General features: G+C 40.3%; 2 protein-coding genes and 1 long non-coding RNA gene across 16 annotated transcripts; 1 reads left to right on the top strand and 2 right to left on the bottom strand.

Annotated features, from left to right (window-relative positions):
- Window positions 1–140: 140 nt before the first annotated feature.
- LOC133261730 (uncharacterized) lies at window positions 141–6,150 on the bottom strand. Its single transcript, XR_009741122.1, has 3 exons — window positions 5,969–6,150; window positions 5,534–5,741; window positions 141–2,071 (listed from the first exon to the last, which is right to left on the bottom strand). It is a non-coding gene; the product is annotated as an uncharacterized LOC133261730 (long non-coding RNA).
- A 66,626-nt stretch (window positions 6,151–72,776) lies between these two features.
- Window positions 72,777–162,890, top strand: DCBLD2 (discoidin, CUB and LCCL domain containing 2). Of its 2 annotated transcripts, XM_061439418.1 has the most exons (16): window positions 72,783–73,431; window positions 95,182–95,409; window positions 119,384–119,521; window positions 133,654–133,705; window positions 135,991–136,063; window positions 136,359–136,492; window positions 138,116–138,156; window positions 139,540–139,755; window positions 141,142–141,266; window positions 143,691–143,841; window positions 144,659–144,745; window positions 144,891–145,016; window positions 152,305–152,398; window positions 156,243–156,292; window positions 158,336–158,473; window positions 159,128–162,890. In XM_061439418.1, exons 1-16 carry the CDS (start codon window positions 73,215–73,217, stop codon window positions 159,595–159,597), a joined length of 2,340 nt encoding a protein of 779 aa, XP_061295402.1. In that variant the 5' UTR covers window positions 72,783–73,214; the 3' UTR covers window positions 159,598–162,890. The 2 variants fall into 2 exon arrangements, with proteins under 2 accessions (XP_061295478.1, XP_061295402.1); XM_061439494.1 differs by lacking the exon at window positions 95,182–95,409 and having other exon boundaries at window positions 72,777–73,431.
- Window positions 152,572–287,709, bottom strand: ST3GAL6 (ST3 beta-galactoside alpha-2,3-sialyltransferase 6). 13 transcript variants are annotated; one of them, XM_061439769.1, is made up of 15 exons: window positions 248,588–248,678; window positions 224,503–224,655; window positions 208,769–208,857; window positions 206,483–206,582; window positions 201,734–201,811; window positions 197,185–197,288; window positions 196,150–196,213; window positions 173,692–173,787; window positions 170,278–170,464; window positions 170,038–170,175; window positions 165,816–165,968; window positions 164,536–164,651; window positions 163,524–163,931; window positions 156,275–162,682; window positions 152,572–153,133 (listed from the first exon to the last, which is right to left on the bottom strand). In XM_061439769.1, exons 4-12 carry the CDS (start codon window positions 206,569–206,571, stop codon window positions 164,565–164,567), a joined length of 996 nt encoding a protein of 331 aa, XP_061295753.1. In that variant the 5' UTR covers window positions 206,572–206,582; window positions 208,769–208,857; window positions 224,503–224,655; window positions 248,588–248,678; the 3' UTR covers window positions 152,572–153,133; window positions 156,275–162,682; window positions 163,524–163,931; window positions 164,536–164,564. The 13 variants fall into 13 exon arrangements, with proteins under 13 accessions (XP_061295753.1, XP_061295614.1, XP_061295658.1 ...); XM_061439630.1 differs by lacking the exon at window positions 248,588–248,678 and adding exons at window positions 241,354–241,462; window positions 242,107–247,459 and having other exon boundaries at window positions 163,524–164,651; XM_061439674.1 differs by lacking the exon at window positions 248,588–248,678 and adding an exon at window positions 287,516–287,709 and having other exon boundaries at window positions 163,524–164,651.
- Window positions 287,710–288,358: the final 649 nt, after the last annotated feature.

Here is a 288,358-nt window from a genome sequence, read left to right as displayed (position 1 = left end):
TGTACAGACACAAAGGTGATGTACTACTTAACCAGTAAAATAAATCCTATTAGAGTGTACTACCAGTGTTGTTCTTTCCCTGCATTCTTTTAACTCCCTTAAAACAAAAGTGTTCTTCTGGGAAACATGAAAAAGACTGAATATACAGGATGTGAAACTCTTTTTGAAGAGTAAGTTCAGTTTTAATCAAAACCCCATTCTACTTTTAATATTATCCTTCATCTGAGAATGTGAAGAAAAACTTACTTGGATTATGCTCTTAGATGAATAAGAGAAAATGGTTTCTAGCCCTGGTTCTGCGAATAACCAGGTATGTGACCTCGGAAAAATAGGCTGATATATAGAAGAAAGGGCTTCCCTCATAGCTCAGTTGGTCAAGAATCGACCTGCAATGCAGGAGACCCCGGTTCGATTCCTGGGTCAGGAAGATCCACTGGAGAAGGGATAGGCTACCCACTCCAATATTCTTGGAGTATCCTGGTGGCTCAGCTGGTAAAGAATCCGCCTGCAATGTGGCAGACCTGGGTTCAATCCCTGGGTTGGGAAGATCCCCTGCAGAAGGGAAAGGCTACCCACTCCAGTATTCTGGCCTGGAGAGTTCCTTGGATTGTACAGTCCATGGGGTCACAAAGAGTCAGACAGGACTGAGGGACTTTCACTTTATAGGAGAAAATATTATATAACCATTACATACATTTGGGAGGCTTTATAATAACATTGAAAATAATTATAATAAGTTAAAAAGCCATTAAAAGGTTTTTTTGTGCTTTTAATAACTTACGAAAGTAGTCAAATAATATTAAGTGAAGAGGCAAGAAAAGGTATACTAATTATATGTTCAGTATGATCTCAGCTGCCAAGACCAAAAAGAAATCCAACAAAATGTCAGCAGTAGTTGTCTTATTTATTGTGGTAGAATTGTAAATGATGTTTTTCTCTTCTCTCAACTTTTCTACAGAATATTCTCTAATACCATATATTATCTTATAATTAGAAACCAACAAACTATAAAAGAAAAAAGAAAATAAATTACCCCAATGCAAAGAAACTACTTTAGCTTTCATCCGTTAATCCTGCAAGCAGTAGTGACAGTTATTCCTAAGAATGCTTGATAAACTTACACATCCCCAGCATTCTCAGAGTCAAAAGATTAGTGATACCCCACACCTGGCAAACATTGATTTACTGGTATTGCTGAATTTCTCTGCTCATTACTGGAGTCAAGTGATGTATAATCAGGGTTGGCAGTGAGGGAATAATTGCTTTTGCCACAAACCGGGACGCCATCGACCCCACTGGAAGAGGGGATGGATGGTGGGCAGCTGTGATGCACTGGGAAACACCTTATTAATGGAGCCACAGAATAACTTCCAAATGAGCATAAGTCATGCCTAGCAAATGTGTCAGCAAACCTCTGTGGCTTTATTGCTCAACCCTCTTCCTAGAGGAAACCACTTCCCTCTCCCACAGAGGAGTCATGGCCAGTTCTGGAGCTGCCACAACTGCACACATGCTCCAGAAGGCCTCTCCAGTGTCTTTCTGAAATGTACAAGCAAAGCTCTTTCCTAGTGCAACTGTCACATCCCCAGTCAATCTATATTTATCAAGCACCAAGTATTTGCTGGGCTTCGCTGGCTCAGACAGTAAAGAATCCACCTGCAGTGCAGGAGACCCGGGTTTGATCCCTGGGTCAGGAAGATCCCCTGGGGAAGGTAAATGGCAACTCACTCCAGTGTTCTTGCCTAGAGAATCCCATGGACAGAGGAGCCTGGCGGGCTGCAAAGAGCCTGAAACAACTGAGCGACTAACACTTTCATTTTCAAGTATGTGCTAAACCCAGGAGACAAAAATATCTCCTCGTTTAAACATGAAAGTTTAAAACAAGCCAAATTTGACTTACTCTGGCATAGCAGTATCTTGAAGTTATAACTTGGAGTTTGCCTCAAGGCATTATAAAGAGGTTCGTTTTATTTTATTTTGGTTATTTATTTTTGTTCTTTCTTACATTTTCAGTATGTAATCTTCTCATCAAAAGTTGCATTTCAGAGTCAAGAAGAGCTGGGCTTCAATCCTGAAAGAAAAAATATTAATAGTTTGCCCTGATTAATTTAGGTAACTTTTCTGAGCTTTGATTACTTATCTGCAATGGACCTAAGAAGACGGATGACATTTAAAATCCCTGCAGCAGATCATTGCAATTCTCAATACATGCTACTTGCCTACACTGTTAGCAACATATATCTGTTAATACAGTTAAACATAATAGTAAAGGCATATTCCAACAAAAATCATTGCTTCTTCAAAAGCACACAGAAAGAATAATCAATTTATCTGATTAGAACGATATGCCCCTGAGAAACATGGCTAAAGAACAGCCAATTAGTCCCTCAATTAGTTGAAATAAACAGAAGTCATTCTAGACTTTTACATTTTGTTTTTATCTGTATCTGATGGAAGCATTAGTTCCAGCACAGAAACCCCCAAGTAAGTTGCTGACTGTAAAGTAAGGTGTCTTAACTAGAGCAACCTCTCTCTGAGAAATCCAAACTACTAGGAAACAAACAAACCAATAAAAATCTCACATACTGTTGAATTTTGGCTCAAGCCTAAATCATCCAGAAATGGGCAACCAGCTCAACTTGCTTAAACCACACTCGTCAAGGAAACAAGAATGGTCGCTTTGTATCCTCATTCACCATTTTCTAGCAGCTTCCCTGGTGGCTCAGACGGTAAAGTGTCTACCTGCAACGCAGGAGACCCGGGTTTGATTCCTGGGTCGGGAAGATCCCCTGGAGAAGGAAATGGCAATCTACTCTAGCACTCTTGCCTGGAAAATCCCACGGATGGAGGAGCATGATAGGCTACAGTCCATGGGGTTGCAAAAGTCGGACACGACTGAGCGACTTCACTTTCACTTTTCACTGTTTTCTAGATAGTAGAGACTGACCCAAGTGTTTCTGAGGGAAAATAGAAGAGCTACTTTCTGAACTATAAGAGATAAAGGCCAAGTCAAATGTTCATTTTCCTGAAGGTGAAGATACATAGAGGGATGGTGTAGAAATGAGGCTTGGAGGAGGCTGTAGGCCACAATTGGAAGTACTTGTATTTGTCATCATCGTTTCATTTAAAACTTGTAATATATGCAGGACCTAAGCATGTGAGAGATAAGGAAACCGAAGTAGGTAATGTCACCATGCATGAAACGGGATGGCAGGGTAGATACGGAATTTCCTGATTCCTAGGCCAGAGTTCATTCCCACCATCTCATGCAACCTAATAGATGTCTTACCAATGGACTAAGTTCAGTGCTTGGCAGATTAGACTAAACTTGCTTATATTTGTTACATTGTTTTGTTATGTTTTGTTCACATGTCCTGTAGCATATGAAATGACAAATTTGGTTGCATCTTTGGGGTTAGTATAAACAATAGATGTAAACAAAGTATTATGAAGAAATATACAGAGAAATCACATGTGGATAAAAATAATTGAAGAATCACTTAGGGGATGAAATAAATCACGAGGATTTTCCTTTCTAGAGAAATGAGCAAATGGAGGAAAAGCATGATTTACCATGCCTGTCTTTTCTTGGATGCATCCCCTCAACTGCAAATGAATTATTTTACTTTCTACATATTTTCCTCCTTGAAACTCTTTGATAGTTAGATTAGCTGAAATGTATGAAGCCCACTGCTGAGAGTAAAGGAGAACTCTAATTCCAGTCACAGTTCTTCATCCGCTCTTTTTGAGCTGTGACAGTATATGGAGCAAGGATATATCTGCCAAGACTTTAAAAATGCCATCTTGCTGCTCCTGCATAAATCATCTAAGCAGAGGCAGGCCCTGACTCAGTCTGACCTCTACAGCCTTCTTTTCCTCATAGACAGAATTACTTAATCCCCGTCTAAATACTCCTTATCCCCAATCTAAGAGACCATTCCTGACAACTGGCAGAAAAGACATAAATAATGCCAGCTCTCTCTATTCTAATATTTATCATCTTGTGATACTTGTTCCTAGTTAGGTCATAAACTTGCATCCCAGTCTGTAATTGTGAGAAATTAGAGGACAGCAGCTGTGTCTTGTTTTCCTTTGTACATTCAGAACCTGGCATACCAATGGCATACAGTAGTCACTCAATAAGTGTTTGCTTACTAACTGACTGATTCATTAAACTGAGCTTCTGCCTTGGTGCTGAAACCCAGTCACCACCAGTCTGGGGACTCAGTCCCTATTCTGATCCCTGTTGGATACCTTCCTAATATTGTAGCTCTTCTTGGACACAGGGCCCTGCATTTCTCACTCCTGGAAATTCACACACAGACCTTAATTCCTGTTCTTGAGCATCCTACTGCAAACTTTTGGTTCTTGGATCACCAAATGCCATCTTTCTCTGGCTCCACCTTCACTCCGACTTTATGACTTGCTAGGACACTGCAGCAGCCTGCATAGAATCTCCTGAGGGCTATTTTTGCCTGGACTATCACTTTGATGAGTGTAATGTATACCCCCAGATGTCTTTTGCTTATCAATTATGCACAGTAATTGATAAGCAAAATCACCTGTTTTTATAAAAATATAATGGTTTACATGCTACCACAGCCTATTCCATTTATGTATAAAATCTGTGACTACCTAAATTATATCAGGGTTCCATGAAATAATCTGTCAAATGCAAAAAAGAGATAGGCAAGATAAATGTTAATTATCCAAGCAGACAATTAAAACTCCTCATTAAAGTTTTGTGTGTGTGTGTGTGTGTGTGTGTGTGTGGTTTTTGTTTAAGTCAGTTGAACTGTCTCTACCCTTTATATTTCTTTCCAGTTTAAATAACAGGTCAATCAACACATTTCCTCATATTGAAAGTTTCAATCTTAAGCTCTTGCTTCATCTTACTTTTCATAAAGTCAAACAATCTATTGTTTAGTTGCTAAGTCATGTCCAGCTCTTTTGCAACCCTATGGACTGTAGCCCGCCAGGCTCATCTGTCATGGGATTTTCCAGGCAAGAATACTGAAGTGGGTTGCCATTTCCTTCTCCAGGGGATCTTTCTGACCCAGGGATTGAACCCACATCCACTGCATTGGCAGATGGTCTTTAGCACTGAGCCATCAGAGAAGCCCCAATCAAATGGACCAAAACAAGTCAGAGTTTGGGGAATTCCTTTTTTAAAATTCACCAATGGCTCCATTTGTCATGGAATCTGGAGACCCAAGTGTCTTGGCCTTGATACTAAAAACTTACCTCTAAGACAACATCCCAACCAAAAAACCAACCTCTGCCAGCTCACTGCCTACAATCATTAAGATGAATAATTAGAAAAGTCCCCTGGAGCTTGGGAAAAATCAGAGAAATCTGTAACCATCACAAAATAATGGACAACATTGTCATCAGTTTTTCAAAATTCTTTCTGAATCATTGAGGAATGAATTGTTTCAATAGCATTTTCCCTTGCTAAGAGGAAAATGACTCATGGCTTCAAAGACGAGCTGATGCCAAGGCCGAGGCAGAGCAGTGCTTTCAGTTTATCTACCTCTGTGCTTTTAAACCAGTTGTCTGGAAAATCTGCCTGATCTTCCTCAAAGGTCCACATTAGCAGAAGGATCACGAGGTCATGTTTGTCCATTCCATGCCACATCCTACAGCCAGCAATGGCCGAGCATAAAAGTCCTCAGAGGAAAGGCTGATGCTCATTCCATAATGTTTTGTGTGAAGAGGGAAAATATTTCCTTCTAACAGTGCTGCACCACATAAAAAAATAAAGGAGATTAAATTTAATTTTTAAGGATAACAGAATATTAAAGCAGTTTTCTTTCTATCTTCAACTTTCAGATCTAATTGAGTCACAAAGCATTAGAACTGGGTCATTTTAGTTAGGTCGGATCTCCCATTACCTTTGTCTAAAAGTCCAGGGGAAGTAAACTATGTATTGAGTTCTCATGTAATTATAGTAAAATATGATAATTACATTTAAATTTATCTCCATGGCTGATGAATGCAGAAAGTCAAGAGGAGAAAGATGGATGGAATGCAGTAGTCATCTGATTGCTTTTAATTGCCTTATTGCTCCCACGTGTAGTAGACCACAGTAGTAGACTGCAAATTGTTCTTCACTGGGCTGGGTTGAGGGGATATTCTGAAGCACTTAACTGTGGCTACCCACGACACACAAAGCACAGGAATGGAACAACCATGATTAAAGAGTCTTTGTACAGATTTTCCAATGGTATTATATCATATATTTTTAAATGTTTTCATATTGGCCATTAAGAGTATCAAAATTTTGAAATTCACCTACTGCTTGATCCTGGGCCTTTGCCCTTGAAAACAGGCACCCTGGTTTTCTGTGTGGAATCATGGGGATCAGAGGCAACTCCCTAACAAGTAGTTGATAGTTCCTCTCCAAAGAAAATGATCTGAAGGGTGAAACAAACAAATAACACCAAATCTGTCAACTTATACAGGAACAGGAAATTACTGGTACTTTTTTGGTTCTCTAAAGACAGAAGCAAAAAGGTAGGGTCAGGACTTGACTTTCTCTGTATTCCACACTTTCTCTCGTTGCTCCAAAAGAAAATCCTCTTAGAACTGGAAAAAATAATTAGGACAAGTTCAGAGATGATTAAAAGACTGAAATTAATTAAAAGAATAGAGCTGTGAGGAAATAATAAAAGCACTGGTCCAACGAGAGCAGAGTAGCCATATGTATTGAAGAATATGAATGGAAAAGAGAAAAAACATTATGCATAAGAATGGCATAACAAAAAAAGGTGAGATTTATCCATAATAGCAATAGTTAAGGTAGTGAACTCTGTGAAATTCTGTAGAAACACTATCACTTTTAACCCTCACAACAACCTGGAGAGGCAGATATTGGCTCCACTTTACAAAAGAGGAAATAAAGACGCCATGCAGAAGTAGCTGGTAATTAGCATAGCTGGAATTCAAACCCAGATTGTTTGAAGGCAGAGCCTACATTTTCAATCACAACACCATATTGCCTGTTGGTCTCACTTTTTTTTTTTATCCAACAAGCTGTATGACAATATCCACCTGTCTCAAAATTTTTCATAAAATGCACAGTAATACATTATGTGTGTTTGTTTATGAATTTGGACAAGGTAGAGCACTAATCTGAAAAGGCGGGGTAGTGTAATGGTTAGAATTGATCTAAAGTCAGACTGAAGGGTTTCAGTTCCCAGGTCTGGTCTGCCCCTTGCTATCTGTGTGACTTTAGGTGAGTTACCTGACCTCTCTGTGCCTCTTCTTCTTCCATGGTAAAATGAGGATATTAATAAGACCTCCACCATGGCTTTGGTATGAGAACTGAGTTGTTATTGGTAAAGTGATCAAGACAGTGGCTGGCACATAATAAGCACCAAAATGTTTTACTTAGATAGATTTTTAAAATCTGAATAGGTTAAGGCAAAAAGTGTTTAAACATTAGTGTGGATTGGCCACATATTAAGCAACAGCTTAGCAATCAGTACTAACACTTTATAGCCCATGTCTGCCCTCTGCTAATTTTTTAACCAGAAATTTGATCTAAAAAGCCAACTTCATCTTAAAAACCAAAAAAACTTCTGTAAAGGAATTCAGATATATTTCAACTGGTGCTCAAATATCAGCACTCAGTCCTTTTCCTCCTCTCACCAGCACTTTTTTCTCTGTTTGCCTCTATTCTCAGGCTGGTTCTGTCTGTGTGGTTGTTTTCAGTCACCACGGGTCTCCCTTATCATCCTGCAGCTAAAAATCCCAGTGAAAAAAAGATTCTAATTACCGATAGGGTCAACCAAGTCCAGAACTGACTCTCATTGGCCTGAACTGGGTCACATGGTGATCCTGGAACCAGTCACTGTGCATTGTGGCTGAGGGACTGAATGCACTGATTGGTCTCACACATACTGTGTGAAGTGCTTCCCAGTGGTAAAGAATCTGCCTGCCAATGCATGAGATGCAAGAGTTGCGGGTTCTACCCCTGGGTTAGGAAGATCCTCTCGAGGAAGAAATGGCAAATGGCAACCCTTCTACAATTCTTGCCTTGGAAATCCCATGGACAGAGGAGCAGTCCATGGGGTTGCAAAGAGTCAGACATGACTGATCACACACACATACACATACCACATGAATGGAAGGTGGGAGAAAGCTTATATCTTAAGGAAATGAAGGTGTGGTTATGAGAAGATGTGATAATCAACACTAGAGAGGCAAGATAATAAATCTCCACCATAGTAGGCAATAATACTTTTGTGCCACAAAGGTTGCATTGGGAAATGAAAACTTTGTTTACCTATCTTTTTGTCTGCACCATGCTCAGCATGTGGGGGTCTGAGTTCCCCAACTAGGGATCGATCCGTGCCCTGGCAGGGAAAGCACTGGGTCCTAACCATTGGACCTCCAGGGGATTCCCATTGTTTATGGATTTTGAAATAGTGACAGCCTCTTTACGCTGAAGTTAAGAAACTTAAATGATTTTGTCCCTATGGCATTCTCCACCTGTTGAGAAGAAAGATGCATTTCAGAAACAGAAACGAATTAATATGTTTTCACTCTGTTTTAACTATTTACAAATTTATTTTAAAACTCCATTAACCTTGTTCCTTTCAGTTTTCTTATAAAGACAAATGAATAATAAAAGCAAGGAAAGCATGAAAAGTCCAACAGACCTGTTGAAAGAGCAAAAAGTTTTTGGTTTTGTTTTTTAATTTTACCATGATGACTTCTAGAAAAGTATCTCTAAAGGTTATATTCCTTTCCATCCTTCCTGCCAGAGCGAGATAACAGCTTATTCTGTCCTGTACCTTTCTTTAAATTAATGCTCTCTTTCTACTCAAATGAACACATTAAATGCATCCAGAAAAACTGGCATTAGAATGAATAGACAAAGAGATTTTAATGTCAAAATTCATGTTAAGAGAAATGTTGCTATTCTGTTACCCTCTTAAAATCATAAGGAACAGTGATCAAAAGTGGGTTTCAGTTTCTTTCCATGAAATCTTAGTATAGTTTAGCAGAAGCACAAGATATAAGTGGTATTTGGGAACCCCCTGTATTCTATAATGTGGTTAATGTTGTCATACTGTCTTATCTAGGAATTTTTCTGTGCCCCTCTAAAGTGTCAGTCGTCACATTTTAAAATGTTTATCTTGTACAGCTGTTTGCTTCATCCTTTTCCTAAGTCACTGGAATGATATTTCTAAAGAGTTACTTTAGATAAGATTTGGCATTGACCCTACTTGAAAAAATGTAGGCCATTTTACAAGCCACAGTGAATTCCTCACAGCACGAAACCGCCATGACATATTAGCTTTGTGTGATGATAACCTTGGAGCCCATGAAATGTACTAAATATTAATCTGCTCACACTGTCCTGGCTCCCTACCGAGCCTGCATTCCCAAGTGCACACATCTTATTCTCAAGTGAGGTGTAAGAACTGTTGAGCTCAGAGGTGTCAGTCCCCCAGCTCTGACATGTTGCGTGTGTTATCTCCCCTACCAGGCATCTTTCCACAGGCAGGGCAGAACAAATAATGTTGATACATTTCTATGAATAGAGAGAAAGCTCCCATCCAAATTCCCCAAACCTCATGCAATTCTGTGGGTGATTTAACCAAGCCCAATTTCCAGTTCCAAATCTTGGGTGTGGTGGGGGAGAGGAGCCCACTAGCCTTATAAAAAGCCCATAACAGTTTAACAGCTTGCTCAGCCTTAATATCCATCGTTCCATGCCTTCCACGTGTCTTATAACCCACAGAAAACATCTCATCTAGTAAATTCTAACTTTCTGGGGAGATGAAAAGACCAGAGTAGGAAAGACGTTCATGTGGTTCTTCAGCCTGTAGTTAAGAGAAAGTAAATATTAGAATGAAATCCTGTCTCACTTCTCTGTATTCTTATTCAGATATGGAAGTCCTCAGGTCACTAGTAAACTCTTCAGCAGGAGCATAGAAATAATGGTGACTTTGAAATTCTATTGCCATGATCTCAAAATAAGCATTTTTATATGAATGGAAGGCTAAGATGCATCAAAATCCTTCTAATAAAGGATCAGTATAGGTTGGCCCTTTTGCACCACACAAGTAATGCCTTTAAGACTGCTATGTGATAAACAAACATCATTGTGCCCCTGAGATGTAAGTGACAAACTTGAAGCAAAGGCCACTTAGGAAAAAAAAGATTGACAAGGATAAAGGCTGTGGGAAGTGAAGAAGAAAGAGAAGGGAAGGGAGATGAAGAGAACAGAATGAAAGGAAAGGAAAAGAAGTGAAAGGGAAAGGGGGAAAAGGAGGAGATAAAAGACTATAAATGTAGGCTGCATGGAAGTGTCCTTGACAGACTAAACAAGCAACTGTTCACAGAGGGAGGGATGCCTAGCCCTTATAGGCAGGAAACGTGACATAGTTCTTGGACCTCTGTGTAGATGCGGGAGCCAGAGATTTAGTTCTCTAGGCCAAATCTAAGTATTGTACATTTTTCCCACTGCCACATTACAATTCACAACAACAACAACAAAATAAAGTCACACTTCCTTATCTTCCTTCATGAATAGAAAGGAATAACTTCCTGAATAGCTCAGTTCAAAAAACATTAGGTGGGGTGTCATCAAGCCAGTAGTTCATGGGGGCTATGCGTAGGAGCAGGGGCTGCAGTGGCTAAAAGCCTAAATGCTTGCTGCAGCTGCTGCTAAGTTGCTTCAGCCATGTCCGACTCTGTGCGACCTCACAGACTGCAGCCCACCAGGCTCCTCTGTCCCTGGGATTCTCCAGGCAAGAATACCATAGTGGGTTGCCATTTCCTTCTCCCCAAATGCTTGTTGAGGAGGGTATTTATACATGGTGTCGCTATTGCTAGGCATTGGGCCAGGAGACTGATTACATATATGGGTGTTGATGAAATAAGTAGATATATTGGAACTTTAAGAATGGTGGGGATCAGCATCTTCACTGCCTAGGACAAGCTAGGATGAATCCTGTGATGCTGGATTGAACTTGGAAGGACCAGTATAAACACATAGATTCCAGTAGTTAGATGTTAGGTAGGCAGGTAGATATGTAAGTTGATAAATAGATAGATATGGATGTTTTGGTAGCCTGCTTCTAAAACAGCCTCCAGTATTTTTGAATCCAGTTATTCATACCTTTGTGAAGTCCTCTCCTATACCAAATAAGGTTCAGTTGTGTAAATAATGTTAAAGAAATGAAAGAGTGAGACTTTTGAGGCTAGGTCATAAAAGACATCTGGGCTTCCTCCGTCTGGGGAAAGCCAGCCACCGCACTAAGGTGACAGACGCTCAATGACATGAGCAAAAAAGACCTCCTGCCAACAACCAGTCCCAGTTTGCCAAACATGTAAGCCACCTTGTCAGTATGTTTTCCAGTCCTCGTCAGGCCTTAAGAAAACTACGGTCCTGGCCAACATCTTGACTGCAACCTCATGAGAGGGACAGAGCCAGGATAACCCAGCTAAACCCCTTCTGAATTCTGGACTAGACTGTGAGGTAATAAATACCCATTGTTTTAAGCTACTATGTTAGTTACGTAGCAACATATACAATACACATATAGAGAGCACCTACTTACATATATGGCCTAATCCTTTCCATTGATAGCATCTGGGTGCAATGACACTTTGAAACTAGTGAGCATACCAGATGCCCAGATCTCAGTTTCTAAACACAATTCTCCACTAAAAGAAGCCAGCGTTCCTTGGAGAAATGGCTGACTTTAGGGTTAAGGCAAGGAAAAATTAAAGATGAGTCTGAATATTTTATTAGTAAGGAAATGGTCAATTATATAAATCATCCTGAAAGGGCTCCCACTGGCCTCTCTAAGGAATTTATAAGTTTATACTGATACAAACAAATAAGTGAAAAAATCAATTGGAAGAATAAATTCTTTACCATAAAATGCCAACTAATCAGTGTAGGAGAAATGGTCTAATTAGAAAATAACCAATTGGCAACCATCATAGTAATAATGAATTTAGCCATGAAACATCAGTAGATACTAAAGTTAGTGAGTGCAAGTCTGATGAAGAATGAAATGTTTACACGGTCTCAACTATCCACAAAATGCTTATTCATTGCAATAAAGAAAAAAATGGCTTTGCAAAGGAGAAATTTGGCAGACACCACCTAAACAACCACCCTGGTGGCTCAGACAGTAAAGCGTCTGCCTATAATGCGGGAGACCTGGGTTCAATCCCTGGGTTGGGAAGATCTCCTGGAGAAGGAAATGGCAACCCACTCCAATATTCTTGCCTGGAAAATCCCATGGACGGAGAAGCCTGGTAGACTACAGTCCGTGGGGTCACAAAGAGTTAGATACAACTGAGCAACTTCACTCTCACCTAAACAAATTATTAAAATTAATGTCAGTATTATGGGGATAAACTGAAAACATGTACCATGTAATTGGATGCAATAAGAAGAACACAAAATCATTATGATGGTATTCCAGCCCTAGAGGAAGCACAACTTGAATCTAATCCTTGGGGGACATTAGATAAACTTAGAGACAGTTTATAAATTAACTCAAAAACTGTCAAACCCATGAAAGTTAAAAAAAAAAAAAAACTGAGGAATCGTTCTTGATTTTCAGGGGACTACAGAGATGAAATACCTATGTATAACATGTGACCCTGGGTTAAATTTTTTTTACTGTAGGAGACATTTTGGGACAAATAGCAAAACTTGAATAATATTTGTGATATAGGTGTTAACAATATATCAACATAAATTTCCTGTCTTCAGTGGTGTTACTGTAGTTAGGCAGAAAAATGTTATTTGTCAAAAATACACATTAAAGTATTTGAAGATTATAAGTCATCTTGTCAACCACTTGCTCAAATTGTTCAAAATTAAAAAACTCTTCAAAGTATTCTTGCTGCTTTTTGTAGGTTTTCAATTATTTTGAAAGAAAAGGGAAAAAAAGAAATACACCACAGACCTGAAAATTATATCTCTCATTTGGCAGAGAATATAAAGGCAGTTCAGAGACATAGAATACTAAATAGAAATACACAGAAAGGGTATACATCATACACAGGTAAAGTGCCAACAATAACAGCAGCATGAAAGAGAAAGTAGGAATATGAGGAGTAGGTTCAAATAGAGATGTCCACTGAATTACTTAGTGTCCCAAGAGGAAACAGATGGTGGGTCAAAATAGAGTAATTCAATGAAGGTTTATTTACAAAGAGACATTTTCAATGAAGTGGACTAGGGTCACCATGCATCCAAGACTTCATAATAATAGCCTAATACCTAAGCTATTAAGAGGGGAGGGAGTAGTACTGGAAACCAGGGAAAGAGTCATGCCTGCTGCCTTGAGAGAATCCATGACTGCTGGAGAGACACAGCTGGCTGGAGGAGACCTTGCAGGAAGGGTGCCAGGGCCTCCCTCCCCTTTCTCTGCCTCCAATCTACTCCCAGCACTTTCCATTGGAAAGACTCAACCAGAAACCCCGTGGGAAGCCCCTGGTGTGGTCTGTATGAGTCTCCCTGTCTGGGCAGAAGGCAAGGTACAGAATAGTTGAGAGTGAGGCCAGTGGGGGTCAGTGGAAGAGATCTGGCCTGCCTGTCTTAAATACATGAAATTAAGACCAGCAATATTTAGCTCTGTAGAAGTACCAATCAATAAAGGCTGCATTTAAAATCTTTGATAAAATTTCAGAGAGACTGAAAATTCTTTGAAATTGTAAGTAAAACAACTACTCCAGTATAATTAGGTGGGTCATCCAAGCGAGGGACACAGAAATCACTAGATGATTCAACACTGTACAAAGAAGTATGATTGAAAGAGAAGAGAATCTGGAAAGCATCAGGAAGCAACAATGAGCCATGTTTCCTTTAAGCACAACTGCCCACAAGGTTTACCAGCTCCCTACTGAGAAGAATTGAAAGCAAATATCAAAATGGTTTGGAGACACAATTTTGCCTGAATTACCCATTGGTAAACTGCATAGAGTTCTCATACCTTTGTGTAGATGCAGTCCTTTCCATTTAATCTTTTTGTTGCTGTATAAAGTTCAAAAGTCAAAACTTCTCCAGGTATGTAAATATGAATCGAGTAAATGTCATATTTAAATTAGAGTCAATAGGTTAAACCCCAAATTGACAAGTAAAGGTAAAGGACTTTAAAGGACAGGTAAAGGACTGTTCTCAAAAATGAAGTCTTAACAAGGTTTCTTCCTGGCTGACTGTGCCAAACGCTCTTTTAAAAAAAATTTTTTTTTAATTTGGAAGATAATTGCTTGTGTTAGTTTCTGCTGTACAATAATGTGAATCAGCCATATGTATACTTACATCCCCTCCCTCTTGAGCCTCCCTCCTAACCTCTGCCCATCCCACCCCTCTAGGTCATCACACAAACCTTCTGCATGTAAAGTGCAGACAGGTGCAGAGAACGAGAACAGTTTGCAATCAGGTAAGTCTGTCTCATAGGTTTCCTCATATTTAAAAAGCTTTTAATGCAAATAAGTCAAAGAGGAAAAAAAAATTTTCTGATAATAGTAACTTTGGCCTTTATGGTCATCTTAAAAGAGAATTTACAATCATTATATATCTTTTTATAATATTTTTATTTTCATAGCAACACTGTAGAATACTCAGTCTACACTAGCCCAAATTTATGTGAAGAAATTAACTAAAGTGTCCATAGCTAGTTAGTAGCAGAGACAGGATTCAAATTCAAATTTTCTGAATACAAATCTAGTAACTTTCCCATTATATGAAGTGAAGTGAAAGTGTTAGTTGCTCAATCCTGTCTGACTGTTTGGGACCCCATGGACTGTAGACTGCCAGGCTCCTCTGGCCAAGAGATTTCCCAGGCAAGAATACTGGAGTGGGTTGCCATGCCCTGCTCCAAGGGGTCTTCCCAAGCCAGGGATTGAACCCGAGTCTCCCACATTGCAGGTAGATCCTTTATCATCTGAGCCACCAGGGAAGCCCTTCCCATTATATAATTCTACCTACATTTAAACCCAGAAGTACAATCAAGCCACTTCACCTATTTTCTGTGATCACTCTAAGATTCACTGTTCTGTCATCATAATGAAGAAGAATTTTCCTCCAGTTAAACTGAACCCAGGAGGCAGGGAGAGAGAGAATGAGAAAGAAAGGGAAGGAATATAAAAGTTTGTATTTGAAAGACTTTCTGCTAAAATTCACTTGCAGAAAGCGTTACTTTGAAAGCAAGGCTAACAGCCACTGGTGGTCTTTCTTCATATTCTTGACTATAACTCCATCCCATGAACGGCTACTGGCTGGAATACTATTCATGTAACCATCAGAAAATTCAGTTCTACTACTTGGGAACATCATTGCTAATAAAAGATAAGGATTTACTGGGGAAAACAGTAGTAACACAAGCCAAAAAGTCAGGCATTTGTTGAATCCCTGGCATTAAAGAAACAAAGATGAGAAAGTATGATATCAATGAGAATGGAATGAAATATATTTCAGCGATAAACAGCCACCCACTTCCTACTCAAAACTAGGATTAATTTTGTGCTCTCACTGCATGTCTATTGCAATTTGTCTGGATCTCTGCTTCAAGTCATCCTCTCTGGGACCCACGCTAGGGAAGCAAACTCTGTCTGGAACACTGCTGGTCCTCGCAGCAGATGAAGAGAGTGCACAACAAAGTGCACACTGCTCTTAAAGAGTCCATCTGAAAGAAATACATAACCTTCTCTTCACATTTCATTCCCCAAAGCAATGAATGACCAAAGTTCATGACCACTCTAATTCCAGGGAAATAGGGAAGTACAAATCTGCTGGGAAAAAGAACCAGAAATATTTGTTGAACAGAACTAATGACTACCAGACACTTTCCTGCCAAGACCTTGCTGTCTAACTTCCATAACAGCTCCCAGGGACAGGGACAGTCAGGGCTCACCAACTATTCCATGTGCATCCTGATGTTTCTCAGCCTCCTTTGCAATTATTTTAGAGCAGGATGATGAGTTAAGGCAACAGGCCATTGAGTAGAAGTGATATTTATGACTTCTGGGCCTATAGAGCTAAGACTGGTGGGCCACTCCATCCTTCCTTTCCTGTGCTAGGGAAATCTCAAAAGCCAAGTGTTACTGGTAGTGCGTGTGTGTTAGGGAACTTCCCTGGTGGCTCAGTGGTAAAGAATCTGCCTACAATGTGGGAGACCTGGGTTTGATCCCTGGGTCATATAGTTACAAGATATTATAACCTCCATTAGCCTGGTTTCCTGGATGACAGTGTAGAGGAAAATTTCCCTCATCCCCTGCCTATAATTCTTTCTGGACATAGACAAATAAGATGAACCCTTGGTTGTAAAAGCACTGATTTCAACATATTTATTGTGGTAGCTAGCATTAATCATCCCAATAAAGAAACTAACCCATGAATGCAGGGTGTTGGTGTAACAAAACCTAACATATGTGAATTTGCTTAGTGGCTGATGAACAGCAAGGAAGCTGATATCAGAGGCTGAAAAGATAATGATATGTGTTTTGCAGTGATAAAATATTTGGTATAACTGTCATGTGTAGTAACTTGGAAGTCAGCTCACATTAATATTCAGCCAGAAGTTTCAGTGAAACAATGGAAAATAGATCTTTAGTGCTATCTATTGGTGATTTTTGTTGCATTTAGCAAGGCATTACCAAGGAGAAATGAATTTCAGGAAAAAAACAAAAACAAGAAAACTGACCATTTGAAAGCAGGCTGGAAGGAAATCGTAGAAAAAGACCAGAAATTCAAGTCCTTTCAAGTTGGAAAGTTATCTTCTACATCTCAAAAGTAAGAAACAGGACTTACAAAAGCTTTCAGTGACAAATGCACAATTAAAATTCCTAGTTGGTCAAAGTGCTCCTAGGCAAAGTCAGATTAAAGGCCATTTAAACTTAATAGCCCTAAAGTGATCTAGATAAAACATGGTTTAGGGTTGAATAAGCATAGAAATAAAGCAGATCTGAGAACTAGGTTTCAGAAGAGGAAGGTTACTGGTATATGAAATAGATCAGAAACCTTCTCCTCTTAGGGGAATTAATTGTCAGAGAAACAAGAACTTTGACCTAAAAAGCATTTGTCTTAAAACCTCAGAGCTTCCTTGATAAGCATGGGTTGAGAAAGCTATTCGGCTCCCAAGGAGGGAATACCCACCCAATGCTCACTTCAGATCCACCAAAGAATAAAGAGAAAAAGACATCCTGTGAAGACCTACAGAAAAAGAGATTCCTCTTGAGAACAGAATCACAGCCCAATGAATTAAGGGAGCTCTTTCACCCAAGATACTCACAATGTCTACTCAGTGGGATTTCAGTACTTCCATAGCCCAGTGCCCGCTATCTGTCACCATTCCCCACTCTCTGAATCAGTGTGTCCCTTTTCTTCCATTGTTATCTATAGAGTAGGGAGAGAGGGGACAAAACCGGTCTTTGAAGTTCCTAAGTCTCCAAACAAGAGGAGCCACATCTGGACCTGACGGAGACTCCACTGTAATGAAATTCACTCTATCACGGCTGCGGCGATACAGAGAAAGAGCAAAATTCTCCTTCAAATTTTAACTGTTTTGAGCACTTACACTACTAGAATTTAAAACATTTATGTTTTGACTTTTAATAATTTTGTTGGATCAAATTTAGATGTGGTAGAGAACCAAGGAGGAATATCCCTAGTTTCTCTGATCAAGAGTAAGAGAAATTTTATATAGCAATAAGAGCTGATACTTTGGATCATAGACTGCTGCTAGTAATAATACAGGCAAATAGCAGGTAATAGGAAACTCTATGAGTTGAGGTTCCTTTGGCTCCATATGACCACAACCCAGCAAAAATTAACTTAAGCAGAAAAGGAAGTGAGTTGACTCCTGTGATTAGGAACCGTACTGAGACAGGTCATGAACTTAGACAAGAAGCCACAGAAACCAGTCATTCAGAGATTGGATTGGGGCCTCATTGCCACCACAATGTTTGTCTCCATCCCGTTCTTATTTCTGTTGAGCTCTGCTTCACTTTGCGTGTTGGCTTCTATTTTCTACTTCTTGCAAGGCCTCTCCATGCATTGGAGGGAACAGCCAATGACAGTCTAGGTCCATATCCTTATGGTTTACTAAGTGAAAGGAAGTGATTCCTCCCCAACTGTAAGGTTATGAGGAAGAATTCTGATGGACCTGATTTGACTGATATACGGACCCTTGGAAAGAACTGTCCAGGTAGGTATGGCACTATGATTAGCTCAGCCTGAGTCATGTGCTCAAATATGCCTGGAAAGGAAGAGGACAGGAATGGCATGATCAATCTGTATACCAAGACCACGTAAAAGAGGAGAAGAATCCCCCCAAAGAATTCTGTAGCTATAAAAAGGAAAATGGAGAAGAATCCCCCCAAAGGATTCTGTAGCTATAAAAAGGAAAATGGAAAAGATGAGTGGGCAGGAATAAAAGCTACCAGATTCCTCTAAGATAACAAATACCAAGAGCAAAGTCCCCCATGATATATACCTAGGAAGTATGCCTACCAAGAGAGGCACGGACACCTCCAGGGCACATCTGACTTTGGTCAGTTCTAACAGTTACCCTGTGTCCCTGTCAATTTCTTCACTGCTGTTCACTCCCATTCTTCAGTGGAATACACAGATCTCATGGGACAAGTACTATGATTACAGTGATGTTCTGCCTCCTTCTCTTTCAGGCTTGGGAGTGACCCAAGATTAAGTTCACATGCTCTCTTCAGCACTAAAACCCACAATATTTACATAAGCCTCACATACATTATGATTAAGTGGCTAAATGCTTTCTAATTACCAAATACCTTCTAATACCTCCACCAGCTTAATGTTTCTACAGTGCCACTTTGTGTCACCCCTTATTAAAAAAAAAAAAAAAGTTCTACTTTCTCTAAACCTTACAATATAAACCACAAATCCCAGGCCTTCAAAGCACTCTATAATCTAAGTCCTAAATATCTTTGCAGTCTGATCTTTTACAAGTCTTTTATTCATGTCTTCTTTCCATGCAAAACAGGCTATGAACTGTTTCTAGTGTACATATAATTTTTTCATCCTTCCTCATTCATTCATTTTAACATTTTTGCTTATTTATTTCATCTTTGGTTGCACTGGGTCTTTTTTGCTGCATGCAGGCTTTCTCTAGCTGGGGAGAGCGGGGGCCGCTCTCTAGTTGTGGTGAGTGGGCTTTTCATTCACACGCTGTAGAGCTTAGGCTCCGTAGCTGTGGCACATGGGCTTAGTTGCTCCATGGCAGGTGGAATCTTCCTGAACCAGGGATCAAATCTGTGTTGCCTACATTGGCAAACAGATTTTTATCCACTGCACCACCTGCAAAGCCCTTTATTCATTTTTGAATCAACATATATTGATTGCTTTCTTGTGTGCCAGGTACTGTCATAAGTACCAGTGGTGCAAAGATGAATGAAACATGAACCCTATCTTCAATGGACTATAGAAGAATCACACATGATAAATTATTATAATAATCTGTGAACCATGTCAAAAGTGGGTTATGAGGGAATTGCTAGACCAATCCACTGTATGGAGAATTAAGAAAAGTTTCCCCTTGGGTATATTTAATCTGGGACTTAAAAGATGCGTGCGTGCATGCTAAGTCACTGCAGTCAGGTCTGACTTTGTGTGACCTTATGGACCATAGCCCACCAGGCTCCTTTGTCCATGGGATTCTCCAGGCAATAGGTGTACGTTTATTCAGTGAAGGAATAAGAAAGAGAATTCCAGGACAGGAAGAAGGCATCCAAGAATCTAGCAATACGAAGATAGGCAGCTTGTTCAGGAGAATACAAGCTGAGTAGAAGCTTCCTTAATTAATGTTCACTAAAACAACACTCAGCTCGGTTCAGTTCAGTCACTCAGTCGTGTCCGACTCTTTACGACCCCACGAATCGCAGCACGCCAGGCCTCCCTGTCCATCACCAACTCCCAGAATTCACCCAGACTCACATCCATCGAGTCAGTGATGCCATCCAGCCATCTCCTCCTCTGTTGTCCCCTTCTCCTCCTGCCCCCAATCCCTCCCAGCATCAGAGTCTTTTCCAATGAGTCAACTCTTCGCATGAGGTGGCCAAAGTACTGGAGTTTCAGCTTTAGCATCATTCCTTCCAAAGAAATCCCAGGGCTGATCTCCTTCAGAATGGACTGATTGGATCTCCTTGCAGTCCAAGAGACTCTCAAGAGTCTTATCCAACACCACAGTTCAAAAGCATCAATTCTTCAGCACTCAGCTTTCTTCACAGTCCAACTCTCACATCCATACATGACCCTGGAAAAACACTAGAGATTAAATAATGCACTGATTTCCCTGTGTTAGCTGTGTTTGCACTGATTTGGCTGATGCATAGGACATGCTAAATGATTATAAATTAATATTAAACTCTTCTATTTACCCGTAGAATTCTATAGCTGCTGTGTGAATTTGACATTTATTAAGAGTCAGTGGGCCCTTTTCCCAAATCTGTTGTTATTATAATTACACAATTGAATTAAGTGTAATGTAAACCAGGGGTTTTTGATCTCACACCATTGACATTTTGGGCCAAGTAATTCTTTGTGCTGGGAGACCATCATGTGCTCTCTAGGATATTTAGCAGCATCCCTGACCTCTTGCAGAAGATGCCAGGAGCACCCTCTCTTGAACTGTGAAAACCAAAAGTGTCTCCACTCATTGTTAAATGTCCCCTGAAAGGTGCAAAGTCGTGAGTGGTAGAACTTGGTCAGATCATAAAGGACCTTGTATGTGGACTTGTTTTCTAGGCATGCAATGAGAAATACTTCATGTTTTCTAGTGGGAGAGTTACATGCGGCAATGTATTTTCAGAGGATACATTTCAAAGAGGTGAGACTGGAGATAGGAAGATCTACCAAGGAGGAAACTGCCATAGAGTAAGTAAGACATAACAAACGTGTTGATGAATACAGTGGCAGTAATGTTTAGAGGCAAGTTGAAGAGAGAATTTTGGAGATAATCAGATGGCATTCACTCTCACTAGGATTCCTCTCCATCTTCTTTTCCTACCTGTGCTAACAATTAACCCAATTTCAAGGTTCAGTTCAAAACTCATATCCCCAGGTCACCAAACAAAATATGTCCTCCTTTCAAACCCGTTGTTCTTTAGTCACTCAGTCATGTCCAGATCTTTGCAAGCCCATGGACTACAGCATGGCAGGCTTCCATTTCGTTCACTATCTCCTGGAGCTTGCTCAAACTCATATCCATTGAGTCGGTGATGCCATCCAACCATCCCACCCTCTGTCGCCACTTTCTCCTCCTGCCCTCAATCTTTCCCAGCATCAGGGTCTTTTCTAATGAGTCAGTTCTTCGCATCAAGGGTAGCCAAAGTATTGGAGCTTCAGCTTCAGCACCAGTCCTTCTAATGAATATTCAGAGTTGATTTCCTTTAGGATTGACTAGTGTGATGTCATTGCTGTCCAAGGGACTCTCCAGAGTCTTCTCCAACACCACAGTTTGAAAGCATCAGTTTTTCAGTGCTCAGCCTTCTTTATGGTCCAACTCTCACATCCATATATGAATACTGGAAAAACCATAGATTTGATTATACAGACCTTAGTCAGCAAAGTGATGTCTCTGCTTTTTAATAAGTTGTCTAGGTTTGTCATAACTTTTCTTCCAAGGAGCAAGTGTCTTATAATTTCATGGCTTCAGTCATCATCCACAGTGATTTTGGAGCCCAAGAAAATAAAGTCTGTCACCATTTCCATTGTTTCCCCATCTGCTTGCCATGAAGTGATGGGACCAGATGCCACGATCTTCATTTTTTGAATGTTGTTTTAAGCCAGCTTTTTCACTCTCCTCTTTCACCTTCATCAAGAGTCTTTAATTCCTCCCCACTTTCTGCCATTAGGGCGGTGTCATCTGCATATCTGAGGTTACTGATATTTCTCCTGGCAATCTTCATTCCAGCTTGTGCTTCATCTAGCTTGGCATTCACATGATGTTAAGGTCGCAAGGAGTTGGACATGACTGAAACAACTTAGCAGGCACACATGCACTCTGCGTATAAGTTAAATAAGCAGGGTGACAATATACAGCCTTGATGTACTCCTTTCCCAATTTGGAACCAGTCCATTGTTCCATGTCTGGTTCCAATTGTTGCTTCTTGACCTTCATACAGGTTTCTCAGGAGGCAGGTAAAGTGGTCTGGTATACCAGTCTCTAAGAATCTTCCACAGTTTGTTGTGATCCAACATTCAAAGACTTTAGCATAGTCAGTGACGCAGAAGTAGATGTTTTTCTGAAATTCCCTTGCTTTATCTATGATCCAATGGATGTTAGCAATTTGATCTCTGGTTCCTCTGCCTTTTCTAAACCTAGCTTGTATATCTGGAAGTTCTTGTTTCACATACTGTTGAAGTCTCACTTGAAAGATGTTGAACATTGCTAGCATGTGAGTTGAGCTCAATTGTGTGGTAGTTTGAACATTCTTTGGTGGTGTTCTTCTTTGGGATTGGAATGAAAACTGACCTTTTCCAATCCTATGGCCATTGTTAAGTTTTCCAAATTTGCTGGCATATTAAGTATAGCACTTTCACAGCATCATCTTTTAGGATTTGAAATAGCTCAGCTGGAATTCTATCACCTCCACCCATGTGGTTCATAATGATTCTTCCTAAGACTTCACACTCCAGGATGTCTGGTTCTAGGTGAGTGACCACACCATCATAGTTATCTTGGCCATTAAGACCTTTTTTATATGGTTCTTCTGTGTACTCATGCCACCTCTTCTTAATCTCTTCTGCTTCTGTTAGGTCCTTACCATTTCTGTCCTTTATTGTGCCCATCTTTTCAGGAAATTTTCCCTTGGTATCTCTAATTTTCTTGAAGAGATCTCTAGTCTTTCTCATTCTATTGTTTTCCTCTATTTCTTTGTATTGTTAACTTAAGAAGGCTTTCATATCTCTCCTTGTTATTTTCTGGAGCTCTGCATTCAAATGGGTATGCTGCTGCTGCTGCTTAGGTGTTTCAGTCATGTCCGATTCTGTGCAACCCTAAGGACTGCAGCCTGCCAGGCTCCTCTGTCTATGGGATTCTCAAGGCAAGAGTACTAAAGTGGGTTGCCATGCCCTCCTCCAGCAGATTCTCCTGACCCAGGGATTGAATTCAGGTTTCCTCCATTACTGGAAGATTCTTTACTGCTGAGCCACCAGGAAAGCCTTCAGATGGGTATATCTTTCCCTTTCTCCTTTGCCTTTCACTTCTCTTCTTTTCTCAGCTATTTCTAAGGCGTCCTCTGACAACCATTTTGCCTTTTTGCATTTCTTTTTCTTGGGGATGGTTTGGTCATCGCCTCCTGTCAGTCAGTTAGTCAGTTCAGTTGCTCAGTCGTGTCCAACTCTTTGTGACCCCATGAATAGCTGCACGCCAGGCCTCCCTGTCCATCACCAACTCCCGGAGTTCACTCAGACTCATGTCCATCGAGTCAGTGATGCCGTCCAGCCATCTCATCCTCTATCGTCCCCTTCTCCTCTTGCCCCCAATCCCTCCCAGCATCAGAGTCTTTTCCAATGAGTCAACTCTTCACATGAGGTGGCCAAAGTACTGGAGTTTCAGCTTTAGCATCATTCCTTCCAAAGAAATCCCAGGACTGATCTCCTTTAGAATGGACTGGTAGGATGTCCTTGCAGTCCAAGGGGCTCTCAAGAGTCTTCTCCAATACCACAGTTCAAAAGCATCAATTCTTCGGCGCTCAGCTTTCTTCACAGTCCAACTCTCATGTCCATACATGACCACAGGAAAAACCATAGCCTTGACTAGACGGACCTTTGTTGGCAAAGTAATGTCTCTGCTTTTCAATATGCTATCTAGGTTGGTCAGAACTTTCCTTCCAAGAAGTAAGCGTCTTTTAATTTTGTGGCTGCAGTCACCATCTGCAGTGATTTTGGAGCCCAGAAAAATAAAGTCTGACACTGTTTCCACTGTTTCCCCATCTATTTCCCATGAAGTGATGGAACCAGATGCCATGAACTTTGTTTTCTGAATGTTGAGTTTTAAGCCACCTGTGCAATGTTACAAACCTCCATCCATAGTTCTTCAGGCCCTTTGCTCATCTGATATAATCCCTTGAATCTGTTTCTCACTTCCACTGTATAATCATATGGGATTTGATTTAGGTCATACTGAATGGCCTAATGGTTTTCCATACTTTCTTCAATTTAAGTCTGAAGTTGGCAATAAGGAGTTCATGATCTGAGCCACATTCAGCTCCTGGTCTTGTTTTTGCCAACTATATAGAGCTTCTCCATCTTTGGCTGCAAAGAATAGAATCATTCTGATTTTGGTATGAACCATTTGGTGATGTCCATGTGTAGAGTCATCTCCTGTGTTGTTGGAAGAGAGTATTTGCTATGACCAGTGTGTTTTTTTGGCAAAATTCTGTTAGCCTTTATTTTAGCCTCTCTTCAGGCACCTTGTGATATTGTTAACTCAATGCCTAGATTATAAACTAGAATTTAACTTTAGATTATGAAATCCTTAAATACAGGATCACAGTTTCTTCATATTCACTTTCTACTCAGTGCCCAATACCATGGTATCCATATAACAGATGATGGATATTATTTATTGAGTGAATTATGAAACTCTAGCCTAAATTACAATAGATTTGTAAGTGATCCTTGAATTTTCACTGTAAGCATTGGGAGAGTATGGGCTTAAATTACTCAGCACTGCATTCTTCATAGATCTGCTTCCCACAGTTCCTATCTACTCACATCACTGGAGGAAATTCATGTTCATTAATCTTAAAACCTTTCTTATAAACTGCTCCTTAGAGAAACTCCACAAAACAATACCCACATGATCCCTTCAAAAATAAAAAAGTAACTAGAGGCTAGATGGCATCAAACTAGTGACAAATGATACTGAACTATGTTAAACCAGACTAGAATGAGTGTTAAGTAAAAACATCCATCTGGACTTTTCTCAAAGTCAGTGTTTTCTTCCTGCCATATAAGTCATCAAGATCATTACTCACTCTATTCTCACAACTATATTCTTTTACAATCACTCATAGCTATCCTATTCATTTCTGTGAATGAGTTGCAGGAACTATTAATTGTGGACAAAGTTTTTGTTACAAGTTAGGAAATCAGGTACTTGAGAAATAAAGCTCTGGTGATAGAGGTTAGGACAGATGAATAAAATCAAACTGAACCTCAGACACTCTGTACATTGGAATTGTCTTTCTGCATCAATGAAAATGGCCAAATTGTTCAAATCAATGTTTTTTTTGAATACGTACTATGAGTTTCATACTCTATAGGCAAAGCAGGAAGTACAGAATTAACAAAGTCAAGAATTTTCATAAACTCCAAACGTTTGCATTCCTAGACAGTTAGCAAAGAAAAATGGTCAATGCAGAGTGGGATTTCCAGATGTTTACATCTATAATCAAAAAGACTTTAGAAAAAATATAATCACAGGATAAAGTATCATTCCTGATTGTACAGTTCAGTCGCTCAGTCCTGTCCGACTCTTTGCGACCCCATGGACTGCAGGATGCCAGGCCTCTCTGTCCATCACTAACTCCCAGAGTTTACCCAAACTCATATCCATTGAGTTGGTGATGCCATCTAACCATCTCATCCTCTGTCGTCCCCTTCTCCTCCTGCCCTCAATCTTTCCCAACATCAGGGTCTTTTCAAATGAGTCAGCTCTTCACATCAGGTGGCCAAAATATTGGAGTTTCAGCTTCAACATCTGTCCTTCCAATAAACACCCAGGACTGATTTCCTTTAGAATTATTTCAAATTCTCCTTTCCTCTTTTTCTGTGCATTTTTTGGCATTTGTGTTTCAGGCATCAGTATTTCTCATCTCAGTTATTATAATAAGATGTATCCACACAAGTTCAAGGATTCACAACTGAACAAGTGTGAGCAACATTGATGTCAATTAATTCATTCCACCTTGCTGGAGATGGAGAATGATTGATTTTCAGGGTTCATATATTTTCTTTGTAGAGGTTAGACACATATTGATGGAATAACCAATTCTAAATACAGTACAGAGGCAAGAAGATCAAATATCCCCAGCATGCCTCTCACCAGAAGACACCTTCCTTTGCATATCCCTTACTCATCACTAATTTTTAGCCAGGGTCATTTTTTCTCATTCTTACAAATCCAAAACATCCATAGGCATTTCCTATAAGAGTGCATCCTGACTAATTATCGTCTGTGATTCAGCCTCCAGGAGACTAATTCAAGTCTAGGTGTATAGCTGGATTGTTCAATAAGTGAGAATTTCTAATGAGGAAACCTTGTAGCAGTGAGCCTGCCATTGCAATCTGTAGCTCTTACTTTAAAACAGTGAAGCACAAATGTTTTCATGCATCCCATGTAAAATCAGCCTTGAATGTTCGCAAGACTAGAGGCACAGGCTCCACTTTTATAGAAATGATTCACATATTTCTGTCATCTTGGGGATGCCTCTTACTCATCTGACTTTCTTGGCATGATTTCCCTAAATTAGCTAATTCATAAACACAGACATATCCAGATCAGGATTTTTTTTTAGAAAATGTCTTACAACAGCTTTGCACCTTACTAAAAAGTTAGTCACTGATGTCAGTGCAAAATTGAAATGTATCATGCCACCTTGTATACCGAGCAGACAATTCCTAAATTTACTTCCATATTTTATTATTAAAAAATCAAAGAATGCTACTGTAAATTTGCAATATAGGAGACCTTTTATTGAAAAGTGACACACATTTGAAAACACCCAAGGGTAGCTAAAAGAGGAAACAAGGAATGATTTGGTAGCATTCAAGTTGTATTTGGCTACCTCTGAAGGAACCACAGGAATTGCATTTTTAAACAAGGAATGATAAACTAGCCTTTACTGCGAAGCCGTTTAGTGTGAGGACAGGGTACACTGGCACGTAACATTCTTTTCACAGTTCATTATATGACTTAAACTCTAATAAGAACAAGATGGGATGTACAGCTGTTTTGAGAGCAGAAAATTTATTCTCCAGAGAAAACAGATTATTTAGGATGTGTTTATATTGCTGTGGTCTTTTTTTATGTAGAGAAAAGTATGATTTTATTTCAGAATATATCTCTTTGATTGCCTTTGTAATATGGTTTTAAGAACATTCCTCATGCCCAAACTAGTGAGAAGAAATAGTGAAGCAAATGAGCCAGGATATATTCATCTTGGTGAAGAAGAACTGGTTACAAAGACAAATCCTATGTCTTTGGCTCATAATACTACCTCTTACTCATAACTGGTTTGATCTCCTTGCAGTCCAAAGCACTCTCAAGAGTCTTCTTCAACACCACAGTTCGAAAGCATCAATTCTCAATTCTAAAGGAAATCAATCCTGAATTGGAGGGACTGGTGCTGAAGCTGAAGTTCCCACACTTTAGCCACCTGATGCGAAGAGCTGACTCATGGGGAAAGACCCCGATGCTGGGAAATTCTGAAGGCAGGAGGAGAAGGGGATGACAGAGGACGAGATGGTTGGATGGCATCACCAACTCAATGGACATGACTCTGAGCAAACTCCGGGAGATGGTGAAGGACAGGGAAGCCAGTGTGCTACAGTCTATGGGGTCTCAAGGAGTCAGACACGACTTAGCAACAACAACAACACATATAACACTTAAGGCAGCCAGCACATCACAAGAGAACAAAAGAAGAAAATGGAGAAAAAAGAGCTACCAAAAAAAACTCTCAATTAAAGTGACAATAGAATAAGATTATAATTCTATTACTTTATAATGTAAACAGTAACATAATACTTTATAACATAAATACATGTGTGTGAACCGATTCGTAAGTTTCTTTAATCCTGGTGTTAGTATCACTATTTCTCTAGAGATCTGACACAAAGCTTAGCCAGCTGTCACTATAGAAAATACACCCTGATCCTTCATGGATCATCCTGATTTTTATCATCCTGATTTTTATGATTGTTCATTTTCTCATGCTGGACTATGAATATAATAGCAGAACATCCTTGTCCTTCTCTTCACATGGTCAATGTTCAGATTCTGAGTAAAAAAAAATTTTTTTCAATGTCCCCTGAAAATGTCTCCCAACTGGGGCATATATCCCTGGCTTTCTGTGACTTCCTGTAGCTCTGTCAACTATTCTCCCTGGCAGCAGCAGGTGAGATTTAATACTTTAAACATTTCTCACCTACTTATATGTAGGGTGCAACTATAGATGGTATTACTAACTAGGCTAGAAATTTCTCAATGGAATTCTCTACAACATCATTTAAAACAGCTTTTGGGGGTTTTGGGCAACAGATTTTAGATTTTTTTAAAAACTATCATCTAAATATCCCAATTTATTTTATCTTTTAATGAATATGATCACAGCAGTAGGATTTATAATAAAGTATGTGGTAGTTCAAATGTTAATATTTGTCTGTGAGTCCAACCTACTATTATAAAAGGGGGAAATTTAAATGCTATAAAGTATACAGATATATTATTGATATAAAAACTTTTAAAGGACAATAGTGAATATTATTTTTGAGACTCCAGCTTAGGTGGGGAACTATAAAAAATTTCTAAAGTCTCTTTCTCATCTAAAACTACATAATTTTAGATCTTATAAGTCATATAATTTTAGATCTTACTCCATCAAAAATTTTTTCATTCAGTTTTATAAATTTCTTGAATTCATTCCCATCTTGCAATCTTCTCCAAGGTTCAGGACTTGGATCATGCAAAATCTGTGGTCATCCAAAATATTCTGTCATTTCAGAGAAAGACATAATTCTGAGAAAACGCCTAGTGCTGATGTAGGTTCCCCAAGGTCCTCAAAACTGTGACAGGTTGATGTCCAACAAGATTATTGTCAACTGCAATACACTTCCTAATGTTTCATAAGCCACTGTGATGGTTATCTGTTCATTCTCTGCTTAGAATGACTTAGTTAGGCCATGGGACTGGCACCCCCTTCAAAGAGCTTTAGACAACTTTCTACAAAACCTCACCTTCTTACAACCTGTTACTTTGCCCCATACTATCTCCTCTCCTGCAGGTCAGATCTTGCCTTTATGCAGCTCATTTTAGCTTCATCTTTATTTCTCAGCCCCACGCTTGCCCCTATAACCTGAAGAACGGATTTTACTCTCTTGAATTTTGAGTTATGGATCTTATCTTCTCTAATAGTTTGTTGCAGCTCCATCTTATCTTACCATCCCAGGGAATAGCCCTGCCATACCTTCAGGAGGCAGAAACAATCCATCCGATTTCACATCTCCTGCACCATACCAGGAGTTCTGCTCTAGTTTCTTAACCATTCTCCTGACTTGAAGTTGTCCCTTTCCAATCTTTTCTCCATATCTTTGTTATTTTCATTCTAAAACACTTGAACATCTCTTTAAAACCTTCCATAATTCCATGCTGCTTTAAGATCTACTACAAACTGCTAAGCCTAAGAGTACCTTGCATGAGTGCATGGTCACTCAGTCATGTCTAACTATTTGCAATCCTTTGGATGGTAGCCCACCAGGCTACTCTGTCCATGGGATTTCCTAGGACTGGGTTGCCTTCTCCAAGGGAACTTTCAGACCCAGGGATCAGACCTGTACCTCCTGTGGCTCCTGCACTGCAAGTGGATTCTTTACCCACTGAACCATTAAGGAAGCCCCTACCCAATTAACTGCTCTCTACACTCCTTTGTTCCAGCCACATCTGTCTCTTCACTCTCTCCAGAACATACCAAGCTGATCTTTCCTCCCACGTATTACACCCACTTTGCCACTCTCTTAATTCTTCAGGTCCTAACTCAAGCTCACTTCCTTCATGAAACTTCTCATAAATGGTCCACATTGCTCTACCCCTGCTTGAATACATCTAGCAAAGGGACTAAGCACAGAGCACCCCTCCAGGAATCCATGGACAAAGACTTAGATGTTGTTTGTAGTATTCATTGTAATACTTAACTAAATAGAATTGCTCTGTGAGGCTACATATGGTCATCTAAATTGTAATGTGAATAACCAGTTTTCTTAATGGTAAGTTCTAGGGAGACAAGAACTGTATCTTAAAATTCCTTAAGCTGTTCATAATACTAACAAGTATACCTGTTGAAAGAAGAACCCAGAAATTCAAGTGACGTTTAAGATTCTCGTTCCAGTCATCCTTGGGTTAAGACAAAGAATGGGCTAGATTATCTCATAAAATGTTTTTTATCTGTTTTTTTTCCTCAGATACTAGACTTGTAGGGTTTTGTTTATGGAAATTATAATTAAAATTCTTGTTTCCAAACAACCAGATGGACTATAATATCAATGCATCTGCTATATTTCTCATTTTGCATGGGTTTTTAACTTCCATGAATAATTTGTCTTGATTCACAAAAAAATTGTCTTCTTTTCAAATACTTCGAACTTGACCTCTGATCAAGAAGAAGAAGAGTGGAATGATTAAGATTTGGGTTTAAAGCCCTGGTTTAAATTCTAACTCTATCAATGATATGTTGCACATCGTAAGCAAGTAGCTTAAGCTTTTTTTACCTTTATTTCTTCTTCTGTAAAATAGAAATATTAATAATAAATGAATCAACCTGATTAGATGGTATTAAGGATTAAATAACATGTACATTAAGCAGTAATTATATAATACATAGTTAACAAACGGAGAAGGCAATGGCAACCCACTCCAGTACTCTTGCCTGTAAAATCCCATGGATGGAGGGGCCTGGTGGGCTGCAGTCCATGGGGTCGCTAGGAGTCGGACACCACTGAGCGACTTCACTTTCACTTTTCACTTTCATGCATTGGAGAAGGAAATGGCAACCCACTCCAAAGTTCTTGCTTGAAGAATCCCAGGGACGGGGAGCCTGGCGGGCTGCCGTCTATGGGGTCGCACAGAGTCGGACACGACTGAAGCGACTTAGCAGCAGCAGCAGCAGTTAACAAAAAATACGTGCTAGATCTTATTGTTATCAATCATTTCTATGTAGGCTAAGAATCAATCATGGAAACAATATATAGATTTTTTTAATGAATCATTTTTTTACTCTAAACACTTATTTATTTATGCTATATGATAGGTCCTGTTGGTTATCCATTCTAAACATAGCATTGTGTATATGTCAATCCCAAACTCCCTAACTATTCCTCCGACTACCTTTTTCCCCTGGTAACCATAAGTTCATCCTCTAAGTCTGTGAGTTTGTTTCTCTTTTGTAAAGAAAGTTCATTTGTCTCACTTCTTTAGATTCTGCACTTAAGCAATATCGTACAGTATTTTACTTTCTCTGCCTGACTTACTTCACTCAGTATGACAATCTCTAGATCTGTCCATGTTGTGGCAAATGGCACTATTTCATTCTTTTTAGTGGCCGAGTAATATTCCATTGTGTATATGTAACACATCTTCTTTATCCATTCCTCTGTTGATAGACATTTAGGTTGCTCCCATGTCTTGGCTACTATAAAAAGCACTGCAGTGAACAGTAGGGTGCATTTATCCTTTTAGACCACGTTTTTCTCCTGATACATGCTCTGGAGTGAGATTGCAAGATAATATGGTAGCTCTGTTTTTAGATTCTTAAGGAAATTCCATATTGTTCTCCATAGTAGCTGTACCAATTTGCATTCCCACCAACAGTGTAAAAGTGTTCCCCTTCTTCCTGTCTTCTCCAGCATTTATTGTTTGTGGATTTTTTTGATGATAGGCATCCTGAGGTAGGAAGTGATATCTCATTGTAGTTTTGAAATCCATTTCTCTAATAAACAGCAATGTTGAACATCTTTTATGTGCTTCTTGCCCATCTGTATGCCTTCTTTGAAGAAATGTCTGCTTAGGTCTTCTGCCCAGTTTTTGACTGGGCTGTTTGTTTTGATTATATTGAGCCACATGAACCGTTTGTAAATTTTGTAGACTAATTCCTTGTCGGTCACATCATTTGGAAACATCCTCTCCCATTCTTTGGGCTGTCTTTTCATTTTCTTTATGGTTTCCTTTGCTGTGTAAAAGCTTTTGAGTTTAATTAGGTCCCATTTGTTTATTTTTGTTTTTATTTCCATTACTTTGGGGGATGGATTGAAAAGGTATTGTTGCAATTTATGTCAGAGAGTGTTCTGCCTATGTTTTCCTCAAAGATTTTTATAATGTCCAGCCTCACATTTTTTAAAATTTATTTATTTTTTATTGAAGGATAATTGCTTTACAGAATTTTGCTGTTTTCTGTCAAACCTCAACATGAATCAGCCATAGGTATACATATATCCCCTCTCTTTTGAAATTCCCTCCCATCTCCCTTCCCATCCTATCCCTCTAGGTTGATACAGAGCCCCTGTTTGAGTTTCCTGAGCCATACAGCAAATTCCCCTTGGCTATCTATTTTACATATGGTAATGTAAGTTCCCATGTTACTTTTTCATACATCTCACCCTCTCCTGCCCTCTCCCCATGTCCATATCTATTCTCTGTGTCTGTTTCTCCATTGTTGCCCTGTAAATAAATTCTTTCATACCATTTTTCTAGATTCTGCATATATGTGTTAGAATACAATATTTCTCTTTCTGACTCACTTCACTCTGTATAATAAGTTCTAGGTTCATCTACCTCATTAGAACTGACTCAAATGTGTTCCTTTTTATGCCTGAGTAATATTCCATTGTGTATATGTACCACAACTTCTTTATCCATTCATCTGTTGATGGACATCTAGATTGCTTCCATGTTCTAGCTATTGTAAATAGTGTTGCAATGAATAATGGGATACATGTGTCTCTTTCCATTTTTGTTTCCTCAGAGTAAATGCCTAGAAGTGGGATTGCTGGGTCATATGGTGGTTTTATTCCTAGTTTTTTAAGGAATGTCCATACTGTTTTCCATATTGGCTGTATCAATTTACTTTCCCACCAACAGTGCAAAAGTGTCCCCTTTTCTCCACACCCTCTCCAGCATTTATTGTTTGTAGACTCTTTGATGAGGGCCATTCTGACTGGTATGAGGTGATATCTCATTGTACTTTTGATTTGCACTTCTCTAAGACTAGAGATCTCTTCAAGAAAATTAGAGATACCAAGGGAACATTTCATGCAAAGATGGGCTCGATAAAGGACAGAAATGGTATGGACCTAACAGAAGCAGAAGATATCAAGAAGAGGTGGCAAGAATACACAGAAGAACTGTACAAAAAAGATCTTCATGACCCAGATAATCACGATGATGTGATCACTCACCTAGAGCCAGACATCCTGGAATGTGAAGTCAAGCAGGCCTTAGATAGCAGGGTGACTATACACATGGATCAGCAAAAAAGCAAGAGAGTTCCAGAAAAACATCTATTTCTGCTTTACTGACTATGCCAAAACCTTTGACTGTATGTATCACAATGAACTGTGGAAAATTCTGAAAGAGATGGGAATACCAGACCACCTGACCTGTCTCTTGAGAAACCTATATGCAGTTAGAACTGGACATAGAACAACAGACTGGTTCCAAATAGGAAAAGGAGTACGTCAAGGCTGTATATTGTCACCCTGTTTATTTAGCTTATATGCAGAGTACATCATGAGAAACACTGGGCTGGAGGAAGCACAAGCTGGAATCAAGATTGCTGGAAGAAATATCAATAACCTCAGATATACAGATGACACCACCCTTATGGCAGAAAGTGAAGAGGAACTAAAAAGCCTCTTGGTGAATGTGAAAGAGGAGAGTGAAAAAGTTGGCTTAAAGCTCAACATTCAGAAAACTGAAATCATGGCATCTGGTCCCATCACTTCATGGCAAAAAGATGGTGAAACAGTGGAAACAGTGTCCAACTTTATTTTGGGGGGCTCCAAAATCACTGCAGATGGTGATTGCAGCCATGAAATTAAAAGATGCTTACTCCTTGGAAGGAAAGTTATGACCAACCTAGATAGCATATACAAAAGCAGAGACATTACTTTGCCAACAAGGTCTGTCTAGTCAAGGCTATGGTTTTTCCAGTGGTCATGTTATGGATGTGAGAGTTGGACTGTGAAGAAGGCTGAGCGCTGAAGAATTGATGCTTTTGAACTGTGGTGTTGGAGAAGACTCTTGGGAATCCCTTGGACTGCAAGGAGATCCAACCAGTCTATTCTAAAGGAGATCAGTCCTGTGTGTTCATTGGAAGGACTGATGCTAAAGCTGAAACTCCAGTACTTTGGCCACCTCATGCGAAGAGTTGACTCATTGGAAAAGACCCTGATGCTGGGTGGAATGGGGGCAGGAGGAGAAGGGGATGACAGAGGATGAGATGGCTGGATGGCATCACCGACTTGATGGACATGAGTTTGAGTAAACTCTGGGTATTGGTGATGGACAGGGAGGCCTGTCATGCTGCCATTCATGGGGTTGCAAAGAGTCGACACGACTGAGTGACTGAACTGAACTGAACTGAGGGTTAGTTCTCTGGTAGGCTAGGGTCTTGGAGTCAGTGCTCCTACTCCAAAGGCTCAGGACTTGATCTCTGGTCAGGAACAAAGATTTCACAAATGGTTTGTTATGGCTTTGAAAGTGAAAGTGAAGTCGCTTAGTCGTGTCCGACTCTTTGTGACCCTGTGGACTGTAGACCACCAGGCTCCTCCATCCATGGGATTCTCCAGGCAAGAATACTGAAGTGAGTCGCCATTTCCTTCTCCAGGGGATCTTCCCAGGGATCGAACCCAGGTCTCTCATATTGCAGGCAGACACTTTAACCTCTGGGCCATTAAGTGAGATGAAAACAAATATCCAAAAATGAGAAACCAAAGATGAACCCCAGACAAATGGCAGTTACAAAATCAGGCAAATAATAATTAAAATAATGAAATGTACACATATACATATACATCCATGAGCAAAGTGAAAACAGTCCAACAAAATAAAGTACAATAGATTGACCCTGCAAACAAAGGAAATAAAAAATTATATTTACCAGTTAAGAACAAAACTAACTTATGGATAAACTGGAAAACAAAACTAAAGCAAGGTACCCAGAGGGGAATAAAGCAATGAAAACAAAACTAATGAAAATGTTGAGAGGAAATGAAAGAAAGAAAAGAAAGGATAGATATGCAAAGTTAAATAGAGGTAGATGAAGAAGATTTATATACATTAAAGATTAACTGCAAGGGGAAAAGAACAGTAGGAAAGGCAAAAAAAGGAATAAATGTAGAAAAAACAATAGGTGTTAAAAATTAAAAATTAATTTTTATAAAGAGAAAAGAAAAAAAAATGGAAGAAGAACGAAAAAGGGGGGAGAAAGGAAAATTTCACAGAACTGCAGAAGTCCAATGAACAGGCAGAGGTTTATAACAATAGGAAGTGTGACTGCATATACGCATATACATATACACCCATAATCAAAATCAAAACAGTCCAACAAAAATAAAGTACAATAGATTGACATGGCAAACAAAGAAAACCAAAAATTATATCTACCAAAACAAAACTAATTAAAGCACAAACTGGAAAACAAAACTAAAGCAAGGTGCCAATTGGGGAATAAAGCAATGAAAACAAGTTAACAAATATGTTGAGAGGAAAGGAGAGAAAGAAAAGAAAGAAAGAATAGATATGCAAAGTTAAATACAGGTAGCTAAAGAAGATTTATATACATTAAAGAGTAACTGCAAGGGGAAAAGAACAGTAGGAAAAGCAAACAAAAGAATAAGTGTAGAAAAAATAATAGGTTTAAAACGTTAAAAATTTAAAAAAAATAGAAAAGGAAAAAGGAAAACTCCATAGAACTGCAAAAGCCCAATGTAGAGGCAGAGGTTTTTGACAACAGTAAAAAATGTGACTGAGACCAAAAAAAAAAAAAAAAGCTCAAAAGCTAAATTGGATTTCTTAGTGCCAATAAAATCGACAACTACAACAGGTGGGAAGGTGGGGCAGAAAAAATCCAAAAGAATCTACAGAACAAGTCAAAACATAAGAATAATAAATGTTTTTTCTTGAGTCACTGCTGTCAGAGTCCCTTCCCTCTCTGTGAGTCACAGTCCAACTTACCTCCCTAGGATGCCCTCCATCACTGTGCTGATCTCAGGACCCACTATAGGGGCAGCTCAGATTCTAATCTGGTCCTATTTCTGTGTGTTCTTTCCTCCAATGTCCACAGCTCTTAGAGCTTGTGAGTTTTATTTTGTGGGAGCTCTCAGTGGCCTTTCATATATTCCATCGACACAGAGTCTGCTTAGTTGATCGTGTGGATTTAATCTGCAGCTTGTACAACTGGTGGGAGGGTTTTTGGTCTTCTTCCTTAGCCACACTGCCCCTGGGTTTCAATTGTGGTTTTATTTCCACCTCTATCTATGGGTCGTCCACTGGGGTTTAGCTCCTGAGGCTGCCCTGGAGGACTTGAGTTTGCCCCTATGAGGGCCAGGTGTGGAAGTAGTGCAGCTGCTTAGGTCACAGGGGTTCTGGCAGCACCAGGTACTCAGAGGGGTTGGCGACTAGGGCATCAGGAAATATAGTGCTCTAGAAGGGTATGGCAACCAGTATTGGTCGATATGCTCCAGTATATTTGCCTGGAAAACCCCAGCTATGACAGAGAAGCCTGGCAGGCCACAGTCTACAGGGTCGCAAGGAGTTGGACATGACCAAACCGACCCTGCGTGCATAGACTCAAGACATTTTTTTGCCTGTGGCAGCTCTGCCCCAGTGAGAGTTGAGTAGGAAGGTGGTGCAGCTGCTTGGCTTGTGGGGACCCTGGTGGTGCCAAGTGTGCAGGAGTTATAGCCCTATCGGAATCTTTTTTCGAGCCTCTTGTGGCTGGCTATCAGATGGCCTCTGACCAGTCTTTCTCCGAAGATCTGCCCATTCCGGCACTTAGAGGGCTCCCTTGCTGTGGGGTCCTTCTCTGTTGTTCAGCACATCAGGCACATAGAGGGGCCCCCTGGCTGGGGTCCTAGTCTGTAGTGCATCAAGTGTTTGATGGGCCCACCTCTCTAATGTTCAGCTGCCAATACTGGCGTGTGGGGAGAGAGAGGCTATGGTGATGGCTCCACCCACTATGGGTGACTCAGCAGTATTGCCTTGCTTCCGTGGCTGCCTGCCTTCCCTCCACTGGCATTTCCCACCACTATCTCCTCCCTCACATCCCCTCAATCCATCTCTCTGCAGTCAATAGTGGCCCTTGCCCTGGAATTGCTGCACAATCCCTAAGCTTCAGCTCCCAGCCACTGCGCCTTCCAGGAGACCAGCATTCCTGTCTGGGGTATGTATGGTTGAGGCAAAGACTGTCTGATTCTCATTCCATTTAGGCTGCCACAGATCAGCTGTTTCACTCTCAGCCTTAAATGTTTCTCCTCTGACTCAGACAATTGCCCCACTGTGGGGATCAGACCCCTGCTTCAGTTCCCCTACCTGCTGAGCGTAAGTCCAGTGCTGCTAACATTTTTGTTTCCCCACGTAGTTCCTTTGTCCTACTAAGTTTTGTGTGGTTCTATGTATCCTTTTCCACTGGTCAGGTACTCCTGTCTGCTCTCAGCTGGTGTTCTCCATGCACTTCTGTGTCTGAAGGTGTATTCCTGATGTATCTGTGGCAAGAGAATGTACTTCACATCCACCTATTCCTCCACCATCTTGTTCTCCTCTAAAACACTTTTAAAACTCTCGTCAGGGACTTCCCTGGTGGTCCAGGGGATACGACTCCATACTTCCAATGCAGGGGGCCCAGGTTTCCTCCTTGATCAGGGAACTAGATCCCACATGCTGTAACTAAGAGTTTGCATTCAGTTCAGTTCAGTTCAGTCACTCCGTCATCTCCGACTCTTTGTGACCCCATGAACCGCAGCACACAGGCCTCCCTGTCCATCACCAGCTCCCGGAGTTCACGGTGCTCAGCTTTCTTCACAGTCCAACTCTCACATCCATACATAACCACTGGAAAAACCATAGCCTTGACTAGATGTACCTTTGTTGGCAAAGTAACATCTCTGCCTAAATAACTTTCCTTCCAAGGAGTAAACGTCTTTTAGTTTCATGGCTGCAATCACCATCTGCAGTGATTTTGGAACCCAGAAAAATATAGTCTGTCACTGTTTCCACTGTTTCCCCATTTATTTCCCATGAAGTGATGCGACCAGATGCCATGCTCTTAGTTTTCTGAATGTTGAGCTTTAAGCCAACTTTTTTACTCTCCTCTTTCACTTTCATCAAGAGGCTCTTTAGTTCTTCTTCACTTTCTGCCATAAGGGTGGTGTCATCTGTATAACTGAGATTATTGATATTTCTCCCAGCAATCTTGATTCCAGCTTGTGCTTCTTCCAGCCCAGCATTTCTCATGATGTACTCTGCATATAAGTTAAATAAACAGGGTGACAATATACAGCCTTGATGTACTCCTTTTCCTATTTGGAACCAGTCTGTTTTTCCATGTCCAGTTCTAACTGTTACTTCCTGACCTGCATACAGGTTTCTCAAGAGGCAGGTCAGGTACTCTGGTATTTCCATCTCTTTCAGAATTTTCCACAGTTTATTGTGATCCACACAGTCAAAGGCTTTGGCATAGTCAATAAAGCAGAAATAGATGTTTTTCTGGAACTCTCTTGCTTTTTCCATGATCCAGCAGATGTTGGCAATTTGATCTCTGGTTCCTCTGCCTTTTCTAAAACCAGCTTGAACATCTGGAAGTTCATGATTCATGTACTGCTGAAGCCTGGCTTAAAGAATTTTGAGCATTACTTTACTAGCGTGTGAGATGAGTGCAATTGTGCGGTAGTTTGAGCATTCTTTGGCATTGCCTTTCTTTGGGATTGGAATGAAAACTGACCTTTTCCAGTCCTGTGGCCACTGCTGAGTTTTCCAAATTTGCTGGCATATTGAGTGCAGCACTTTCACAGCATCATCTTTCAGGATTTGAAGAGCTCAACTGGAATTCCATCACCTCCACTAGCTTTGTTCGTAGTGATGCTTCCTAAGGCCCACTTGACTTCACACTCCAGGATGTCTGGCTCTAGGTCAGTGATCACACCATCGTGATTATCTGGGTCATGAAGATCTTTTTTTGTACTGTTCTTCTGTGTATTCTTGCCATCTCTTCTTAATATCTTCTGCTTCTGTTAGGTCCCTACAATTTCTGTCCTTTATTGAGCCCATCTTTGCATGAAATGTTCCCTTAGGATCTCTAATTTTCTTGAAGAGATCTCTAGTCTTTCCCATTCTGTTGTTTTCCTCTATTTCTTTGCATTGATCACTGAGGAAGGCTTTCTTATCTCTCCTTGCTATTATTTGGAACTCTGCATTCAAATGGGAATATCTTTCCTTTTCTCCTTTGCTTTTCGCTTCCTTTCTTTTCACAGCTATTTGTAAGGCCTCCTCAGACAGCCATTTTGCTTTTTTGCATTTCTTTTTCTTGGGGATGGTCTTGATTCCTGTCTCCTGTACAATGTCATGAACCTCCATCCATAGTTCATCAGGCACTCTGTTGGTCAGATCTAGTCCCTTAAATCTATTTCTCACTTCCACTGTATATAAGGGATATAAGGGATTTGATTTAGGTCATACTTGAATGGTCTAGTGGTTTTCTCCACTTTCTTCAATTTCGATCTGTATTTGCCAATAAGGAGTTCATGATCCGAGCCACAGTCAGCTCCCAGTCTTGTTTTTGCTGACTGTATAGAGCTTCTCCATCTTTGGCTACAAAGAATATAATCAATCTGATTTCACTGTCGACCATCTGGTGATGTCCATGTGTAGAGTCTTCTCTTGTGTTGTTGGAAGAGGGTGTTTGCTATGACCAGTGCATTCTCTTGGCAGAACTCTATTCGCCCTTGCCTGCTTAATTCTGTACTCCAAAGCCAAATTTGCATGCTGCAGCTCTAAAGCAAGGCCCAGATTCTCCTGCTTCTTTTTAGTTATGTTCCAGTCTCACATTTAAGTCTTTAATCCATTTTGAGTTTATCTTTGTACATGGTGCAAAACTGTATTTTAATTTCATTTTTCTACATGTAGCTGTCCAGTTTTCCCAGTACCATTTATTGAAGAGACTATATTTCTTACATTGTATAAGATTGTCTCCTTTGTCATAGATTAATTAACCATAAGTGTGTGGGTTTATTTCCGGGTTTTCTATCCCATTCAATTGATTTATATCTCTGTTTTTGTGCCAGCACCATATTGTTTTGATGACTGTAGCTTTGTAGTGTAGTCTGTCAATGGCAATAAGATTGCTATATACAGTCAGGCAGCCTGATTCCTCTAGCTCTGTTTTTCTTTCTCAAGACTGCTTTGGCTATTTGAGGTCTTTTGTGTCTCCATACAAATTTTAAGATTTTTTTGTTCTAGTTTGTGAAATATATCAGGCAACATATAGATGTTGATGTAATTCTTTTTCTAGAACAGTCAGCTGCTACAAATATTTTCCATAGTCTGATCTGTGATTATTAATAATCACATTATTAGTTATTATTTATTAGTCATTAATAATTATTAATTATTACTAATTAATGTGATTATTCCCTTAGTCACAGAAAGGGAAAGAAGTGAATTCCCTTCATCTACATGGTTCCAAAGTGCAGAAACAAGAAGGGCAAAGCCAAAAAGACAAGTGAAGGCAAAGAAATCGTTTTCTGGCATTCTTTTGGAGGTTCCCTTTTTGGTGACGTGCTCAAGCCTACCCATAAAACATTGAGTAAGTAAGACATCAATATTTCTCACTCCAGTCATCTCATTTGGGGGCTTCCCTTGTGGCTCAGCTGGTAAAGAATCTGCCTGCAATGTGGGAGACCTGGGTTTGATCCCTGGGTTTGGAAGATCTCCTGGAGAAGGGAAAGGCTACCCACTCCAGTATCCTGGCCTCGAGACTTTCATGGACTATATAGTCCATGGGGTTGCGAAGAGCTGGACATGACTGAGCATCTTTCACTTCACTTCACTTCATCTGACTTGACTGTGTTTTGTCTAACCAAACTGGCAGTGCATTAGCTGATTTTAATGAGTTCATCATGGTTGATAGGTTGTTTTTGTCCTAAATTCATTCAGCCATATCTTTGTATGGCCACAGAACTTGTCAAGGTGAAAACTGAATATAGTACACACTACTATATTTAAAACGGATAACCAACAAGGACCTACTGTATAGCACAGGGAACTCTGCTCAGTGTTATATGGCAGCCTCGCTGGGAGAGGAGTTTGGGGGAGAATGGTAACATATATATGTATGGCTGAGCGAGCCCCTGTGCTGACCACCTGAAACTATTACATTGTTAATTGACTATATTCCAATACAAAATAAAAAGTTTAATTTAAAAATTAGTCATTTAAAGTCAATTTTCTTTCAAAATTTCCCTTGTTTTCACAACCCAATTGTTCTCTATATCTCCTCAAGGAATAAGGACTTAATATTGTGTTTTGAAATCTCAATCACTTTTATTAACTACATTCAATTAAGAGAATACTAGTTTGCTATGAAATGGATTACTGTCATCAGTGTATCGCTGTCATCATTTATCCATATGTGGTATGGGCTTTTTGTGTTTTGTGTGGGTGTTTTTTTTTTTTTTTGGCTGCACTGTGACATTTGTGGGATTATAGTTCTCCAACCAGGGATTAAATTTGTGCCCCTGGCAGTAGAGGCACAAAGCCCTAACCACTGTACTGCCAGGGAATTCCTATCTATCCATAAGTATCTTGTGTAATTATGGCAACAATACAGAGTGAAGAAAAAATAAGTCTGAATAGTAGATGTATATTTTGAGATACTGAGAATGTTGAATGTTGAGAAAGTAAGGAAAAGGTTTACTCCAAACACATTCCATGGACTATTTATTTCTCCTATGGGTTCTCTTCAGCATCTTTATCACTTCTCCAAATTTCTCCCTGTATCACTTACTTATGATTCCTCATAAGTCAGCAGATATGCATCATTAATGATAGGTTTTTTTGTTGTTGCTGTTCAGTCGCTAAGTCATATCCAACTCTTTGCAACACCATGGACTGTAGCACACCAGGCTCCCCTGTCCTTCACCGTCTCCCAGTTTCCTCAAATTTATGTCCATTGAGTTGGTCCATCGCATCTTCTGCTGCCCCCTTCTTCTTTTGCCTTCAATCTTTCCCAGCATCAGGGTCTTTTCCAATGAGTCAGCTCTTCACATCAGGTGGCCAAAGTATTGGAGCTTCAGCATCAATCCTTCCAGTGAACATTACTTATTTTAAATCAGACATTTTAATGAACTGTTTGGAAGGACATCAGTACGTAAATCGTCTGGTGCATTTCTTTCAAAATATATTTGAATATTCTGTTTTTTTTAAAAAATCCTCATAAAATAGAACTAAGAGAATTATAATGATTCATGCTGCTGAGTCACTTCAGTCGTGTCCGACTCTGTGTGACTCCGTAGACGGCAGCCCACCAGGATGCCCCGTCCCTGGGATTCTCCAGGCAAGGACACTGGAGTGGGTTGCCATTTCCTTCTCCAATGCATGAAAGTGAAAAGTGAAAGTGAAGTCGCTCAGTCATGTCCGACCCTCAGCTACCCCATGGACTGCAGCCTTCCACGCTCCTCCATCCATGGGATTTTCCAGGCAAGAGTACTGGAGTGGGGTGCCATTACCTTCTCCGATAATGATTCATACATCCTTTGAAATGCTAGGATTCAGTTCACTACACTTAATACTGACTTCACAAAGCACTAGGAGGCCCATTTCTAGTACTGGATCAGTCATGAGTTTAGTCATGATCTTGAGCAAATAAATTATCTAACCTCTCTGAATCTCTGATTTCTTTTTTTTTAAATTGTAGAACAAAATTGCTAAAGTGAGCAGTTTTTCAATGGCTTTCCAAATTTATTTCTCTATTTTTTTCATAGAATAAGATCTCCAACTGACATAAGAAAATAAATCACATCTGTAAATTTCAATTATGTCTCACCTATCTTTTAGCTATTGACCTGACTGCAGAGTTTGAAGTGAGATAATGAATACTTTCCACTCAGATGTGTTTAGTTGATAAAAGTTTGCATAGAACTGACAACAATATAGTAACTTGGTAATTGTAAACAAAATACTTAGAGTGGATAAGCACCAAGTTAAATATTGATAATGTGCAATGCCTTTAAAGGAAGTGTTGTTAAAGGAAACAACTATTAAGAAACCTCATCTATAAATTCATCCTGTGGCTGAACATTTATTTTCAACCACATACATCCTAATTCAGAGTTAATGCTAAACACAGTAAAGCAGAAAAGATCGGTGGAGTCTGGAATAGTAGTTAAAGCAATTCTCTTGTTGCTGAAACATAGCCAGGAATATCTACTATAGCAGTTGCATGTTCTCCAGGACACTGTGATATAAATTTAGTTGCATCATTTAATCTATAAGGAGACAAGATGAGGGTGTGCAGCTCTGCTCCCTAATGCCAAAAGGAGAATGTCCTCTGTATGCAAAGAGGGCTTCCTGATGGCTCAGTGATAAAGAATCTGCCTGCAATGCAGGAGACCCGGGTTTGATCCCTGAATGGGGAAGATCACCTGGAGAAGGGAATGGCAACACACTCCAGTATTCTTGCCTGGAGAATTCCATGGAAAGAGGAGCCTGGTGGGCTACAGTCCATGGGGTCACAAAGATTTAGACAGGGCTAAGCAACTAATACTTCACCTCATGCACTGAAGCAGAGATTAGGTTTTACATGGTGCTCCTACTGTGGGAATAAGGAAAAGTTTAATTTGACAGAAACCAGTCTACTTGATGAAAATCAGTCCAAAGTCCTGACGAAATCTAAGCAGTGACCTCAAATAAGTACAGTCTCCTTCTTGCCATTTCTGTTTCCTTCTAATTGTTTTCCCTGGTCCCTGGAGTTGGCAGAGTTATTCCAAAAGGGAGGCAGAATGCCTAAAGTGAGGCAAGTGTCACCAGAGTTGCTCATTTTGCTATTCTTCCTGCCTAGAAAGTGGCTAGTCAATCCTGGAGGCATGGGGCCTAGCAATCTGTGTTTTTAGAAGCCCCCCATGTGATAATACACTCAGGTTAAAAAACATCAACAAAGGTTTCAGAGTTTCACCATGCTCCCTCCCCATACCCATCCCACAAGAGTAACAAGGCTTAAATTGCCTTGAGACATTAGATCCAGTTTCTCAGGGCAGTTGTTTTATTAAAAAATCAGAAGTATCTGACACCTTGGTTTTTTATCCTTATTAAAATCCTCTAAAGCATGATGATCAAAATATAAGCATTCTTTCCAAGTATCAATTGAATAGAGTGTTTAAATAAATATCTATTGATCTTAGCAACTTTATCTTCCAGACAGTCTCTGAATTAAAGAGAAAGGTAATGATAATGAATTTACTCTTTCATATTGCAAACCCTAGCAATATGCCATCCCAGATATGAAAAGAAGAAAAAATTCCCCCTGGGTACCTCTCCTTTGCTTAGCTAAAAGTAGCAACAACTCCAGAAATCTTATCTCTTAGTGGTCAAGGAGCTGTGTATAACAAAACTAAGGTATTTTTCACCTGTATGACAAAAACTGAAAAGAATGAAAACTAAAGCTAAAGGATAAATTCAGGAGCAAAGAGATCAAAATGAGCTAGAAATGTATTTGTCTCCAACATAACAGTCTGGAGGCAGGCAGTCCAGAGCCCACAGTGCAGTTCCAGATGTCAAGAATTCATAGCTTTTCTATTTGTTGCTATGCTTCATGTGACTTTCACGTGGAAATCAATGTCCAAAATGATAGCTGACCCATCAGCCCTATCTACATTCTGAGCAGCAGGTACAAAGGGGAAAGAAGACAAGTCCTTTACTTAAAGAAAACATTCCAGAAACTCCACATACCATTACTTTTAGATACAACTTTTTTTATTTATACATACCATTATTTTTAGATCTCATTATTAGACTTTAGCTATATTGTCACATCTAGCTGCAAGAGTGAAAAGGCCGGCTTAAAACTCAATGTTCAGTAAACTAAGGTCATGGCATCCAGTCCCATCACTTCATGGCAAATAGATGGGGGTAAAATTGAAAATGGTGACAGACTTTATTTTCTTGGGCTCCAAAATCACTGTGGACAGTGAGTTCAGCCATGAAATTAAAAGATGCTTGCTCTTTGGAAGAAAATCTATGACAAACCTAGACAGTACATTAAAAAGCAGAGACATCACTTTGCCGACAAAAGTTCATGTAATCAAAGCTATAGTTTTTCCAGTGAATTGGACCATAAAGAAGGCTGAGCACTGAATAATTGATGCTTTTGAACTGTGGTGCTGGAGAAGACTCTTAAGAGTCCCTTGGACTGCAAGGAGATCAAACCAGTCAATCCTAAAGGAAATCAACCTTGAATATTCATTGGAAGGACTGATGCTGAAACCAGGTGGCTCAGTGGTAAAGAATCCTCCTGCCAATACAGATGGCACAGGTTCAACCCCTGGATTGGGACGATCCCCTGGAGTAGCAAATGGCAATTCACCCCAGTATTCTTGCCTGGAAAATTTCATGAACAGAGGAGCCTGGTGGGATACAGTCCATGGGGTTGCAAAGAGTCAGATGCTGAAGCTGAAGCTCCAAAACTTTGGCCACCTGATGCCAAGAGCCAACTCAATGGAAAAGACCTTGATGCTAGGAAAGATTGAGGGCATGACGAGAAGCAGGTGACAGAGGATGAGATGGTTGGATGGCATCATCGACTCAATGGACGTGAGCTTGAGCAAACTCTGGGAGATAGTGAAGGACAGGGAAGCCTAGCTTGCTGCAGTCCACGGGGTCTCTAAAGAATCAGACAGGACTGAGCAACTAAACAGCAAGAAGCATAAACTGGTGCCATGTTTCTATGAACACTTCGGAAATATTCACCAAACACTTTAAAATGTGACCCCAACACTTTAAGGAAGTTATCCTAAATGTCTTTAAGAAAAGGCATGTATACTATAGTATTTACAATAGTGTTTTTTTCCTAGTTGTGGTAAAATAGACATAAAATTTACTCTCTTAACCATTCTTAAGTGTACAGTTCAGTAGTGTTAATTAATTTTACATTGTTGTGCAACCAATCTCCAGAATGCTTTTCATTTTGCAAAACTAAAACTCAGTACCCTTTAAACAACTATTCATTCTCACTTCCACTTTACCCCTAATCTGCCCCTAGACCCTGACAGCCACCATTCTGCTTTCCATCTCTATGAATTTGACTTCTCTAGGTACCTCATATAAGTCAAAATATACAATATTTGTCCTTTTGTGTCTGTTTATTTTACTTAGCATGACATCCTCATGGTTCATCCATGTTGTAACATGTATCAGAATTTCCTTACTTTTTAAGGCTGAATAATACTCTGTCGTATATATATATATATACAACATATATATATATATATATATATGCCACATTTTGTTTATCCATTGATCCATCAGTGGGCACATGGGTTATGTCCACCTTTTGGCTATTTTGAGAAATACTGTTATGAACATGAATGCATACCATACTGATTTTTTTTTAACCGCAGTGATTTTAAAAGCACAGTTTTTGCTCTTACTACTTATTGATGGGAAAATACATTGCTATAACAATAACAGAAGTTAAATATTAATTAAATATTTGTATTAAATATATATTCATTCATGCTAATCATCAGCCCAAGAGCAGCCATTCTGTTTAGGTCTGCCACACATATAGTCAATCACATCTGGACAGCACTTTATCAGGAATGCATAGAATGTATGTGTCTTGCAAAGAATAGGATAAAATAAGCCTCTCCTTATCACCTCTACATAGGAAGCTGAAGCAGATCTAAGCAGAGGAGACATATAGTATTAGTACTATTGTTATTATTATTACTATTATTGTCTTATAATACCTGTGCCAAGTTTTGCTATCAGGTTAGTGCTGACCATATAAAATGAATTGGAAAATGTGCCCTCTTCTATTTTCCAAAAAGGCTGTGTAGAATTGGCAGTCATTCCTCCTTAAATGTTTGGAAGAATTTATCAATGAAATCATCTGGGCCTAGGGAAGGGCCGGAGAAGATAGTCTAAATCATAAATTCAATATCTGTAGTTGTTGTAGGATTATTCAAATGGTCCATTTCATATTTGATGAGTTGTGTTAGTTTGTGCTTTTAGAAGAATTGGTTCAGTTCAACTAAGCTGTCAAGTTCATGCGTATAGGGTTCTGTGCAGTATTCCCTTATTACCCTCTTGATGTCTGCAGGGTCTATACTTATACAGACCTTGTTACAGTGATTCATTCCTGATTTATGTAACTTGTGTCTTTTTTTCAATGTTGTTAATCTTATTGGAGGCTTATTAATTTTATTAATCTTTTCAAAGAATCAGGTCTTTGTTTCATTGATTTTTTTCTTTTTTTCTATATTCAAGTTCATTTATTTATGTCCTCCTTTATGATTTCCTTTCTATGCTTACTTGGGGGGTATCTTATAATTCTTTTCCTAGTTTCTTAAGATGGAAATTTAGATTATCAATTGAGATTTTTCTTCTTTTCTAGGGTACGTAGCACTATAGATTTCCTCTCAGCACTGCTTTAACTAGATCCCCCAAATTTACATATGCTATATTTTAATTTTCATGAAACTCAATGTATTTTTAAATTTCTTTGAGATTTAGCAGCATGGCAAATGCTAGGCTGCCAGAGCTGCTTGGCCCACCAAAAATGATTTAGATAAGAAATAAAATTATATTAGACATACTGATACAAGTATACTTTCACAATAGTATTATGCTTTCCTTAAAAATTGGTCTATTTTCTGTACTTTATACAAATTATTGAAGTAAAAATGGGTATTGTAAAACATAAGATGCTGATCCATATTAAATTTCACTATTTGACTTATTTTACCAACAAAAACATTAGTTTCTTTCATATAAAAAGTATGCAACATTGTTTCATATGTGGTTCAACCTAATAGTTCTTATAATGTGCTGCATGCGGTTCTTCTGTAGTCATTGCCTCTCGATATCCCATCTCAGGATTAAGGACCACAAAGAAAGAAAAAAAAGTGTGTGATGCAGATCAGAGTTAGCAGCATGACTCAGAACCAGCTGAGGTCATAGGTTGCCTAAGTCTACCAGACAAGAGAGCACATTCTTAAGGACTAATTAAGAGAAAAATGAAGCCTTGACTGACTATCTCAAGTTTTCTAGAGTGCCCAAGAGGTCAAGGTATGAGAATGAGAAGACAGTGCCAAAGATGAGGTCTCAGGTACAGGCTTCTTGCTCTATATTTGGCTACAAGTGACAATCTAATATGAAGAAGGTAATGTATAGAATTAGCTAGACAGAAATCTGTTTCTGTAACTTACAGTGTGACATTAGGTAAGTTTGCTTTTTTTTAACCTTGTCTATAAAGCTGGGATCATAATCCCTGACTTGAAGTGCTGTAGCAGAGATCTAACTAGATAATATATGTTGAGTGCTTGGCATGAATTAGGTACCCAGTAAATGTTAGTTCCCTTCTTTATCAGTCTCTAAGGAAGCCATGCTCTGGAAAACCCTAAAGTTCGAGAAGGGGTATGTGTCATTGGTTCAAGCATGGACTTTGGAACCACAAGGCCTGTGTTCAGACCTCATTACCATGTGATTGTTGCCAAATTATACAACCTCTCCACGCCTTGGTTTTCTTTCTCTGAAAGATGTAACAACAGGGCATACTTTCTCAGGTTGGAGAGACCAACAAAGACCAATGAGCCAATATATGCATTGTGTTTAGTAAACTGCCTAGCACATAGCAAGCACAGTATAAGTGCTATTTTATTTGTAGTCTGAGAAAATTAATTGGGATAGAAGAAAATTCATTTTAAGGGAAACATGAATTCCAGAGGAAGAGGAGGAAGAGTGGGAGGAGGAGTAAGAGGAAGGGAATGGAGGGAAAGAGAGAAAAAAGGAGGAAAGAAGAGAAAGGGAGGGGAGGAGGTAAGAGGAGGAAAAATATGTGTTGAAAATAGTTTCTTTTTTTCCTGAGAATTTGAGAGAGGTAGTATTAACACCGTGCCAGACAGGATGCTCCCTACATAAGTGGCTCTGGTAATGAAATCTAGAGTATTTTTGTTTGTTGTTAAAGAAAAAAAAAGCAGGTAATGAGAGAAAGTCCAGAGAAAAAGACTTTCACAATCAGTGAATGAGAATGTAGGTAAAAATGCGAGGGGAAGCTCATATGCAGCTATATCACAGCCATTGTGGATTCCATTTCGGAGAATTGTGAGTGACAGATAATCACTTCATTTACTTCGTAGGTCTCTGGAGATAGTTCTTGATGCAGGAGTATCTTTGAGGAGCTTCTTAGTGATTTTTTTCCCCTTAATGGATTGACATCTTCATAGAGCATGTTTCAAAAGTTAACCTTGCTTTATCTCCTAAATGCATAACCTTTCGGTTTTCTTTTTAATAATTGTTGGCAACTAGCTTGCGTGACAGCACTGAACACAAATACCACTGATGATGATGAATGTATGGAGGAATGTGGGTTGCATTGTACTGAAAGGGTAACACATTATGTCTATGTAATTGCTTCATCTCCCTTAGGATAGACAAAGTTCAAAGAAATGTGAATGTAGATGACTCACAAGACATGCTCTTTGGGGCTACCCAGAATTCATTTCTCTAATTACATTAACCTTTTCTCCCTTCCTCACTCATCACATGTGCACTCGTTGGACAGGGCATCTTGACAGGGTATTCAGCCACTTCACTTGCCCACTTTTATTTATTACAGTATTTTCTCAAAGACAAAGCACTTAAAAACACTAAAGTGGCAGGAAAACATCCATTTGAAATTGGATTCCAACATTTTTGTAAAATATATGATAAGGAGTTTAGGAGTTTCATTTAAGTATTTTTCCTTCAAATTTAATGGTAATATTGCCCATTATTATATGCTAAGATGAGTCCTTCAAAGCTTTCTTAATTTGATGCTTTCCAGTTAACAATTGTGTAGATACCTGATTTTTGGCTAAAAATTACCTTTGAAAAGCCAGATTCCTAAGAAAACCCAGATTCCTAAAACAGCTTTGTTGCAATGCTATTCCAATAAACACTATTTTCCAACAAATGAGATGTTCAACAAATTGTCATCCAGACACTTTTTGAACCTTCTATTGCCTGGGAACTCACTGCTTAATGAGGCAGCCCTAACTATTGTGAAAGACTTTGAATATTTAGATGATTCCTTTTGGTTTTGAGCTAAGATATTAACCATACCATAGATCATACCTCTTCAGATATTCTTCAAATATCTAAAAACTGCTATTATATGCCCTCATTTTACATGGAGTAGTCACTGGACTGAACATCAGTTTGGCTAACATCTTGAGTTGGATAGTATTGCTCGTGAACTCTGATACCTGATAGATGAAATATTCCAGCATAATCTATTAGTCAGAGTTAGAATACAGTGGAACATTTACTTCCTCTGCTGAATCATATTTTTCCTTGTCAGAAGTCTAGGGTTGTGTTAACCTTTTTAGAAGCAGCTTATTTCCTTTCAAATCCAGCTTATGATCAACCAAAAACCCTTGACCTCTTTCATATAATCTGTTGTAAAATCAGCTCTTTCCTTATCTATTGTATTCTGCTGTTTGTTTTAGCATATCTAAAATACCCATTCTATTGGCTTAACTCTTACACCATGCTGAGGGCATCAAAACAGAAAGACTAGGAGCATGTACTTTAGAGCCAGTCCACTTAGATTCAAACCTCAACTCTATTCTTCTCTTGCTAAGTGGCCTTGGGCAAGTAACTTGTTCCTCATCTATGAAATAAGAATTAAATGAGCTAATACAGGTAAGGTAGATAGAAGAACGGATATAGTAAGCACTAGACAAGGGTTTTCAGATATTTTGTGTTTAGCTGTTTCTCCCAGCATTGTGTCATCTGTAGACTAGAGTACTATGATTTCTATTTATTAATCGAATTGATAAAAATGCAAACAGGATAGCAGTAAGGATAGACCCACAGAATTTCCCTTAGATTTTCCTTTAAGTTTGAGTTCTGAGAGTAAAGTAGACATTCACCTAACTTTCTGTCTAGAGTGTTAGAAGAGTCAACTTCACAGAATTATGGAAGAGGCTATAGAGATAGCAAATCTTGCCATTGACATTATATTATTAACAGCCGTATTGTTATTGTTGTTTAGTTGCCAAGTCATACCTGACTCTTTTGCGATATAGCCACGAGAGGGCCATAAATTACCCTCCTTTTGCAATCTGGTGCGATCTGGGCTTCCTGGTGGCTCAGACAGTAAAGAATCTGCCTTCAATGTGGAAGACCTGGGTTCGATTCCTGGATTGGGAAGATTCCCTGGAGAAGTGAACAGCTACCCACTCCAGTATTCTGGCCCAGAGAATTCCATGGACAGAGGAGCCTGGGATGCTATAGTCCCTGGAGTTGGAAACAGTTGGACAGGACTGAGCGACTTTCGCTTTCACTTTTTGTGATCTAGCCGTGGGAGGGCCATAGATTACCCTCCTCATCTTCCCAAGTCTTCCATGACCTATAGTGGTATAGAGAGCAGCTGGAAGTAGAATATGGGGTTTAAGTAAGTGTGCACTAGAGAGAAAAGCAAGGTGATGTGCCAATCCAGGGTTCTTCAGTGTGGATGAGGAGTGGATATGAGAAGGGTACAGGTAGGATAGTCCTCCACTAAAGTTAGGGTTTACTTGTGTCTCTGTAGATTGTAAAGGCAAGTGAAGCACACAGACTAGGTTGGTGCCCAGAGACCATCCAATTACCGATGGCACCAAAGCAGAAGAGTTACCTCCAAGATAAAAGGCTAGCAAAAAGCACTGTGGATCAAGATTGAAAGCAGACAGCTCCATGACCAGTGATGCCTTGAGACAGTTGCATCACAGACCTTCCTGATTACATTTCTTATGTATATGACTTTTTCTAAACTACCGTGAAAGCATAAGTGTATACACTGCATAATTAAAAGGCCCTCCCCCACGCACACTCCCTAAGTTTCACACCACCACCTCCGTCTATGTGATAGTGCTCCTTCTTCCCACTACCATTATAGAAGGGTTCAAGGGCACTCATATTAAAGTGAAAAGCACAAATTATTTCACCTCTGTAGATGAAGTAAAGAAAGATATCATTATCCAGTTATACTGAAATGGTTTTAACCATGAAACAGTTCATTTAAGCATTCTCTATGATTCTTCTTTTAATGTAGTGTAAACAACTGGCTCTCAGCTTTGGGGGTCACTATCTCCATTCAGCTATGACTGTTTAAAAGTAACAGAAAACCCTACCCAAGGTCACTTACATAACATTTATCAGTAACAGGAGGGAAGTCCAGATGGAAGTCAGGCTTCAGGAAATGGTTGGACCAGGGCTTACTGAAGTCATGAGGGCTTTAGTTCTTTCCATTTCTCTGTGCTTCCGTCCACAGTGTCAGACTCATCCCTTCATAGTTGTAGGCTGGTCACATGCTTCCCCTGACTGTGCCTTTAGTCAAAGAGCAGTTTTTCTCTCTCAAAAATCAGGAAAAACACTCAGTGATGGGTACATCAGGTTTATTTTTCTATTCTCTCTAATTTAAACCAAGTATTGCGAAGATGTGGGGTTATCCTTAGATCAAGCACACCTCCCTAGAGCAGATATTAGTTTCCAAAACTATATCATTGCTACACAGTGGGGAACCATAGACTGTGGGAGTTAACTCCCAGGACGGCTCTTGTTGAATCCAAAGAACATGATGGAGCCTGTTCCCCAGGACACAAATATCTACCAAGATTTTCCCATAGCTTCAGAGGGGTTCACAGGGCCTCCTGAAGCACACTTATACCTCCTCTGCTAAGTCGCTTCAGTCATGTCTAACTCTGTGTAACCCCATAGACGGCAGCCCACCCGGCTCCCCCGTCCCTGGGATTCTCCAGGCAAGAACACTGGAGTGGGTTGCCATTTCCTCCTCCAATGCATGAAAGTGAAAAGTGAAAAGTGAAAGTGAAGTCGTTCGGTCATGTCTGACTCTTAGCAACCCCATGGACTGCAGCCTACCAGGCTCCTCCATCCATGGGATTTTCCAGGCAAGAGTCTGGAGTGGTGTGCCATTGCCTTCTCCATACACCTCCTCTAGGAGCCTACAGACCTCAAGGTTATGAACTTCTCAGCAAAATACTGACCCTGTGCTGCAGTCATGCTAGCACTAGAACTTTCTTCAGTCTCTTCAGCCAGAAATTGCTACAGTTTTCCCTCTGACCTCCAGAAAAGCAAAGGCATCGTGTGTATGCCAGGAAGTTCTTTGGTCTTGTGTGTGTGAATGCACATTCTCTCAGTTGAGTCCGACTCTTGGCGACCCCATGGACTATAGCTCTCCAGGCTCCTCTGTCCATGGGATTCTCCAGGCAACAATACTGGAGCGGGTTGCCATTTCCTTCTCCAGCGGATCTTCCCAACCCAGGGATGGAACACACATCTCTTGCATTTCCTATATTGGTATCACTATGTCACCTGTCTTAACCTGATATATAAAATCAACACCTCCAGGATTGCCAGTTTCCTTCTTTCTCCTTCCCTCATTGTATGTATTTCTTCACCTCTCCACACATTCCATAGACCCTCCACACATGGAGGTTTATCCAATTTTCAGGTCACATTTATTCTTCCTTTCTCTCTGCCTTAAATTCTTTATTAAAAATCAAGTACCTTAGTACCTACATTCTGCATTAAAATAGCCCACATTCTAAGACACGAATTTATTAAGCATTTACTATGGAGTAGGCATGCTAGTCGGAGAGGCAATGGCACCCCACTCCAGTACTCTTGCCTGGAAAATCCCGTGGACAGAGGAGGCTGGAAGGCTGCAATCCATGGGGCCACTGAGGGTCGGACACGACTGATCGACTTCACTTTCACTTTTCACTTTCATGCATTGGAGGAGGAAATGGCAACCCACTCCAGTGTTCTTGCCTGGAGAATCCCAGGGACGGGGGAGCCTGGTGGGCTGCCGTCTATGGGGTCACACAGAGTCGGACATGACTGAAGCGACTTAGCAGCAGCAGCAGCAGCAGGCATGCTAGTCAGCAGTTTTTGTACATTAAGTTGGAAAATCTTGACAACATGATAGAAAAAGTATTATCTGCCTTGTTCTAAGGTGAAAGAGATCAGCCCTGGGATTTCTTTGGAAGGAATGATGCTAAGGCTGAAACTCCACTACTTTGGCCACCTCATGCGAAGAGTTGACTCACTGGAAAAGACTCTGATGCTGGGAGGGATTGGGGGCTGGAGGAGAAGGGGATGACAGAGGATGAGATGGCTGGATGGCATCACTGACTTGATGGACGTGCATCTGAGTGAACTCCGGGAGTTGGTGATGGACAGGGAGGCCTGGCATGCTGCGATTCATGGGGTTACAAAGAGTCAGACACGACCGAGTAACTGAACTGAACTGCACAGAACTGAAGGTGAAAGAGTCACTGTTCAGAGAGGTTGGTTAGCAAGGGGCAGAGCTGGGATTTGAACCCATATTTTTCACTTGACTCTGGGTCACATGCTCTTTCTATATGTCTCCACACTGTGAGACTTTCTATGCTCCCCTTACACCTGTCTCTATCTCAGTTCTGGACATGACCAAAAAGATACCAAATTTTCGAAGAAGTCTTTGCTAAATGCCTATTAGCATTTTGAATATTTCAGGTCTCACATTTATATAAAGCCATGAAAACATTGGTTCTTGATCCAGAACTCACCCTTCAATTCACAATTGCCATATGGGGAATTTCATCCAAGTTTCATAGTTGATGCTCTCAAAAAAGAAACTTTTTTTTCACCAGTCACAAAATTTCTTTTTTTTTTTCTCTACTTCTCACAAAGCCTTAACTTGACCTAGTAATCCGAAATATTTGCCATGTGATTTTTGAGAAAAACAACACAATCTTTTTCTTCCCTCTTCTTAGCCCTAACTCTCTGAAACTCTCCTTTGGTTTTCTTAATCCTATTCATGGAGACCAATTGTCTTCTCCACATTCCAGCCAGGGGAGTGGATTCACACACAGAAACAATCTTTTTACAATGCTGTGATTATGAGAAGAGACAGAACTCTCCTTTCAAAGCTCCTTGCTTGAAGAAACCATAAATACCCTGCAATTCAGTAATGTTGATAACAAAATCTAATACCTTCCTCTCTTAAATAAATATCTTGCTATTTATGATAAGTATAAATAACAGCTACAAAATTGAATGTGACATACAAGTATAATAGAGATGAAACAGAAAAATAGACTGTGGGTATCTTCACAGTCCTGAGACTAGGTTGATAGATGACAAAGTAAGAGAAAGGGAGACTAGGGAGCTGGTAAAAGAATTGGCATAATAGCAGGTGTTTAATAACTGTTTATGATTATGTTTAATAATCATAGCACATGCAAACCTTAGGCCTGGTATACGGAGAAGGCAATGGCACCCCACTCCAGTACTCTTGCCTGGAAAATCCCATGGATGGAGGAGCCTGGAAGGCTGCAGTCCATGGGGTCGCTGAGGGTTGGACACGACTGAGCGACTTCACTTTCACTTTTCACTTTCATGCACTGGAGAAGGAAATGGCAACCCACTCCAGTCTTCTTGCCTGGAGAATCCCAGGGACGGGGGAGCCTGGTGGGCTGCCGTCTATGGGGTCGCACAGAGTTGGACACGACTGAAGTGACTTAGCAAGCAAGAAAGGGCCCTATAGGCCTCTGGCCATGCCAAAGCCATGCTGTTGAGATGCTGGAGGGAGGTCTGGAGAGTCCTGGGAGCGGTGCTAATGGTGAAGGTGCTTTGTCTAATGATTCACTGAACAGAAATATCCCATGTGCTGTTCTTAGTCGCTCAGTCATGTTGGACTCTGCAACCACATGGACTGTAGTCCGCCAGGCTCCTCTGTCCATGGCGATTCTTCAGGCAAGAATGCTGGAGTGGGATGCCTTGCCCTCCTCCAAGGGATCTTCCCACCCAGGGATCAAATCCAGGTCTCCCGCATCGCAGGTGGATTCTTTACCATCTGAGCCACCAGGGAAGCCCAGAAATATCCCAGACATAGCTTCTACTCTTTAAGGTGTGAACCTGCTGCATATCAGCTTAGAGAGAGAGAAGGGCAGGTGATCAGACACCCCAGGGTGCTCAGGATAGTCCCAGTTTATATTTGTTATCCCAGTGTCATTATCAATAGCTCCTTCTTAGAGAATCATGTTTGGTCTTTGTGTCCTTGTATTAGGATGACCATATGAAATATTTTAAAGTGTTCTCAGTTAGGCTGTATATGATATAGTCACCCTCATAAAAGGACACAAAAACAAAATATGGTTCTCTTAGAAGCAAAAAATCACAGGCAGGGGAAGACCTTGGCAACTGGAAGGAGGGGAAAAAATGGTAACAGAGAAAATATCCCCATTAAAGGCCCAGCAAAGACTGTGGGTATATGCATGTCAGTTTTCAAGGTTGTCTAGGAACTCAAGGACACAGGCAAAGACGGCCTAGGATAACAGAGCTGCCAACAGATCCCACTGCCAAAGCTCCAAGAAAAGTAAGAGCTGCAGGAACGGCAAAATATACAGGGAAACTTGGCAAGAGACTCCTTCAGCTACAGTCAGCACAACAAAAGACAACCAAAGAATGGCCCGGGCTGCCTTGTATGGCCTTGGCGGCTGTGCACCACCCAGCAACAAGGGTGCCATTCCCCAGACTATGCTGCGAATGTCACTGTCTAGAGTTGAACAATACACAATGTGCATGTGGCAGCTTCAGAGTAGCATTATTCCAGCTTCCTTGTGCCCACAGAGAATATAATTTTTGTTACGCACACTTTTAATTAATTACATTTCTTTGCTGAAAACCCTACAGTGTGTTCAATCATTCAGATGGTTGGCTCCGATTATGTGCCAAGAAGTCCATGGTATTAATTACTTGGCAACCTTGAAGAAAGGGAATCTCTCCATCCCACCATCAAGGAACAAAGTATATCAGAGACTTGATTTTAAAAATATAGGAGTTAAAGTGGTGAATAAAGATTCACTAAGGATTCTCCCACACTGTGGAAAAATTCACAAAATACACATTCTTATCAGTACACAGGCCCTATCAGTTCCTTTGTAGAATGTTCTTTTGCTTGAGAAGGAGTCCAGTTAAAGATCATCACCCATTACAGGGTGGGCAAAGATAGTCAAGGAGATTGCATTTATTATAATCCTGAGGTCGTTAAAAACAGCAACTTCCAAAAAATCATGGAAAATAAATATGGTACTAGTATATTCCAAACTCTATCACAGAGAGAGGGTAAAAATGAAGAATTTGTTTAATTAATACCACCAATTCACAATGTCCTCAGTTCATCCTTTTGTTGCTAGAACTAAACAGAGAAATAAATTTTTTCTCTGACAAAAGGGTCAGTGGTAGCTGAATTAAAATATAAATGCAGGATCTCAGTGATCTAAAATGTTATTTTGACAGTTATCAGGAGTTGGGAAAAAATAGTATAGTTTGTATGGTAGCTAGTAACATTTAAGATCATACTTTCCATGTTCCCACGTTCATGCCTTTGTCTACACCATTCTCTTCTCTGATCATATCCTAACCTTTCAACCTACTGAAATCTAGTTCATCTTCAAGGCCTCTTCTATGAAGCTTTCCAGATCTCCCCAACAAAATGCAAAGTCTTTACCCACTGCATCTACACCCATTTCATGGTAGGCACTGGACTCCACTTTTTATCACATGTATTTGTATGCTTGCCAGACATCTCTGGGCTTCCCTGGTGGCTCAACTGGTAAAGAATCTGCCTGCAATGCAGGAGACGTGGGTTCAATCCCTGGGTTGGCAAGATCCCCTGGAGAAGGGAAAGGCTACCAACTCCAATATTCTGGTCTGGAGAATTCCATGGACTGCATATTCCATGGGGTGGCAGAGTCAGACACGACTGAGCAACTTTCACTTCATACTTCATAGTTGATTAAGGGTTTCCCTCATAGCTCAGTCTGTAAAGAATCTGCCGCAGTGCAGGAGACCTGGTTCGATCACTGGGTCGAGAAGATCCCCTGGAGAAGGAAATAGCAACCCATTCCAGTATTCTTGCCTGGAGAATCCCATGGACAGAGGAGCCTGGCAGGATATGGTCCATGGGGTCGCAAGAGTCAGACATAACCTAGTGACTAAACCACCACCATAGTTGATTAACCATGCTGTGTTAGTTTCAGGTGCCCAGCAAAGTGATGCAGTTATACGTATACACACACCTATTCTTTTCCAATTTCATACTCAGCATCCATGAAAGTGACTGTTAGGCCAATTTACAGCAAAGCCTTTTCAATACAAATTCCTCCTAGAACATGTTCATTATTGACCTGCTTAATGATTTGTTTCAGCAGGAGTGTGGTACATCCCTCCCCCCACACATACACATCAGTTAAGAGTGCTGCTGCTGCTGCTAAGTCGCTTCAGTCGTGTCCGACTCTGTGTGACCCCATAGACGGCAGCCCACCAGGCTCCCCCGTCCCTGGGATTCTCCAGGCAAGAAGACTGGAGTGGGTTGCCATTTCCTTCTCCAATGCATGAAAGTGAAAAGTGAAAGTGAAGTCGCTCAGTCATGTCCAACTCTTAGCGACCCCATGGACTGCAGCCCAGCAGGCTCCTCTGTCCATGGGATTTTCCAGGCAAGAGTACTGGAGTGGGGTGCCATTGCCTTCTCCAGTTAAGAGTGCATATGGCTGCAAATAACAGAAACCTAAATATACAGACTTTGCTAAATAGGGGTTTATTTTTTATTTTTATCCTGTAACATGGGTTTTAGGACAGAAGGTACTGGCAAAATCTGGAAATAGAAGGGTGGCACATAAAATCTAAAAAAGAAGACAATTTTTCTGAGCAAAAAAAAAACAACTCACGGTTCTTTCATTGATACATTATTAATGCATCAAAAATGTATTGAAAACCACTATGGTGCTGTCTATTGTCAAGAGACACTAAAATTAATATAAAATATTCCATGATCTCTAGCAGCAAATACTCTAGTTACTTAAAATGTAAGCATGTATGTGGAACAACATTCACAGTTAAGCCTGGATCTTAAGATCACGTGATATTAAAGGAATGGTCTATGGCTCACTTTACAGTAAGATTTGAGGGGAAAAATTAAGCTCCAGAAGGGATTCTGTAAAACCTTTAACCTAAGCTAAGAAAGTCCAACAGTGTAAAGCAATATTTGTGATTTCCAGTTACTCTTAATAGTTTGTACCAAGTCCATTGTAGGTGGACTTCACGCAAGTGGATGTAGCAAAGCAGCTGAAAGCATGGAGGAGGGGAAGAAGTGAAGCAAAGTAGAGACACAAGCATGACTTTCGGCAGAGCAATTGTTTCTCATGTTTGGGGTTATGGTGGTAAAGGGTTATTCTAAGATTTACTGGAAGTTGGAACTTCCCAGGTGGCGCTAGTGATAAAGAACCCACCTGCCAATGCAAGAGATACAAGAGAGCAGGTTCAATCCCTGGGTTAGGAAGATCTATTGGAGAAGGAAATGGCAACCCACTCCAGTATTCTTGCCTGGGAAATCCCATGGACAAAGGAGCTTCATGGGCTAGAGTCCATGGGGTCGCAAGGAATCAGACACTATTGAAGTGACTTAATACACACTGGTGGTTGAAAAGAAATGCCTTCAGAACCCAGTTTATGACAAAATTATCATATGGTTCACTATAAAATTTACAGTTTTATGTTGCCAAACTGGCTCACTGCAAAAGAGCTTGACAATTAGCTTGGCACCAAGTCAGCTCGTGCTCTTGCCTATCTAGTAAGTAGCTGTTAAAATGCAAACAGAATGTTGGGACTTCCAGAGATATGAGATGAAAATACCCACTGACCAAGCCTACCTCAAGAGACCTTCAATGGGCCCAAGACAAAATATAAGCAGCATACTTCTGGCATAGGAGAATGTTCCAGAATCTCAGAAAGTTTCACAGCATTTCATTTACTTTATAGATATACATTGTGGTTTGGTTTTTGGAATTGTGAGAGTAGGAAGGCAAAAGGGCACCAGAGACCTGCAGATCAATAGGTACATTCACTGACTGATCACCACCACCACCCCTCCATTTTCAGGTCTAGCCATTGTCCTTATTGGTATATATTAATACTTTCCGAATTCTTTTAATATCATTTTGACATCATTTTGAGGAGGGAATAAACATTGTGGTCAATCTACCATTTTTAACTGGAAATTAATCTCTCAGATTCTTTGATCTCTGGTGGGATTCAGCAAAGATGAAGAATGCCAGTACATTCTCTGAACCCCAAATTCAATGCTATACAATTCCAGGACCTGGGCTTGTGTACTTATCAAAATACTCAAGACAAAAATTTTATGAGCTTTTAGAAAATACAAGAGATAAAATGGACATCTCCTAGCATGGTTTTCAAAGTAACCATTTGTATCAAATGATAATTTTGTAACACAAAAAATGCACTTTTATTAGGTATTTGTTGCCTGTTGGTAGCAGGTTTTGTAATACGTCTAGGTTACTGAGTGACATAAGCATTTCTCAGAATAATATGGAGGCAGTGTGGTTAGGCTGAAAAAACACGATCATTGCTCATGTGAGGCAGGCCTGGAATCTCAACCCTGCTGAGTCCTTTCCTAATCACTGAACCAGTGTTTTCATGTGTGAATAATTAAACTTCACTGAGATGCCAGAAAACATCAGTAACATCACATGTGTCAAATACCTAGCAGAGGTAGATGCTCATTAAACGTGAGTGCCCTGCCCTTCCCCTTCTGGCCAGGTTCCCCACACACAGGAGGGGACCCAGTATTAGAGCATGATTCTTCAGTGGCTCATCCTGGTCATAGACAGCCTTCTGACAAATCCTGGAGGCAGGAAAATGTGTGCAACTAATTCCTACCATGAGAAAGCTGCACCCACTGTGACAGGCGGGCTGCTCACTGGAGACAGAGGGGCCCATTAAGCAAGCACCGCATCTGACCTGTTGTTGGGGTTTAGTCACTGTCTGCAGCCTGGCTTGCCGCCCGTTGCTCCTGGCGGCTGTAAATCAACATTGTGACAGAGAGGGCATTGGGTCAACTACATTCCATTAATGGATCAAAGTGTTTTCTTTTAGACTCATAGAAAAGGAGAAGGAATATGGAAGATATACAGCTTGGAAGGGACATAAGCTTGGCAGAAACAGACATAAAAAGGATTTTTAACTGTAAATCTGAAAAAGTCAGAGACCCACATGAACTCAAACTGCCTGGTTGTCAGAACTGAATCTTCTAGCCCAGTGGTTCTCAGTATTTTTCCCATCACTACTCAAAAGAGACCACAGGTTTCCAAGAGTGGGCTCTCAGAATCAGGTGACTTAGTTGGTACTCACCATCTCAGGAGAGCAACTCATTGATTCTGCAGTCCAGAAAATTATGTCATAATTTTTATGCAGCTTGTTTTAAATTAATTTGGAAATCTGTTAGAGAAAAAAATGAACATTCACTGGGTAAGTGTGGAATTCTGAGTTTCTTTACATTTTTTTTTTCAAGGATATTTTACATTCTCAAGATATCATCAGAGACAATTCACACTGTCTTCTCCTAAATACAGTTTTCTTATCATTTATTGGCTACATGAAGGCCATGAAGATAATTTTTAAAGAAAGATATTTAAAGGTTACTCTATCTTTCACAGATGTTAGCCACCTCTTGGATTAATTTGGTTTGGGAAAATAAAGGTGGGGATAATGTCACATGATGGAATAGAATGAAATTCACAACTATGAAAATGATTCTAGGACCAGGAAAAAAATCTTGAAAGATAAAGAAGAGCTTAAATGTTTTGCGCACATAGTATACGGACATAAATGTTGGAAACTTTCAGGAGAGAATATGTGATGACAGATAGGATTTGAGTATAATATTTTCTTAATTAATGTATTTATATTTTATTTTTAGTTGTGCTGGGTCTTTGTTGCTGCACACAGGCTTTCTCTAGTTGCAGTGAGTGAGGGCTACTCTTCATTTCAGAGCATGGTCTTCTCATTGCGGTGGCTTCTCTTACTGCGGAGCACGGGCTCTAGGGCATGTGGGCTTAGGAGTTGTGGCACATGAACTTAGTTGCTCCACAGCATGTGGGATCTTCCCAGACCAGGGATCAAACCCATGTCCCCTGCATCAGCAGGCAAATTCTTATCCCCTGTACCACCAGAGAAGTATCTGAGTGTAATATTTTAATGTATCTTTAAACACAGCTCATTTGTTTCATTTTGTTTTCCATTAGGACATAGATGGTATTAAAAGATTTTATTCTGGGCCATGCACAACTATAATTTCTCTAAATTGACAGCTGCCATAAGCATGTATGTATGGCTATTAAGAGTTGGTTAACTTGTAGAGAAGTTCAATTGAATTATATACATATTGCGTGGCTCTCTGTTGGGGATATTATTTTGTAGGTGCTTTAATTAATTTTATGCATATGTGACATCTAACAGTATCTAGAGTGAATGGATATATTTATATTATGATAGGAAGTACTTTGTTAATCTTATTTTTGTATATGTGTATAATAACATGTGATAAAAAGACCAAATTGAATCCTGAATTGCTTTGTCTGATATTTGATTTGGGGGAAATAAAATCACTTTTACTGTTTCAAATCAAGCAGCTAAACAAATAGTTAAATTTTGTTATAAGGTGGAACTGTTGTTAATATCTGAGCATCTTGCAAATGACACCTAGGCAAATAGGAAATCCATGATTTTTTGTTACTATGTGACTTTTTGTGACAATAATTTATATCTTTTATCAAGGTCTTCTCTCACCCTCCATTTTAGTCATCAGTAGTATCAAATATACTGACTATATTTATCAAAAATGAATCTACATATTTTCAGACCTACAAATGGAAACTAAGCTCTGATTTAAAGGGATTACCAGTATATAATGCCAGATATATGATGAGAAAATAATTTTATTTATTCAAAATTCTGTGAGCACTAGGCATGTACTGTCCTTCAAGATTAAAAAAAGAAATTAGCCAAGCAAGGGAAATTATATTCTGCCTTTTTCCCCTCCTAGGAGTTATCTTGGTCTGCAATCAATCCTTCAGAAAAATCCCTCACATTATCACTTTTGTGCAGTATGTTAACTAGGAGCAAAATGATAGTGTATGTCAGTCAAATGTAAAGCATGACTTCTATTGGTGTTAAAACCTGATGATTAATGCAGAAGCTCATGGCAAGTCAGGTTAATCTGAACAATATATTATTTCCTTTTAGTCTACAGTCTGTCATTTCACAAACTATGGTTAATAGAATGCCCCAAATAAAAAAATCAGTTTAAATGAAAATGTATATTTTGCATCTCATTTATACCTTATTGTACTGAAAGGCAGGCTAACATTAGCTAGTCTGTGAATGTGATATGAAGGAGATGATATACTTATTTGTTTTAAAAGCCTTAGGTATTCGTTTTACACACTGAATCTCTAAAGGCTGATTGTTGAAAATACTGCTTCCTATTTTACTGACTTATTACATTTAAAGGATCTAAATTAAATTTAAAGATCCAAAAGGAATCGTTGAAAGAATATGCACATTAAAAACAATCTCTAATTCTATTCTCTTGAATCTTAGAAAATAAAAAGTAGAATTATTGTTATTATTATTCACTTGTCCTAGTATAACAGATGTCAGCTACCTGGATGATTCCAAATCTTCTAGCTTGCAACAATCACGTCGTCCTTTAATACTTAAAATAGTTCAAATATCCTGACGTACTTAGGGATGGAATCTGAGTCTCTTGTTAAGAAATGGTGAGTGGCACAGAGGGTTCGGTTTCTCCGGGCCTCTGGTTCTAGGAGTTTTCTGATTTCTCTGAATTTTTGATCTCTGCTGTCATTTCACCTCTTAAGGAAGCATCCCTCCTTTTCCATATAGAATCAATAAACTCTACAACCTGATTGTCCCCTACACAACTTGTGTACAACTCCCCTTTTCTCAGAGTTTCACCCGGTCTAGGCTGTGACTAGAGCAAACTTAATGAAGAATTTGGGAGGAAGAGGGGTGGGAGTGGCATATGCCACAAACAATCTTAGCATTCCAATCACTGGGGAATTTGCACTGTTTCTCGCCTTTCCTCAACTCCAGCTTCCATTCAAATTGCAGGCCAGCTTTATCTCCTCTGACCTCCCCCATCTCCTTCCTGATAAGGTCCCCTCCCCCTCCAAGGTCCCATCTGCTCCTTTCACAGAACAGAACTGAAACTCTTCATCCATCCCCTGTTTATAAGGGCACTGCTGGGCAGGGTGAGGGTGTGTGAAGCAACTCCTGTAAAGCCACTCCTGCTCAGCACAAACAATGCTTTCACAGATAGGAATTCTGTAGTCATCAGTTTCCTCTCCCTTCTATAATGGGAAGTGATATAGGGATTAAGGATTTAGAATCTGGCTGTGAGATGAAAGGGAACAGCAGACAATGAGAATCTGGAAGAATTGTCTAACTTTATGCATATATCCAAGAAGACCCCCTGGAGGAGGGCATGGCAACCCACTCCAGTTTTCTTGCCTGGAGAATTCCACAGATAGAGGAGCCTGGTGGTCTGCAGTCCAGAGAGTTGCAAAGAGTTGGACATGGCTGAAGCGACTTAGCATGCAAGCATGCATCCTATTACTACGGACCCTATGAAGTGAAGTCGCTCAGTTGTGTCCATCTCTGCAACTCCATGGACTGTAGCCTGCCAGGCTCCTCTTCCGTCTATGGGATTTTCCAGGCAAGAATACTGGAGTGGGTTGCCATTTTCTTCTCCAAGGGATCTTCCCGACCCAGGGATCAAATTCAGGTCTCCCACATTGCAGGCAGACTCTTTACCCTCTGAGCCACCAGGGAATCCCATGGACCCTATAGGAAATACAAATTAGAAAAGAATCATGTAAAAATTTGGAGCGGAAGCTCCAAATGAAGTGGTGAGGTGTTTAAGAATCTGCCTGCCGATCCAGGAGATGTAAGCGAAGATGGTTCGATCCCTGGCTCAGGAAGATCCTCTGGAGAAGGAAATGGCAACATGCTCCGATATTCTTGCCTGGGAAATCCCATGGACAGAGGAGCTTTGGCACGTTATAGTCCATGGGGTCACAAAGAGTCGGACACAACTGAGCACTCACCCAGACAGATGCATATACTGATATCTAAATATCTTCTGTTCCAGACAAGGAAACTGATACCTAAAGAGGCCAGGAGCCTTGCTGGAGGCTAGACAGCACTTTTCAGTTGGATAGAACTATCTGGTTATAGTTTTCCATGAGCTCATGAAACAACTCAATTTCTCAGAAGCCAAACAGCATTTCATCTTTGTCTATTTAATTCTGGGCTGCGTTGCCAGCCAAGGTCCCAGAGGAAAGAATTCAGGGGGAGGCGTGCAGCTACTACACACCTAAATCATATTATTGCCAGTACTCTGGTATGTTCACTCTTCAATTTTCACTTCTCTGCTAACCATGCATGTGTAATTAATTCTCTAATTTCTAGGCATGATATTGCTCTTATGGAGGTCAGTGTGTACACAAATCCTTTGCAGCTTCCATTAGAGATAAAATACCAAGCTGAAGCCTTCTTCTTTTGACCCCCAAGAAAGTGAATTGGTTAAATTTCTTATGTTCCTAGAAAAACCAAGGAGGGTAGGGTGGGGAAAGAGAGAGATGCTTGTAATAGAGGAAGAGGCAAATGGAAAATTATCATGGTTCATCATGTTGCTGAAATAGGACAAGAAAAAATATTTAACCTCTTTATCTACCAGTAGAAATTCAATATCTTCTATAATAAATTAGGTTCCCAACACTTATATTTGCTATAACAAATAAATACCTAAAGAAATAATTTATACATATTAAGGAAATTGGAGCAATAAACCTGAGCGCTACATTTGACTGACAAGGCTCACTGAAAGAAACTTACAAGAGAGGGAGAAAAATGTATCCAAACCACTTCCTTCTGTGGAAATGAAGAAAGTCTCCTCAGCAGAATTCAGACATTTAGCAACCATCTTGGTTGTAAACATTTGTCCAAACAGTCAACAGGACAGAGAAAATGCTCCTGTGAAAACAGTAACCAGATCTTAGGGCTCTGGTCTTTGAAGTTTGAAATATTTCCCTAGAACTGCCACATTCTCTTTCTCCCATTCCTCTAGAAGATCACAAAAGTAAATTCTCATTTGTTCTCTCTTTCTGTTATCCTGCCAAAAATACACATTCACTGATAAAACCCACCAGTGATTCATTACATATCATCATCCCAAGGTTTCCAGTATAAATGCCATATTAAATGAGCCTCTTCTGTTTTATTAATGCATAACAGACATTTAATAGCACTGATGGTGCCAAGGATTCTTACTGTATCATGCCATTAAAACCCAGATGTTCTGGTACAGTCAGAAGCGAATACACCAGCCCCCAGCTTCTTTTCCTCCATCTTATTTCCTTAGAAGTGGCTGATCTGGGATTCATTTGAAAGCAGAAATAGTGGTATGTTACCTCTGTTTTCATATTTCTCCTTTTCTCTACAGGTCAATTTCATTTTCACTATTCCTCCACTTATCAATTAAGGAAGAAAGAATGAGAGGAACAGAGAGAGGACAAAAAAGGGGAGTAAGGTCCTGGAATTAAAATTTAAGGTGAGACTCTACTTATTTTTAAATTTCTTAACATGGATTAAACAAACATAAATATATTAAAATGATATATATTTCAGTTTCCTTATATTTCATATACAACTACCCCATGCATGCCTTTTCCCAGAGCCTCCATCCAAAGTATTCATTCACTTACCAGTCCATGAACAGAGTCACCGTGACTGCTACAAGTCCTAGTGCGTTGTCAGTGAGCTCCTGTGTCGTGAAGGCATTAATTACTCAGTATGTGTTTTCTATGTTGGTCTTGTCCCCATGGGAACCCCTAAAGTACATGCCTTTTTGAGACTCTGTAGGAAGGAGCTTGGACCAGGGTCTCCTTTGTGGAAGCACTTTAGCTTCCAGGGGTTGCTCAGATGATGGCCCTCCTCCAGAACCATCTACTCTGGGTCCTGCTTAGAATCCTCAGTTCTAATCTAGCCCAGCCATCTGAGTCATGCGTGTTAATAGTCCTGGACAAGTAATGCCTCAGCAGATGTCAACCCCCCACCCCCACCCCCACCCCCACACACACCAAGCCCCAGAGATGAGGAAGATGACAAAATTGGCCTGAGTAACATGCAGGCAGTGAGAAACCTCATATAAACTAGAATTCTACCCTCCCCAGGCATTGTCCTAGTAATGAGTATCTGTTATACTCTACTGGTGTGAGGTGTTCCAAGATTCTGGCCCTCTCAGTGTGGTCTTTTGTGGTCATTTTTGCAAACTTAGTAGAATAACAATGTTCAGAAGTGAGAAGAGAACAGAGGCAGAAAGAATTTCTACCTACTTGCTCTGCTTACAGTTCCCTCATTCAGACAGTAATGGGGCCTCCACAGATGTTCTTCAGCCAGAGTTCTGTACTCTGTATTTCCTAAATCCCAGGAAATGGAAGCATAAGAATACATACTGAAGTTGTTCAATGATCTCAGTCATCAAGATATTTTGATTTCACCTCTCTTTATATAACTCTGAGTTGCTCCTTTCCCCCTCATCCCCTTCCTGCCATTGACCTCAGTTAGAACCTCTTTAGCTCTCTATCCTCCACTTTTAATAACCCTTTAAAATTCCAGATAGTCTGTAAAACAGGGATGAAAAAAAGAGATGAAGAATGTAAGTGCTCCTACCTCTTGTGCTAGGTATATGTAGGTATGTGTTGCCAGGATCTTTTCATCCTATGATAACAAGGAGTCGAGGCACCTACAGCCCAGCTTCCCTGTTCCAGGAAGGCTTCTCTAACCTGTTAGCTCACAGAGGAAGACTCTGCCTCTGGTGCAGCTCTGTGTAGTCAGTAGAACACCATCCTGAGATTCATAAAATCTTGCTCTGTCCACCACCTCTGTGACCTCAAGGTTATCTCTCAATGCCTGATGAAAGGAGTTGTCCAACAAACAAGACGGGTTGTCTCAGAGAGAACGGCAATACCTGGAAGTCTTAGCACATGACTGATTGCCTGTCACATCAGTACATATTCAACTGTCCCCGTACTGAACTCATAGCCTTGTCTTCTACATTCTCATCCAACCAGTTTCCCTTGCTGTGTGATAGGCACTGCCTTCTACTTAGAAACCTGAGCATCTTCTTCAACTCCTCCTTACTCACCATATTGAGGCAGTAAAACATTCATAAACATTCCTTGAAAACTCTCCCCTTTCCAAAGCCCACTGGAATTGCTGTTCAGACCCACCATCACTCCCTTTAATCACACAGATCATGGGGCTAGTCTCTGCACTGGCTCTTCCTGTCTCCACAGTCTCTCTTCCTCCAGTCCATTCCTCACCTACCTATCCGGTTGAGCTTTCTAAAGTAAAGATTTGATAATGTCACTCTTTCTTAGAATCCTTCGGTTGCTTCTCAATACTACAGAATAAAATTCTGACTTCTTCAGTTAAGTTCAGTTCAGTCGCTCAGTCGTGTCCGACTCTTTGCAATGCCAGGCTTCCTTGTCCATCACCAACTCCTGAAGCCTGCTCAAACTCATGTCCATCGAGTCAGTGATGCCATCCAACCATCTCATTCTCTTGTAGATCTTGTCCCTACCCACTTTTTCACACTAGTCTCCAGTTGCTCCCACTAAGTCAGCAGTAGTTAACCTCATTCAGCTCCATCAGCGCCATTTGCCATGGGGTCTGTGGGCCAGCCTACTTTACAGCTGGCCTGAGACCACCTTCCTCACTTTGTCTTCTCATTCAAGACTTGGTAGAGGTTCATCCTTGCCATGACGGGTTCCTTGAACTCCTTCCATTTGATATTGGGTCATCAGTCCATACTTCCAACATGGCACTGATAGCAACAAATTTCTTTATATGTTTGCTTCCCCCATACAATGTTGGCTCCTTTGACTGAACTTTGTTTGCTTACTATCCATGTTAGGCCTTAAGCACAGTCAGGTTTTATAGGCATTCAATAAATGCTCATTGAATAAAAACTGGTGGAAGGGTTTTAGTGTATGAGGGGTTAGCAGGGGAATTGAAAAAGATGACCTCCAAAGTCCTTTTGAATTCTCAGATTTTCATTTGAGGATCTTAGTCTTATGACCCTCACCCATAACTTCAAGGTATTCCTCAACCTGAGCTTTAGACTAAAATGTTAACCTGCCTGTTATATAACATTATGTACTAGCTGAGTGAACATCCCAAGTTCAGTATGTCCAGAATTTTTATTTATTTATTTATTGCTGTACTGGGTCTTTGATACTGCACTCAGGCTTTCTCTAGTTTCAGCAAGCTGGGGCTACTCTCCAGTTGCAATGCACGGGCTTCTAATTATGGTGGCTTCTCTTGTTATGGAGCACCGGCTCTAGGTAGGCAGTCTTCAGTAGCTGAGGCACACAGGCTCAGTGGTCTCACACAGGCTTAGTTGTTCCGAGGCATATGGAATTTTCCTGGACCAAGGAATGAACCCATGTCCCCTGCATTGGCAGGTGGATTCTTAAACACTGGACCATAATGGAAGTCCAGTATGTCCAAAACTGACTCGCTCTCTCATACAACCTAATTCACCTTTCCAGTTTTTTAATGACACCATCCGTCTTTAGGGTCCCATGTTAAAAACATCCCAGTTAGTCAGTTCAGTAACTCAGTCATGTCTGACTCTTTGTGACCCCATGGACTGCAGCATGCCAGGATTCCCTGTCCATTACCAACTCCCGGAGCAGTTTACTCAAACTCATGTCCATTGAGTCGGTGATGCCATCCAATCATCTCATCCTCTGTTATCCCTTTCTCCTCCCGCCTTCAATATTTCCCAGCATCAGGGTCTTTTTAAATGAGTCAGTTATTTGCATCGGGTGGCCAAGGTATTGGAGTTTCAGCTTCAGCATCTGTCCTTCCAATGAATATTCAGGACTGATTTCCTTTAGGATGGACTGGTTGGATCTCCTTGCAGTCCAAGGGACTCTTAAGAGTCTTCTCTGACACCACAGTTCAAAAGCATTAATTCTTTGGCATTCAGTTTTCTTTATAGTCCAACTCTCACATCCATATATGACTACTGGAAAAACCATAGCTTTGACTAGGGACCTTTGTTGGTAAAGTAACATCTCTGCTTTTTAATATGCCATCTAGGTTGGTCATAACTAGCGTGTTTTAGTTTCATGGCTGCAGTCACCATCTGCAGTGATCTTGGAGCCTTAAAAAATAAAGTCTGTCACTGTTTCCACTGTTTCCCCATCTATTTGCCATGAAGTGATGGGACCAGATGCCATGATCTTAGTTTTCTGAATGTTGAGCTTTAAGCCAAATTTTTCACTCTCCTCTTTCACTTTCATCAAGAGGCTCTTTATTTCTTCTTTGCTTTCTGCCATAAGGGTGGTGTCATCTGCATTTCTGAAGTTATTGATATTTCTCCCAGCAATCTTGATTCCAGCTTATGCTTCATCCAGCCCAGCGTTTCTCATGACATACTCTGCATATAAGTTAAATAAGCAGGGTGACAATATACAGCCTTGATGTACTCCTTTCCCTGTTTGGGACCAGTCCAGTCCTTATTTGGACTGTTCCATGTCCAGTTCTAACTGTTGCTTCCTGTTGCTTCCTGACCTGCATACAAATTTCTCAAAAGGCAAGTCAGGTAGTCTGGTAGTCCCATCTCTTGAAGAATTTTCCACAGTTTATTGTGATCCACACAGTCAAAGGCTTTGGCATAGTCAATAAAGCAGAAGTAGATGTTTTTCTGGAGCTCTCTTGCTTTTTCAATGATCCAACAGATGTTGGCAATTTGATCTCTGGTTTCTCTGCCTTTTCTAAATCCAGCTTGAACATTTGGAAGTTCATGGTTCACATACTGTTGAGGCCTGGCTTGGAGAATTTTGAGCATTACTTTACTAGTGTGTGAGATGAGTACAATTGTGCAGTAGTTTGAGCATTCTTTGGCATTGCCTTTCTTTGGGGCTGAAAGGAAAACTGACCTTTTCCAGTCCTGTGGCCACTGCTGAGTTTTTCAAATTTGAAGCATATTGAGTGCAACACTTTCCCAGCACCATCTTTTAGGATTTGAAATAGCTCAACTGGAATTCCATCACCTCCACTAGCTTTGTTTGTAGTGATGCTTCCTAAGGCCCATTTGACTTTGAATTTCAGGATCTCTGGCTCTAGGTGAGTGATCACACCTTTGTGATTATCTGGGTTGTGAAGATCTATTTTGTATAGTTCTGTGTATGCTTGCCACCTCTTCTTAATATCTTCTGCTTCTGTTAGGTCCATACCATTTTTGTCCTTTATTGTGCCCATCTTGCATGCAATGATCAGGCAAATTTGGCCTTGGAGTACCGAATATAGCAGGGCAAAGGCTAACAGAGTTTTGCCAAGAGAATGCACTGGTCATAGTAAACACCTTCTTCCAACAACACAGGAGAAGACCCTACACATGGACACCACCAGATGGTCAACACAGAAATCAAGAAGATTGATTATATTCTTTGCAGCCAAAGATGGGAAGCTCTATGCAGTCAGCAAGAACAAGACTGGGAGCCGACTGTGGCTGAGATCATGAACTCCTTATTGCCAAATTCAGACTTAAATTGAAAAAAGTAGGGAAAACCACTAGACCATTCAGGTATGACCTAAATCAAATCCCTTATGACTATACAGTGAAAGTGACAAATAGATTCAAGGGATTAGCTCTGATAGAGTGCCTGAAGAGCTATGGAAGGAGGTTTGTGACATTATACAGTAGGCGGTGAGTAACACCATTCCCAAGAGGAAGAAATGCAAAAAGGCAAAATGTTTGTCTGAGGAGGCCTTACAGAAAGCTGAGGAAAAAAAGAGAAGCGAAAGCCAAAGGGGAAAAGGAAAGATATACCCATCTGAATGCAGAGTTCCAAAGAAAAGTGAGGAGAGATAAGAAAAACATCCTAAATGGCATCTTTCTCCTAAAACCAGTTCTGCCTAGTCCTTTGCTTTCCCCTTTCCCAAAGCCTGTTCTCTCTTTTTTTTCTTTTGGTTACTCCATCTTCTTAACAGCCTCCATCTGATTACTCGCGACTCTAGTTAGTATTTATTTTATTCTGATTTTCATGGTGCATTTCCATCTCTGTCCCAACACAAGATCTTGGAAGATTTCTGTATTATGACTGCAAATCCCACAACTTGTACGTTTGCAGGTACACAGCAGGTGACCAACAAGTCTTGGTAGAATGGCTTAGTGAATGTTAGGAAGTCAGGTTTAAATTGCTTTAGGGGCATGGATCTTGTCATATACTTTTTTTTTCCGGCCATCCTCCGGCCCACATTAACATAGTAAAAGGCATAGGAAACAGTAAATACATATATATCTTACACTGAACACTGTGTCTGTTATTGTAACTGGGAGTTGCTGCAACAACTGGATGTAATTTTAATTTTAAAAAAAATGCTCTGCTATTGAGGAAAAAAAAGTCCCTCAGACTCAGCTCCCAGCTAAAATCATCCAGAATCCAAGTTTCCCACCCCTTCCAGTGGCCTGATGTGCGACGTGGGAGGAGCAATGAGCAAGTTGGGCCAGAGCAGCAGGGAGAGCGGGCTAGGGGAAGTCCCGGAAGTCATTGACCAGAGCAAGCAACCGCCTCTCCGGGATCAGCTCGGGCTGAAGTCCCAACAATAACAGGCGCGCGGGTCGGGCGGGGGCTGTCGGGGGCTAGAGTTTGGGGGCGGAACCCGTTTTGGGGGAGGCGGGTGGGACGCTTCCCAAGGCCGCAGGGGATTGGAGGAGAGAGATGAGGGGCGGTGGAGATCGAGGAGTGGGCCGGGGAGCTAACGGGTCGACCGAGGCGAACGAGTGTTGATTGGGTGGCACAGAGGGAGACGGACCAGAGCTGCCCGGGGATTGGCCGGGGTGGGCTGTGAAGGCGTGGCCAGCACGCGCGAGAGGGAGCGCGAGGGAGCGGGCGGCCGGCCTGCCTGCCAGCCAGCCCGAGCCCAGGACGAGCGCGGTGGGCAGGGGTCGGATTGCTGAACGCGGCTCTGGAGGCGCGTCGCCCCAGCTGTCCTCCGCGGCTCGAGCACCCCATTTCTCTCCCTCCCCTCCCTAGCGCTCCGGCCTGGGGTCCCGGGGAGGGGAGCGGAGGGAAGGGACGAAGAAGAAGGAGGTTTCGCGGAGTGCGGGCGGCGTGGGGCGAAGCGCGCGCTGCCTCTTGCTCTCCCGCCGCTGCTTTTGCCTCCTCGCCCGGTGCCGCGGCCCCGGGGCGGCCGCACTATGCAGGCGGACTGCCGGCCGCCGCGATGGCGAGCCGGGCGGTGGTGAGAGCCGGGCACAGCCCTCAACGTTTCCTAGTCCGGGCCGCGGTCGCCGCCCCCGCCCGGGCCGCGTTCCCCCTCTCCCGCTCCTACCCCCTCCCTTTTCGCTCCAACTCCTCCTCCACCTCCTTCCCCAGGCCTCTGTTCCTCGTCCTCTTACTTATCCTGCTCCTGCTGCTCGAGGACGCCGGAGCCCAGCAAGGTGAGTTCTTCCCAAGGAGTGCGCTGCGCGCGGGGCTCCGGGGGCCGTGGGGGCGCCGTGGGAGCCTCTGGGGCGCAGGGTGTCCGGGTCGTTACGGAATCTGCAGACGCGCAGGGTAGTTGTGCGCTTCGGTGCCTCGCCAGACCTGGTCCCGCACTCGCTGGGTTGAATTGCAAAGCTTGGCAGGCTGTTTTTCCCCAAGTTGGCGAGGCTTTACTTTTGGGGGAGCCCATTCATTTTTTTTTTGAAAAGAGGGAAGTGAGACCTTGCTATGAAGACCTCCTTTGGGCATTGGATTGTTCTGGGGAAAGTATTTGTGAGGAAAAGGAGAGGTTTTGGAGATGCGCTGTCTAATGTTAAGCTAAGTGGATGGATGGACAGAGTAAAACGGCCAGGTAATTGAATAGCATCTTAAATCCATTGAAGGGAGTTGACGACGATTATCTTTTGTGAAAGTGTCAAGTTCAAAATCGAATAGAGTTTATTCTGGTTATCTTTGAGTCTTGGATTTAGAACATGCCCTTTGCAACCCCTGCCTATTCAGGATGGTGGTCTAGATAGATTGTTTGGGTCAGACTCTGCGTCTGGGACCCAAGGCAGCGTGCTCTATTGCCCAGACGGAGCGATCCGTATTAAATGGGCAAGCCCTTACAGAAAGTGACAAAACTTCTTTCTTACTACAATCCTTCGAGAACCTATTCCAGAGCGTATAAAGCTATTTACTTAATAATCATGGTTGAAAGAGAATGCTGGGCTGATTTCTTCCCCCTTTTAGTACTTTTTTCAGGCATTGAACAGCAATTTTGAAAACAATTTGACATCAAATTATTGAACACATTTCTCCATTGAATTTCCATTTTATTACACTGAGAGAGATAAGAACTGGATTGTTGCTTAACACTTGGAAGATATTTGTTTGTTTGTTTTTAGGTTGATCTCCACGTTTAAGTCCAGCTTAATGTTGCTTTCATGTAGTTTTCAGTAGAGTATGGAATCATGGTCTTAAGCAGGTCATTGTGAAGATGCTAAAACTTTGACAGGCATGTGGAAATATAATGTAAATGGAAACAATGTATTTGGTAAACTGACCTCTTTCAGCTCTAGGCAGCATTCAGGTTTCAGTTAGATCATCTTCTTAATCGAATTCTTGAACATCAGCACTTAATAAATTAGAGTGAAATTCCTTTCCTTCATTAAAGTTTTAGAACCTATGCTTCTATTTTCCTCCTGGTAGAAAGAAAAAGCAAAACAGGATTATATTAACATATGGCTAACACTGATTGAATGGGTCTTATTTTGTGACAACCCTTAGTGATTTACATCTATTAACTCATTTAATCCTCACCACAGCCCTCTGAGTTAAGTATTGTTATCCCATTTCAAACATAAGGAAACTGAGACACCCATAAAATAAGTTATGTTGATACAAAGTATAACTACATAAGCAGGATACTCTGACCACTTTTACTTATTTCAGAATCTGAAAGTGTTTATGTCATGTTTAAAAAAAAAGATCTTTGAATAGTTTATAACTGATTAAATGTCTCCTCTGCAAATGGGACAATTGCCTTGTTTTTAGAGTTTCTCAAGCCTGGCCTAATTAAACATGCAACATTACCTTTTTTTTTTTTTAATTTTAGTTTTTACCAAGCATTTTAACAACTAGGGTATCTGGTTCTCTTTCACAGTGTCATGTTTATAAAAACATCTGTATAGATTAACACAAATAGAAATGATCCTGATAATTTAAAAGACCTGATTTCTAGTTCTCCCAAGTTGATTGGGTAAATTTTGTAAAATCACTTAAGTTGTTTGTACCTCAGTTTTCTACATCAGTGATATGAGTATATGCCTGTTTCTTAGCTTGATAAAAATGAAATGCTAGTACATAGGAGTCTGGCAAAGGGTAAAGTACAAACAGCTATAACTGATTATCATTGTTATCATGAGCTTACTAAATTGATAAAGTAAGGGTCATTTAGGTATACATCACCTGAAAACCCAGAAATTGTATGGCATTTGAATTCCCCAATTTTTAAAAAATTGTATTTCTTACTCAGCGGATCCGGATGCAGTCTGTGGTGCCGTCCGTGTTACCGGTCTTAACAGATGTGCTTTAGGGTCCACTGGGATTCTTCACATAACCTGGAAGGAAGTCTGACTTTGAAATGAGAAGCAGTGCTTTAAGATGCTTATAGAATTTTTTCTAATGGGGATGTCTACTATATTGTAATGTTAAGTTACAAGCTGGAGTTTTTACTCTATCAGAAGTCTTTATAATAAGATTGGAAGGAGATAATAAAATGATAAAAGTTGTCTTTTGATGGTAGAGTTGTAAGTAATTTCTTTATGCATTTTCCAGTGTTCTGCAAATTGCAATAAAAGTAAGCTGTGAGAAAGTGTTTTGTGATATACAGATTTTTTTTTTTCCTTAGCCATCCTAGGTAGAAATGCATTTAATATGTATTTTGAGGTAGAAATGTATTTCAGGATTTTTTTCTTTTAATCTTTCAGACCTCATTTTGAAGTGGAAGATGCTACACTCATTCCAGTTAATGCCACACATTAATGCCATTCTTCAGCAGATTTTCTGCTGACCAAATGTTTTTTTTTCTTTTTATTTGGTCTAGAATAAAATTTGTCATTGGTCTGAAAACTTGTCAACCTTTCACAACAGAGATGTATTTAATCTTACTTCATTAATATATTTGTAATTTCTGTTTATTCACATCTGTTTGACTATGATGCTGTTTTAGACATGGCTTATATTTGTGTCTTGAGTTCTGAGTTTGATATTAAGTTCATCTTCAAAGTCTTTCTTGTTTTTATCGAAAGCATTATTTACCTATAAAGTGTATGTCTCTCTAAAAAACTTAAATTGGTGGAACTTATGCTGATTGCCTATTTGTTACTGTAATAAATTTACTTAATAGGAAGTTCCGCAACTGAATGAATTTAAGTCTTTGGTTTACATTATGACTGTAGGAATTTGTGTCGCCTCATCTCAAAAGCTCAGCTTCCTCATTTGTGTCATGGAAGGTTTGCCTACCTTCTGGGTTAGAATTTTTTTCATTTTGGCTGCGCTGAGCCTTCATTGCTTTTGTGCAGCTTTCTGTAGTTGCGGTGCATGGGCTTCTCTTTGCGGTGGCTTCTCTTACTGTGGAGCACAGGCTCTAGGGGGCTCGGGCTTCAGTAGTTGTGGCACGCACACTTAGTTGCTCCACAGACCAGGCAGGGATTGAACCCATGACCCCTGCATTGGCAGGCAGAATCTTATTCACTGCGCCACCAAGGAAGCCCGTAGATTAGAATGTTATTTGAATGTGGTAAAATATCAGGGGAATAAATTTTAAAAATCCATTGAGACTGACTTCTTTATGCCTATGAATAGAAAATATTCATGAAAGTAATTATTTTTGTTAGCTAATTTAATAAATCTGTCAAATTCTTTTTTAAAAAGAATCATTCAGTTTCACAATGATTTTTGAACTAATGTGTGAAAAAAATGTACAGTCTGTCAGTAGTGCCTTTATTTGCTTGTGATGCAGGGAAATAGTTTTTGAGCAGTATTTGTGAATTGTTGGAAATGAACACGTCCCAGTGCAAAGAACATTTATAATTATTACTAATATTGACATTAGGTTAATTTAGAATTAACCTAATTAATTATTTTTGGTCTGATGAAACATTAGGGCTCTTAAGTTTTTCCCTGGTGGCTCAAACAGTAAAGAATCTGCCTGCAATGCAGGAGACGTAAGTTTAATACCTGGGTCTGGAAGATCCCTTGGAGGAGGTCACGGCAACCCACTCCTGTATTCTAGCCTTGAAAACTCCATGAACAGAGGAGGCTGGAGGTCTACAGTCCATGGGGTTGCAAAGAGTCAGACATAGCTGAGCAACTAACACTAGGGCTCTTATATATAGTTTTTTTGAGAGGCAAAAATCAAAGCATGCTTTTTCTTCTCTATTTCTGATGAATTTTGCATAGTGGAGATTAGAAATATAGCACATATTCCATGTGTTAATGATCAAATTTAAAATCCATATTTTAAAAGCTTGTAAATTAAAAATTAATTGTAAAATTACAGGTTAATGATTTTTAGGTAGATTTCCCAATGTTATCAACAGAGAGGAAACTTTATTTTGTTCTGGAAATAATGAATAGTTCTGTGTGAACATTTAAGTTTCATTCTAAAAGACCAACAAAATGTGTTAAAGTATCAGTACTAGAATTTAAAAGATAATGAATTAATTAATTTCCAAAAAGAAAGCATCAGATTATAGTATGATGAGGAAAGTCTTGATTTACATAGAGTTAGACTTTAAATATAAGATTGTACTTTACAAAATAAACCTAGGGTATGAAAGTTCAGGTGGTAATCCTAGGTATTAATTAAATGCATGCAAATAGATGGTTTTCACTTCCACTTCTTGACTAGTTGGAAGGATGTGGACTGATAACATGAAACTATATAGATCAGGAAAAGCTTTGTAGAGGGAGTGATATTTGCTAAATGTGATTGTTGATATAGGAAGTGAGACCACTTGGCAGTTTTTCTTGTGTGGCTCACAGATTCAGTTTATTTTATAACAACCTTATGGCCTTAGCATTTTATTTATTTTAAAAAATCATACAGATAACAATTATATAACAATTACTCAAAACCAAAAATTTAACTAATAATTACAGTCTTACCTCTAATCTATCAATTTATAATTTTTGTTGGGCTTCCTTTGTGGCTTAGCTGGTAAAGAATCCACCTGCAATGCAGGAGACTGGGGTTCAATCCCTGGGTTGGAAAGATCCCCTGGAGAAGGGAAAGGCTACCCACTCCTTTCCCTGGAGTATACTCCTTTCCCAGTATTCTGGCCTGGAGAATTCCATGAACTGTATAGTTCATGGGGTCGCAAAGAGTCGGACATGACTGAGTGACTTTCACTTCACTTTACTTCATCTTCCTTTCTAGTCCATGTTCACACACCTACATAATCTTATGTGGTTGTAATCTTAGTAGTGTGGTGTTATGTTCTGCAAACATACATGTTAAAATTAATATAGGCTGATTTAGTAAACAGAAGGCTACTTTGAAAATATGGCAAGACAAAAATTTTGAAATTAAAAATTTTTTCACAGGACATTTATTCTTTATGAAGTAATTACTATATTGTTCAAAAACTGCTATTACATTATTTTCTTTAATCCATTTGATTAAATTCTTCATTTACGATAGGATCTTTAAGAAAGTATGTCAGTTCAAACGATTAGTTTAGAAACCCACATAATGCTAATTTTCCAGGTCCTTATGTGGATTGAATCAGTATACTCTATTAGTACAAAAAAATACAAATAGTCACATAAACTCGAACTTAATGAATGCCAGTGTCCACTGAAGCAGACGGATAATGGAATGATCTTAACAGGCTGCTAAAGCATCGCCTGCTAGATCCACCTGCACTCTGAAGGTACGTAGTTGGAAGAAGATCTTTGGCTAGCTGCTTGAGTTACTGGAAAGACCAAGATGCACAGTCCCTCAACTGCTTTCTAAGGAGAGGAGGCTCAGCGTTCCTTGCTTCTGTGGAGTACAGTTTCTGGGAGTTTGCAGTCAGGACTTAATTGCTTGGGATCAACTCTCAGCATGAGAGAGTTCCAACTATAAACTCCCAGGGTGTGTGCACATATGTTAACACAGCCCCAAGATAGTTATGAACGAGTAAAATACTGTCATTGTCTTCAGGGATCCTGCAGTCTAGTTAGGGTAATAATCATCTTCGAGTTGGAGCGTGTGTGTAAATAGTCAGGGAAAGTTGCACAGTGCTGTGAGTTTGAAAAGGAGAGTAAGCTCACAGTGCCTAGGGAAGTAGGAGAAACCTTGCTGATAAATGGTTTTATCAGATCAGCTGTTAGGGTCAGTAGATTCCTAGTTCACAGGGATGAGTGACATTTAAGGAGTAAAGATCACAGCATCAGAATAGCAAGGAGTCAGGAAACTTGTGAGTGTCAAAGCCAGCCCTGCTGCGGTGAGTAGCATGCCTCAGCCTCTGGCCCTGGCCCACTGCTTCCTCCGCAAGCCCCATACCCTGCACTCTTGCCCCATATTTGGGCAAATATTTGTTGGTTCTTTTCTGAGGGCTGTGGTTCTGTGCACTGGGGCACTGCCCTCTTGGAGCTCTGTTAATACTTCCGTAGTATGTCCAGTAGCCCCTTTACCACCTAAGATAAAATCTACCATCTTCCCAGTATCTAGACTCCTGTGCTTTTATAGCGAGAGGAGTCCTTTGCGTTTTATATATATTTTTTCAGAATCTGGCCCCTCCCTTCCTTCTCTGACTTTATCTCATCCCTCACCCTTTATATATATATATATATATATATAGTTCTGTGTAAAACTGAGATTTTTATTCCTCTCATATGTAATTTGATCCTGTTTTACCTTGTTCTCTCTACTGATCTCTTTACATGTATCATTTTCTCTACTTGAAGAGAAAGAGCCCCTTTCCTTATCTGCTTGGTCACCTCCTTGTTATTTAGTTGCCGAGTCGTGTCCAACTCTTTGTGACCCCATGGACTGTAGCCCGCCAGGCTCCTCTGTCTATGAGATTTCCCAGGCAAGAATACTGGAGTGGGTTGCCGTTTACTTCTCCAGGGGATCTTCCCGACCCAGGGATTGAACCCATGTGTCCTGCTTGGGAGGCAGACTCTTTACCATTAAGCCCCCCGGGAAGCAGTAACCTCTTATCATCCTTCAAACCTTCCTCAGTATCATCCTCTCTGAGAAGAGTTCTCTTGTCACCACATGTACTCATCTCCAGATGGTAATTCCTAGTTTTTTCTGTTCAGTCATTAATCACAATGTATATTAAATATTTATATCTGGCAGAGTTTTATTCACTTTCTAAATTCTAATACTTACCATGAGGTCCGTCATTCAAAAATGTGAATTTGGGGTAACTCCCTGATGGTCCAGTGATTAGGACATGGTGCTTTCATTGCCAAGGGTCTGGGTTCAGGCCCTGGTCAGGGAACTAAAATTCCACAAACCACTCAGCTGGGCCAAAAAAAAAAAAAAATTCAGAACTCATTTCTGCAGTGAATTTGCTGCCCCAAGCATGTTATTCATTAGTCTCTGGGCACCTGCATGTCCTTCACACTGTTGTCCTTTGTCTGATTCCCTCAGAGCCTGGGCTTCTTAGTTCCATGGAAATAGAGCCTTTTCTTGAACCTTAACCTGCTTGCACAGGGCCTGACATTCTGCCCAGTGTTCTCCCAGCCACCCTCTTCCCAGGAGTTAGACTCTTTTGCTTTCGTAATGAGAGGAGTCCCCCCTCAACTGGAACTCTGAACAAAGCCACGGCTGCTATTTAGAGAACACTGCTGTGTTGCCCTGTCAAATAAGTTGGTCTTTAAGAGCTGTGCTAAGCCAAAATCAATGAAAGCCAGTGAGGTGCACTCCTTTGCCCTCTCATTCAGATTTTGATTTGAATAGTCACCTCCAGCTTTATAAAACTCCCTAGTTTTGGTTCTAGTTGTTGCCTGCCTCCTTTTTCTTTGCTGGCTGAAATTCCTGGAGCACATTCAGGTAGCTTCACTAATCTGGTGTCAGAGGAAAGTAATGCGAAACAGGCTGGAAAAGTCAGTGGGGACAAGATTGTGGAGGACTTCCACTGCAGGGCAGACTGAAGCGTTTGTACCTATGTGATATTAGCAGTGACATCACCCTTAGCTACCTCTGCTTCTACCCAGTCCCTTTGCCCATTTCTGGATCACCTGTCTCAGCCCAGGTCCATCATCCCATTGATGCTTTTCCCCATGTCCTGGATAGATCCTAAACCTGGCCCACATGCCAGTCCCCACCGCTTTCTCTTGTTCTGAATAGCTCAGGGTTAAGGCGTGTGACCTTTGTGACTAGATCTGCCTCAGATAAGGACCATTGGTCGAACCTCCCATGGGATTTCTGCTCAGCCACAGCATCGTGACTGACCTGCCTTGTCCTAAACCCTTGTCCTGTTCTTCATCCCTGCAAGTAAAACTACCTCCTGCCTTGCCTTTTCTTCTTCCTCAAATCATCTCTTCCACCTTGTCCAGAACCCTGCTTTATTGGGGAATATAAGTTGTGCTTTTAGTATAATTTAAACTTCCATGGTGCTTCTTAACCGTGTATCTGGAAACACAGTCAAGACGCCACTGGCTTATATATACATCTTTTCTTTCAACTGGTTGCTTTGCCCGCAGCTTATATTTCTCCTTTTTTTCAATGACCAACTAACAAGTAGACTAAATTTGTGCTGTACATTTTCTTAGTGTCTAGCACACATATTTGTTAAATGATGATTTCCTTGCAGTCTAGCTTCTGCTCTTCTGCAAGTGTCTTTTCAACTGTGAGTTTGTTTTTTTTTTTCTTTTAAACCCGAGAGGTTTCTTTGTCTTCATTATTTTTTAACTTGGATGGAGTTTGAAAGTATAGAGATGTTGGAGTCAGACATATATGGGTTTAAATATTAATACTAGGCATGTCACGCTCAGTGTTTTTTTTTTAATGTATAACTCACCTCTGTAGAATGCATGAGGCTGTGACCAAATCTAGGCAGTTGCTAAATTTTGGTTCAGTGAGTAAAACAACATGTGAATGAAAATTTTGTTTCTCTTTCCCTACTCTACAGTTAAGATTTCCATTTTCAAGTGTTGGCTTTCTGTTGAGATCCAGTGCTTCTCCATCCTTCTGGTCCTTCTTCCCATTTTCCCTACACTTACTGTATAGGAAAGTTCCACCCCTAGCTTAGTGAAGGGGTCAGGCCGTGTAGTGAAGAAATGAGACAGCAGGGTGTGATTGTTCATGTGAAATATCCTTACTTGGCCTCCAGCCCACCGAGACCTTAATACAGGTTTTGGCCCCTCGCTTTTGGCCTCCCCTTTCTCCAACTTCCTACCTGTTGATAGACTTCAACTTTCTTTGATCTCCACCCTCAGATCATTTTCAGCTTCATGGTTCCTCTCTCTCTTCCAAGCATGACCTATTTCTGGTTACTCTTTTTATCCTAGATGCTAACTTTATAGGTCTGGATGTGAGACATTCTGTTGCATGGGTGGAGGAAGAGTGTTTTAGTTAGGAGGGTTATAGGGAACTGAAAATTACACATGCTTAAAGTAAAAGGTAATTTTGGGGAGCATTTTGAGGTAGTTTGCGGAATCTTCTTAAGGACTTAGCCAGACTAAGCTCTGAGAAAAGCAGAGATGCAGCCAGACCTCAGACACCAAGGGCTCTGTCTTGTTACAGTCAGGCTTTCTCTGTATGTAGCGGATCATGGCTGCTGGCAATCCTCAAGGCTTATGGCCTCAGCACTAGAGAGATTCTGGGGTTTCCCTGACATACAAGGGCAGGAAATGGGAGGGCAGGGTAAGTTGGCCTCAGATGGGCCCAGTGTGAGTCAGTACCCACCCTTGGACCAGTTAGCTAACCAGGGGGCATGTGGTCATATGAAAACTGTTGCAAACTACAGAGTAGTTCCCAGAAGGAAGGGAGGGTACTAGATACGTAGACATCATCTTCAGAGAGATTGTTCACATTTATAGAATCCACTGCACTTTATGTAAGTTCTTACCAAGCCCTCACAGTTACCTTGGGAGATGGGTGGTATTATTCCCATGTATAGTTGAGGATGTAGAGGTTAAGTGCTAGGATCACCTCAGAAGTTGGCATAGCTAGAATTTACATTGGAAAGTCTGTCTGATGCCCAGGCCTGTGTACTTTCTGTTGTATCACTTATCTACCATTGTGCCTACCCTTGTGTTTTGAGTTCATTATTTTCTAAATTCGGCAGCATATGTTAAGAACCCAGTGCGCCTTGTTTCTATGTCTGTGGCTACCCAGGCAAACAGAATACCTTGCCTGCCTAGCAGAGTTCTACAGCTGGTGTGGCAAACCGACATAAATGTGCATAATTAAGCACATTCAATAAAGAGATTTTAATAATGGAAATGGAGAGAAAGACCTGGACTTTCAGAAAGGTTTCCCAAGAGAACACTGAGTAGGTATTTGCCAGGTGGCTCTGAGGAGTAAGGACATTATTGTTGGCAGAGCTGAGAAGTGCAGAGGAGAGAGTGGGTGGAGCATGGGGGAGTTACCTGAGAGCCCATCGTTCCAGAGCGGGGGCAGAGAGTTTGTGGGAAAAGTTGAGATGAGATGGGAAAGGGAGTCAGGGGACAGATTATAATGGACTTTGTATTCTTGTCGAAGAGTTTGAGAACAGTTGAAGGTTTTTAAAATGAGCGACCTGCATGACCCAGTCTAAGAAACTGGCAGGAGTGTGGGCAAGTGGATTGGAGACGAAAAAAAGGAAGTGGAGGGAACCTGTTAGAGAACTCTTGAAAGGGCCTGCACTTGTTCAGAGGGACTAAATTTAGAGATACTAAGGAAACAAAGTATAAAACTTAATGACCAGTTAAATCTGAGAGAGCAAAGGTCAGTTAAAAATGCTGTTTTTTTCCTTCTGGAATTGTCTTCTCTCTGCTTTCAGCACCTCCCTCATCCACAAGTAATTGTCTAGTTAATTGCTATTTATCCTATGCATGCGCACGCACACACTGTATCACATCCATTACTTCCCTGCAGTACTCAACATTCCAGAAATTATTCATTAATACTATGTCTGTCTTACTATTTTGTAAATTTTGTAAGGACAAGGGCCTTGTCATTTCTCTTGTTCTAACACCTGGTTCAGTACTTGGCACATGGAAGATGCTCATTGAATCTTGGTACATGAGTTTGAATATTGTGGAATTTCTGAGCGGAGATGCTTAATATAGAAGTAGATGACAGATTTGAGAATTAGGAGAAAGGTTGGAAACTTTGGAGCACTCTCCACCTAGTGGTAACTGAAGTCAGGGTGGAGAGATGGCCCTGGCAGCATACAGAGAGAGGGGAAAGAGCTGGAGAACCGCAGAGTCAGTTATCTGTAGTCAAAAGATGTCAGCTAAGATGCTGGAGAAGTGGCAATTAGAGAGTTTAAAGAAGAACTAAGTTGGGGAAGAAGAGTTCTAAGAAGGAGGGAGGGCCGATAAGGAAGGAAGGAAGGTGGGAGGGAAGGAAAGGCCAGCAATACCAGATGCTGTGGAAAGGTCATAGATGATAAGGATGGCAAAATATCTGTTGACTTGGCAGCTCGTAAACTGACCGCTTTAGTGAATAGTCCCATTGGGAAGGTAGGTCTGTGCTTCCTGGTGCTGCCATAACAGATCACCACAAATTTAGACGGCTTCAAGCAACAGAAATTTATTGTCTTACAGTTGTGCAGGCTGAACTTCAGAAAGTCAGGTATCGGCTGGGCCATGTGCTGTCTCTGAAGGCTCTAGGTGAGGGCCCTTCCTTGCTCCTTCTAGCTTCTGGGAGTTGCAGTCTTTGGAATCCCTTTGCATCGTTCCAGTCTGTGCCTCTGAAGTTGCGTGGTATTTTCCCTATGTCTGTATCCCTGTCCAACTTTCCCTCTTTTTATAAGGACACCAGACACTGGATTAGGATTTGTCCTAATCCAGTATGACCTCATTTTAAATTGATTACATCTGCTAAGACCTGTTTCCAAATAAGGTGACATTCATAGGTTCCAGGAATTAGGAACATATAATTTGGTTGTTGGGATAATGGGGTCTAGGGGGAGCGCAATCCATCCCACAACTGTCTAGAAACTGAATTATTGTATTTTGAGCCTAGAATGGGAGGGCGTACAGGAGGAAAAGAAATAAGACAGCAAACGTGGAAAACGGACAAAGCTCTCTCTATAAGAAAAAAAAAGTGGGAAAAAGTGGCAGATATTGGGGAACACTGGGTGGAGAAAGATTGTGTGTTTTTTTTGTTGCTCTCATTGTTAGAATTCCGAAATTTATTAAAAGCGTGGACCCTTCCTAGGCGCCACTGTAGCAAAATTGTACCTGTCGTGCAAATGTAAAATTAACACATCAAAGATTTTATTCAACTCATTAATTAGTGAAGGAATCAGTAAGAGGTTAAAATGTGTCCAAAGAGTATTTGAGAGACTAGGTGTTCAGATAGGCAGTCTTAGGCTGTGATTGCTAGATTAGATGACTAAAATGGGCTATTAGGGCTCTAAACTGTAATATTTGGATTTTTTTTCAACTGTCCAGCAATTATATACATCTCCACAGGACAAAAATCTACAATTTTATAGGAATAAAACTAGCATATGACCCAGCAGTCCCACTACTAGGCATATGCCCTGAGAAAACCCAAAACTGAAAAAGACACATGTACCCCAATGTTCATTGCAGCACTATTTACAATACCTAGGACATGGAGGCAACCTAGATGTCCATCAGCAGATGAATGGATAAAGACACAGTGGTACATATATATAATGAAATATTACTCAGCCATAAAAAGGAACCCATTTGAGTCAGTCCTAATGAGGTAGATGGACTTGTAATTTAGAGCCTTGCCAACATCTGCTGGATCATCGAAAAAGCAAAAGTTCCAGAAAAACATCTGCTTTATTGACTATGCCAAAGCCTTTGACTGTTTGGATCACAATAAACTGGAAAATTCTGAAAGAGATAGGAATACCAGACCACCTGACCTGCCTCTTGAGAAACCTGTATGCAGGTCAGGAAGCAACAGTTAGAACTGGACATGGAACAACAGAATGGTTCCAAAGAGGAAAAGGAGTACGTCAAGGCTGTATATTGTCACCCTGCTTATTTAACTTCTATGCAGAGTACATCATGAGAAACGCTGGGCTGGAAGAAGCACAAGCTGGAATCAAGATTGCCGGGAGAAATATCAATAACCTCAGATATGCAGATGACACCACCCTTATGGCAGAAAGTGAAGAGGAACTAAAAAGCCTCTTGATGAAAGTGAAAGAGGAGAGTGAAGAAGTTGGCTTAAAGCTCAACGTTCAGAAAACAAAGATCATGGCATTTGGTCCCATCACTTCATAGGCAGTAGAGGGGGAAACAGTGAAAACAGTGTCAGACTTTATCTTTCTGGGCTCCAAAATCATGCAGATGGTGACTGCAGCCATGAAATTAAAAGATGCTTACTCCTTGGAAGAAAAGTTATGACCAACCTAGACAGCGTATTGAAAAGCAGAGACATTACTTTGCCAACAAAGGTCCGTCTAGTCAAGGCTATGGTTTTTCCAGTAGTCATGTTTGGATGCGAGAGTTGGACTGTGAAGAAAGCTGAGCACCAAAGGATTGATGCTTTTGAACTGTGGTGTTGGAGAAGACTCTTGAGAGTCCCTTGGACTGCAAGGAGATCCAACCAGTCCATTCTGAAGGAGATCAGCCCTGGGATGTCTTTGGAAGGAATGATGCTGAAGCTGAAACTCCAGTACTTTGGTCACCTCATGCAAAGAGTTGACTCATTGGAAAAGACTCTGATGCTGGGAGGGATTGGGGGCAGGAGGAAAAAGGGATGACAGAGGATGAGATGGCTGGATGGCATCACTGACTCAATGGACGTGAGTCTGAGTGAACTCCGGGAGTTGGTAATGGACAGGGCAGCCTGGCGTGCTGCAATTCATGGGGTCGCAAAGAGTCAGACACGACTGAGCGACTGAACTGAATTGATAACACAATGAAGTGAGTCAAAAGAGAAAAACAGGTATCATATACTAACACATAGATATGGAATCTAGAAAGATGGTACTGTTGAACCTATTTGCAGAGCAGCCGTGGAGACAGACGTTGAGAACAGACTTATGGACACAGCTTGAGCGGAGGAAGGAGAGGGTGGGATGTATAGAGACAGTAACATGGAAACATACATTCAGTTCAGATCAGTCGCTCAGTCTTGTCTGACTCTTTGTGACCCCATGAATCACAGCACACCAGGCCTCCCTGTCCATTACCAACTCCTGGAGTTCTCTTAAACTCATGTCCATCGAGTCAGTGATGCCATCCAGCCATCTCATCCTCTGTCATCCCCTTCTCCTCCTGCCCCCAATCCCTCCCAGCATCAGAGTCTTTTCGAATGAGTCAACTCTTTGCATGAGATGGCCAAAGTACTGGAGTTTCAGCTTTAGCATCATTCCTTCCAAAGAAATCCCAGGCCTGATCTCCTTCAGAATGGACTGGTTGGATCTCCTTGCAGTCCAAGGGACTCTCAAGAGTCTTCTCCAACACCACAGTTCAAAAGCATCAATTCTTCAGCTCTCAGCCTTCTTCACAGTCCAACTCTCACATCCATACATGACCACAGGAAAAACCATAGCCTTGACTAGACGAACCTTTGTTGGCAAAGTAATGTCTCTGCTTTTCAATATGCTATCTAGGTTGGTCATAACTTTCCTTCCAAGGAGTAATAACCAGTGGGAATTTGCTGTATGACTCAGGGAACTCAAACTGGGAATCTGTAACAACCTAGAGGGGTGGGATAGGGAAGGAGGTGGGAGGGATGTTCAAATGAGAGAGGAGGAACATAGGTAAACCCTATGGCTGATTCATGTTGACGTTTGGTAGAAACCAACACAATACTATAAAGCAATTGTCCTTCAATTAAAAAATAAATTAATTTAAAAAAGTCTGCAAGTTTATGTCCAATGAAGACTAGGGCCTTTAGTTGATGATAAATTACAAGTCCAATTAAATACTTTGCTCTGTAATTTTTGGGCAGCTTTTGGTCTCTATGGCATTTAAAGTTTCTGCTACTCACCTTTTTTTTTTTTTTTAGCGTATTTCCAAGTTTCAGATAATTTTTCTGCCATATTTATTATAATCTACTGAAACAGAGATGGGGGCCTGAGAACCTAATGTTCTAATGTTGACGAAATTTTGAGAAACACTGAGTAAAAATACTGGTGACTTTCAATGCCCATCTGAGATCAGGATCCATTATTGTAATGACAGCTGTTCCTTAGACTGTGGTGGTTTTTTTTTTTTTTTTTTTTTCCAACCGTGCTTGGCTCCTGGGCAGAGAGATCATTTGATCCCAGGTGGAGGGTTTCCCAGGACGAGAGATCCTCAAGAAGGCATAGTGGCCAGAAAGTGAAGGTACCAGGAAGAGTGTAGTTCACACACTGGATGTGAGATCCAGGCTGGGTGGGGAAAGAAGTAAGGCTAAGGGCCACATAATAGATGGGGAGGAAAGAGAGAAGTTCACAGAAAGCCAGCAGTGGGTGTAAGAGAGCCGAAAGGTCAGGAGACTGACCAAAGGAGTGAGACATTAAAGTTTTTGACATTCACAGGTGGGAGGAGTCTACAGTAATAGCAAAAACAAAGTCTAGGTTGTGTTTTCATGAGTCACTGAAGTGAAGTAGAGGTCATCTGGGAGAAGATTAGTGAGAATTACTTTCTCATGATTTATACTTTTCACAGGACACTGTAGTCGAAGCTTTAAAGCTGCTGTAAATCTTCTAAAGTAATGAGCCATTGTTCTGATGGCTTAGCGAGGCTGTGCCAAACGCACCAGATCCACATATGATTCTGGTCTTCATGACTGTAATAAATACCCTCAGACATTTATTGAGCACATTATTGTGGATTAGGCCCTTGATAGTAAGGAGGGTCAGAGAAGGCAGTGGCACCCCACTCCAGTATTCTTGCCTGGAAAATCCCATGGACAGAGGAGGCTGGTAGCCTGCAGTCCATGGGGTCATGAAGAGTTGGACATGATTGAACGACTTCACTTTCACTTTTCACTTTTATGCATTGGAGAAGGAAATGGCAACCAGCTCCAGCGTTTTTGCCTGGAGACGGCAGAGCCTGGTGGGCTCCCGTCTATGGCGTCGCACAGAGTCAGACACGACTGAAGCGACAGCAGCAGCAGCAGTAGGGAGGGTTTTTTTGCTTTGTTTTATCTTTTTATTTATTTATGTATTTATTTATTTTTGGTCGTGCTGGGATGTTGTTGCCCTGTGGGCTTTCCTCTAGTTGCGAGCGGGGCTACTCTCTGGTTGCAGCCCATGGGCTTTTCACTGCGGTGGCTTCTCTTATTGCAAAGCACGGTCTCTAGGGCACGCTGGCTCAGTTGTTTTGGCTTCCCGGCTCTAGAGTTCAGGCTCAGGAGTTGTGACACACGGACTTAGTTGTTCTGTGGCATGTGGGATCTTCCCGGGCCAGGGATCTAACACGCATCTCCTGCACTGGCAGGCAGACTCTCTACCACTGAGCCACTAGGGAAGCCTGACAGTAGGTGTTTTCATACAGTACCTCATTTAATTCTTCCCCTATGTGGTTTGAGATAGTAGTATACCCATTTGAAGAAAAACTGACCTTTAGCAGCAGTAAACAACCTTCTCAAGATCACAGTGAGTGGTAGGGCATTTACATTCATCGTGTGACCCCAGGGCCCATTTGCTTAACCATTATGTTCTATGTAGAGTGTGTGCTTGGTGGGGATTGAAGAGGATTTAAACATCTCACTTTCCTTCATGTGATTCAGTTTTGTAAATTATTATTACATGCAGGCAGGAGTTTGGGCTTAAAGATCGAGCTGGGAGCTGTTTCTTTTCCTTAAAATTGCCACCATAACCCTCTTGCGGCTCTCAGCACGTATCCATCTTATTGCAATATTTTTTCAAAAAATGAATGAAATTAAAGTATGGCCTTGAAATATCTTTTTGAGATTGTCGTGATGCAGCTTTAAAAATCTTAGAGTAATAGGATTTATACAGTACTTTGTAGTCTGAAAATTCTTAGTGCTAAATAATGCATTAAAAATTTTCATTGAAGTCAAATGAAATAATGAAATAGGATATCCTGATTGATACTTGCAAGTCGTTCTTCGGAACACTTTCCTACTCTGAATGCCTCTCTTCTCCATTTCTTATAAGATCTCACAGATGTGTTACAAGATGTGACAGAAGTGACTCTTATTTAGAGGAAGTATATAGTCAGACTCACCCGTGCACTCTGACAAAAACCCGTGAAAGTCCACTGGAAAAATATAAGCCTCTCCTAGTTTATGATGATTGTAATGAAAGTTGCCTTGCTCTACGTTTTTGGCATATTTATGCAAGTTTCTTACATTTGTGTTTGTTCTTGTTAAAGAAAGTGTTTTTTGAAGTCCTTTCGTGTTCATGTTAATAAAATTAAATAAGATAATGTTTATTATTTTTACTAGTAATGTGACTACAATATGGGGTTAGCTGGAAGGTTACATAAAATCAGCATCATGAGCACATGTTTATCTGAAAAACACACTTGAAGTTTAGAAAGCAGCCTAAAATAAGCATGTGTTCTTTGCTGTATTAATTCACTGCTATTTAAATTAACATTCCTTGTGTTTTCTCTTGAGATATATAGTAAAAAAAAAATTACTCAGCTATTTTCCTGGAGCAGTATCAAAATTTGTATCTGGCTTAACACATCTGACCTGACAGTATTCAGAGGAAGTGAACACATGTTCTCTGAGTAATCCCCTAGATAAATCTGCAGCCGAAGGGGCAGTGAGATCAAATTCCAGTGTTTTCTCTCCACTGAAATAAAATTAAAATTCAAAAGTTGCATGAAGAGGCTTTCTACCCTTTATGGCCCACTGTAGTCTGGTAGAGACCATCTAGGGGAGAAGGAGAAGTGGCTGACAAGCACGGTGGTGATGATGGAGTTAGAGAGGGAGAAAGAGCTGGACATGTGGAGTTACTGATGAGAGGGAGTGTATGGATTGGTCCTACGATACCCATTTTGAAAATTATTTTTCCAGTAGTGGTTACACTCTCTGTCAATTCTACCTTGTGAAAGTGAGTAATAGTAGGTGGTGTTAGCCTGGTCACAGATTATTATTCTTTCCAGTTACAAAGCTAAGCAGAAAATCTGGAGACTCTTACTTCCTGACCCTATTACCGTCCTTTTTCAAACCCTCGTGTTAAGTAAGGGGCCTCGACCAAGAAAAATACTTGAGGGCTGTAGAGTAATAAGAAGAACCTTTTTTTTTTCCTTCTCCCGTTGGCTTAAAGAAAAATAAGCTTTCTGCTTATTTCTTTGACCTTATGGGGAAAACTATTCCCTGGGTTGTACCCTTAGCCAGAGGAAAAGGAACTAACTCAGATCTTCTGTTGGAGACGTCCTAGCCTTTTCTCCAAGTCAGCCCATCTCAGCCTTGATACTATCTGACACTTAGGGTCCATCACCCTTTTATTCTTGGGGGCTGTTCTGTGCCTTGTAAGATACTTTAGCCAGCGTCTTTGGCCTCTACCCACTGGATGCTGGTAGCGCCCTCCCCCTCCAGTGGTGACCTGTCTCTTGTTGTTGTTTAGCCCCTCAGTCAGGGGGGTGGCTTGCCACGCCCTCCTCCAGGGCATCTCTCCCACCCACCTCTGTGCTCTGCCAAGTGGAAGGTAGAATTGTTCCAATGTCCCCCACCCCTATTTGAGAACCTCTGCTGTCATGTGTTAGGTGATTTGTTGATAATATTTTCCCGATTTTAGTGTTATTTTTTTAATATTTTGTCCCATTTCAAGTATTTTAGGCACTGTAGAAATAAACTGGAAGCACATTTTCTAACTTGGGCAAAAATGAGCGCAGCGTCTTTCTTTGATTTAAGAATTCAGCACTGTCACCTTTGGGTGCGTGGTACAGTGTTTTTTTTTGTGCAGGTGGGGACCCTTTTGTGGGTCAGGAATATATATTTAAAACAATATTGAGTCGCAGTGTAAAAACATTTCTTACTTGTAATAACAGAAAAAAACATTTGAAAACTGCTGGTCTAGTGTCCCTTTTCAACTGGAATATTCTAAACATGTTCTTCATAGCAGTTGGTATTTGGTCAGCCCAGCCAAATCAGGTTAAACTTATCAAATAGACTTGGAAATATGAAACATTCAAGCTTGTGGATTGCAGTAGGTTTGAGACTTTCTTTTAACTTTAGTTTCTGGTGCATATCATCTTGTTTGCAAGAAGAGAAAAGCTCTGAACTCCATCACATATTTTAGAACATTCTTGGCACGTAACTTGTGGACTATTCATGCCCTCCCCCTACACAAGATACTGAAAAAAGATAGCTCCATTTTAACTGTTTTCTTCATCAGCACGTGTGCAAAAATCCTGTTTTTTCATCGGTTAGTATTTATTTTGTTAACTTTTGTAAGAACTACACTGCATAGGGGAAAAGGCAAAAAGACGTTTTGTGTATTTATGAAGAATCAAACAAATATGAACATAAAGATACCTAAAAATTGATATCTAAAATAGATATCTCCTCACACTCTACTTGTCCTTTTGAAAAAATCATTTTTACATGACAACCTTAGGTTAAACAATAGCCTGTGGGGAATACATGAAATGCCACAGTCTGCCATTACTAAGTTCTGACTTCAGCTGTTAATAGCAAAATTCTTGGCGCTCTGAAATCCATCAACACTTCTAATCACTTAAAAAACTGCCTTAGTTTTATACATACTAAAGAAAATACACTTATATTTTGAATTACTTCATTTATTCAGGGTACTTTTTAAAGATTGAAACACTTCCAGAAAGCTCGGTTTCATCTTTTCAGTGGTAAGAGTACATTTCTGACTAGTTTCATATTGCTATTAATAGAAGTTCTCTTAGGATGGTTGTCTTTTTCTCTAAGGAAAAACACTGGTGATTATTCAAAAGTTATTTAAATTATAATTCGTTTATTGTCACAAGGGAGGTTTTTGTATCTTTGTGTTTTTAATTTAGGTGATATCCAGTAGTGATATTAAAGGTATTTTCATGGTAGTTTCAGGGGAACTTTGTGGTTATTTTCTATTCCTCTGAGTTGTATAATGTTCTAAATTTTATATTTGTAAAAGATCAGTGGATGTATCACAAAAACTCACAGGTTTATTTAATGGTGCCTTTCTGTATTATGATATTATTGAGCCACAATGCCTCATTTTTGTGTGTGGAGTGAAGGCAGGTATAGAAAACAAATGAAGTCCTGGTGGGTCAGATGGTAAAGAATCCGCCCACAATTAGGGAGACGGGTTCGATCCCTGGGCTGGGAAGATCCCCTGGAGGAAGCCATGACAACCCACTCCAGAATTCTTGTCTGGAGAATCCCCATGGACAGAGGAACCTGGCGGGCTACAGTCCATGGGGTCACAAAGAGTCAAGACACAACTGAGTGACTAAGCACAATGTTGGTTAAAAGCTACCAACAGAGGGAGATTCATTTAAGAAGCCGGATGTTGGCATTGACCTTAGTAGACTAAGTAACAATACTAATGTGGATTTGAGAGTAAAATTTCCTTATTAGCAAAAGACACTAAGTATTGTCCTCAGAATCTAGGTACAGAGTTGTTGTTCCTTCCTTGAAGCTAGTTGTGGAACTAGTTAGAGATAACTTTTTCATAGGTTAATGTACAGTTTCTTTATTCATTCAATTCGGTTCAGTTCAGTCGTGTCCAACTCTTTGTGACCCCCATGGACTGCAGCACACCAGGCCTCCCTGTCCATCACCAACTCCTGGAGTTTACTCAAACTCATGTCCATGGAGTTGGTGATACCATCCAACCATCTCATCCTCTGTCGTCCCCTTCTCCTCCTACCTTCAGTCTTTCCCAGCATCAGGGTCTTTTCAAATGAGTCAGCTCTTCACATCAGGTGGCCACAGTATTGCAGTTTCAGCTTCAGCATCAGTCCTTCCAATGAATATTCAGGACTGATTTCCTTTAGGATGGACTGGTTGGATCTCCTTGCAAATAAACATTTATTTTACAACTGCTACTTGCTAGATACTATGTTCTTATTCATAGGCTTTTAAAACTCTGTTCTAGTAAATAAAATCAGCCCTGCATTGTTCTTAAAAATAAAAAATCAAGATAATAGAAAGTTTTCTTAAATTCATCTGTATCCATATTGAGGTTAAAACTCAGAAGTGTCACTTTTAATAGTTTTTTTTGAAGTTCTGAACAATTCGAGAAGGTGATTATAAACAGCTCTTTTGAAGGAGAAAATAGTATCATTTTGAAAGGATGTATTCATTTTCCTATTAGACATTTATTTGAATCCCATCATTAAGGAATGCTAAATGATACAATTGGAGCAGCAGCTGAAACTTTTTAATCAGTATTATTGTCTCTTTCCAGGTGCTCAGTGAAATAGCACATTTTATGATAGAGGGAAGAATGCGGATATTGGATTTTTACTATGTGTTAAGTTAGCTAGGTTTCCATATTCAGTTGCTGAGGGAATTTCTGGAACAAATAATGCTGCTACCAATATGTGAAGGGTTGCCGTGCCCTCCTCCAGGGAATCTTCCCCACCCAGGGGTCGAACCCCCATCTCTTAAGTCTCCTGCATTGGCGGGCTGGTTCTTCTACCACTTGTGCCACCTGGGAAGCCTGTCTTTAGTATAGCTTAAGTATTTTTAGAAATCATTCAACTTCTTACAGAGATTTTAGAAAAGGCTTGTGGTATTTGTAAGTAAATAGATGAAACTGATCATGTAGATTTATTTTTATAGTTTTATTTATTTTGAACAATTACTGTGAATACTCTTAAAGATTGGATTTATTATGATATGTATATATAAATATGGTATAATTGTTGCTAAGTTATGTTTACTTCTGTTTATTCTGATTGGAAAGTTCTTTGAACTCATAAAGCTAACCATTGATTATTTTGACCTAACCTGGCTTCACCTGGCTCACACAACTAGATTTACCAAGAACCATGTCATCTAGTATATCTTGTGTACCAGACGTATTGGTGGTTGGTATAAAATATCTGATGTCATACGTATTTTAAAATATTCACAGAACCCTGATTATTTATAGTGTAAGCTAAAGATATAAAGAATAATATATCACTTTTTTAACTTTTTTTTTTTAAAGGTGATGGATGTGGACATACTGTACTAGGTCCTGAAAGTGGAACCCTGACGTCTATAAACTACCCACACACCTATCCTAACAGCACTGTTTGCGAATGGGAGATTCGTGTAAAGACGGGAGAGAGAGTGCGCATCAAATTTGGTGACTTTGACATCGAAGATTCTGATTCTTGTCACTTTAATTACTTGAGAATTTACAATGGAATTGGAGTTGGTAGAACCGAAATAGGTAGGACATTTTCAATATATCAGTGGCCAGAGTTTTAAAACTGAAGCCATATTAGATACTTAACACTGAGTAATTATGCTCCATAGGATATGTGGGAAATTATTGGAATGTCTGGAAATCTTAAATTTGAATCTTTTTTTGGAAAAGAAGATTCTTGTCTGTCTTGTCCACTTTTCTAATAAGCTTGTGTTGGTTCCTTTGCAACAAGATACCACTCTACTGCTTCTAAGGAGGAGAAAGTCAATTATCTTTTTGTATTGGTTTTTTTCTTTGATAATTTTATCTGCAGTTAAATATAAGTCATGCTTAGGAGTCAGTATATCATAATAATTAAGAGCATGGGTTTTGGATTCAAATCTCCTGTTAGTAAAGTACTAACTCTGCTTTTAACTTGCTCTGTGTCCTCAGGCAAGTTACCTGATCTCTGTTTCCTCAGTTGTAATATAGCAAATGAGACTAGTACATGTGAAGTGCTTAGAAGGGTACCTGACACATAATATTTGCTTAGTAAATATTAGTTGCTCTTTTCCTTACTTTTAGCTAAGAACAATGGTTCTCAATTACGGCTGCATTTTAGAGTCACCTGGATAGATTTTTAAATAATGCCAGATCTCTGGTCCCCAACCTAAAGCAGTTGAATCAGGATTGGGTTGGACTCACACCTTGGGAATTTTAAAGCTTCCCAGGAGAATATACTTTGAGGTCAAGTTGAGAACCTTTGGTTAGAGATCAGCACCTTTCTCTTTAGCAGGAAAGGTAGAAAAATTCCTAGGACTATCTTGGTGAATTAATATCATAGAATAAATAAATCTATCTGTGACTTTATTTGGAAAGACTTACTGATACAGGTATGTAAAATGTCTTTTAGAACTATAACTGGAACTTAGTATCTTGTTCTTTTGAGCATCGTGTGCATCTCCTGGGCTCCTCTCCATCTCGAGTCAAACCCTTCATCTCTTCCCCACTTTTCAGCCTCTTACCTACCAAGAGGAACAGTTCCTGGTCTATTGAGCGATAACCACTGTTGTCTCCCAGTTAGCTCTCAATTAATCTGGGTTCTTGATCACCATGTGCATGTTGCCTTGAATATATGGTCTCAGATAAACTTTTAGAAACTCAAATTGCCTGAGGAACTATCTATAACTGTAACATTAATAGAAGGCAGCTGGATATTAACTGCCTCCTGAGGTGATGCAGTAGGGAGTCAGCAGTACCACCTGAGCAGCTTTGAGACAACGATGAAAAATGTGAACCATGATCTGATCAAGCCCTTAGCAGTTTCTAGAAAATAAAGGAGCTAGAGAAACACATTCTATCAACCATAAAGACTATATATAAGTGGCATTTTTTAAAAAAAGAAAAGGAAGGAGATCAAGATAACTGGCATGCATTAGAGAGAGATGTCTTCCAAAAGTAATGTGTGGCCCTTGTGATTTTGTTTGGATCTTGATCCAAATTGATTGCAAGAAGACATTTTTAAGATAAGCAGAGAAATTTTAGGGTAAGATAAGAGTAATTGGGCATACAGCAATAGTCAGGAATAATTTTTTGGGATGTGGTAATGTTATATTGGTTTGTTCAAGATCTGGTTTGTTAGAGACATTCTGAAGTTCAAAAAAAATGTCTTGGATTTGTTTTTAAATATGTCAGAGAAAAAAGTGGTAGGAAGAGGGCAGGTGAAACCAGAATGGCACACCAGGCACATGGGAGTGCATCTCTCTACTTTCGTGTTTGTTTGTTTTTTTTTAATTTCCATAATGAAAGTGCTTTTTATTAAAAAAAGACAAGAGGATTATGTATTTGGACAATAGGGTTATGCTGCTAAAGAGGAAGAGTGACATGGGAAAGAAATGGAGCACAGGTTTTAAATCACTCACCAGGTTCTCATACCAGTTCTAGGACCTACTTGCTGAGAATCGTTTCTACAAGGGCCTCGGTCCAGACTGCAAAGTCATCACCTGTACTGTAGGAAGCTTAAATGAAGTAATACTTTACAGTGCTCAGCTCTCCCTTATTTCCATGGGGTTTGTTTTCCCTTGCTATCTCTTCACACAGGTGAGTGGAAAGATGCAGAAAGGTCAAGGGGACTGAGTGAAGATTCCTGTTGGACTTTAGTTCTGCTCCACCCCACCTCCCTACCCCTCCCATCACCACCTACCATATATCCTCTGGTCCTCCATTTGAGGAGCTGTTTGGGGCAGGGGAGGGGAAGGGTAGAAAAGTAACTTTCCTGATTGGCAGAGAAATAAAGGTCATTCAAGAATAACTGTTTAATATTCTGATTAGGTAGATATGCCAGGAATTATAGGATAGAAACAAATATATGTGGGCATTAGGATTCCAGTGACAATGGTAAAGAATCCTGTTTTCTGTGTTATCTTTTCTCAGGGTCCCTTCTGAACAGAGGCAGCTTCAAATGAGCTGCGTTTTCCTATAAATATGGTTCCTACATTGGTATAAAGCTTAGATTTTTTTTTTCCCCTGTAAGTGTTAATTTTAGGGACTTTTATCCCCTGAAAGATTGTATTATGGAATAATCAAGAAAGCGAAAGGAATGTTTCTCAAGGAATCACTTTTTAAATTGTAAATCATTAGAATGTGACTTAATTGATAAAGCACTTTTGGCTTACATGGTTATTTTCTATTTTCTTTAAAGAGTGGGCAGTAATACGTAACATTAGTTAAACATATGAGTGTTTTATGATACTATATAACAACTTTTTAAGTAGCTAGACTGTCCAGAAATCTTTGTGAAATTAGTGTAGCGGTACCTATTTTCACAGACAAAAAGGATGTGTTTAATGATAGAGTTAAGACTGGCTCTCCAGATCTGTTCCTTTGATAGGCAGATTGTGTTGGAATGAGAAAAACTTTCATTGTGGCTTTTCCCCTTTGATTATTCTTTAATCTTTGGTGTCTGAGACATAGTGGTTGCTCTGTGGTTGCCCCACAATCATAAAGGTGAAAATTAAGTTCATTTGTTGTTAATCTTAACTTTCTATACATATATAACTCCAATATTTTATTTTGGTTCATAGACATCTACTAGCGTCGTTTATGGAGAAGGCAATGGCACCCCACTCCAGTACTGTTGCCTGGAAAATCCTATGGATGGAGGAGCCTGGTAGGCTGCAGTCCATGGGGTCGCTAAGAGTCGGACACGACTGAGCGACTTCACTTTCACTTTTCACTTTCGTGCATTGGAGAAGGAAATGGCAACCCACTCCAGTGTTCTTGCCTGGAGAATCCCATGGACGGAGAAGCCTGGTGGGCTGCAGTCCATGGGGTCGCACAGAGTCAGACACGACTGAAGCGACGCAGTAGTAGCAGCAGCAGCAGCAGCAGCAGCAGCATCGTTTCCCTGATGGATATTGTTGATAATTAGTCCAAACATGAAATTTAAAAACAAATATTTAAGAGAAAAATCTTTGCTTACTTGTGTCCTTTTCCCACTCTATTGTATATATTTTCTTCCTGGATTTTGCTTAAAATTTCCATTTTAAATGAACTTTTGGGGAGATGAAGTAATTTGTGGGTAGATCTCTAAAAGAGAAGCTAAATATTTTAAAACCTAGTAGCTATTAAAGGAAAATGCATTCTGTAAAATAAATGTAAATGTGTGTCTATGTGTTCAAAGGTATATTTAAAGATATATATTCTGTCTTAAACCTTCATCCAAAGTATCTTTAAAAATTGTGTCTCTTAGATTCTTCAGATAATATTTACAAAGAGGGAAACTGAGGTCCTCAGGGCTTCATCTCGTAAATGATTCCGTGTCTATTATGTTTTCAGAGAAGTTTCCCTTTCTGTATTGTTTGTCCCCTTTCTCTATAATATGCTTAGGTCTTCCTTGTTTAAGAGAAAAAGTAAATATGTTTTCTTTCTCTTTACCACCAAACCTTTTGAAAAAGCTAAAGTAATGATAATATTAGGTATGTAATGATGATAATGATTTCTAATTTTTTTTATTTCTTATTCTGTAGAAGCTCAGTTTAATAATGAAAATAACTACCATGCATGCAGTGCTTGCATTGTGCCAGGTACTATTCAAATCTCTTTTGTCAATTAACTTATGTAGTCTTCACAAGAACTCTTGAGATAGGTACTTTCATCACCCCCATTTACTGATGAGAGAACTACAGCACAGAGAGGTTGAATAAATTGCCCAAGGTCATACAGCTGGCGAATTGCTGTGTGGAATTCAAACCTAAGCAGCCTGGCTCCAGAATTGGTGTCTCTTACTGTAAGCCCTTGGCATGCTTGATTGTATTGAGTCCTACAAGAATCCTGCACATTATTCCCATAAAACAGATAAATTAAAAAAGTAAGCAACTTGCCCAAAGTCGTATAGGCAGAGTTGGGACTTGAATTAAGGTCTGGCTAACAGCAAAGTCTATAACCTCAACCACTAGGCTATAGAGTAATAGATACCAGCTATTAGTAGGTATCTATTGGCAGGTATTAACAGGTATCCAGCCAGTACATGAGACACAAGAGACATGGTTTCTATCCCTGGGTTGGAAAAATCCCCTGGAATAGGAAATTGCAAACTCACTCCAATATTTCTTGCCTGGAAAATTCCATTGACAGAGGAGCCTGACGGGCTACAGTCCATGGGGTTGCAAAGAGCAGGACCTGACTGAGCGTACACATGTGGTGGTGGTGACCTTACTCCTTAATTTCTTTTACTACATGGTCCACTTACCCTGTGGAGAAGGAAATGGCAACCCACTCCAGTATTCCTGCCTGGAGAATCCTGTGGACAGAGGAGCCTGGTGGGCTGCTGTCCGTGGGATCACACAGAGTCGGACACGACTGAAGCGACCATGCATGCATGCATACATTGGAAAAGGAAATGGCAACCCACTGCAGTGTTCTTGACTGGAGAATCCCAGGGACAGAGGAACCTGGTGGGCTGCCGTCTATCAGGTCGCACAGAATCGGACACGACTGAAGCAGCAGCAGCAGCCACTTACCCTAAACTGTTGAAACTAGCAACTTTCTAGTAAACATTAACTTTTTCCTTTTAGCTTTTTCCTTTATTTATTTTGAAATAACCATTTTTTTGGGGGGTGAGGGGGGCACGTGGCAGCTTGCAGGATCTCATTTCCCTGATCAGGGACTAAATCTGGGCCACAAGAGTGAAAGGCCAGAATCCTAACAACTAGGTCACCAGGGAACTCCCTATTCTGACATTATTTTTTCCTTACAGTCAGTATTATAAAATATTTAATAGTAGTTTCAACATAGGTATTGACCAATCAAAACAAATGTCAGCCCTGAAAAATCTGTTTTCTACAGTGACTAAAATATGTTAACTGATGCACAAACATAAGAGAGACAAACTTTTTATACAACAAACACAACTTATATGAAAGCTAACCACCCAGAGGTAATATCTTCCTTCATTAACTCGCTCAGATTTCTATTACAGATTATCCTAATCCTTACCCTTCTCTCTCTCTAAATCCTAGCTGGACCTGTAACTCTTGTATTTAGCTTCAGCCTCATGCTTAATTTAACTCTCTAAACCTCAGTCAACTGATTTTTCTTTTTGCAAGCTTTGTCATTTTTTCTTTGGACAATGTCCTCAAAAGTTTGGTATTTTGCCTTCCAAGGGGACACTGGAGATATCTGGAGATGTTTTTGGTTGTCCCACCGGGGACAGGCAGTGTTCCTGGCATCTAGGAGGTGTGTTATGTGCCTACAGCACATGGGACAGGCCCCCAAAGTACTGTCTGGCCCCAATTCTCAGTAGTGCTGCTTTAGATTGAGAGTATCAGCTCACTGCCTCCAAGTTGATCCTCAAGTAGTTAGTATTAAAATAAACATTGTACACATACTATTACTGTTAATAGTGTTTTAGTTTTATTGCATTGTGCTTAGAAAAATTATAATATTCTTCTTTATGGAACTTGCTTTTATGTATAACCTAAGATATCTTTTTTTGTGACTGTCTGATGTATGCTTGAGAGGATGGTTTATTCTCTAATAGTAAGATATAAAGTTTAATATGCATCCAAAATATCTTATTATGCTGTTTAGGTTTTCATATTTTTATCTACTTGATCTGTTTCTAGTATCTTTGTTCTTTTGGCATATCTTTGGGTTTTTACTTTTATAAAGGTGATTGCAATGTCGTTGCATAGCTATTCATAATTATATTGTCTTCATTTTAAATAGTGACTTCTAGCATTAAAAAGTTTCTCCTTTGTCATATTTAGTACTTTTTAGTTTGCATTTTTCTTTGTCTGATATTAGTATCACATAGACACCTTCCTCCTCATCTCTTTTTACATTCATTTGCTTGGCATTCCTGTCTTTGTTCATTCCTTTCCTTTTAGCCTTGCTGAATCATTTTGTTTGGGATGTATTTCTTGTATATTACATACTTGAGGGTCTCATTTTATGAACCAAATTGAAAATATTTTTTTTAAATAATTAAAGCTAAGACCTGTTTTATCTGTTTATAAAACTGTTTTGTTTTTTTTTTTGGCTTAACTCATGTTATTTTAAGGTATAATCAGTCATGTGTTTTATATTTGCTGTGTTTATTTCTTTGTATTGTTTTCTTTTCATCTATATTTAAACTCCTTTTGGAGTTTAAATAAGTTTTGTAGTTTTAAGTATTACCTTCCAATTTATTTGATTTTATGTTCTTAAATGCCTCTAATCCCATTGACTTCATGTTTTATTATCTGATTTGTCTATTTTTCATGGTGTCTTTTCATTCCTACCAGTTGCCTGTAACTCCTATCTTTTATTCATATAACATTCAGTGAACTGTTCTATTAGGTTGGTGCAAAAGTAATTGTGATTTTTGCCTTGTTGAAATTTACCATTTGATATTGAATACGTTCTGAAATAAATATGGTTATGTTATACCTCATTTTACTACATGTCTTTCACTGTGGTTTTTTTTTTTGCTAATGACTTATTACTTGCTGTGTATTTTATATGTATTTTAGACTATGGAAATGATGTTAGACAAAAAAGCAAATTTAAGTGATTTTCTTATATTTGAGTTCAAAATGGGTCAAAAAGCAGCAGAGACAACTTGCCACATCAACAACACATTTGGCCCAGGAACTGCTAACAAACATACAACACAGTGGTGGTTCAGGAAGTTTTGCAAAGAAGACAAGAGCCTTGAAGATAAGCGTAGTGGCCAGCCATCAGAAGTTGAAAATGACCAATTGAGAGCATCATCGAAGCTGATCCTCTTATAGTTATACGAGAAGTTGCTGAATTCAGTGTCGACCATTCTATGGTCGTTTGGCATTTGAAGCAAATTGGAAAGGTGAAAAAGCTCAGTAAGTGGGTGCCTCGTGAGCTGACCACAAATCAGAAAAATTGTCGTTTTGAAGTATCGTCTTCTCTTATTCTGTGCAACAATAAGGAACCATTTCTTGATCAGATTGTGACTTGCAATGAAAAGTGGCTTTCATACAACAACCGGCGATCACCAGCCCAGTGGTTGGACTGGAAAGAAGCTCCAAAGCACTTCCTAAAGCCAAACTTGCACCAAAAAAAGGTCATGGTCACTGTTTGGTGGTCTGTCGCTGGTCTGATCCACTACAGCTTTCTGAATCCTGGCAAAACCATTACATCTGAGACGTATGCTCAGCAAATCTATGAGATGCACCAAAAACTGCAATGCCTGCAGCCGGCATTGGTTGACAGAAAGGGCCCGCTTCCTCTCCATGACAAAGCCTGACCACATGTCTCACACCAGTGCTTCAAAAGTTGAATGAATTGGGCTGCAAAGTTTTACCTCGTTGACCATTTTCACCTGACCTCTCGTCAGCCTACTACCACTTCTTCAAGCATCTGGACGACTTTTTGTGGGGAAAATGCTTCCACAACCAGCAGGAGGCAGAAAATGTTTTAAAAGAGTTTATCAAATCCTGAAGCACAATTTTTATGCTACAAGAATAAGAAAGCATATTTCTCATGGGCAAAAATGTACTGATTGTAATGGTTCCTATTTCGATTAATAAAGATGTGTTGGAGCCTATTTATAATGATATAAAATTCACAGTCCGAAACTGCAATTACATTTGTACCAACCTAATTCTTTCCTCTTTCCTTCCTGCTGCTTTCCTCATTTCTACTCTGACAGAACAAAATTTATAACACATAGCCTGTATCATATAATATCTTAATCTTCAACTCATCCAACTTTTATCACTGTTTAAATATATTAAATGCTCACTGGCAGTCTTTTTACTTAAGTTCTCCCAAATGTATCTTAAATGAGTGAAGTTCATCTTTGAATAGACTGATTCCTTAAAAGAGGCTTGAGTACAGTTATCTTGTATGTTTAGAGCTGCTTAATTTAAGATTTTTTCTTACCTTGAGTATCAGTTTGATCTTATATGTAAGTTTTTGGTTCATATGTTCATTCTTTGATTTTTTTTTTTTTCATTCTTTGAGTTAAAAAAAAATGCTCTTCCATTATTGCCTGGCTTTTTTATGTTATTATTGTTTTTTGAGAAGTTTGATACTAATTGAATTCTCTTGCCCTTATAAGATACTTAATTTTTGTATTGAAGCTTACGTAAAGATTCCTTTAAAGTCAAACAGTTTTACAAGGATATGTATTGAAGTTTATCATTGGGTTAGTTTTCACTGTATCCAATGAGCTCTTTCACTATTTAGATTCTAGAAAACTTTCTTGAATTATAGTTTAATGTTATTTCTGTTCCATTGTCGTGTGTATCTTTTTAAAATACCTTAATTGTAAGAAAACAGCCTTCTTTGCTGTTTCAATCACATTCATTTAAGCCACGTTCTCATTGATACTTTTTACTTTTTTCAGTTTCCTTTTCTCATTGTATTCTTTTCTTCAACATTTATTTTTTTTTTTTTTTTTATTTTTTAATTTTAAAATGGTATACATGTGTTCCCCATCCCGAACCCTCCTCCCTCCTCCCTCCCCATACCATCCCTCTGGGCCGTCCCAGTGCACCAGCCCCAAGCATCCAGCATCATGCATCGAACCTGGACTGGCAACTCGTTTCCTACATGATATTTTACATGTTTCATTGCCATTCTCCCACATCTTCCCACCCTCTCCCTCTCCCACAGAGTCCATAAGACTGTTCTATACATCAGTGTCTCTTTTGCTGTCTCGTACACCGGGTTATTGTTACCATCTTTCTAAATTCCATATATATGCGTTAGTATACTGTATTTATGTTTTTCCTTCTGGCTTACTTCACTCTGTATAATAGGCTCCAGTTTCATCCACCTCATTAGAACTGATTCAAATGTATTCTTTTTAATGGCTGAGTAATACTCCATTGTGTATATGTACCACAGCTTTCTTATCCATTCATCTGCTGATGGACATCTAGGTTGCTTCCACGTCTTGGCTATTATAAACAGTGCTGCGATGAACATTGGAGTACACGTGTCTCTTTCCCTTCTGGTTTCCTCAGTGTGTATGCCCAGCAGTGGGATTGCTGGGTCATAAGGCAGTTCTATTTCCAGTTTTTTAAGGAATCTCCACACTGTTCTCCATAGTGGCTGTACTAGTTTGCATTCCCACCAACAGTGTAAGAGGGTTCCCTTTTCTCCACACCCTCTCCAGCATTTATTATTTGTAGACTTTTGGATCGCAGCCATTCTGACTGGTGTGAAATGGTACCTCATAGTGGTTTTGATTTGCATTTCTCTGATAATGAGTGATGTTGAGCATCTTTTCATGTGTTTGTTAGCCATCTGTATGTCTTTTTTGGAGAAATGTCTATTTAGTTCTTTGGCCCATTTTTTGATTGGGTCGTTTATTTTTCTGGAGTTGAGCTGTAGGAGTTGCTTGTATATTTTTGAGATTAGTTGTTTGTCGGTTGCTTCATTTGCTATTATTTTCTCCCATTCTGAAGGCTGTCTTTTCACCTTGCTAATAGTTTCCTTTGATGTGCAGAAGCTTTTAAGGTTAATTAGGTCCCATTTGTTTATTTTTGCTTTTATTTCCAATATTCTGGGAGGTGGGTCATAGAGGATCCTGCTGTGATGTATGTCGGAGAGTGTTTTGCCTATGTTCTCCTCTAGGAGTTTTATAGTTTCTGGTCTTACGTTTAGATCTTTAATCCATTTTGAGTTTATTTTTGTGTATGGTGTTAGAAAGTGGTCCAGTTTCATTCTTTTACAAGTGGTTGACCAGATTTCCCAGCACCACTTGTTAAAGAGATTGTCTTTAATCCATTGTATATTCTTGCCTCCTTTGTCGAAGATAAGGTGTCCATATGTGCGTGGATTTATCTCTGGGCTTTCTATTTTATTCCATTGATCAATATTTCTGTCTTTGTGCCAGTACCATACTGTCTTGATAACTGTGGCTTTGTAGTAGAGCCTGAAGTCAGGTAAGTTGATTCCTCCAGTTCCATTCTTCTTTCTCAAGATCGCTTTGGCTATTCGAGGTTTTTTGTATTTCCATACAAATTGTGAAATTATTTGTTCTAGCTCTGTGAAGAATACTGTTGGTAGCTTGATAGGGATTGCGTTGAATCTATAAATTGCTTTGGGTAGTATACTCATTTTCACTATATTGATTCTTCCAATCCATGAACATGGTATATTTCTCCATCTATTAGTGTCCTCTTTGATTTCTTTCACCAGTGTTTTATAGTTTTCTATATATAGGTCTTTAGTTTCTTTAGGTAGATATATTCCTAAGTATTTTATTCTTTCCGTTGCAATGGTGAATGGAATTGTTTCCTTAATTTCTCTTTCTGTTTTCTCATTATTAGTGTATAGGAATGCAAGGGATTTCTGTGTGTTGATTTTATATCCTGCAACTTTACTGTAGTCATTGATTATTTCTAGTAATTTTCTGGTGGACTCTTTAGGGTTTTCTATGTAGAGGATCATGTCATCTGCAAATAGTGAGAGTTTTACTTCTTCTTTTCCAATTTGGATTCCTTTTATTTCTTTTTCTGCTCTGATTGCTGTGGCCAAAACTTCCAAAACTATGTTGAATAGTAATGGTGAAAGTGGGCACCCTTGTCTTGTTCCTGACTTTAGAGGAAATGCTTTCAATTTTTCACCATTGAGGATAATGTTTGCAGTGGGTTTGTCATATATAGCTTTTATTATGTTGAGGTATGTTCCTTCTATTCCTGCTTTCTGGAGAGTTTTTATCATAAATGGATGTTGAATTTTGTCAAAGGCTTTCTCTGCATCTATTGAGATAATCATATGGTTTTTATTTTTCAATTTGTTAATGTGGTGTATTACATTGATTGATTTGCGGATATTGAAGAATCCTTGCATCCCTGGGATAAAGCCCACTTGATCATGGTGTATGATCTTTTTAATGTGTTGTTGGATTCTGATTGCTAGAATTTTGTTAAGGATTTTTGCATCTATGTTCATCAGTGATATTGGCCTGTAGTTTTCTTTTTTTGTGGGATCTTTGTCAGGTTTTGGTATTAGGGTGATGGTGGCCTCATAGAATGAGTTTGGAAGTTTACCTTCCTCTGCAATTTTCTGGAAGAGTTTGAGCAGGATAGGTGTTAGCTCTTCTCTAAATTTTTGGTAGAATTCAGCTGTGAAGCCGTCTGGACCGGGGCTTTTGTTTGCTGGAAGATTTTTGATTACAGTTTCAATTTCCATGCTTGTGATGGGTCTGTTAAGATTTTCTATTTCTTCCTGGTCCAGTTTTGGAAAGTTGTACTTTTCTAAGAATTTGTCCATTTCTTCCACGTTGTCCATTTTATTGGCATATAATTGTTGATAGTAGTCTCTTATGATCCTTTGTATTTCTGTGTTGTCTGTTGTGATCTCTCCATTTTCGTTTCTAATTTTGTTGATTTGATTTTTCTCCCTTTGTTTCTTGATGAGTCTGGCTAATGGTTTGTCAATTTTATTTATCCTTTCAAAGAACCAGCTTTTGGTTTTGTTGATTTTTGCTATGGTCTCTTTTGTTTCTTTTGCATTTATTTCTGCTCTAATTTTTAAGATTTCTTTCCTTCTACTAACCCTGGGGTTCTTCATTTCTTCCTTTTCTAGTTGCTTTAGGTGTAGAGTTAGGTTATTTATTTGACTTTTTTCTTGTTTCTTGAGGTGTGCCTGTATTGCTATGAACTTTCCCCTTAGGACTGCTTTTACCGTGTCCCACAGGTTTTGGGTTGTTGTGTTTTCATTTTCATTTGTTTCTATGCAAATTTTGATTTCTTTTTTGATTTCTTCTGTGATTTGTTGGTTATTCAGCAGCGTGTTGTTCAGCCTCCATATGTTGGAATTTTTAATAGTTTTTCTCCTGTAATTGAGATCTAATCTTACTGCATTGTGGTCAGAAAAAATGCTTGGAATGATTTCTATTTTTTTGAATTTACCAAGGCTAGCTTTATGGCCCAGGATGTGATCTATCCTGGAGAAGGTTCCATGTGCGCTTGAGAAAAAGGTGAAATTCATTGTTTTGGGATGAAATGACCTATAGATATCAATTAGGTCTAACTGGTCTATTGTATCGTTTAAAGTTTGTGTTTCCTTGTTAATTTTCTGTTTAGTTGATCTATCCATAGGTGTAAGTGGGGTATTAAAGTCTCCCACTATTATTGTGTTATTGTTAATTTCTCCTTTCATACTTGTTAGCATTTGTCTTACGTACTGTGGTGCTCCCGTGTTGGGTGCATATATGTTTATAATTGTTATATCTTCTTCTTGGATTGATCCTTTGATCATTATGTAGTGACCTTCTTTGTCTCTTTTCACCGCCTTTGTTTTAAAGTCTATTTTATCTGATATGAGTATTGCTACTCCTGCTTTCTTTTGGTCCCTATTTGCATGGAAAATCTTTTTCCAGCCCTTCACTTTCAGTCTGTATGTGTCCCCTGTTTTGAGGTGTGTCTCTTGTAGACAACATATGTAGGGGTCTTGTTTTTGTATCCATTCAGCCAGTCTTTGTCTTTTGGTTGGGGCATTCAACCCATTTACATTTAAGGTAATTACTGATAAGTATGTTCCCGTTGCCATTTACTATATTGTTTTGGGTTCGAGTTTATACACCGTTTTTGTGTTTCCTGTCTAGAGAATATCCTTAAGTATTTGTTGGAGAGCTGGTTTGGTGGTGCAGAATTCTCTCAGCTTTTGCTTGTCTGAAAAGCTTTTGATTTCTCCTTCATACTTGAATGAGATCCTTGCTGGGTACAATAATCTGGGCTGTAGGTTATTTTCTTTCATCATTTTAAGTATGTCTTGCCATTCCCTCCTGGCTTGAAGAGTTTCTATTGAAAGATCAGCTGTTATCCTTATGGGAATTCCCTTGTGTGTTATTTGTTGTTTTTCCCTTGCTGCTTTTAATATTTGCTCTTTGTGTTTGATCTTTGTTAATTTGATTAATATGTGTCTTGGGGTGTTTCTCCTTGGGTTTATCCTGTTTGGTACTCTCTGGGTTTCTTGGACTTGGGTGATTATTTCCTTCCCCATTTTAGGGAAGTTTTCCACTATTATCTCCTCAAGTATTTTCTCATGGTCTTTCTTTTTGTCTTCTTCTTCTGGAACCCCTATGATTCGAATGTTGTAGCGTTTAATATTGTCCTGGAGGTCTCTGAGATTGTCCTCATTTCTTTTAATTCGTTTTTCTTTTATCCTCTCTGATTCATTTATTTCTACCATTCTATCTTCTAATTCACTAATCCTGTCTTCTGCCTCTGTTATTCTACTATTTGTTGCCTCCAGAGTGTTTTTAATTTCACTTATTGCATTATTCATTATATATTGACTCTTTTTTATTTCTTCTAGGTCCTTGTTAAACCTTTCTTGCATCTTCTCAATCCTTGTCTCCAGGCTATTTATCTGTGATTCCATTTTAGTTTCAAGATTTTGGATCAATTTCACTATCATTATTCGGAATTCTTTATCAGGTAGATTCCCTATCTCTTCCTCTTTTGTTTGGTTTGGTGGGCATTTATCCTGTTCCTTTATCTGCTGAGTATTCCTCTGTCTCTTCATCTTGTTTAAATTGCTGAGTTTGGGGTGTCCTTTCTGTATTCTGGCAGTTTGTGGAGTTCTCTTTATTATGGCGTTTCCTCACTGTGTGTGGGTTTGTACAGGTGGCTTGTCAAGGTTTCCTGGTTAGGGAAGCTTGTGTCGGTGTTCTGGTGGGTGGAGCTGTATTTCTTCTCTCTGGAGTGCAATGAAATGTCCAGTAATGAGTTATGAGATGTCTATAGTTTTGGGGTGACTTTGGGCAGCCTGTATCTTGAAGCTCAGGACTGTGTTCCTTTGTTGCTGGAGAATTTGCTTGGTATGTCTTGCCCTGGAACTTATTGGCCCTTGTGTGGTGCTTGGTTTCAGTGTCGCAAACCCCACACTTTGACTTGGGCCATTTGTAGAGACGTGGATGGACCTAGAGACCAAAGTCATAAGATGCTGGAATTTAACTCGACAGTGGTGGTCCAAGAATAAAAGATTTCTGAATGAGGGATGACTTCTGAAAGCAGTTCTCAGCCAGAGCATCCATGTCTGCGGCTTTTCCGGAGCCCCACTGCCTGGCGGGAGATTCTTAGACCCATCTCGTTTAAGACCTTCTCGCTTGGAAAACTTCTTCAACATTTATTATCATATTTGCATTTGAATATTATTCCTTGTGCACCTTGTAATATTTCTGACATAATTTTGTCACTTTTTTAAAGCATTTCTTTTCTGAGATCAGCCAACTCTTTTTTTTCCCTACTTTTGGTCCATTTCTGTTCTTAGTTTTTGAGTTTCTGTTTCGAGGTGTTTTGCCATATCCCCAGTTGCTTGTTTGAGGACATTTGATTAAGTTTAGTGCTGTGTTCCAGTTTCTTTCTGTTTTACCATCATTTTGGGGGATGAGGGGGTTTCCATAAATTGAATTGCTGAGATTCTTATTTTTTTTCCTACCTTTTTTGTTTAAATAGATAAAGACAATGCCTAACTATTTCTGTGGACAATACTGGCAGTTTGCAGTGGTTTATATGGTTTACAAGTTTTGTAGTTTATCATAAGTTCATGATAGCCCTCTTCTATTAGTGTAGTAAATTTTTCTTTCCTACTTTTTTTTTTCCCCTCAAGAGAAGAGGCTATAGAAGGGAAGGGATTGTATATCCTTTATATATATATATAATCTTACAAGATCCTAAATTTCCTGCTCTTATTTGATCACGTCCCCATCTTTGCCATACAGTTTCCATATCTCTCTGCTACTTTTAACCTACTTCTCCCACCGAAGTGTTTCCTATCCAAAATTCCCCTATTCAGGATTTCTTTGCTTTTAAGTTCCTTCTCTGAGGTCAGTCATCTTATCTACCAGTGGATTTAGTTTTCAGTATTTTCTAGCTATGCATAGGATATCTTTAAGTGTCTTTGTCTCCCCTGATGGGTCTTTCATTAACCTTTGCCAGTTAAATTACTTTTAGACTCCATGAAATCTCTTGATATGTTTTAGGGATTTGTGACCCTAACAAAAATAAAATAAATTTCATTCTTGGAGTTTCTTTTAAAGTTTTCTTTGTCAAAAAAAAAGTATTATTTTACATCAAGTTAAAGTATAAATTATTTGATTTGAAAGAAGTGTTATTACAGTAAAATCATCATTAACATTTTATTTATGGGCAGGAGTTAAAGAAGTGATCTCTAATCTTAATGATTATGGGCGTCTTATGTAGTAGACATAAGAGCCATGTAAGAATTTCATGTGAGATAAAGTCCTGGTCTGTGAAAACATGATCTCAAGAAGGCTAAAGTCATCTCATATGTGTTTACCACAAAAATACATTGATTACTGTGAATTTTTTTTAATTAGAAGCTGGATGGGTACCCACATTTAACTTGGATTTGTTCCTAATGCAGAAGCGTTGTATGAGGTTGTTTGTTGCATTGGAAAGTACAGAAGCCACATGCATTTCAAAAGGCCTTAGTGAATCTCTGTACTCTAGAATGGTCAAGCTGGTTTGTGGACAAGAACAGAGAAATGCTGAAGCTTTGTCTCTGTAAATGGTGTCCTTCGGAATGTTTTTTCTAATGTTTTGAGACAGGTTAGTGAGGAATTGACACCTGTCCCATTTCTCATTGTCATTCAACTGGATAAAACTAGGCCATGTGATGCTGACCGTGCCCAAGAACTCCTATTTGTGAACCCTTACAGGAAATGTTAAAAAGTCTTTGACATCTTATTAGTGGTAAAAAGTTTACTTTTCCAGAAAATCTTTGGAAGAAATTTCTTGGTATGCTATGTATGTCTCACCTGTGATGCTTGGCAGCACATTTGGTTTTGCTGAAGTCCACACAGTTATAACTCATTGCTTTTCACATTAGTGTACTTAGTATAAGAAAACTCTGCCAGCTGTCCTAAAAGAAGCTGTCAACTTAATAAGAGCCAGTGCCTTGAGTCATTTACCTTTTCTGAGTATGGAGCTTTCCTCTATCCAGAAATGTGCTGATTTTCCAGAGAAAAAGTCTTACAGTTCTCAGTTCAGGTAGACAGTTTCACAAGAGAGAAGAAAAGCCTACTTAGAAAAATTTGATGAGGAAGATTGGTATTGCTTTGCAGATATTTTGATCCGCATGATTGCAAAAACATTTTCAGTCAGGACCCTTTGGTCACCATCATGGGTACTGATAAAAATTTGGGTGCTCTTTTGTCCATGCTGCCATTATGAAGGAGGATATTGGAGGAGGCAACTTTTCTTATAATCAGAGAAATGTAAAAGTTTTAGAGCTAAGTATATGACCTCCCTTACTCTTGGATTGGTTAAAAACATAGCTTTTAATATAGTGGTGTGATGAAATTTGTCTTTTTTTTAATATTGAGGCTATATTAACTGGCATAGCTCACTTAAGTAGCAGTGTAGAAGCAAATATTAAAAATCACTCTAAAAATCACTCTTAAATATTTTAAAAGATAGAAGCTATGTTAGGAAAATGTTTATTGCAATATTATTCACTGTGTAGAAAAATCAGAAGCAAGCTAAACTTCTGACAATAAGGAAACTAAGATATATCCACTATATGAATAACCCTTTTTGGCTGTTATTAATTGTTTGCTGTGAATGTTCTATCACCTATCTTTTGGTGAACATTAATGCATATTTCTGTATCTAGAAGAGGAATTGTTGGTTCCCTGACCAACCTAGATAGCATATTGAAAAGCAGAGACATTACTTTGCCAGCAAAGGTCCATCTAGTCAAGGCTATGGGTTTTCCAGTAGTCATGTATGGATGTGAGAGTTGGACTGTGAAGAAAGCTGAGCACCAAAGAATTGATGCTTTTGAACTGTGGTGTTGGAGAAGACTCTTGAGAGCCCCTTGGACTGCAAGGAGATCCAACCACTCCATTCTGAAGGAGATCAGCCCTGGGATTTCTTTGGAAGGAATGATTCTAAAGGTGAAACTCCAGTACTTTGGCCACCTCATGCAAAGAGTTGACTCATTGGAAAAGACTCTGATGCTGGGAGGGATTGGGGGCAGGAGGAGAAGAGGACGACAGAGGATGAGATGGCTGGATGGCATCATTGACTCAATGGACGTGAGTCTGAGTGCACTCTGGTAATTGGTGATGGACAGGGAGGCCTGGTGTGCTGCAATTCATGGGGTCGCAAAGAGTCGGACACAACTGAGCAACTGAACTGAACTAAACTGAGTGTCCATATGGTCAGCTTTGGTAGATATTGCCAAGAACCTCTGTGGTTATGCCATTCCACACCCACCACCAATGTAGGAGAGTTCTAGTTATTGTTCTCTATTTTTTTCTTTTATCACACTTCTAGTTTGTATGAACAGATATCACGTTGTAGCTTTGCCTTATTTAATGGCTAATGATATTGTTCTCTCTTCATGTATTTATTAGCCACTGAATGTCTTCTGTGAAGAATCTTGAAGTTTTTAATGCATTTTTTTCTATTGGATGATTATTTTCTCATTTGTAGGGGTTCTTTTATATATTCTAAATATATGGGTTCTTTTTAGATATAAATGGTTATGGGTTCTTTTTAGATATAAATGTTACAAATATTCTCCCTTAATATACCTTTCCTTTTTATTCCTTTATATTGGTATCTTTTGATAAGCAAACATTAATTTTAACTTAATTTTAATGTTCACAATTTTTTTTTTTTCATGATTAGTATTAATACTTTTCACATTCTGTTTTAAAATGTTTGCCCCCTTACAGGTTATAAAGATGTTCTCAGGGTTTTCCTCTAAATGCTTTAATTTTCCCCTTCTCCACATTTAAATCCTCAGTCCATCCAGATTGTTCTTTGTGAATGTGTGAAGTAAGAGTAAAGGTCTCAAGGTACATTTTCTCACGTGAAACTTCAGTTCAGTCGCTCAATCGTGTCCGATTCTTTGTGACCCCATGAATCGCAGCATGCCAGGCCTCCCTGTCCATCACGAACACCCGGATTTCACTCAAACTCATGTGCATCGAGTCAGTGATGCCATCCAGCCATCTCATCCTCTGTCGTCCCCTTCTCCTCCTGCCCCCAATCCCTCCCAGCATCAGGGTCTTTTCCAATGAGTCAACTCTTCGCATGAGGTGGCCAAACAATTGGAGTTTCAGCCTCAGCATCAGTCCTTCCAGTGAACACCCAGGATGGGTCTCCTTTAGGATGGACTGGTTGGATCTCCTGGCAGTCCAAGGGACTTGCAAGAGTCTTCTCCAACACCACAGTTCAAAAGTATCAATTCTTCGGCACTCAGCTTTCTTAACAGTTGAACTGTCACATCCATACATGACCACTGGAAAAACCATAGCCTTGACTAGACAGACCTGTGTTAGCAAAGTAATGTCTCTGCTTTTGAATATGCTATCTGGGTTGGTCATAACTTTCCTTCCAAGGAGTAAGCATCTTTTAATTTCATGGCTGCAGTCACCATCTGCAGTGATTTTGGAGCCCTCCAAAATAAAGTCTGATACTGTTTCCACTGTTTCCCCATCTATTTGCCATGAAATGATGGAACCAGATGCGGAACTAGATGCCATGATCTTCGTTTTCTGAATGTTGAGCTTTAAGCCAACTTTTTCACTCTCCTCTTTCATTTTCATCATGAGGCTTTTTAGTTCCTCTTCACTTTCTGCCATAGAGGTGGTATCATTTGCATAGCTGAGGTTATTGATATTTCTCCTGGCAATCTTGATTCCAGCTTGTGCTTCTTCCAGCCCAGCGTTTCTCATGATGTACTCTGCATAGAAGTTAAATAAACAGGGTGACAATATACAGCCTTGATGTACTCCTTTTCCTATTTGGAACCAGTCTGTTGTTCCATGTCCAGTTCCAACTGTTGCTTCCTGACCTGCATGTAGGTTTCTCAATAGGCAGGTCAGGTGGTCTGGTATTCCCATCTCTTTCAGAATTTTCCACAGTTTATTGTGATCCACACAGTCAAAGGTTTTGGCATAGTCAATAAAGCAGAAATAGATGTTTTTCTGAAACTCTCTTGCTTTTTCGATGATCCAGTGGATGTTGGCAATTTGATCTCTGGTTCCTCTGCCTTTTTTAAAACCAGCTTGAATATCCGGAAGTTCATGGTTCACGTATTGCTAAAGCCTGGCTTGGAGAATTTTGAGCATTATTTTACTAGTGTGTGAGATGAGTGCAATTGTGCGGTAGTTTGAGCATTCTTTGGCATTGCCTTTCTTTGCAATTGGAATGAAAACTGACCTTTTCCAGCCCTGTGGCCACTGCTGAGTTTTCCAAATTTGCTGGCATATTGAGTGCAGCACTTTCACAGTATCATCTTCCAGGATTTGAAATAGCTCAACTGGAATTCCATCACCTCCACTAGCTTTGTTCATAGTGATGCTTTCTAAGGCCCACTTGACTTCACATTCCAGGATGTCTGGCTCTAGGTCAGTGATCACACCATCATGATTATCTTGGTTGTGAAGATCTTTTTTGTACAGTTCTTCTGTGTATTCTTGCCACCTCTTAATATCTTCTGCTTCTGTTAGGTCCATACCATTTCTGTCCTTTATCGAGCTCATCTTTGCATGAAATGTCCCCTTGGTATATCTAATTTTCTTGAAGAGATCTCTAGTCTTTCCCATTCTGTTGTTTTCCTCTATTTCTTTGCATTGATTGCTGAGGAAGGCTTTCTTATCTCTCCTTGCTATTCTTTGGAACTCTGCATTCAAATGAGTATATCTTTCCTTGTCTCCTTAGCTTTTCGCTTCTCTTCTTTTCACAGCTATTTGTAAGGCCTCCTCAGACAGCCATTTTGCTTTTTTGCATTTCTTTTCCATGGGGATGGTCTTGATCCCTGTCTCCTGTACAATGTCATGAACCTCCGTCCATAGTTCATCAGGTAGTCTGTCTATCAGATCTAGTCCCTTAAATCTATTTCTCACTTCCACTGTATAATCATAAGGGATTTGATTTAGGTCATACCTGAATGGTCTAGTGGTTTGCCCTACTTTCTTTAATTTAAGTCTGAATTTGGCAATAAAGAGTTCATGATCTGAGCCACAGTCAGCTCCTGGTCTTGTTTTTGCTGACTGTATAGAGCTTCTCCGTCTTTGGCTGCAAAGAATATAATCAATCTGATTTCAGTATTGACCATCTGGTGATGTCCATGTGTAGAGTCTTCTCTTGTGTTGTTGGAAGAGGGTGTTTGCTATGAACAGTGTGTTCTCTTGGCAAAACTTTATTAGCTTTTGCCCTGCTTCATTCCGTATTCCAAGGCCAAATTTACCTGTTACTCCAGGTGTTTCTTGACTCCCTACTTTTACATTCCAGTCCCCTATAATGAAAAGGACATCTTTTTTGGGTGTTAGTTCTAAAAGGTCTTGTAGGTCTTCATAGAACCATTCAACTTCACCTCTTCAGCGTTACTGGTTGGGGCTAGGATTGGATCACCATGATATTGAATGGTTTGCCTTGGAAATGAACAGAGATCATTCTGTTGTTTTTGAGATTGCATGCAAGTACTGCATTTCGGACTCTTTTGTTGACCTTGATGGCTACTCCATTTCTTCTTAGGGATCCTGCCCACAGTAGTAGATATAATGGTCATCTGAGTTAAATTCACCCATTCCAGTCCATTTTAGTTCACTGATTCCTAGAATGTCGGCATTCACTCTTGCCATCTCCTGTTTGACCACTTCCAATTTGCCTTGATTCATGGACCTGACATTCAGGTTCCTATGCAATATTGCTCGTTATAGCATTGGACCTTGCTTCTATCACCAGTCATACCCACAACTGGGTATTGTTTTTGCTTTGGCTCCTTCCCTTCATTCTTTCTGGAATTATTTCTCCACTGATCTCCTGTAGTATATTGGGCACCTACTGACCTGGGGAGTTCCTCTTTCAGTGTCCTATCATTTTGCCTTTTCATACTGTTCATGGGGTTCTCCGGAGAAGGCAATGGCACCCCACTCCAATACTCTTGCCTGGAAAATCCCATGGACAGAGGAGCCTGGTGGGCTGCAGTCCATGGGGTCACTAAGAGTCGGACACGACTGAGCAACTTCACTTTCACTTTTCACTTTCATGCATTGGAGAAGGAAATGGCAACCCACTCCAGTGTTCTTGCCTGGAGAATCCCAGGGACAGGGCAGCCTGGTGGGCTGCCTCTATGGGGTCGCACAGAGTCGGACACGACTGAAGTGACTTAGCAGCATGGGGTTCTCATGAACCTTATTCATCTTAAAATGTGCAAATACTGGATCTGTCATTTATTCATGAACAAAATAATGTTGAAATAGCCACTTTCCCTGAAATCAAAGTGAACAATGACTAAGTAGTCCTAATCTTTCCTTCTTTAGAAGGAAAGGCAAATCCATTCTTAGTGATATTACTGAGTCCCTTTTAAACATATTAATTTGTCCCTCCCCACCTCTCTCTCTCCCTTTTGGTAACCATAAGTTTGTTTACTGTGTCTGTGAGTCTATCTTGTAATGAATTCATTTGTATTATTTTTTAGATTCCCTGTATAAATGATATCATATATCATCTTTGTCTGACTTACTTCTCTAGGTCCATTGATGTTGCTGCAAATGGCAATATTTCGCTTTTTATGGCTGTGCGTGTATATATGTGTATATACATACATACACATATATATGTATGTATATATATATCACATCTTTATTTTATCCTTTCATATGTTGATAGACAGTTAGATTGCTTCTGTATCTTGACTGTTGTAAATAGTGCTTTGTGAACACAGGGCGGGATGGGTACACGTGTCTTTGTGAACACAGGGCGGGGTGGGTACACGTGTCTTTGTGAACACAGGGCGGGGTGGGTACACGTGTCTTTTCAAGTTAGAGTTTTTGTCTTTTATGAATATATTACCAAGAGTGGGATTGCTGGATCATATGGTAGCTTTATTTTACAGTTTTCCATAGTGGCTACACCAGTTTACATTCCCATCAGCAATATAGAAGAGTTCCCTTTTCTTCACGCCCTATCCAGCATTTATTATTTGTAGAATTTTGATGATAGCATTCTGACAGGTTTGAGGTGATACCTCATTTCTCTAGTAATTAGCAGTGTTGAGCATCTTTTCATGTGCCTCTTGGCCATTGGAATGTCTTCTTTAAAGAAATGCCTATTTAGGTCTTCTGTCCATTTTGATTAGGTTATTTTTTACAATTAACTTCTGTATATATAGACTTCCCTGGTGGCTCAGACAGTAAAGTGTCTGTCTACAATGCAGGAGACCTGGATTCGATCCCTGAATTGGGAAGATCCCCTGGAGAAGGAAATGGCAATTCACTCTAGGACTATTGCCTGGAAAATCCCATGGACAGAGGAGCCTGGTAGGCTACAGGCCATGGGGTTGCAAAGAGTCGGACACGATTGAGTGGACTTCACTTTCTGTATATATAAGGGACCTTAGTTCCCTTACCAATTCTGGTTGGAGTGGTGGTCGTGGTGATAGAGGTGAATTATTTAGCATTTTCTACTCATATGATAATATATAGTCCTTGAAAATGATGTCTATGGAAGTACAGATTACTCTTATTAAAGTGATTTGGTGGTGGCTTAGTAACTAAGTCGTGTCCGACTCTTGTGACCCCATGGACTGTAGCCCACCAGGCTCCTCTGTCCATGAGATTCTCCAGGCAAGAATACTGAAGTGGGTTGCCATTTCCTTCTCCAGGGGATCTTCCTGACCCAGGAACTGAACCCGGGTCTCCTGCATTGCAGGCAGATTCTTTCCCGACTGAGCTATAAGGGAAGCACATAAAGTGATATTGCTCAACTTAAAATATTTTTAGAACTTTTTATTCAGAATTTGTTAAAGTTACCATGCATGTAAGAAAAACTCATTTTTATTAGTTATTGGTGCAAAATCTTTTCTTTTAATACTTTTATTTTCTTCTCTTTTATCTTAATAAACTTAGATCTGTTCTGATGGAAGATCTGTTATTTTTTACATGTCTGTGAAACCTTAAAGAGTAAAAGTTGCTAGGCAGTTAGATATATGCTTCTGAAGTTCAAGGAAAAGGCTTTATAGAGGCATGAATGTGAATTGTCGTTATCATAGTTAAAACTGTAGGACTGAACATGACCACCTAAAGGGGTTGACAGAAGTCCAACAGTTCTTGGAAGAAAACTTGAGAAGATCTGTAAAAGTTTGTAGGGGTCCCTGTGCTCAGAAATCTGGGGTAACCCTATGGGAAACATGTTAAGAATACCACCAATTAACTGTTGGTTCATTTATGAGCCACTTGCCTACCTGAAATACTTTAATTTTGTTTTTTAATTCCTTGTCACTGTTTAAAAGGGAATACTTGTGTTTCACAGGAAATTGAGTCATTATAAGGTCAGTGATGTCGGAATACACTGTTTCTGCCTTTGAGTCATTTGAACAGTTTATTACTTCCGGTTTTTTTTTATTCTCTCTCCAGAGTAATATTCTAGTCATCATTTTAGATTAATGTAATACCTAGTTTGGTCAGCTTGGTGTATTATTATGATTCTGTTACCTACATCACACATAATGTTGACTTTATGAGTCATACCAAATATCTGCTTTTCTTTCATCCTAGGCAAATACTGCGGTCTGGGCTTGCAAATGAACCATTCAATTGAATCAAAAAGCAATGAAGTCACAGTGCTGTTCATGAGTGGAATTCACGTTTCTGGACGAGGATTTTTGGCTTCATACTCAGTTATAGAAAAGCAAGGTAATTTTCACTTTATATGATGATTCCCACATTTTACAATTTCTGAAAACAGAAATGCGGTATTTTCTTTGAGTACCTGTTATCTGAGATTGGAATAGAGTAGGAAGATCGAACAGTTTATAACACATACATAAATCTGACAAATAAAATTAAATCAGTTTCAGAATTTTAAAAATTAAGTATACTAACTTTTTATAAAGTCCTTTTATATACTTACCTTTCCTTGGCAGAAGAAATACTGATTTTTCCACTTTTATAAGACTGGAACACAAGCAATAACTTTTAAAAAATCTGTCAGTTACTGAAATAATCAATTTAAAGCTTTATTATCCACAGGTTACCGCTTCATCTTACTGTGTTAAAAACCGTATTACCATTCTTTCCTAAAAAAGTGTGTTGCATACCAGCAGGAGTAATGGGGAAAGTGCTCTCTGAGACACTGCAAAATAAGTATGAGATATTTTCTAAATTGTTAACATTTACAATATGAAGGGGGAGTTAAAAACAAGGCTATTTAGTGGAATAGAATGGAAAATTACCTCAAATCTCTGTAAGCTAAAATGCAGGACTTGAATGAAATCTCTCTCAAGTTTTGGTCACTGTAGCATTCGTTCATTCCCCTCTGCCATTGGGTTCTTGTGGCGAGAAAAATTTTTTTAATTTTACTAATACAAAGAAATCATTTAAAGTAGAAAATTGATAATTATTTTGATATTCAACAATGATTTTATCTAGGCTGACCATTTAAAATTAAAAATTAGCCTCTACTTTATGTTATGTAAATGAGAAAATCGTTAAGAACCTCCTCAGCATGAGAATGTCTGGGAATGAATGAGCCGGGGAAGGATTCAGGGCGGTGCCAGCTGTTCCTTCCCGGCTGTGCTGGGTTTGAGATACACGCTCTGTGCCTCATTAGAAGTTGCGTTAATATACTGTATTGGTGTTTTTCTTTCTGGCTTACTTCACTCTGTATAATAGGTTCCAGTTTCATCCACCTCATTAGAACTGATTCAAATGTATTCTTTTTAATGGCTGAGTAATACTCCATTGTGTATATGTACCACTGCTTTCTTATCCATTCATCTGCTGATGGGCATCTAGGTTGCTTCCATGTCCTGGCTATTATAAACAGTGCTGCGATGAACATTGGGGTACACGTGTCTCTTTCCCTTCTGGTTTCCTCAGTGTGTATGCCCAGCAGTGGGATTGCTGGATCATAAGGCAGTTCTATTTCCAGTTTTTTAAGGAATCTCCACACTGTTCTCCATAGTGGCTGTACTAGTTTGCATTCCCACCAACAGTGTAAGAGAGTTCCCTTTTCTCCACACCCATGGGGAGGGAGGAGGGAGGAGGGTTCAGGATGGGGAACACAGGTATACCTGTGGTGGATTCATTTCGATATTTGGCAAAACTAATACAATATTGTAAAGTTTAAAAAAAAAAAAAGTTGCGTTAAGAGTATAAGAGAGGGGAGCTGCTGTATGTAAAGGAAGATCTGCTTTCCCTTAATCTCTAAGCTATGGGAAAAGGTGTGAAGGCTAATAGAATCCCTCAGAGTGAAAAAGAAAGCTCATTTGAATGGAATAATGGAAAGAAATGAACTGGAAATGTTCTGCTAAATAAATAGTTAATGTATTTGACAGAACAAGGAGACTAAGGCAGCGGGGTGTTGTAGAAGGGGCACTGGGTAGCTCTGGAGTAAGAGCTTGCCTCTGCCACCAGCCAGGGGACCTCTGACCGGTCACGTCACCGCGGTGAGCTTCATCTGCAAGTGGGTTAGTTATGAGGACTAAATCTAATAATACATGTTTAGTGTCTTAGGCACATATCACAGTAGGCAGAAAAAAATGTTAGTTTCACCTCTTCACTACTGTACAAACATGTATCTCATTTTTCCCACTGCCCACCCTCCCACTATCAAGAGAATAAGGCAGAAAACACAGTAAAATGATAAGCTTCCTGTCCTTTTCAGTTTTACTTTGTGAAAGTCTTGGGTTATTGGGTGAAAGGATAGAAGATAATTAGTTTCTTATTCTCCTTAAGTTTCTTGTCGCCGTGTCAGTTTAAATTATTTATTCTACATTTTCCCATTTGCCCCTTTCTCTCTTTGTCATTCATTGAGTTAAAAGTTTCTGGAAAATAAGTATCTCCTCTTTAAAAAAAAAAAAAAAGTTTCTTACATTGGATATTTAAATTACAGAGCTTTTGAACCACAGGGACCTGAATGTCCTATACTAGAGTTTCTTAAGAACTTAATAGTCATCTCAGATACCAGAAGCACTGTCTGTGCTAAGCTTCAAATAGCTGTGTCACTATTTTAGATGAATCTTAGGCTCCAAAGATTTTTTGAAATATCCACCATAATCTGGAACTTCTTTATAGTAACACTGTCCAAAGTCATAATCATCTTGGGAATTCCTTATTTCACAGCTCGCTCTTGGACTTTTTCTTAATGTTTTTTGTGTGCTCTTGCCCATCCATCAAGCATTTGTTTTATTCGAAGTGAATTGGCTAGATTCAAGAGGGCACTGGTTGAATCTCATATTACTTCTTCTTGAGTGGCCTTTCAGGCATAATTTCTTGTAATGACTTGTTCATTTGAAGGCTGGTTGGCTTTGGTTTAGAGTCTCAGTTTGTTACCATCCAGGAAACGTAGCTGCCACACTGAATTCCATGAATATTTTCAAGGAACATCACATGTGCCCAGCTTCATAACCTAGGTGAAGGTTGAGAGTATTTGGGAATGCAAAAGTGGTGAAAACCTTGCTTCACTGGCTTCCTCATGTGTTAAAGTGTCACAAAGACTTGTTAATGTTATAGTGTGATGTGTTGTTGATAGCATGATTTTGTGTCAGATAGACTAGTTTTCGTTACTTCTTACAGGAGCCCATTGCAAAATTATATTCCCTTTAGTACCTTATTTCCTGCCATATTCCTGGCACTGGGAAGACAGCAGTAAATGAGACAGAGGCAATCACACCTTCATAGGACTTGCAGTAAAGGGTTGGAAAAAGGCATTAAACACGTGGTTGCTTAATTGCAGTTAAAATAAGCGTGATGAAGGAAACATTCAAACAATAAGAGGCCATAGGGGTACGGGTAGTAGGAGATAGATGAAGATTAAAGCTCTCTTCAAGAAACCACTCCTGAGCCCAGAATCAAAGGATTAATTGGAGGTTCCAGACAAACAAGGAAGAACACTACAAGGAAGAGAATAGCAGATGCACAGGCCAGGAACTTTGAGGGAACTGGAGAAACAGCCAGCACAGCTGAGGTGAAGTGAATGAGTAGAAAGTCAGTCACATTATTCAGGACCTTGTGGAAGATGTAAGGGTTAGAGTTTTATCAAAAAAAAAAAAAATTGCATGGAAGCTATTAGAGCAGAGGAGTGATGTAACTGGATTTATGTTTTTGCAATTCCTAGATCTGTAAAGAATGGGCCAAAGAGAGGGGAAAATAATTGTAAGGAGGCCAGTTAAAAGGCTATTCAGAGGAACCTGGATCAGAGATGATCAAATTAAGATCTTGTTTGGGAAGATCTCCTGGAGGAGGGCATGGCAACCCACTCCAGTATTCTTGCCTGGAGAATCCCATGGACAGAGGAGCCTGGCAGGCTATGGTCCATGGGATCACAAAGAGTCAGACAAGCAGGAAGTGACTTATCGTGCGTGTATACAATGCATGTTATAAAAGTAGCTCCAGAATTAGGCCAGATTCCAATTTAATTCTTCTTAAAGACTTGAACAGGCGTGTCTTTTCCAGGGAAACATTTCAAAGAGTTAGTATTCGGTCTGCACAAATTCATGTTGAAGTAAGAGGCTTTGGACACAAGCCTCTTGGGTGAGGCGCTGAGTTGCTGTGGTGTCTTGGGCTCTGTACCTGGTGTCCTCTTCCCTTCAGAGTCTAATTTTTGTAATTTATGGTCTTATTCCTCTTTGTTATTTTTAAGATCTTTGAGCAGAAGTTTCCAATCTTTCCCATTACCAGTTACCACTTTTAATTTTCACCTGTAAATGATTTTATCTACCAATGAAAGGAAGTTTCCCTGTTTCCACTGGGTAACATAGAAAGACAGAAAAATATATGAATCAGCACTTCAGTGATAATTAGAAGATTGGTAGTTCTACTCTGACTTGGTGTGTGTGTTAAGTCACTTCAGTAGTGTCCAACTCTTTGCGACCCTATGAACTGTAGTCCGCCAGGCTCCTTTGTCCATGGGATTCTCCAAGCAAGAATACTGGAGTGGGTTGCCATTTCCTCCTCCAGGGGATCTTCCCAACCCAGGGATGGAACTAGACTTTCTGAAATTGAAATTTTTATCTGACAATTGAAGGGACTCCCTGGTCGCTCAGGCAGTAAAGAATCTGCCTGCAATGCAGGAGACCCGGGTTCAATCCCTGAGTCTATAAAATCCCCTGGAGAAGGAAATGGCAACTCACTCCAGTATTCTGGCCTGGAGAATTCCATGGACAGAGGAGCCTGGCAGGCTAGAGTCCATGGGGTTGCAAAGAGTTGGACACGACTGAGCAACTAACACTTTTTCCTTTTCTGACAGTTGAAGATATTCATGGATTCTGAGGTATCCTGGGGTTAGAAGTTCTGTAGAGCGAAACTCCTTGTTACTGCTGGTCTTACCGAGAGAGGCACAGCCAGCCTTGCACAGGTCCAGATGCACTTAGGTCTTTTAATTCAGAATGATAAATGATGCTGACATTTTTATCCTAAAATGTAAATGTAAAAAACAACATTTACCATGGGACTTGAAAATAAAATAAATTTTATAGATGAGTGCTCTCAATTCCTGGTTTTGAATCTGTTCAACATTAGCCAGTTTCTAAGTAAAGCTCAACATTTCTAGGATGACTCTGGGCAATAATTTTTTAGGTAATTTTAGTTACTGAATAATGAGCTCAGAAGACATGTCTACATTTGCATCAGTAGCTTCAGGTCTTTTAAGGCAGCCTCTGTTTGTCATGTGCCATCAATTAGTTGTCTGTGTGTGTGACTCTCTGTGTATACACATATCTAGGTACATGGCCAGCTGAAAAGTGATAGTCTGATATTCCTTTTTTAAAATGTGAATTATCACTTGAAAAGTAATTTTAAAGCTTATTACTTCAGATTTCATCAATCCAGAGTTTTATAGTGGTCAAAGTTTGCCTTTTTCTTTTTTTTAGAAAGAAACAGGAACTAGTTTAAAATTTCATGTGAAATAAAGTAATCCAATGAAGATATATTAACCTATTCCCTAAGTGGAATTCATAAACACTTGTTTATTCATTGTCTGCCAACACCTTCGAATCTGATGACAGTGTGCATAAGACTTGGGAACAGCTGAGCCTGGCAAATATTCCCACTTGACAGGGTTATTGTTGCTATATGTTAGATTATTTTTAGAATTAACAACAATAGTATAAAAAGTTTTAATTGCTACATTCTTTAACCACATTTTTTTGGCAGATATTTTCCATTTCTTCCATCTTCCATCAGATTATATTAACTTATAAATGAAACATAGGGGCAGAATAGAGAGCTCCTTTCTAATAGAGTCCAGATTTCTGTAACTGGTTGTTTTTTTTTCCTGCTTGGGAGGTTTTTGGTTTTGAAAATAGAGCATGAATTCCTTGTTTGCTACCTTAATTGTACAGTAATTTTATAGGATCCTTTCTGTTTTGAGTACTATGTTAGCTATGTTTCTGTTTTTAGTTTTTCTGTTGTGTACCTAGTTTCTGTTGTATCTGGCAAGCAGTTTAAAACTTTTAAGCTATTCAGTAAGATTTTATTAATGAAGTCTCAGTTGACATGCATATTTTAAAATTTGTCCTTATACACAAATCAGTATGTATGGTGTTTGTATACATGCAGAAAAATATCTGTATTTTGTTGTCAATTTGTAGAACTAAGGTGCTGATGAATAGTTTTACCAGTTTTGCAGAGAAAGAGCATTTATAAACAGAATTAGTTTGTTAAGATGATATAACCCAAAGAGGCAGTTTATCTTTGTGAGATAAAGTTTATTTCAAGCTGACAGATAACCTGAAGAGCACCTTAATGATTTTAAGTGTTTTCTATGTGGTTTGGGTTTTGTTTTTGTTTTTTTTCTTTCTCTTTTTAGTAAGTTAGAAGTGCTTTGAAGGGGCTGCATATATATTTGTGCTGACTTGTGCCATCCAGGGGACAAATTCATTCACTGCAACTCTCACTAGATACTATGCGTGTCCTCGATACTAGATTACAAAAGATGTCTTATAATTTTTAATATTTTTAAATGTCTTTTATATTTAATATACAATGTCTTATGTTATTTTAACATGTCTTATAATTCATTTTTTAGTATATAGGCATTTAGGTGTGAAGAGGATTTGATTTATCCATAAGTAGTCTGTGGTCTATTCAACTGTATCACTTACTGCTTAGGCAACTGAGCCATGCCTACGTTGTCTGTTTAAAAAAAAATTTTTTTTTTAATATTTCCATCTGAAAAAATTTCCCCTGAGCTCCTGTTGTGGACTCAGCTTCCATAGATGGTGATGTATTAATAATCTTTCTAGGAGAAACATAAGACTTACTCTACTCTCAGTATGTAAAAGGAGATTCGATGTAAAATACTACAGAAGTTATCTCCCACTTAGTAAATGTTGGTTTGCTAATGTTAGACTCTCAATCACGATAAATTACATTTTATTATATATGTAAATTTCCCTGACACTACATTGCAGATGGTACAAATCAGTGCCAGGTTCCTATTGTGGAAACAAGGAATTATGCCCAGGGTCACGCAATAATACTGACATGAGAATCAAGTAGAAAGATGAACCTGTCCCTAGTCCGCTAGCTCTTGAATGGAGGGACTATCTGTACACTTACAGTGCAAGGTTGCTGACAGAGAGAATTAGGAAAGCATGGTGTCATGTCCCTTCAGGCTCTGGGGAGTTTGTTAGTTAAAAGAATTTCAAGCAAATAAAGGAGGAGAATCTGTAGGTCTACATTGTCTTGCTTCATGTATTTTCTTACTTCTGGTAAATAAATATAATTAGTTATAGTGCTTTATGCTTTGTTGAAAGAAAAGTGGAAGTGTTAGTCAGTCATGTCCGACTCTTTGTGACCCCATGGACTACAGCCCGCCAGGCTCCTCTGTCCCTGAGATTTCCCAGGCAAGAATACTGGAGTGAGTTGCCATTTCCTACTCCATGCTTTCTTGAGTTAGAATAAATACAGGCACTCAAGCATCACTTCCCTCAGGAGTAAATGGCATCAAGTGAACAAAACTTACACCCTGCAGCTAATATAGTTTGTGTTATACTCTTGTGATAGATACTAACACTGCTGCGAGTCATTTTCAATATATTCAAGATCATAACAGTATTAATTGGAGGAAAATCTAAATCTCTTTCACAGTCTGTAGTCTCAGGAATAACCAGTGCTGTCAATCAAAAATATTTCTAAGTTAGTAACCAATATGCTGATACTTTTTATTGTATGTGAACTTATAAAATATTTATCATATTTTCATAGTATTTTATGTGGATTAGCATTAGATGTCATTTTTAAAAATTATTTCATGAAATAATTATGAAGCTCCCAAGCCTATTCAGTTATTATGTATTGGAAAAATTTTTAATTGTAATTTAAAGAAAGGCCTATGCATAAGATATCAATTATGGCTCATAGTGATATTGCTAAGTCAGAGCTGTCTTAGAAAATCTGATGTTGATGTTTTCGTTAAGAAAACCCTGAATCTGTCATCCTGTTATTGAATATTGGCTCACCTTTTAAATTTTTTTAATTTTCTCATGCTCTTCCTCACAATCACATTATCCTCCCTGCAAAACCCCACTGACCCTTTCCTCCTCTATGAAGCCTTCTGAGGTTAAGGAAGGCAGATGTTACAGCAGCTCTTCGTGTAGACATTATGATCACACTCACTTCGGGGTAGACACTGCTGCTAAGACCAGTGTAGACTCTGCCCTGTGGATACCACCTGTCCTTTGGGCTGTGCAAGAAAAGAGGGATTGGGTGCTATGGGCTTTGGAAGAACCCCTGTGGCATGCTCCTTGCTACTGCTGCTACTCTGTTGTCCAGAGCACCAAGATGAAGTACGCCATATATTTGGTGTTTTGTGTAGTAATGTGTATGTTATAAATATTCTTTTGTATTTATTAAGGATTAAAATTACCAAAAAAATTTCCCATGCAGAAGCTCTTAGTGAACAGAGTGAATTATATACTGCTGTTCACTGTGAACAAACTACTGATTTTCTGGTGTTACCAGACGTGTTAAAGTGGACCCAGCATAATTGAGCTGACAATGAGTGCTTTATTGGTGCTTCTTCTTGCAGTTATCATTGCCTAACTGTTATGTGTGTGTACTCAGTCGTGTCTGACTCTCTGTGACCCCATGGACACAAGAGATAGCTGGAGTAACAGTCATGTTTGGCCTTGGAGTACAAAATGAAGCAGGCAGAGGCTAACAGAGTTTTGCCAGAAGAACGTATTGGTCATGTCCAACATGCTCGTCCAACAATACCAGAGATGACTCTACACATGGACATCACCAGAAGGTCAATACCAAAATCAGATTGATTATATTGTTTGCAGCCAAAGATGGAGAAGCTCTATACAGTCAGCAAAAACAAGACCAGGAGCTGACTGGCTCAGATCATGAATTCCTTATTGCCAAATTCAGACTTAAATTGAAGAAAGTAGGGAAAACCACTAGACCATTCAGGTATGACCTAAATCAAATCCCTTATGACTATACAGTGAAAGTGACAAATAGATTGGGATTAGATCTGATAGAGTGCCTGAAGAACTATTGACGGAGGTTCGTGACATTGTATAGGAGGCAGTGATTAAGACCATTCCCAAGAGGAAGAAATGCAAAAAAGGCGAAATGGTTGTCTGAGGAGGCCTTAGAAATAGCTGAGAAAAGAAGAGAGGCGAAAGGCAGTGGGGAAAAGGAAAGATATACCCATCTGAATGCAGAGTTCCAAAGAATAGCAAGGAGAGATAAGAAAGCCTTCCTCAGTGAACAATGCAAAGAAATAGAGGAAAACAATAGAATGGGAAAGACTAGAGATCTCTTCAAGAAAATTAGAGATAACAAGGGAACATTTCATGCAAAGATGGGCACAATAAAGGACAGAAATGGTATGGACTTAATAGAAGCAGAAAATATTAAGAAGAGGTCTCAAGAATACACAGAGGAACTATACAAAAAAGATCTTCATGACCCAGGTAGCCATGATGGTGTGATCACTCACCCAGAGCCAGACATGCTGCAATGTGAAGTCAAGTAGGCCTTAGGAAGCATCACTACAAACAAAGCTAGAGGAGGTGATGGAATTCCAACTGAGCTATTTCAAGTTCTCAGAGATGATGCTGTGAAAGTGCTGCACTCAAAACTCAGCAGTGGCCACAGGACTGGAAAAGGTCAGTTTTCATTCCATTCCCAAAGAAAAACAATGCCAAAGAATGTTCAAACTACTGCACAATTGTACTCATCTCACACGCTAGCAAAGTAATACTCAAAATTCTCCAAGCTAGACATCAAAACACTACATGAACTGAGAACTTCCACATATTCAAGCTGGATTTAGAAAAGGCAGAGGAACCAGAGATCCAATTGCCAACATCCGTTGGATTATAGAAAAAGCAAGAGAATTCCAGAAATATATCTGCTTCTGCTTGATACGCCAAAGCCTTTGACTTCCACAACAAACTGTGGAAAATTCTTAAAGAGTTGGGAATACCAGACCACCTTACCTGCCTCCTGAGAAATCTGTATGCAGATCAAGAAGCAACAGTCAGAACCAGACAGGGAACAATAGGCTGGTTCCAAGTTGAAAAAGGAGTACATCAAGGCTGTATATTATCATCCTGCTTATTTAACATATGCAGAGTACATCATGCAAAATGCCAGGCTGGATGAAGCACAATTTGGAATCAAGATTGCCAGGAGAAATATCAATAACCTCAGAAATGCAGATGACACCACCCTTGTGCCAGAAAGCAAAGAGTCACTAAAGCGCCTCTTGATGAAAGTGAAAGAGGAGAGTGAAAAAGCTGGCTTAAAACTCAACATTCAAAAAACAAAGATCATGACATCCAGTCCCATCACTTTATGGCAAATAGATGTGGAAACAGTGGTAGATTTTATTTTTTGGGCTCCAAAATCACTGCAGATGGTGACTGCAGCCATGAAATTAAGACACTTGCTCCTTGGAAGAAAAGCTATGACCAACTGAAACAGCATATTAAAAAGAAGAGACATTACTTTGCTGACAAAGGACCATCTAGTTAAAGCTATGGTTTTTCCAGTAGTCATGTATGGATGTAAGAGTTGGACCATATAGAAAGCTGAGCACCAAAGAATTGATACTTTTTTTTTAATTGATACTTTTGAACTGTGGTGTTGAAGACGACTTGCGAGTCCCTTGGACTGCAAGGATCAAACCAGTCAATCCTAAAGGAAATCAGTTCTGAATATTCATTGGAAGGACTGATGCTGAAGCTGAAGCTCCAGTACTTTGGCCACCTGATGTGCAGAACTGACTCACTAGAAAATACCCTGATGCTAGGAAAGATTGAAGGCAGGAGAAGGAGAGGACAGAGGATGAGATGGTTGGATGGCATCACCGACTCAATGGACATGAGTTTGAGCAAGCTTCAGAAGTTGGTGATAGCCAGGGAAGCCTGGTGTGCTGCAGCGTGTGGGCTCGTGAAGAGTTGGATAATACTGAGGGACTAATTGTGCATGTGTGCTCAGTCATGTCGGTCTCTTTTGACCCCATGGAGTGTAGCCTGCCAGTCTCCTCTGTTGATGGGATTCTCCAGGCAAGAATACTGGAGTGGGTTGTCATTTCCTCCTCCAGGGATCTTCCCAACCCAGGGATGGAACCCTCGTCTTCTTGTATCTCTGGCACTGGCAGGTGGATTCTTTTACCACTTGGCCACCGGGAAAACCCACTGCCCATATGCTGTACTTGGAATGCATACTTTTAATTAGCACAGATCAGAAGCCTTCAAGTTATCTTTGACTCTGTCTCAAACCTCACATCCATCAACCACCTCTCTGAGTATATATGTACCGATTTATCAGAATCAGACCTTACTGTGATTTTTATTTTTATATCCCTGATAGCTAATCATGTTGAATGTCTTTTCAGGTGCTTATTGGCCTTTTGGTAAATCTTCATTGGAAAAATGACTATTCAGATCCTTTGATCCTTTTAAAATTGAGATTTCTTTTTAATGTCTAGTTGTAACAATTCCTTGTGTATTCCAAATACTAGATTCTTACCAGATACATGATTTACAAATATTTTGTGTTATTCTTTGACTTATTTTTCTCTTTCAGGATAGCATTCTTTGAAGTGTAACAGTTTCAGATTTTGGTGAAATCAGGAAATCAGTTTATTTGCTTATGCTTTTGGTGTCATGTCTTAAGAATCCGTTGCTTAAGGCAAAGTCAAGATCTATACCTATATCTCCTTCTAAGTGTTTTGTAGTTTGAAGCCTTGAATTTGACTCCACCTTGAGTTAACTTCTGTGTATGGTCTGAGATAGGGGTTTGGTTTCCTTCCTCTGCATGTGGCTATCCCAGTTGTCCTAGCACCATCTGTTTAAGACTGTTTTGCCCCATTAAGTTGTCTTGGCACCCTTGTTGGAATCAATTGACTGTAAATTTGAAGATTCATTTCTGGACCCTCAGTTCTGTTCCATTCATTACGATAACTTCCTACATTGCTATGTGAAGTCTCTCCTGAGTCAGATGGTTTTCTTGGAGCTGTATTCATCTTGCCCAGGCTGTGTACTTATTAACTAGGAGCCTTAGAGTAATAGTGATTTTTTCTGGAAGGCTATTTACTTGGGAAATGCTTTCTAGAAAAACACATTTTAAAACTTCTCAGTTCTCTGCTTAATTGCTATTTCCTTTGCCTTTGTGGAGTTGTAAAGGTCAAAATCTCTAAATCATGACTTCCTTTCTCTGTCTGTTGTCCTCTTAACTCTCCTTATAAAGCCTTCTGTTTTGAATTCATGTTTTCCTCCTAGGAGCGCTTTTGAGCCCCCAGGGCATTTGGGAGCAAGGTCACGTGAGTTACATTCATTCGAGCATAATCTGGACTTTAAGCACTGCGTGGACTTTTACTATAATAAAGCCCAGCTCTGATCAAGTATATCCATAGTAGACTAGCATTCTGGCATGTGGCCTGAAGGTAATAGGGCCAGCTGGCAGTCCTCTTGTGGCTTGAATACCATGCTGGACCACACAGCTACCTTTTCATCCCAGGCTATTAATCTTAGAAGTTCACTTTCTAATCTTAGAAGTTGGAAAGTCTTTTGGTGGAGCAGGAAAATGGAAAATAATTTCTTATTGAGGCTGTGTAAAGATTGCCTTGAATAGCTATAAAGTACAGGTAATTCAGTTTGTCTGCTTTTCCCAGTCAGTCAACCAGGTGGTCATGAAACTCTAACCAGGCATGTATCCCCTCAAACTCCTTAAACACAGATTTAACTTAATTGTCATTCAAGTACCTGTGGTATGTAAATATTAATCCATGTACTCACTCTCAAAATACTACTTTCCTGTTAGTTTAACAGTTATTACGCTCTAGTTCTTTCAAGACACATATCAGTTGGATAATAAATACATAATTTCCCTTCAGAATTGTAAAAAAGAATACTTAGTTATTTTGTGCTTTCTACTGATTTAACAGATATCTGTGTCCCTTCGTTGTGCTAGGAAGCATGTGAAATGTTACTTCTGTCAGTGTTTTGGGTGGCCTCATCATTTATATTGTATGTGAAGTCTCACCTTTTTGAGTGGCTTACGACCTTCTAGGTTTTCCTCCTGTGGGTTAGTCTATGATTGGACTTAGCCAAACATGCTAGCAATCAAACTTTTATTTTTCCATTTATTCAGTAAATGTTGGTAGAAAGTCTCCTCTTAAAACTGTATGCTCTGATAGCTGCTGATGATACCAAGATAGAGACCAACAGCCTCAGTCTCTAGACATAAGATGATGTTGCTTCTAACTCTAGAATTGCAACAGACCATTCTTACATAAGACTGTGAGAATATATATAGTCATCCATTCATTAAACCAGAAAACCTGTAAGTGCCTACTATATGCTATCACAGTTGGACTTGAAAATATCAGTAACAGCTTCTGAGAGGATGTGATGGTTGAGCTGAGCTCTAGAGAGGGTCAGCCAGGTAAAGGGATAGTAGGAAAGCCTTCCTGGCCAAGAGAGCACCGTGGCACAGAAAGAAGGCTCATATGGCAAGAAGGCAAGATGGGGACAAAACCAGACCTTGAGATGTTGTTCCTTGAGGTGGGACCTTGTGGGCCATGTTGAGAATTTTGCCCTCTGTCTTAAGAGCAGAAGGAAACCACTGAAGTGTTTGGACCAGAAGCCTCTTATACACAGCATGTGACTTAGTTCTTAATTGGACAAGGTTAGCTTTTACACAGATTTGATTTTGGGATAGAAAATGTTAAAACTTTTATGCTTCATCTTGTGCAGAGTGTGCTTTAGAATTACCTGCAGGACTTGTTAAAACAAATTTTGGGGCCCCACTCCCAGAGATTCTGTAGCTGTGGATGGTGTTCAAGAATGTGAATTCCTAGTAACACCCCAGCAGATGCTGCTGCTGCTGCTGGTCTACCCGTGGACCAGATTTTGAATAGCAATTGTTTAGAGCCATGGAACTAACTCACCTCTCTTTTGTTACTGTTTTCCTTATGTGTAATCAGCAAAGAATCATTTTTAGTCTTGTAATAACAAACATTTTTTGTTTCATGAGCTGTATATTATAGAAGCTACTTCAGGGCTATAAATTATACTTTTTCTGTGTACCATCCATGTGTATGGTATGTGATTGTATGAGGTGATGTGGCAGTATTTAGTACTGGTACTTAGCAGCAGCAGACATAGCCCCAGAAATCAGGATACTTAAAATCAGAAATAAGTCGTAATTAACAAAAACTTTAAAAAAAATTAAAAGTACAACCTGTTAAGATTTTGAAGTTTAAAACAACATGATTTGGATTTGGAAAAACAGTTGGTATTTCTGCAAGAGTAAACCTAATTTTATTGAATCATTTTTTTGTTTGTTTGTTTTTCTAGATCTAATTACTTGTTTAGACACTGCATCCAAATTTTTGGAACCTGAGTTCAGGTATGACTGTATTTGTGACTTTTTTTTCTTAAATGTTACTGTTCATCTACTTTATCCTCATCTTATGCACTTGATTATAATGTATGTTGTATGACTCATAACCATTGTTCTAAAACATCAATAAATCAGAGCTTATTTAAAGCCACTCAATTGCCATGTTTAAATTTTGCTTTACCTGTAGCATTTAAATCTTCTCCACAGTGGAAATATAATTTGGATATACTTTAAGAGTAGAACTAGTCACTCTTCAAAATCTAGTAAAAACTCCTTGGAAAGATAGAAGAGCTATTTATTTTTACTCAAAAAGAGTTAGGAAGACAATTGAGGCTGTTAGAGAATTCCTCACTGTTCTCACCCCGGTGGCATTTTTACTATCATTTCCCTGCATTGCGCCCTTGACTCTTGCCTGGACTAGGATGAACTCATAATTGGTTTCCCATTTCTAACCTTTGCTGGCTTTTTTCTGCCATTCACATTCTGCCAAGTTGTTTTCTAAAGTCTGTGTTCTATCACTCCTCTGCTTTGAAATATTATTTCAAAACTTACTATGACAAAACACCATCACTGTTCCTTAGCCTGGTTCTCAGGGTCCTTTGCAAATAGTCTGTAGGCCATTTTTCTAGTCTTACATTGAAACGTCTCTGGATTATTTATACTGCTCTGAGCTCTCCGAACTTTTGTCTGGAACCACTTTACTCTTTGCTGCTTAGTAAATTCATTCTTATCTTCAAAGACCCATCTCACTTACTTCCCCCAACTTGCTACTACTTCCCAAAGAAACTTCATTTTATCTTCAAGAATGGTTTCATTTTGTCTTCAAGAATGATTCTCTCTGTGTGAGCTGGGGGTACTCCTCAGCCCTCCAGGGGGATCCTGGTCAGCAGAGGTAATCCTGGTGTCAGTGTGTGTCACGCAGCCCTGCCAGAGGGTCAGCTGTCTTGAACCCCACCCTGCACCAGCTCCATCTTCACCACCCAAGTGCACACTGCCATCCTCTCTTGCGTGGACTACCTAACAGTGTCTTATCCTCCACTCATGGTCCTTACAGTCTCTTTTCTTTCCAGGAGCCAGAAGAACTTAAAAAAAAGGCAAAATAAAACACAATGAATCAGGTTATGTGTAGACACCATCAAAATCCTTTAATGACTTCTTTTAGAAATGTACCCCCAAGTCTTCTCACCACAGACCCCCCAGCTTCTGTGTGATCTGATCCCTGGCTCCTGTTCCAGGCTTATTTCAGACCAGCCGCACCTTTCTCACCGCGCTCGGCCTGCGTGGCTTGTCCTTGGTCCAGACCCACGTGAGCCACCTTGCCCCAGGGAGAGGCTGTCCCTTCTGGTTGAGGCGCATGTCCCTGCTGTCTTGCGGTGGTGGTCTCTGGCTCCCTGCTGAGGCTCCGCTTCCTCAGAGCCCCATCCCCTGGCTGAGGCAGTTGCAGAGCCCCACATGTGAACACAGAAACGAGCCCAGCTGCCTCGGCACTGCTGTGTGACGTGGAAACACAGCTCCTCAGCCTCTTCATCCGTAAAATGAGGACAATGATGGTACCTAGCACCCCACGTAGGGTCTTTACGTGGATGACCTGAGTGTAACTCAGAATGCTGCTTGGCGCATAGCAGGTTTGCCAGATGTTCATCGTACTTTTGTGAAGTTAGAGTCCTGATTATTTCACAGACTACCTTTTCTTTACAGCAGAAACATAATCTCATTCTTTGATTTCATGAAGTATTGGCTCAATACCTAATACTTCTCCTACCTGGGCATGTAAACCCAGGGAGGACCGCCACCATTTGTCTGGTTGACCTTCGTGAACCCCACCCCTTGCACAGCCCAGCACTTAATAAACAGAGTTACAGACATACATGTAAACGTGTGGAGTGTGTGGGTGGATGAGTGAGTAAGTGAATGAATACCATTTTAAATCACCTTAATTTAATCAGTAGAGGATGGGTGAATCAAATTACAGTTCATCCACAAAATCAAGTATTATGTAGCTACTAAGTATTGTGAATTGCTTTTACAGTAGAAATATGTCTGCCATTCATTATGAAATAAAATAATCAAATCAACATGTAGAATATGAGGTGATTTTTGTATATATGTGGGTAAAGACGTGTGTAGATGGATGGAAGAAAGTCTTAAGGACCTTTTAGAAGTGGTGGTTCTCTCAGGCTGGTGAGATTATGGTGTTTACAGTGAACTAAAAAATGGTAAGTGTTATTTTTTGGTCTTTTTCCCCAGAAAGTACAGCAATGTGTACCATTTAACTTGTTTTTATTTCACAGCAAGTACTGCCCAGCTGGTTGCCTGCTCCCCTTTGCTGAGATATCAGGAGCCATCCCTCATGGATATAGAGATGTAAGTTGGCTGTAGACTTAAGTTAAAGTGATGCCAAAACTTCTCATAGACACATGTGTAACTATTGTTTATCGTGACTTTTATTTTCTGACAATTACTTCTTTTTAGTAATACGTAATGTTTTGTTCTTTTTCTTCTGCTAAAAATCTATTCTGTGTTATATTACCAGTCATCTACCCCATGTTTATTAAGAAAACTGCCCAGATTAAATGATTTCTAGAGGCAGTGTAACTGTCTTGTTTATGAATTATCAAAAGAAAATGTGGAACTCATCTTGTTTCTTTCCTTCCTGAAGTCCTCCCCGTTGTGCATGGCCGGTGTGCATGCAGGCGTCGTGTCAAACACTTTGGGTGGCCAGATCAGTGTCGTAATTAGCAAGGGCATCCCATACTATGAAAGCTCCCTGGCTAACAACGTAACGTCCGTGGTGTAAGTACCTGTGCTGTTTATAATAAACGTGCTGCATGGGGCGGGATAGGGCCAAATGAGGCCTGAGCGGTATTGCTGGTGATGGTGTTCATGAAATAACGTTTGTGTGATAAGGACTCACGGCTATGTCCGCATCTGAGTGCACTGACGCGCACAGCCAAGGTTGTGCTCTCTTGGCTTGTTCTCCAGCTGAGAGGGTGGTAGTCACTTGGGGGAGTAATTTGTTTCTTTCTAAGCGTAGAAAGAGCCCAGAATGAGCCTAGAAGTTTATTGCCAAATCTTTACTTCATTTTAAAGATGAGAAGGCATAACTACTCTGTTCCTTATGCCTGTGTGGCCCAAGGTGGATTAAGATATTTGAAATACACTGAATAGAAGTCAAATTTTGACATAAATCAGAGATAGTACTATTATGAATCCCTGCCATCCCGAGAGAATTTTGTAGGAATGTGTTTTCATTGTATTTATGATCTACTGTTTCACAAAACCTAAACTAGGTATCAAAAGTGGGAGGAGTTGAAACACTGAATAGAAACATAGTATGGGTGATCTGTCCCTAAACCTTACATCTCAGACACGCCTGATCCTGCAGTGTAATTGAAACCAGCTTCTCTGTAGGTCCTGGGCCAGTTTCCTTCAGAAGTCCAGAGCTCCACACTCCGGACAGTGGAGAGTTTTACTGTAGAAAGCCAGCGTCTCTGTCGCTTACTCGTTTTCGTTTTGTTGACAACTTTTTAACCATGTAAAAACCATTCTAAGCTGTCTGACCACACAAAGCGGGCGACACCTGGACTGTCGTTGGTCCATCCACGATATAGATGGAGTCAGCTACCTTTTCTCTTCTGGTTTCTTCTGGATAATTTTATGCAAATTGTTTCATTTCTTTCCTCTGTTCTACTTTTAGAAAGAATTTTTTTTTTCATGAGTTCTTTCATTTTTTTTTTTTTTAATGAAGGACAAGTCACATCCACTTGTAATGGTTTGAATGTTGTGCTGAAGGCAGACATATACACTGCTGATTTGGATGGTTTTATCCCTGCAAGTTCCTCAGGACCCCTGGACCTGCCATGTGGTGAACTAATCACTTGTCCACCCATGCGCTCTCCCCAAGCACCTTCCTGCCAGTTACAAAACCCAAATGCAGTGCTACCTTGTAGCACTGAAACATTGATTTCCTGTAACAAATGCAGTCTCTTCTTAGTAGCCAGCTTTTCTTGTTTGCCCCTGGAAACTTGAGCCTCTTTCTCTGAGAAGGTCACCTTTTGTTTTATAGTCCCAAAAAGCAATTTCTGTAGAAACATTTTAGGAATGTGTTAATCTCCTATGTTAATATGAGAAAGAAATAGAATAAGTATTTATTAAAGGTTGCATGGATACACTTGCATAATCATGTATGAAACTAGGCACTAGATACTTGAAGACAAAATTATATATGCTGATTTCAGTAGTTGTTCTGCTTAATTAGAAATGTGACTTCTTTTTTGCTAGGAACAATAGCAGTTGACTAATATATAGCCATAGATGATTCTTAGTAAAATAAAAACAAGAAAGTTTTGCTAAGACAAATATGAGCAAGTAATGTGTTGTATATGAATGTCACCAAAAAACCTTTTTCTCTTTCAGGAGACACTTATCTACAAGTCTTTTTACATTTAAGACAAGTGGTAAGCCTCTCATGGACTTCATAACTATTATGATTTGTATAATAGCCTTTTTTTTTTTTGAACACTGTATGTCAGGCATTTTGCCAATTTCTAGGTTTTGTTTTTTGTTGTGATGGGTTTTTTTTTTTTTTTTTTTGCACTTCCTCATTTAGTTACCACAAATAACTCTAGGAGAGAAAATAGATTGTAGCTGTTGTTCAGTCACTCAGTCGTGCCCAACTCTTTGTGACCCTATGGACTGGCGCACACCAGGTTTGCCTGACCTTCACCATCTCCCACAGATTGCTCAAACTCATGTCCATTGAGTTGGGGGTGCCATCCAACCATCCCATGCTCTGTCACTCACTTCTCCCCCTGCCTTCTATCTCCTGCATCAGGGTCTTTTCCAGTGAGTCGATTCTTCGCATCAGGTGGCCATATTATTGGAGCTTCAGCATCAGTCCTTCCAATGAATGTTCAGGGTTGATTTCCTTTAGGATAAAATAGATAATAATTTAATGAATAGAATAAACTGGAGGTTTTATATTAATAGAGAAATGATCAAGCGACCATGGAAGTTTCCTAAGAAAAAGGGATTTTTTTTTAATATGTCTGAAGTAATTAATCAACAGAAAATATTAAGTGCCTTTTTTCATTTGTCACCAGACACTCTTCTGGTGCTAGTGAAACAAAAGTGAGCAGAATTTACATTCTGGTAGTGAGATATGGACAATGAACAGTGGATAAGTAAATTAATGTTTATAACGTACTGTCTATAACATTATAGAAGATGTAGGAAATAAGGCAAGGAGAGAGGACAGGCAGTGCAGGAGGGACTGGTTGGAAGTTTGAAGTGGGTTGGGGCAGGCCTCATGGAGAAGGTGACATCTGAGTAGGGGAGCCTGTTGCCCACTGAGGAAAGTGTCCCAGGGAGAGGGTAAGGTGTCACCAGTAACTAGTGGTTATTGCTGTGAATGGGCTTCTCAGGTGGCTCAGTGATAAATAATATGCCTGCCAATGCAGGAGATACAGGAGACGCAGGTTCAATCCCTGGGTCAGGAAGAACCTCCGGAGGAGGAAATAGCAACCCACTCCAGTATTCTTACCTAGAGAATTCCATGGACAGAGGAGCCTGGTGGGCTACAGTCCATGGAGTAGCAAAGAATCGGACGTGACCAAGCACACTCACATGCATTGCTGTGAATAAATACGTCTGTATGTTCTCTGATGAAACACAAAGACAGACCCAAGAAGCATTTGCCTGCTTTTGAAATCCTCTAGTATAGGCTATTGTCAGCATAGTGAATGTTAATTAAAGGTACAATTCAGAGTTTCCAATGAATAAGTATTTATAGCTTTTTGAGTTTATGTCTGGAAACTGAATTACTTTCTTCTTTGTTTCAGGTTGTTATGGAACACTGGGCATGGAATCTGGCGTGATCGCTGATGCTCAAATAACAGCATCATCTGTGTTGGAGTGGACGGACCACACAGGACAAGAGAACAGCTGGAAACCTGAAAAGGCCAGGCTGAAAAAACCTGGACCTCCTTGGGCTGCTTTTGCCACTGATGAATATCAGTGGTTGCAAGTAGATCTGAATAAGGAAAAGAAGATCACAGGTAAAAGAGACAGAATTTTCTAGACAATTTATAATGCTGATTTCATTTGAAAACCTGGTGACATGTAAGAATTTCATGGAAAATTTGGTCACTGCAAATTTAATTATATGATTTTAAGTTTAATTCTGGAGAGGGAAATGGCCACCCACTCCACTATTCTTGCCTGGAGAATGCCACAGACAGAGGAGCCTAGCAGGCTACAGTCCATGGGGTCACAAGAGTCACACACAACTTAGCGACTAAACCACCACCACCAGGTTTAGTTTCAGTCAGTCAGTCAGTTCAGTCGCTCAGTCGTGTCCGACTCTTCGTGACCCCAGGAATCACAGCACGCCAGGCCTCCCTGTCCATCACCAACTCCCGGAGTTCACTCAGACTCACGTCCATTGAGTCGGTGATGCCATCCAGCCATCTCATCCTCTGGCGTCCCCTTCTCCTCCTGCCCCCAATCCCTCCCAGCATCAGAGTCTTTTCCAATGAGTCAACTCTTCGCATGAGGTAGCCAAAGTACTGGAGTTTCAGCTTTATCATCATTCCTTCCAAAGAACACCCAAAGAATTCCTTTTACTGGTATTAATATGACCAAAGAAGGTTTTATAAAACATTGCAAAGGAGAGGAGTTGGTACTTGATTCTTATTAGTTTTTTTTTTCGTTGTAGTAAGTTTTTTTTTTAGGGTAGTGTTAGAGTAAAGGGATCTTGAGGCATCTGAAATAACCATCTCCTACAGTCATTAAGTGGAGAAGGGAATGGCAACCCACTTCAGTGTTCTTGCCTAGAGAATCCCATGGACAGAGGAGCCTGCAGGGCTACAATCGTGGGGTCACAAAGAGTCAGACACGACTTGGTGACTAAACAGCAACAACAGTCATTAAGAGAAGTTTGTGTTCAATGATTCCATTTTAAGTGCTACAGATAATATCCCACGTGCCGAGTATAAATTTAATTATTTACAGCAACTTAAAGAGTCAGACACGACTGAGCGACTGAACTGAACTGAACTGAACTGAACAAATGGTCAGAATATTTGGTTAGGATTGCTTGTTAAAATTTATTTTGCTTTGGTACTAAAAATAATGCCAATAATCTTTATTCATTCCCAGGAAGTCATTCTTTTTCAGTAAGTGAGCAGTATTTTGCAGTGACATGAATACAGGCTGCCAAAATACAATAGTCCTTTCCTTATATGTGGTCATAATTCTTCCTGTCCCTCCAAGGGAACAAAGCCAAGGAGTAGTTTGGATCAGGATGAAACCTTGCCCTTAGGTATGGTCCTGTGCCACAGACAGAACTGTTTGAACAGTACATTTTAGGTGTTAATGCTTCAGTGATGAACAAACTTCAAGGATCAGACTGTGAGCTCTAATGAATGACCTTCCTGTTCTAGGCATTGTGACCACTGGCTCCACCATGGTGGAGCACAATTACTACGTGTCAGCCTACAAGATTCTATACAGTGCTGATGGGCAGAGGTGGACTGTGTACAGAGAGCCTGGTGTGGACCAGGATAAGGTAAAATGATCACCAAAGTATTTCTAAAGAGCATTTTCAGAAGAGGGTGATGGGTAGGTGTGGCCTTTGCAATAAGCCACAGAAGCTCTTCCTTTGTGATACTGACAATTAAATATCATTTGGTCTTACTCTGCCCTCTCCTGGTTATTTTAGGTAGTGTTGGTTACTGGGCTTCCCCTGGTGGCTCAGCTGGTCAAGAATCCACCTGCAATGTGGAAGACCTGAGTTTGATCCCTGGGTTGGGAAGATCCCCTGGAGGAGGGCATAAGAATCCCCTCAGTAATCTTGCCTGGAGAATGGAGGGCTATAGTCCATAGGGTCACAAAGAGTTGGACACGATTGAGTGACTAAGCATAACACAATTATTAGCCTTACCCTTCTAACATGGTTAGAACATTCTCAGGGCTTCTGGGTCCTTTTTGATGATTGTAAGGGTAAGTACTTTCTTGATTTCTTTTTCCAGTATTAATTACATTGTTTAAATAATTTATTATTTATTACAATTAATTAATTTCTTATCTTTAAAAAACTTTTCTTATCAATCCACAGAATGTGGAGATCCTAATTTGTTCCTAGATTTCTACTCTCTAGGCAAGGTGAGGGGGGTGCAGAGGATAAGGCAGAAGGGCATTAAATTATACGAAATTATAGAAAGATCATTTCAAGATCTTACCAACATTTGTTGTAAAAAAAACAACTATTTTTTTTCTACCTAGAGAATTTCCTCATCTTATTTTTTAGTTAGCCAAAAATGGCAGTTCTGTTGTGTGCCAGAACAGATGCTAAGGGGTAGAGAGAGAACAGCAGAGGTGGCTCTCAACTGGAGGTCAGTTTCTTTCACCAGGGCTCCCGGTCTTGATCCACCTACCGCAAGGGGTCCCTGTCCCCAGGGAAGGTGACTGCCTCTCATCTGGAATTGAATTACGAGCACATTTTTTCAATGAAACTCCTCATGAGTTTTGTTTTGATTTTACGATACTGCCAGTTCTCTGTCATATATATGGTATGCTGACATTTTCACTTGCCACTTATCTCTGTTCAAAAAACTCCAGGGGTTCCTTTTAGTCTTTCATCTGGATCTAAACTCTTCAGCTGTTATTCAAGGCCTTCTCCCTTCTCTTCTACTTGATGTTATATGAACTTCACCTTTAGTGAGCCTCCACCCCTTGAAGCAAATAACAATATTGTCTCTGTATGTAACTTATTTCTGCTTAATGCCCCCAAACTTGACAACTGTTTACTATTAGCACATCCATATTTATTTGTATAGTAATATTTGTTATACTTGTGAAATAATTTTTATAATCATAAGTATTATCAATGCTTATATTTTAAAAACGTCTTAACAAAGTTCTGAAAAAATATTTTTGACTTCTTTTTTGAAAGATAATTTCACTGGGTTTAGAGTTCTAGGTTGGGACTTCCCACATGGCTCAGTGGTAAAGAATCCACCTGCCAATGCAAGAGACGCAGGATACATCCGTACAGTTCCTGGGTTGGGAAGATCCCTATAGTAGGAAATGGCAACCTACTCCAGTATTCTTGCCTGGGAAAGCCCATGGACAGAGGAACCTGGTGGGCTACAGTCCATGGGGTGGCAAAGAGCTGGACACGAATTAGCGACTAAACCACTGCCTATAGGATCAGAGTTCTTACCTGTAAAATGAGGAAGTGGTCTGGCTTATCAGTTCTGACCTGCTTTTCTGCTGTGACACACATAGCTATTCTGGGATGCAGTTAGGTTACTTGGAAATCGTGATCTTTTCAAGGCTTACATTTTTGTGTTGTTAGGCAAGACCTGAGCAGCTTTAGTTCTCATCTTTCTGAGACAGTATAGTTCTAAGAACTCAACCCGGTATCCTTTGTCTGTGAGGTTTTCCCACTCTCTGCTGGCAGAGAAATGGGAACTGTGCTTATACAGTTTCTCCAGTAGGTGGAGATATATATCCCTTATGTGTTTACTAGTGTGTTCACTTTCAGTCAATTTATTGAGAGAAAAATTATGAAAAGTATACAGTAAAGCATTTCCTCTAAGACCTCAAATGTTCAATTATTCTTTACTTTAAAAATAAATTTATTTAAATAGCTGATGATTCCACAGGAATTATTAATACAATATATTGTGCACTACAATTAAAACCTTCTCCTCAAATTGCCAAGTTAGAACTTTTGTTATGTTTTTAAGTCATTTAAAATGATTTTTATATTCAGTATTTCCTTTTATGACATTTTTATGAAGAATGTGCAGCTTCTTAATAGTTTTTCCAAATTATGATTTATTTTCATACAAATTAATGCTTCTTGTCATACTTTGCAGAGCTCATTTAAGGCCCAGAGCAAAACTCAAAAACATGTTTCAGTGGAGCAGTTTAGCCCTGGCCTCTGTTGATGTAAAGTACCAATTTTTTTTGTTGTTTTTTAAAGATATTTCAAGGAAACAAAGATTATCACCAGGATGTGCGTAATAACTTTTTGCCACCAATTATTGCACGTTTTATTAGAGTGAATCCTACCCAATGGCAGCAGAAAATTGCCATGAAAATGGAACTGCTTGGATGTCAATTTATTCCTAAAGGTAATTCAACAATATGTTTAAGGTATCTTGTTTTCATTGCATTGATTAAAAATGACTTCGCTGTTCTCTGAGAAACTAATAATAATGTGCTTATCCTGTAGTTATCATATCTTCTTAAAGAGATTTTTAAAAAGAAATAGTTATCCCTATTAACTATCATATTAAATATCAAACTGGTTTCTAAAGTTACAGGTGGAAGAAGAAAGAGCATCACTGATGAGACAAAGAAAAGAGTTGGATTTCCAAATGTAGTCTCAACCTTAATCATTTATAATCAGGTCTCATGTAGTAGAATATTTCTATCATTTAAGCACTGATGATTGTAACAGTCATCTTAGCCTAAGTACATTTTACTTTGAATAAATTAAAAGTAGGAATAACTTCCATCAAAATTATATAATATTTTAATACTTTGTTTACTGTTATATCCCCCCAAACTACCATAGTGCCTGACACATAGTACGCCCTCCATAAATATTTATTAAATGAGTTGAATGAGTAGTAAGCATATATATTGTGACAACATTTTTATAGCTTTATACTTTCAACATTCTCTATCCTTTCAATATCATCTGATATTCTCCTTCCTAAGAAGATTCTTTTCGGACAATTTAATTATTTAAAAAACTCAGAAATCAAAGTATATTTGTGCATTTACTGCAGAGTACATTTATCGTTCTGACATCTTTCTCTGAGATTTAAAGTTACTGTGCAAAACTAAGTACTGTGGGAAATGTTAAAGACATTTAAAATTACTATTTTTTAACTATGATTTTTATAAGCAAAATGTAGAAACTTTTCTAAACCATTTTTCAAGGTCGTCCTCCAAAACTTACTCAACCTCCGCCTCCTCGGAGCAGCAATGACCTCAGAAATACTACAACCCCTCCAAAAATAGCCAAAGGTATGCCTCCTTTAAAAGTGAGCATTCAGTATTCCCTAGTTTTGTGGTATAATTTTCCATAAATATGTTAAAAGCATTATAAAGTAACTGTTTTAATCAAGTTGGTATAGATAAAAGAATAAAGAGTTTTAAAATTTTTTTCAAGGTCGTGCCCCCAAATTTACTCAACCACTACAACCTCGAAGTAGCAATGAATTTCCTACACAGACAGAGCAGACAACTGCCGCTCCTGAAATCAAAAACACTACCGTAACTCCAAGTGTGACCAAAGGTATGCAGACCAAAAATTAACACCTGTTTATAGGAGTGAATTTGTTTGTTTTTAACAAGTTTTCAGGAACATCTCCAGCTTTTAAACCCTCAAAGTTTTTTCCCCCTTGTTTTTTCAGTATTGCAAAAAGTTCAACTCTATACCTTATAGAAAAAACTGGCTGCATTGTTAAGTTCTTTTATCTGTTACAATGTAAAATGATTCTTTAAATATTTAGAGCTGGCTGCTGTATTCTAGGTTCTCAGCCTCACGTTCTCAGCCACTACCCCCACCCATGACCATGTACCCCGAGAGGAATTTAGGATGGAGAAAAACGGAATACTGACTCTAAACAGTTACTGCTGCTGCGTCACTTCAGTCGTGTCCGACTCTGTGCGACCCCATAGACAGCAGCCCACCAGGCTTCCCCGTCCCTGGGATTCTCCAGGCAAGAACACTGGAGTGGGCTGCCATTTCCTTCTCCAATGCATGAAAGTGAAAAGTGAAAGTGAAGTCGCTCAGTCGTGCCCGACTCTAGCGACCCCATGGACTGCAGCCTACCAGGCTCCTCCATCCATGGGATTTTCTAGGCAAGAGTACTGGAGTGGGGTGCCATTGCCTTCTCCGCTAAACAGTTAAGATACCTATTAATGAATAATTTCAGTGAGCTCAGACTCTTGCATCTTTCCCTACATAGAAAAGCATTACAATCATTAATTAGATGATAAAGTTATCATCTAAAATAATTAACTTTAGATGATAAAGGAATCATAAAATTCATTTTGTGATTTTTTTCCCCTTCTATAGCTATAAATACATGGAGCCTCAGCCTTACAAAGAAAATTTTTCTAAAAATAACTAAAACCATAGCAAGAAGCAAACTTTTTTCTGATTGTATATTAATTTGTTAGATAGGGATTTGGTAGCAAAAAGGGAAGAAGAAAAATAACAAAAGGTTTGGTGAAAATTAATATACTTTTTTAAAAACAAATAAAAGATACTGTTAACATTTATTTTAAAAATTTGATCTCTTTTTTTAAATGCTTATAGTTACTTTTTAAGACGACAAATACTGTTTTCCAATTTACTTTCAAGCTTGTTTATTATTGTTATATAAAATGTTAACATATATAAGCATACTAGTTTTTGATTTTACTAGTTGAAAACAAAATTTCAGTTGAGTTCAGGAACAAAAACATCACATCAATGCCATTAAGGAATTGATTTCAGTGTTGACAGATAAAAAGCACCCTAATTTTCAGGACAGTGCAGAGAAGAGAAAGCATTCATTCAGAGTAACTTAATACAATTTTAATCATTCTCATTTTCTGAAAATTTGTCTGGATTCAGATAGCTTTCTACAACTTTCCACATCAGTTTCCTTCGTATCTTCTAAAGTATTCCCAAAGAGACCTGTGTCTTTCTCATGCTGCAGGAAAGGCTAGTGTTGATTGAAAAAAAAAAAAAAAACTTACAACCTAAAAGTGGAGAATTGTGTTTTATGCAGGTTCTTACTGAGGACTGTAGTCTGGGATACAGCCGCTCAGGTAGTTCTATGAAACTGTTATAAAGACATAAAGGAGGAGCTGGGATATATAGGAATTTTTGCTGGGGAAAAAGAGATAAAAAAACAAGACATCTAAAGTTAACGGTTTTAATGCTTTTCTATGTAGGGGAAGATGCAAGAGTCTGAGCTCACTGAAATTACTCATTAATATGTATCTTAACTGTTTAGAGTCAGTATTCCAATTTTCTCCATCCTAAATTCCTCTGGGGGTACATGGTCATGGGTAGGGGGTAGTGGCTGAGAACTTGACGCTACACTCTGATTATTGAAATTGCGGGCAACATTTATTTTGTCCACTTTAGAAAGAAGCAAGAGTTGACAGAGACAAGAAATTTCAGCATCCCACAAAGACCTTCAATTTACAGAAACCATGCGTTTGGGTGGAATCCCAGACCACATACCATATGGAAGAATAGTCATTTTTAAGTGTTGCTCATCTTAAAATCTGATTATAGAATTTTAAAATCTTAGGTCTAAAATTGTTCTTAAAGCATTTTATTCTGGAACTAGGGTCCATGTAATCTTTAAAAGACTAACAAAGAGCATACTAATCAAAGAGCATTTTTGATTGAAGACCTCCTGTCTCCTTTTCTTTGAAATAGTACTGTATAGAATTTATTATTTTTTGAACCTAAGCATATATTGTATTAATAATACCTCTGATTAAGTCAAACAGTATCCATCTTAGCCTGACTATTTTCTCTACAGTTTCACACATTTTAGGGATAAAGCACTTATACTTTTCTAATGTCTTAGTCCTTTCTATCCTGAGTCATGATTTCTGTTGTATGCCCTTCTCCTTTCTCCATTTTTACATCCAGTGTAAGAGTGATGCTGGTGAAAATCACGTCATGGTCAGATTTGTGCTGCTCTAACATCAGGGTCCTCCCTCAGTACCAGCTGGTGGTCTTTCTGTTTCCCTGGTTAGTTCTTCTGTCTGTTCCCAACAGTAGTTGTTAGAAACATTCTCTGTATTTTTCAAACCCTTGACCTAGAGATCCTCACTCACTCTCAGTTACATCTTCCACTTCACAAAGTAGAAGCCATTTGAAGGGCACTTCAATGGAACCTTTTTCTGGAACCTGCATACTCATCCATTTCCCATCCATCCTACTTCTCAGAGGCCTGGTGTTATGGATTATCTTCTCCCTTCCTGAATCTTCAGGCTCGCTCTTTCTTTGGGTTATGATGATATGGAGTAAAGGAGATGCAGGTCTGGAGCTTCCCACCCAGTAAATATCAGCAGTTGTTGCTATCGTCACCCTCATGGCCAGGAGGAGGTTAAGGAGTGGGGGAAAAAACCAACTTCCCAGATGACCTTTACTGTTGTTGAGTCGCTCAGTCATTTCTAACTCTTTGCGACCCCAAGGTCTGCAACATGCCAGGCTTCCCTGTCCTTCATTGTCTCCCGGAGTTTGCTCAAACTTGTGTTTGCTGAGTTGGCAATGCTTCCCAACCATCTCATGCTCTGTTTGTCCCCTTCTCCTTCTGCCCTCAAACTTTCCCAACATCAGGGTCTTTTCCAATGAGTTCGCTCTTCACATCAAGTGGTCAAAGTATTGGAGCTTCAGGTTCAGCATCAGTCCTTCCAATGAATAGTCAGGGTTGATTTCCTTTATGATTGACTGGTTTGATCTCCTTGATTCTTGATCTCCAAGGGATTCTCAAGAATTTTCTCTAGCACCACAATTCAAAAACATCAACTCTTCGGCGCTCAGCCTTCTTTATGGTCCAACTCTCAACATCCATACATGACTACTGGAAAACCATAGCTTTGACTATTGAACCCTTGTCAGGAAAGTGATGTTTCTGCTTTTTAATACGCTGTTTAGTTTTTTTTTTTTTTGCATGTTGCATTTATTAAATACATTAAAATCTGCAATGTAACAAAACGTTTTCTGCATACGAAATTCAAAACACCATTTTAAATGAACAAAAGATAGCTCACTTCATTTTTATTTTTACAACTAGTGTATAATACACTAGCTCAGCTCCACCACACTACCTGTTCGTTCTTTTTTATTTGACATTGTTCACAGACTAGTACATATTACAATAAGAGTGCTGGATAAAAACATGAGGTACGAAAGTGGTTCAAAGATTATAGGTCATGCTGTTTAGTTTTGTCATAACTTTTCTTCCAAGGAGCAAGCATCTTTTAATTTTGTGGCTGCAGTCACTGTTCACAGTAATTTTGGAGCTCAAGAAATAAAATCTGCCACTGTTTCCATTGTTTCCCCATCTATTTGCCATGAAGTGATGGGATCAGATGCCTTGCCATCATCTTAATAGTTTTTTGAACATTGAGTTTTAAGCCAGATTTTTTACTCTCCTATTTCATGTTCATCAAGAAGCTCTTTAGTTCCTTTTCACTTTCTGCCATAAGGGTGAACCTCTGCATATCTGAGGTTGTTGATATTTCTCCCGTTAATCTTGATTCCAGCTTGTGATTCATCCAACCCAGCGTTTTGCATGATGTACTCTGCGTACAGGTTAAATAAGCAGGGTGACAATACATAGCCTTGACATACTCCTTTCCCAGTTTTGAACCAGATGACCTTGTTGTTCAGTCTCCCAGTCATGTCCAACTCTTAGTGACTCCATGGACTGCAGCACACCAGGCCTCCGTGTCCCTCACCATATCCCAGAGTTTGCCCAAGTTCATGTCTACCATCTCATCCTCTGATGCCCTCTTCTCCTGCCCTCAATCTTTCCCAGCATCAGGAACTTTTCCAATGAGTCATGTGTTCACATCAGATGACCAATATACTGGAGCTTCAGCTTCAGTATCAGTCCTTCCAGTGACTATTCAAGGTTGATCTCTCTTAAGATTCACTGGTTTGATCTCCTTGCTGCCCGCAGGACTTTCAGGAGTCTTCTCCAGCACCACAGTTTGAAGACATTAATTCTTTGGTGCCCATGGGACTTTCAGGAGTCTTCTCCAACACCACAGTCTGAAGGCATCAATTCTTTGGCATTCTGCTTTCTTTACGGTTCTGCTCTCAAAACTGTACCTAACCACTGGGAAGACCATAGCCTTGACTATATGGACCTTTGTTGGCAGAGTGATGTCTCTGTTTCTCAACACACTGTCTAGGTTTGTCATCACTTTCCTGCCAAGAAGCAATTGTCTTCTGATTTCATAGCTGGACTCACCATCTGCAGTGATTTTGGAGCCCAAGATGAGGAATTCTGTCACTGTTTCCACCTTTTCCCCTTCTGTTTGCCATGTAGTAATGGGGCCAGATGCCATGATCTTAGTTTTTTTTTAATATTTAGTCTTAAGCCAGCTCTTTCACTCTCCTCCTTCACCCTCATCAAGAGGCTCTTTAGTTCCTCTTCACTTTTTGCCGTTAGAGTGGTATCATGTGCTTATCATGAGGTTGTTGATGTTTTTCTCGCCTATTTTGGTTCCCGCTTGTAACTCATCCAGCCTGGCATTTCTCATGATGTGCTCAGTGTATAGCTTAAACAAACAGGGCAACAGCAGACAGCCCTGTCTTACTCCTTTCTTGATCAGTTGTTCCATACAGATGACCTTAAGCAGACCATTTTCTACCCAGGATTCTTTATCTATAGAGTGAGATCACTTAATCCCCTTATTAAGTGATCTCCAAGTTCCCGCAGGCTCCAGCATTGTGTTGGTTTCTGCCTTGTTCATACATGCATTTGGTTTCAATACTTAATACTATTTGCAGAATACATCATGTGAAATGCCAGTCTGGATGAATCACAAGCTGGAATCAAGATTGCCAGGAGAAATATCAATAACCTCAGATATGCAGATGACACTACCCTTATGGCAGAAAGCAAAGAGAAATTAAAAAGCCTCTTGAAGGTGAAAGAGGAGAGTAAAAAAGCTGGCTTAAAACTCAGCATTCAAAACATGAAGATCATAGCATCTGCTTGCATCACTTCATGGCAAATAGATGGGGAAACAATGGAAACAGTGATAGACTTTATTTTCTTGGGCCCCAAAATCACTGAGGATGGTGGCTGCAGCCATGAAATTAAAAGATGTTTGCTCCTTAGAAGAAACACAATGATAAACCTAGACAGTGTATTAAAAAGCAGAGACATTACTTTGCCTACAAAGATGTGTATTGTCAAAGCTATGGTTTTTCCAGTAGTCATGTACAGGTGTGAGAGCTGGACAGTAAAAGGCTGAGTGCCAGAGAATTGATGCTTTTAAACTGGTGTTGGAGAAAATTCTCGAGAGCCCCTTGGACAGCAAGGAGATCAAACCAGTCAACCCTAAAGAAAATGAACCCTGAATATTCATTGGAAAGACTGATACTGAAGCTCCAATACTTTGGCCACCTGATACAAAGAGCCAACTCATTGGAAAAGACCCTGATGCTGGGAAAGATTGGAGGCAAGAGGAGAAATGGGTAACAGAGGATGAGATGGTTGGATGGCATCACTGACTCAATGCACATGAGTTTGAACAAGCTCCAGGAGATGGTGAAGAACAGGGAAGCCTGGCGGCTGCAGTCCCTGGGGTCCCAAAGAGTGGAACACAACTTAGCAACTGAACAACAACTTGGTACTATGTTGTTATTTTTTCACATCTGTAACTATTTTGCAGTCACTTCCAGTACCTAGGTAATATTTTATTATAAGGAGGATACAGTGATTTACTTCCTCCCCCTCATTGTTGAGCATTTGGATCACTTCCCGGTTTTCACTCTTCTGCAGACACAGTAGCAAAGATCTTTAAAGGTACATCTTTGAATGGCATCATAGTTTTCTCCTAAGAATAATTCTGCATAGAGAATTGTCAAGTGACACCTTTTTATAAATTTTGCCCCCAAATGCCAATCAGAATGATCTCAATAGGCATTGAGACCCTCTTCAGCAATTAGTTGTTCTTTTAAATATTTGCCAACTTGATAAGCAAACATAGCATCTTATTCTTGTCTGAGTTCTACTTCTCTGATTACTAGTGAGGTGAACATGTTTAATGCTCCCTTCTTTTTTTTTTCGCTTGTTCAATAAGTTTATTATTGTCTTTATCTGAAAAATTTTGATAGCAAATTGAGGTTTGGTTTATTAACTCTTGGCAGCCTGTTCCTGAACTTGAAGGAAGCTGATCTTTCTTCTGAGCAAATGACATTTTGGGACAGTTCCACCTCACCTCTTCTTTTTAACTTCTTTCTTAGGCTTCTTCTCATATGCTAGATTTTCTCATATTACAGCATGAGCTTTCTTATACATCTCCTCCATCATGTCTGTAGTTACGTTGTTCTTTATGTACTGAGAGAATTGTTTCTTGTAAGCATCCTCATATTCTTCAATCAGGTAACGCATGTAATCTGCAGCATTGTGCTCCACGATATGCTTTCAGTGTACCTCGCATTGAATTCTTTGCTTCTTAATGCATTGCTTTATTATCTCTACTGACCTTCCTGTTTATTTTTTACTGTAAACTCTGTAATAGATTAACTATTATTAACCTCTTATCACATATGCAGAAAATATTTCCTGGTTTATCATTTGTCTTTTAATCTGTCTTGGTGTTTTAAAAACATAGAATGGTGGAGCAAATAATGCAACAAATTTCCATGTTATCTGTGAAATCTCTACAGTTACCACTTGTGCCCACTGTCATGACATAAATTATGGGGTTGTTTTTTTTTTGAGCTAGAAAAACTTTGAATGATGATACAGTTAATCTTTACTCTTCTCCTTAATGATTCTTTCTTTGGTGTTAATGTGTTTTTGTCTGCTGCTGTTTTTCAGATGTAGCCTTGGCCGCGGTCCTTGTCCCTGTGTTGGTCATGGTGCTCACCACTCTCATTCTCATACTAGTGTGTGCTTGGCATTGGAGAAACAGGTTAGTGCAAAACCAGTTCACCTGACTGGTCCTAGAGGGGATGTTTCCAAATATGAAATAGAACTAAATATAGAAGATGAACCCTTTTGAGAGGAAGAGTTAAGGTGGTCATTAAAATAAAAATATGTACATTTCTCCTTTATTCCCATAAAAAATGAGTAAGTTCAATCCCGTAAAAAGTTATTGAGTACCTTTATTATATCAAACTTTGTGTTACACACTGGGTTACACACAGTAGTAAGGTATAACAGACACTGAGTAACATTTACTGAGAGAATGAAACACATTCTTATCTCCAGATTGTCTGGCAGATTGACCACTGTACTTTGGCTTGATGAGTTGTACGTGAAGTGCAGAGGAACACAGATGCAAGAACTTTGAGAGTTACCTGAAACCTTCTTTCCAGAAAAGAGTAATCCTCATATTTGACAAGTTTTCCCTTAAAGGAGGAGTTGATTTTAGCTAGATAGAGGAAGAGAGAATGGCCCAGACTGAGGGCATGGCTTGGGAGAAGGCACAGAGATGTGGAATGTAGGCAGAATAGTGAGTTGTCTCACAGGGGCTTGGCATGGGGGAGCACTGGGAGACTCAGAAATGAAGCCTGGGTCTGGACCAGGAAGGCTTTCTGTAGATGGGGAAGACATTGACCAGTGTTCAGCGGGCAGGTGATACTCTCAGATGACTGTAGGTAAATGGTGGCAGCAGTTGGTGAGGGTGGATTGAAGAGACAAGAGACTAGAAAAGAGAGAGATGAGTTAGGAATCTACTAAGGCCAGGCAAGAACATAACACATCAGTTCTAGGACAGGGGGCAGACATGAGGGGGAGAGTTTGCCAGTGGTGTCAGTGGGGGGCTTGATGGGCTGCTTGCCAGAGGAGGAGGAGGATCTAGGATTCACTCCAGTTTCTGGCTTGTGCAGTTAGACCAGTAGGGATAACATAGCAGCGGGGACAGCTTTGGTGACTTAACAGGTTTGGAGGGAGTTCATTTGTTTAGCCATTAAATATTTGCGCTCTGACTCTGTACCAAATATTTGAGCCATCTGGTGGGAATCCTCTCGTGAGCCCCAAAGTCTGTCCAGTGGGAGAGAATACATTGCAGATAACCATCCACCATGGAACCTGCTTGTCACAGGGCCGAGCTCTCAGGGCAGATAGGAATCACAAGATTGGAGATAAAACAGTAGCCCGTGTTCAACAAGTCACTGGGTTTATTACACGTAATTAGCACAGAACTCAGGTTGGGCAGAGTAGGGAAAGTGGGGTAACGAACCACTCCAAGGAGCAGTCTGGAAGGAGGCGTCTTGGCACCAGCAGCAGCGGTCTCTGGTCCAACTGCAGGCCTTGGCCCCAGCAGGGCCACAGGCAACGTCCATGTGCATGGGGTCAGGGCCTCCAGCCAAGAGCCTTCAGGTCACTCAGCTCAGTGGTCTCCTCTTATGGAGTAACTGTTACCCAGGGGAGGAGTCCTGATTCCTTTGGTCTCTCTGTCTGTTCCTGTGCTATACATGGCCCATCAAACTTCTGATCTAAAGTAATGTTCTCAGTGTACCATGCTAAGACACTGGCAACCCTACAGCAGACGTTTCAAAACAACTCTTAGGAAAGTTCACCTTGGCCACTGGGACTCCCATTTTGAACTAGGTAGCAAGTCGTACAGGCTTCCCTGGTAGCTCAGTTGGTAAAGAATCTGCCTGTAATGCAGGAGATCTGGGTTCAATTCCTAGATCGGGAAGATCCCCTGGAGGAGGGAATGGCAAGTCACTCCAGTATGCTTGCCTGGAGAATACCATGGACAGAGGAGCCTGCTGGGCTACAGTCCATGCAGTCGCAAAGAGCTGGATATAGCTGAGCAAATAACACACACACAAACACACACACATCATAAATAGCTTAAATCCCGTAAGTTTCACACAAGAGGAGTAGGAATCATAACACAAAAGAAATCCCATCAAAACAGGACTGACTACAGTGTGTTCCATGGGAGGAAGGACCCTGTCTGCAGGACAGCTTAGCATGGCGGGGGAGGGTGAGGAGGGGAAGGAGGGAACAGGGCTGTTGGAGAGTCCAGGAAGGGAAGTTTATGCTGCTCTCCAGCAATAGTGGTGATGAGAACATCAATGGCAAATCTTTATACAAAATCAAATGAAATGCTGACTTTACACATTATTCTAAACGCCTTACATGTTTAACTCATTTAACCAGTTTGTAAAGCAGGTATTGTTACAGATCCCATTTACAGAAAAGGAAAGTGAGACTGAGAGGGCACAAGTAACCTGCCGAGGTCACCTGGTCAGCACATGGCAGGGTGGGGATTTGGTCCAAGCCTCTGACAATCAGCTGATCAGGTCTAATCATCTACGGTTAAAGCCCCGGGCCGGGGGGTGAGGAATGGTGAGCAGAACTGTTTGAGAGCCCCGAGACAAGTCCTGGGATGAGTTTGGGATGGTGTCTAGAGGACTCTGTGGGTATTCAGACTCCACAGAGAGGTAGATGGAACACGATCCTGTTCAGGACAGAAGGTCTGAGCTGCAGAATTAAGGTTACTTTTAAGAACTTAGTGAATGAAATTGCAGACAACTGGCTTTGTGACAAGGAGCAAAGAGGAACTGCCATTAAGGGGCTTATGGAAGGTAGCCAGGAGAAAAGTAATAATAAAAACAGCTGCCACTTACTGACTCCCTGACCCATGCCGGGCACTGTTCTAAGTACTTTACATGTCATGAATAAACAACCTGAAGCTTTTTCATTTGAGATCAAGAATATGCCATCCTATTTTATAGTACAACCATTGGACAGCTTCAGCACCTATCTTCTTATCCACAAATTTTACACTTTACTTCCTTGAAATAATGAAGTATTATATTTTAAATACAGCCATACTTTTAAGTGAGGAAGCTCTTAGTATCAATAATAAAAACACAGTCTTATACTGGAGAAGAATGTGTCCAAGTAGGAAAGGCGCATACCTTGGGCTTTTGAGGAAGCCTCATTTGTGATCATGAGCAAATCACATAACCCTCTGGAGCTCATTTATAACAATGCAACAGCTTCTTTCTCTTTAGCTTGCAGAGCATTATTTTAATTAGATTTACATTCTTGAACCAGAAAATGTCCTTTCATGTGCTTGATATTTTTCTCTGTAGATAGCAGTTCTTAATGCTAGGGAGGGATGGAAGTTTCCCCAGGGAAAGATGTTCTGAATTCTGAGGAGTGGGCTAAGGAGAACCTTCTCCACAGCCCGCATGGTCCTCAGCTCTCTCCCTGTTAGTGATGGTGTGGCTTGTCCTGGGCAGGGTAGAGGAATCAGGTCTACGCAGTTAAGGATATGTGTGACACTTTAAACTTCTCAGGGGCAAAGGACCGTAGGGAAAAAACAGTAAGTTGAGAAAATAATAACAATGGAGAAGAAAATGTAAGGGTTTTGTTATTCTTGTTGTCCTGTGAACTTGATGAATCAACAGATTTGTGAAATTTGTATTTGAAACCAAAATAAACCTAACATGTCAGGGTTGGGTCTCTGGTTTGATTCAGCTTTTTTATCTACAGAATCAGTCTTTAAAAAAAAAAAAAAACAACTCTTTATCCGTTTTGAGTGGGAAAGAGTTGGTTAACAAAATAACTCTGTCAGCAGATAGTTGCTTAATATTTATTGAGAGTCCAGAATTCAACCATGGCAACTTTGAAAGTCAAATGAAAAAGAGGTCTCCCCCGGGTAGATCAGCAAGTAGCAGTGTGTACTCTTGACTAATTATTAACTTTTGAGTGTTTATCTTACTGTTTCAGAGCTTTCTTACTAGTGAGTTCACTCTATTTGCTTTTTTTTTTTTCCTGTATTTTTCCAGAAAGAAAAAAACTAAAGGCACCTATGACTTACCGTACTGGGACCGGGCAGGTAATTTACAGCTTCATATCTCTTCATGGGTGAAGGAGCCTGGTAGGCTGCAGTCCATGAGTCGGACACGACTGAGGGACTTCACTTTCACTTTTCACTTTCATGCATTGGAGAAGGAAATGGCAGCCCACTCCAGTGTTCTTGCCTGAAGAGTCCCAGGGACCGGAGAGCCTGATGGGCTGCTGTCTATGGGGTCACACAGAGTCGGACACGACTGAAGCGACTTAGCAGCAGCAGCAGCAGCAGCAGCAGAGGGAAGCCCTGCCCTGTAGGGGGCGACAGTAGAAGAGGAAAGCCATTTTCAGGCCCACATGAACTCCCCGGCACTGTTAGAAAAATGGCATTCCTCTTCTGTTCTGATTTTTTTCTTTTCTGTAAAAATCTCCTGTAGTCGCTGAGTAATGAAATGGAATTTCGTTATAAGAATTTCTCATAACACACGCTTTGCTCTTTTCCTTCTGGAAACGTGTCTGATTTGCCTCCATGTACGTCTCTGTCTTGAGACCAGCTTTCTGCATGGTATACGTGAACGCTAGGCAAGAGGTGGGAGACTGCAGTTCTGGTGACAGCGTGGCTCACTCTGCTGTGGCTGTTTGTCCCAGTGGAGCTAGTCTGCCATCTCTGCCATGAGTTGTCGTTCCTTCTGATTCCTACTGTGTGTGGCAGGTGGCAGCTTGCTGCAGGTCACAGCAGGGCCCTTCTGCGGGTCTCCCTCTTCCCCAGCCTCACTGGAATGACTGTTCGGAGCCCAGAGAGTTCACTGTGACTAGGGCAGAAAAGAGCAGTGGTGGGGTCAGATCCTGTGCCGCTTCCCCCCACCCCCCGCCCAGGGTTAATCTTAGAATTCTTTGAACTTATTACTGTATTAAAAACCACTGCTGTAACAACTGTCTGGCTGCACTGTAACAGCAGTGGTTTGCTTCAGTTTGCTTTTGATAGAGATTTGTACCATGTTCTGCTTTGCATTGGATAGTCTATCAAAGCAGAAAATAAGCTTGAACAACTTAAGGAACTAGAAAAAGAAGAACAAACTAAACCCAGAGCTACTGGGAAGAAGTAAATAATAAAATGAGAGAAAATAGAGAATAGGGGAAAAACAGAAAATGGCAAGTATTGGCAAGGATGTGAAGAAATTGGAACCATTGTGCACTGTTGATGGGAATGTAAAATGGTACAGCTTCTTTGGAAAGTAGGTGTATTTTTTTTGGTCAGTTCCTCAAAGAGTTAAAAATACAATTACTGTATGATCCAGCAGTTCCACTTCTAGGTGTATACCCAAAAGAATTGAAAACAGAGTCTTGAATAAATGTGTCTACTTCCATGTTCATAGCAGTATTAAATAGTTAAAACATGGAAGCAACCCAAGTATCGATCCACTAGTATATGGATAAGCAAAATGCAGTATACACATAAAATGGAATGTTAAGCCTTAAAAAAGGAAATTCTGTACTATATACTACAATGTGGATGAACCTTGAGGACTTTATGCTAAGTGAAATAAGCCAGTCACAAAAAGAAAAATAACATATGACTCCGTTTATACAAGGTACTACTTATATATAGTATTCTAAAGACAAAGTAGAGTGCTGGTTTCCAGGGACTGAGGGGAAGAGAGAATCAGAAATTACGGTTTCATGGATGTGAAACCTCAGTTTCACAAGACGGAGATAGCTGGAGTGAGGGTTGCCCAACAATGTAAACATATGTAGTATCACTGAGCTGCTTAATTAGTGGTTCAGAAAGTTCCCTGGTGCCTAGTGGTCAGGATTCCAGGCTTTTCCTACTACTGGATTCAATCCCTGGTCAGGAAACTGAGATCCTGGAAGCCGTGTGGGTGCAGCCAAAAAAAAAAGGGTAAGATAGAAAATGTTATGTATATTTTACCACATTTTTTTTAAAAAATTCTTGATCATCAAGGCTCATTTTATAGATCTTTGTTACAGAAATGGCTTAAATGCAGCAGAATTTCTCCCTTCGTATACTGTTACATTTCAAACATAGCTTTCTCTTTAATGGTCTCTCTTGCTTATGATCACCATGAAGGTTGGTGGAAAGGAATGAAGCAGTTTCTTCCCGCCAAATCAGTGGAGCACGAGGAAACCCCAGTTCGCTACAGCAGTAGCGAGGTGAACCACCTGAGTCCAAGAGAGGTCCCCACCATGCTGCAGGCGGACTCCGCAGGTAATCACAGCACAGCCCGGGCTCGAGGGCACACCGCTGAGCTTGCTGCAAAGTGCTTGGGTATTCACAGTATCCTTTATCTTTTCCACGTGTAGGAGATGAGGTAGTTTCCAAATGTAGAACCACTTTTTAAAAAAGACCTCAAGAGAGTCACTTCTGTGTCTCAGATGTTCTATCCATAAAATCAGGGTATTCATTTCTTAAAAACTTTGGGTATTTTGTCTGCTTATGTGGAATTTCATTTGGTTTTATTGGGAGTTTGGGGGTATTAAAAGGAGAGCAGGAAAAAGACACAGTGGCCTCAGTATTTATCCTGTTAACCCAGTGTATATTTTAAACATGTCCTAATATTTGAAAAACATGAAATTATTTTTCAAGACCAATACAGTAATGGACTATTTATTTTCGAATGAAATAGTTATCTGTAAATCTGAAGAACACATACACTCTTTATGCAGAATTCCATGAATGAAGCTTTCTGGCACATTGACATACTACCTTGAGATAACATCTTTTTTAATTTTGAAGTTGATTCTTGCAGGAAAATCCATCCGTCTCCATGATAGCACAGGTGCCATAAAGATGTGTGTGTTTTCAGGGTAAGCCTGTGGCATTAATGAGAGAACTCTTCTGTTTGTGTTTTGCGACACCCAGAGTATGCGCAGCCACTTGTGGGAGGAATTGTGGGCCCCCTCCATCAGAGGTCTACCTTTAAACCAGAAGAAGGAAAAGAAGCAGGGTATGCTGACCTCGATCCCTACAGCTCCCCAATGCAAGAAGTTTACCACGCCTATGCAGAACCACTGCCAGTGACCGGGCCTGAGTACGCAACACCAATCGTCATGGACATGTCCGGGCACCCCTCAGCTGCAGCTGGCCTGCCCTCAACTTCCACTTTCAAAGCTGCAGGGAACCAACCACCCCCCTCAGTGGGAACATACAACACTCTCCTCTCCAGGACCGACAGCTGCTCCTCGGCGCAGGCCCAGTATGATACCCCGAAAGGTGGGAAGCCGGGCCCAAGCGCCCCGGACGAACTGGTGTACCAGGTGCCGCAGAGCACGCAGGAGGTGTCAGAAGCAGGGAGGGAGGGTGAATGTGACGTTTTTAAAGAAGTCCTTTGAAGGTGATGCTGCTTTTTACGAAGCGTCATTTTAAAGCACATGGCCTTTTTTGTTGTTGTTGTATTAGTGGTAGAACGTATTACTTATCTGTCACGGATGTGGTTGAGGGGAAGTGTGATGACCGAGGTACAAAAAACTACTAATCTTACCATCTTGCTTTAAAAGGGTTACTGTGGCACAGTTACTGCTTGCCTATGAAATTTCAAACATCTTGTTTGTTACTACTGTAAAACACTATTTTATACAGAAAAGGCTCCCTACTATGCACTTCAAAGAAATTTAAAATCACTGAGTATTTATTACTGATGCTGCAGGTACATTGATGAACTCGAGATGGCTCTGTAAGCCTTTTTGGCAATAACGCATGGTACTGTTCTTAAAATGTCTAATGGCTTGAAATTCAGCAATTTGTGAAAGGTGGGTACTATTGTGATTTCTTCCTCTTCTATTCCTGTATTGCTTTCTGAATTTAAAAAATATATATTGATATAATCATGGTTTTGATTGCAGCATTATATATTTAACCATCTTTTCCTTAGGAAGAGCTGTAGCTGGGAAACTGACCTGTAGAGAGCAGAGTGATTTTTCACTTTCTGACACTCTAATGAACGTAAACATTTCATAGTACATGACCTGGTCTCATCCCTGGCTTGTTCCACCTGGGGCCCTTGGGGCCTGCCCCATTCTCATGTTATAAATGCCTGAGTGTTTTCAGTGCGTGATGCTTGCTCTATCAATCTCATTAATTTAGATCCCCTAGTGTCTTCATGCGGAAACAGGAACTTTATAAATTAAAAAAGCTATAAAGGAGATCCTCTGCTCCAGACTTTATTTGCAATGGGATTCTTCCTAGGAGAGTGTGAAAAGTTAAGGACTTGTAAACGTGAACACTGTAAACAATACCCACTTAATATTTCTCAACGTGAAAGGCAAAATTATTCCTCAGGAATCGTATAAATTACCTCCCCTCCACAAAAGTAACCAAATTGTTTTGGTTTTATATACAGACTCTTTGAATCTCAAGGTATTTATTATTTTTAGTGAAATAAATAAATATTTTCCCACGGTAAGAAATGCAAACCCAGCATGTATTTTTCGGCTCTGTGTGATTATGCCATCTATGTGGTCGGGGGTGTGAGTAGTCTCGTGTATCACAGGGAACAGAGGGAACAAATGTTTTAGCATCCTAGCAAAGGAAAATTCCTATCTTGTTTTTGATACCTCTGGGCAACTTCGGTCACCCAGAAGTAGTCTAAATGACTGAAATAGAAATCATCTGCAGTTTACTAGCCTTAGTGTAGAAACCATCTTTAGAAGTCTTCAGATTGGTAAGATGATATGAGAAGCTAACCATATAATTAAAATATATCAATTTTACATCCCCTAGTTTATAGTTAATATTGAAATGTACTTCCCCAGCAGGTTCTAGTCTTTTCTTTTAGCCTGTACCGCCAGATGATGGCAGAATTTGCTAAATTTAACCAACTATGTACAGTGTTCATTTTGCTTGCTTCCATGAGTCTTTCAGTATTGTAAAACGTTGAACCAAAACAGAACTGCCAAATTCTACAGCCTCCCTGCGTTCTAGTTGTATGATTTTGTTGGTCTTATTTTCAGTTGCTTTTCCTTTTTCCAACAGACTTTTGAGGCATAATTTTATTCACTGAAAAACCAATACACATTTTGTTTCAAAATATTTGAAACAAAAAGCACAGATGTTGAACTTTTATTAAAACAGGTATGAATGTGTAAAGCACATAGTCATCTCCCTCCAGGTGGGAAGAGAGTAAACCAATTGCTTTATTTTTTTATTCATCTTTAGTATACAAAAATCTACTTTCTAAAATCATATGCCTATTAGAAGCTTTAAGAGAAATGAGTTCAGTAACTATTTCTTTTTTCCAAAGATGCTTGCTATTTTTAATTGTGCGTACCTGATTGTTTTCCCATAGAACTTTTTTTTTTTGAGAAGCAAATGTTTTCTTACATAATGCATGTTTTAAGACTTGATTCATATGTTGCCACTGTGCTGTCCCTGAACTACCAATAATTTTTATAAAATATCTAGTTTTTAACTACTATTATATATTTTACTTTCCAATTGAGCTGAGCCTGATAAAAAAGGTTGTTCTGGTTTGTACTTTTTAATTCGTTTTCATATTAGAATTTTTTTTTTTTAACGTTACTATGTCTGATATATATACAGCTTTGGAGACAATCAAGTAACAACTGAAAATGTGAAGGTAACAATTTTTTTACAAAATTGCCTTGATTTTTTATTCTTTGCTTGAAACATGTAAAAAAAAAAAAAGTCACTGTGACTTACTGGGTTAAATTTTTTCCTGTTAATGCAGTTATAAAAATAGAATCAGACAGTGGTACAGGAAATGTGGCCCTTAAGGTTTCATAAAATTACACTGACTTCGCTGTTACTTGATCTTAGGAACCAGCACAGTTAAAGGTAAGATATTGTGAATGCTGATTTATATTGTATTAAAAGCTGTAAATCTAAATAGATCCTATTGTGTATGCAGGGTCTAGCCCAATTATTTAAGTTCACGTTTCGCTATTTGCACTTTGCATTGAACAATGGGTTTATTTGCTGTTGAAATGGTTCGAGTAGAAGATTTATACAGTAATTGAAAATATGTTATGTATACATTTGCCCTTCTCCCTCCCATCCACAAGAGGGAGCAGAAAATGAGCTTATTTAAATATACATGTGGCCATAATTCTGTGGAATGTAATAAAGCTTGAACCTCTTTCCCTGGGCTCCAAATTGTTACCTGGAGAGCAAGAGGGTTATGGGAAAACACCATGTCAGATAATAGGATTAGAAAGAACAACTAGATTAGGTGGGACAATAAAAGCTTTTCAACCCTCTTAAGAGAAATCAGTGAAGTTCTGTTTATTTAAAGAAAAAAATTACCTACTGGCTTTGCCTTTTGGTTCTGAACTTGAAATCCCTAAATTGCAATATCTAAGTAAGAGTTGGATATTTTTAGGTCAACTGTGGCACCAGTTCTCATATAATCCAACTTGTAACTAGTTTCTTCTTCTCATCTCCTCCTCTTCTTTTTTGGCACTGGGAAAGGTAGAAACAAAACATATATTGAAATACGTATTGGAAATAAAAATGGCTTTGAGTGTCAGTGATATTCTCCCAGAATGTACTTTTCTTACCTCGGCATGTACTGTAGTCACTCAATATTTGTATATGTTGCTAGAATTTGATTGTATAAATAGTGAGATTTTAATGTGTTCATGTGTTTTTAATAAATTGTATATATGTGTCTTGTTCCTTTTTTTTTTTCTTAAACCTTGAGGTTTGTAACAATTCTCGTACTATACAAAATACCAGATTCCTCAATTTTAAGATCAGCCAGAAATATTATGGCCAGTGTTATAGTATTCACAGTAACATTTGAAAATGCCACCATTAGTGTTTGACTTTTTTCTGTAGCCAGCACCATCCTTTCTGAAGCCAGACGCAGCATCCACAGTCTAGCTGTGGCCCCTGGCTGTGTGGTATGAGGGGATGATCAGCTATGCCTTTTCCACCTGAGTTATCAGAAGGATCAAGTGAGAGGTATGTGTGAACATACGCTGGGATTAACAGCACAGAGTCCATATTCAACATGTAGGTCTGAGTTCAACCAGCTACTAGTTTTCTCCCCCAACACCACTTTCAAGTATGTCATTTATTCCTGTTTCTGACCTAATATTTATACACCCTCTTTAGAGAGGCAGGTTGTCAGTGATAATTATCACTGTCTCCCAGTGATACCAATTCTTTCTACACATACCTCTTCTGACAGCTTTTGATTCTAGCCATGTAACTTCTACTGCTCTCTTCACCCACTGTCCTCCTCCCTTCCCATAACCATTGATTATAGTCATTCAAGTGAAAAGGGAGACTGGCTCACCACTTTAGTCCAACTGGCTTGTCTGCATCCCACAAGTCTTTTCTGGTGCACCCTAGGTAAGCTTTCCATTTGAAGATGTGACTGAATCATGTGGACAGCTGGTTTTGTCATGAAAGTGCCACTGAAATCCAGAAACAGCTTGACTCTTCTAAAGGTTTACTCGTTCTTGTCTTCTTTGTTTCTTGTCTTGTCTTTTTTACTTTACTTCAAATAAGCTTCGAAAATGTAATGAATGAATAAGCCAGGCAAAAAATACTGCTTACAAATTTTCTCCTTCTTGAGCTTGCCTACTTCAGCTTCTTTGTATAAACTTTATTTCTTTAAAATAATGAAGTCACCAGGCTTTAAGAACTGCAGTCTTTGGTTATTTACTTATCCAGAGTTTCATGTTTATCTTGTTTCTTTTGACTTAAAAAGAAAAAAAAATCTTCATTCTACCAAACTACTGATCATAATCATTGTTTACTTAACTGCAGGAGAAAAATGCTTAATTCAGCCAGTATGATCTTAGATTTCCATAACCATCCACGCTTCAGGTCTGGTTTAAGACTCCAGTCCAGTTCCTCAGATATAACTAAAAGGAACTAGAGTTATACACTTGAAGTGGGTCCAGTACACTACATCAAGGAACTGCTGCACACCAGTTCCCTACCAATTTACAGTAGCCAGATGAACCTCGCAAAATGTCCTGTTACATTCAAAATTTGTTGTAGGAAACCAACCCCCCCTTATTTACTAGGAAGTCAACGTCCCTTCAGAAGTCTAAGATGAACTAACTATAGTTAAAAACACCTCAGAAAACTAGCTTATTTTTAAACAAGGCAATGAAAAGTTCACTTTCCCTGATATCTTAACATCTTGGTTTCCATAAATTAAATATATTCACAGAAATTAAGCTGGTGGTTATGAATCACCAGGCAGCAACAGACTTAATACACATAATTTCTTGACAAGTACATCCAACATATTTAAAAATAAACTAAAAATTGCAGTATAAAAATAAAACTAATACTGTTAGCATTATCTTCTGAGTCTGTAGGGTTACTCTTGGGTCAAGTCGGTTACAAAGTTTTTTTCTATAATGTCCTTCAGAAAGAGCTGCTCCGCAGTCACATTGTGATATTCATTCTAAAGAAGAAAAACGAAAGTCACCGTCTATCCCAATCTGAAGATATTAACAGTGGCAGCAATGGAATATGCTATATAAAAAAAACTCAAGTAACAAGTGACATGGACTTGAACTTTTGTTGTCTATTGTTTTTCATTGCTCATTCTTTTGCCAGAGCCTTCCCTAAAAGCCCACTCTTTCCACTTAAACCATCACTTAAGAGGCTCCCTCACATCATCTTCTGGTCTGCTGAAGTGAAGTCACTCAGTCGTGTCCGACTCTTTGTGACCCCATGGACTGTAGCCCACCAGGCTCCTCCGTCCTTGGGATTCTCCAGGCAAGAATACTGGAGTGGATTGCCACTTCCTTCTCCAGGGAATCTTCCCGACCCAGGGATAGAACCCAGGTCTCCCACGTTGCAGGCAGACGCTTTAACCTCTGAGCCAGTAAAGAACCCAACCCTGGTCTACTGAATTATGGTGTAAATCTAGAAACCAAATTGACAAGATCTAACCTGAATAATTCCACGTATTCAGCTTACATAGTATTTAGGGATGAGGATTTAAGGGGATTGGTTTCATTTCATGGGATATATCCATATACTTAACAATAAATCATTTATTGTTCAATGTTAAAATGTACATGTCATATTTAACTCCTATCTCTTGTGCCACTGATCTAAGTTATTAGGAAAATAGGACATTCGTTCCCATTCACAGTAAAAATTTAAGGATCAAATCTACCATTATTAATCCCTATTCAAGAGAAAAATGATCTAGTATAAAAGTTTACTACTTTTCTGACCATGATGATTCATTCATGAGGTTAAAAAGTTATAGACCTTCCCATCTACTTAACTGAAAAACTGCATAAAAATAATTAGCATGATCATGGCCATGCTTTTAGGTGAATTTGTCATATCTCAAACAACAGGTTTCTGTCTTTTCAAACCGTGCATCAAATACAGCATCTAAGGTAAGGCTTGGTCCCTATGTCGGTTTGATGAGATTCTTCCAAGGGTCTGAGGCCAACAGATTGGGAGCTGCTGCTGTAGTACGAACTCTGGACCCCACTCCTGATTTCAGCACGTGCTATCTCTGTAAACCCTTATTAAGCCATCAACCTCTCAAAACCTGTTCCCTCAGTAAAATGACAGGGTGAGATGGCGGAATATACAAGCTTACCTCACTCATCAAAGACATGGTGGCGTTCCCGTAGTAGTGCAAAGGGCTCTTGAGGTCAGAAAAGTTGTACTTAAAGCCAGCAAGATGAACTTCATGACATATGTGAAATGCCAGTGTAATGGCAATGATGCCTGTGGTTGGGTGTTTGGGTTTCTGGGGGAGGAAATGATAATTTAGGGAAAAAAGTCCACACAAGGTACTTGTTTCCAAAGCCTATTTCGGTGATCCATCTTACAGCATCTTCTGAGCATTTCATCGAGACAAAAACTTAAGTTCAACCTTCATCATGCCCCAAGGCTCAAGTGCCAAGTTAATATCCTGACTCTATAAAGTGTTGGTTGAAATCTTAGAAAGTCTTTCAAGTAAAACCTAACTGCAGTACTAGTCCAGAAGACACCTATCAGATGAAGGCTTGAGGAAAAGGATGTACCGCCTTGTTTAAAAAACACATCAAGTCCGGCGACTTGTGGAAAAAGCAAAGCCTGAGCATATTAAACCCATGTATGAAATGTAAGAACCACTTAATTCACTAAAGTCACTCAGTCGTGTCTGACTCTTTGCGACCCATGGACTGTAGCCCACCAGGCTCCTCCCTCCATGGGATTCTCCAGGCAAGAATACTGGAGTGGGTTGCCATTTCCTTCTCCAGGGGATCTTCCTGACCCAGGGATCAAACCCAGGTCTCCCGAATTCCAGGCAGACGCTTTAACCTCTGAGCCACCAGGGAAGCCCACGGAATCATGCTAAAAGGCTTCAAATCATTTAGCCAGAAAATAGTTCTGTTTCATAATGCTGATAATTCAGCTCTAGGGAAAGATGGCTTTAATTGAGTAACTTCAATAACAAACTGCCAAGGTGAGGATCTGACTAGAAAATGAAGATTCCAAATGTATATACATAGTAAAGTCACACTCAGTTTTGTTTTTAACTTGATAAATTTAAATTTTAACTAAAAGAAACCAAACATCCCCTTCACATGTACATATATCCTAAAAAGTACTATCATAGATGTTTGAAGGGTCTTGGCATTCTAAGCTTTAATTCTCATAGGGTAGCCTTCAAAAGCGAAAACAAAATATATCTTAAGTTTTTTTTTTTTTAACACAAAAATTCAAGGAGATTTTCTTTTGATTAAATGTTTCCTACAGATCCCATGGACATTACATATGATTATTATGGTTTCAGGAAAAATCAGAGCAGCATAATAAAATCAGGTAAACTCCAGGAAGCAAATTTGTCTGAAAGCCTAACAGCCTTTTACCTAAGTTTTTCTTTACCCCTGACACTAGTGACTCCACCACAGCTTCTCCATCTGCTGTGAAAGGAAGCTAATGGTAGGGTTAAAAACCTAGGAGTCATCCCACCTCACTGATGCCATCACATTTCAAGGTCACTCTTTCCTTTCTTCACACCTTAGAGTTTTCCATTCACCATTATAGTCATTCCCTTATGTAGGCCTTCAATTTCCTTTAGCACCCATCACCCACAGAACCTATATTGTCCCTGACAGAATCTTAACCCTGGTTAAGGTCAGAGAAAACGGCATACTTGACTGGTCACAGGTTACATTTATGACCACCTCCAGTGGGCATTCAGTCATGTCCAACAATCCAGTTATACTCCCCCAGTAAACTTCCATTTCTACTCTGCAAGATGACAATCTCATACCTTTCTATCCAACAGCTCTACTTCCTTCCTACTTTAAACTGCCAGTTTAATCCTCATTTTTCTTAGAAAACAGAATCGATCAGACAAGAGCTACATCATCTTCCCAATCCCAAATCTACCTTTGTCTTTACCCATATTTTCAGTGTTCCCTCCTATGTGGATGAGCTGTCCCTGTTTCTACCCATAGCCAGCCTCTCCACTCATGCGCTCCATTTTACCCCATCTTTTTTCTCAACAATTTTGCTTCTACAAGTATCCCCTTTGTCTCATCATCAATATTTCTAATGAATCATCCCTTCAGCATACAAACATATCTATCTAAAAAGCCATAACAACAACAACAAAACCCTTCCTTGAGCCTATGTCTCCCGCCATTCCTCTGCTTTCTTTTCTAGCAAAACTCCATTGAAGATTCGCCTCCATTCACTCATGTCCCACGTTCTTTCTCTTTCACCCAGTTCAATCGGGCTTTCTTCCTCTTCCTATACTTGTTCCCATCAGTGTGACCTCTGTGTTTCCAGGACGGCATCTGACACAGTTGACCTCTGAAATACAGCTGTGCCCCTCACTTGGCTTCTCGGACACTGCCCTAGTAGAATTTCAGTGCACTTACAACTAGTTCTAGTACCACCTCTAAGAAAGACCAGAGGCTTCCTGTGCACTACCTAAAGCAAAAATCAAGGGATAAATCTGATCTTACCTCACTTAGGAAAGTAAGAGCTGAAAATTCACAAAATACACATTCAGAAGCTGTCCTTTCCCCTCAAAATTAGCAAGACAGGACTTAATATTTATGCTTTTTTGACTTCGGAAATCCATTTCCAGGTGTCTTTCCTACAGAAATCACACAAGTGTGCAGAAAATCCCTATAAGCACATGCATTTCTACATTACCTATAGAGGAAAAAAAGCTGGCTAGAAAACTAAAGGTCTGTAAATAGGGGAAGAGTTAGAGAGGAGAAACAGCAGAACAATATAGTATAATCACAAATTACAACAACCAAAAAAGTGCTTGTGTTTGTAACTGCATAGACAAAAGTTGATGCAAACAATAAATGCTGGAGAGGATGCAGAGAAAAGGCAACCCTCCCACCTTTGGTGGAAATGTAAATTGATACAGCTACGGTGGAGAAGGAGTATGCAGATTACTTAAAAAACTAAAAACAGAACTACCATATAACCCAGCAATCTCACTCCTGGGTGTATACCCGGAGAAAACCGTAGTTCAAAAAGATACATGCACCTCAATGTTCATTGCAGCACTATTTAAAATATCCAGGACATGGAAGCAGCCTAGATGTCCACTGACAGAAATGGATAAAGACAATGTGGTACATATACACAGTGGAATACTACTCAGCTGTAAAAAGGAATGAAATAGTGCCATTTGCAGACATGGATGGACCTAGAGACTGTCATACAGATGGAATTCAGAAAGAAAAATATTGCTTGTACGTAGACTCTGGGAAAATGGTATAATGAACTTATACAGAAATAGAGACACAGATAAACTTACAGATGCCAAGGAGAGAGGAGGGATGGGATGAATTGAGAGATCGGGATTGACATATATACTCTAGAAGCACTATGTATGGCAGAGATAACTAATGAGAACCTACTGTACAGCAAGGGAGCTCTGCTCAGTGCTCTGTGGTGACCTAAATGAGAAGGGAGTCTAAGAAAGGGATATAGGCATACGAATACGTGATTCACTTTGCTGTACAGCAGAAACTAACACAACATTATAAAGCAACTATATCCAATAAAATTAACTTTAAAAAAAGTATTTGTGTTTGTAAATGCACAGACAAGAGTCTAGAAGGATATAAAAAATGCAAAAGAGCTTGGGAGATAATCTGAATTATACAGAGAAAAAAAGGATGATTTCCTTTTTAAAAAAATATTCCCTTGTAAAAGCTGTTTAAGCATGTAATATTTCAGAATTTTTTATTGTGCTAATGAAAAGGAACAAAATACAAGTTTATTGCTTTGGATTTTCCCCAATTACAAAAAGGAAAGCCTCCTTTCAGCTGAGATATCACATTACACCTTTACTCAAGCTTCAAATGAAAAATACAGCCTGTCACTGTATGGATCTAAACTACTTTTTTCCTAGGGAATGTAGACAAACAGGGATACAAGAGTCAAAGTCAATGAGATTCCTTGTAATTAAAAAGAATTAAAGAATCCTGCTGTCTGCACACAGCCTGGCCATCAGCACTACACACCCCCTCCCCCTTCCCCCATTAATACTCCTCCCTGCAGAGCAGTGAAGAGGAGGTGATGAGAGATGGGCCACTTGGACATCTAAAAGGAGACCCCAGAAGGGCCCTGCAAGAGCAGGAAAAACACTACACTTAAAAGGCTGTTTTCCTTGCAACCTGAACAACATACAGATAAAATCCAGAGATAACCTAATCTCACTAACTCAGATGTGGCCCTCAGAAGTCACCTCATGAGTTGTGATTCTCACCCAGTTTCTGAGACTCCCAGGGACCCTCTATTCCACCGCAGTAATGTCTTTAGTTTGAAACTGTGTGAAGGAAAATACATACCTGATTTTTGGGAAATACTTTCGGGAAATGAAGCAGTTCGTAAGCTGCCATTCTGGTGATGTAAGGATCTAATATTCTGATTTGATAAGGTTTATAGATCAGATTTAAGGCTGGCTCCTTCCAAAAACCATTAGGGCTCTGAAATAAAGTAAGAATATAGAAAATACAATTTGTTGTTGTCTTTTTTTTAATATTAAAAAATAAAGGAAATCAGAAGACAGATCGATTTTGCCAACTTACTATTTTTCCACCTGTCAACAATTCCCACAGCCACTTTAAATCAAGCGGCTTAAAAGCAGTGAGAATCACCGTAGTATTAGGGTCATTGTGATTAGGATCTGAAAAAACAGATTCTGGATAAAAAAGTCGGAAGGTAGTTCTTCTCCCAACTTCCTCTTCATGTCCTAAAACGGGACCATTATTCATTCTGTGGGTAGTAAACACACAAGACATGTAGACCAAGAGCAGTCAGGGTCATTTCCATCACAGTTCTCAGATTTCAGAGCCAGACAAACATCGTCAGCCACGTAGCTGGGCTCTAAAGCCACGTGGCAATCCACCAAGTCTTTCACAGCCAAGGAAATAACTCCCCTTCCTGAAACAGCTGCTTGATCAAAGGCAGAAACATTCATTTGTGTTTGAAAATTAACTGTAGGGCCACCAATAGTTCATTCTTACCTCCAGAAAAACTGAAGACAAAATGAAACAAATGGGAACATAAAACCCCAGGATACTCAAAACAGACCTTGGAGGACATCTCGATAAAACCCCTTGTGTTTGTAGGTAAGGGCCCTGACATCCATAGAGATAAAGTTCCGTGCCCAGGGTTACACCATCATGCAGCACATGGATGTGTGCCTAAGTGACTAACAGGCAAGAGTCACAGTTAAGGTGATTTGAAGACCCATCAAAATTGATGTGCTCTGAAGTAAAGGAACAACAAAACTGCTATATTTATACCTAAGCATAACCAAGAGTAACTATTGCTGGGGTGAATGAACCACAAATGATCCAGTGTTGGATTTGCAGATGTTCAAAATAAGCCAAGGTTAGACATGCACTATTTATGACACATCATGAAGGTGTGGTATGAAAAGGAATGCTTTGTTGCCAAAATAATGTCACCCAGGAGACAAATACTGTTTGACCCTATAGCACTATGTAATATAAAGCAGCCTTAATAACACCTGAAATGATTTTCATAATGTCTTGCTTGTGGCATTTTCCCACAAGGGCCTGATGTGGTTCTAGGCAAACAGATTTTACACAATTACAAAGAATTCTGTGAGTCCTTGAACATTGTTTTGTGGATAAATCTTCACAGCTTCCTCAAAATGGATAACCACCAGAAAATGAGGTGACCATACTATGCAGAAACCCTCGGCAACTTGTAACCCAGCAAAACGCCCAAGCACTGCCAGGTCACCCTAATGCATTGCCCAGCAGGAAGTTTTCCCACTCTTCAGAAGACTGTTCATAGCCATTCCCAACACATACACACTGAATGACCTGACTTCAACCTTTACTACAAGAAAACAGAGACGGAAATGTTCTCATTACCACACCACTAGGTCTATGGAACTCTCGGTAGCTGTGACCACAACCCCAACTTTCCCTTCCACTGCAGAGATAACCACACTGTGCTCTGGGCCCCATGCCCTCTCTCGTTACCATGCCAATCTCTTTATTCATTTCCATCAGTTTACTAATGTTTTAGAATCTCCTATCTATAAAAGGAAACAAAACAGAAAATCTCCTTTAGGAGTCTGGAATTATCTCCAGTGACCATCTTATGTCTCAACACCACAGTGAAATTTCTCCAAAGAGTTGTTTATACTAGTTTACTAGTTTCTCTGCTTTCTCACCTGTCATTCCCTCAAACCACTCCACTTGGGCTTCTCCCCAGCACCACGCCTCCAAGTCTTCTGTCAAGAGTATCAGTGAGCTTCAACTTGGCAGTCCAATGTGAACTCTGTCCTCATCTTACAGGACCTCTCACCAGCATCTGTCATGGTTGAAACCTCCCTGTCTTAAAACACTGTGCTGGCTTGGCGTTTATGACCACCTGGCTTGGCGTTTATGACCACGTTTTCCTGACTTTCTTCCTACTTCAGTAGCAGATCCTCTCCAGCTCCTTTACTCCTTTCACAACCTTTCAGTACTTCAAAGCTCAGTCCTGAGCCCTCTTTGTCTGCTCCTGGGAAATCTCACCCAGTCCATGGTTTACATACAACTTATAAGATTTAACCGCTTTATCTAACTGCCTACTTGATGTATATACTATAAATCTAATAAGCATCTCAAACGTGGTATGTTCATACCAAAATCTTGATTCTCCCCTAAACCTGTTCCTACCCTAGTCTTCCCCAATTCAATGAATGGTACCACTATCCAGCTAGTCTATTAAGCTGAAAACCTGGGAAGTATCCTGCATTCCTTTATTCCCATCTCTGCTCACATTCAATAAAAAGCAAATCCTGATAACTGTAACTCTAATACATGCCTCAATCTAGTCCCTTATCTCTGTCCCCGCCATGACAATCCTATTGCAAGCCACCATTCTCTATCCAAATGCAGCAACCTAACTGGTCTTTTCATTTTCACCTTTGTCCTTCATGTTTTATTCTCCATGCCACCATCAGGGTATTCTAAAGACAAAACCAGGGCTTCCCTGGTGGTCCAGTGGTTAAGGATCTGCCTGCCAATGCAGTGGACACAGGTTTGATCCCTGCTCTGGAAGATCCCACATGCCCTGAGGCAACTAAGCCCATGCGTCCCAGCTGCTAAACCCGCACACTTTAGAGCCTGTGCTCCACAACAAGAGAAGCCATCTCAATGAGAAACCCATGCAGCGCAACTAGAGAGCAGGCCCTGCTCACTGCAACTAGAAAAAGCCTGCGTGCAGCAACAAGGACCCAGTGCAGTCATAAATAAATACAATTAAAAAAAAAAAAGACATAACCAGATAGAGTTGCATTCTTGCTGAATGATTTTCAAAACTTTTCTGTTATACTTAAACACGAGTCCAAATCCAAGTTGACAAAATCCTACAAAGCCCACTCCTTAACTACATCTTCAGCTGCCAATTGCACCCCTCTCCCCAGTCTGCTGCCTTCCAACCTCACTGGTTTTCTTTTTGCTGCTCTCAAACCCAGCGTCATGCCTTCCGGAGGACCTTCAGCCAGCATTTTCTCTGCCTGTATTGCTCTTCCCTAGTCTTCATATGGCCACTTAGGTCTAGTTTAAGATGTCTCTGCCTCAGCACTGCCATCCATTCAAAAACAACCATTCATTCATTCTTGATGATTTAACTGTTTTGATTGTTTACATGACATTTATTATATTTCTTTTCTTAATTACTGTTTTCTTCTTCCCATTAGAATGTAAGCTTCACAGGGAGGAAGAACATTATTTTTATTCACTGCAATAGCTCCCTGGGGCTAGACCTGTGCCCAGAATGTTCAGGGGATTTCATAAATATTTGCTAAATGAATGACCTGAAATCGAAGTCTACTCCAGCCAACAACTTGAGTAATATGTACTGTACTTAAGCATACTAAAGCAACTCCACTTCCTTTTAAAAAGGTCATACTAAAGCAGGAAACTATGTTCTTTTAAAACAGTTCTGTGTTAGCAAATAGAAAATATATTTACCTTATTATTACATCATAGGAGTCAATTTTTTCTCCTAATGTCTTATTCTTCAAAATTCCTCCATTACCAACCACCACACACTTCTTACATGGCACACTGTTGAACAAATAGACAAGTGAGAGCTTGAGACATCTTTTACAAAACTGGCTGATTCCAACAACCTGTTCATACTTTGAGGAACCCAGAAAAAGAATCAATTGTAACTCACAGGTCTAGGGATATAGTAAGACTCAAGAAATCACGTTCCATAGGAACTATATCATTGTTAGCAACTATTAATGCTTATCAGTTCACATACATCCCTTCATTATGCTTCTCATAACCACCCATGGAGATAAGTAAGACTGATATTTCCATTTTACAGAAGAAAAGATTTTTTAAAAAGTGTTCAGGTAACATTTCAAAGTCATACTCCAAAGAGGTAGAATTAGGATTGAGTCCAGGCCTCTGGACTACAAAAATATGCCTCAACATAAGATTCTCCATGTTAATATTGATACAAGTGTGTTCTATACTAGAAGTGTATGTATTTTCCATCAGCGTTACCCATTCCCCTGAGATGCCAGCTTTGAATTATGGCTATGTATTATAAGTGTGGAGACAGACAGTATAGAACCTGGTGGGCAAAGTGTGACTTCTTTGTATCCGCCCATGCTCACTTCAGTTCCCCAAACAGGTACTGGTCCTTAAAGCTTAGCCAGTATACAAATGAAAAGTTTACTCTGTATTCCTGCCAAAGAGCTTTAAAATAGGACATGTGGTGGAACTTCCTGTTGCTGGCAGGTATTAGCCTCAGCCAGTGGATCATCTACTGTTCAGCTCTCAGCCAACAGGACCTAGCCTTCAACATAATAAAGGCCATATATGACAAACCCACAGCAAACATCATTCTCAACGGTAGAAAGAAAAAGCTGAAAGCATTTCCTCTAGGATCAGGAACAAGACAAGAATGTCCACACAAAGCTATTAATATAGCTTTGGAAGTCCTAGCCACAGAAATCAGAGAAGAAAAAGAAATAAAAGGAATGTAAATTGAAAAAGAAGTAAAACTATCACTGCTTGCAGATGACATGATACTATACATAGGACATCCTAAAGATGCTACCAAAAAACTACTAGAGCTCATTAATGAATCTGATCAAGTTGAAAGATACAAAATTACCATGCAGAAATCTCTTGCATTTCTATACACTAACAGTGAAAAATCAGAAAAGAGAAATTAAGGGGAAAAAATCCCATTTACCATCACATCAAAAAGAATAAATTACCTAGGAATAAACCTACCTAAAGAAATAAAGACCTGTGCCCAGAAAACTACAAGATTCTGATGAAGGAAACCAAAGATGACACACACAGATGGATATGCCATGTTCTTGGATTGGAAGAATCAATATTGTGCAAATGACTACACTACCTAAAGTAATCTACAGATTCAATGCAGTCCCTATCAAATTACCAATAGCATTTTTCACAGAATTAGAACAAAAATGTTTTACAATTTGTATGGAAACACAAAAGACCCTAAATAGCCAAAGCAATCTTTTGGAAAACAGATATTTAATTGGAGTGTAATTACAATATTTTGATGGTTTTTGCCATACATCAACATGAACCAGCCATGGATATACATGTGGCCTCTATCCTGAACTCCCCTCCCACCTCCCTCCTTACCCTATCCCTCTGGGTTGTCCCAGAGCACTGGCTTTGGGTGCCCTGCTTCATGCATCAAACTTGCACTGGTCATCTATTTTACATATGTTAATATACATGTTTCAATGCTATTTCTCTCAGGTCATCCCACTCTCACCTTCTCCCATAGAGTCCAAAAGTCTGTTCTTTACATCTGTGTCTCTTTTGCTGCCCTGCATGTAGGATCATCATTATCATCTTTTTAGATTCCATATATATGCATTAATATACAGTATTTGTTTTTCTCTTTCTGACTCACTTCACTTTGTATAATAGGCTCCAGTTTCATCCACCTCATTAGAACTGACTCAAATGCATTCCTTCTTACAGCTGAGTAATACTCCACTGTGTATATGCACCACAACTTCCTTATGCACTCATCTGCCAATGGACATCTAGCTTGCTTCCACATACCAGCTATAGTAAACAGTACTGCAATGAACATTTGGACTTCCCTGGGGGCTCAGACGGTAAAGCGTCTGTCTACAATGCGGGAGACCTGGGTTCCATCTCTGGGTCAGGAAGATCCACTGGAGAAGGAAATGGCAACCCATTCTAGTACTATTGCCTGGAAAATCCCATGGACAGAGGAGCCTAGTAGGTTACAGTCCATGGGGTCGCAAAGAGTCGGACACGACTGAGGGACTTCACTTTCCTTTCCTTTCCTTAATGAACATTGGAGTACATGTGTCTCTTTCAATTCTGGTTTCCTCGGGGTATATGTCCAGGGGTGGGTTTGCTGGGTCATGTGGCAGTTCTATTCTCAGCTTTTTAAGGAATCTCCACACTGTTTTCCATACTAGCTATACCAGTTTGCATTCCCACCAACAGTGTAAGAATGTTCCCTTTTCTCCACATCCTCTCCAGCATTTATTGTTTATAGACTTTTTGATGAAAGCCATTCTGACCAGCATGAGATGATAACACACTGTGGTTTTGATTTGCATTTCTCTAATAATGAGTGATGTTGAGTATCTTTTCACGTGCTTTTCATGTGGAGGTTGACCACTCCAGTTTCATTCTTTTTTCTCAAGATAGCCAAAGCAATATTGAGAAAGAAAAATAAGAGCTGCAGAAATACGGCTCCCTGACTTCAGACTATACTAAAACACTATAGTAACCAAAAAACCAAAACAGTATGGTATTGGCACAAAAACAGAAATATAGGCCAATGAAATGGTATAGAAGGCCCAGAGATAAACCCATGCACCTATAGTCAGCTAATCTATTACAAAGAAGAAATAAGTGGTATAGAGAAAACAGGACAGCTACACGTAAAATAATGAAATTAGAACATTTCCTAACACCATACCATGCATAAAAATAAACTCAAAATGGATTAAAGACATAATTGTAAGAGCCAGTACTATAAAATTTTTAGAGGAAAACATAGGCAAAGCACTCATTGACATAAATCACAGCAATATCTTTTTTGATCCACCTCCTAAAGTAATGAAAACAAAAACACACAAACGGGACCTAATTAAAATTAAAAGTTTCTGTGCAGCAAAGAAACCATGAAGAAAACAAAAAGACAAGGATTAATCTCCAAAATACACAAACAGTTCATGCAGCCCAATATCAAAAAACAAACAAAAAAAGACCCAAACAATGGGCAAAAGACTTAAATAGACATTTCTCCAAAGAAGACACACAGAAGGCAAACAGGCACATGAGACGATACTAAAGATCACTAATTAGTAGAGAAAGGATCAGAGCTACAGTGAGGTATCGCCTCACACCAGCCACAATGGCCGTCGTCAAAATATCTACAATGAATGCTGGAGAGGATATGGACAAAAGGGAACCCTCTTACTCTGTTGGTGGGCACATAAATTGATACATACTATGGAAAACAGTATGGAGGTTTCTTAAAAAACTAAAAATAGAGCTACTGTTATGGTTCAGCAGTGCCACTCTTGGGCATAAATCTGGAGAAAACCGTAATTTGAAAAGATACGTGCACCCCAATGCAGCACTGTGTACAAGAGCAAGGATATGGAAGCAACCTAAATGTCCATCAGCAGCGAAATGGATAAAGACAATATGGTGCATATATACAATGGAATTTTAGTCAACCAAAAAAAAAAAGAAAGAATTCCATTTGTGGCATCATGGATGGACCTAGAGATTGCCTACTGAGTGAAGTAAGTCAGTATAAGACAAATACCAGATGATGGCTCATATATATGGAATCTAAAGAAATGGTACAAATGAACCTATTTACAAAACAGAAATAGAGCCATAGATGCAGAAAACAAACTATGGACAGAAGGGGGAAATATTGGGAGCAAGAGAGTCAGACATGACTTAGAGACTGAACTGCAACAGCGTATAAGCAACAAGGGCCTACCATATAGCACAGGGAGCTCTACTCAACACTCTTCAGTGGCCTATATGGGAACAGAATCTAAAAACAGAGGATATATGTAGAACTGATTCACGCTGCTGAACACCTGAAACTAACAACATTGTAAATCAACTACACTCCAATAAAAACTAATTAAAAACAAACCGACAAACAAAAAACCATGGCCTGGCCCATCCAGCTCCAAGCTCTCACCACCACTCGGCTAGGCCTAGAGAAATGACAAAAGATAATGTCCTTCTTCTCCAAGGGACAAAACTACAGAGGGTAAGGCTATTGAGATTGTCCTTGCAGGGCCCTCATGACGTGGAACTATGAGGAAAAAACTGCTTCTCTAAGTACCATGAAATCAGCAGACCAGATGAACTCCAGATCCTAAGGGCTTTAGGAAACTAATAAGTAGCAAAGTTGCATAAACGCTGTAGAATTCTTAAACACAGAGAACACAGCAGTACAGGAACTACTGAAAGGAGCCAGGCATTGGCCCTGTTGGGTTAACAAGAGACAAGATACACATTCCTATACATGTAAATGTACCTTTTTAATTTAGAATTTGTTTAGTTCATCTATTTCTATTTGATGGTTTTACACCTTAAACTTTCTAGACGTGTTTCTTTTCTAAATCTGCTTGCCTTCAACTATTAAAATAACATTTCTAGTTGCTCTAATATACACGTTTGACATAAACCCCAATCCCAGGAAACCACTCTGTCCACAGTGGTCTGCAGCTAGGTGGCCTGGAGAAGATGGGATTGCTCCCTGGTCAACCCTGTCCTCTCTGGGTCTGTGGCCATCCTCCCCGGCAGATCTAGCCCATGAGGGCTCCATGGCAGGGAGCAGCTCCTACACACACAGCTTGCATGGCTTTTCCTTCTGTAACCTCAGGGCCAGTAATGCAAGTGAGATGCTGAAACTCCAGACACTGGCTTCACCTCCCCATCAGAACACTAAGCAAGGCCGGGCACCGGGGAGGGAGTGGCTAGGAATGGACAGGATTGGAATAACCGCTCTGTTCCTATGAGGTCACCTGTGTGGAGAGGTGAAGGAAGAATATCTATAATTTATGGCATCTAGACCAACCCTCTTTCCTTCAAAGAAGGCTGCAAGCCACTCCCCTCCCCAGTCATTTCTGCTACCCAATCATCTCAGCCTCTTCCCACTTGGGAAAAATGGAAACAAATCATATGGACACTACCTCACCCAAGAGAACTCCAGTTACAAAGATGCTTTATACTGCCAAGGTCACACATTTTAGAAATTTCACTGTTTTCTTCTCTGTTGGCTTTGCAGAGGGCAGGTGGAATGGGGGAAGGTCCTTCACCATGGGAATAGTTTACTGATGTCTTTAAAAGCAAACCTTATCAATGGAATTTTCCTTTTCCTCCCAGCAAGGGATACAGCAAAGATCAACACTTTTTTTTTTTAATATCATATCAAATATAACACTAGAAACTTCATTAGGGATGTGCCTAAGACTTCTCTTTGGCAATAACATCTTCTCTGCAGCGGTGACTCACAATGCTCCCGTGACACTAGGAAATGCACAATGGAACAGATACAGTCTGAACCACACACCTTGTTACTCCCCGCTTCCCTCTCTCCCCAGAAGGTACCCTCATGTTATCAAAGGAGTGGTTCGCCCTCTCCATGGCTTCATCCCCTGGCCTGGGCTCCTGGCTTCCCTTGTTTCCGAGGCATGAATCAATAATTTTCAGTGACCTTTGGGAGACTCTATTAACTTTACGCTATTTAATTAACACAGGCTTCCCAGGTTGTGCGAGTAGTTAAAAAATCCACCTGCCAATGCAGGAGATGCAAGAGATGGCGGGTCAATCCCTGGGTCAGGAAGATTCTGGAGGAGGAAATGGCAATGCACTCCAGTATTCTTGCCTGGAGAATTCCATGGCCAGAGAAGCCTGGCGGGCTGCAGTCCTTGGGGCCGCAGAGTCGGACACAACTGAGCACACCATGCACAAACAGCTGCAGTGAACTGTGAATCCCTAAAGGGCAAGAATAGTATCATTTATATTTCTGCATCCTCTAATCTGAAATTTCCTGATTCACAAGTTGTACATTTTAGAAACTGCTTTGGTTGTCACTTTAAGCATGACTTTGTATCTGGAGAAACAGATATCTGTTCTTCCTTCCTCTATCCTGGAAACAGAGAAATCCATGTGCCTCAAAATGCTTACCCAGAAAACAAAATAATTCTGGACTGCCTGAACCTGTTAATGAAAAATCTAGAAAACTGCTGAGATAGTAATGGTAAGAGCTTACACTTCCTGTAGGTAAAAGACATATTTTTCAGTCAGGCAAATCCAGAAAAGTTACTAACTTATGCAGTGAAACATCAGCTATCAATATAGGGGAAATAAATTTGAACTGTCCACTTCCAGTGATCTATGATCTGTCTTTTCTAAATGGTTTTCGATATTCATTTGTCCCTTCAGCAGCATCATATATATTAAAATGTATCATTCCATCTTCAATGTAACAATCTTTGGCAGATCCCACTTGTCATCTTCCCATTACCCCTGTGCCTGCTGGCAGAACCTTGCTTTCACAAGTCTAACAGGGGTGAGTATATTCTTGTGCCAAGGTTGGTTTAGACGTGGCCATGTGACCCATCCCTGGGCAATCAGATATTAGGGAAATCTGTTAGATGTTCTGGGAAACCCTTTACCCCTAGGAAGAGAACGGTTTGAACAGAACACTTTCATTTTAGCCATCCCTTCCTTTCCGCTTAGATACTGACACATGATGACAAGGCTAGAGCAGCTGTAGTCATCTCAAACCTGAGATAAAAAGATAGAGAGAACCACCAAGAAGCTGCCCTGACATCACTGAGCCACAAATTCAATCCTGTAACCAGAGCCAGTCCACACAGATGTAAGGTGGTACACAGTCCAAATACACAGGTACCATCCAGACAACTCCATGTGCACATCGGCACCCCCGGGTTCGTGCAATCCAGTGTGTGCAGCCATACGTGGCTGCCCTATGAGCCGGATCCACAGATCTGTGGACCTGAACCCACACATCTTTAGATATGGGATATAATAAACATCCGCTGAGTTTAGATCACTCTTAGGAAGAGTGTCACTTGCAAGCCTGAAGATTCTAAAACCCTGTGCAACGGACCGCTCACTGCTAGCTCTGGCCCCTCAGTCAGCATCTTTGGGACCCTGGTCTTGTGATGGAACCTCTTGGGTCTCAGTATGCCTTTATGAAGTAAGGAAATCACTGAGGTCTGTGTGCATGCTCAGTCTCTCAGTCAAGCCCAACTCTTCATGACCCCATGGATGTAGCCCACCAGACTTCTCTATCCATGGAATTTTCCAGGCAAGAACACTGGAGTGGGTTGCCATTTCCTCCTCCAGGGGATCTTCCCTATCCAGGGACTGAACCCACATCTCCTGCACCTCCAGCATTGGTAGGCAGATTCTTTACCACTAGTGCACCAGGGAAGCCCCCTTACTGAGGTCTGGAATGTTGCTGATCTACGTTGCATGGAGCCATTACCCCTAGCATGTATACCATGGTTTCTGTATCTCTCTCTATCCAACATCTGACCACAGTAGCTGCTATAAAACACACTTATGTTTCTCTTTGCCATGTATGGTTCACTTTGTTAAAGCAGAATATCAACCTCCCCTCAGTCTCAAGTCTTCCTCCTGGCTGAAAATGCTGCCATGTAAAGATACTGTGAGACTGGAAGATGTCCAGAGTAGTGAAGCAGACATTGATATTTCTTATAGAGCTTGTTTTTTTTGTTTGTTTGTTTGTTTTGTTTTTTAATAAATACACCGCTGACATCTTAAGTTGTCAAAGGCTATGCTCCTGTCCTGGCTGACTGCCAATCTAACCCAGCTCTGCTGATGCTGACATAATTCATTTTGCTTGACTGAGCAACTAGGAAACTTTCACAAATCCCCCATCCGTTTAACAAGCAACTGACTTAACACAGTGCTTCCATTAAGTGAGATATTTATATTGAATTATTCTATAACCACCTGTGCAGGACTCAGGCACTCTTTGCAGAATCTGGCATGGTTGCAGAATGCGATGGTGATGGTTGGGAGTGGAGAGCTGGCTCATGTACTTTAAGTGAGGGCTAAGATTCTGTAATTCAGGGTTTCCACCGCTCTGGCTGTGGAAGGAGGCACTCCCACTGAGGAAAAGGGAACAGCCCTCAAGGCCAGGGTTCAAGCGAGTGCTAAGGAGCTCCACAGATAGCCAGGAAGGGTCAGGACCTCATTTCATGGGCACATTCTAAGTATTGCTTCTTTGTGATGTAATTCCCTTAAAATATCTTCAATTACTGACATTCATGGGAAAAAAAATATATATATATAGCCACCCTGCACACGCTGTGCTTTGAAGAATAATGAGGAGCTTGAGTCCTGAGAAATCAACAGTGACAGCACAGGGCAAATATGGCAAGAGAACTAGAGTGTGTTATTCCTAAACATTTGTTCTAATTGGGGCATCACTGTGCCCTCTGAACAAAGCAGCTGGAAAGGAATCTAGAGGATATCTCAACCATCTCTCCTTTTTAAAACTTTTTTTAATTGAAATATAATTCACATGCCACAAAACTCACCCTTTTAAATAATAAAATTCAGCAGGTTTTTAGCATATTAACAAAGCTGTGCCACAATCACCATTATCCAACCCAGAACATTTTCACCTCCCCACAAAGACACCCCATAGCCGGTAGGGGTCACTCACCCTTGTCAGTGGCTCAACTAATCTACTTTCTATCTACAATTGATTTGCTTATTCTGCCCATTTCCTGTACAGTAGACATGTTGACATGTCTTGAGCTCAGTTGTGTCCAACTCTTTGCAACCCCATGGACTGTAGCCTGTCAGGCTCCTCTGTCCATGGAATTTTCCAGGCAAGAATACTGGAATGGGTTGCCATTTCCTATTCAGGGGATCTTCCCAACCCAGGGATCAAACCCTCATCTCTTTGCATCTCCTGTATTGGCAGGCGGACTCTTTACCAGTGCACCACCTGGAAATGGTAGTCATGTACAGTAAATGCAGTCATACAAATATGTGATCTTTTGTGACTGATCTCCTTCACTGAACTGAGCAAAATGTTTTCAAGGTTCCTTCATGCTAGAGCATGAATCAGTACTACACTGCTTGTTATGACTGAATTATATTCCATCATGTGGATGTACATTTAATTCATCCATTCAGCAGAGGCTGGACATTTTGACTGTTTCCACTCTGGGGCTATTATGAATGGTGCTGCTATGAACATTCATGTACAAGTTTCAGGTGGTCATATGTTTTCAATTTAAGCTTTCTATTTCGAAATAATTCTAGACTCACAGGAAGTTGCAAAAATAGTACTGAGAAGTCATGCGTACCCTTCACCCAGTTTCTTCCAGCGGTTACACTGACTTAACTATTGCATAATGGTCACCCTCACTTAACGATTAACTAGCAAAACTGACCCTGGTATAATGTGCATATGCAGTTCTGCCTCCTCTTTTATAAGAAACCAAGGTTCAGAAATTCAGAAATTTGCCCAAGATCACAGGAAAGTTACAACTGACCTGCTGGCTCTAGCAATTTTTCACTATGCTGTCTCCTGTTTTAGATGGACCATGCCCACCACCTGCCCTCCCCGCTCCCTCACAAAAGAATAAAACAAACTGTTTCTTAACCTATCCTTTTCTGTCCTTATCATCACCTCTCTGCTGCCGAAGTTCTAGTCAGACAGCTAGTTTGAGTATTCCCATAAAAGGAGGAACATGAAAAATCAAAGCAAACACAAAAGGTTACTCTAATAATTGTTTTAAAATGGTTTGTCTTTTTGGAACTAGCTAGAGGTGGTGGCTGCATAATATTGTGACTGTACTAAATGCCACTGAACTGTTCTCTTTAAAATGGTTCATTTGTCTTATGTAAATTTCACCTTAAGGGAAAAAAAATGGTTTCTCAACATATTTCTTTGTTTTTCTTTCCCACATTTAGGATTCTCTGGCTGGAGGTGAAATTACAGAGAAGGCCAACTAATATATTTTCTGTGCATGATCTTCAGGATGACAGTTGAGAAAACTTTTTCAGTAGTATCTATTCAGAGAAGATTCTATCCAGATCATTTATCTTTAAGAGGAAAAAACTTGAATATAGTTCTATTTCAATTAATTTACACATGCAACATCAGTTCAGTTGCTCAGTTGTGTCCAGCTCTTTGTGATACCATGGACTGCAGCACACCAGGCCTCCCTGTCCATCACCAACTCCCGGACATTGCTCAAACTCGTGTCCATCAGGTCAGTGATGACATCCAATCATCTCATCCTCTGTCATCCCCTTTTTCTCCTCCTTCAGTCTTTCCCAGCATCAGGGTCTTTTCCAATAAATCAGTTCTTTGCATCAGGTGGCCAAAGTATTGGAGTTTCAGCTTCAGCATCAGTCCTTCCAATGAATATTAAGGACTGATTTCCTTTAGGATGGACTGGTTGGATCTCCTTGCAGTCCAAGGGACTCTCAAGAATCTTCTCCAACACCACAGTTCAAAAGCATAAATTCTTCAGCACTCAGCTTTCTTTATAGTCCAACTCTCACATCCACACATGACTAATGGAAAGACCATAGCTTTGACTAGATGGACTTTTGTCAGCAAAGTAATATCTCTGCTTTTTAATATGCTGTCTAGGTTGGTCATAGCTTTTCTTCCAAGGAACAAGCATCTTTTAATTTCATGGCTGCAGTCACCATCTGCAGTGATTTTGGAGCCCAAAAAAAGGTCTCTCACTGTTTCCATTGTTTCCCGATTTATTTACCATGAAATGATGGGACCAGAGGCCATGATCTTCGTTTTCTGAATGTTGAATTTTAAGCTAGTTTTGTCACTCTCCTCTTTCACTTTTATCAAGAGGCTCTTTAGTTCTTCTTCACTTCCTGCATAACGCACTGGTCACAGCAAACACCCTCTTCCAACAATACAAGAGACTATTCTACACATGAACATTACCAAATGGTCAATACCAAAATCAGATTGATTATATTCTTTGCAGCCAAATACGGAGAAGCTCCTTACAGTCAGCAAAAACAAGACCGGGAGCTGACTGTGGCTCAGATCATGAACTCTTTATTGCAAAATTCAGACTTAAATTGAAGAGAAAACCACTAGACCATTCAGGTATGATCTCAATCAAATCCCTTGTGATTATATATATATATATATATAACATAGAAATGTTTTAGTTTAACCCTATGAAAGTATTAAAAATGGTTTGAGGTCAGGACTTCCCTGGTGGTCCAGTGGTTAAGAATCTGCCTTGAAATGCAGGGGACCAGGTTCAATTCCCTGATCAAGGAACTAAGATCCTACATGCCATGGAGCAACTAAGCCTGAATACTGTAATTACTAAGCCCACAATCTCTGAAGCCCTGTGAACTGCAACCAGAGAACTTGTGCACTACAACAACAGATCCTGCATGATGCAAGAAGACCTCACAAGCTGCAACTAAGACCCAATGCAGTCTTAAATATATTTTTTTTAATGGTTTGGGGTTAAGGATAAAGACAGAAGCCACATTAAATAATGGTGGGGGATTGCTTACAGCCCTGGAAATTCTAAAGAATGTTTCAAATGGAATTCAGTTACAGTGTTTTCTTTCCCTTACCTCTTTAGATGACGCTCAATCTAAGACACTAATTGTGGAGTCTTCTGTTTTTGCTCTGCTTGTTAAAATGCAGAGGGAGGAAATAGAGAGGAGTGCAACTCTAGAGACCTCCTAACCTCTAATGGACCTCAGTCCTCTCATCTTCATAATGAGGGAACTGGACTAGTGATCTCCATCCTTCCTGCCTCTGACCCACTCTGTGACTCTACCATGCTTTGGGGTCTGGCTCCCAGTCCACAGGCTTCCCAGGTGGTATGAACCCACTTGCCAATGCAGGAGATGCAAGAGACACAGGTTCAATCCCTGGGTGGGAAAGATCCCCTGGAAGAAGGCATGGCAACACACTTCAGTATTTTTGCCTGGAGAATCCCCATGGATGGAGGAGCCTGGCAGGCTCCAGTCCATGGGGTTGCAAAGAGTCAGACAGGACTGAAGTGACTGAGCACAGCACAGACCCAGTCCACACAACTGAACAGGGACAGGGAGCTGGGTAACTGGGATTCTCAGGGAATGGTTCAGCAGCCTCAACTTTCACCCCATCCCAACCTGCTGGACCACTGCTCAGGAGAAACCCAGAAAGAATATAAAGGGAAAAGCCCAAGATTACTAACCTTCCATTAAAAACACATACCTCAAGGATACACATACCTCAAGGATCGAACCAAGAAGAAGATATAACAATTACAAATATTTATGCACCCAACATAGGAGCACCTCAATACACATGGCAAATGCTAAGCTAATAAGCATAAAAGGAGACATCAACAGTTAACACAATAATAGTGAGGGACTTTAGCACCACCCTTACACCAACAGACAGATCATATATACAAAATAAATAAGGAAATACAAGCTTTAAGTGACTCAATAGACTGCTACTAAGTCACTTCAGTCGTGTCCGACTCTGTGAGACCCCATAGATGGCAGCCCACCAGGCTCCCCGTCCCTGGGATTCTCCAGGCAAGAACACTGGAATGGGTTGCCATTTCCTTCTCCAATGCAAAAAGTAAAAAGTGAAAGTGAAGTCGCTCAGTCATATCCAACCCTCAGTGACCCCACGGACTGCAGCCTTCTAGGCTCCTCCATCCATGGGATTTTCCAGTCAAGAGTACTGGAGTGGGGTGCCATTGCCTGAACAGACTAGATAGATTTAATTGATAATTTTGGACATTCCACCTGAAATCGGTGAATACACTTCTTACACTAGTGCCATGGAACTTACACTAGTGCCATGGAACATTCTCCAGGATAGACTACATCTTGGGTCACAAATCAAGTCTCAGAAGATTTAATAAAACTGAAACAGTATCAAGCATCTTTTCTGACCACAATGCTATGAGATTATAAATTAATCAAAGGAACAAAACTATAAAAAACACAAAAACATGGAGGCTAAATAATGCACCGCTAAATAACCAAGTGATAACTACAGAAATTAAAGAGGAAATAAAAGTACATAGAAATAAATGACAACAAAAACAATGACCAAAAACCTATGGGACACAGCAAAAACAGTTCTAATTTACAGCAATTCAATCCTCAAGAAACAAGAAAACTCTCACATAAACAATCTAATCTTACACCTAAAGTGACTAGAGAAAGAACAAAGAAAACCCAAAGTCAATAAAAAGCAATGAAATCATAAAGATCATAGCAGAAATAAATGAAGTAGAAATGAAGAAAACAACAGCATCAATAAAAGTTAAGAGTTGGTTCTTACGAAAAAAAATTGATAAACCTTAGCCAGACTCAAGAAAAAAAGGAAGAGGACTCAATAAAATTAGAAATGAAAAAGGTGAAATCACAACTGACACTGCAGAAATACAAAGGATCACAAGAGACTACCTCAAGCAACCATATGCCTATAAAATGGACAAACTGGAAGAAATGGACAGATTCTTAGAAAGGGACAACCTTCCAAGGCTGAACCAGGAAGAATTAGAAAATATAAACAGACCAATCGCAAGTAATGCAATTGAAACGAATGAAAAATCTTCCAACAAACAAAAGTCCAGAACCAGATGGCTTCACAAGTGAATTCTATCAAATATTTCAAGAGCTAAAACCTATCCTTCTAAAACTTTCCCCAAAAATTGCAGAGGGAAGAACATTCCCAAATTTGTTCTGTGAGACCACCACCCTGATACCTAAACCAGACAAAACTATCACAAAAAAGAAAATTATAGACCAATATCACTAATGAACAAAGATGCAAAAATCCTCAACAAAATACCAGCAAACAAAATCCAGCAACACATTTAAATGATCATACACTATGATCAAGTGGGATTTATCACAGTAATGCAAGGATTCTTCAAAATACACAAAATCAAATACACAAAATCATAATATACCATATTAACAAATTAAAGAATAAAAATTATATGATCATCTCAATAGATACAGAAAAAGCTTTTGACAAAATTCAACACCCATTTCTGATTTTAAAAACAATCTCCAGAAAATGGGCATATAGGGAATCTATATAATAAAGGCAACATAATAAAGGCAACATATGACAAGGCCAGGGCTTCCCAGGTGGTGCTGGTGGTAAAGAATCTGCCTGCAATGCAGGAGACCAGGAGACCTGGGTTCAATCCCTAGGTGGGGAAAATACCCTGGAGGAGGGCATGGCAATCCACTCCAGTATTCTTGCCTGGAGAATCCCCATGTGGCCCACGAGGAGCCTGGTGGGCCACAGTCCACAGGGTCACAAAGAGTTGGACATGACTGAAGCAACTTAGCACACACACTCTGTTTGCTGTGACAAACCCACAGCAAGCATCATTCTTAATGGTGAAAAACTGAGAGCATTTCCTCTAAGATCAGGGACAGGACAAGCATGTTTACTCTCTCCACTCCTATTCAACACAGTTTTGGAAGTCCTCACTGTGGCAATCAGAGAAGAAAAAGAAATACAAATTGGAAAAGAGAAAGTAAAACTCTCACTGTTTGCAGTGACACATTACCATACATAGAAAATCCTAAAGATTCCATCAGAAACCCTACTAAATTTAATCAATGAATTTGGTAAAGTTACAGGACACAAAATTAATGCACAGAAATCTCTTGCATTCTTATATGCTAACAATGAAAGATCAGAAACAGAAATTAAGAAAAGAATCCATTTACCATCACAACAAAAAGAATAAAATATCAAGGAATAAATATACCTAAGAAAGCAAAAGACCCATATTCAGAAAACTATAAAACACTGATGAAAGAAATCAAAGAGGACACAGATGGGAAAATATATCATATTCTTGGATTGGAAGAATCAATATAGTGAAAATGAATACACCACCCAAAACAATCCACAGATTCAATGCAATCCATAACAAATTACCATAGTATTCATCATGGTATTAGAACAAAAAATTTTACAATTTGTATGGAAACACAAAAGACCCCAAATAACCAAAGTAATCTTGAGAAAGAAAAACAGAGCTGGAGGAATCAGGCTCCCTGACTTCAGACTATATGAAAAAGCTATAGTAATCAAGAGAGTATGGTACTCACACACATACACAACAGAAATACAGACCTATGAAATAGGTACAGAATAAAAAGCCCAGTGATAAACCCACACCTATGGTCACTTAATCTATGACAAAGGAGGAAAGAATATACAATGGAGAAAAGACTGTCTCTTCACTGAGTGATACTGAGAAAACTGGACAGCTACATGTAAGAGTGAAATTAGAATACTAACACCATACACAAAAATAAACTCAAAATTGATTAAATATCTATATGTAAGGCTGGAAACTATAAAACTCTTAGAGAAAAACATAGGCAGAACACTCTGACATAAACCGCAACAAGATCCTTTTTGACGCACTTCCCAGAGTCAGCTAAGTCACTTCAGTCGTGTCCGACTCTGTGCGACCCCATAGACGGCAGCCCACCAGGCTCCCCCATCCCTGGGATTCTCCAGGCAAGAACACAGGAGTGGGTTGCCATTTCCTTCTCCAACGCATGAAAGTAAAAAGTGAAAGTGAAGTTGCTCAGTCATGTCCGACTCTTAGCGACCCCATGGACTGCAGCCTACCAGGCTCCTCCATCCATGGGATTTTCCAGGCAAGAGTACTGGAGTGGGGTGCCATTGCCTTCTCCAACTTCCTAGAGTAATGGAAATAAAAACAAACATTAAAAAATGGGACCTGATTAAACTTAAAAGCTTTTGCAGCATTAACAAGATGAAGAGATAACCCTCAGAACGGGAGTGTGTGCAGGTGTAGTTGCTCAGTCATGTCTGACTCTTTGAAGCCTCATGGACTGTAGCCCAGCAGGCTCCTCTGTCCCTGGGATTTCTCAGGCAAGAATACTGGAGGGGTTGCCATTTCCTTCTCCAGGGGAATCTTCTCGATCCAGGGATCAAACCCACTTCTCTTGTATCTCCTGCATTAGAAGGCATGGATTCTTTACCACCAGTGCCACCTGGGAAGCCCATGAGAATGGGAGAAATATTTGCAAATGAAGCAACAAAGAATTAATCTCCAAAATATACAAACAGCTTATGGGGCTCAATATAAAAAACCAAGCAATCCAATCAAAAATGGGTGGAAGATCTAAATAGATCTCTCTCCAAATACGATATACAGATAGCCAAGAGGCAAATGAAGAGATACTCAAATCACTAATTATCAGAGAAATGCAAATCAAAAATACACTATGGTATCACCTTACACTGGCCAGAAAGACCATCATCAAAAAAATTTACAAACAATAAATGCTGGAGAGGGTGTGAAGAAAAGGGAACCCTTTTACACTGTTGGTGGGAATGCAAATTGGTACAGCCACTGTGGAGAACAGTATTGAGGCTCCCTGAAAAACTAAACATAGAACCCAGCAATCCCACTACTGGGCATATACCCTAAGAATACCACAACTCAAAATGACACATGTACCCCCAGTGTTCATTACAGCACTATTTACAATAGCCAAGACATGGAAGCAGCCTAGATGTCCATCAACAGATGATGAATAAAGAAGATGCAGTGTGTATATATATATACACACACACACACACACACACACACACACACAATGGAATATTACTCAGCTATAAAAAGGAATGAAGTTGAGTCAGTGGAAGTGATGTGGATGAACCTTGAGTCTGTCATACAGAGTGAATTAAGTCAGAAAGAGAAAATCAAACATCATATATTAACACATATATATGGATTCTAGAAAAATGGTACTGATGAACACACTTGCAGGGCAGGAACAGACGTGCAGACGTAAAGAATGAATTTGTGGACACAGCAAGGGGGTCGGGGCGGGACAGATTGACAGATAGTGTTGACATATATACAGTACTATGTATAAACTGACAGCTAGTGGGAAGCTGCTGCATAACACAGGGAGCTCAGCTCGGTGCCCTGTGATGACCTAGAGAGGCAGAATAGGGGAGAGGGTGGGAGGGAGACTCAAGAGGAAGGGGATATATGTATACATATAGCTGATTCACAATATTGTGTAGCAGAAACACAACATTGTAAAGCAATTATATTTCAATTAAAAAAACCACATACCAAAGAGATAAACAAATAAAATAAGAATGGGGGATGCCAATGGCCTATTGTGTGTTCTCATCTTTTCACAGGAAAAAACTGAGAACTGTCACAAAATCACAGAGAAAGACAATTTTCTAGAATGAACATTTTTTCTAAAATGAATACTTTTCATATAACAAAAATATAACAGATGTAATTATAAGAGGAGAGGCCAATTATCACAATTTTTGCTAAGTGACCAAAAACTCTGAAACAGAACGGGTTGGTGGGGAGCAGTGTTGGTGGTGGGGGCAAAGAGGTTAGGGAAGCATGGAGGTAGAACAAAGAACAAGCGTGGAATTGTTACAACTCCAAGGCTCTTCCACACAGAGTTATGGCCAAACACACACTCCTGTTCCCTCCCCTCTAATTCTGGCCCAAGTTCTTCATGGTACTAACTTTAGAAAAAGGCTGATCTGCCTCACTGAGTTACTTTACTCACGTTACCTACAAAGATGGCATAAAAAAGACCTCTGGAAGAAACTCCACCTCCGAATGATCTGCAACACCAACATTTTTCAACAGCTTTCATCTCCAAGAGACAAACCACAATTGGCTGCTTCAAGTGAGCTAGGTTGGTATAGTGTTACATAACTGACTTTAGAATCTTGAATATTTCCAGGCACAGAAACAGAAGATGGTAGACAACACTGACAAAGACTGTTACTTGCCACTCAATAATTATGTTTCATTAGGCGGGCACATAGCCACCTAGAATAGAGGCTACACTTTCCAGTCCACCTCCCAGTGAGGTGTGGCCCTGTGATTATACCTCTAGCCACTGGGATATAATTGGTGGCTGCTAGCAAGCTTTTTTTTTTTTTTTTTTTTTAACAATTAGTCCCCCTTGGGAGACAGGGAGATGATGGGGAGCCTTGGTTCGTAGCATTGCCATTTTCAATGGTATACATTCCCACCATGGCTAACTTCAATCTTCTACCTTGATGGCACTGAACACAGAGTTGGGAAGAGCAGCAGCTCTCACAAGTTGGTACCAACTGGCTCCAGCACATCACTGGATGCAATAATGGGTTGTATGTAATTTTTGGGGAATAGCCTTAAAGAAGGAAGCAAGTCTCAATGGCTAGGGGCATGCCCTTCCTCCTTTGTCCCCTCTACTGCTAGAATGTGACATACGACTGGTCAAAGTCCAACCATCAGAATGGACCATAGGGAGGAATAACAGTCACAATAGAGAAGCCTTGGTCACTGAGCTGGTCTGAGAATGCTTATATGCAAACTTCATTTATATGACAATTGTCAGAAAGAGGAAAATTTGTATCTTATAAATGGAACTAATATTTGGAGTTTCTTCATTCACAGTGTAATCTATCCCAGGATGTCCCTAGAACAGTGCTTGCACTGCAGAGGGTGAACGTTCAATCCCTCCCTGGGGAACTAAAATCCTGCAAGCCAGGTAGAGCAGCCAAAAAAACAAAACAGAAATCTACCCCAACTAAGAGATCGTGATTGCTACATGGGTAAGTAAAGAATTCAGATCTGAAACAATGAAAAAATATCTGAAGCTTTCTGGGAGGACAAAGAGGACAGAGGGTGAATAGAAAAGCCAAAGGGGGAAGGGACTTGAAAAGGAGGTTCTTGCCTCTCTCCACCTGAGCCCCTCTCCTCTCTGACTCACAGAATCCTACAAAGAGTGCACCCACAGACCCCTCCTAATGCACGTGGGCCACAGTTCCCAGATCCACAGAGCAGGCTCCGGGAGGACTCCTCAACTAAGAGGGGGTCCAGGTCCTCAGCCTGAGAAGCCCGACTGTTCTCAGACCTCTTTCTTCTAGAGCATTTTCCCAGGCAAAGAGGAGAAATGAGAACCATATAAAGGTCACTCGGGGGACAGACTAAGGGGACTCTGAGGCAGCAGTTGGCAGTTTAGTGTATTCTGCTTTGCTGGAGTTTACTTAAAATATAAACTTGGGCATGGGCTGAGGCCTGCTATGATCTTTGGGTTGTACTGTGGGTTTCAGACAAATGTAGAAGGACGTACTTAGAATGTAAGTAAGTAAGTGTTAGTCGCTCAGTCGTGCCCAACTCTTTGCGACCCCATGGACTGCAGCCCACCAGGCTCCTCTGTCCATGAGATTTTCCAGGCAAGGATACTGGAGTGGGTTGCCATTTCCTTCTCCAGGGGAATCTTCCCAACCCAGGGATTGAACCCGGGTCTCCTGCACTGCAGGCAGATTCTTTACCAACTGAGCTACAAGGGAAGCCCATACTTAGAACGTAGGTCAAATTTATTATTACATGTGAGCTCCTCCTAAAAGTCAATATGTAAATGAAGATAATTTTGTCACAAGTATATTCTTATTTACTTTCAAAACACTTTTTCTGACATCTCTAGGGACCAACTTTGGACATGTCAAACAAGCAATTGAGCAGTGCTGAGTGTCCAGTGCATCACTGTGCTCGCTCTGGGAGGCCCCAAATGGCGAATGGATATTCGCCATTCACTCCACACCTGAATGGTTTCTGTCTGTACACTGATGTGACTTCCATCTCTTAACAAGTTCAGATCCAAGAACCCTTGTACCATCAGCATGATTTGCAATCCTTTATCACCACCCACACTCGCCTCCCTTCCAGTGCTGGTGACACTAAGAACCTGATGTGAATTGATGGTGGGTGTGAGGGGCACTCCCTGTGAGAAAAGAGGAAGTGTGGGGAAGAGCCAGATCAAGTCAGCAAGAAGAGAGGAAGTAGCCTGGCTGAGCTAAGTACAGATGATGAACACTTGTGTAGAGAGTGGCTCTGAAAGCAACTAAATAAAGCATAGATAGTTTTAAGCTATGACAAACCTAGACAATGTATTAAAGAGCAGAGGCATCACGTTGCCAACAAAGGTCCGTCTAGTCAAAGCTATGGTTTTTCCAGTGGTCATGTATAGATGTGAGAGTTGGACCATAAAGAAGGCTGAGCACCAAAGAATTGGTGCTTTCAGACTGTGGTGTTGGAGAAGACTTTTGAGAGTCCCTTGGAAAGTAAGGAGATCAAACCAGTCAATCCTAAAGGAAATCAGTCCTGAATATTCACTGGAAGGACTGATGCTGAAGTTGAAGCACCAATACTTTGGCCACCTGATGAGAAGAGCCAACTCATTGAAAAAGACCCTGATGCTGGAAAAGATTGAAGACAAAAGGAGAAGAGGGCGTCAGAGGATGAGATGGTTAGATACCATCCCCAACTCAATAAACATGAGTTCGAGCAAACTTCGGGAGCTAGTGAAGGACTGGGAAGCCTGGCATGCTGCAGTCCATGGGGTCACAAAGAGTCGGACATGACTGAGCAACTAAACAACAGTTCTGAGACAGAAACCAGGCCAGAACAAAACCTCCAGTCATGTACCATCTACAATCCTGACAGTATCTCACATTTACAGGGACAAAGAGTTTTTCAAAGATTTGCAGATACTTGCTACAATTATTTAAGACATAACCACTATCACTCTTAAACATCCAGCCCTGGATAGACCCATCCAGGTTCACATCTTGGCTCTGACATTCACCAACTATAACAAACAACATGGATTTGCCTAGCCTCAGTCTCTCGATTTTAAAAATGAAAATCATCAAGCATACTCTGCTGAGTGGTTGTAAAAATTGGAGAGAACTGATAAAAAGCACACATGCCAAAAGTCGTCATAAAACAATACAGATAAGAGTTATATAAATGTCAGGAAAGAATATATATGGCTGCTGTGGATATGCAATAAAAATTGAAAGTGATTAGGTTGATAGAATAGTTTTAAATTATAAAAAAGTATAATCTGAAATGAATCAACATTATTACATAAATTACACCTCAACAAAGCAGAGACATTACTTTGTCAACAAAGGTCTATCTGGTCAAGGCTATGGTTTTTCCTGTGGTCATGTATGGATGTGAGAGTTGGACTGTGAAGAAAGCTGAGCGCTGAATAATTGATGGTTTTGAACTGTGGTGTTGGAGAAGACTCTTGAGAGTCCCTTGGACTGCAAGGAGATCCAACCAGTCCATTCTGAAGGAGATCAGCCCTGGGATTTCTTTGGATGGAATGATGCTGAAGCTGAAACTCCACTACTTTGGCCACCTCATGCGAAGAGTTGACTCACTGGAAAAGACCCTGATGCTGGGAGGGATTGGGGACAAGAGGAGAAGGGGACGACAGAGGATGAGATGGCTGGATGGCATCACTGACTCGATGGACGTGAGTCTGAGTGAACTCCGGGAGTTGGTGATGGACAGGGAGGCCTGGCGTGCTGCGATTCATGGGGTCGCAAAGAGTCGGACACGACTGAGCGACTGAACTGAACTGAACTGAATCTGGGTCCCTGACAGAGAAAAATGAGATAAATTCAGACAAAATCTGGCACTGCTCCTCCAGTGCTGTCTTGCGAACTATCTCCAATTTCACACTTTTGTCCACTACCATAAGTTCTGTATGTATCAAAAAGTGCCTCTATTCTCCTGGATAAGAAGGGAATTCTGCCCATTTTCCTTTTCAATAGAGGTCTCACATCTGCAGGTCACCCTTTTCATCCCACTGGACAACCAGCTAAATTCCAAAATTCAGTTTAAAACTGAGGGAAATAAGCCCATCTCTGTAAAATAAGTTGACTTGCTAAGAAGTCTGTCTTAGGCAACTCAGTTCCTAAGAGGTAACTGAACCCCCAAATTTTCCAAAAACTAAACTGCCTTTTGTTGCCAGAAAATGTGTGTCTAAGCACACCATTAACTTCCCTCAAATATAATTCTGAATAAAAGGAAGAGAGCTGTTTCTGAAATCCAATATTCAAGTGAAACAGAAAAGATTCTCATGATTGAGCAATTTAGAGTATGTATGGGAAGGTATGGGGACCATGGAGGGAGGCTGTGAGCTGATCAACAGGGAGTGTGAATTAATTCTTCAGTAACAACAACTTAGAAAAGATGACTGTGGGTTAAAAATGTCCTGACTTGGCACTAGCATGGTGTGTAATCAAGACTGTCTGCAATTTTGAGCCAACAATTATGCAATGTCTAAATTATATTTGTAGTTTGTTACTTCAAGTGCCACAGAAATAACTCCTAGGCATTTTAGTTATGCACAAAAGCTATGGAATCTTCCTGAGTGAATATATGTTACACTGAAGTACATATTTTGTACTAAAATTTAGCTAAAGCTAAAAGTAAAACAGAAGCAAGAAAACAAACTCACTTGTCAAACTCATCAAAGATATCACAATTCGGCAGTTTCCAAAGAGCCAGTCCAAAGTGTGTGGCTAGAAAACAAGTGGACTGTTAGGAATAAAAGCAATCATGACTTCTTAGGTACATGGTAAACCACTTTATCCTCTGCCCTCCCCCAAATCCACTTCAAACTGGTATGATTACCTATGATTTATTCCCTGGTGAAAATTCATGATATAACTGCAACTAGTCAGCACTACTTAACAAGGGCACCTAAAATATAAACACTCTAAGGACACTTTGCAAAAATCTCAGAAAAATAATATGCTTAATCTGAAAACAATCATAACCAAAAATTACCATATCAGATGATTCAGAAAATGATATTGATATAGAACTCAATATTCTGCAAGTTTAAACTTATCGAACTCTCTACAATGTATTCTAAATACACACAGGATCAGCTGAATAAGGAAAATCTAACTCAGGAAACTATAGACTTGTCACCTAAAAGGCTTTCAGGATTTCTCAAAAATCTAGAATGTAAAGCAAAGCAGTGGTCAGTAAGCAGAGGGAAAATTGTTTCATCATTAGTGGATGGAGCAATTCTCTCTAAATTTAGCAAAAACAAAATATCCTTTGATTAAATTAAAAGACTGACCAAGGACCTAGAGCTTGCTGATGACATAAAACTCCTAGGTAAAGAGGCAAAATGGGAGACAGGAGGAAGTTAATCCACAGAATTGTCTTCTTAATTCTCAACTGGAATAAAGTAAGGCATCGAACTCACGAATTACGGTGGTAAAACAAAAGCGGGAAAAACAGTTTCTCAACAACAACAACAAAAATCTACCTTTCTTCATTCTTTTATTCTACACTGACTCAAAAGGAATGGGGATTTACATATTAAAATATAATTCCTTTCACCCAATCTCAAAAATCACATCCTTAGGAATCACTATGAAACAAAAAGATTAAAAGACCTTAAAATTATATACAAACATATGGTTCACATCAAACACCAGTCACAGTATTAGGGCAGGGTAAGAGTAATATTACTGACCTGATGCTTTCATCCCATAGGGCAAATCAAACTTATCGCTACCATAGAAGGAAGCAGTATTTTTAAAATTAGCTGCACACAGAAAAGGGTGAAACTGATGATACCTGGAAGATAAGGATGAAGAATGACTTTCCCAAATGTGTATAATATTTGCAGGTTTTTAAAATCACAACTGTAAAAAACTGTAGTATGTCATTCCTATCATTATATTGACTATAAAATGAGCATATAATTATTTTTAAGATTCTTTCAAAATCATCTTAAACACTATTTAAATGTTACATAGAATAGGATGGGCAATGGAACTACACACCCATAATGGAAATGCTTTCCAGGTAGTAAAACCAAAATTATGTAACAGCTTGGGGGAGGGGACACAGAATTTAAATACAAGTGAACCCCAAAGACAGCCATCTACAGGAAGAAACAAAAGAACAAATGAGGGAAAATAAAAGTATAAATGCTGACCCACTCCCCAAAGAAAAGATACCATATATATAAAGCTGTTGTCAGCAGTGAAAATTAAAATACACTAAAAGCTAGAGGTAACTAGAACTGAACTCTCTCCTGATGTCATTAAATTAAAATATACTCAAGAATGATGGGTGTCTTATTGCTTCTCTACCCCGCTGCTATACTCGGGTACTCTCTCAGACAAGAATGCTTCATGAGGCATCTCTGTTTTTTTAATGGTCCCTTCTTTCCGCCTTTACCAGTTTTGTTCTTCCTAAATAAACTGCAGGCAGAGACCAGAGTGCCCCTGGGTTTTCAGAGGCCACACGACAAATGGAAATAAGAAGCACTAGAATAGGAACGAGGGCTTCCCCAATGGCTCAGTGGAAAAGAGTCCACCTTCAAGTGCAGGAGGCATGGGTTGGATCCCTGGGTTGGGAAGATCCTCTGGAGGAGGGCATGGCAACCCACTCCAGTATTCTTGCCTGGAGAATCTCATGGACAGAGGAGCCTGATGGGTTACAGTCCACAGGGGTCACAAGAGTCCGACACAACTGAAGCGACTAAGCATGCACGCATGCACAAATAAGGATGAATTAGCTTCAGCTTTATCCTGGTTTTGCTTCTCAGGAACTACTAACCTGGGCAAGTCAGAGGAGCTCAAGATCTCCAGAGCTGAACTGAGAACTGACACCATATTCAAACTAGGCAAAGAGTTGAGAGACCACCCCTTCCTACCTGAGAAGAGTGTGTATGTCAGATTCAGTTGTGACAAGTGTTAGCAGCCTGGAGAGGGGGATCCCAGCCAATTTCAAAAGGTCATTATCTGTATCAGCGTTGATCTCTAAGCTTGGGATCTGCTCTGGGAAAAGTGTCAGGTCTTCTGATTTTAAATTTCTAAATGAAATAATTGTTCAACACTGTGGGCAAAGAATGTGGCCTGCCATTTCAGTAAACAAAGGATGTTGAAGCCTTAAAGGCTTCAGCTACTCCATCTGAACTCCAACTGCACTCTATCGGGAATTGAGGAAGAAAAACAAAAACAGGATACTGGCCCCAGATAGCTATGGTGCATATCCAAGGAGTAACTTCAATAATCCAGTCTCTTGCATCTTCCCACACATAGAAAAGGGCTGAATTCATTATCTTGAGATGTCTGTCTGGTTTAATTAGTACTAATCTTCTGATGTTTGACTCCCTGATGTTGGTTTGTTGTTTTTGCAAAAACTCCTATAAATCCTGGCTTCTCTTATACCTCTTTGGAACAGTCCCTCAGAGCTATCTGAGAGGCTGTATCCCCAGCTTAAGTCCTCAGTAACACCCCAAATAAAACATAATGCTCAACTTTTAGTTGTGTGTTTTTTCTTTTTTTTTTCCAGTTGATAGTACCATGTCTCACACATAGTTGGGGCTCAATAAGTATCACCCTTATCTATAATAATTATACATGACATTGTATTATATTACAGTGGGTTATATTACATTATAATAATCATATTACATATCTGCTCTTGGTACTCCTACAAAAGCCTGGAAAGAAAAGTAAATTCTACTAGTCAATTTAGACTGTCGACAAAAAAGGTGACCTGCTATTTCAGTAAACAAAGGATGATGAGGCCAGCAAGCCGTCAGCCACTACAGCTGCCCCAGAGGGAAATTCACAATGGAGAAAAACAGAATACTGGTCTTGGCGCCCTAGACAGTTATGGTGCATAACAAAAAGAATAATTTCAATAAACCCAGACTCCTGCATCTTCCTATCTATAGAAACGCATGGAAATCAATAACTTGAGATGTCTGTTTTTGTGCTTAGCAGTCATCTTTTAATGTTTGACAACATGTCTGTTTGTCGTTTTCAGTAAAAGCTACTCTGTGTCCTGGCTCCTCCCTTGCCTCTTTGGAAGAATTCCTCAGCGCTATCTGACAGGCTGCCATCTCAGGCTCCAGTCCTTAGTGTTTGTGCTCTGCTCTATCGCTCAGTCGTGTCCAACTCTTTGTGACCCCATAGACTGTAGCCCACCAGGCTCCTCTGTCCATGGATTTTTTTAAGCAAGAATACGGGAGTGGGTTGCCATTTCCTCCTCCAGGGGATCTTTCCGACCCAGGGATCGAACCCACATCTCCTGTGTCTGCTGCACTGCAGGTGGATTCTTTACCTGCTGAGCCATAGTAAGGTAATAAGGTTCCCAAGTAAAACATTCTCAACTTTTAGGTTGTGATTTTTTTTTTAATTCAGTTGACAAGATAAAGAAACAGAAGCTATAAAAAAGTGAAGTAGCTATTATCTGGAGTTACTAACCCATTTGTTTCAGCTAACAAAGCTGAAACTACGCCTAACCTCAACACTAAGGAAAGTTGTCCAGTCCTAGCACGTTAACCACAGGTTAACACTGCCAGGTTTCCCAGCAGAGCTTCTCCCAGTGGTTACTGGCAAAGGATAGCCCTGCCTCCAAGGAATGCTATTCAAAGGACAGGTGTGCAGACTTACACATCTGCTGAGCAGTCTTTCATAAATACTTTAACCCCTTTGGGTTTTCTCAGAAAGGAAATACCTTTCTTCGCTAAAGCTAGAGATAAAAGGGTACCTTGATTCTAGAGAAGCATTCCAAACCTGCTGTTTGCAACCGTTCGTGGCTCATGAAGTCAATTTTGCAAGTCAAGATCAGCTCATTTTTAAAAAGTGAATAGAACAGATTATAGGGTATCTGGAGTAGGAGAGGTAAAAATTGTTTATTTTTTATTATAAATAAACTTAGTACAAACACTAAGTTCCAAGGCAAGATATACTTCTTACTATGGGTCATGGTAAACAAAAATTTGTTTAATCACTCTTCTAGTTTTGCAATGGTCCTAATCGGACACACATCCATGGATTGACTACAAGCAGCCATGGCACACCCATAGTTAGACATAAAAATATTTATGTTTCTAAAGCATTCCAGAGTTGGCTGATTTTAAAGGAACTGGTAGCCTCTAAAGATTAAGAACCAGTCACGGAAAGGTACTGAGAAATGGAATATTTCCTGCCACACCAGTAAATACTGTCTTAGTCATCAGTGATTGTAGCCACCACTGACAGTGAACTGGTGAGCCCCTGGGAACTCAGGATGTGAAAACACAGGACATTAGCCCCAGACAGCTAAGGTGTATGTCAAAGGAATGATTTCAGTGGGCCCAGACTCTTGCATCAGAAAAGCACTAAATTCCTTGAGATGTCTGGTTTTCCTTTAATTAGCAATAATCTTTTAACATTCAGACTACCTGCTCTTTGTTGCAAAACTTCTATATAACCTAGCTTTCCCTCCTTGAAGCAGTTCTCTCAGGGTTACTTGAGATGCTGCCTCCTGGACTTGAAGTCCTAAAAATGCCCACCACGTAAAGCATAACTCTCAACTTTTAGGCTGTGAATATTTTTTAAGCTGACAGGACAGTACAGTAATATAAGGAAATAAGGAAAAAAAAAAATGTGAATTTTAGATCCGTAACAGACAAAAATGCTGAAAAGCTTGTATGTGTTTACACAATTCAACATGCCCAGACCTGACTGTTATTTATTTCTGGAAGCATTTTGACCAGCACTCTATCAAAGCTGTGGTGATAAGAGAATATTTGTGGATGGAAAAGTAAATTCTTTTCAAGTCCTGATAACCATAATCAATAATCATTATTTATATTCTATGAAGTTCATTAAAAGTTTGTGAAAGGAAAATTTCTGCTGTAAACTTTAACCTAGAGGTAAGGCAGAAGAAACCACAAAATAAAAAGGGCGGAAAATAACATGGGAACAAGGGTGGGAAAATAAAACCCTAAAAGGACAGTGCACGCTTATGATCAAAGACAACCAGACCTCTCTAATCTCACCTGTGTGAAAAGAAAACTGGTCTGACTGAGTTCTTCAATGCCTTTTCTTAAAATATATGCAGAGTTCTGACTAAAAGCACAAAAAGACATAGGACAGTCAAGCTCTTCCTTAAATGTAGGGTATCCATTTTACATTGTTAAGATTTGCACAGAAAAAAAAGCAAACAAGTGTGGAGAACAATTACAAACACATTTTTGAACATTTTGTGTGCCACGGTTTCTTTTGTATTTTTACCTCAGGAGAGAGGCAAAAGCTGGCTTTGATAAACAAGACCGGATCTTATTTCTCTGCTTCATTTCCATAGGTGTCACCCTAGGAGACAAAAAATAGTGTCAGTCAGAAAGTAGAACTGGGCAGCCAGCCCAAAGGGGAAGCAAACGGTATCCTGGGAACCCAAGTGGTATCACCAGGGAGAGGCTTCTCAGACAGGGGATAGGAATCCTCACTGTAGCCCCTGAGGTAGGACAGAAACTTCTCCTAGTCCTGGACATGTCTGAGGATTCATGGATATAAAGCAAGAGAGAGTGGAAAAAAGGCTGAGGTGACAAGTGACCCAGAAGGGTCAGAGAGCAGCGACTCAAAGGACCCTTCGAGAAGAACTAGGAAAAAAATAAAGAAAGAAGAACTAGGACGCCCACAGTATGGAAGCCATGACCTGGCTCATATTTTAGAAGTTCCTGAACTCCTGAGAAATGCACACGGCTGTCAAGGTCCTCCATGCCACCTGCGTGGATACCTATGGGCAGTAAATGCCAGAGAGATGTTGCCCTGGGCAGGTTCCGTAGCCCCTGCCTGTGACCTGGGGACTCAACCGTCCCACTATTTGGCATCACAGCGAACTCTCCTCTGTTCTTGGCACAGGTTAGGTGCTTGTGTGTCTCCTGAATGGAACACTTGTCTCCACCATGTGAAAGGGTATTGTGAAACAAGACAGAGCATGACAATGAAGCTAGATGAAGGGGACAGGGCAGCAGGATCCAGACGCAGCCAGCAAAGAGGAAAACGGCTTCACATGAGAAACTAGGAATGATCATCAGTTGTACGGAGAATTAACCTAAAAAAGAAAACCAATCAGTTTTCTTCTATAATCATCAGATTCAGACAGAAATAGCCTAACCCCTTCAGGGATTGACTCAATTTTAAACTTTTTTAGTACAAAATTCCCAGTTAAAACTCCAGGTTTCCGTACTATAAGGCTAGTTGAAGAGACTCATCTTTGGTAAATACCCCAAATGGCAAAAACCTCTTGATTTACTTGTAAGGAAGATAAATAAATATGGTGGGATATGACACCAAGCCATGAAAGTCAAATTATAGTCAGAGGACAAAATAAAGTATAAAATATTACTTGGCTTCCAAGTCTATTAAAATAGAAAACAAACTATTTGAGGATACAGTGAAGCTAAACTTTGAGTGTTTTTTTTAAAGACAATAATTATTCATTATTGCTTAAGGAAGCAAGTTCACAGCATCTGAAGTAATTTCATGATATTTTCTGTGGAGTAATGTGTTAGTTTAGGAGTGACATGAACATGCCTCGAATTCTAATGACCAAAAAATGTGCTGAATTTGGACCCTTTTCATTGTCTTCTTTATCATTTCCCCTGTGAGCCAGAATATGATTTGTTGGGAATTAGCAATCTAGCCAATTTCGTGCTTTCTCTTCTGTTCTTATCTCCCATTATTAAGTGTGGAACAGAGACAGGAAGGAGCAAAGATACAGGGAGAGATGCCTGTAGGAGCCTCACGTGGTGTAGGATCAGACTTCTAAGATCTCTGACTCATTGGTGGTGGTGGTTTAGTCACCAAGTCGAGTCCAACTGTTACAACCCCATGGACTGTAGCCCGCCAGACTCCTCTGTCCATGGGGATTCTCCGGGCAAGAATACTGGAGTGGGTTGCCATTTCCTTCTCCAGAGGATCTTCCCCACCCAGGGATCAAAGCCGGGTTGTCCAAAAACCTCAAAACTTACAGCCAAACCCATGCACCTGGCACTGGAGTTTTCCAGAGACGATAAAGAGCATTACAATGATTTGCCAAAGTTCCTTCCATAAAGAGCCTTACAATGATTTTTCAACCAACCAGTAATGAAATCAAATGCAGAAGCACCATTTTTTTTTTAATTTAGTAAAACAAAACCTAGAAACATGATCTAGCATCTACTATTCAAACACTGGCAAAAAATACTGAACTTTTGTCTAAGTGAAGGAGTTTTTTGTGGTTTATTTGACGTCTTATAATACCACCCATTCAGAATTTAAAGGTCATTAAGACTTGATTCCTTGCCAAAGGACTGGCAATAGGAAGAAAGGATACCTCGAGACTAACAGACAGCTGTTCTCCAGAACCACGTTATACATTTACAAGCTAAGTAATTGAGTTTTCCAACCTGCTGTCCACATCACAATTTTTCTGCTCTAGTCATTTGCAGAAGAGTTGTTTTTTTTTTTTAAACATTTATACTAAACAGTAGGCAATTTCTGAGCAGAACTCTGGGAAACTCAAGCAAAGTAATTTCTGAATTCTGAGTTTTAAAGATATATTTTGAGGAGAAAAAGACATAATCTATTTTGATGCTTTCATTTTAGTATTTTTGAATAACCCATCCTCAGTGTTAAAAAAAACCGTTTCGTGTAACTGAGGATACTTTTGGTTCAAAGCATGTAATTTTACATGGTTTGTTGCAAACATTGCAAAATAAAGCAATATGTATATTAACTTTTCTATTTATCTTTATTACAGAAAATATTTTAGAATGTTCTTGATAGACTAGCATGGTTATCAATGGTCTGAAACTCTTGGTGGGAATGGTAGTTAAGCAAAGTATAGCTCAAGAATTTGGAAAGTTAGGAAGAGAGAGCCTCTCTCCCCACCCCACCTAAATGTGAAATTTGGTAAATTAGAATACTTCATAAAAAACAAATTCATATTAATTACCATTATAAGAGGTGTTTGTTGTTAACTATATTGAAGATAATCGGGAAAGTTTTTCTCCTTAACGTTTCTCCCTAGGGTAGCATCATAACAAAAACTTAATGCTAAGAAACATTTTATATGCTATAAAATGTTTAATACACTGTTTAAACTAGATTATCTGTTTCTTCTCCCACAATAACTAATCTGTTTTTAGTATCAGCAACATTTGGCAAGTTTATTTTTTAGATATAAACTGAGGTTCATCTGTTCACTGTTTCAAGTAAAAAAATCATTCCCAGGAGAAAAAGCAGAAAAAGCATCAATTAACAAGAAAGACAAGTGACTTCATTTGTTTCTAGAAAAAGAAATGATTAACTATCCTGTATTTGGACTTATTCAGGTGTTAAGAAATTGAGGGAGGTATAAAAGCTTAAATGACAACAGTGCTCTTTTTTCAACCTAACAGCCCAGCCTTAACTGTGAACTTGAATCCCAAAAGGACAGTTGTCATAGAGTGACTCAAGGAAATGTCTGGTTGGCACTGATAAGCACCAGCAACAGTCATATGGAGAGACATACTTGCATGGTCAATTTAGTCTCTAATTCCAGTAAGTTCTTTGCTTTTAGAAGCACCTCCCTTTTTTTTTTTTAAACACATCACAAGGAAAGTATAAATAGTTGCCCTACATCACATGCTCTGTGACTTACAGAAATCAGTACACTTTCAGATTAGACAGAATCATTTTTTTAATATTTGGATTTGTTTTGCTTTAATTTGAAAAGTTGCATTGTAATTAATCAGCTCTAGCAAAATTTTGTATATGGTAGTATAGCATTAATTTATCCTGTGACAATGCTGCTCTGAATTTTCTTCTGTTTTTTAAAAAAACAAAACCTGTTGCTTAGAAGCCATGAACCATTTTACTTTACTTCAACTTGTCAAAATTTCCTTGTTTTAAAAAAATGATCATGTGGGTTCACTCATGAAATTCATGTCCGGAAGCTTGTATTTAAGTTGATTAGTTGTGATAGATCAGGAACTGCCGTTACTCCTTTTTCAAAGAAATATAATTGATTTTGAAGCTTTCTCAATTGTTACATGCTCTGCGACTAGTGCAAGGAAATCAAGTTCTGTGTTGTATTTGTTCCAGTCATTTCTATTCAGGTCACATATTGTAGTTAATTCTTATTTGTAATCTGTTTATTCAAACTAAGTAAATACTTTTCAAAATAGAAAAGGGAAAAGGATAAAAAGCTTAATATAGGAGTTTTCTCTGTAATAAAGTTATCTGTGCCTCTCCAAATTTTGCATGTAATATTTCAAGTCAAAGTCACTTCAAATTCTGCCTATATCACTATTCAGCAAATATTTTTAAACAAAGGAAACCATATGTAAGTGTCCACATTTATCAACAATCTTATCCCAGTATTTTAGACTCTTAGATCAGCCCTGGGATTTCTTTGGAAGGAATGATGCTAAAGCTGAAACTCCAGTACTTTGGCCACCTCATGCGAAGAGTTGACTCACTGGAAAAGACTCTGATGCTGGGTGGGATTGGGGGCAGGAGGAGAAGGGGACAACAGAGGATGAGATGGCTGGATGGCATCACTGACTTGATGGACGTGAGTTTGAGTGAACTCCGGGAGTTGGTGATGGGAGGCCTGGTGTGCTGAGATTCATGGGGTCGCAGAGAGTCGGACACGACTGAGCGACTGAACTGAACTGAACTGAAGACTCAAATGCCACTGAGTCTAAGAATTACTCCATCAATTCAAAAAGATGAATTATATAAATCAGAATCCCAAAGATGATCAAGAGCACTGCTTCACTGAAAAGTCCAAAAAAAAGAAAACCCAATGTTGCTTACCAATATTTAAACGGTTATTTGTAATGAATAAGATACTAGGATGGTAAAACTCTAACTTATAATGGAAAAGCTAGAAAAGGCTCAAAATGTTACAGGGTTTGTTTGTTTGCTTTGTAATAGGTCCTTCTAATATCATTTGTGTGTCCATGTGAAAGACCCAGTCGGGGGCCATTTTTAAGCAGCAAAAATAAGACTTACCCGTAGTCATTTGTTCGCCACAATATACAATGCAGCACATAATAGAGGAAGACAGCACTCAGGAAGATGGCCAAAAGGTACCCTCTCATGGCTGGCCCACCTGAACACAGGGAATGAAGCCAAGATCATTACACAGATGATTTACACAATGACCTACCTACAAGCATTAGTGAATAAAGAAACATATAGAGGGAAGAACAGAAGAAACTGATGTCAGCCTGTTATTTTGGAAACACCTACTAAATATGCAGAAAGAGAATTTTTTTTTTCTGTCTCTCATCTTTTTTAAACAACACAACACGATCCATGTTTAGAACAATACTTTCCCGTATTAAAGAAGTAAAAAATTCATTCAGAACAAAATTTTACACATCTATTTAATACCCATTTTTTAGAAAAATATCTATTTTCTCTCTCTCAAGACAAAGTGAATATATACCTTAAGATGTAAAAAAAACATTTTGTTTCATCAGTGCTCAAAATGACTTTTAAATGTTATATAAGCTAAAAGTCATTTCCTCACTTTAAAAGACTGGGGAAAAAACTACTAAAAAATATTTACCATAGCCTCAATTTTTACACACTTTTATATGCACCATGTCACAGCATAGGTAAGTTTAGCACCTTTACAAAATAGATTTTTTTTTAAGCCTAAAACATTTTCTTTAGTTTCCACTTCTGCTTCATAGGCAGATATGAATATGTTCTCACTTCTGCATGTAAGTAAATGTGAAAGACAAATTTAAAAATGTTTTTATTTCAGTGCATCTTTGCATCTCTTACCAGGTTTCTGGTCCATCTAGACTTGAACGTACCACTCCACTCACTCTTGTCCAAAGTGTGAAAGTGTTTAGTCACTCAGTCATGTCTGACTCTGGGATCCCATGGACTGTAGCCTGCCAGGCTCCTCTGTTCATGGGATTCTCCAGGCAAGAATATTGGAGTGGGTAACCATTTCCTTCTAGAGAGGATCTGCCTGGCCCAGGGATCGAACCCAGGTCTCCTGCATTGGCAGGCAGATTCTTTACCATCTGAGCCACCAAGAAAACTAACCTCAATTAGGGCGATGCAGTGTAGACCATGTGAGTCTAGTTAGATTCTTTTTTCTTTTTGTAATTTTATTGAAATGTATGTGATTGGTTAGATTCTTAAAGAGTGCCATTGCCTTTATAGGTATAATCGACTACACTCGAAACTGTTCTTGATAATGTGAGGTCATCATAACAAGTGTCATTAATTGTTCTGGGCACAATTAGAGTTGAGACTCTCAGGAGCTATTGAGGGAGCGGGGCTGTTTGGAAGTGATCCTCAACTGTAGTGATGATCCCATGGAGATTGCTAGGTGCGCCACCCTCGCCGTCAGCTGTTGCTTCTCACTGCAATGAATGCAGCCACCACCCCCACAGGCCACTATTATAAACTAATTAGAAGCGAAGGCTGTGTCAGGAGGAAGCAAATGAATGCCTTAAACAAGCAAACTTTAGTTTACACATACTTCCAGTTTAGCAACAAAATCCCCAATCAAAACTGGTTGGAAATCAGAGGACAGAAATCATGGCCCAACTCCATATAATTCCTGGCCTGGGGGTGGGAGGGCCTTAGGTAAATTAGTCTTCCTCTTCCAGCCCGACTGTTCTCACATGTTGAGGAGTGACAGCACACAAGCATCCTCTTTGGGCCAGTAGACACATTAGCCAAAAGGATGGGCATCTGGCATAACTGAGGACACGAAAGTGAGTGCTGAAGAAGCGTGTATATCTTATGGTTGTTTGTTTTCTAAAACTAAAGCCAGCTCTGAGTTTTGTTTCCTACACAGTCAAGTGCATGGGTTTGAGAAAACCAAAGGGAGACTTGGCCCACCCATTGGGCAGCCTGAGCAGTATTCCTATTGGACTGAAGGGAAGAGTCAACTGCGCACAGCCATGGCACAAAGGCCACACCCTCTGCGGGCAGAGAGAGTAAAGCAAGGAAGGGCACAGATCTTCCTGGGCCCAGGCCTCCCTGTCCACTTTATTCTGTCTTCCTCATCCCTCTGTAATATATGTCTTGACATATTATGCATTATTTTAGAAATCATCTTAAGTTTTTGGTAAAAAGCAAGAAATAAATTGCATGATCATCCAGTGGGTAAAAAAAAAAAAAAAAAAAAAAGTATGGTTCTGGGTTTCTTGAGAAATAATTGGCAAAAAAAAAAAAATCCAAGGAATGGAGAAAACTCAGGTTTTGGATGATCAGAGTGAAAGCCCAAGAAAATGAGGGAGTGAAGATGGTGGATGCATCACTTACCTAGTTTATTGAGGAAACAAGGACAGCGAGACAGCGAGCCTGACCTTTAGGACATGTGCAGCAAATGCTGGCTCCACTTCTTCCCCTTCCTGTGTGAGAGAATAATGTCTGCTCAGTCGTGTCCAACTCTTTGCGGCCCTGTGGACTGTAGCCTGCCAGGCTCCTCTGCCCATGGAATTTTCCAGGCAAGAATACTGGAGTGGGTTGCCATTTCCTTCTCCAGGGGGTCCCAGACCCTGGGATCGAACCCGTGTCTTTTGCGTCTCCCGCACTGGCAGGCAGATTCTTAACCACTAGCACCACCTGGGAAGCCCATGTGAGAGAAGTGATCATATTAAACCCTTTAGCCAGAGGCCATGAGCCAGGCTTCATGCGGACAGGATACAGGGAGCTGGCTTGGACTGGCCTTGGCTCATGCCTCGGACTGAACTGGCCCTGGCAAATGTTTCTTTTTTCATGCGTCACACAAACACGAATGTAGGATAAATACAAAAAACTCCAAAGAACACTGAGGAACTCTATATATCCTGTGACTCATCTAAAAATACACCGCAACTAAGCCTTTTTTGTTGCATATCTGATGGTTTCAGTTATCAGCGATGTTTAGCAACTAAGTTCTAAAATGCACAAATTAGACTTGGACCAAGAAAGTTTTAGAAATTACGAATACCAGGCTTAAGACTGTCCTGGAAGGCATTTTACCATGGGCCAAAATAATCACCAAACAATTTGTTTAAATACTCAAATATTTAAGACTCCATCCAAAGTAATATCAGTTATGCAAACACTCAACAAGGATACCACTTACCAGTAACAGCAGTTTTTTAAAAAACATACTTAGGGCTTCCCTGGTACAGGAGACACGAGGTTCGATCCCTGATCTGGGAAGACCCCATATGCTGTGGAGCAACTAAGCCCACGCACCACAACTACTGAGCCTGTGTTCTGGCACCCAGGAGCCGCAACTGCTGAAGTCCAAGCCAGCCCACCCTCCACAACAAAGAAGCCGCTGCAATCAGAGAGCTGAACACTGCAACTAGAGAGTAGCCTGCACGCAGTGAAGACCCAGCACAGTCAAATATAATTAAAATTAATCAAAAAAAATTTGCATCTAAGGTAAAGCAGCACATTAAAGTCTAAAGGAAGAACTCAGTATTTTCAATTCAGTTTGCTTACCTGTCCCTCAAAATATATTCCTTGGAAATTTTACCTATTACTTTACAGAACAAGGAAGTATGAGTAAGTGAGATTGTTGTTTTTGCCTCACCAGTTCGTTGTTTAGTTGAAACCAAAGAAGGGTGAGAAACATTTTTTTCCCTTCAAAATGTAAAATGAATCTACTCATGAAGGGTCACTGTGTACACCAACTCAGAAAAATTTTGGAAGCTTTTTCACTCTCTCATGTGTCATGGGCAACTCACAGCATCCATACTCAAGCTGCGAAGCAAACTGGGGACAGCCAGGATATCCGTGTGATAAGCATGTCGAGTTCTTCTGCTTGCTCACAGGAAAAAACTTGCAGAAATAAGTGAAGTCTCTAATTGTAAGTCTATAAATGACACAACCATTTTGCTTTAAGCCAAAGATTCAAAGCAACACCAGTTAGGATTTAACACAGAGTGCCTGGTTTAAAGGGAAACAAAGCCCTTCAACATAGCTCCAATAACCAAAACAAGTTTCAAAATCCTGACATTAAACAATACATAGCAGATTCTTGGCTGCAGATGCCACTATTAATAAGACCAGGGTCCCTAAAATACCCTTACAAAGTTTAAACCATAAATCAATTATTCACCTACAGTGTGAGTAGAGTTTCAAGGGAGAGCAGGAATCGCTGGCAGAGATCAAATGCTTATTTCTTCTCAAATCATGATACATAACTGAATGGATGAGTAATCTACATATGCCAGAGGCTTCCCCAGTGGCTCAATGGTCAAGTATCCACCTGCCAATACAGGAGACTGGGTTTCGATCCCTGGGTTGGGAAGATCCCTTAGAGTAGGAAACAGCAACCCACTGCAGTATTCTTGCCTGGGAAATCCCATGGACAGAGGAGCCTGGTGGGCTAGAGTCCATGGGGTCGCAAAGAGTCAGACAGGACTGAGTGACTGAGCACACACTACATATACCAAAGTGGGCTCAATCTTGGCAACAGGTTTTCCTTCTCTTTAATAATTAAAGTATATTTTTTAAGTTCAAAAAAGCTTGTATGCCATCACTTCACTTAAGGCTCAAAACAAGCTTGATAAATGGATGTGCAGGTATCATTTCCTTGATGAATGAAGGAACTGAAAGTTTCTCGGGGTGAGTTGTCCCAGCTCACATGGTGTAAGAAACAGAAGCAGACTAAGTGTGGCCATTGCTTTTCACAGTTCTATGCCTATCTATCAAGACAAAAGGCATGAGGGGAACCCAAACGAGAAAATTCAGACACACAGCTTCCTGAGAGTGCTCCATTGGTGGGCAGAGTTCCAAAATGCAAATTCAGACACAGTGGATGGGAGAGGGCTGCAGGGCAGGCTCCCCAAAGCGATATGGCAGGTTCAAGGGTCTGCACCAGCTGACAACTTGTTAACATGCACTTTCCTCAGCCCCTACTACACCTGAGTTTCTGGGGCTTGGGGACATGTATTCAAACAAGCGCACTCCAGTCTGATTCTTATGCTGACCCAAATTAAAATTTGAGAATCATTGCTCTAGGATTCTCAAGGTAACCACAGAGGAAACAAATAACAAATGTACTGATACAGAGACCATAACAGACGTTACAATGATGACCCCGCTAGATGGCAAGACCCATGAGAGCAGGACTTGCCCATCATTTTATTTCCATGTATGTATCTGCATCTAACAAAACATGTTACACAGAAGACGCTAAGTAGACAGTCAATGAATGGAGTTCCAGGTCTCATAACTAGATGTTCTGTATTAATTTTTTTACCCAAAATGCTCAGCACATGGCCAATGCCCAGTGAATAATGGCTGATTAGAATCATTAAGATATATATGTATTATATATGTGTCAAGGCCCCTGATAAAATGCTTTTGGTATATTATCTAATGTAATCTTCACAATCACCTTGTAAGGGCTATAGTAAACTCGTATCTCCCATTTCACAAATAAGCATACTGAAGCTCAGAGAAACAGCAACTTTCCTGAGCTGATAAACTGCAGAACAGGTCTCAAACCCATATCTATCAGACCAGAGTTCACACACTGTACTGTTGCTCTCCAGATATGAGCTTTTATGAATGGGTGCAGGTCTATCCTTCTGATACCAGACTAAGCACTACACAAGGTCTAATCTGTCCATCCTGCCATCCCCCTAAGCAGTGACAATCCTAGGAACTGGTGAAATGGAGATCAAGTTCATAGTCAAAAGCTGTGCTGAAATAAAACTCTACTATTCACAACCTTGTTGTTCCCTACCCCATTCTTCTGGATTTCAGTAAACCTGTTATTTTTTCCTCCAAGTGTCCTAGAGCAGTGATTCTCAAACTTCAGTATGCTTAAGATTCAAACTGGAGGGTTTTTATTTCAAGGTGCTTCCTTGAGCCCCAGAGAACCATAACAGTGTTGCTTACAAAAACTGAACAAAAACCCTACGGAATGACACTTGAAAATGTCAGATTCTTCTTTTTTTAGACTCTCCTAATGTTTTTTCGAATATAAAGGGGCTTGTTTTTCCAACCACCAGTTAGATAAAAGCATATTCGGCAGTAATTCTGGACACAGCATTCTATTCCCTAAGTACAAAAACCCCGTGGGTATCTCAATCAATATTATATGACTTCAGGGAAGAATCATGCTTCCCCATGTGGATGGACCCAGCCTGTCTGGCCTCTGTACACCCAGTGCCCTCCAGGCCCAGATGCAGACACATCCCTGAGCCCATCTGAGGCTCAGTCCCACCCCAACCTCTGAGACTGATTCTGGCCCAAAGGAACTTGAGAAGCCTTCAGCAGCAGCTCAACAGTTTGGTCAGGTTCTTACTAATCCCACGCTGACCTTGAACATGTCATTCACCAGGCCTGAGTTCCTGCTGCCAGGTCCCTGAATTACACCTTAGTTTTCCAGGGTCTGCATTCTTCTTTCTCTCACAACTAACCCAGGAGCCCAGCAACCAAACTTCCAATTTTAAGTAAGTAGCATCCTAAACCGTGTCCTCATCCACTCTCGTCCCGACGCCCTCTGTTTCGCCAGCGACCAGTGTCTTGCTGTGCTGCTGCTCTGCCTCTGCTCTCACCCAGCATACTAGTGCTCAACAAAAACACTAAATAACTTGCATCCTTGTGCAAGTTAGAAAAGGACATCCCTTCTGGCTCTGCAGAACCCTGTGCAGACAGAATTTCAACCACAAGTTTCCTCTCAGCTGCCCGCCCCTGTTCAAGGCTCGTCTCAACAATCTTACCAACTGGCCCTGCTCTCAGCCTGTGTCCGTTCAACCCTGGGAGAGGTCCTTCTTCACTCAGGGCTCCACCAGACCACAGCTCACGATGACACCCAAGACCGTCTCAACTTGACAACAGATCTTACATCCTTCCTTCCTTCCTCTTTGTGTTTACTGCTTGCTCAGCCTGTAATTCCTCTGCGGTTACATGTCCCTGTGAGCATGAGTAGCAGCTCCATCTCTGCCTTGATGTCTAGGTCTCTGACTCCAGCCCCATGGGCCCCCAAAGCCTCCTAGATCCAGCCATCTCCACAGAGTCCAAGCCTTAAAGGAGACACACAGGACTCTGTAGTGATGGGCAGAAAGGCCTCAGTTCTCTTTAACTCATTTACTGCCCCTCTTTCAAGTAATGGTCCTTATTATGAATGGCACAATCCAAATGTGTCCCCTCATTTATACACCAAGAAGCTCCACCCTTTGGTGCTGATGATGGTATAAATAACAGCACACTTCATTAAGAAACTTCCCTGGTGGTTCAGATGGTAAAGAATCTCCCTACAATGCAGGAGACCTGGGTTCGATCCCTGGGTCAGGAAGATCCCCTGGAGAAGGGAATGGCTACTCACTCCATTCTTGCCTAGAGAATCCCATGGACAGAGGAGCCTGATGGATTCCTGTAGTCCATGGGGTTGCAAAGAGTCCGATGCAACTGACACTTTCACTTTTATTAAGTACTTAAAAAATGGCCAGCCTTGCCCTAAGCTCTTTCCACACACAATGATGAAAGCAGGGATGTTAGCATTCCCACTCAAGAGATCTTTCTATACATTATGGGAAACTTCTAAATTGTACATTCTGAAAAACTATAATCACTGTATTTTATAACTATAACAGCATGAACTTAATATAGTCACTTAACTTTTTAAGCAAGGGAATGATAAAGTATGCATCTATTAAAATATACTTAGAAATAATATAATATGAAAAACTGTTCAATTCACAAAGAGATAAATCTTAAGGAATTAGTAAATCTGGTTGATCAGATTTCTACTAGAAAGATCTGAAAATTTTCAATAGGCCATAATTTTAAAATAAAGAATAATACCTATAAAATTAAGTAGTAATATTATACCACCTTAAACAGCTAAACTGAAATCTGAAGTTCTGAGCTACTGTTATTTAAAACAAATTAAGGAGGGAAATCTGATATTACTGAGTAAATAAACAGAAAATTATAGTTTGATTTATGCACACTTCCCCCTACAAAAGATTTGTATAGTTTCAACAAATTGGAACAACTGTATACATTTGGCTGATTTCTAAACAGCATTTTGTTCATAGCAGAAGAAGAATATGTATCATTTTTTTTCTCTTCTTCCCCTCGGTTCTTCTGCTATACAACGCTATGCAGCTATTTCCTATATGCATACACATACCTCCTCTTTCAATCCTTCGAAAAAGCCAATGCTTTCCCCAGATTTCATCCCTAGGATGTATAGACATATCTTTTTACCCAATAAAAGCTAAGTCCTCACTGCCAAAGCAGATGACCAAATCTTGCCCCCTAAACTGGGTATGCTCTCTGCAAAGAATATAAAAAGAAATGACTTATCAGCAGAATTTTGGTGTTTTTAATAGTGTAACAGGACACACCAAAATCATTCAGCTAATATATACTATACTAGATGTTAAAAATAAATGAACTGAAGCTCCTGTTTTCAAGATTTCTCCTTTGAGACTCAGCTTTGTTGAAAATAAACAAAGAAGTTTTTAAGGGAACTTCTTATGTTCCTACTATTCATTCATATTTTCTCCCAGAGACTCATTTCTTCTCCCAGAGTGGAAATTTTCTCTACTTATATTAATGCTCCACTGACTTGGTAGACTCTATGAGTAAGAGGTACTGTTAACAGGTTAATGATGTGGCCAATTTTTAAGATTAACTGTGTACAGGGAAAAAATTATAATAAAATCCACCACTTTTAAGTATACAATTTCATGAGCTTTGACAAACCTGTAAGGTCGTGTAACAATCACCAAAATCATACTAAACATTTCCATCAAGTCTGAAAGTTCTTGCGTCCCTCTTTGGAGGCAATTCTCTTCCCCCAGTTTCTGGCCCCTGATCTGTTTACCACTGTAGTTTCACTTCTCTAAAAGGCCATATAAATGGAATCAGATAGTACATATCTTATTTCTGGCTTATGTATATTAGCATAATGCTTTTGAAAAAAATTGCCATGTCATTATTTCTACCAGGAATTCCTTCCTTTTCCTTACTGTGAGGGAAAAAATGTTGCTTGCCATCCCAATAAACAACACGGTTGCCCACCATGAAACCATCGGCCACTGCAGCCACTGTCCCCACTCCCTCTATCACCCCTAAACCTCTGACAGCACACCCTGAGAGGGAGCAAAACAGGATATGGGTCCTCAACAGTTAAGATGTCTATCAAAGGAGTAATTTCAATGAGCCCAGACTTTGCATCTTCCCACACACAGAGAAGCACCAAAATCATTAACTTAAGATGTCCCTTTTGTGATTAGCAGTAATTTTCTGATGTCCACCTATGTTTGTTTGTTTGGTTAGCAAAGCAAGCATTAGTTGCTCAGTCATGTCTGACTCTTTGTGACCCCATGGACTATAGCCCACAGGGCTCCTCTGTCCATGGAATTCTCCAGGCAAGGTCAGGGATCTTCCTGACCCAGGGATCAAACCTGGATCTCCTGCATGGCAGACAGATTCTTTACCATCTGAGCCACCAGGGAAGCCCTTTAATTTAGCAAAAACTCCTCTATATCCTAGCTCCTCCCTAACCTCTTTGGAACAGTTCCTCAGAGCTATCTGAGAGGCTGTCTCTCCAGTTACATTCTTCAGAAAGGCCACCAAATAAAACATAATTCTCAACTTTTAGGTTGTATACTTTTTAAATTAGATGACATCGCTTCCATTTTATGTCCATACCATAATCACAGTTTATCAATTCACCAGTTAACAGACATTTAGTTACTATTATATAAATACAGCTACTGAAACCAAGCAGGACCCTGTGCGCTCGTGGGCACAGAGGCCTTCCTGTGCCCCCACCCCTTTCCTTGTTTGTACGGAACACCCTCCAGCCTCCGTGGCCTTCCCCGAGTTTTAAAGAGCAAATTCAAACAGTTGCTAATTAGGGAAGGAAGAGGATGCAGATACAAAGGAGACCCTGAGACCAGGTTAAAAGAGCGAAGGACCTGCACACATCTAGACCCTTATCAGCAACCATACGCTTGGACCACTGCTATAAAATTCTTCACCAAACCCTTCCAGGAGGGGATACACAGTTTTTCAGAGCACAAGATTGCTCTGTTCCCCCTTGCCTGGCAAAGTAATAAAGCTCTTCCTTTTAACTTCACCCAAAACTCTGTCTCTCAGATTCAATTTGACACTGGTGCACAGAGACTTCAGTTTTCAGAATCACTACACTAAAAATTAAGGATTTGGGTATACACATGTTATCATGGGTCACATAGTAAATGTATTTCTTAACTTACATGAAGATTATTTGCTTCAATCTCTCAGTTAAAAGGAAAATCCTCTATCTATAAACAATTCACATTACTGATGCCACTGAACCATACAAATCACTGACATGGGTAAGAACGGATTACCCTACTACTATTGAACACTTATTACTGATGTGTGCTCTACTTCAAGACATGGTGAACAGAGCTCCCGGTCTGGCGAGAGAAGTTACTTTGTTCCAAAAGGAGTATGATTATCTTCTGTGGTAAGTAGAATGAAACATTTTAGATCCCAGCTCCTCAGAGTGTGGTTCAAAAACCAGCAGGACCCCATGGGACCCTCCCTGGTATAAATCCTTCCTGTGTCTCCCACTTTCTGTTTGTAGGAAACAGACCTTCCCTGAGTTTCAAAGGGCAAACAGTCACTAATCAGGACAGACAGGGGATGTAGAAACGAGGAGGAGCAGTCAAGAAACAACAGTGCAGCCTCAGGGCAGTGTCCTGGCTCCTCCTCAAGGAATATACGTCATTATGCACACTTGATGAGCTCTTTCAAATCCTGAAAGATGATGCTGTGAAAGTGCTGCACTCAATATGCCAGCAAAATTGGAAAACTCAGCAGTGGCCACAGGACTGGAAAAGGTCAGTTTTCAGTCCAATCCCAAAGAAAGGCAATGCCAAAGAATGCTCAAACTACCGCACAATTGCACTCATCTCACATGCTAGTAAAGTAATGCTCAAAATTCTCCAAGCCAGGCTTCATGGTATGTGAACCATGAACTTCCAGATGTTCAAGCTGGTTTTAGAAAAGGCAGAGGAACCAGAGATCAAACTGCCAACATCTGCTGGATCATTGAAAAACCAAGAGAGTTCCAGAAAAACATCATTTCCACTTTATTGGCTATTGCAAAGCCTTTGACTGTGTGGATCACCACAAACTGTGAAAAATTCTTAAAGAGATGGGAATACCAAACCACCTGACCCGCCTCTTGACAAACCTGTTTGCAGTTCAGGAAGCAACAGTTAGAACTGGACATTGAGCAGCAGACTGGTTCCAAATAAGGAAAGGAGTACGTCAAGGCTATATATTGTTACCATGCTTATTTAACTTATATGCCGAGTATATCATGAGAAACACTGGGCTGGATGAAGCACAAGCTGGAATCAAGATTGCTGGGAGAAACATCAATAACCTCAGGTATGCAGATGATACCACCCTTATGGCAGAAAGTGAAGAGGAACTAAAAAGCCTCTTGATCAAAGTGAAAGAGAAGAGTGAAAAAGTTGGCTTAAAGCTCAACATTAAAAAACTAAGATCATGGCATCCGGTCCCATCATTTCATGGCAAATAGATGTGGAAACAGTGGTAGACTTTATTTTTGGGGGGCTCCAAAATGACTGCAGATGGTGCTTGCACCATGAAATGAAAGATACTTGCTCCTTGGAAGAAAAGTTATGACCAACCTAGACAGCATATTAAAAAACAGAGCCATTGCTTTGCCAACAAAGGTCCATCTAGTCAAGGCTATGGTTTTTCCAGTAGTCATGTATAGATGTAAGAGTTGGACTATAAAGAAAGCTGAGAGCCGAAGAATTGATGCTTTTGAACTGTGGTGTTGGAGAAGACTCTTGAGAGTCCCTTGGACTGCAAGGAGAACCAACCAGTCCATCCTAAAAGAAATTAGCCCTGAATATTCATTGGAAGGACTGATACTGAGGCTAAAACTCCAATACTTTGGCCACCTGATGTGAAAAACTGACTCATTTGAAAAGACCCTGATGCTGGGAAAGATTGAAGGTGGGAGGAGAAGGGGAGGACAGAGGATGAGATGGTTGAATGGCATCACCAACTCAATAGACATGAATTTGAGTAGACTCTGGGAGTTGGTGATAGACAGGAGGCCTGGCATGCTGCGATTCATGGGGTCGCAAAGAGTCGGACATGACTGAGCAACTGAACTGAACTGAACTGAACTTAATTTCCTTCCAGTCTTTTCTAGTCTCTACAGTTTTCAATCCCTAAAACGCCTCCCTTGGGTGGCACAGGGTCTCACTCCTGTAAAGAGTCGGACATGACTCAGCGACTGAAATGAACTGAACTGAACTGATGCATGTTTGAGTTCTTCTGCAGAAACTACAGCATCCCACCCAGGCATAAGATGGTAACTTCAGGCTCAGCACAAGATTCCTGGAACATACCCTGTTACCTCACCACCAACCAATCAGAACAAAGTCACACACCCTGCCTCTCTCATCCCATATTTTACCTATAAAAACTTCTCCCCCCAAATAAACTGAGAGGTCAGGGGTTTTGAGCACAAGCCACCCATTCTCTTGGCTTGGCCCTGCAATAAACCTTACTCTGCTCCAAAATCTGACATTTAGTTATCTGGCCTCACTATAGGCTCATGAACCTTCATTGGTTAACAGTTTCAGTATCACCTGGGAACCTGGTAGAGATGCAGAATCTCAGCTCCACTCCTTGATCCACAGAATCAAATACGCATTTTAACAAGATCCCCAGTGATCTGCGTGTTTGAGAAGCATTGCTGGAGCAGGTCCAAGGAAAAAGGAGTTAGATCCCATGAAGAGGATCAGGGCTTCACAAAAAGCAGTCTGAGAGGAACTGGAAGCTCGTTCTAAGTTCCATAATACCACTTTTAAGAGTCCTTTGGGCTTGATCTTTGAAAATTTCTAATCAACAGAATTTTGTCTGAACAAACTAGAGGACTCTCTGAAAATAAATGGCTTTGAGAAAAATTTTGTTCACCATTCTAGGAGATGTTTGCAGTCTCTTTGTAAATTCCCAGACATTTTCTTTCCTATATTGTTTACAGCCTCAGAGAAAATATATAGGATTTCTCTCAGATTACACCTAAGGGACAGACACTTCATTCTTCATCACCTTATTTACCTCAAAGGGCCAACTGAATTGCCAAACAATCACAACAACATTTCCAATGACTGCTATTCACAACTGGAACCCAAGTATTATAGATCTTAGAGCTAGAAAAACTGCAAGAGTTCAGGGCATTCAGGCAGAGTAAGGTCTTATGTCACCACATAACAGGAGAAGCAGACAGGATTTAGGAAAAAAGTAAAGACTTGCCAAAAGTGACCTCACTCATAAGTAGCAGAGTTGGCAGCTCAGGAGAACATTTTTATGTGGGTTTTCCTTCAGCCTGATTCCAGGCCCATCGTGGGTACACAGTAATAACCCTGCAGTCTTAGGAAAAGGAGTACGTCAAGGCTGTATATTGTCACCCTGCTTATTTAACTTCTATGCAGAGTACATCATGAGAAACACTGGGCTGGAAGAAGCACAAGCTGGAATCAAGATTGCCGGGAGAAATATCAGATATGCAGATGACACCACCCCTGTGGCAGAAAGTGAAGAGAAACTAAAAAGCCTCTTGATGAAAGTGAAAGAGGAGAGTGAAAAAATTGGCTTAAAGCTCAACATTCAGGAAACTAAGATCATGACATCTGGTCCCATCACTTCATGGCAAATAGATGGGGAAACAGTGGAAACAATGGTTGACTTTATTTTTGGGGGCTCCAAAATCACTGCAGATGGTGACTGCAGCCATGAAATTAAAAGACGCTTACTCCTTGGAAGGAAAGTTATGACCAACCTAGATAGCATATTCAAAAGCAGAGACATTACTTTGCCAACAAAGGTCCATCTAGTCAAGACTATGGTTTTTCCAGTGGTCATGTATGGATGTGAGAGTTGGATTGTGAAGAAAACTGAGCGCTGAAGAATTGATGCTTTTGAATTGTGGTGTTGGAGAAGACTCTTGAGAGTCCCTTTGACTGCAAGGACATCCAACCAGTCCATTCTAAAGGAGATCAGTCCTGGGTGTTCTTTGGAAGGAATGATGCTAAAGTTGAAACTCCAGTACTTTGGCCACCTCATGCGAAGAGTTGACTCATTGGAAAAGACTCTGATGCTGGGAGGGATTGGGGGCAGGAAGAAAAGGGGACGACAGAGGATAAGATGGCTGGATGGCATCACCGACTTGATGGATGTGAGTCTGAGTGAATTCCAAGAGTTGGTGATAGACAGGGAGGCCTGGCGTGCTGCGATTCATGGGGTTGCAAAGAGTCGGACACGACTGAGCGACTGAACTGAACTGAACTTCATTTCATTCCAGTCCTCTCCAGTCTCTACAGTTTTCAATCCCTAAAATGCCTCCCTTGGGCGGCACAGGGTCTCACTCCTGCTACCTGAGCTTCTAAGTCCTTTTTCTTCTTCCTCACCACACCTAAATACAGGTGTTCTCGAGCTCTTATCTCAATCCTATTCCTAAACCCATGTTCTCATTACTTCTCAAACCACTAGCAATGATCTCTAAGCTATCTTCCCTTTAAACCAGCCCACGTGCTTGCTGGCATAAACTCTCCAAAGGCCAGCTCGCATTTTGTCACCTGCCTCACAGGAAAACCTTCAGTGGCATTCCACTGTCTGCCAAATACACATAAAATCGCTTAGCCTGGCATTTAAGAATCTTTAATTTGGTTCTTCCATCTTCCTTCTCATCTTCTTCATACAATTTAGTCTTCGTAGGTAGCAGCACAATTGGGTGTTAAAGTTGCCTGTGTGGTGATCAGACCCCTCGGTTGAATTTCAGTTCTACTTCTGTCTAGTCATATGACCCTAGGAAGTTTTTAAATCTCTTTATACCTCATCTGTAAAATGGGAATAAAGATAGTACCTAATAGAGCTAGGTAAGTTGTAAATATAAAGCACTTAGAAAAATGTCTGGCACATGATAAGGACTTTCCTAATCTTGTTTTTAATTCTTCTTTTAAAACTAATAAAGTATCAGCTGCCCATACACCAAGACGTCGCTAAAAAACTAACTTCATAACATCCTTGTAAATATACTACAGAACTCATGACGTTGTACAACAAAAGTAAAAAAAAAAAAAAAAAAAAAAAATTAAGCTTCCATTACTGTATGCTAGCTGTTATTTCTCTACATTCATTTAAACATTTCAAAGTATCTGTATTATAAAGCCTTACTCATCTGCTTATAAAATAAAAAGGCATTTAAGATAATAGTAAATCATTAGCAAAACTCAGACCATATTTCTGGCTATAGAAGCCATACTGTTTTATGCTTTTCATAATAAAACTGCTCCGAGCACTAGTAAAACCAAACAACCTAGATTTGTAATCAGCTGCTGCTGCTGCTGCTAAGTCACTTCAGTCGTGTCCGACTCTGTGCAACCCCAAATTTATGTCTTGAAGCAAGAAATGAAATCAAGAGCTTTACAGATAATCTGACTTGGAAAATAGTTTTCATATTACACTCTGATTTGGATCCATTACAATGCTGAGGATTCAAATACTATGTTCGAGGCTCAGAAGCAAATGCTGGGGTCAATCAGCAACACCTAACACCTTCATCCTAATAAGGTAAGGATGAAGAGCTGAATATCTGTCAGCCCTAGACTGGGAATGGAGAAAGAAGAAGAAACAACGCAACAGAGGGCAATAAAACTAAATGCTTTGGGTATATAACTCGCTTAATCCTCAAAACCACCCCTTAAGAAAGGCCACCCCTATCATAGAGATGAAGACACTAAAGCACAGAGAAGTTATAATGTGCCCACAGATGCTCAAGTGGTAAGTGGCAGTGCTGGAATTTGAACTCAGGTACACACCAGAATCTCTGCTCTTCACTGTTAGGCTATAAAGACTCAAAATAGTTCCATCTTCTTGATAGAAGGAGATATATAGGCAGACAGGAAAGGCAGTTCCACAAATCACCAAGAGATTACAGCCCAGCAATGGTGGTTTAGTTGCTAAGTCGTGTCTGACTCTTGATACCCCATGGACTGTAGCCTGCCAGGTTCCTCTGTCCACAGAATTCTCCTGACAAGAATACTGGAGTGGGTTGCCATTTCCTTTTCCAGGGGATCTTCCTGACTCAGTGATTGAACCCATGTCTCCTGCACTGCAGATGGATTCTTTACCACTGAGCCACAAGGGAAGCCCTTTAAAGCCCAGATTTCATTCAGTTAAGATGTTTCTGGGACTTTGCTGCTGGTCCAGTGGTTAAGAATCACCTGCCAGTGCAGGGGACACGGATTCAATCCCTGTTCCAGGAAGACTCCACGTGTCTTAAGGCAATTAAGCCCATGAGGCACAACTACTTTGTGCTCGAGAGCCCATGCTCTAGAGAAGCCATTGTAATGAGAAACCTAGAGAGTAGCCCCTGCTCAGTGTAACTACAGAAAGCCCGAATGCAGCAACGAAGACCCAACGTAGCCAAACATAAATATTCTGGCAGGAAGAAACTAAAGACCCAGCCCTACCTCCAGCCTATGCTCAAGAGTTCTGCAAGCCCAGTGGCTTGGGACACGAGGAATAGGCTTTGAATCCACTCATAATTTTGGTGGGAACAATGAAGATCTCAAGAGATTCCCAAGGACTAAATCCCCAAACCACTGTAAATGCCCAAACTCCCCAGTACCCGTAAAGGACAATGTTGTCAGTCAATAAGTGTCCTTCACAAAATGATATGTAAACAAAGTGATGACAAATTTGCTAGATGAATAATAGTTCTCTGACAAATCTCAACGTATCAGAAAGATGATGGATTCATGGGTAAAACACAGAGCTAATTCCTAGTAGACATTTGAGCTCCAGAGCTTTCTCAGAATAAATTTATAAATTGGTGTATATTTGTACATGGGATTCTAGGAATGTAAGGAGAATATAACTACAAACTATATTAAAATACTTGAGTGAATATTATTAATTGTAGCATAAAGGCAGAGAGGGAACTAGAGTTCATTCTAACACAGCTGGTGAACAGCACTTGTGATGCATGTAATATTCTAGTTGTAACTTCAGTTTACTTACTCTTTCACTTTGATGTTGGTTTAGAACAGTCCCAAAGAAGGCCATTAAGATTGAGAATAAAAATAATAACTAAAGCTTTTATAGCTCAATCTTGGGATATGCTAGAGAACTGACTCATTTGAAAAGACCCTGATGCTGGGAAAGATTGGGAGGAGAAGGGGATGACAGGATAAGATGGTTGGATGGCATCACCAACTCAATGGACAGGAGTCTGAGTAAACTCGGGGAGGTGGTGATGGACAGGGAGGCCTGGAGTGCTACAGTCTGAGGAGAGGCAAAGGGTTGGACAGGACTGAGCAACTGGACTGAACTGAACTGAAAGAGTCACTGGTTACATAATAACATAGTTTCAAAGGCCCTCTGGCTACATGTTAAACTAGTAAGAGATAAATTAACAGGTAGCTGTATACATAGAAGGAGAGGGTATTTAAAGTCACCAGCCAGCATAAAACTGTTGTAAAGCACAGGGAGCTCAGCTTGGTGCTCAGTGCTGACCTGGAGGGGTGGGATAGAGGGTGGGGTAGAATGGAGAGTGGGGTGAGAGGGAGGTTCACAAAAAGCAGGATATATGTAGACATATGGCTGAAGAGTTGACTCATTGGAGAAAACTCGGATGCTGGGAGGGATTGGGGGCAGGAGGAGAAGGGGATGACAGAGGATGAGATGGCTGGATGGCATCACTGACTCGATGGACCTGAGTCTCAGTGAACTCCGAGAGTTGGTGATGGACAGGGATGCCTGGCGTGCTTCGATTCATGGGGTCGAAAAGAGTCGGACACGACTGCGACTGATCTGATCTGATGGTTGGATCACTTTGTTATTAAAGCAGAAACTAACACAACATTGTAAAGCAATTATATACCAATAAAGACAGTTTAAACTGTATAAGAATTGTATCAGAACATTTCAAGTGTTCAAACATCTAAGAAGTCTGAGATGACAGTCCTGGTGCTTTTGCTCACCTGCACTTTTAGGAATCTGTTTCCCAGAGGTCCTCTTTGTTTGTGAGGGTGTAGAATGTGGTAAGGGCGCCGGAGGCCCAGAAGGCTGCTGCTATACTGTCCACTAGAAATGATCCAAGATAAGAGGTTGTGCTGCTTCTTCACTTCCAAGTGCTGAAACAAAACACAAATTCAGCATGCTTACAAGGATGGCTCAGCAACTCAAGAAAAATCTTAAGCCATTAAAAAGAAGTCTTAATGAAAACACTGCTTTAGTAAAGTCACTACAGGCCCCTCCCTAAATTCTCCACAGGATGACGTGATTACCAAAAACAAAGAAACCCAACAGCAAAACCGGCTGCATGTACTACATGACTGTAGCTCATGACTGGTTATCCACAGGATCCAGCTCAGTCTCCTTGAAAAAAATAACAGATCCAACTCAATTAATCCGGAGCAACCTGGTAATGAAAGAACCATCTGTCTCCTTTTTCAGCTCCTCTCTACACATACACACAGCTTTATTGTTCAATGCAGAGGTGAGAGAAGGAGCTGCTGGAAAACTCTGAAGAGCAAGGGGAGGGAGGGAGATAGGAGGAGGAGGAGAGATCAAGAACAAAAATATCCAGAAGGAAGGGTGGGAAATTAGTGAGAACAGCAACTGCTTTAACAATGTGTGGTAGGCTACTTTCTCCAAAAAACTTTGGAAGAAAAAAATCTCAAATTGCTCCTGCTACCGTTTTTCTTATACAAGACTAAAAACTCTGATACAGAAACAAATAAAACATAAAACCCTGCATGTTCTGTATTTCTTGTGTTAGTAGAAAGTGTGTGTTTTTTTTTTAATAAAAACTCTTAGGAAACAAATATCAAAAACAAAACCACTAAAAATAGAGCAAATATTTATTTCAGAACTCATTTATAACTCTAATATCCTACAATAAGAAAATGATTACACTTAATTATGAAAATCACAGAGTAACATGAAAAATATTTAGATTCTACCAAATAAAGTTTTAAAAAGCTGAGTACATTTCCATACGTGAGATGTTACGTGTGGTGACTCATGACTGCAAGAGAGAGAAAAAAGAAATCAGTTGATATGCTGAGTTGTGGACTGCATGGGATTTTTTTTTCTCTAAAGTTCAAAATTTATGGAGAAACAGAAAATGCTTATTTTCATATATTTCAATATACATTTCACTTGTGCTAAGCAGTTTGTGCATTTAGAAATCAGAACAAAAGCAAAGGGGTGCTCTTTAGTGGCAATTATAATAGAAGACTTCTATTCTATTCTATTAGGGAATTCCCTGGTAGCTCAGTTGGTAAAGAATATGCCTGCAGTGCAGGAGACCAGGGTTCAATCCCTGGGTGGGAAAGATCCCCTGGATCTCTTGCCTCCAGTACTCTTGCCTGGAAAATCCCATGAACAATGGAGACTGGCAGGCTACTGTCCATGGGTTGCAAGAGTCAGACACAACTTAGCAACTAAACAACCACCATTCTCTTCTATCCTAATTCTATGATAATAGAAGTCTCCACCATGAGACAGAATTTTGAACCTAAGGAAATTGCAGATAATGATAAACTTGCACCTCAGAATCATTCTCCCTAAATGTATAGAAAGCACAACTCCTGGGTTTCTATTGTCTTCAACCTATACTAGTTACTATCTACTAGAGTCAAGAAGCAATCAAAAATCTGAAGCTGGAAGGTTAGGCAAGAAACCTCAAACAATGTCACACCAGGAATAGCTAGAGGATGGGGATTTAGTTACACCTGGAGAAGCTTAAATCATGGAAGGCAAACAAGATAGCTATTCTCAAGTCTGAATGACCTTCATGAAAAAGAGGCATAGCCTGGTTCTGAGGGCTAGTGGGGGTTAATCCAAGGCCAGTGAGTGCAAAATTCAAGGAATTAACAACTTTGAAGTTGGCATGGAAGAACACGCTTAGGTTACCTAAAGACAATACAGGTTCCATTTCTGGACAATGAGTCGCTCATTGCTAAAGATACTGTTTTAAAAAACTGCTTGGGATGGATTTGTATAGTAGTCCTTAAAAAACTTTAATGTCCATTATCATCACCTGAGCACCTTGTAAACTGTTGGTTCCTGTCAGAAGGTCAGAGGGTCATGAGATTCTGCATTTCTTGCAAGCTCCAAGGTGATGTCCATGCTAATGCAGTGTGGTTACAAGTGTTAGAATGTTACTTAAACCAGTATTTCCCAAAGTTTTCTAACAACATGACTTCAAAAGTACTCTCCAACCCTGATTTGGGGGCAGATGATTAATAAATTTTATATATTAAGTAGTTATTACTGGAATTTTGCAGGCACACACCTTCAAATTAAAAATAAATAAATAAATAAAGCTATGGGTTGGTACCTTCCAATATCCCCCCAGCTGATACTTTAAAGCAATAACCAATTTTGCCCAATTTTAAACAATACTTTTTTTTTTTTAACTTCCTTAAAAAAAAAAAAGTTAAAAAATGACAATTTTACTCCAAGTTTGGCAAAGTAAGTGTGTCCCAGTGAATGAATGAATGCATGCTCAGCATTTAAAATGCAGTTCCTTATGATTTCCGTATACAACAGTTAACAGAGAAGTAGAATAAGATAAAACATAGCTATAACTTTTTTTCCTAGTGATTTGTATTAAAAATCATGTGTCTCCAAAGTGAGGGTATGCGGACAGAAGACTCCCAAGGCGACACTTGTGGTCTTCTTTTTCCATGTAGGGCTCTGCCCTGACATTTCACCTCTCCTCCACCCCATTTGGGTGGTAAAATCCCTTCAATGGTTTGAAAGTTTCCTTCTTGCTCAGATTTTGCTTAGCTCTCTCCTTATCTAAGAAACTTGGGCTTTTAATCAGTTCAAAATCCTAAGTGACGTCTTTCCTGGAGAAATATGCTGGTATCTGAACACACAGCCCTTCCTCAAATTTTAAATCCTTCATAGGTTTCTCTCCCAGAATAAATAAGCCCACAGCTAAGAGGGAACCAGCTTCCTGTCTTTCCTTCTACTCAGTAAGTCCCCTTTCCAAAGGGCTTATTGTTTTATAGTTTGCTTAAAAGTTATAAGTAACATTTCATCTGATTTACAAAAGCCCTTTTCCTCAAGCTACTTATTACATCAGTGTATTCTGAATGAATGTAAGCTTATTCTGCTCCCTGAGAAGCATCATTTCCTGTTTAATTCCCCTTTTGCTCTTTTTAAAAGGAAAAAAGTAAAAAAAAAATAAAAGGAAAAAAGTAAGTAAGCTTGACGATAAACAATCAGAAGAGCATCTATCAAATCTTAAGGCTAAAGTGTTGGAAATGTTCCAGCTTACCATCCACCAGAGGATCCTCCAAAATCAAATTACAAATACGATGCTAATCTTAACTTGGGGTATAATTATTGTTACAAAGAAACCATCATACATGTGATATATATTTTTATTAAATCATATAATCCTAGATTTACTTCCGAATGCAAGCTAAATTAATCCTCTAGGCAAAGGGAGTCAACTCATTTCCTGGTAAAATTAACTATGGAAGTTTTCACCTCTACTATAACTTTGCTGATTTAGGCAATAACCAATTTCTGGGCTTCCCTGGTATTTCAGTGGTGAAGAATCTGCCTGCCAATGCAGGAGACACAGGTTGGATCCCTGATCCATAAAGATCCCACAGGCCGAGGAGCAACTAAGCCCGTGAGTCTCAACTGCTGAGCCTGTGCTCTCAAGACCAGGAGCTGCAACTGCTGAAGCCCACGGGCCCTGGAGCCTGTGCTCCACACCAAAAGGAGCCACCTCAGTGAGAAGCTCATGAAGAGCAATGAAGAGTAGCCCCCGCTCCCCACAACTCTGCATAAAAGCCTGTGCAGCAACGAAGACCCAGCACAGCCAAAAATCAATTTTAAAAAGCAAAACAAAAAACTATTTCCCAATGCCAGACCCTGTTCCAGGCACCAAAGACACAGTAGTGAAGAAGAAAATTAGTTTACAATCCAGGAAGAGACGGAGAAAGTAACAAGCAGTTGTTATTACTATTAAGTAATACTATTTGGTGTTATTACTATGTAGTAATTATTAAATTTACAACTGTGATTGGACAAGGCACTAACCTAGGCAGGGGAGGACAGAGAGCCTCAGAGGAATTTGAGAGAATTCACAGAGAACTCCTCTGAGGAGTAAACAGATGAAATCAGGGTAAAAATGAAAAGCATTCCCGGCAAAGGAAATGGCATTTGTGACTGAGGCTGCTGCTAATAGAAGTGAGCATGAAAGTAAGAGCTCATCTTTGTTGCATACCTACCACATGCATGAACTCACAGAATCCTCACGACTGGGGTTGGATCCCAGAGAAAAAGAGGAGGGTAGGGAGAGGAACACAAATCTCCGTTAAAAAAGAATCCCTGAGAAGATAATGGTTATTTTGGTTAATGGGTTTGTGAGCATTTGGTATATTAACATTTGGACTTCTGTGCGGAGTTGGGCCTGTTTTTCTAATTCTGTAAATGAGGAGACTGAGAGGCATAGAGAAGTTAACTTGTCCAGGGTGTCTCAAAGCTAGATGTCGAGCCAGGGTTGGGTGAGGTAATCCGCTGCTGGTCTATTTATTCTGAACCCATCAGCTACTCTGTCTTTCCAGGAACCAGACCAACTTGAAGCCTTCCTCATCTTCAAGATTCATTACGCCAATTTTCATTTTTCACAGAATGACATAGTGAAATATGGATGTATTGGAAAATCTTCAGTTTCATTCCCAGAGTTTTGATAAATGTAAGATTCCTAGGTTGAAACCTATTTCATTAGGAAATAGTACATGAAGTTTTTCATTACAGAAGCACTAACAGAAATCCAAATGTTAATATACCAAATGCTCACAAACCCATTAACCAAAATAACCATTATCTTCTCAGGGATTCTTTTTTAATGGAGATTTGTGTTCCTCTCCCTACCCTCCTCTTTTTCTCTGGGATCCAACCACAATCATGAATTTGCCTACTTTTTATTCACATACATGTACACACATACGTGGTATATGATACTGTTTTAAGTAATGGTTTAACATTTACATACGAAATACAGAATGTTTTGAAATTTGAATTTTTTCACTCTACACTTCAGGCTCAGAGATCCATCCATACCAATGCATAAAGGTCTGATTCATTCAAATTCTGTACAGTATCCTATTAATCAATTGCACCACAACTCTTTCCATTCCCTATCAGCAGATATTTAGGCTGTTTTCAGAGATCTAAATGTCATTTTGGAGCCAAATATTTTTTTTTCCAATCTAAAAAAAAGCAGTTTACTAAGATAATCTTACCAACAACTCTGCGATCCCATGGAGGCCAGAATACTGGAGTGGGTAGCCTTTCCCTTCTCCAGGGTATCTTCCCAACCCAGGAATGGAACAGGTATCTCCTGCATTGTAGGTGGTTTCTTTACCAACTGAGCTATCAGGGAATCCCTATAAACTGCTAGAAATACTTTAAAATTCAAATTTCACTTCCACATAGTCTTTTTTCTAAAGCATAAACTTTGATAACTCAAGCTGTTTAAAAATACCTAGATATTTAACATACCAGTTATGACTCTTTGACTATGACAAAGCCTTTGACTGTGTGGATCAGCACAAACTGTGGAAAATTCTGAAAGATGGGAATACCAGACCCCCTGACCTGTCTCTTGAGAAACCTGTATGCAGATCAGGAAGCAACAGTTAGAACTGGACATGGAACAACAGAATGGTTCCAAATAGGAAAAGGAGTATGTCAAGGCTGTATATTATCACCCTGCTTATTTAACTTATATGCAGAGTACATCATGAGAAACACTGGGCTGGAAGAATCACAAGCTGGAATCAAGATTGCTGGGAGAAATAGCAATAACCTCAGATATGCAGATGACACCACCCTTATGGCAGAAAGTGAAGAAGAACTAAGGAGCCTCTTGATGAAAGTGAAAGAGGAGAGTGAAAAAGTTGGTTTAAAGCTCAGCATTCAGAAAACTAAGATCATGGCATCTGGTCCCATTACTTCATGGTAAATAGATGGGGAAACAGCAGCAGACTTTATTTTGGGGGGCTCCAAAATCACTGCAGATGGTGACTTCAGCCACGAAATTAAGACGCTTGCTCCTTGGAAGAAAAGTTATGACCAACCTAGACAGCATATTAAAAAGCAGAGACATTGCTTTGCCAACCAAGGTCCGTATAGTCAAGGCTATGGTTTTTCCAGTAGTCATGTATGGATGTGAGAGTTGGACTGTGAAGAAAGCTGAGTGCCGAAGAATTGATACTTTTGAACTGTGGTGCTGGAGAAGACTCTTGCGAGTCCCTTGGACTGCAAGGAGATCCAACCAGTCCATCCTAAAGGAAATCAGTCCTGAATATTCATTGGAAGGACTGATGTTGAAGCTGAAACTCCAATACTTTGGCCACCTGATGTGAAGAACTGACTCATTTGAAAAAAACCCTGATGCTGGGAAAGATTGAAGGTGGGAGAAGGGGATGACAGAGGATGAGATGGTTGGATGGCATCACCAACTCAATGGACATGGGTTTGGGTGGACTCCGGAAGTTGGTGATGGACAGGAAGGCCTGGCGTGCCGTGATTCATGGGGTTGCAAAGAGTCGGACACGACTGAGTGACTGAACTGAACTGATGACTCTTTGCAAATGCAAAGTTAATAGTATTTTAAATGAGAAAATACATTTATAGGTAAAGTAAATCTATAATCATTCTGTTGAAAACAAAACATATTGAAGAAAAAGCATATGCAGAAAATAGTCTTATAACCACTTTCTTTTTCTGATAACCACAGTGACTAGGCAGAAAACTCTGAGTGCTTGAGCAAGTAAACAAACCAAAGCTTCCCCTGGAATGCTTTGTTCAGTGTTTTAGGCAGAAAATAATCCAAGACACTACCCCACAGAATTTCAAATTTCAAATTTCTCTTTAGAATCGAGCAATTAGGAGGTACTCCCATGTACCAGAGTCAAGGATGGATAAAGTGGACAACGAAGCAAAGTAATAAAACACCAAGTCTTTCACCCTGAAGTCTTTAGACCCATAAACAGTGTGACCATACACAATGATCTATTTACATTAATGGAAATGTTTAATTCAAGGATATTGTAACAAAGTTTATTATCCAGGCTAAACTGAAGTCAAGTCTACAAATAAGTGAAGACTTATCAATGGCATTCCTCTACCTTTAATATCACTTTATATAAAGAATCTGAGAAAACCACAAAAGGTAGATGTTTTAAAATATGAATAAATGTTTACTAATGGCTGCATTCTTTACACGCTAAAATAACCTAGTCTCAGGAGTTCCCTGGTGGCCCCAGTGGTTAGGACTCTGCACTTTGACTGCCATGGCCCAAGTTCAATCCTTGGGAACTAAGATTCCACAAGGCTAGGTGTAGACAAAAATAAACCACCCTAGTCTAGAAGATGTAAAGGAAATTCAAGAAAGAGTATTTTCTCTGAAGAGAGGGGGGAGAAATGTTTCCTCTCTTAGCAGATTTCCAAGGAAGTGTTCAACATTCCTAAGAAGGTAAACAAAGCTGGGTTTCCAATGAAAGAAGTAACTCCAGTGCACTGGGGATCACCATGCAGTCAGCTCCATGGTCACAATTAGCCAAAATGTTTTAGCACATTTCACAGGCCAGAGCCAAGGGGATATCACTTCTAAATTCCTGGTCTCCAGTCCAAGAAATCCCCCTGGGCTTAGGAAAACCTCCAGGCTTCAGGAGGCAGCTCAGAACTCAACTGCAATTCATCCTACCAGTAGTTTAGTGAAATAACTGGCCAAGCAAATGGAGAAGCTCAATTATCCATTTATCCATCCAACACAGATACTTATTGCCCATCTTATCACATGGCACAAAATCTCAGGGGGAAAAAAACCATCTGAGAGCACAGATGCTCTAAAGGCAAGTCCACAAAAACACAGATATACCAAACATAACCTTTGCCCCATGCTGACCTCTTAACTATAGCTTCATGCTTAGTTGCTCAGTCGTGTCTGACTCTTAGAGACCCCATGGACTGCAGCTCGCCAGGCTCCTCTGTCCGTGAGATTTTTCAGGCAAGCATACAGGTGTGGGTTGCCATTTCCTTTTCCAAACTATAACTTCAAAGTGCCCTACTTTCTTGTTTTTCAATTAAGTAATATGTATCTTATAGAAAAAACATAGAAGCCTAAAACATGCAACTTTTTTGCATTCCCCCTCAAAGGGCAAAATATATTGTATGAGCAGTAGAAACTAGTTATAAAGAGAATGAGAATCAGCAAGAGGCCAGAAACCAAAAGTAGAACTGCTTAAACTTTTCAAACTTCCCCACCTTTGTGATTTTTCTAAATGTCTGGTGGCTTCCCCTGGTGTTACTAGCAGTAAGCAGTGACTTCTGAACAGAAAGCAGGGGCCATGACAGGCACATGCCCTCTGCAACCACGCTAGGCTGTGGACACGTAAGGTGAAGGGCGAGTCTGTGCCGAGAGCATTCCAGACAAACGTCCCCAGCAAATCTCTGGGTCCTGAAACAAGAGTACGAAAGAAGGGCAAAGCAAGTGGCCCGGGCATGTGAAGTCACCCTGGGGACTTCAAAACAGTATGGTTCTTAGCATTCCCCTTACCCCAGAAACTCAGCCCAGAATAAGAGAAGTTACTGTCAGGCAGTCTAAACCCAATCCTTTGCTGAAGAAAAAAGCATTCTGTCATCTGCTACCCTCTGCTTAGTCCCTTCTTACTAACTGAAGCCTAACTGTTGGACTGTTTTTTGATCTGAGGGCTTTTTTTACTTTCTAAAATGAGAACTGGCCTTTGATATGTCAAAGTAGAGCAAAATGAAACCTTTATTTACAGCATGCTGTACTATTTGAAAAATAGAGATTTCATTTAAAGCATAAAGTTCTATTTTTTTTTTCCCCTATCAAAGATGATTGTGAATCAGAGTAACTGGGGACAACTGGACCGAGGAGGTGGCTCAGGCCAGGTCTGGGAGAATGGCTTAAGGACACCACAGCAGAGGGCCAGAGAGGCACTGGTGGGAAGTCTAGAGAGATGACGTGCGAAGCTTGGTCTGGGATATCCCAGGAAACCAAACTGGTTCAGTCCAAAAACACTAGGGAAGAATAGTGTGGAGAAATAAAGAAAAAGCCATATCATTGCCATGAAACCTCTGTCCTCCTATGGGGCACATCACAGACATGCAGCAGCCAGGGGCAAGACAGGGAAAATTCCAGAACCAAGGCCTAGGGGGGATCTGGGGAATGGAGACAGGAGGGTTCAGGCACCAGGCCCACCACGGACACTCTGTGTTCATTTCCCAGGGCTGCAGCAACAAAGTATCGCAAACACGGTGGCTTACAATAACAGAGGTGTATTATCTCACAGTTCTGGAGGCTAGAAGTCCAAATGCCAAGTGCTGGCAGGGCCATGCTCCATCTGAACCTGGTAGGGGGGAATACTTCCTTGCCTCGTGCTAGTTTCTGGTGGTTTGCTGGCACTCCTTAGCACCCCATGGCTGATAGATGCCATCACTCCAACCCAGTGTTTTCACATGGTGCTCTCCCTGTGTCTCTGTCCTCACACACATGCTTCTTATAAGGATACCAGTCACACTGGACCAGGGGGCCACCCTACTCCAGCATGACTTCATCTTAACCACTACATCTCCATGACCCTATTTTCAAATGAGGTCACATTCTGAGGTACTGGGAGTTATAACTTCAACATGTCTTTTTAGGGAGACACGACTCAACCCATAACACATCTCTTGACGCCCAGTCCTTCCTCTGAGCCAGAGGGACTCTGATTCTCTGCGTGCATGCTAAGTTGCTCAGTCGTGGCTTACTCTCTGCAACCCTGTGAACTGTAGCCCACCAAGCTCCTCTGGCCATGGGATTCTCCAAGCATGAATACTGGAATGGGTTGCCATGCCCTCCTCCAGGGGATCTTCCCAACCCAGAGATTCAATCTGTGTCTCTTAGGTCTCCCGCATTAGCAGGATTCTTTACCACTAGCATCACCTGGCAAGCCCTTCTGACATCCTAGAGTCACTCAGAACACCATGGGTGCCATTTCAAATTAAAGAGAAAGAGAAAAAAAAGATAGCCTATGGTGGTGAAAGTCAGAGTAGTGGTTACATGGTAGGAGAGGAGCAGTGATCAAGTGAGAGTGCTCCGTGCACTCCTGGAAGGCAGGCTATGTTCCGCCTCTTCACCTGGAGGCAGGTTACACAAGTGTGCGTCTTGGAAGCAAATGTATTGAACTATATGTACATGGCCTTCCCTCATGGCTCAGCAGGTAAAGAATCTGCCTGCAATGCAGAAGTCCTTGGTTCAATCCCTGGGTTTGGAAGATCCTCTGGAGAAGGGAACATCTACCCACTCCAATATTCTGGCCTGGAGAAATCCATGGACTGTATGGTCCATGGGGTCGTCAAAACTTGGACACAACTGAGTGACTATTAAATAGCTGTGAAAAAAAGAGAAGCGAAAAGCAAAGGAGAAATGGAAAGATATAAGCATCTGAATGCAGAGTTCCAAAGAATAGCAAGGATAGATAAGGAAGTCTTCCTCAGCGATCAATGCAAAGAAATAGAGGAAAACAACAGAATGGGAAAGACCAGAGATCTCTTCAAGAAAATTAGAGATACCAAGGGAACATTTCATGCAAAGATAGGCTCAATAAAGGACAGAAATGGTATGGACCTAACAGAAGCAGAAGATATTAAGAGGTGGCAAGAATACACAGAAGAACTGTACAAAAAGATCTTCACAACCAAGATAATCACGATGGTGTGATCACTCACCTAGAGCCAGACATCCTGGAATGTGAAGTCAAGAGGGCCCTAGGAAACATCACTACGAACAAAGCTAGTGGAAGTGATGGAATTCCAGTTGAGCTCTTTCAAATCCTGAAAGATGATGCTGTGAAAGTGCTGCACTCAATATGCCAGCAAAATTGGAAAACTCAGCAGTGGCCACAGGGCTGGAAAAGGTCAGTTTTCATTCCAATCCCAAGAAAGGCAATGCTGAAGAATGGTCAAACTACCCCACAATTGCACTCATCTCACATGCTAGTAAAGTAATGCTCAAAATTCTCCAAGCCAGGCTTCAGCAATATGTGAACGCTGAACTTCCAGATATTCAAGCTGGTTTTAGAAACGGCAGAGGAACCAGAGATCAAATTGCCAACATCTGCTGGATCATGGAAAAAGCAAGAGAGTTCCAGAAATACATCTATTTCTCCTTTATTGACTATGCCAAAGCCTTTGACTGTTTGGATCACAGTGAACTGCGGAAAATTCTGAAAGAGATGGGAATACCAGACCACCTGACCTGCCTCTTGAGAAACCTGTATGCAGGTCAGGAAGCAACAGTTAGAACTGGACATGGAACAACAGACTGGTTCCAAAGAGGAAAAGGAGTACGTCAAGGATGTATATTGTCACCCTGCTTATTTAACTTCTATGCAGAGTACATCATGAGAAACACTGGGCTGGAAGAAGCACAAGCTGGAATCAAGATTGCCAGGAGAAATATCAATAACCTCAGATATGCAGATGACACCACTCTTATGGTAGAAAGTGAAGAGGAACTGAAGAGCCTCTTGATGAAAGTGAAAGAGGAGAGTGAGAGAGTTGGCTTAAAGCTCAACATTCAGAAAACGAAGATCATGGCATCTGATCCCATCACTTCATGGCAAATAGATGGGGGTAACAGTGGAAACAGTGTCAGACTTTATATTTTTGGGCTCCAAAACACTGCAGATGGTGACTGCAACCGTGAAATTAAAAGACGCTTACTCCTTGGAAGCAAAGTTATGACCAACCTAGATAGCATATTGAAAAGCAGAGCCATTACTTTGCCAACAAAGGTCCGTCTAGTCAAGGCTATGGTTTTTCCAGTAGTCATGTATGGATGTGAGAGTTGGACTGTGAAGAAAGCTGAGCGCCGAAGAATTGATGCTTTTGAACTGTGGTGTTGGAGAAGACTCTTGCGAGTCCCTTGGACTGCAAGGAGATCCAACCAGTCCATTCTAAAGAAGATCAGTCCTGGGTGTTTTTTGGAAGGAATGATGCTAAAGCTGAAACTCCAGTACTTTGGCCATCTCATGCGAAGAGTTGACTCATTGGAAAAGACTCTGATGCTGGGAGGGACTGGGGGCAGGAGGAGAACAGGACGACAGAGGATGAGATGGCTGGATGGCATCACCGACTCAATGGACGTGAGTTTGAGTGAACTCCGGGAGTTGGTGATGGACAGGGAGGCCTGGAGTGCTGCAATTCATAGGGTCGCAGAGTCAGACATAACTGAGCAACTGAATTGAACTGAGCGACTTTCACTTTCACTTCATATGCACATGGTTTGTATGCTCCTCTGCATGGATGATGAATTTCCATAAGAGCTTTACTTTTAGAGAACTTGGTGCTGTCCAAGCCATAAAGGTGTTGACAGCCCAGGTGTAACTTCAGAAAGGAGCTTTACCTGGGAGAAGCCCCAACCCAACAGTCAGCCACTCAGCCCTGCTGGTTCAGACATTCGAGTGGTCAGTTTACCTGAGATGTTCAACTCCCAGGTGCTGGTGTATAAATGGAAATGCCAAAGTAACACACTTATAATGAGAAAAATATAAGGGCCAAGGAGTACATATATTTGAACTAAAAGATTGACAATTTCTAGAGGCAAAATTTCTGGGTGTCTTAAAAAAAGTTGTTTGACAACCACAGACCCACAATAAGGGCACAGGCTTCCCAAAACAGTGCCAGAAATGAGCTACAACAGTTTTTGCTCTGCCCTGTTTTCCTAGCCTTCTTGGGGACCTCTGCCACACATTCCATTTTCAGGCTAATTACAGCTCAAGTATATTCCAATGTTTTTTCTTTCACATCTAATTCTCCTCTGGGAATTTTAAACTCTTGTGGTTATGGAGTTTTCCATCCTCTTGCCTAATTTCTAAGCAAGAGAGATCAACACCAAAAGACAGAGTTAAAATACACTGGACCCCACTCAGATTTGGTAGAAAATGTATTTCTGCAGTAAAAATATGTAGGATTTCCTAGAATTAAATATAAGTCAGACATTTAACATCAGATATTGCATAAGCTCAGTTGTGGAAGTGTCTGGTGATGGAAGTAAAATTTGATGCTGTAAAGAACAGTATTTCATAAGAACCTGGAATTCCATGAATCAAGGTAAATTGGACATGGTCATGCAGGAGATGGCAAGAGTAAATAAACATGGACATCTTAGGAAACAGAGAACTAAAATGGACAGGAATGGGTGAATTCAATTCAGATGACCCTTATACCTACTATTGTGGGCAAGAATCCCATAGAAGAAATGGAGTAACCCTCAGAATCAACAAGAGAGTCTGAAATGCAATAGTTAGGTGCAACCTTAAAAATGACAGAATGATCCTGGTTTGTTTCCAAGGCAAACATCACAGTAATCCAAGTCTACGCCCCAACCACTGATGCTAAATAAGCTGAAGTTGACCGGTTCCATGAAGACCTAGAAGACCTACAACTAACACCAAAAAAAGATGGCCCTTTCATCACAGGGGACTGGAATGCACAAGTAGGAAGTCAAGAGATACCTGGAGTAACAGGCAAGTTTGGCCTTGGAGTACAAAATGAAGAGGGCAAAGGCCAACAGAATTCTACCAAGAGAACACACCAGTCATAGCAGACACCCTTTTTCAACAACACGAGAGACAATTTTACACATAAACATCACCAGATGGTCAATACTGAAATCAGACTGATTATATTCTTTGCAGTCAACGATGGAGAAGCTCTATACAAGCAGCATAAACAAGACCTGGAGCTGACTGTGGCTCAAATCATCAGCTCCTCGTATTAAAATTCAGGCTGGCAGTGAGCGAAGAGGAACTAAAAAGTATCTTGATGAGGGTGAAGGAGGAGAGTGAAAAAGCCAGCTTAAATCTCAATATTAAAAAAACTAAGATCATGGCATCCAGTCCCATCACTGCATGGCAAATAGAAGGGGAAAAGGTAGAAGCAGTGACAGATTTCCTCTGCTTGGGCTCTAAAATCATTGGGGATGGTGACCATAGCCATGAAATTAGAAGACAATTGCTTCTTGGCAGGAAAGCTATGACAAACCTAGACAGTATGTTAAAAAGCAGAGCCATCACTTTGCCAACAAAGTCCATATAGTCAAGGCTATGGTTTTTTTCCAGTAGTCATATACAGATGTGAGAGCTGGACCATAAAGAAGGCAGAGCACCAAAAAATTGATACTTTCAAACTGTTGTGCTGGAGAAGTCTCTTGAGACTCCCTTGGACTTCAAGGAGATCAAACCAGTCCATCCTAAAGGAAATCAGCCCCGAATATTTATTGCAAGGACTGATGCTGAAGCTGAAGCTCCAATACTTTGGCCACCTGATGCGAAGAGCTGACTTATTGGAAAAGACCCTGATGCTGGGAAAGACTGAAGGAGAAGAGGGTGACAAAGGATGCAATGGTTGGATGGCATCACCAATTCATTGGACATGAATTTGGGCAAACTCTGGGAGATGGTGAGGGACCGGGAGGCCTGGAGTGCTGCAGTCCATGGGGTGGTGAAGAGTCAGATACAACTTGGTGACTGAACAACAACAATTGAAGAAGCTCTGAATAACATATTGATGTGTTAAAAATTGAATGATGTCTTAAAAATGGGAATGGGGAGGAGAAGAGGAATAAGAAAGGGGAACAGAGAGGAGGAAAGGAAGCCAAACTTTAACTGCAAAGGAAACAAATAAAAATAAAATCTTAATCAAACTGCACATAAAAATTATCAAGCAAATAATTATAGAAGAGGAAGCTGTGGCTTTCTTGAGTGTGAAATGTAATAGGCAGGTACTGGAAGTTTCAAGGCCATGCATTTATAGTAGTCCTGTGGACTGTTTTCCTTGGATATCTCTGTCCTGTTGAAGCCCCTCTGCACTCTCAAATTTCATATAGAAACCCAGGTTTCAGAAGTCTCAAATGATACTTCACATCTCCTTTTTCTTTTTTTTTTTGGCTGTGCTGTGTGTGACTTGCAGGATCTCAGTTTCCCAGTCAGGGACTGAACCTGGGCAATGGCAGTGAAAACCTGGAATCCTAACCACTAGGCAACCAAGGAACTCCCTCACGTTTCTTTCAAACACTTAGGTTATTAAAAATGAGAGATCAAATATCAAATATGTATTATGTTCAATAATGTTCATCATTTTCTCATGAAATGTTTTCATCATCTTCTCGTGAAAACTGCCATAAATCGGAGGCAGCTAGTGGGATTCCACTTTTCAAGAAAGTCTTCCTTCTCTACCTCTACCCATGTTCAGATAAGGATAGAGAAGATTCTAAGAAAGAAAGTATACGTAAAGTGTTTCAAGAACATATGTTTCAAGATACAACTATCAGGTTTTTTAAACTACAGAAAAAGATGAACAGATGTTCATTTTTTTAATGGACAAATGAACAGAGTAGTTTTTGTTCTCAACCCTAGTTTATTCTGAAAAATCACAGTACCAATCAACAGATTTTCATCTCCCAACTCCACCTGAAGCATGCGTACATGCACATACACGCACACTTGTGTACACACATACACTGCACACTGCATCCCTCCACTGTTTGCCCATGGATCTCTATATTATAATTAGTACTGTGCCTGGCACATGAAAGGTGTCCAAATATTTATTACTGTTCAAGGAAAACTGAAGAATATAACAACATGAGTAGATAAATAGAGTCCAAATTGAAGTCACAGGATGAAATGGTGGGATGGCATCACCGAGTCAATGGATATCAGTTTCAGTAAACTCAGGAGTTAGTGATGGACAGGGAGGCCTCGCGTGCTGCAAGGGGGTTGCAAAGAGTCGGACACAATTGAGCAACTGAACTGAACTGAAAGTGAAGTCATGAACTGAAAGTGAAGTCAGGTTCTAATAGGACTCAGACTGGTTAAAAAAAAAAAAAAAATTAGAGCCAGAGAAGGCCAAACAGAAAGACTTTCTGGAGAAAGTCAAATTTTAACTATCCAGTGAACAAGAGTTATGATAATAGCTATAATAAGAGTTATAATAATAATAATAATGTAACAATATCGATTAAGTGTTAGGTATTTGGCAGGCCCTATACTGAACTATTTGCACATGCTTTCTTTTTTAATTATCATAACTGTGAAGTGGGCATTATTCAAGTTTAGAGATGAAGAAAGTGATCTTCACAGAAGTTAGGCAATGTGTTCAGAGTCAGGCAGTTTATCAGCCATGAAGCTGGAAAGGCAGGTTATCATCTAGCTTGGATGGGGGTGGGAGGGGAGTGGAAGGAGAAGGGCACCAGTTCTAAAGGCCTTCACAATCTGCAGCACGGGGAGGCTTGCAGCGACTGCAGGAGCAAATGGAACAGTAAAAAAAAAAAAAAAAAAAAGCAACAGGAGAGAGCAGAAAACTTCAAAGACCTGTGGGAAGAATTCTCTGGATTTTTGAGCAGAAAAAAATTTCTGTAATAAAAACCATGCTTGAGGAATGTTAATATAAAAGGTGCATGGACAGAAATATTGGTGGTCATAGGTGGAGACCTTGGGTAGAAGCTCTGTATGAAGAATGTAATTGCATTATTTACGGTTAAAGCAGAGGAGGCCTATACACCAACTCTAAAAATGGAGGGAAGCCTTTCAGGTTTTTTGCAGTAGATGGGCCAGTTTTGTCCTCCAAAAATATCCCAGGCCTACAAAACATTTACAGATATTTCAACCATCAGAAATTACACATATCCCTTAACATCCTGCTTAAGAAAAAATCCAATTATTTCTAATCTAATTGTAGCATAGCTGGGATCAAACAAGAGTGATTAGCTAACTTACTCTGACATTTACTTGAGATATTGGCTTCAACTATCAAAAGGATCTTGACAGCAGTATTCTTTATCTCACCAAAATCATTCACAAAAAAAAGTCCTATAACTTGCAGAGTCTGTCAATTAAATAAAATTATGAATTAAATTACTTGCTGTTGCTGAAAAGCAGCTGGAAATCCATCTGGAACTGGATCAACTCATCGCTCTTGTCTAAATGCAACAAGATAACCCATTTTTTTCCATTTTAAGTGCAGTTTATAACTTTATTATACTATAATAATTATATATTACATGATCTAATACCAGCTTTATATTATCCATAAAAACAAACCAGGGAATTAAAAAATAAACAAACCTGATTTTTTAATTCTTTGGCTCTGTGCTGAACATAGAATATGCGCATATTCCCCATCTTTGCCTCTTCTATCCCTTAAGACATGAAGGACTCTTACACACTAAAGGGCTGCACAGATTTTAATAAAAGCATTTCATTTTATTACACTTTGTACTGTATTATTTTAATAAAAGCAGCACCTTCTATGGTGCTGGCCTAAATATTTGCAATAAAATATTTCCTAAGAAGAAAACTCCTCTAAGCTATCAGAAACACTGGGCTGATAACTTCTCTGAGGACTAAAATCTTATTGGGGAGGCAGACTCCATAAAATCAGCTCAAAGACAAGAAGACTTTGTTTATATTGTTGGTATTATAGCAGCATGTCCTTGAGGGACAGGGGGAAAAAAATCTAAAAGGTAGAACCTTTAAAATATGTATACAGAGTATCTCTATTAACCAGGAAGATGCCCTCTAAAGACGCCATTCTTCGTGAGAAACTTTGTCACTCTGAGTTTCAGCAAGAGTCCACAGCTGGCCCTTCTCAGTTCCCTTTCCCAGGCAGGGACTCACTCTCAGCTCTGGCCCTGATGAGAAGAGATGAGAAGAGCTTTTTATCCCCAGTGAATCTGTTTGTGTCTCCAGCTAGGTTAAATGATATCTAACAGAAACCTAAGACATATCATAATAAGCAATGGAATTCAAGCGGTGCTTACTAAAGGGCATGAAACCATAGATGTGAGATGCTGGGCTATTAAAGAGGGAAATGATTTTGTTATCTAATCTCTTGGCACACTTATTTCCTCACAAATGTAACTACAAACCCAACTCAAATTATCATAAATTATGAATTATGAAACTGAAAATTTGTTGTAACAGAGTCTCTAAGTTGCATCTGACTCTTTGCAACCCCATGGATTATGGCACACCAGGCTCCCCTCTTCTTCACTATCTCCTGGAGGTGGTCAAATTCACGTTCATTGAGTCAGTAATACTATCTAACCATCTCTGAAAGTTTCAGTTCAGTTCAGTTCAGTCGCTCAGTCGTGTCTGACTCTTTGTGACCCCATAAATCACAGCACGCCAGGCCTCCCTGTCCATCACCAACTCCCGGAGTTCACTCAGACTCATGTCTGAAAGTTTACTGTACATGAAAACAAATTTGAGAATAGCCATCTGATAATATTCACATACCAGTCTCTTACATGTCAACCTAATAATTTTCAAAAAAAGTTTCAAAGCCAGAAAAGTTTTAATTAATTTAGACAAACCCACAGGAATGAATGCACATTTCACCTATTTTCTCCAATGGGTCAAGTTTTTGAAATGATACACTGATAATCCTAATAGTTACAAAGATGAAGCCTAAGAGTTATTAAGATGTTACAGCTGAGCTATTCACACTGTGAGTTAATCCATGGGCACGGATGGAGACACCTGGCAACCGTCTGTTCTATTTATAAAGTTCTGAACGCCACACCAGGTGGAGGACACGGGGCAAACAAGATGAGACATAATTGCTGCCTGCTTAAACTGAAACATGTTCCAGATTTTATGTCAGCACATCAGCCATAAGGAAACAGATACCAAAAGCTGAAAGATAACTGATATATATATATATCAGTTAAGTATGTAAATTAATAAATGAGCAGGGCATCTGGCTAAATAATCTCAAAAGTAATTTTCTAAGAGTATACCAAGTTTCCCCAGAGAGTTGGATACCGGAGATGATGAGCTATCTTGGAATCAAAGGATACCTGATAAAATGCCTCTGTTCATTTCTGATAAACCAGTGCTACTAGGAAGTACTGCCTTGGTCATAAATTTTCATGATTTAAGTGTTACTCTAAGACTGAGAAGATTATCTATGAAGAACGATAGAAACAAAATTTCTAAGGCATAGTATAGTCCCATGGCAACTATTACAAGAGTTCATTTCCACTGAAACTGTAACTCCCTGCATAGCCTGGGGGAAAGGGGGCTGGCATCAGGAAAAGGGAAGAGTTTCCCATTATATAGAATATCCCCTCTTCAGACGATCATTGTCCTTTTGGTTGGTGGCATCTGAAACTAGATGGGAAAAATTAAGTTAATCTACTCAAATCAATCACACTTGCAAACGATACCAACTGTGATCGATTTGAGTAGATGATTAACTTAGTTTTTCATATCTAGTTTCAGATGCCACCAGCCAACCCAGAGACTTAGAGACAACTAGATATTCAGCCTAGAGAGAAGTTGAGCAATCAAAGCTAGTGACGGAGCGTTTCATGCTTGAGTGAGTACAAGGATTTATTTCAGTGAGTGAGAGGAAAACTGTACACAGTCCTCTGAGAACCGCTTCTCAGTGCGGACATGCCTGTGCCCTGGCCTAGAGCAAGGAAGGGAAATCAGTGATGGCCAATTAACGGGGAGAAGAAAAATGTGAAGAATGAAAACGTGTGTGAGAGAGAGAGAGAGAGAGAGCAAGAAAAAGCCCAAGAGGAAAGTCCATCAACCACCAGGTAAAGACTGAATCTCTAAATCAGCCTCCAGTGGCATCTTATTCTAATTAAAACACAATTCAAACTCCTTCTTAAGACTTGAAGATATCTCACAAGCAGTCTTCTGCTTACCTCACTGACTTCCTCTCCTCCTAGCTTGCCCTTTTGCACTCTTCTCCAAGTTCTGCAAACATCCGCAGTTCATTTATGCCTCCGGGCCTCTGCGGCCACTGTTTCCTCTGCCGAGAATGCTCTTCACTTGACTGGCTTCTCACCATTCCTATCTTTCTTCATACACCACCCCCTCATGGCAGCTCTCTGACTGCCCTAAACCAGCTTCCCTCAGACCCTGTCTGGCACACCCCCACAATGAACTGTCTTCATAACACTCATTCTATCTGAAAAGTGTTTTCCCATATATTTGTATCTGATTTATTGATTCCATTTCCCACAGAAACATAAACTCTGTAAGAGCAAAGAATGTGTTTTGTTCAATGCTGCACACCCTACCTAGAACATCTCCTGTACATGGTAGGGACGCAATAAATATTGGCTGAATCTCAAGTTCCACCATATAGATGACTGCAGAAAGTCACTCAAGAGCCACTGCAAAACCATTCTCTGCCCCTTTTGTTGCCCCATCAAAGCACATGGTCATGACCATGACCCACAACCACACCAATTCCAGGCCTGCTTCCACACGCCACGGGGGTGAGAACAACATTGCTTCCTTCCCTTAGAGAAATCGCCAGCTTCCTTGCCATTTCCTCTCCTGGAGGCCTTATTCTCTCATCTCCCACAGATCTTTCCATCCCCAATCACATAAAAAGTAAGTCAATGTTTAAAGAATTCTTCAAAAACCAGCATTACTCTGTGCAACTGGATGAAATGATCCCCCTTGCACATTGCATCTCAGGTAAAAGGGGGAAGAAGAGAGAACACAGAAGAGACTCTTCACTCAGCTTTCTAGTGTTCATGATAAGAAATTTCCTAAAGGTTGGGTGCTTTCCTTCTCCTTTTTCCCAAAGGTCCAGGAAGATGAAAACCCTGATCAGATGCAGAAGGTTGTGGTAGTAAGTGGTAAGCTGCCCATTCCTCCTGGGATGACCAAAAGATCTCCAAAAAGAAAAAAAGAAATATGAACACAGGGAAGAGACTGAGATCCTACTGCTCCTCACTCTCTTTTATCATATCCTCACCCGCAAAATATCATTGCTCCTTAGCCTGACCGCCTGTCTGGCAGCCAAGTTCCTGACCAATTCAATCACCATCAGGAGAAAAAACACCTGCTACCCCACTACAGTGAGAACTGTGCTTCTGACACCCTGACATGGAACCATAAATATAGCTTTCTACAAAAACACTGTTATGTCCAATGCACACATCTTGTTCTATACATCAAGTGCACTCCAAATTAAACACTTTAACTCATCAGGGTTCAACTGGAAACTGTGGTGTATGCTGTTATCCACTGTAGTTAGGATAAGCAGGAGAGAGAGATTCAACAGTGATAGTGAGGAGGTAGCCCTGTGAAGATTTCTTCCAGGCAAAAAGGAACTTCCCTGAAAATATATTCAGAATGAAAAGAACATTCAGAACATAAGCTATTGGCAATAACAGGCCCTTGTAAACCTGGCCAGACACAACCCACCCAAGGGGCATGTCAAAGATGTGGAGAAGATAGAAGATAACCCTTGAAAGTCTGAAACTAACAAGAGGAAAGACAAAGTATGTAGAGCATCTGCTCAAGAAGCCAAGCCTGAGGGGTAATTAAGAAGGTGTGTTCAGATAGGAGAGGGGGATACAAGTGAGCGGGTGGAAGGCACAGGAGAAAGACAAGCAAATGAGTGGAAGAACCTGTGAGGAACATCTGCTACAGAGGCTTCCTGGGACCCCTGCAAGGCAGAAGTGAAGCGACCCTCCTGTGATCCAATCTAAGTCACTTAACCTTGGGCAGTCTCAAGTTTGTTTGTTTGTTTGTTTTAATTATAAAATAAGGTCAAGCATTCCTTTCTCCTAGGGTGGTTGTGAAGATTAAATAAACTAGCACAGGTGAACTCACTGGGGATAATACTGGGAACCATACTGGGAACCACCTGAGTTTTGTGCTTTCCTCTCCTTCTTGATAAGCATCACCTAGAATGCACTTAAACAGGTCTCTGGCCTCTGAATGCAATCACAATGGAAAAAAGCCTATTGGTAATCTGCATGGTTAGCAGATGATGCTTATCAGAGAAACATGGGAAGCACAGTATTACTTCACTTCTCTCTCATAATATTCCATATGATATGGAACACAGAAATATCTCGCACAGAAGCAAACAGCTGCCACTATTATTTAAAATGAGAAAACTTGAAAATTACAATTTTCACAAAAGACAGACTGATTTTTTTTAAATGCTATGTCTCTTAAAGTCATTCTTCTGCCAACACTATTTCTATTCCTTTTGAGCTCCAAAGATTTGTATTGATTTGGGGCATAAGAACAAATTGAATATCTCCAACAAATCTACTGAAACAATCAAAACAGCAATCTCATTCTATTACACCATAATACGGAGAAACGGTACAACCTGAAACTGTGACAACCAGGGAGGGACGTGGTGAAAATATTGCTCAAGAAAAGGCCTGTGAGAAGGCCCTCCCCCTCCACGTTTAAGGACCACTTGATGCCAGAACAGATACACAGTTTTGAGAAAAGTTCTCTTCTCATAAACCAAAGTTGCCATTATCTAAAGTGCTTCCGAGCCAATCAGCCTCATTCGGAGACGACAAACTAGATCATCTAAGAGTGGCTCTTTACAGATTTTCGTACTAAAAGTCGGCGGTGAGACTAAAAGGAAGGAAAACCAAATCAATTTACAAATGTCAAATCATCATGTTTCAGATGTAAAATAGCCTGGCAACCTGACCAGATCTTCCCAAATATGTAACATCTCCATTTAAGTCAAAAGATATAATTTCTCAGCCTGCAGCCGGGACACTAAGTTTTATCACTGGAAAGTCAAATATCAAAGCTAGCCTTGTAAGAGCAGCTATCAGAAACCACGAGACTAGCGTGAACATGGGGCCAGAGGGCAAGGAGCTTCTGGTAGATTCGCAGTATTCTTAACTATCTACCTAATTACAGTTCTCAGGTGGCGGGCCTCTTAAAGCACGTGTGACTTTTGGATTTAGAATCTGCGGCTTCTGTAGTTTCCGATACGTTGGCATTCAAGATGTCGCTTTCATCACCACTCCCAAGTACCGTTTTTAAAACAACATCTTCGAACAGCAACCCCACCCTCAACCCGGTCACCAACCTCTCTCCCCGCCCTTCCACTGAAGACCTGCACCCCACCCCCCCACCCCACCCCCGCAAAGGTGTTTTGGGTTTGTTTTTATTTTCTGAAAACTGCCTTTTATAGATTCTCTTTCAAGCCCAAATAACACCACACAAGGAGCTGAGATCGCCAGGGAGCTCGGTAGCATTCGGCCTCAAAACCACTAGCTTCTTCTCCCCTTTCCCCCAAATTAACGGCAGGCCAAGTCCCTGCAATTTTCTCGTCCCTGCACTTTGCGCCAAATCGCCTCCGAGCTGGTTTCTTTAGGTCTAGTTCCACTGTGGCGGGAAGAAGGGTTTCTCGTAGATTTTTTCTAAGGTAAAACGAGAGAACTTTCCAGACCTCTCGCCCCGGGTCGCGTACATCCCCTTTTACAAAGAAACAACAGTGAGCGAGGAACCCGTCACCCCCGCCGGCCGCTCCAGTGCCCAGCGCCCCAGCCGCCCTTACCCGGTGAGCACCCGGGTCCGCGCGCCCCCCACTCCCTGAACCCGGGGCGCCGGGCAAGCGCATGCAGGCTCCTGGGGGTGGGAGGGTGCATGGAGGCGCGCCCCCCGGCCCCTGATCCTCAGCCTCGGAGGCAAAGCCCGCGGATCTCCCCACCCCCACCCTCCCTCCCCCACCCTCCCCCCGCCGATGCCAACCCGCAGCGAAGCGGGCTGGGGAGAGTTACTCGCCGAGGCCCAGGCGCGAAGACCGCAGAGGCGCACGGGGCTCCGGGGCCGGGAGCTCGTCCGCAGCCGCTCTCTCCAGCCGGGTGCTGCCTCTCCCGCGGCAGCCGCAGCATCGAGCCGGCGGAAACCGGAGGACGGTAGCGCGGCTCAGCGGCGGCCCGGGAAGGAGGCAGTCTCCCAGACCCGGCGGGGGACCAGCGAGAAATCCGAGGCGCCCGGCGGCGCGTGCGCTGCCCACAGCGCCCGGGGCCGGATCCTCGGCGACTGCGCCGAGCGCCTCTGGAGTCGCGGGGAAGCTCCTCTCGCGGCAGCGGCTGTGGCCGCCGCCGAGTGCGCCGAGGAAGGTGCGGGGCAGTGAGGTGCAGAGAGAGCCGCTGGGGCCCGGCGTCCCCGGGCGGGCGAGGCTGGAGCGCGGCCGAGCCCCTACCTTTCCGGCTGGCGGGACTCCAGCCGCGCGCCCTCCCCGGGCGTCCCGGACAGGAAAATCACCAAGGGAAGGCCCGGGGAAAGCGGCGGGTGGCTTTGGACGAGGTAGGAGGATCAGGTTCCACAGCCAAGGTTCCACTCCTTTCCCGCCCCGGTTTGTTTGAAAGCTGCAGGGGAGAAAGAGAGGGGCGGCTAGGGAGCTTTCTCCTCCCCGCCGGGCTGGCAGGCGGCAGAAGTAAACACTTTTTGCTTGGCTCGGCGGGGACTTCTGTGACACGAGGCGGGGCAGGCGGTTGGTCCCCAGCAGAAAGGGCGGGAGTGTCCAGAGAGACCAGAATTTCTGAGCTCTGCCCTTCAAGGACAAGTGTGTTAGTGCTTTTTGTCTTTTGGAGGAAACGACGCGTTAGGGGGAAGGAAGACGAAATGTGTATTTGCTTGTTAAAATAGGTCTCCCTTGAGAAATGCGTGTACTATAGTGATGATACTTGGATAGCTGTATTTTTTAAATGTCAGTGTTTGTGAAATAAATCATATGCCCTGGGAGAAGAGCCATAGACTTGGGTGCAGTTCAGAGTGAGTAACGTGTCAGGCCCTGAAACAAAGTCCTTTGTGATGGACCTTCTGGTGTTGGTGTTGATTTTAACAACAGCCCTAGGAGGCAGCACTTGTTATTTTCCCAATTTTATCAAAGAATCCGACTCGGCTGAGCACACACACACAATCAAAAAAACCCAAAGGGTTCAGGAATTCCCCAACCGGTACCCTTTCTACAAATTGCCTTTGCAGTAACCCACACAGATTTTGTAATTACAAAGGTGGTACCTCAGACATCTGAGTGGTGGTGATGGATTAGTTCCTCAACTGTGTCTGACTCTTTGAGACCCCATGGACTGTAGACCTCCAGGCTCCTCTGTCCATGGAATTTCCAGGCAAGAATACTGAAGTGGGTTATTTCCTTCCCCCAAGGAATCTTCTCACCTCACCCAGGAAATGAATCTGGGCCTCCTGCATTTTAGGTGGTTTTCTGCATTGCAGACAAATTCTGTACTGACTGAACCACAAGGAAGAGGGTATTTGTCCAACTGGGCCCATTTTTCTTGAAGTTACTATGCTCTTTTAGGTTCTGCTGAGTTTATTACCCTTCTTATGTTCATCATCTTCAGAATTAAAGCAGTGATTTTACCTCCTACTCTCTAGCTTTCCTAGGACTTTTTTTTTTTTTAAGATGTGGACCATTTTTTGTTAGTCTCTGTGGAATTTGTTACAATATTGCTTCTATTTTATGTTTTAGTGTTTCATCCCCAGGGCACATGAGACCTTGACTCCCTGACCAGGCATTGGAAGGTGAAGTCTTAACCAGTAGACTGCCAGGGAAGTCCCTTTCCTAGGATTCTTGAATCTGCAAAGTCATGTGCTAAGGGAAGAGGCAGTCCATTATTCTTAGGTGACATTTGTGCTTCTTCATAGTCAGTATTGGCCAAGAAGACACTACTCACCATGACCTAGTTCAAATTCCACTGCCTCCTCTGGCCTGTGTGACCTTGAACAAGTGACTTAACCTCAACGTGCTTCCTTTTGTAAAGTGAGAGAGTACAACCTCTCTTCACGGGTTGTGATGAGGATTAAAATAGATGATGAGGTAGAGAGTTCTTGGCACAATGCTTATCACAAAAAAAATCAGGAAGTATGGATATTAACTACCAGTTCTTTCCTACCGTAAGTCAGCTACCCTTCATGTATCATGTCTGTTCCTCCAATTCATCACGCAAACCAGAATAATCTTATCCCAGAAATGACAAAGTGGAGTCAGGAGGTTATATAATATGCCCAAGATCATACCAACCCATTTTGGAGCTGTGATTTGAATGAAAGTACCTAGAACCAAAATCAGCTCTCTTTCCAGAATGCTTTACCTGTTATGTAACTATCTGGGCAGGTGCTTTTGACATGTCAAAGATTTTTTTTAATGCAGAATACATTATTTCATGGGCACATGATTGCAACTATGTAAAATTTTTGAATTCTTGTGGAAGGTGGTAAAGAATTAAGCAGGGTAAATTTGTAGCAGTCTCTGGGCTACAATGTTTTCACAATGTAAAGATAATTAACTCAGCCTTTGTATAGATGATTTATTCTAATAAAGTGGGAGGGGAAGGGCCAGGAAATAGAGAACTATTGGGACATGCAGGGTCTTTTAAAGGTCCTTGAAACCATAATATTTAGGCAGTGTACACATAGGGTTGGACCAGTTTGCTAGGTTTGTTTTTTAATTATAGATGGTGTGATCTCTTTGAATTAAAATGATATTGTTTGATGGGATGTATCCCAGGGTATCCAGGGACCGGTGAAAGCCAGGTTCCCCACGCCAGCCTGGAGTGCCATTCAGCACTCTGGAGAATCACAGTCTAAAGTTCAAGAAAGTAGTATTTCTTCCTGACCCCAATATATGATCTGCCTTCCAAATTCTCACACCCTAGACCAAGAGCAGGCTTTCTTGGCATGATTGACATAGGACTGTCTACTCTATGCAGAAGAGACCTACTTGTAGGGGCATACTCTCAGCAGGTCACATCAGATCATAGTAGATGAATCCCAGGACTGGAGATACAAAGTGACAAGAGACCTCTTTCACACAATATCCTCTTTTAAGTTTATGGGGGAAAAAAAATGTTTTCTTTAACATTCTCAATATGCCAGCAAATTTGGAAAACTCAGCAGGGGCCACAGGACTGGAAAAGGTCAGTTTTCATTCCAATCACAAAGAAAGGCAATGCCAAAGAATGCTCAAAATACTGCATAGTTGCACTCATCTCACATGCTAGCAAAGTAATGCTCAAAATTCTGCAAGCCAGGCTTCAACAGTACACGAACCATGAACTTCCACATGTTCAAGCTGGATTTAGAAAAGGCAAAGGAACCAGAGATCAAATTGCCAACATCCATTGGATCATCAAAAAAGCAAGAGAGTTCCAGAAAAACATCTATTTCTGCTTTATTGACTATGGCAAAGCCTTTGACTGTGTGGATCACAATAAACTGTGGAAAATTCTGAAAGAAATGGAAATACCAGACCACCTGACCTGCCTCTTGAAAAACCTGTATGCAGGTCAGGAAGCAACAGTTACAACTGGACTTGGAACAACAGACTGGTTCCAAATAGGAAAAGGAGTACATCAAGGCTGTATATTGTCACCCTGCTTATTTAACTTATATGCAGAGTACATCATGAGAAATGCTGGGCTGGATGAAGCACAAGCTGGAATCAAGAGTGCAGTGAGAAATAGCAATAACCTCAGAAATGCAGATAACACCACCCTTATGGCAGAAAATGAAGAAGAACTAAAGAGCCTCTTGATGAAAGTGAAAGAGGAGAGTGAAAAAGTTGGCTTAAACCTCAACACTCAGAAAACTAAGATCATGGCATCTGGTCCCATCGCTTCATGGGAAATAGATGGGGAAACAATGGAAACAGTGTCAGACTTTATTTTTGTGGGCTCCAAAATCATGCAGATGGTGACTGCAGCCATGAAATTAAAAGATGCTTGCTCCTTGGAAGAAAAGTTATGACCAACCTAGACAGCATATTAAAAAGCAGAGACATTGCTTTGCCAACAAAGGTCTGTCTAGTCATGGCTATGGTTTTTCCAGTGGTCATGTATGGATGTGAGGGTTGGACTCTAAGGAAAGCTGAGCACCGAAGAATTGATGCTTTTGAACTGTGTTGTTGGAGAAGACTTGAAAGTCCCTTGGACTGCAAGGAGATCCAACCAGTCCATCCTAAAGGAAATCAGTCCTGGGGAGTTGGTGATGGACAGGGAGGCCTGGTGTGCCGCAATCTATGGGGTTGCAAAGAGTAGGACACAACTGAGCAACTGAACTGAACTGAACTGAACTTAACATTCTCAAGGCTTGGGGGATTTAGTTTTGAACAGTACCTGGCTCAAGACTGAACTTGACCAACATACAGTCCTTCTTCCAACTCTAGGTAAAGATCCTGCCAGATCTGTCTTCTGATTATCTTGTGGTTTTATCTCCTACAAGCAATTATTTGTCACAGTGGTAAAAAAAAATCCGCCTACCAGTGCAGGATATGTAAGAGACACAGGATCCACCCCTTATTCCGGAAGATCCCCTGGAGCAGGTAATGGCACCCTACTCTAGTATTCTTGCCTGGAGACTTCCATGGACAGAGGAGCCTGGTGGACTACAGTCCATGGGGTCACAAAGAGTCAAAGCCGACCAAGTGACTGAGCACAGGAAACTAAGACCTATCACACTGCCTGGTGCAGCCAAAAAGACAAAGAATTCAAGGATATGTGGATCTCAAAAATAATAAACCAGTATGTAAGGAATGTAAATCTTAACTTAGAGCTATGACTCTGCCAGCAATGTAGAAAATGGCAGTTAGTACTCTCAAGCGAACCCTAACTTCTCCAACATCTCTATTCCAGAGCAGGGTATCAGCTACATGTTTGCATACATAAATAAACATTGTATTGTTTTCCCCAGAATTGTGAGTGCATGAGAAAGGAATTCAAGTCTACCAGAAAGCTTATTTGCCACTTCATAAATGATAGTGTCTCCTGATTGTGCTAGTCCTGTCAAGGTTTCAGAGGTCTTAGTGGCTCAGTAGTTATCAGGGACTGTATTTACTCTCCTTCAACAAGCTAGCAGAGGAGGGTGGAACTGGGGCTCAAAGTGTTCTAAGCACAGGAGCATGTCAGTATCTATATGATGGGAGGCACAATTAAGACAGCTGATGGAAAATGATTGCGATATTATTAAAAATGGTTAATATCCAGAATAAATTAAGAATTCCTATGGATCAAAAAACAAAAAATAAGACAACCCATTTAAAAATAGAGCACAGAACATCAGCAAGCAATTCACTGAAGAAATACAAATTATCCAAAAACTTGCAAAAATTTTAGTGTCTTTTTTAAATAATAAAACTATGTGAAAAAAATCTAGACAGTAATGAGAAATCAGATAAGCAAAAAAAAAAAAAAGGTAGGGGGGGCAGTGAAAGAGTTAATGAGAGCTCCACTAGCTATCCAGTGCTTAAGAATCTTCCTGCCAGTGCAGGGGATGTGGGTTTCACAACTATGCAGCCCACATGCTGCAACCACTGGAACTCAACTGCTCTAGAGTCATGCTCCATGACAAGAGAAGCCACCACAAGGAGAAGCCTGAACACTGCAACAAAGACCCAGCACAGCCAAAAATAAAATAAGTGAATCTTTTTTTTTTAATAAGTGAGTTAATGAATTTCTGGCAAAGGTGGCAAGGAATCTATTCAAGTAAGTGTAAAGAACTACTTCCTTTTTAGAGGGCAATTTGGTGGCTGCTATCAGATCAGGGAAGGAGTACATCAAGGCTGTATATTGTCACCCTGCTTATTTAACTTATATGCAGAGTACATCATGAGAAATGCTGGGCTGAAGAAGCACAAGCTGGAATCAAGATTGCTGGGAGAAATACCAATAACCTCAGGTATGCAGATGACACCACCCTTATGGCAGAAAGTGAAGAGGAACTCAAAAGCCTCTTGATGAAAGTGAAAGAGGAGAGTGAAAAAGTTGGCTTAAAGCTCAACATTCAGAAAACGAAGATCATGGCATCTGGTCCCGTCACTTCATGGCAAATAGATGGGGAACAGTGGAAACTGTGAGAGAGTTTATTTTGGGGGCTCCAAAATCACTGCAGATGGTGATTGCAGCCATGAAATTAAAAGATGCTTGCTCCTTGGAAGAAAAGCTATGACCAACCTAGAGAGCTTATTAAAAAGTAGAGACATTACTATGCCAAAGGTCCGTCTAGTCAAAGCTATGATTTTTCCAGTGGTCATATATGGATGTGAGAGTTGGACTATAAAGAAAGCTGAGCTCCAAAAAATCAATGCTTTTGAACTCTGGTGTTGGAGAAGACTCTTTAGAACCCCTTGGACTGCAAAGAGATCCAACTAGTCCATCCTAAAGGAAATCAGTCCTGAATATTCATTGGAAGGACTGATGCGGAAGCTGAAACTTCAATACTTTGGCCACCTGATAGGAAGAATTGACTCATTTGAAAAGACCCTGATGCTGGGAAAGATTGAAGGCGGGAGGAGAAGGGGCCAGCAGAGGATGAGATGGTTGGATGGCATCACGGACTCAACGGACATGAGTTTGAGTAACCTCTGGGAGTTGGTGATGGATAGGGAGGCCTGGTGTGATGCAGTCCATGGGGTTGCAGAGTCGGACAGGACTGAATGACTGAACTGAGCTGATCAGATGTAAAAAGTTGTTTGGGATTTGAATTTCGAAACCCTCATTAAAGTTCCTTGACTTTTCTCCCTGCAAGATAGTTCTGGCCTCAAGCCAAGTGATTTAGGAATGAGGATCGGAAGGGAAAGGACCTGAAATCTCTCAACCAGTTCCCAGTTACCCCATCAATGAAGAGGTTGGCCTTCCTGATTGCTGGGTAACTCCCTTCACAGCACCCCCTGATGGCAGGACAGCCCCTCCCCCAAGATAGTAGCCCCCCGCCACCCCCCACCCCCGGAGTTGTGTGGGGCAGTGCACAAAGCTGCTGTATCTTAGAGCAGCTTGCTCAGAGCTCTTGTTCAATTCTGAGAAGCATTCAATGCCTGGATCACTGTCCTAGCAGATATGCCCTCTCCCCATCTATCTATGAAGATGCTCTGCTAATATCCAGTCCTGTGACTGATAATTCAAGCAAAATATACAGGTCACTTCACTCAGAGCTCTCAGACCATTAATGATAAAAATTATGACATTTTAAACTAACACATTTGTCTCATAACTGGTTTACAGAGCTGAACTTTTGCTACTTCATTTCATGGGAGTTTTGCTATAGGATGGATCCCTAAAAGCGTAATTGCTGGGCAAAGTGTACATAAACCTACACTCAAATAATTAACTATATTTTTATGTTCAAAAATTTATACTTAAAAGAAAATATTTTCCATAGCACTCCTGAAGCAGAGTGCAAGGTGGAGTCATTACAGTGGGCTATGAGTGGCACAAAGGCTTCTCTGTGTTTCCCAAACTCTGCTGCTGCTAAGTCGCTTCAGTCGTGTCCAACTCTGCGCGACCCCATAGACGGCAGCCCACCAGGCTCCCCCGTCCCTGGGATTCTCCAGGCAAGAACACTGGAGTGGGTTGCCATTTCCTTCTCCAATGCCTGAAAGTGAAAAGTGAAAGTGAAGTAGCTCAGTCGTGTCCGACTCTTAGCGACCCCATGGACTGCAGCCCACCAGGCTCCTCTGCCCATGGGATTTTCCAGGCAAGAGTACTGGAGTGGGGTGCCATTGCTTTCTCCGTCCCAAACTCTAGTCTGTTGTAAATGCATGTTCCTTTCAAATCAGCAATTTTATGTTTTAGGACTCCATCCTGCAGAAATAATTACATAAGAACACAAAAATATGTATGGGGTTGGTCACAGAAGCATTACTTGTAATGTTTAAAAACAGGAAAATAATAGAAAGAATAGAAAGTGATTAATTATATTATGGTAGTATATCCTAGGTTTCTCTGATAGCTCCTTTGGTAAACAATCCATGGGCAATACAGGAGACCCCAGTTTGATTCCTGGGTTGGGAAGATCCGCTGGAGATGGGATAGGCTACCCACTCTAGTGTTCTTGGGGTTCCCTTGTGGCTCAGCTGGTAAAGAATCTGCCTGCAATGTGGGAGACCTGGATTTGATCCCTGGGTTGGGAAGATACCTGGAGAAGGGAACAGTTACCCACTTCCGTATTCTGGCCTGGAAAAATGAATGCAACTATTGCAAAACTATTAGAAATCTGCATATACATATACTAATATGATGACAGCCATTATATTGGCTTTAGAAGTTCTACATTCATAAAACATATTGTGCAATTCATTTATATCAAGCAGAAAAAATAAAGGATCACTGACGTGTGTATATATTTGTGAGTACATAAGAAAAGGTCCTAAAGACTACACGACAAAATGTTGACAGAGATTTCTTCTAGAATTACAGTGGCAGAGAAAGAAAGGGAAGGAGGATTTTTTGCTGTATACTCTAAATGTTTCTAACTTGTGATATTTATAATGTATATGAGTAATATTTGTAATTTTTAAAAAGACACTAACAAAGTTATTTGTGTTTGGGAAAGACAGTAAAAAAGTGTCAAATAAAAATGCATCCGTGTTTAGGTACAAATTTGAATTCTTTAACTTGGTGATTCCTTACCTGTATGCTCTTTATTCTATACGGTGTGTTTTTCCAATCAATAGAGACCAGATAAAAATATCAGATGAAAACAAAAATAAAACCCTTAAGCCCACATTGAAAGAACAAGAGGAAAATCTATGTGAATCTTGCTTTTATTTTGAAGTGGGAAAAACTAGGCATGAAAGAAGCTTGAAGAAAAAGGTTAATACATTTGACTTCACAAAAATGCAGTTTCTAAAGATAAAATACACCAAAAAATAAAAAGACAAGCTGGGAAAAAATACTTGCAGCACATATCAAATGGTTTCTCTTCTTATCAGGCCAAGAGCTCTTAGGAGGCAAAAAAAAAAAAAAAAAAATCAAGAATTTAGTAGAAAAATAGGGAAACTACATGGAAAGAACAGCAGTCTGAGGAGAAAAATAAACATTACTTAATTAAACAAATATGTATGCCTGCTATGTGCCAGATACCATTCTAAACAGGTATATATTAATAGCAGTGAAGAAAACAGACAGTAATTTCTGGCTCTTTGGAGCTTACATTCTAGTAAATTTGAAAAGAGTCTTGACTTCACTAATCAAATTTAAAGCTATATATCATTTACACTTATTGGTGAAAATCATGATTATTAAAACTTAGTGTGAAGATAATTTCTTGTGCTTTTGGTGCAAATGCAAACTGGCGAGGTTTTTCCAAAGGATATTTTAATAAAGTCAATTATAATTTTAAACATGAACACTTTACTGTAGAATATATACTTTATGTATACATTATATATACTTTATGTATACAATGTATACTTTATTGTAGCAGTTCCACTGATAGAAACTTCTGTTGCAGACACCTTACATAGTTATGCAAAGTTGTGTTTAAGAATTGCCATTTAGATATTGCTTATTAATGGCAGCCCACTCCAGTACACTTGCCTGGAAAATCCCATGGACAGAGAAGCCTGGTAGGCTGCAGTCCATTGGGTCGCTAAGAGTTGGACACGACTGAGTGACTTCACTTTCTTATTGCTTATTAAATATAATGAAGAGATACCAGAATGAGTCAAACAACCATTGCTAAGGGATTGGAGTTGTAGGGATCACATATACAAGAGATTTCTGTGTAATCACTAAAACCATGAACTAGTCCTGCATCTAATGACTTGGAATAATGTCTAAGATATTATTAAATTTTAGCAGCAAGTTGCTAAACAGGTTGCCTAGTAGGATCCTGTTATTGTGAGATGTAAAAAAAAAAAAAAAGTAATAGAAATAATGATGGTTATAATAAAACTTATGTTAGAACACTAACAGAAGGTGTCTAAGGGGATACACACCAGCCATGAACATGAACCACCTCTGGAGGATGTATTCATGGAGGACTTTTCTTTCTAAATTATAAATTTCTGAATGTTTGATTTGCACAATAAGCACCTATTTATTTGTAACCAAAATTTCAAAACATGTTTTAGGATTTTTTACATGCAGTAGAAACTTGCTTAGAAGCATATCAAAATACTTAGAATGCTTGACCCTCCTCCAGTAGTTTTTCTGAGAAGTGACAATAAAAACTCTGTTGTAAAGGGTGATTGTACACCATTTTCATCAGAACCCTGATAGTGATGGTGTTTTAGGGTTTCTATTATTCTCAATTTTTGAATTAAAAGGGACTCAGTTAGTGGAAGCAATGGAGTTCCACCAGAGCTATTTAAAATCCTAAAAGATGATGCTATTAAAGCACTGCACTCAATGTATTAGCAAATTTGGAAAACCCAGCAATGGCCACAGGACAGGAGAAGGTCAATTTTCATGCCAGTTCCCAAGAAGGACAGGACTGTAGAATGTTCAAACTACCAGACAGCTGTACTCACTTCCTCTGCTAGTAAGGTTATGCTCAAAATCCTTCAAGCTAGGCTTCAGCAGTACTTGAATCAAGAACTTCCAGATATACAAACTGGGTTAAAAGGCAGAGGAACCAGAGATTAAATTGTCAACATTTGCTGGGTCATAAAGGAAGCAAGGGAATTCCAGGAAACATCTGCTTCTGTTTCATCGACTATGCTAAAGCCTTTGACTGTATGAATCATAACAAACTGTGAAAAACTCTTATCAGACCATCTTAACTGTTTCCTGGGAAACCTGTTTGCAGCTCAAGAAGCAACAGTTAGAACCTTACATGGAACAATTGACTGGTTCAACACTGAGAAAGGAGTAGGTCAAGGCTGTTTATTGTCACCCTGCTTATTTAACTTATATGCAGAGCACATCATGCAAAATGCCAGGCATGATGAGTTACAAGCTGGAACCAAGATTGCCAGGAGAAATATCAACAACCTCAGATATGCAGATGATATCACTTTAATAGCAGAAAGCAAAGAGGATCTAAAGAGCCTCTTGATGAAGGTGAAAAGGAGAGTGAAAAACCTGGCTTAAAACTCAATATTAAAAAAACTAACATCACAATATCCAGTCCCATCACTTAATGGCAAATAGAAGGGAGAAAGGTGGAAGCAGTGACAGATTTCCTCTCTTTGGGCTCTAAAATCACTATGGATGGTGACTGCAGTCATGAAATTAAAAGATGTTTGCTCCTTGGAAGGAAAACTATGACAAACATAGACAGAGGATTAAAAAGAAAAGACATCACTTTGCCAACAAAGGTCCGTCTAGTTAAAACTATGGTTTTCCCAGTAATCATGTATGGATGTGAGAGTTGGACCATAAAGAAGGCAGAGCATGGAAGAATTGATGCTTTCAAACTGTGGTACTGGAGAAGACTCTTAAGAATCCCTTAGACTGCAAGGAGATCACACCAGTCAATTATTATTATTATTTTTTTTCCATTTCCACATGCAATCTTTTTTTTTTTTTTAATTTTACATAATTGTATTAGTTTTGCCAAATATCAAAATGAATCCGCCACAGGTATACATGTGTTCCCCATCCTGAACCCTCCTCCCTCCTCCCTCCCCATACCATCCCTCTGGGTCATCCCAGTGCACTAGCCCCAAGCATCCAGTATCGTGCATCGAACCTGGACTGGCAACTCGTTTCTTACATGATATTTTACATGTTTCAATGTCATTCTCCCAAATCTTCCCACCCTCTCCCTCTCCCACAGAGTCCATAAGACTGTTCTATACATCAGTGTCTCTTTTGCTGTCTCATACACAGGGTTATTGTTACCATCTTTCTAAATTCCATATATATGCGTTAGTATACTGTATTTATGTTTTTCCTTCTGGCTTACTTCACTCTGTATAATAGGCTCCAGTTTCATCCACCTCATTAGAACTGATTCAAATGTATTCTTTTTAATGGCTGAGTAATACTCCATTGTGTATATGTACCACAGCTTTCTTATCCATTCATCTGCTGATGGACATCTAGGTTGCTTCCATGTCCTGGCTATTATAAACAGTGCTGCGATGAACATTGGGGTACACGTGTCTCTTTCCTTTCTGGTTTCCTCAGTGTGTATGCCTAGCAGTGGGATTGCTGGATCATAAGGCAGTTCTATTTCCAGTTTTTTAAGGAATCTCCACACTGTTCTCCATAGTGGCTGTACTAGTTTGCATTCCCACCAACAGTGTAAGAGGGTTCCCTTTTCTCCACACCTTCTCCAGCATTTATTATTTGTAGACTTTTGGATCGCAGCCATTCTGCACACCAGTCAATTCTGATGCTGGGAAAGATTGAGGACATGAAGAGAAGGGGTGGCAGAGAATGAGATGGTTTAGATGGCATCACTGACTCAGTGGATATGAGTTTGAGCAAACCCTAGGAGAAAGTGAAGGACAGGGAAGCCCGGCATACTGCAGTTCATGGGGTTCGCAAAGAGTTGGACATGACAGCAAGTGAACAATCAGGGTTTCATTGATTTAGTCATTTATAGGTTTATCGAGAACCTACTGTATGCCCAGCACAATGACAATTGAGGCATTAAACATACAGAATCCTAGACACTGGAGTTTCTGCCTTGTGAAGTGATATGAGGGAAATAGGCTCATAAGTTTCAGACTACAAACACTTTCTGAGATTCTGTGTCATACATTGGCTAAGTTCAAAGAACACAGTGGTGAATGTCCAAAATTCCCAACATGGTGATGATTGCAAATGAGCATACTTGTAGACTAACACTGTTTATCAGGGTTTTGTAACTGCTGGAGATAAACAGCCTGGTGGAAACTAGAGGAAACAACTTCCTGGGAGAACTTGGAGAGATAACTTTGGAAATTTGCTTTATGCAAAAAATAATCTTCCTGGTCTATTTTTTCCTAAATATTTTTCTTTTCTAGTGTTTGCTTAAAATGACATGCACTTACTTAGAATTTGCCAGAAGACAATCTTACCCAAGTTTCTTAGCCGCTGAAATATGAATGACTTTTCCTAAAAGAGCTTTAGAGTTCTTACATTCTGACCCTGGCCGCCTAACATAGCTCAATAGCCTAATTATTGCTCCAGATTGTCATCCCCACCTCAGGGTTTCTAATTCTGTGGAACTAGAGTGTGGCCTGGGAATTTTTATTTCTAATAGGTTTCCAGAAGTAGCTGATGCCACTTCAAAAACGGTTTAGGGAATTAAATATACCGACTTCCCAAGTTAAAGACTTTATTAAAGGACTGTGAGACAGATGATATCTCCGATTCATAGGAGGAATAACAAGGTTCTTAACAAAACACAAATGTAGATAGGTAGGCAAGACACAATAATAAATATTTTCAGTTCAGTTCAGTCGCTTAGTCGTGTCCGACTCTTTACAACCCCATGGACTGCAGCACAGCAGGCCTCCCTGTCCATCACCAACTCCCGGAGTTTACCCAAACTCATGTCCATTGAGTCATCCAATAAATATTTTATATCCTATTTAATAAATGCAAGGATCTATTAGCTTGAGGTCAGAAATTTCATTCTATCACTGATTTTCAGGATTCAAAATACTTTAAAGGTGCTTTATGGTTTAACTTCAGATAAATTTTCTTTTTCTCTCCCATACACAGATGTTTTAGAAATTTAGATTAAAAACAATTTCTAACTATATCCAAATGCATAATGTTAGGTTCTGTGATGAGAATACAGTCCCAAGCCTATGGGGGAATTTGTTTTTTCTTGTGAATGGGCTCTTGGGAAACAGACTTCTAAGGTAGCAGCATCAGTGAGTGCAAACAACAGGCATAGGATGGCGGTGACAATCCAGAGGGTTTGAACAACATGTGGGGGCAGATGCCAACTAAGAGCCTTTAAAAAATGAGAAGAGAGCATCTATATTTGTAGATTAATCTGTCTGTAGTCTGAAAACTCAACGTGCCGAACATCAAGAGGACGAGAAGACGGCTAGCTGTCATTGAGTGAGTGATTTTAGTCCTGTCTGACTCTTTGCTACCCCATGGACTGTAGCACAGCATTCACAGTTTCTGGGGATTAGGATATAGACAGTTTTGGGAGGGAGCATTATCTGGCTTCCCACATGTGCTATTTATTTTGTTCTGGTCAAAAGCCATTTGGAGCAGTGTTTTCAATACCAGGCATCACATAATAAATGATATTCTACAGAAGAGAAAAATCGTCAGTCATTCATTTAGCATTTGTAAAGTGTTCACTATGTTCCAGTCACTTGGCAAGAAGAACTCTGGAGATAAGAGCATAGCAGGTTGTAGAATCTAACGCTTATGAGCCAGGACCCTGGAGTCTAATCATCTGGTTTTGAATCCGGGTCTCACCATTTATATACTGTGTGACCTCACAAATGACTTAACCTCTCTGTGTCTCAGTGTTGTCATTTATGAAACTGAGATAAAGTTTTAACTGTCCCATAGGGTTCCTGTGAAGGCTAAGTGAGACACTCGATGAAGACTTTGGCATAATGACTGCATGTTGAGTTCAGTATATGTTGATACTGAGGAGGCATGAGAGGACAACACCAGAGAAGGGGGTGCAGAATGACCACAAGGAATTTGAAAAGGCTTTCCAGAGGTAGGTTTTGAAAGTTGAGTTTCTCCTAGTTCATCAACAAGAAATAAAGAATGTGTAGTGAGAAGACATAGTAAAGGATTTGGAAACCATAAGGACTGGCTGAGCCGATTGAGGGATTTAAGCTTAGTAGCTTCGGGAATAGGGATCGGAGTCACATGAGAGCTGCATTTAAATCCTCTTGCAGTTAAAGCAACAGAAAGTAATTACTTATTTTACTTCTATCCAGAAAAATAGCCAAGCCTAAGTGAAAATGACAAAAGCAACATTCATCTCAGTATTTGGAACAACTTGTGAATAATAAGGATTCCTTTTTATAATGGGGTGGGAGAAAGTGACAATCATTCACTTGTGTCCAACTCTTTGCAACCCCATGGAATTCTCCAGGCCAGGATACTGGAGTGGGTAGCTGTTCCCTTCTCCAGGGGATCTTCCCAATCCAGGAATCAAATTGGGGTCTCCTGGATTGCAGGCGGATTCTTTACCAACTGAGCTATCAGGGAGAAGCTGATATAAATGGTGGGAGAAGGAGTGATACAAACCCTTCTTTGTGCCCCACTGACTGTCAGACACACTGCCTTCTTGAAGGAATGGTTGGTCTGAAATCCATTTTCCCCTGCTCTCAAAACCCAAGTATTTTGAGAACTCAATGGGCCATAAACTTTAAGGGAGATTGGACTTTTTCCAGCCCCAGGGGTGTAAATCAGGATTGGCTTGAACCAACCATGTAACCACTGTGGCTGAGGAGGTCAATAACAGGCATGCCTTTGGAAATTTTTTCTTATCTCTTCAGAAGGTAAATGAAAAAAATGAGTGTTCTCTCTGTCTTTCTTCCAGGAATGAGCCATCAAGTTAGCATCTGGAGATGGCAGAACAACAAGACAGAAAGGATGGATCCTTCATGAGGTGGACCAGCTGCTAAATTATCCAATTCTGGAATTGTTGTACAGTTAATTTACCGAATTGTGTATGCCATATATTATATTAATATGTAATATATTAAAATACACTCACTGTTAAAGTCAGTCACATTTTTCATCTTACAGCCTGAAAAGCGTCTTGCAGTACAACTAGCACCCTAGTATGCTGACAATCCGGGCTCTCATCAGAAAATAACCATGGACCCTCTATGAGTGCGTGAAAGTCACTCAGTCGTGTCCAACTCTTTGTGACCCCATGAGTCCATGGAATTCTCTAGGCCAGAAAACTGGAGTGGGTAGCCTTTCCCTTCCTGGCCCCTCTATAGAGTTTATAAAAATGCAGGCTTTGAGAACTAATTTTAAATCAAGATTACTGCTTGATTTCCAGGTGGAAAATTCTGTTAGACATGTTTCTTAGTTCATTTTTTCTCTACTTATCTTTAATTTTATCTTTTGGACCAAACCATATCATTAAAGGGGCTTCCCAGGTGGCACTAGTGGTAAAGAACCCACCTGCCAATGCAGGAGATGTAAGAGACTGCAGGTTCGATCCCTGGGTCAGGAAGATCCCCTGGAGAAGGGCATGGCAACCCACTCCAGTATTCCTGGCTGGAGAATCCCACAGATAGAGGAGCCTGGCGGACTACAGACCATGTGGTTGCAAAGATTTGGACACAACTGAAGTGATTTAGCACACACGCATTTCTTTAAGGGGCAGTATACTTATCTAGCCATTCAAATTAACACCACATGGTGTCTAGTAATGGAATAACTTGACTGTATTAGCAATATAACTGTTTTCAGAATCAGTTTCTACATATATATAGGATTAATTTTCTAATTCCTAAAATGTATATGTCTAAGAGTCTATGATATCAACATTTCTAAGTAATGCGCTAAACCCACTATATATTGATAAACTGATTCTTCTGCTATTTTGAAAATTTAGCCAAGAGATACTCAGAAAAATATGCCAACAGCAGCAAAAGATGATTTCCCTCATGTGGAAAAGAGAATTGTCCCTTTGATTTCTGATAAATGTCCTTTTGGGACCATATATTCCTAAATACCAGAGAAGGCAATGGCACCCCACTCCAGTACTTTTGCCTGGAAAATCCCATGGACGGAGGAGCCTGGTGGGCTGCAGTCCATGGGGTCGATAAGAGTTGGGCATGACTGAGCGACTTCACTTTCACTTTTCACTTTCATGCACTGGAGAAGGAAATGGCAACCCACTCCTGTGTTCTTGCCTGGAGAATCCCAGGGACGGGGAGCCTGGTGGGCCGCCGTCTATGGGGTCGCACAGAGTCGGACATGACTGAAGCAACTTAGCAGCAGCAGCAGCATTCCTAAATACCCTTGCTGCTGCTGCTAAGTTGCTTCAGTCGTGTCCGACTCTGTGCGACCCCATAGATGGCGGCCCACCAGGCTCCCCGTCCCTGGGATTCTCAGGCAAGAACACTGGAGTGGGTTGCCATTTCTTTCTGCAATGCATGAAAGTGAAAACATAAAGTGAAGTCACTCAGTCGTGTCCGACTCCTAGCGACCCCATGGACTTCAGCCCACCAGGCCCCTCCGTCCATGGGATTTTCCAGGCAAGAGGACTGGAGTGGGTTGCCATACCCTTACAATCTCCTTAAGCTTCTCACTTCTCCATTTTCAGTTTTATCCCATCCATCTCATTCTCATTTTCAATTGGGATGAGTTGAAACAGTTTGCTGGCCCAGTTTTAGGTTCCAGAAAGGATCAGCTCACCAGTGATAACAGTGCATATTTTCTCTTCTCACATAGCTTTTCTTCAACTACTTTACAAGTCTTAAGTCTGCATTTACAGCTGAACAGAGTAGTTTCATTCTGAGCCACCATCTTTGCCATCCTTGCCAAAGTTTACTAAGAATATCTGTAAAGTACAACACATTTACAAGAATCTTTTCTTTTAAAACTGGACAGAGCAAGAAAATTTGGTCTGTCAACCCCAAGTCTAAGGAAGAATGTCAAGTCAAATTTTAATTACAGAGTCTAAGACAATGGAAAAAGAAAAGGTATTTCCACTTCTCTCAGCCACTCTTCCAGTTAGAAAGTGAAGATTTCCAGAAACCTGCGCCTATGTTTCAGTCATCTTTTGGGAGTTTACAGCACTAAACAAAATAAACTATATTTTTCTTATATTTTCTGTCTTTTGATGCTCTTGCATTTGGGGCCTCACTGACTAGTGTGACATTGTGATTTATAATAAGAAATATATATTTGGTCTCAGTACCCATTTCTGGCACAAATTTCCTAAGTGATTAGAGTGACAAAGGCATCTTTTGTTGTTAAGGAGGTGAATTTTGTGCCTAACCTAAGGACAGGGGCTGGTTGCCAGGGGAACCAACTCTGTGATTCAGTTCAGTTCAGTCGCTCAGTCGTGTCCGACTCTGAGACACCCATGGACTGCAGCATGCCAGGCCTCCCTGTCCATCACCAACTACCAGAGTTTACCAAAACCCATGTCCATTGAGCCGATGATGCCATCCAACCATCGCACCCTCTGTCGTCCCCTTCTCCCACCTTCAATCTTTCCCAGCATCAGGGTCTTTTCCGATGAGTTAGTTCTTCACATCAGGTGGACAAAATACTGGAGTTTCAGCTTCAACATCAGTCCTTCCAATGAATATTCAGGACTGATTTCCTTTAGGAAGGACTGGTTGGATCTCCTTGCTGTTCAAGGGACTCTCAAGAGTCTTCTCCGACACCACAGTTCAAAAGCATCAATTCTTCGGTGCTCAGCTTTCATTACAATCCAACTCTCACATCCAAACATGACTATTGGAAAAACCATAGTGTTGACAACACAGACCTTTGTTGGCAAAGTAATGTCTCTGCTTTTTAATATGCTGTCTAGGTTGGTCATATGGAAAAGGAAATGGCAACCCACTCCAGTATTCTTGCCTGGAGAATTTCTGTGGGCAGAGGAGCCTGGTGGGCTGCTATCCACAGGCTCGCAGAGTCGGACACGACTGCAGTGACTTAGCAGCAGCAGCAGCAGCAGGTTGGTCATAACTTCCCTGCCAAGGAGCAAGCATCTTTTAATTTCATGGGTGCAATCACCATCTGCAATGATTTTCAGTTCGGTTCAGTTGCTCAGTCGTGTCGACTCTTTGCGACCCCATGAATCGCAGCATGCCAGGCCTCCCTGTCCATCACCAACGCCCAGAGTTCACCCAGACCCACGTCCATCGAGTCAGTGATGCCATCCAGCCATCTCATCCTCTGTCATCCACTTCTCCTCCTGCTCCCAATCCCTCCCAGCATCAGAGTCTTTTCCAATGAGTCAACTCTTCGCAATGATTTTGGAGCCCCCCAAAATAAAGTCTGTCACTGTTCCCACTGTTTCCCCATCTATTTGCCATGAGTGATGGGATGAGATGCCATGATCTTAGTTTTCTGAATGTTGAGCTTTAAGCCAACTTTTTCACTCTCCTCTTTCACATTCATCAAGAGGCTCTTTAGTTCTTCAGTTCAGTTCAGTTCCTCAGTCTTGTCCAACTCTTTCTGACCCTGTGAATTGCAGCATGCCAGGCCTCCCTGTCCATCACCAACTCCCGGAGTTCACTCAAACTCACGTCCATCGAGTCGATGATGCCATCCAGCCAGCTCATCCTCTGTCGTCCCCTTCTCCTCCTGCCCTCAATCCCTCCCAGCATCAGAGTCTTTTACGATGAGTCAACTCTTCACGTGAGGTGGCCAAAGTATTGGAGTTTCAGCTTTAGCATCAGTTCTTCCAATGAACACCCAGGACTAAACTCCTTTAGAATGAACTGGTTGATCTCCTTGCAGTCCAAGGGACTCTCAAGAGTCTTCTCCAACACCACAGTTCAAAAGCATCAATTCTTCAGTGCTCAGCTTTCTTCATAGTCCAACTCTCACATCCATACATGACCACTGGAAAAACCATAGCCTTGACTAGACGGACCTTTGTTGGCAAAGTAATGTTTCTGCTTTTTAATAGGCTATCTATGTTGGTCATAACTTTCCTTCCAAGGAGTAAGTGTCTTTTAATGTCATGGGTGCAATCAATATCTGCAGTGATTTTGGAGCCCCCCAAAATAAAGTCTGTCACTGTTTCACTGTTTCCCCATCTATTTGCCATGAAGTGATGGACCAGATGCCATGATCTTAGTTTTCTGAATGTTGAGGTTTAAACCAACTTTTTCACTCTCCACTTTCACTTTCATCAAGAGGCTTTTGAGTTCCTCTTCACTTTCTGCCATAAGAGTGGTGTCATCTGCATATCTGAGGTTATTGATATTTCTCCCGGCAATCTTGATTCCAGTTTGTGCTTCTTCCAGCCCAGCGTTTCTCATGATGTACTCTGCATATAAGTTAAATAAACAGGGTGACAATATACAGCCTTGACGAACTCCTTTTCCTATTTGGAACCAGTCTGTTGTTCCATGTCTAGTTGTAACTGTTGCTTCCTGACCTGCATACAGATTTCTCAAGAGGCAGGTCAGGTGGTCTGGTGTTCCCATTTCCTTAAGAATTTTCTGCAGTTCATTGTGATCCACACAGTCAAAGGCTTTGGCATAGTCAATAAAGCAGAAATAGATGTTTTTTTCTGGGACTCTCTTGCTTTTTCAATGATCTAGCAGATGTTGGCAGTTTCATCTCTGGTTCCTCTGCCTTTTCTAAATCCAGCTTGAACATCTGGAAGTTCACAATTCATGTACTGTTGAAGCCTGGCTTGGGAGAATTTTGAGCATTACTTTGCTAGCATGTGAGATGAGTGCAATTGTGCGGTAGTTTGAGCATTCTTTGGCATTGTGTTTCTTAGGGATTGGAATGAAAACTGACCTTTTCCAGTCCTGTGGCCACTGCTGAGTTTTCCATATTTGCTGTCATATTGAGTGCAGCACTTTCACAGCATCATCTTTCAGGATTTGAAATAGCTCAACTGGAATTCCGTCACCTCCACTAGCTTTGTTTGTAATGATGCTTCCTAGGATCACAATAAACTGTGGAAAATTCTGAAAGAGATGGGAATACCAGAACATCTGATCTGCCTCTTGAGAAATTTGTATGCAGGTCAGGAAGCAACAGTTAGAACTGGACATGGAACAACAGACTGATTCCAAATAGGAAAAGGAGTTCATCAAGGCTGTATATTGTCACCCTGTTTATTTAACTTATATGCAGAGTACATCTTGAGAAACGTTGGAATGGAAGAAACACAAGTTGGAATCAAGATTGCTGGAAGAAATATCAATAACCTCAGATATGCAGATGACACCACCCTTATGGCAGAAAGTGAAGAGGAACTCAAAAGCCTCTTGATGAAAGTGAAAGTGGAGAGTGAAAAAGTTGGCTTAAACCTCAACATTCAGAAAACGAAAATCATGGCATCCGGTCCCACCACTTCATGGGAAATAGATGGGGAAACAGTGGAAACAGTGTCAGACTTTATTTTTCTGGGCTCCAAAATCACTACAGATGGTGACTGCAGCCATGAAATTAAAAGACGCTTACTCCTTGGAAGGAAAGTTATGACCAACCTAGGTAGCATATTCAAAAGCAGAGACATTACTTTGCCAACAAAGGTTCATCTAGTCAAGGCTATGGTTTTTCCTGTGGTCATGTATGGATGTGAGAGTTGGACTGTGAAGAAGGCTGAGCACCCAAGAATTGATGCTTTTGAACTGTGGTGTTGGAGAAAACTCTTGAGAGTCCCTTGGACTGCAAGGAGATCCAACCAGTCCATTCTGAAGGAGATCAGCCCTGGGATTTCTTTGGAAGGAATGATGCTAAAGCTGAAACTCCAGTACTTTGGCCACCTCATGCAAAGAGTTGATTCATTGGAAAAGACCCTGATGCTGGGAGGAATTGGGAGCAGGAGGAGAAGGGGACAACAGAGGATGAGATGGCTGGATGGCATCACTGACTCGATGGATGTGAGTTTGAGTGAACTCCGGGAGTTGGTGATGGACAGGGAGGCCTGGCGTGCTGCGATTCATGGGGTCACAAAGAGTCGGACACGACTGAGCAACTGATCTGATCTGCAGGCCCATTTGACTTCACATTCCAGGATGTCTGGCTCTAGGTGAGTGATCACACCATCATGATTATCTGGGTCATGAAGATCTTTTTCACACAGTTCTTCTGTGTATTCTTGGCACCTCTTAATATCTTCTGCTTCTGTTAAGTCCCTACCATTTCTGTCCTTTATTGAGCTCATTTTTGCATGAAATGTTCCCTTGGTATCTCTAATTTTCTTGATGAGATCTCTAGTTTTTCCCATTCTATTGTTTTCCTCTATTTCTTTGCACTGATCACTGAAGAAGGCTTTCTTATCTCTCGTCGCTACTCTTTGGAACTGCATTCCACTGGGTATATCTTTCTTTTTCTCTTTTGCCTTTCACTTCTCATTTTTTCAACAGCTATTTTTAAGGCCTCCTCAGACAGCCATTTTGCTTTTTTGCATTTCTTTTCTTGGGGATGGTCTTGATCCCTGTCTCCTGTACAACATCACAAACCTCTGTCCATAGTTCATCAGGCAGTCTGTCTATCAGATCTAGTCCCTTAAATCTATTTCTCACTTCCACTGTGTAATCATAAGGGATTTGATTTAGGTCATACCTGAATGGTCCAGTGGTTTTCCCTACCTTCTTTAATTTAAATCTGAATTTGGCAATAAGGAGTTCATGACCTAAGCCACAGTCAGCTCCTAGTCTTGTTTTTGCTGACTGTATAGAGTTTCTCCATCTTTGGTTGCAAAGAATATAATCAATCTGATTTCAGTGTTAACCATCTGGTGATGTCCATGTGTAGAGTTTTCTCTTGTGGTGTTGGAAGAGGGTGTTTGACTCTGTGGTTAGAGGGATGGAACTTTCAGATTCATTCCCAGACCTCCCCAAAGTGGGGAGAGACTGGAGGGTGAATTAAGTCACCATTGGCCAATCATTTAATCAATCGTGCCTACTGTAAAAGCCCAACAAGATAGGGTTCAGAGAGCTTCCTGGTTGGTGAACACATGAAGATTTGGGGAGAGCAGTGTGCTCTTCAACATGGGACCAGATAATAATATCTGTCCAATTTATTTTCAAAATGTTTTGGAAGACAAATATATTAAATATATACCAGTGCCAGGTTAAACCTTTAGAAACTCAAAGGCCCCACATGCTACAGAGCTCATTTTCAATAAATAATTCAATATAAAAATAATTCTAAGCCATAATATAAGTGGAAGAGACCAGCAAGAACCTTTTTTTTTTTTTTTTTTTGGCACTTGACTTCTAAAGTTTAAAAATATAATTATACGCCAACCTCTATTAAAAAGAAAAATAGGGTACCTCTTCTCCTGGTGCCCTAAGAATGTACTTAATTTACCTTTGGATAATCTATCAAGAATTCTAACAACACTGACTATGCAAAGTCCTGTGCTCTGCTCTACATGAAAACTGAGTGATACAACAGTGAATTAGTGGTGGGCTTCTGACTTAAATTCTTAAGATTATTATAAAAGGTTTTCTGAAGGGAATTTTAAGTTGAAGCCCCAGTATGAAGAGAACCCAGCTATGTAAAAATCAGCGGAGGGAGCAATTCAGGAAGAGGAAGTCAAAAAGAAACAGTATCCTGGACATGAAGTAGCTCCCAGCTCGTGAGGGAGACAGAAATAAAACCAGCTAATTTTAACACACACCGTGGTTCCTGCTGTACTGTCCATGAGAGCCATGTGCTCTAAGAAACCAGAGGGAGTGATTAATCAGAAGTGAGACATGTGATGGGGCTGTGCCAAGAAGGGTATATAAAAATGGAGAAGCTCACTGGGAAGATTTAAACCCTGCCTTCATCAGAGATGTCTGTTGAAAACAGATTACTGGGCTTCACTCCACGTTTACTCAGTTAGTTAGGATCTCTGAGCTGGCTGCCTGGAAATCTCTGCTCCAGACAAGCACTCTGCTGATAGGAAGATATTTTGAAACCCTTTGGTTCAGATAGCAGACGTTGGAGTTAGAAAAGCAACTTGGACACAAGGCTGAAGTCTTGCTTTCCTCTTCGATGAAATGAGGATAATAATACAGTCTTCCTCACTGGGGAACTCTGAGGATTAAACGAGGGAGTATTTGTAAAGTGTCATCTGTCATCGCCATTGTAAGAAAAGCATAGCTTTGCTCATAAGTGAGCGAAGAACTGATTGAGTTGTACCAGAGCTCATACATGTATCCCAGGATGTCACCTTGCAGTGGAAATGACAGTGGGGAAGTCAGAGCTATCAGACAGGTGAGGGAGGCTGGAGAAGCAGCAGGCAAGGCCAGGGCGGAAGCCAGTTTCCACTGGTTCCAAAAGACAGTGAACAGCTGCAAGTTATCAAGGTTCTGTAGGAAACAGCTGCCTTGGCCACAACATTGGTTTTTTGTTTCCTTTTTTTGTTTTCACTTCCTCATTTCAAATGCAAATTTTTTCCTCCCTAAGACCCCAGCCTAGTCCTAGGCTAAATCAAAACAAAGACATCTTGTTAAAGAAGGAAAAGCCCAAGGGAAATTAGAGTGTTAGCCAGAAAGAAGTTTGGCAGAGGGAGGTCAGATCTGGAAAATAATGGATTGACTCAAATTCCTTCTAGGGTTTCTACAGCCTGTAAATAACTGTCTGAAACTGACAAGCTCATTTCTTCCAACTGGTCTGACGAGCCTGAGGAGGGGGTTTAACTCTAACCCTAACCCCTTAACCATAAAATTATTCATCCCTTCCTAAACCAACCACCCATAAACCAAACACAACCAAACAAAATCACTCACTTCCAGATAACCACCAAAGAATTATTTCTAGGAAATGGTTTACCAGGGTCGCTGTTATCTGCAGATGTACAAAAAACCACCTACCTTTCTAGATTCCAATTAGCTCCAAATATTCTTGAGATGGTGGAAATTTCTTTAGGGGGGATGATTTCTTTTAAGCCTTCCCTTTCTTCTGTAGGTCTAGTAGAGTGACAAATTGGGCTACCTATATTGCATGAGAAGGGGAATAGGTTATGGGTTTTGTACTTTGTGGTAGGAGGGATGGCAGCTGGACATGTTAGAAGGATCATTCACACACTGCATCCTGCAATGGTAAAACGATCGCGGGCTTTAGGCGCAAGCTTTGAGGGCTTTGGTCAGTCAGGCCTAGGTCCAAATTCCTGCTGGCCTCAGTACTAGCTTGGTCCTGGTGAAGATACCTTCAATCTTTCTTATCTGTTTCGTGACAAACACTCTTCTCTGATCTGGCAGCTGCAATAAATGATCATATTCTTGCCCTCAACATTTAATCAGTGATCTGTTATCAAGCCATCTAAACTACTGGAGGTCCAGATGGTTCCTTGCATTGTGAAAGCAAGTAAGGTTTCCTAACAACTGATGCTTTTAACTAAAGTATCTCAGTTCAAAGCAAAGAAACTTCTTCACTTTATATGACTGGGAGATATATATTAACACACAGAGTGCTACTATATATTTTTAATGATGAGAAAATTTAAGTTTCAGCATTTAGTGAGTGCTCAAGGGCTGGTTATAAAAAGAGAATATTTCCTATATTTTAAAGTGTGATTCTTTTATAAGTGTACAGAATATTTTAGTGTAAAATAGCAAACAGGTTCCCCTGGTGGCTCAGTCAGTAAAGAATCCGCCTACAATGCAGGAGACCCATGTTCTATCCCTGGGTTAAGAAGATCCCCTAGAGAAGGAAATGGCAACCCACTTCAGTATTCTGGCCTGGAAAATTTCATGGACAGAGGAGCCTGGCAGGCTACATGCATGGGGTTGCAAGGGTTGGGCATGACTTAGTGATTAAACCACCACAAGTAGCACACATGTCAGAACAAAAAATCTCCAGACAAAGAAAGAAAAATATAACCTCCATAGGTTATGACTATCACTGAAGTAAGGGCACAGGGATTACGGCAAGATCAAATAGTGGCATTGATTGATGAATGATCCCAGTGGGAAGTGAGGGTCAGGAAATTTTCTAAAGAACACATCATGCTGACCAGGTGAGAGTTGTCCTCTCCAGCTAGGTGTGTAACATGCACACACACAATCTTTTAGCAGGGGTGTGACCATAAGGGGCCACAAGAACAAAATCATTATAATAATAGTCACACTTCACTGAACTGTGTCACATTGTGTTACAATGTGTGTGACACTGTGTTACAATGGTAGGTACTTTATATATTTTCAATACACTACTTATTACTTTTCCAAAACTCTCACAGAACACAGATGCTGAAAGGTTAAATAATTTATGGCAGAAAGTGAAGAGGAACTAAAAAGCCTCTTGATAAAAGTGAAAGAGGAGAGTGAAAAAGTTGGCTTAAAGCTCAACATTCAGGAAACTAAGATCATGGCATCTGGTCCCATCACTTCATGGGAAATAGATGGGGAAACAGTGTCAGACTTTATTTTTTGGGCTCCAAAATCACTGCAGATGGTGACTGCAGCCATGAAATTAAAAGACGCTTACTCCTTGGAAGGAAAGTTATGACCAACCTAGATAGCCTATTAAAGAACAGAGACATTACTTTGCCAAAAAAGGTCCGTCTAGTCAAGGCTATGGTTTTTCCAGTGGTCATGTGTGGATGTGAGAGTTGGACTGTGAAGAAAGCTGAGCACCGAAGAATTGATGCTTTTGAACTGTGGTGTTGGAGAAGACTCTTGAGAGTCCCTTGGACTGCAAGGAGATCCAACCAGTCCATCCTAAAGAAGATCGGTCCTGGGTGTTCTTTGGAAGGACTGATGCTAAAGCTGAAACTCCAGTACTTTGGCCACCTCATGTGAAGAGTTGACTCATTGGAAAAGACTCTGATGCTAGGAAGGATTGGGGGCAGGAGGAGAAGGGGACGACAGAGGATGAGCTGGCTGGATGGCATCATCGACTTGATGGACCTGAGTTTGAGTGAACTCGGAGAGTTGATGATGGACAGGGAGGTCTGGCGTGCTGTGATTCATGGGGTCTTGGAGAGTCGGACATGACTGAGCGACTGAACTAAACTGAACTGAACTGAAGGGCCTATATCTAGCACACCAGAGAACGGATCCCAGGTTTCCCTCTTTCTATTAGACTAAGAAGCTTTGGTTTGTTCGGAGACCAGCTCGACAAGCAGGGTTTCCGAAAGCGCGATACGATGAGAGAATGAGAAACGAGACGCAAGAATTCAGAGAAAAGCGAGGATCAGGGGACCGACACCGCTCCAAAGTGAAGGTGCCGAAACGGAATCCAAGCCGGCTTTATTTTACTTTCAGTCATGAATCAAAGAATATGCGGAAATTAAACTAACTCATGTGGCCTTCGGGGCCGAAGAACAAAGTGATCATTAACCACTGAGTAATCATAAACTGTTTCATAGGAAACAGTAATCATAACAAATCAGTAACTAAGATTAATATATTGATCTATAGATTTTCCACCAGATATGTAAAACATGTGACTCTGAGACACCAGTCGAGAAACAGTCTGGGATCGGTTTTACGACCCCAGGATCGTATCTTGTTTTCAAGATTATGAACTGTTCCCTCTGGACTTGTTCCAAGAGTCTCATTCACGCCTTATAGCATCCAGTTTATCAATAATTATAAATTTCTTTTGCGGCCCTTGCCAGGGCCTGCTTTTCTTTTATTCTTCCTGTCTCCTACAGGTTTGGAAGGAATGTAACATAGTGAAGTGGATTGGCCCAGCAAACAGTTTGCGTCCAATAGTTCTACAGACCCACCTGTGTCACATCGGACCCTGATCTTAGTGCAGGGGAAGCAAGGATGAAAAACAGATCTCTGCCGTTACGGAGTTCATGCTCCAGACACAAAAGCAAATTTAATAGAAATTCACGCTCCAGAAGAGGCACAGATATCCTTCTCTACAAATACAAGAAGCAGAAGGGTGAATAACCATAACAGAAGGCAGGGAGGTGGTTGTGGGCAGGTTTCTGAGGTCATGGTACACTGAGGTGAGTATCATTCACTGGTAGACAACACTGGCTGGGAGTAAAGAAGAGAGAAGAAGACCTGAGTGTTGTGTGTCATTAGAAACAATGGTCAACCCCATGTGTGGCCCATGAGAGCAAGGGGAGAGTCCACAAAGGGAGATGAAAACAGATGATCACTTTCTCGGAATAATGAGGACCCATGAATAATGAATAGAGAATTTGGAGATTCTTGCTAAAATGGTAGCTTTAAAAGGTGTAAGTAAAGGAAACAGCTCATTCTGATCTGTTTTCAGTAACTATATAAATGGCCTTTAGCTCATCAGGGGAAGGTTATATATATTGAAGTCGTAAAATTGAATCAGGAAAGCCTCTAGCAACCCAATACAAGGTACTTCCCAGGAGGTTATATATTGAGAAGCTCAGGATAGAACCACACTTCATTTAGAGTCTGTGACTGAAAGGCTGCCTTTACCAGTGAAAGAAAATTGTGAAGATCTGACCAGCACATAAATGAAACTCTTCTAGATTTTGTCTATTTTGACTCATTAACAAAGAAACCTTGAGTGAGGAAGGTTTTTCTCTTTTCTTCCTTTTTTTTTTTTTTTTGCTGTTATGAAATCCTTTATATAAAAATTTTTGAGGATTAAAATGCCAGTTTCTACATGCATGTTTAAGTGTGTAAGCATTTCCTTATTAAAATATGAACTTTTACCTAATGACTTTGAACCAAAATGGAAAAAAAAAAAAGTAAAATTTGTCTATATATTTTGTCTGGAGAAAATGAAAACCCTTCCCATTTATACTAGCCACTTTATCCCTCCCTAACTTGGATGAACAAAGAAATTGTATTATCCTTCTTATGTGACTACTATGTTTTGGATTTCTTGAATTATAGAAGACTGAAGTAAAATTTTCCCAGTTTGGGCCTCTAACAAACTCTGTGATCTTAGATAACTCATTTAGCTTGTCTAAAATCCCAGTTTTGGGAATTCCCTGGTGGCCCAGTAGTCAGTACAACAGTAGGAGCTTTCACTGCGGGTGGAGTTGGGGGAGGGGGGGTGGCTAGTCTCAATCCCTAGGGAGGGAACTAAGATCCTGCAAGCCCTGCAGAGCAGCTAAATTAAAAAAAAAAAAAAATCCCAATTTCCTTAGGTACAAAATGGAGTTGATAACATGTGCTTGATATAACCACTCATTTTTTAATATTTACTCTGTCCATATTAAGGGAAATAGTATTAGTGGGGATTGAGAGCATAATGAATTCATCTTCTGGGTCTAATAGCTACTTGTTATGTGACCTCTGTGAGTTCTGAGAGGGAACTTTACTTCTGTGAAGCTTAGTTTCTCCATTTACAAAATGGAGATATGAATGCCTACCTTTATAAGGCTGAGAATTAAATCTGGTGATATCTGCAAAGAGCTTAGGACAGTGCCTGCTGCATATATTTAATACATATGTGTGAATGTGTGTGCATTATACATCATGTTCTTGGATTGGAAGAATCAATCTTGTGAAAATGACACTACTACCCAAAGTGAAAGTGAAAGCCACTCAGTTGTGTCTGACTCTTTGCAACCCCATGGACTATACAGTTCTTGGAATTCTTCAGGCCAGAATATTGGAGTGGGTGGCCTTTCCCTTCTCCAGGGGATCTTCCCAACCCAGGGATCAAATCCAGGTCTTCCGCATTGCAGGTAGACTTTTTACCAGCTGAGCCACAAGGGAAACCCAAGAATACTGGAGTGGGTAGCCTATCCCTTCTTCAGCGGATCTTCCAGACCCAGGAATCTAACTGGGGTCTCCTGCCTTGCAGGTGGATTTTTTACTAGCTGAGCTACCAGAAAAGTCACCCAAAGCAATCTACAAATTCAATGTAATTCCTATCAAATTACCAATGGCATTTTTCACAGAACTAGAATGAAAAATTTCACAATTTGTATGGAAACACAAAAGATCCTGAAAGCAATCTTGAGAAAGAAAAATGGAGCTGGAGGAATCAACCTTCCTGACTTCAGACTATACTACAAAGCTACAGTTATCAAGTATGGTACTGGCACAAAAATAGAAATATTGACCAATGGAACAAGATAGAAAGCCCAGAGATAAACCCAGGCACCTATAGTCACCTTATCTTTGACAAAGGAGTTAAGAATACACAATGGCAAAAAGCCTCTTCAGTAAGTGGTGCTGGGAAAAGGACAGCTATGTGTAAGAGAATGTAATTAGGACACTTCCTAACACCAGACACAAAAATAAATTCAAAATGGATTAAAGACTCAAATGTAAGGCCAGAAACTATTAAACAGAGGAAAACATAAGTAGAATACTGTTTGGCTTAAATCATAGCAAGATCCTCTTTGACCCACCTCCTATTGTAATGGAAATAAAAGCAAAAATAAACAAATAGGACCTAATTAAATTTAAAAGCTTTTGCACAGCAAAGCAAACTACAAACAAGATGAAAAGACAACTCTCAGAATGGGAGAAAATAATTGCAAACAAAGTAGCTGACAAAGGCTCAGTCTCCAAAATATACAAACAGCTTATGCAGAGCTACAGTCCATTGGGTTGCAAAGGGCTGGACACGACTGAGCGACTGAGCACACACACATACCAGTCTATGTATAGTCTTATTCATAAAAGTACAGATCAAATATTCATTAGGTGTAAAAATGGAGTTGGGTTTTAATTTTCATGCGTTTAGAAATGCATTAAAGTTGATTTTTTTTAACCCTCCCAGTAATAACTCTCTTACCTTTTTCCCACTTATCTGGTACCTGCACCATTCTAGCACTTTCCGTTTACTCTAAATTTCCAAAATTGTTTTCTCTCTTTATTTTGAAATATCTTTTCTTTCTCCTCCCATAGTTCAGGTTCTACCTTTATTGCCACCTTTCAATGTCAATTCCATAAACCAATTTGACAAGGACAGAAAAGATACTCCCTGGGTGGATGGATTCCTGGAGGAGATAAACTGAGTAGTCCGAGGCATCACCCACTTCTGTGTGGGATGGAAAATACCAGAATCTTGTATGTGCACTATTGCACACGTGTTAGTTTGTGAGCTCCTTCCTGGTGAGAGCTAGCATGGAAGCAGGAGAATGAAAAAATCATTAACAGTTGAGTCCTGATGAGATGTGAGGATGTTAAAAAGAAACTACACTCCGATAGGGTTCTGCAGATTAGCTGTGCAGGATATAAGGCTGCCAGGGCTCAGTATTAGTTCCTGAGTACTTAGCAAAGGATAGAAGTGAAGGGTAAGGGCATTAAGGAGGAATACAATTTGCTGTTTCTTAGCTTTGGATAAAGCCAATATTATGTTCTCTTGGTTGCATCCTATCTTTAGCTCCTTTCTCCCCAACACTGAATCCCTTTCAACCCAGTCAGTTAATTTATCTTTGCTTCAAATGTTTTTGAAGTAACTACACACACCCACCATAAAAGCTTTTCTTTAGCAAAAGTGTTCTAAAACACAGGACAGAACTCTGAAAGGAAAATATTAAACTCTGAGGTTACTGCTGTAGTAGCAAATCCCTGTGGAGTTTAAAGGAGATGAAAAGATTTCTCGCCTGGAAGCAGTAGCCCTTAAGAAAAAGAGACAGAAGCAGTACTGGGCTCTCACTCTGGCAGCTTATGGGTCTGTTGCATTTCCTATATGTACAGTGTGCCCCAAAATAACCCTCATGATTCATATTTTGAATGCCATGAAATTAGAATCATTGTTAGTGGGTCCTCTGCACCTGCCTATACAGAGGGCTATCATAGACTGTCTTATATAAAGGACTTGAACATCTGCAGATCCGGTATCTTCTGGGCTCTTAGAGCCAATCCCCCTCAGACAGCAAGGTACCACTGTACTTCACTTATAAAACCCACTTCTTCCGCTTAGGACAGATGAAAGACTAGGAAGGAAACGACTTCAGACAAAGACATCTATTTCTACTTATGGCTTTGAAATCAGCAGAAGGACTGAAGTCATTTTCATGTTTCAGGCTTATGGTGATGCAGCTCTTTCTTTTTCAGTAAATATAATTGTTGAAGAAACTTGCTTTGATTTTCCCAGAGGCAAATAACACCTTTCATTTGATTAAATCCAATTCAATAAGTTAAGAGTCTGTTTGTTAAATTCCTGAGTGGGTTGAATATGTTGGTGTTTCATTTTTAACATTTATTATAGAAATTATTCAGTCATCTCCATAGGCATAATTTCCCCACAGCAATCCTATTTTGAAAATGTTTAATCTTGTTTGAAAATGTTCTGGAAATATATTATCCCTTTAGGGTTTGTATTACTTTTCTGTTGCTGTTGTAACAAATAATTACCAACTTCATGGTTTAAAAAATCACAGTTCTGGAGGTCAGAAATCTGGAGTTTCATCAAGGTAAACTCAAGATATCAGCAGGGCTACACTGCTTCTGTCTGTGAGAGAGAATCTGTTTTCTTGCCTCTTCCAGCTTTTAGAGGCCATAGACATTCCTTGAGTCATAGCCCTTTCCTCTGTCTTTGAAGTCAGCAGCATAGCATCTTCAAATCTCTTTCTGACTCCAACTTCTGTCTCCCTCTTCCACATTTAAAAGGCTCTGTGATTACACTGGATCCACTGGATAAGCTGGGATAATCTACCTTCAAGTAGGCTGATTAGCAATTTTAATTCCTGCTGCATCCTTCGTTCCCGTTTGCCAGGTAACAATTTACTCACAGGTTTAGGAGATAGTGGCATGGACATCTTTGGAGGGCCATTATTTGTCCACAGGGCCTAGGCAATGCAGGGTGTGATCCAACTAAACTCTCAGTCTCAGAGGTCCCTGAGCATTGTTATCTGTCACCAGAATTAACCAGACATGAAAACTGAAACTCAAAGCCACCAGGGTTTCTGGAGATGGCCTCAGAACAATGCTAGGTTTTGTTCTTGATTACCACTTAGGTTTTCCACTTTTACTTTCTGAAAGTCACTCAGGTGTGTCTGACTCTTTGTGACCCCATAGACTATACAGTCCATGAAATTTGCTAGGCCAGAATACTGGAGTGGGTAGCTTTTCCCTCCTACAGGGGATCCTCCCAACCCAGGAATAGAACCCAGGTCTCCTGCATTGCAGGCGGATTCTTTACCAACTGAGCCACAAGGGAAGCCCAAGAATACTGGGGTGGGTAGCCTATCCCTTCTCTAGTGGATCTTCCCAACCCAGGAATCGAACCAGGGTATCCTGCATTGTAAGTGGATTCTTTACCAACTGAGCTATCAGGGAAGCCCATTTTTACTTTTACTCTGATATTGGTTCTTATGGATACCTTAGTTTCCTTGACATCTCAGAGAAACATGAAATATATCTTATGCTTTATTTCATAAAGTTTAAATTGTTTTTCAAATATCATATATCAATTCATATATATGGAATCTAGAAAAATGGTACTGAGGAACCTATCTGCAAGGCAGGAATAGAGATGCAGACATAGAGAACACACTTACGGACACAGTAGGGGCAGGAGAGGGTGGGATGAATTGAGAGAGTAGCATTGAAATATAGCCTTTACCATATGTAAAACAGATAGCTAATGGGAAGTTTCTGTATAAAACAAGGAGCTCATCGTGTTGCACTGTGACAATCTAGAGGGGTGGGATGGGGTGGAAGGTGGGAGGGAAGTTCAAGGAGGGGACATATGTATGGCTGATTCATGCTGATGTATGGCAGAAAGCAACATGACATTATAAAGCAATTTCCTCCAATTAAAATACATAAAATTTTTTTAAAAGCTTACATTGTTTTTGTTTTAATCGAAGTATAGTTGATTTACAATATTGTATTAAATTGGAGTGTACAAAAAAGTGACTCAATTATATATACATATAGATTTTTCAGATTACTTTCCATTATAGATTGTTATAAGATATTGAATATAGTTCCTTGGGCTGTACAGTAAATCGTTGTTGTTTACCTAAATGATATATCATAGTTTGTATCTATTAATCACACATTCCTAATTTTCCCCTTCCTTCTCCCTTTCTCCTTTGGTAACCATAAGTTTGTTTTCTATGCCTGTGAGTTTGTTTCTGTTTATATACAGATTCATTTGTATTATCTTTTAGATTACATGTAAGTAATATCATATATCTTTGTCTGACTTACTTCACTTCACTTCAGTCGCTCAGTCATGTCCGACTCTTTGCGACCCCATGAATCGCAGCACGCCAGGCCTCCCTGTTCATCACCATCTCCTGGAGTTCACCCAGACACGTCCATCGAGTCGGTGATGCCATCCAGCCATCTCATCCTCTGTCGTCCCCTTCTCCTCCTGCCCCCAATCCCTCCCAGCATCAGAGTCTTTTCCAATGAGTCAACTCTTCACATGAGGTGACCAAAGTACTGGAGTTTCAGCTTCAGCATCATTCTTTCCAAAGAAATCCCATAATAATCTCTAGGTCCATTCATGTTGTAACAAATGGCAATATTTCATTTCTTTTTATGCCTGAGTAATAGTCCATTGTGTGTGTGTGTGTATGTACCACATCTTCTTAAACTGGTTGTTTATTGATGGGCATTTGGGTTGTCTCCATGTCTCAGCTATTGTAAATAGTGCTGCTATGAACATCAGGGTGCATGTATCTTTCGAAATTAGTTTTCATCTTTTCCAGATACATGCCCAGAGTGTATGTCTTCTTTGGAGAAATGTCTATTTTGGCCATCTGCCCAATTTTTAACTTTGTTTTAAATTTCTTTGTTGTTGAGTTTTATGAGTTGTCTGTTTTAGATGTTAAGCCCTTGTTGGTCACATCATTTGCAAATATTTTCTCCTCTTCTGTAGGTTGTCTTTTCATTTTGTTTATGAAATGAAAGGTGCCTTATATTGGTGTGGTATCAATTTTGTTGTACATGAATGGTGAAATGAGTCATAATATCTGTCTAGATTCAAAGGGTGGAAAAATAGACATCTCCTGGTGGAAGAAGCTACGATGTATTATAGCCACTTTTACAATCTAGCAGTCTATCCTTCAGAAAAAATTACCATTTCATCCACGTGTAGGATCCCCCAAATCTCGTCTCACTATGGCATCAGGCTAGTGTGGAATCTTGTGATCTAAATCAGATCAGATGAGGCTCCTCAGAGCTTGTGGCTTTCTAGATCATACATTGCTTGTCAGTACATCCAGTAATATACATGATTGGGCAGACAGAATCGGACAGGAAACACTGCCATCACAAAGGGGAGGTATCTGAAACACATAGCAGCCGTTGGTTTACAGCAATTCTGAGATCCAATAGGACATTTGTTACTAGGTCTGCCCATTCTGGGGGTGGGAAATATTTCTGGATTAAGTCTAGTTTCATCTCCCTGTGTCATTGTCCTCCAAGTCTCTTAGCTCTATCTTCTAAGCTCTTGGCTGTCTTCTGAGACTTTGTTCCTTTACCATAAGACTCATATTTTGTAATTTGAGCAATCTAATTTCTTTGACCCAAGTACATGGTTCATTAGTACAACTCTTAAAACTTTGTGGTTTGTCTCTGAATCTGACTGGAGTCTATTCAGTGTAAGGAAAGCCACATCCACAATTCTTTAGAAGTCGAATTATGTGGGTGTGTCAGTGTGTTGTGGGATAGCAGCCTTAAAATTCTTAGATGCTCCACCTCTCAACTTTTCACAGTTAAGTTAGCTGGCTCTCCTATGGGGACTGGGCCACACCTCATCATCCACCAGGCTAACTTAGACTTATTTACATGCAGGGGCCTCATGGTTCCAAAGAGCAGCAAGGGAACAATCCCCAGTGGACAACCACTTTTTAAGTCTCTCCTTGTGTAATTATTTCTGCAGTGTAGATTCAATGGATAGAAGAATAGACTTTCCTTCTTCATGGGAGTAACTGTAGTCATATTGCAAAGGAACATGCATACAGAATGGATACAATTTGTGGCCACTTTTGCAATAAATTGATACAATGAAATAAAAATGAAATAGTTTAAAAATAGTAGTCCTTATGTTAACCATACAACATAATGCTAATCATACAACGTAATGCTGAACTGATATTTCAATATATTTTGATAATGTGCCCGACAAGTTTGTTTTGCAAATGAGTGTCATCTCTACAGTTTTCTCATTGTTCATTTGTGCATGCATTATTCACCCTTTCACCTAGTTGCCAGGATATGTTTTTTTCAGTCATCTGTTCATTTTGTGAGTGTTAGTTTGAAATTAGAACCAGGATATATAAATCCACTGAACCAGGTACATGTGGTCTACAATACACAGGAAACCAACAAAGAAGAGTGCCATTGTCAACCCCTTGGCCTTCTACACCTTTCACTCCTTCCTTGCTGCTGCTGAGTCACTTCAGTCGTGTCCGACTCTGTGCGACCCCATAGACGGCAGGCTCCCCCGTCCCTGGGATTCTCCAGGCAAGAACACTGGAGTGGGTTGCCATTTCCTTCTGCAATGCATGAAAGTGAAGAGTGAAAGTGAAATCGCTCAGTCGTGTCCGACCCTCAGCGACCCCATGGACTGCAGCCTTCCAGGCTCCTCCATCCATGGGATTTTCCAGTTAAGAGTACTGGAGTGGGGTGCCATTGCCTTCTCTTCACTCCTTCCTTAGGTCCCCTTTAATACTGTATGTGACAAACGATTGGTAGATTATCCCAAGGACAAATGTAGATATGACTATTGTTTAGATATTTATTTTAAACTAAAAACTATATACTCATTCTCATTAGAGATTTAATAGGTTCTGATATTTGCTACCTGCATCCCAGTGGACTGTCTGATATATCCCCTGCTTTAGATAATTTATCACCAGGGCTACCTATAACATTCTGGAAGAAATCACACCACTTTAATTTTAATTTGTTTAGATTTAATTTTAAATCACTGTGCATAACTTGTGTGTGTGTGTTTCAGGCAGGAGGTGGGGAGAGATGGTTCTAGTCATTGTCCTTTTGGAAAACAAAGAAGTCTGAATGCTTTGTCCAAGTTTGCCCTATTTCCAGCTCAGACTTGGGTAGACTGTAGAGCCATTTCTAATTCTCTCAGATAGATGGAATACTTATATGCAGAAACACGTCATTTTATTTGAAAATCTTGATGAATCTCTTTTTTTTGTTGGGTTTACCCTCAGGTTTTAGGAGGAAGAGGCTAATTGCAAGCGAAGCTATTAATAATAGTCAAGATTTATTTATGATACCAAATTTTCAGTTATGTTCAGTGGTCAGTACAGAATTTGGCCCAATGTCTTGTATATATTTAGCCCTTAAGCAGGAACTTCAAATATTCCAACTCATGATCCCCAAGGTACCATCAAAATATCTTCTTTCATGAAGAAGTATATATGTAACGATGGCCAACTTCATGTCAACTTGTGTAGGCCATGGTGCCCAGATATGTAGGCAGACATTATTCTGGATGTTTTTGTGAGGGTGTCTTTCAATCAGATTAACATTTAAAGTGGCTGACTTTGAGTAAGGCAGATTGCCGTCTGTAGTGTGAGTGGGCCTCATGCAATCAGCTAAAGGCCTGAAAAGAAAAGACTGAACTTCTCAGATCTAGACGGGGTTCTACCAGCCTTAGAAGGCCTTTGTTCTTGAACTGGTACATGGGTTCTTTTTTGGGTCTTCAGCCTGCCAGTTTCAACCTATAGGTTTTGGATTTACCAGCCTGAGTAATTGTGTGAGCCAATTCTTTAAATAAAGGAATTTTATTTTACATTTTTTTTTCACCAGCTCTTTGACATTGGGTAAGTGAATTCATCTCTCTCACTTCATTTTTTTCATCTTCAAAGTGAAGACACTTATATCTACCCCATAGGTCTGTTGTAAGGATTAAATGAGTTAATTAGAAAATGTTTTGAACAGTGTCTGGCACATAGTAGAGGAAGGATATGTAAATTCTTTTATTCTTCTCTTTAATTTTGACTGAGCTTATTTGTTTTTTATCCAGATATTTTCAGTTCTTTCTGTATACTTATTACTTTGTCTGATTCTTGAGAGGAAAAGCATCATAAAATCCCTTAGTATGTGGCAAAAGAATCAGCCAGAGAGAGACAGAAGAATAGTTTCCACAGAGATGGTAATTAACACCCTGGATTTGTATTAGATAGCCAAGAAGGAACATGATTCATGAGTCATTTGAAAATACTTTAAAAATTGCAAATGTGTTTCATCAACTGCTTCTAAAGGTAAGACACAAGATGAAAAGTCTAGGTTTGAAGTTTTTCCTATGGAGTTTTGATTCCATGTGGAATTTCAAATGGGGAATTTGTATTTTCAAGTCATTCTTGGTATTTGATACAGTATCTACCTCTTTGATAAGCAGGAGCAGGAAGGAGGTTGGGAATTCTTACTTATGTCACACATTTTTGATGGTTCTTTTATTGAATGTGAATAAGCCTGGGGAAATTTGGCCATGTGAAATACTTTTGTAATCACCATGATAGGTATAAAGTGGCAACAAAGTGTTAGGGATTTATAAGAGAGTTTTATGGAAAGGTTAATTCTAATATGAGCTCTTAAAAGAATTTTTGTTTTTGAAAGAGACTTTGGACTAGTTCTCAGAGGATTAGTAGGACCTTGTCTGGAACACCCCTAAAAGTGTCATCAGGTATATGTTAGTCATTTTTTAAATAGAAAAATATAATTACTATTTTTACATAATTAACCTCACGCCAGATCTATTTCTTACTCCCCAGAATACCTAGAAAATTCTAGGAGAAGGCCTGCCTAACAGAAAACTCTAGTCCATTTTTACTTCATTTTTTTCTTAACAATCATATTTTTATAACCAGAAATACACAATCATGTAATCAAATTATGAGCCTGTAACATTCTTTTATTGTTCTAGGTGAACTAGCATTAAAGTCCCCAACTAGTTTATAAACTTTTTGAGGGTTTTATGCTCAAAATGCATTTGTTTTAATGCTGCAATGCATTTGTTTATTATTTCAAAAACTTAAAAAAAATCTATATTCTCTTGGGGATGATTGGTTAAAGAGAGAGGAAAGTGAACTAGTATTTCTGCTTGATCACTCTATGTCTTACACTTCATAGACATCCTTTCTTATCAAACATAACATCCCTCTGAGGTAGGAACCATGATAGGTATAAAGTGGCAACAAAGTGTTAGGGATTTATAAGAGAGTTTTATGGAAAGGTTAATTCTAATATGAGCTCTTAAAAGAATTTTTGTTTCAATGATGAAGAAATTGAATGATGCTTGAAGGAGTTAGCCAACTAGTCCTAAGCCACTCTGCTAGGACATATAGAAGGTGGAATGAAAACCAGATCTATATTTATCAAAAGTCTATCTTTTAATAAATTTATAAAATTTACTTATTAATCAATATGCATATCAATAAGGTATATTTTTCATGTCTTCATTCAGTCATCATTTTTTCCTCTCAAGTAATGCTAAATCTGTAGCACTGGATTATTAACAAGATACTAAGTAACCACACTGGTAATCTAGAATGAAGAAAAGATAAAACCAAAACTTTTCTTGGTTAGTTACATAGATCAAACCACAGCAAATTCTTGAATTTCTTTCTCCCCCCCAGAGGCTTACACTCAGTTCAGTTCAGTTCAGTCACTCAGTCTTGTCCGACTCTTTGCGACCCCATGAATCGCAGCACGCCAGGCCTCCCTGTTCATCACCAACTCCCGGAGTCCACTGAGACTCACGTCCATCCAGTCAGTGATGCCATCCAGCCATCTCATCCTCTGGCGTCCCCTTCTCCTCCTGCCCCCAATCCCTCCCAGCATCAGAGTCTTTTCCAATGAGTCAATTCTTTGCATGAGGTGGCCAAAGTACTGGAGTTTCAGCTTTAGCATCATTCCTTCCAAAGAAATCCCACTAGGATAGAGCAAAAAGACCACCAGGGAGCCTAATTCAATACGTTATCAGACAAACTGAGAAGAACTTTTTGATTCAGTCACCCTGAAGCAGCCTGGGGAACTAGGCCAGAGGGCAAAGCAGGGTGGCTGGGTGTGCCGGTGCCAGCCGGCAAAGTCGATCAGGTCCTGAGAACGTGCACGGCGGGGCTAAGAAAGAAACTAAAGCAAGAGACTACAACAAAGATGGGGTCGAGAGGTTCAGACACGTCTCCACGAAGGGACGCAGTCTGACACCAACTTTATTCAGCATCTTATATTTATACAGAAGAGCGTGAGAAAGACAAGACAGTTGACATTTTTTCTTGGTTGACCTATACATCTTACAAAAAGTCACAAGAAATCTTGAGAACATGGGAATGGCTCCCTGTTATTATTTCTTACACCAGATAACATTTCCCTGTGCATGAGAAGTTTGCACAGAACTCCAGGTGCCTGCAGTAAATAAGCGCCTAATCTCTGGGGTGGTGGGACAGAGAGCTATGTTTGCAAGCAAACCCTCAAGGACTGAGGCAGCTCCCAGAGCTGTGTCCTTCGGACAAAGGACCCCGTTCTCACGGGCAGCTCCTCGCATGGGTGGATCTGTGAGTTCCTCTAAGGGACTGCGTTCCCGTCTGCTTTTCAGTGTCTGGCCTCACAGGTGAAGCTGCCAGTATCATTTCCTATTTGGCTCTGCTGTGTGGAGTCCAGAAGAAACTTGTTTCTGTCAACTTTGTCCTGGAACCACCCTCACCAAAAGCCAAAATGGCAAGTGGGGAGGGGAAGCACATGGAGGCAGGGCCTGAACATTGAAAGGCGGTGGTATACGGGAAAGCCCCTGGTGTATGTCCTAGGGAAATAAGTCAAATCATGCAAAGTGCCCGAAACTGCACAGGGAGTATGTTGTGA

Source organism: Bos javanicus, chromosome 1, assembly GCF_032452875.1.
Source record: "Bos javanicus breed banteng chromosome 1, ARS-OSU_banteng_1.0, whole genome shotgun sequence".
Classification (NCBI taxonomy): Eukaryota; Metazoa; Chordata; class Mammalia; order Artiodactyla; family Bovidae; genus Bos; species Bos javanicus.
The sequence above is the reverse complement of the archived record's forward strand: the minus strand, read 5'-3'. Positions and strand labels throughout refer to the sequence as shown.

What these genes read in the sequence shown, in the direction of transcription:
- DCBLD2 (XM_061439418.1), top strand. Translation starts at nt 73,215, where the DNA reads ATGGCGAGCCGGGCGGTGGTGAGAGCCGGGCACAGCCCTCAACGTTTC. An exon ending in GCTTGGCATTGGAGAAACAG is followed by an intron (nt 152,399 to 156,242) that starts GTTAGTGCAAAA and finishes GTATTTTTCCAG; the next exon opens with AAAGAAAAAAACTAAAGGCA. An exon ending in GCTGCAGGCGGACTCCGCAG is followed by an intron (nt 158,474 to 159,127) that starts GTAATCACAGCA and finishes TGCGACACCCAG; the next exon opens with AGTATGCGCAGCCACTTGTG.
- ST3GAL6 (XM_061439674.1), bottom strand. Translation starts at nt 206,571, where the DNA reads ATGAGAGGGTACCTTTTGGCCATCTTCCTGAGTGCTGTCTTCCTCTAT. An exon ending in GCTTTTGCCTCTCTCCTGAG is followed by an intron (nt 197,289 to 201,733) that starts GTAAAAATACAA and finishes CTTATCTTCCAG; the next exon opens with GTATCATCAGTTTCACCCTT. An exon ending in TCCTATGATGTAATAATAAG is followed by an intron (nt 170,465 to 173,691) that starts GTAAATATATTT and finishes TACTACCCACAG; the next exon opens with AATGAATAATGGTCCCGTTT.